At 40.7% G+C, this 282,500-nt stretch overlaps 11 protein-coding genes and 1 long non-coding RNA gene across 27 annotated transcripts in view; 7 read left to right on the top strand and 5 right to left on the bottom strand.

The window, feature by feature from the left end:
- The window catches only part of adamts6 (ADAM metallopeptidase with thrombospondin type 1 motif, 6), a 132,878-nt gene extending 70,199 nt beyond the window's left edge, over nucleotides 1-62,679 (bottom strand). The window contains exons 1-12 of the mRNA XM_061733886.1: nucleotides 62,543-62,679; nucleotides 55,980-56,388; nucleotides 54,003-54,385; nucleotides 48,253-48,427; nucleotides 47,402-47,625; nucleotides 47,209-47,292; nucleotides 43,127-43,272; nucleotides 31,917-31,960; nucleotides 26,925-27,030; nucleotides 21,737-21,883; nucleotides 11,481-11,622; nucleotides 1,057-1,164 (exon numbers count right to left, since the gene is read on the bottom strand). Of these exons, the coding sequence (XP_061589870.1) occupies nucleotides 1,057-1,164; nucleotides 11,481-11,622; nucleotides 21,737-21,883; nucleotides 26,925-27,030; nucleotides 31,917-31,960; nucleotides 43,127-43,272; nucleotides 47,209-47,292; nucleotides 47,402-47,625; nucleotides 48,253-48,427; nucleotides 54,003-54,385; nucleotides 55,980-56,079 (1,659 nt within the window). The 5' untranslated portion in view covers nucleotides 56,080-56,388; nucleotides 62,543-62,679. The remainder of the gene's footprint in view (nucleotides 1-1,056; nucleotides 1,165-11,480; nucleotides 11,623-21,736; nucleotides 21,884-26,924; nucleotides 27,031-31,916; nucleotides 31,961-43,126; nucleotides 43,273-47,208; nucleotides 47,293-47,401; nucleotides 47,626-48,252; nucleotides 48,428-54,002; nucleotides 54,386-55,979; nucleotides 56,389-62,542) is intronic.
- A 9,556-nt stretch (nucleotides 62,680-72,235) lies between these two features.
- LOC133454600 (placenta-specific gene 8 protein-like) lies at nucleotides 72,236-77,432 on the top strand. Of its 2 annotated transcripts, XM_061733323.1 has the most exons (4): nucleotides 72,236-72,316; nucleotides 72,484-72,589; nucleotides 75,538-75,662; nucleotides 76,081-77,432. In XM_061733323.1, the coding sequence occupies exons 2-4, from the start codon at nucleotides 72,505-72,507 to the stop codon at nucleotides 76,183-76,185; spliced, it is 315 nt and encodes a 104-aa protein (XP_061589307.1). In that variant the 5' UTR covers nucleotides 72,236-72,316; nucleotides 72,484-72,504; the 3' UTR covers nucleotides 76,186-77,432. The 2 variants fall into 2 exon arrangements, with proteins under 2 accessions (XP_061589307.1, XP_061589306.1); XM_061733322.1 differs by lacking the exon at nucleotides 72,236-72,316 and having other exon boundaries at nucleotides 72,360-72,589.
- A 6,414-nt stretch (nucleotides 77,433-83,846) lies between these two features.
- On the bottom strand, nucleotides 83,847-90,325 carry cops4 (COP9 constitutive photomorphogenic homolog subunit 4 (Arabidopsis)). 2 transcript variants are annotated; one of them, XM_061733884.1, is made up of 10 exons: nucleotides 90,208-90,325; nucleotides 89,266-89,345; nucleotides 89,012-89,163; nucleotides 88,827-88,930; nucleotides 86,921-87,074; nucleotides 86,613-86,763; nucleotides 86,340-86,510; nucleotides 84,967-85,103; nucleotides 84,759-84,843; nucleotides 83,847-84,118 (listed from the first exon to the last, which is right to left on the bottom strand). In XM_061733884.1, exons 1-10 carry the CDS (start codon nucleotides 90,279-90,281, stop codon nucleotides 83,985-83,987), a joined length of 1,242 nt encoding a protein of 413 aa, XP_061589868.1. In that variant the 5' UTR covers nucleotides 90,282-90,325; the 3' UTR covers nucleotides 83,847-83,984. The 2 variants fall into 2 exon arrangements, with proteins under 2 accessions (XP_061589868.1, XP_061589869.1); XM_061733885.1 differs by having other exon boundaries at nucleotides 84,967-85,082.
- Nucleotides 90,326-94,487: 4,162 nt separating this feature from the next.
- lin54 (lin-54 DREAM MuvB core complex component) lies at nucleotides 94,488-118,987 on the top strand. The gene is made up of 14 exons (XM_061733321.1): nucleotides 94,488-94,599; nucleotides 98,106-98,884; nucleotides 102,451-102,571; nucleotides 102,706-102,836; nucleotides 104,492-104,647; nucleotides 104,788-104,989; nucleotides 109,331-109,404; nucleotides 109,680-109,862; nucleotides 109,956-110,047; nucleotides 112,113-112,184; nucleotides 113,490-113,592; nucleotides 113,684-113,821; nucleotides 114,783-114,985; nucleotides 118,576-118,987. Exons 2-14 carry the CDS (start codon nucleotides 98,162-98,164, stop codon nucleotides 118,760-118,762), a joined length of 2,385 nt encoding a protein of 794 aa, XP_061589305.1. The 5' UTR covers nucleotides 94,488-94,599; nucleotides 98,106-98,161; the 3' UTR covers nucleotides 118,763-118,987.
- Nucleotides 118,988-120,711: 1,724 nt separating this feature from the next.
- On the bottom strand, nucleotides 120,712-123,601 carry LOC133454598 (uncharacterized). Its single transcript, XR_009783395.1, has 3 exons — nucleotides 123,492-123,601; nucleotides 121,085-121,133; nucleotides 120,712-120,878 (listed from the first exon to the last, which is right to left on the bottom strand). It is a non-coding gene; the product is annotated as an uncharacterized LOC133454598 (long non-coding RNA).
- An 8,097-nt stretch (nucleotides 123,602-131,698) lies between these two features.
- On the top strand, nucleotides 131,699-164,775 carry sec31a (SEC31 homolog A, COPII coat complex component). 4 transcript variants are annotated; one of them, XM_061733880.1, is made up of 28 exons: nucleotides 131,699-131,877; nucleotides 134,199-134,278; nucleotides 135,835-135,958; nucleotides 136,064-136,262; nucleotides 136,354-136,449; nucleotides 138,948-139,088; nucleotides 139,194-139,336; nucleotides 140,415-140,514; nucleotides 140,590-140,751; nucleotides 141,368-141,520; nucleotides 141,609-141,824; nucleotides 141,915-141,989; nucleotides 142,067-142,108; nucleotides 144,493-144,885; nucleotides 147,225-147,336; nucleotides 148,598-148,776; nucleotides 148,860-148,986; nucleotides 149,079-149,224; nucleotides 149,342-149,515; nucleotides 150,887-151,126; nucleotides 153,457-153,558; nucleotides 153,975-154,074; nucleotides 156,347-156,739; nucleotides 159,560-159,615; nucleotides 160,966-161,214; nucleotides 161,299-161,418; nucleotides 161,501-161,572; nucleotides 163,450-164,775. In XM_061733880.1, the coding sequence occupies exons 2-28, from the start codon at nucleotides 134,200-134,202 to the stop codon at nucleotides 163,627-163,629; spliced, it is 4,173 nt and encodes a 1,390-aa protein (XP_061589864.1). In that variant the 5' UTR covers nucleotides 131,699-131,877; nucleotide 134,199; the 3' UTR covers nucleotides 163,630-164,775. The 4 variants fall into 4 exon arrangements, with proteins under 4 accessions (XP_061589864.1, XP_061589865.1, XP_061589866.1 ...); XM_061733881.1 differs by lacking the exon at nucleotides 153,457-153,558; XM_061733882.1 differs by lacking the exon at nucleotides 156,347-156,739.
- Nucleotides 164,776-168,324: 3,549 nt separating this feature from the next.
- On the top strand, nucleotides 168,325-180,513 carry LOC133454597 (transmembrane protein 150C-like). Its single transcript, XM_061733320.1, has 9 exons — nucleotides 168,325-168,467; nucleotides 171,131-171,215; nucleotides 171,630-171,683; nucleotides 171,760-171,795; nucleotides 171,889-171,956; nucleotides 176,167-176,294; nucleotides 176,366-176,549; nucleotides 179,097-179,255; nucleotides 179,975-180,513. Exons 2-9 carry the CDS (start codon nucleotides 171,142-171,144, stop codon nucleotides 180,265-180,267), a joined length of 996 nt encoding a protein of 331 aa, XP_061589304.1. The 5' UTR covers nucleotides 168,325-168,467; nucleotides 171,131-171,141; the 3' UTR covers nucleotides 180,268-180,513.
- A 3,416-nt stretch (nucleotides 180,514-183,929) lies between these two features.
- Nucleotides 183,930-192,707, bottom strand: LOC133454596 (enolase-phosphatase E1-like). The gene is made up of 6 exons (XM_061733319.1): nucleotides 192,390-192,707; nucleotides 191,321-191,422; nucleotides 190,103-190,305; nucleotides 188,334-188,466; nucleotides 188,051-188,174; nucleotides 183,930-184,665 (listed from the first exon to the last, which is right to left on the bottom strand). Exons 1-6 carry the CDS (start codon nucleotides 192,471-192,473, stop codon nucleotides 184,526-184,528), a joined length of 786 nt encoding a protein of 261 aa, XP_061589303.1. The 5' UTR covers nucleotides 192,474-192,707; the 3' UTR covers nucleotides 183,930-184,525.
- A 3,587-nt stretch (nucleotides 192,708-196,294) lies between these two features.
- On the top strand, nucleotides 196,295-212,161 carry LOC133455052 (heterogeneous nuclear ribonucleoprotein D0-like). 10 transcript variants are annotated; one of them, XM_061733873.1, is made up of 9 exons: nucleotides 196,295-196,396; nucleotides 196,600-196,774; nucleotides 202,916-203,084; nucleotides 203,998-204,159; nucleotides 204,991-205,122; nucleotides 205,221-205,320; nucleotides 209,997-210,155; nucleotides 210,244-210,337; nucleotides 211,599-212,161. In XM_061733873.1, exons 2-8 carry the CDS (start codon nucleotides 196,620-196,622, stop codon nucleotides 210,309-210,311), a joined length of 945 nt encoding a protein of 314 aa, XP_061589857.1. In that variant the 5' UTR covers nucleotides 196,295-196,396; nucleotides 196,600-196,619; the 3' UTR covers nucleotides 210,312-210,337; nucleotides 211,599-212,161. The 10 variants fall into 10 exon arrangements, 6 of the variants coding, with proteins under 6 accessions (XP_061589857.1, XP_061589860.1, XP_061589859.1 ...); XR_009783487.1 differs by adding an exon at nucleotides 210,681-210,782 and having other exon boundaries at nucleotides 196,318-196,774; nucleotides 209,997-210,143; nucleotides 210,244-210,333; XR_009783486.1 differs by adding an exon at nucleotides 210,681-210,782 and having other exon boundaries at nucleotides 196,318-196,774; nucleotides 209,997-210,143.
- LOC133455053 (vesicle-associated membrane protein 8-like) lies at nucleotides 211,596-217,316 on the bottom strand. 2 transcript variants are annotated; one of them, XM_061733879.1, is made up of 3 exons: nucleotides 217,224-217,316; nucleotides 216,310-216,480; nucleotides 211,596-212,569 (listed from the first exon to the last, which is right to left on the bottom strand). In XM_061733879.1, the coding sequence occupies exons 1-3, from the start codon at nucleotides 217,224-217,226 to the stop codon at nucleotides 212,432-212,434; spliced, it is 312 nt and encodes a 103-aa protein (XP_061589863.1). In that variant the 5' UTR covers nucleotides 217,227-217,316; the 3' UTR covers nucleotides 211,596-212,431. The 2 variants fall into 2 exon arrangements, with proteins under 2 accessions (XP_061589863.1, XP_061589862.1); XM_061733878.1 differs by lacking the exon at nucleotides 217,224-217,316 and adding an exon at nucleotides 216,796-216,939.
- A 7,930-nt stretch (nucleotides 217,317-225,246) lies between these two features.
- On the top strand, nucleotides 225,247-233,963 carry LOC133454595 (S-adenosylmethionine synthase-like). The gene is made up of 9 exons (XM_061733318.1): nucleotides 225,247-225,367; nucleotides 228,321-228,398; nucleotides 228,609-228,731; nucleotides 228,872-228,984; nucleotides 231,339-231,482; nucleotides 231,586-231,804; nucleotides 231,882-232,064; nucleotides 233,588-233,721; nucleotides 233,830-233,963. Exons 1-9 carry the CDS (start codon nucleotides 225,304-225,306, stop codon nucleotides 233,930-233,932), a joined length of 1,161 nt encoding a protein of 386 aa, XP_061589302.1. The 5' UTR covers nucleotides 225,247-225,303; the 3' UTR covers nucleotides 233,933-233,963.
- Nucleotides 233,964-258,302: 24,339 nt separating this feature from the next.
- The window catches only part of LOC133454431 (protein transport protein Sec31A-like), a 48,848-nt gene continuing 24,650 nt past the window's right edge, over nucleotides 258,303-282,500 (top strand). The window contains exons 1-2 of the mRNA XM_061733163.1: nucleotides 258,303-258,720; nucleotides 260,242-260,302. Coding sequence (XP_061589147.1) covers nucleotides 258,303-258,720; nucleotides 260,242-260,302 — 479 coding nt within the window. The remainder of the gene's footprint in view (nucleotides 258,721-260,241; nucleotides 260,303-282,500) is intronic.

Below are 282,500 nucleotides of genomic sequence, written 5' to 3'. Positions count from 1 at the left end.
ACAGCTGTTGGGAAAAATCTGTTCCTGAATCTGTCTTAGTCTGGAGGCTTCCCAAGTGCCTTCCCAGAGGGCAAGAGGACAAACAATCCGCGGGCTGGGTGAGAGGAGTCCTTGACGATGCTTTGAGTCCAGCGGAGAGACACTGTTTATGTTGTATGTTTTCAACCAGTCCCTTATCAAGACTTCCCATATATTCACTTCAATCTGCACATTTCCCTTCTAATTCCCACGGAAAGCTTACAAAGTTAATCATTGACCACCTTTAAAACCACCTTAAATTCAATAATAAAACTTCAAAAACGAGCCATACGTACCATCAATAAGACTGATTACTACGCTCACACAGATCCACTTTTTCTAAATTCTCATGTTATTAAATTTTATGATTTGTTTTATTTTAAAATCATGCAAATTATGTTTAAAGCAAAATCAAAAATGCTCCCTGACCCAATACAGAGGTTCTTTTCAATTCAGGAGACTCGTTACAATCTTAGAGGTGTCTGTAATTTCACAGTACAAATGGCTAAAAAAGGTATGAAAAGGAGATGTGTCTCCATTACTGGAGTTAAATTCTGGAATGATGCCAACATAAATTTAAAAACATGTCATTCTTTTGTTGTATTTAAGAAAATGGTTTGTAAAGCTATTTTTGAAGCTTATAAGTGCAATTGACCATCTGTTAATGTTTCTTTGCTTTTCTATTGTTTCTTTGCCTTTTGTTGTTTCTTTGCTTTTCTATTCTCTTTTTGGTTTTCTGGAGGTTGGTAGCCAAAAATAGAAAGTTGGTACTATAGGATAGGCTTTTATAAGCATTTTGCTTCTGCCTATGCCTTTTCAGTTATTGTTCAACAAATTTTTTTGGTCTTGTATGAAAAGTTAATGCTGTGTACAATGTTTTTTTGGTGTTGTTTTGTGTTGCAATGACTGAATAAACTTCATCCATTCATTCCCTGAATTTCTGCATCCTTAGATCACATTTGCAAAGGAGGATGACGGGTCTGTATGTGCTTATTTTTTGGTTACAGCACAAACCTTGGAGACATCGGGCTGACTTACCCCTTTCTCGATGCTTCCCGTCTGGCACAGAGTCCCCTCTGCGGCTGGGATACTGTTCGTTACACAGCGGTTGCTTTTGCTAAGGCACCAGAGCTCTCTACACACTTCCTAGGAAAGAAGGCAAAAGCAAGTTGGTCAGAATAAATCAAATCACCAGTCTGAAGGGTTGATTGTTTGTTTTGTTTTTTAAAAGAGTGAGAACGATTTAGCGTCGCCTTTTGGTGGTTTTTAATTTTGCCGTCTGACAGCTATGAGACAACCAAAAAGAAAAGAAAGAACACAAACAGCATGGACGTTCATCTATAAATCTGCATGACTCCATATCAGATCAGAGGATGAAAGTAGTTGATGAGACCACATCAAGGCTGCTGAGAGGCATCTGACTTCCAGAGCCCATATGCTTTGGATCACAGTGCATCTTGAGCAACACGCCGAGGGTCATCGAGGGTCGTCTGGTGGTCTTAAATGAAGAGTCAGCTGGATCAACAGCATGACTAACGTTCACCTCAAGACCACACGGGACTGTGACATCAGTTCAAGAAATCCCATCCCAGCTTCTTATGGGAAATCACGGGTGAGCAACAGGCCTCCCAAGTCTTAGATAAAGACGACTTGTAGGCCTAACAAATATCTTTAGTGTTACTAAGTGGTCTACATAAACATCATTGCTCCTCAGGGAAGAATCCATTTGGGTTGCTGAAAGACGAAAGCACAAAGGTTGCCCTCAGATAAATAATAGCATGGTCACGATGACGGCGCTGCACGACCTTGCATAGGAGTGGCCATTAAACCAAACTGGATGGCTTTGTGCCCCCACTTCAAAGGCTTTTAGGGGACGACCACGTACTGCAGAGGAGCAGGCCCATGAAAAAGAGTTATGCTCCCACGCATAGATTCTGACCCCCGGGGGTCAGTAAATATGCCACAACCCTACAGCTCCCTGAGCATGTCCAGATTAAATAGAGGCAGCAAACCGCCACTCTCAGGTTGCGGGGACTCCCTTCTGCCAGCTGGTTTGAAATGAGGCGCCCTGTTGCTCCGTTCGCTACCTTGGTACCTTACTTAAAAGGAACAGATATTTTTATAAAACCAAGATGCAGGACAAAATTGATGGAACGTTGTGTTTCTGTGAAGGGAATCAATATATGGAACAATCTGAACAAAGAAAACAAAGAATCCAAATCAAACATTACATTCAAAAGAACAATTAAAGCCTGTATGTTAAGGAAATATAACGAAAAATATTGAGTTTGATTGACATACCCGTAGGCGGTAGTAATTTTATTTAATGTTATTTTAATTTTATTTTAGTTGTTTTTATTCACTTAGTTGTTTTTTTTTAATTATTATTATTTTTAATTTATGTTATTTGTGAAAGAGGCAGATCAGATAAGATTCTTCTTCTTTCTGCTCCCTTTTCATTCATAAGTTAGGAACATTTGTATTTTTTTTTTTGTATTAAATGGTTTTGTTTCTTGAATGAAATAAAGAATAAAAAATGAAAAAAAAAAAATGAAAATGGTGAGTGGCCCGGACCTTAACGAACATGGATCGGAGCCTGATGGATTAGCATTTACTGAGAACGAGCTGGCAATAAAAAGCACAGGGGCCTCGCTAACGTAGCTATCAAAGCTTGTTTGTTTTTGTTTTCCTCCACCGGCACTCTGCGTCGGGAAGCTCCTTCATTCCTGTCTGAGGAATGAGATGTATCGTTGTAAGTAAATTACTGCCGTAAACTTCCTCTCTTGCATCTGTAGTACTTTCCCCGCCTCTGACATGGTCCCATGCTTTGATTTAAAGACTAGGACCCCCCCCCCCCCCACCCCAGGGAGTCAGGCATCAAAATCTTTGTATTTATCTGAAGGCTTTGCAGGCCACAGACAGTGAAATATTACTTTTATTTTGGTCCGCATCAGCAATTCCGAACCTCCTTTGGCAAAGACCACAAACTACAAAGTAATATATTGTGTGTGAGATGTTAAACTTTGCCTTCTGACTTTGTTCTTGACTAAATAATAAAACACTGTAAAATGTAATCTGCAATTGTTTCATCTTCGTTTGCAATTACCTAATTTCAAGATCTGGAGAGCACAAAATTACTATGTTGATTATTATTATTATTATCATTATGCGGTGCACACAGACGGTTGCTGGCTTGATCCCATGTCCCTTTGCATATTGAAGTGTCTTTGGGCAAAATACTTAACCCTCAAATTAGAAAAAAACAGACTCTAACAATTCACAAGCCACTGTTCTCACAGTACCGTTCCCAAAAGAGGGAGGGTTGTGTCAGGAAAAGCACATATGGTCGCTGCAGTCATCCCATAAAGCAAATTGCTGAAAGTAGTTTTATTATTATGTATTGAAATGTAAAACCTTGAAATGGAAGAGGTGTGCTTTCTAATATCCATGACATCGCTGTTAAAGTAGACCGGGGGCTCCAGATTTAGACCTTAGTTAGACCTCACACGAAAAAGATTAAACCGTAACCTGGGAAGACTGATAGCAGAAATCAAACCACTGATCTTATAGCTGAGATTTTGATTGCATCATTGACAAAGCAACAGAAAAAAAAGAATCATTAGATGATGCAGAAAGATAAATGCGTATCCATCCATTACATTAAGCAGACGGTTTTATCCGAAGCGACTTACAGACGCAGCTAGCCAGTGAAGATCAAGAAACAGAGGTGTGATGTACAGGTTGATTAAAAGACCAGATCGGTACGCACATTCAGGACCTTTTATAGCGGTTTCATCGCACATGCAGGAAGGACGGCTAGGAGAGCATTGCTGTAATCGAGGTGGGATATAACCATGACCTGTACCAGGAGTTGAGTTACATATTGAGTTTGGAAAGGTCTTATTTTCGAAGCAACACGACCGGGACGGTGAGCCAATGTGGTCAGAGAAAGGCAAGCTAGGATTCATGCAGAGATTATGGGGTTGTCTGATGTGAATGACAGATAGACCTATGTATCATCCGCATAACAGTTATATAAGAAGCCGCGTGAATTAATAATCTGGCTAAAAGAGGTGGTGTATATGGAAAGAGAAGAAGCCCAAGAACTGAGCCTTGGGGCACCCCAGTGGAGAGGTGTTCAAATCAAATCAAATCAAACTTTATTTATCAAGCACCTTTCATACATAGAATGCAGCACAAAGTGCTTTACATAAAACAAATACAAACATAAAACGTATTAATGCCCTGCCCCCCTCCCCCTCCCCACACACACACAGACAGACACAAGCACACCACAATTCACCCAAGTTACACACAGACACGCACGCAGACACACGGTGTAGACATGGTTGAGCACTGAGGATCCAGGTGAGGAAACGGTAACAGGGAGCCGTCCACACCAGGAGGTCTCATAGCCCGCAGCTACAAGGGTTTCCTCCACAGAGACCATCCCGGCCCGGACGGATAGAAGAGTCCACACCACAGCGGTGAAGCCGTGGTGCAGAGCTCCACAACCATCTAGGCCAGAACCACCCCCAGGACGACCCCCTGCAGGCCAGAGTCACTCCCAGCATGGAGGCTCCCCATGAGGAAACACTGGAGCTAAAAGCTACAAGAAAGCAGGATAAAAAACACTAAAAGAGTTTAAAAATGATAACATAACATAAAATCCTAAAGTATGTCTAGAAAGCAAGACATTGGAAACTAAGAGAATAATGCCGCCTGCCCGTTTGTCCTGGTTTTAACTTTTGGTATTGTTAAAAGGCACCGGAGGACCTCAGGGTCCGTGAGGGTCGATAGGGTAAAAGTAGTGCAGACAAATAAGAAGGCCCAAGACCATTAAGACACTTAAAGGTATTGTGACATCATTTTTAACATGCTTTTAACTCTATTAAAAGTCTTGGCCAACATCCCTCAAATGTGTCTAAAAGAGTGTAACAAGAAAAACTTCACTCTAGTACTCCATTCGTGGCTTTTTATTACAGTGTTTTTTTGCCCCGTGAAAAACGCTTCCTTTCCCCCCTTTCCTGTCAATCATTGCCCCGCTCCTCCTCCAAACCTCCTCCTCCTCCACCCATACGCTCACAGCGGTGTCGGAGAGTTAAGCCGGGAGCAACAGGCGAAGCATGCACGGAAAAGCAGCAGGGCGAACCAGAGCAAACAATCATAAAAATAAAGGCATGCAAGCAGCACTGTCCCCTTATCTTAAGTCCAGTCAGTGGCCGCGGGTCTTCTTAGCAGTTTTCCTCCGGTGATTAGAACAAAAGAGGCTCTAAACAGCTCCGTGTTAAGCCTGATTTATGGTTCCGCGTTAAATCGACGCAGAGCCTACGCCGTAGGGTTCAGCGTACGGTGTAACGCGGAACCATAAATCAGCCTTTATGGTGCACTGGAGAGGAGAGGAGGCAGGGAGCTGGGTGGAGGGGGCGGTGATTTAGCGGATCGTTACGTAACGATCCGCCAGCAAACCCGATGAGCCGTTTTTGCATAGTTATGCGGAAAATCCCAGAAAGCACACAATACACTAAATGTTAAAAGTTCGTTGTTTTTTGGGTGTAATTGATGTCAAGACACCCAACAAAACACAAAAAATCAAGAAAAATGTGTTTTTCATGTCACAATACCTTTAAAAACTAGTAAAAGAACCTTAAAATCGATCCTGAAGCGCACAGGGAGCCAATGCAGCGATTTTAAAACAGGTGTAATGTGCTCCTGCCCTCTGGTCCTCGTCAGCACGCGTGCGGCTGAATTCTGTATTAGTTGTAGGTTATACATGTTCTTTTTGGGAAGACCAGAGAGCAGGGCATTACAATAATCTAAACGACATGAGATAAAAGCATGCATTAGCACCTCCGTACTAGCCTGAGAGTACGGAGGTGTTGTAATGAAGATGCTTTCCTCTGGGGAATGCCTGGTAAGGGTCGTTCATTATCTATACCCACTTGTTCCTAATAAGGTTTACAGGGATCTACTAATCCATATCCATGTGTTTGTCTCCAGCAGTAACAGCGTGCTCACTGGGCTCTCTACACGAACTGTAAGACTGCTGCAGTACATTCAGAATGCTGCTGCTCGAGTCCAGACTAGAACCAGAAAATACAAGCATATTAGTCCTCAGGTCTCTGCACTGGCTTCCTGATGCTCAGAGGACAGGCTTTAAAACAGCATTGTATACAAGTGTCTTCTCTCTGACATGTTGGTGGCATATGAACCAACTATGACCCTGAGAACTTCAGGGAGTGGTCTCCGGCTGGCGCCCAGAGTCAGGACTAAACAAAGTGAAGGTGTGTTTCAGTTTTATGCTCCAGAAATCTCAGTCCTCCAGAAGATGTGAGACAGGCCTCAACGCAAATCCAATGTTCAAATCCAGGCTGAAAATAGTTCAAGTTAGCTGTGCATATGACAACATATGCACAATTCATTTTTAATTTTGTTTGATTAATTCATGATTATTCTTATGTTTTATAGAATTACTGTATTTGCCTTCTTGTGATTTTATGTAGCTCTAAAACACTTTGAATTGTCTTACCTACTAAAGCCTTCCACAACAATCTTTGTCCAAAACAAATGGTGTGATAATTATTTTAAAAATATACCGAAGGGTTGTGATGTGGCCTTAATGTCCAGAGTAGGGCTGTTCGATTTTGCCCAAAAATAAAATCTCGATTTTTTTCTCTCAAAATCCGATTTTCGATTACGATTACGATTATTTTGTGAATTGAGAAAAGGCAAAGAAATGATTTCAAATATGCTGTTTTTTTATTGAACATTTGTCCCATTGGGCTTTAAGTGCAAACTTTGCTCTTATTAAACCAAAAATGAATGAATAAAGTGCAAAACTCTGTAAAATAAGCTGAAAAAAAGTTTTAAAAAATATAATAAAATATAAAGTTTTATCTCTGAAAAAAAATCAGCAAATCAGCACTTGCAAACATACAGTAAGTTATATTTCCAATTAAATAAAACAAGACATTTTCTAATTAAACTAAACTGGGTCTTTGCATGCTAAATAATAATCCAACCCATGAAGGAGGTAGAGGTGTGTAATGTCAGTCATTACATTTGCTATTCACATTTGCAAGTTTTTTGCAAGGAACACGAGCCGGTCTACGGCATCTGGCTTGAGGGATGCCCGGTGGCATGTTACAACGCCCCCTCCTACACTAAAGAGCCTCTCCCATGGGGCACTTGTCGCAGGTATTGAGAGGTATTTCCACCAATCATTAATATGTGTGCAGACAAGGTAAAAAAAAAAAAAAAAAGTGAAAAATCGATTTTACGATTTTCACGTTTTAACATCGTTCTAATTACATAATCGCGATTACGATTTAAAATCGATTAATCGAACAGCCCTAGTCCAGAGTTATGTTTGGCAAAAACCAAACACAGCATTTCAGCAAAAACACCTCATATCCACTGCCAAGCACGGTGGTGGAGGGGTGATGATTTGGGGTTGTTTTGCAGCCACAGGATCTGGACACCTTGCAGACATTGAGTAGACCTTTAGCTCTTCTGTGTACCGTAGTATATGAAAGACGGATGTGAGACCATCTATCTGGCGCCAAAATTTGCCTGGAACTGAGTCATGCAACAGGACGATAATCCGATGCATACCAGCACAAAAAACAACGATCTGAAGCAATGTAGTAAAAAAGAATGGACCAAAATTCCTTCAAAACCACGTTAGAGATGGATAAAATCATACAGGAAGTGACTACTTCTAGTTTTTGCTGCTAACTTGACTGCTTTGAAATGCAAACAAAAGGTGGGTCAGTCTGAAGTGTTAAGCAAAGTTTGGCCCACGACGTTAACACCTGCCTCCTCAAAGATCGCAGCATTGAGATGGTACAGCCTCCCTACTGTTAAGAAGTTCACAAGAGGAAGAAACTATTAACCAAACGCAGTTTTTCCCATCAGTATCTGGCCCAAATCTCAGACTCAGTTTCGGTCCGGGTGTTCGCCTCATCCCAGCCCGCGCCGGGTCACACGTGGTGCCAAAAGTCCTTCACGTGCCAAAGATGCAGAAATATGGTGCCGATTTTTGGCCAGAGCTAAATATTTTCTGCACTGATAAAACTCTTTGTTATCGCAGTCTTCACTAAATAATGGGGTCTTAAGCAACATCTTGAACTGATGAAAGATTACAACTACAAAATTAATGTGTTCTATTATTTCTAAATACAAATACAAGACATACAATAAAATATGATTGGGCTAAAACATCCTTTCTTATCAGGGTTCCTCTCCGTGCGCTCTTGTAATCGTAAACAATAAGGAAATACTTCTCCGAATGTGGAAAAGCTCAGTAGTTTACGGCTGAGCGTTTGCTCCAGAAAGCAGACATTTATTAGACTTTTTATCCTCTTCTGAGGTTACATGTGCGCCGTCACTGAAGGGCATCTCTTTCGCAGATGGCTGCATGAAACAGATCAGATTGCCAGATGAAAAAAAAGTCCAATCTACCTGCGCTGAATCAAAGCTGGAAATCCCATCCACTCATAAATGCGCATCTTTCATGCTGTGAAACCGCAATTATGAGCTTAGGAGCCAAAATATCAGGGCTTGATTTGGAGCCTGTTATAATCTGCTGTCAGATATTTCTTTCAATGAAATGAAATAACTCTATAATCTCAGCTAATCTCTGTCTCTCTTTCCACCGTGTGTGCAAATATTTATGTAATCCAAGGCAATATCGCATCACTGCTCATCAAATCTTTGAAAAATCTTTCAGCTGCTCATTTTGATTCATCTTTTGCTGCCTGTGTACTGAGGTTTTCTCAGTAGTCGGGCAGGGAGGTTGAATTATTATGATTAGAGCCTTAAAAAAAAAAAATAGATCAGGGGAGTGTTGATTTAAATCCTTCATCTTTCTGTCGGGAAATGTGTGCGAAGGCACCTCCTGTCCAGCTCCTGATATCAGACTTTTACTTTAAGTTGTCACATTTCTAGATGTACAAGCTGAGTAACATGAGCTGGAGCAAATTACCACCGGAATTAAATAATCACCACGGTTCCTACGGAGAAGGCATTCAACCCCCGGAGGATCCTGGTTCAAGAGTATTGGGCACCGAGTTGGTTGCTACGAGATATTTAGTCTCTATCCAAACACAGCACATGAAGTTTGCATCGCCCGTCGGGGTTCACCTTTTGTCGCTGATTCTAACCAGCACTGAATTTATAAAGGGCATAGTGGATCCAGTTTGGTTGTCAAAAGATCCCATCTCTAATGTTTTACAGATGATGCGGTTCTGTTTGAGATTTTCAGGTTATCTTTGGTTTGCAGCTGGGAGAGGTAGCTGGGATGAGGATCAATACCCGATGAGGTGCTGCCTCAGGTGGACGAGCTTAAACCTGTTGCGCATGAGCGAGGAAAGAAAGGAACGGGAGATCAACAGATGCACAGGTGCACGCCACAGATAAGACGGACGCTGTACCAGATGGTCTTTGTCAAGAGAATGCTGAAGAGAAAGCCAATGTGGGAACCAAAATATAGACGTATTATTGTATAAAATGTTCAATCTGGATTTGGTAAATTAGGAAAACTTTAAGGCAGGACATTCTGAAGAGAGGAAATCTTTCAGGGCATGCCTCATTTTGACGAGGTGATGGGGTCTAGGCTTCTTTGCTTAGACTGCTGCCCATTAGGGCTGTTCGATTTTTCCCAAAAATAAAATCGCGATTTTTTTCTCTCAAAATCCGATTTTCGATTACGATTATTTTGTGAATTGACAAAAAGCAAAGAAATGATTTCAAATATGCTGTTTTTTTATTGAACATTTGCCCCATTGGGCTTTAAGTGCAAACTTTGCTCTTATTAAACCAAAAATGAATGAATAAAGTACAAAACTCTGTAAAATAAGTTGAAAAAAAGTTTTAAAAAATATAATAAAATATAAAGTTTTATCTCTGAAAAAAAAAATCAGCAAATCAGCACTTGCAAACATACAGTAAGTTATATTTCCAATTAAATAAAACAAGACATTTTCTAATTAAACTAAACTGGGTCTTTGCATGCTAAATAATAATGCAACCCATGAAGGAGGTAGAGGTGTGTAATGTCAGTCATTACATTTGCTATTCACATTTGCAAGTCTTTTGCAAGGAACACGAGCCGGTCTACCGCATCTGGCTTGAGGGATGCCCAGTGGCATGTTACAACGCCCCCTCCTACACTAAAGAGCCCCGATGGGGCACTTGTCGCAGGTATTGAGAGGTATTTCCATCAATCATTAATATGGTATCAATCATTAATATGTGTGCAGACAAGGTAAAAAAAAAATAAAATAAATTAAAAAAAATAAAAAAAAGTGAAAAATCGATTTTACGATTTTCACGTTTTAACATCGTTCTAATTACATAATCGCGATTACGATTTAAAATCGATTAATCGAACAGCCCTACTGCCCATATGGCCTTAACTCACAGACGGCCTCCAATACGGACCGCTGTTGACAGCCAAGACCCACGTCAGTGTCCTAAAGGTCAGCTTTAACTTGACAACGAAACATGAGGCACTCGAGGCATGCAGCCCGCATCAGTAAAGTGCGCCTTTGGTTAAGCATCTCGTAAACATTTTAAATGAAGGATAGATAAAATATCCTGGCACTGCGCTAAAAACAAAAAAGGCTACCAATATTTTTCCCATCAGTTGTCAAGAGCTGCGTTTCTGCTAGCGGGCGTCCACTGTAAAGCCTTGGACGCCAGAAGTGTAACAGGGCCATGCTCCTACCACGCCATCACCCAATGAAGGAAAGATGAAGGAAAAATAAAGGAAGATAAGTGCGGAAGGAGGTGAAGTGGTTGTTGCGTTTCTCTTTTGCGCTCCCATACGATGCAAAGATGGCAACGAATGAGACAAGACAACTCCTACTCAGAGAACACTGAGGCGGCTGAACGACTGCTCTGAAACTTAAGCCAATGCTAACGGAGACACGCGGGAACAGATTAGGAACCGTCAAACTACTCAGGTCGTCTGAAAGCGTAATCAGGACGAAATCGCTGATACACGCCTCCGTTAAAAGGACTGAAACACACCCCTGCCTAGGTTTCCAGAGCAGTTGCTCTGCCGTCTCGATGTTCTCTTGGATTACGAAACCACCATTTAGGAACCGTAAAACAACTCTGCACTAAGGTTTGTCACCCACGACCCAAAAAGATCTGGTGAAATCTGACAAAAACCAATTGAAAAAAAAAAAATCTGACTTAAAGACATTTAATTCCAATGGACACTGGATACTAACTTTGTATTGATGCATTAATGATGATTTTATGTTTGTTTAATCTATTTGTTTGCAATTACCACTTTAATACACCACTGCTTACCCTCCGAGGGTTCAGTCCAGTACAGGACCAGCCCTCATATAAACAAACATGACCGTGACCTTTAAAACTTTACTATTAGCATGTCATGCTGAGGAGAAGATGTGAGCATCAGAGCAGCATGAAGGATGCTGGCTTCTTACCCCATACTTGCACTGGCGCGAGGAGGTGCCGTACTGGAAGCGACACTGCTCGTCGGCGTCGTACACCTGCCCCGGAGCCATCGTCGGGTACAGGAAGTCTCGTTTCAGAGGTTCGTTGTCCAGACAGGTTCCCCGACCTGAGCTGTCAAAAAAGCAAACCTACATTAGGACTGGTTTTAACACAGAGATGCCAAGATAAGATGGAGCCGCTCCATTGGTTGTTTGATTTGACCATGAAAGCACGTCACTGCCTTCACTCGAAAAAAGAAAAAAAAAAAAAAAAAAAAGAGACAATGCTGTCAAAGCTGCAGAAACGTCCAGGGGAAGCCAATGCTTCGGATTAGATTTAGCTTGTCTGTCAGGTAGAAATATGCGCACCCTGTTAAAGCAGAATTAAAGCCAGTAGAATAAAAACACATGTACACGCACATAAAAGTGGGGTTTGAACTCTAGCAGGTAAAACAATAAAAATACGGCAGGTGGTTCAGCCGAGCTGTTTGTTTTGGCTGGAGGTGATGAGCTTTTTTCCCCTTTTTTTTTTCTCTTTAATCCCATCTGTGATGACAGACACTCACCAAAACAGGACGAGGGTTTTGATCTCCACCTCCTCCGATTCTGCCTGAGTCAGACGTTTCTCTCAAGGCAAACTATTACTGGAGCGTTCCACTATAACAACATGTTCCTTCCAGCTGTGGCAGCTGCGCCGTGCCGTGGAACGCTTCCATCCCTCGAAAGGAAAAGTGGGCCCGGTGACAACATTAACGTGGAGCTACACTGTAATTGGGCGCACTGAGAGCGCACGGGAAAGAGAATGCACCTACCCATGCAAACAGTTTTATGCTTCATGAAGTCAGCTATTGTGACAATTTAAAAAAAATGCGAGAGATTAAAGGGCGCTTTAAGAAATAATAGAAAAGGTCTGCAGGTTGTCCAACAAACTACTCCCAAGATGCCACTAAAAATGCAGAAAATGCTGAATTCAGTGAAATAACGATCCAACATGCAAGCAAGAAACTCTTTTAAAAGTTGTTTATCTCGAGGGATTAACCCTTTAATGCCCGACGTATGAGATAAAGTGTTTATCAAAGAACTTTCGTCTTTAACAGTTTATAAACAATTTTATGAATCACTGTAAATGCAGAAGGTAACTTTATGTATTCTTTATTGTATAAAACGTTATTACTATCATTATTATTATCATCACCAATACTAATATTATGGAGATGGTGCAGAAATGTCGGAAATTCATGAAATAAATGTGATAGATCCAGAACTGAAGGGTTAAACTAGTTTGAGGAGGCACCTGTTTTAGCAGAAACATTCCCGTCGGCTCGGCTGTGAAAGCCTCTTCCCGTCTCTTCCCAAGTCACATTAAAAGTATTATGATCAAGTATTTTTTTTCTCTGGTCAAGAACATATATTTTGGTCTGAAGTGACTACATGAGCAAGGTGTAAAGACATAAATAACTTAAGGGTGAAGGTTCAGTGGCAGACTCCACCCCCTGAAGTGAGAGGTTGTAAGACATGGTGAAAAAAAACAACATGTATGTGTATCGTGTCTCTGTGGTACATTTTTACGAAACCTGTCAGGGACTTCTAATGATGACCCTTTTTCCTCCTTTTTGAGAAAAAAAAATCATTCAGCACTCATGAACTCAGCTTTTATCTCTCAAACTTGTTAAACCGACACCACCGTGGAAGAAAAAAAACCTGCAATTCCTCAAACGACCCCTAGAAGTGGGCGCCATTGACCCATGTGCTAAAATGTCCCACTTAACAGTAGAAAAAGAAGTTAATCATTCACAGCCTGGTACATAGGGATGGGCGATATTTTACCGTTCACGATAAACCGTCAAAAAAATTCCCCACGGTAAGAATTTGTCATCTCGCGGTAAAAACGATAAATTCCCGTTGATGACGTTTTTGTGTATTTTTGTGATTTATGGTTCTGTGTTAAATCCACGCACAACGTACGTGAAGGAAGGAAGGAAGGAAGGAAGGAAGGAAGGAAGGAAGGAAGGAAGGAAGGAAGGAAGGAAGGAAGGAAGGAAGGAAGGAAGGAAGGAAGGAAGGAAGGAAGGAAGGAAGGAAGGAAGGAAGGAAGGAAGAATGAGCCTGAAAGAAAGAAAGAAAGAAAGAAAGAAAGAAAGAAAGAAAGAAAGAAAGAAAGAAAGAAAGAAAGAAAGAAAGAAAGAAAGGAGCCTAAAAGAAAGAAAGAAAGAAAGAAAGAAAGAAAGAAAGAAAGAAAGAAAGAAAGAAAGAAAGAAAGAAAGAAATTAGCCTGAAAAGGAAGAAAGAAAGAAAGAAAGAAAGAAAGAAAGAAAGAAAGAAAGAAAGAAAGAAAGAAAGAAAGAAAGAAAGAAAGAAAGAAAGGAAAGAAAGAAGAAAGAAAGAAAGAAAGAAAGAAAGAAAGAAAGAAAGAAAGAAAGAAAGAAAGAAAGAAAGAAAGAAAGAAAGAAAGAAAGGAAAGAAAGAAAGAAAGAAAGAAAGAAAGAAAGACATTTTTATATTGGTATTTTTTTCATCGTTATCGGATAAATGCCAGAAATTATCGTGATACGTTTTTGTGTATTTTTGTGATTTATGGTTCTGTGTTAAATCCACGCACAACGTACGTGAAGGGAAGGAAGGAAGGAAGGAAGGAAGGAAGGAAGGAAGGAAGGAAGGAAGGAAGGAAGGAAGGAAGGAAGGAAGGAAGGAAGGAAGGAAGGAAGGAAGGAAGAATGAGCCTGAAAGAAAGAAAGAAAGAAAGAAAGAAAGAAAGAAAGAAAGAAGAAAGAAAGAAAGAAAGAAAGAAAGAAAGAAAGAAAGAAAGAAAGAAAGGAGCCTAAAAGAAAGAAAGAAAGAAAGAAAGAAAGAAAGAAAGAAAGAAAGAAAGAAAGAAAGAAAGAAAGAAAGAAAGAAAGAAAGAAAGAAAGAAAGAAAGAAAGAAAGAAAGAAAGAAAGAAAGAAATGAGCCAGAAAGAAAGAAAGAAAGAAAGAAAGAAAGAAAGAAAGAAAGAAAGAAAGAAAGAAAGAAAGAAAGAAAGAAAGAAAGAAAGAAAGAAAGAAAGAAAGAAAGAAAGACATTTTTATATTGGTATTTTTTTCATCGTTATCGGGATAAATGCCAGAAATTATCGTGATACATTTTTTAGTCCATACCGCCCATCCCTACTGGTACATAAAGTGGTTTTGGTCATTTGCTGGTCAATTGCTGGACGAGAGGTAAAATGTTACGTACCTCATCGGGTATAATTATATTAAACCACCAATGAATGCATGAGTTGGGGTCTGTTGAGTGACAGCTGAACTGCAGTCAAAGGTGCCCATCGGCTCGACTTTGCTGTAAATAAGAGGCCCAAGATAAAGATAATATAGCTTGTTGGGCTGTTATTTGCACTAACAGACCACCACAACTGGATCTATATTGCCCTGGATCAGGCCATTTCTTTGATTAACCGGGGCTGGGCGGAGTCATCTCCAGCCAGTACGGCGTACACCACGGCTCAGAAAAGCAGGGCTTTAACCACGTTTAGGAAAATGTTTGGGTGACGTCACCAAGGGTTTGTTGAGATCTTTTTATTCAGACAAAAGTTGACATTTTGGGGAGAGTCAACAACGTCATTACCAACAGCAACCATAGTCAGAGAAGTTTGGGTATATTTTTAATTTCATGATGTGTCAGGAAATTACATTTAAAAAATTAAATTTCCATACTGACATTCAGTATGGAAAATCTGAATTCAGAATGAAAAAAAAACAATAAAAAGCAGCAATCAGAGAGACCTGTGACGATATTTGCACCGATTATTTCTTTTCTTTTTTTCCAAACTCAGCTCCAGCTGAACAATGCTTGGCTGCAGCCTCGACGAATGCTAATGAAATTTGCTGCTGGGATGGAATAGAGTCAGAGACGGGCTGAGCAGCCTTGATTAATTTAAAATATCCAAATGAAAAAAAGCAGTCCTGTCCTTTCAGACTGTATTAAGTAGCCGATCAAGATTCATCTTTGTCTGTTTTTTTTAAGAACAAAACTGTTAAAGAGGGTTCGACTCTACTTTAACGGTGTGATTGTCTCACTTTTGTGACCTTTTTCTCCTTTCTAAAAAAAAATTTACAGCAGGATTTCTGCGTCAATGAAAACCAAACCACAAGTTCCAGTGCCACAACTACAAATAAAAGGACCTTTTAAATACAGGACCGCTGGCCAGAAACTATTTCTTCTGCATCATATTAGACTTCTACTAGACTCAACGCAACGATTTCAACAGTCGCATCAGTTCAAAGACCTTTTCTTTTAACCTATGACTGACGAATAGTCGTATACCTTTCCTACTTGCGACATAAACCAGATGTTAATGTGTTTTCTTGCTATCCTTAAAGCTAAGTGCATCCAGTGGCGGAGCCAGGATATTTTCACGGGGTGGGTGATTTTATTTATGTCTGTATTTATGTAAACAAGAGCAGTTTCTAGTTTTCAGTTTTATGAACTGGCAAATACCTTTCTGAGAATTTTATACCTGAAGTACACAATATTAATGATACTGATGAAAACCTGCAAGACTGAAATTCTTTGACTGACCACTAGGGCCCGAGTCCAAAAGAGAGTCAACCTCCACTTCACAGCAGATAAACACATTCTGGTACATTTAAACAGGTTTGGTCTGCATGTCTCGATGTCACATCCATTGATTTACGTCATCAGGAATAACACCACAGATGTGTGCATATTTAAGAGGCGTGGTCTTTTGACCAATAGTGTAAAGGTTGGAACAGAGAAATTTGTTGCCCCTCCGCCGGTTGTATGAATGCTGAAAACAACTTGTCTGGAGATATCACGTAGTTGTATGTAATCAAAAAGAGTCAAGCTAGAGTAGTTTCTCCTGACATCATGTCAAATTAGTTACTCAGAGACTGTCTAACCTGATGTTAGGATGCACGTAGTGTGTGCACAGTAGACACTAGGAATGGGTGATATTTTACCGTTCACGATAAACCGTCAAAAAAATTCCCCACGATAAGAATTTCTCATCTCGCGGTAAAAACGATACATTCCCATTGATGACGTTTTTGTGTAAAGATGATTTACGGTTCTGCGTTAAATCGACGCGGAAGGAAGGAAGGAAGGAAGGAAGGAAGGAAGGAAGGAAGGAAGAAGGAAGGAAGGAAGGAAGGAAGGAAGGAAGGAAGGAAGGAAGGAAGGAAGGAAGGAAGGAAGGAAGGAAGGAAGGAAGGAAGGAAGGAAATGAGCCAGAAAGAAAAGAAAGAAAGGAGCCAAAAAGAAAGAAAGAAATGAGCCAGAAAGAAATAAGGAAATGAGCCAAAAAGAAAGAAAGAAATGAGCCAGAAAGAAAGAAAGAAAGAAAGAAAGAAAGAAAGAAAGAAAGAAAGAAAGAAAGAAAGAAAGAAAGAAAGAAAGAAAGAAAGAAATGATCCAGAAAGAAAGAAAGAAATGAACCAGAAATAAGGAAATGAGCCAGAAAGAAAGAAAGAAAGAAAGAAAGAAAGAAAGAAAGAAAGAAAGAAAGAAAGAAAGAAAGAAAGAAAGAAAGAAAGAAAGAAATGAGCCAGAAAGAAAGAAAGAAAGAAAGAAATGAGCCAGAAAGAAAGAAAGAAATGAACCAGAAATAAGGAAATGAGCCAGAAAGAAAGAAAGAAAGAAAGAAAGAAAGAAAGAAAGAAAGAAAGAAAGAAAGAAAGAAAGAAAGAAAGAAAGAAAGAAAGAAAGAAAAAGAAATGAGCCAAAAAGAAAGAAAGAAAGAAGGATAAATTCCCGTTGATGACGTTTTTGTGTAACAAACAATGGCGGATCTGAGGGCGAGATAGATTTATAGTTACAAAGGTGGAGTTGAATTGGTATTTTTTTTATCGTCATTTTTATGGTTATCTGGATAAATGCCAGAAATTATCGTGATACATTTTTTAGTCCATACCGCCCATCCCTAGTAGACACAGTACTGCATAATGATCTGCCTGCAAAGCGACTGCACAGCGACCACACGGCGACGATAACAGAGATGACAAATCCGGAGTTGATGGAGGAGGATGATGAGGACGTTTTGGTTTTTTTGTCACTATTCCTGATTGCTGAAGAATTGCGGTGCAAACATCCGCAGCAGTGGAAAAATGGGGATGATGTTTCTGCTTCTCTACATTAACCATGCCCACTTTACATTTCTGACCAATTGCACAACAGCTCTCTGACGCTGAACAAGAAAAAAGTTCTGTCGAGAACAAGCTGCGAGAACATTCATTTTGCTCTTTCCACCTGGAGAACAAGAGGACACTTCCCTGTTCCAGCATCTGCATCAAATCTACAGTTAGCTCAGCCGCGTGTTTACTTTGTTGAGGCGAGTAGTAGCCGCGTCGGTTTCTGGAGCCGGTGTGGGTGAAGTCCTGAGTTAAGCTGGGCATACACTGTGCAATATTTTAAATCGTTTGATTCAGCCCCATCTCAAACTGCACGACTAGATCACTGAGTTCAAAAGTTCGTAGCCCACGAGTAATGGTCTCACACTGTACATCCCAATGCTCTGATGCGACCCGGCTGCTCACACTATACTGTACGTTCATAATACTCACGTCAGACTTCTGTGTACTGGAACTGCAATGTCAAAAAGAAGTAGAAGAGGAGGAGGAACCCTGAAGTGGGAGACACCAAAGATGCTCAGCAAAAACAAACGCTCTGCCTTGGCAATTTGTGCCATTCTGTGTGGCGATAAATCAAAAAAGATAAGACGAAGTCGTGTTTGGAAAAAGAATTGGCTGGGCAGACGTGGGAAATACGTCCCTCTTTTTCTCCTTTTAAAACATGATTTGTAATATGAATTTGCAACACTTTAAACTACAAAAAATAGTGACATCAGAGATTGCGCATGCTCTCTGCGAAAGGATGAGGCCAATCGGCTTGTAGCACTGCTTCAGCTGTGCGATACCTTCACGAGGAGCGGCCAGGATTTCAAACACATTTGATTTTCTTGTGAGCACACGATTTGTGATCGAGAGCTCATCGTGAGGTGTTAATCTCTCGTCGTTAACCCCACGTACACTGCACGAGGCACGACCAACGATTGGGTCGAAATCTGGCCCGATCCAAAAAATAGTCGCACGAGTGGAAAATAAGTTCAAAACGAGCCGACAACCGCACAGTGTATGCCCGGCTTTAGAAATCCATCCCAGGGATCATTCTGGTCAAAACTTCCGAATAGGAACTCGGAAATTGCTACTTGTGACTCCCCGCCCCCTGGGCAGACCCGGAAGGCTGTTAGTTCTTTCCGGAGAGGAGAAACAGGGAAACTGAGTTATCAGATGCTGTCATTAAGCTGCTCAAACTTTATAGCTACAACCATGGGGAGGTTTTCTCGAACTTCCTACCGTACAGCTTCCTATTTGCGCTCATTTCCAGTCTTCATGCTAAGTAGGAAGCTGGCTGTGGTTGCTTTTTTTTACTTCTTTAAAGCAAATGTAACATCTCAAGTGGATGGTAAAGAAAAGTTCTGTCTCCCACTTGGCGTCAGTCATCATTAGCTAACGCTAACAAGCTGTTACGTAACATGAAAATCATGTGTTAGAGTCCAACAATCTGTGATTCAAAGGGCTTGCACGTTTTTCAAGAAAAATGCAAGTAAAACAGGCCTTTAGCCAGAAGTTAAACATTACTCAAAAGAGGAAAGTCTTTTGTTTTTTCTTCCGTTGCCCCTCTCTTCCTTCTATTTTTCTTCCGTTTCCTTCTCAGTTCCTCGTTTGATCCCATTTCTTAGCTCCTGTCTCTCAGAGAAACCGCTCATCAAAGGGAGAGAGAGGCGAGTCAGTCCGGAGTCTGCGTGCACTCGGGTAAGCTTCACTATTTATTGGTTTGGGGGGGAAGACAAAACACTCAAACACAGGGGCTTTTAACTGACATTGTCGCGAAGGCTTCCTGTCTGCTGGGATCAGTCAAACCCATTACGCTGGGCGGAAATATCTTCCTATAAGCGGGATGATCAACTATCGCCGAACTCTGACGCTGGTCGTTCTCGTAGTTACGGAAAGGGTTCAAGTAGTGGTGAGACAGCAGCGTGATTAAATCAGGCAAACAATTATTAAGAGGCACTGGTCTTATATTAAGGTCAAAAGCCTAATAAACTCAAACTGCAGGCCTTTTAAAGTTTATAACAAACTGGCATGCAGACAGGGAGAATAAACTATGACTGAACTGTGAGTGCATTCATAAACCACTCTTAAAAAACAAAAAAAAGCGCAGCACAATGCTCAAACAAGACAGTGAATCTAGGCCAATACCGCAGCCAAAGTTGTTTACTTGGCAGTCAGAACCATGTGCAGCATCCAGATTTCTGACTGAGGGACAGAGAGGGAGGATAATTGGACTTTACACACAGAACCCTTTTGTAAGGTACTTCAAAGCTAACTAAAGCCAAAAGTTTAACACATAAACCGACATACGTGAAAGTTATAACTGTGGTGGGTGTCTTTTCTGACCAAAGACAATATTTAGCCAGTTTTTCTGGGTCGAGCAAAACTTCTATCATCTTTGCATGGTGGCTCCAGAGAGGGAAGGGACAGGACAGGACAAACCCCCCCAAATCCTGCGTCTCTGACGGTGTGAAGGCGTTAGGGCTGGGCGATATATCGAGATTTTAATATATATCGATATATTTTCAAACACGATATGGTACGAGACAATTTTTATAGACGTTTATATCGATTAAAATTTTTTTTTTTTTTTTTTTAATGATTTTGATATAGCTTATTTTGTGACAAATTGACTTGAATGTTTTATTTGAGATTTGCACAAATGTTTTGTTATTTGCACAACTGTCAACCTCAGTGGAAAAGTCTGCCTGTTACTGTCTACATTGTATTAATTGCACAGTGTATTTTAATTTAATTGTTATGCAGGAAAGGGATATTTGTTTTATTTTATTCAAGAAGCATTTTTATTCTATATATGCAGGCAGTTTATTTTTATTTCATTTCTTTTATACATTTTGATATTGTGCAGATCTCTGTTATTAAAGGTACCTTTGTGACATTTGGCACGAGGCTTTGTATTAAAACTGACTGTTTTTTTAAGGGTTTGCCTCAGAAAAAAATGAAGCTAACAGAGATGCTATGCTATAATGCTTTAGGGGAAACCCCAATTAAGGCACAGAAAAAATATCGAGATATATATCGAGTATCGCCATTTAGCTAGAAAATATCGAGATATGACTTTTGGTCCATATCGCCCAGCCCTAGAAGGCGTATTAGAATCCATGGAAAGAAAAAAAACATGGACAATATTCCTCTCCTAAAACTTCAGCTCCTGGTCTCCTCACTTCCCAGATGTTACAGACTGTCATTAGAAGAAGAGGAGATGCCACACAGAGGTAAACATCTGCCTACTCCAAAATTTTTGAGATGTATTGCTTTTTTTTTTCTTTCTGAAGCTTCCACATTTCCTCAGTTTTAACATTTGAATCAATTTGTGAATAAATCTGTGTTTATGAGACTTGCAGATTATTTATTTATATTTTATTCAGGTTTAAATAAAATATGTAATGTAAAACAATTCATAATAATGTTTTCTGTGGGTTTCTGTGCTTTTGCAACATCCTCAAATCCAACTGAGCTCAAATGAACATAAATATGAATTAATACGCTCAGATATGAAACGTAATCTGTCAGCAGAAGGGTGTATGGAAAGACCCGGGTTTAAACTCAAATTATCCTCTGGTAAGCTAGAAGTCTGAGCACTACAGTCGAATGCCAGGAAAACCTCCACAAGATCAATGTACGCATGTTCTGCAAAGATCAAGGTGATAGCTTTTGCTTCCAGATGGGTTTGGTTCTGAATTCCGGTTCAGAAACCCTAGGGAGTGTTTTACTGCGCCGGCCGGTGCTTCTGTCAATGCTTTTCACCGTCACTTGTGTGTGTGTTGCCAACTTTTTGCCTTCTTTGACGTGTCCACCAAACAGCTGCTTGCAGTAGCTGAGGCCACACATCACCACCCTGGAACCGCATTGTGGTGCAAGGATGCACGAGTGGAAAGTAGTCAGTTATCATACGCAGCCACAAGAAGGTTTGGCGGGAGTCTCGGTGATGAGAAGGATGTGAGTAAGTGGGAAAGGCCTTTCATACAACGGGAGGGGCAGCCAGAGGCAGCGAGTTGTAAAGCGAGACAGCTGTGTGCGAGCAGGAAAACAGGCGTGCACCCTTCACTCTGCTGCACACACATGCAGGCAAAGCCAAACACAATCAGACAGTCCACAGGGAGCAACCATCATCCACTTACTCCAGAAAGCTGGTGATGTAGTCTTTGCTGCAGGCGGACCAGGAGAAAGGGTTGGTGTTGGCTGTTATATGAGCGGCCATCAGTTTGGCTGTCTCGTGGCCTTTGGTGCCGCAGGAATTCCCGATCCCGTCGTGGTTCATCCCAAAACTGAAAACACACACACGGCAATTTGAAATTAATGCAACTGGGAATGATAAAAAGTGGCCCTTATTTCACTTCCCTGTCTAGAGAGGAGAGTCCTGGCTGCTGACAGGGATGTATATCGCGGCGGATCAGGCAGTAAAAGACAGACCTCTTCAACTCCAAAACAGCTGTGTGGATGGGGTCAAGGGGCAAACCCTGTCTGGAACTCGGCAGCAACAAAAAAAAAAAAGAAGACCTAATCACCACTCAGATGCCTACCTGTCAATCACCGCCTGCAGGTCTGAGCAGGCCACGGGGGACGAACCGCCAATCCTTTGGATCTGAGACACCAAACACTCCCAACCTTGTGGTTTCATGCTAAAGAGTTTATTTTATCCTGAATTTACACGAGAAAATAACTAGAAATTTACATTTTAAAAAAAAAATAAGAGAGAAAGTCTCCCATTAAAGCGGGATGTCAGAGCTCACTACTTCTTCTGGTCCAGCAGAACTAATCCAGTCTAATGTATAAAACAAACCCGACCGCACTGCAGAGTCTGAACCTGCTTTTCTAAGGCTGGCGTTTATGACATTTTAGAATACTCTGGAAATAAATCAGACTGGTTGAAACCCCACAGCAGAGAGGGGTTTTTTTTTTCTACATCCTCTAGAAGCAGAGACTATTTTTACAACTGCCCCACAACAGAAGCAGACACGAGACATAATAAAGGAAATCACCAGCATGCCGAACTCTCTCAGGAGGGATACGTAGACTAATACATCATCATTATTTTGCTTTATATTCAGGAAGAAAGAGCCAGAGGTATGCGGACGCCGACATTTGCATCAGGGAAACTACGGCGATGTGGTTCAGGATGCCTGCCGTGAAGGACAAACAGCTACACGCGAGTCGTGATGTTTGTTTAAGGTTTTAAAGATGAAGCAATCCAGGGAGCTGAACCTGATCAAGAAAAAAAATTAAAGTTTACCCGAGCGCCAAACGCATTAATAAAACCAGTCAGGATACGTTGCATGCTAATGATGTGTCACCTATGAGCAGGTGTTCATTAACTAAACTTTGATGGCGCGAGTGATGGAACGTACCGTATTTCACAGCAATTCATCAAACTGTTGTTTTACTAAATTCCTTAAGTTATGTTTGTTATAACCTGAAGTGTACCACCTGTTTGAAGGGAGTAAATTTGGTTGATGACAAAAAAAGGGGACATGTAAAAACAAACAAAAAAAAAACTAAAAATCCCTTTCCTTGAGTTTGACAGCATTGATTTGGGTGACTGAAGTCATGATTAACTCAAAAGCTCCAACGTAACATGATCCTATTCCTTCGCATGGAGGGATCTGAATCTGAAAATCGGAGGAGTTCGGGGTTTTCACAGGGGTCTCTGAGACGTTGCAGATCGAGTCGGACGGATTTAAAGACTGCGTTTTGGCATTTAGGCTCCGGTCAAACATTGTTTAATCAGTTTAATCAGAGTGACCCTTAAGGCCTCATCGTTCCATATTTTCCAAGCATAGCACTCTCGGATGGCAGGTTTACATGTGGTTCCTAGAGTTTCTAAACAAATGAGAGGTAGAACCTTCAGGAATCAGGTTCCTCTTCTCTGGAACCAGCTGCTAGTTTGTGTTCAGGAAGCGGACACCCTCTCTACCTTTTACGATTAAGCTTAAATCCTTCCTTTTTGATGAATCTTATTGTCAGCCCTGAAATATCCCTTATTTATGCAGCTATAGGCATACACTGCTGAGAGACCTCCCATGATGCACTTCTCCTCACTCTGTTCTCTTCTACTCCAAACCTATTAATGACGCCATTGTTATTGTTAATAACCTGTGTTCCTTGTTCTGAGCAGATGTTCCTGATATGTTGTTGTTCTCTTCTCTTTCCCGTCCTCTAAACCTCCAACGGATTGAGGCAGATGGATGTCCTTCCTGGGTTGGTTCTGCTAGGTCTGGTTCCCGTTAATGGGGAGTTTGTCCTTCCCACAGTCGCCCGGTGCCCCTTAAGCAAGGCACTTATCATTACTGTCGTATCATTGGCTGGAGTAATTTGAATTGAGTTGAACGGTATTGTTGAAGTGCATTGAGATGACATTTGTTGTGATTTGACGTTACATAAATAAAGCTGAGTTGAAATAAAGATGAACCTCTGCCTTCACAGAACTGGAGCCTAACACGGGAAGCTGTGCAAGTAAGACGGGTGAATGTACACATGCATGCACACTTCAGAGATTACCTACCTTAATATAGCCCCGGGGTCGTTTTACTACAACAGAAATGTCCCACCTCCCCATCTTTTAGTCCTTTTTCCATTTACCTCAGAAGTAAGAAGCTGGAACTGGGAATGATGTCACACCGAATTGACTCCGGTTGAAATGCCAGACCCACTTAGTCCAAAAAAGACCAGGCGCTTGGACGCTGTGAACCTTCCCAAATGCTGGACTACTAATGCTGCTGCTCGCCATTTTACCAATATTCATACGTGACATCACAGTATTTAGCACATAAAAACAACATAGCAACATGTTCTTTTTACGTCTTACTTATTGCAACGTGCAATTATGTAAATATCCATCTGTAAATATCCGTCTGTTATCTTTTTATATACTAGTATTTCTTATTATTTATCTTTCTTATTATTATTATTATTATTGTATACCAGTTTACTGTTTATAGTGTTTATAGTGTGTTATTATTATTACTGCGTTATTACTTTTCTATTGATGCCTCTTGTTTTTGCACTATCCCCTTTGCTGCTGTAAACTGCAAATTTCCCCTCTGTGGGACTATTAAAGGTTTATCTTATCTTATCTTATCTTATTTATATGAATAAACTAAGACGGAACTGCTAAACAGAAACAGAGTGACAATCATGACAAATATAATCTCAAGGCACTTCAAGAATACGTATTCCAAATTTGTCCAATTAATACAAAGCCGATAAAAATGACAATAATAAGAAGTATCTAGTTTAGGGATTAAAATAAACTTTTCTAGGATACGATCCCGCGTCCTGACCAAGCACCAGGCGACTGTGGGGAGGAAAAACTCCCCTTGAACAGGAAGAAACCTCTGGCAGAACCACACTCAGGAAGGACGACCATCCCCCTCGACGGGCAAGGGGTCAAGGCACGAATTAGGTTTTTGCTAACTTTCCTAGTTGGACTTTCAACGTCGAGGTGCTTTTGAATTTTAACTCCCAACTAGGAGCTCTAAAATTCCAACTTACGAGTATAAAACAGAACACACTACTCATCTTCACCCAACCAGGCATCACGCTGCATTTGTTTTTACTTCAGATGTGACAAGCACAAAGCTTTGACACCAATTTGAAAAGAAGCACGCACCACGGAGGAGGCGGGGTGTATTGGAGTTGAGAGGTTTGTTTGTTTGTTTGTTTAACTGAATTTCTGTGGTATTTTGAGCAAAATATAAAAAACATCATTTCATTTTGACATCAGAAAATTGTGTCAAAATCTGTGTAAGCTGTAAGGGCAGTTCAGGTGGTCGAGCCGTCATCCTTCAATCAGAAGGTCACAGGTTAACTCTCTATCTGCATCTGTATGTCGAAGTGTCCCAGGGCAAAATACTGAATCCCACACTGCCCCAGATGGGCTTAGTGTGTCAGTACTTGTTCTGTCGAAGACTTTGCGAGCAAAACAAGATTATAAAAGCTCTGTGTAATACAATCTGTGCATCTGAAAAGGCTTGCAGCAACTAATCGAATATCAATACATCTGGAGGCGAAGAAGGATTCAGAGCGTTGCTCTAGTCTGGCAGAATGGTTTACCATGAACCTCATAACATCTGTGGCATCAGCGCCTCATCGCTTCCTGCTTTATCTTGAATTGTTCTTGCGCTTATGCTTCTGCAAGTGTAACACGATGTGTCCACGTTTTATTCTGGACAAAATACCAGATGTTTCTGTGGTGAATTTCAAAAGCGTCACTCCATTCTGGTCCACTAAAACTAAAAACACCAGGATATTTTTGAAGGATCAAGTTTCTGAACTGATCCCAGTGTGATAAGACAGAACAAAGTCCCAGTGGACACCAAGGGTTAGTGTTCAATTGCATTGTATTGATTACTCCCCCAACTGTGTTGTAATAGATTATTAAGTTTTGAAAGTGTACCAGTAAAGTACAAGAATGTATGTGGCACAAAAAGCCAACTTCACACAAATGTTGCGATGAAAAATCATTAGACCGGATCTACGATGGAAGAAAGGATCGAATACAGCGTATGCACTGTTATACTGTCATTCATTATAACTTTGCAGGTTTCTCCGGAGATACAGCCCAGACTTCCATACTAATCTAGAATGGCACTGACAGACTGGGTTATTGGATGCACAGAGAAAAGAAAGGTGTATATAACCTGTTATCAAACTCTAGGATTGACTGCAAATAAGCTAATTCCTAACATGTTGGCATAAAGATTTATGAGATCAGTGACCTGTTTTTGCTCGAAAAACCACAGGGAAACAGTACAAAGGGTCTTTTTCCACCATGTCTTTACAATTCTATTCCTAAAAAGGAGGGCGTTTAAGGGGCGGAATCAGCTACTCCACTCGACTCCACCCGCATCATTTGCAGGGCATGCATCTTTTAAAATCGGGGTTTGCGACTTTAACATTCCCACTCCTGACTTACAGAAAAAGCAGGAAGATGTGAAGTCCAGCGTAGATGAAAATGATGGGGGCTGGATAATTCTACCCTGAACCGGGTCTGTGATGTCACAGTGCCCAGAAAAATCTGAACCGTTCAGTGAATGAGACATTTTAGGACGAAGAATGCTCCAAGCGCAGTAACAGGGTTGTGATGGGTCAAGGTTTTACAGATGGTTGTGACTTCAAACACCCAAGTAAATGCTGTCAAGCACAGAAAAGAGTTTCTTTTTTTTCCATAAAATGCATCCTCTAAATCACTCAGTGTGGCTTTAAAAGAAATCATAGCGAGGCCCTCTCGCCACCCCCTGCATTTTGCATCAGGGAGCAATGTCAAACTCAATATTTTATATTAGGATCTTCAAAAGTCTTAAAACTCACTTGTGGCCTATCTCGTGTGCAATGGTGAAAGCAGAGCCGAGGCCAATGTCTTCATTGATGCTGCAGCTTCTTTCCGGCTCACACATTCCAGCCACGGAGGCCAAGCCTAGACACACACACACACACACACACACACATACAGACACACATACACACATACAGACACACATACACACACACACACATACACAAACACACGCGCACACACACACAGACACGCACACAAACACACGCGCACACACACACACACAGACACACACACACGCACACACAGACACACACACACACACATCAGACAAACATACAAACACACGGTCAAGGCGTAGCAGTCATAGGCATGGAGTAAAAATTGGGATTCCACACATGAGAGAGGTGAGTTTAACATCACTGGCTGGATGGGCTTCTTTTGAACTTTCTTGTTTAAAAAAGAAAAAAAAAAAACTCTTTTCTGCTGGAAAATGTCTAGCTGGGGGTTAGATTTATACATTAAGACTCATGTAACTTGGAATCACCTAATACATGAGCCGAGAGAGGGAATATAAGAACCCCTCACCAACGCTGTGCCCCAGAAGAAACCTGTCAGAAAATATCTATGTTTTCCTCATTTCAGAGGTGAAGTTGGAGAAAAGGGAGAGGGGAGAGGGAACAAAAGGAGAGAGGAGGGTGTTTAAAGTAAAAACTGCTCCACAATCCAGGTGTTGCAGGGCCTTTTTTTTTCCTAAAGCCTGACAGGTCAGATAAGGAGACTTGCAGGCAATTCTTCACAGATTACATCTACAGGTGACCTGAAAGAGGATCATATGACAAAGCAGGTGTGTGTCTGTTGGTAAGTAGGTGTGCATGACTGCTGAAAGGGTCTATTAGGTTGGCCCTCGTGCACAGATATAGCTACATTTTTCCAAATTTCTCAGGTTTTCTAGGACGACTGTATGCTTAACAGTGCAAGAGAGGAGAAAGTGATTTAATTTGTTATACACTATTCTGTGCAATCCTTATGCCATTCTTGAAGATCTTTACCCAATTTTTGATAACTTTTACAAGGTTCATCTTGTAAGTGTTACTGCATCAAGATCACGTGATTACAAAAGCACCAGTTAAATCTTAGAGACAACCACTGCTTTTTTTGATTGAAGCTAATGCGGAAATGCAATTACTTCAATGCCCACGTGGGGCTGACTCCAAGAGTGAGTTAATCTCCATTGACCTTATGTTATAATGTCAAAATTTATAGTAGAAAAAAAATGTATTCATGACCTGGTATAAAAAAACGCAGTCTGCGGTATCAAAGAGTCACGACTTTAGCCGCTTAGTACTTTTGGCGATTTTTATTTTTCAGCTATGGAAAAAGACCAAAGAAACCATAATCATTTTTATTCTAAAGATAATAATGTTTGTACTAGGAGACTGGCAAATGTGGCTCTTGAGTCTGAAAGAGACACCTAACTAATATCCAGGTAGCAGTAGCTACCGTGGCCCCCCTGGCAGAAGGTCACCAGCGAGAACTAGCCAGAGATAGGTGGTCGGACATTTGCCAGATTGTTAGATGCTAGCTCTGTCAGCAACCAGAATAGCTCCTGCTTAGCTACATTAGTCCCCATCACCAATATCCCCCTTCAAATACCTTTTCAGTAATCAGAACTGACCTAGCTCATTTCTTTCTTTCTTTCTTTCTTTCTTTCTTTCTTTCTTTCTTTCTTCCTTTCTTTCCTTCTTTCTTTCAGGCTCATTTCTTTCTTTCTAGCTCATTTCTTTCTTTCTTTCTTTCTTTCTTTCTGGCTCATTTCTTTCTTTCTTTCTTTCTTTCTTTCTTTCTTTCTTTCTTTCTGGCTCATTTCTTTCTTTCTTTCTGGCCCATTTCTTTCTTTCTTTCTTTCAGGCTCATTTCTTTCTTTCTTTCTTTCTTTCTTTCTGGCTCATTTCTTTCTTTCTTTCTAGCTCATTTCTTTCTTTCTTTCTTTCTGGCTCCTTTCTTTCTTTCTTTCTGGCTCATTCCTTCCTTCCTCCCTTCCTCCCTTCCTCCCTTAATTCCTTCCTTCCTTCCTCCCTCCCTCCCTTCCTTCCTTCCTTCCTTCCTTCCTTCCTTCCTTCCTTCCTTCCTTCCTTCCTTCCTTCACGTACGTAACGCAGAACCATAAATTCGACTTTACACAAAAACATCATCAACGGGAATTTATCGTTTTTACCACGAGATGACAAATTCTTACCGTGGGGAATTTTTTTGACGGTTTATCGTGAACGGTAAAATATCGCCCATTCCTACTAAACAGGCCATCTAGCTATGGAGCCCAAACCTCCAGAGATCAAGAAATTTTGATTTTGATTTTGATCAAGCAGAGACCCAATTCTATGGTCACCAAACCTGACCCCTCCGCTCCTCAGCTGCACCTAGAAATTCTGTCCATACAAATCAATGAACAGAATCTGTGACAAAAGGCAGCCTTGGCAGAGTCCAACTCTCACTTGAAACAAATCGTATTTGCTGCCAGCAATGCGAATCAAAGTCTGACCCCAGATGTAGAGACCGGACAGCCCGTGTAAGGGATTCCAGCAACCCACACCCCAGTACCCACCCATCTGACCATTCTTGACCACGGGGATGGACAGAGTTAACTTCTACCAAGATGCCATCAACCCAAGATTCAAAACCACTTTTCAGAAGGCTGTGGGTGACATCACAGAAGAATCTGGCTCTCTTGGTACAGTCTTTGTTTCCTATCACTGTGGGGAAAACTGTGACACTGCATTTCTGCCACACATTTGTTTTAGCAAAATACATTTTCAGAAATATGTTTTTACTCTGAAGGCTCAACATGCACTGATATAAAAACAGGGAGATGCAAACACACTGAAAGTGACACTTGAGGAGAGAAGGAAGTTGAAAACGACATGGGGTGACTGGGAAAATGTGCTTCTCTGACAAGAGGATGGACTGCAGATTAATGCCAAACTCATTTTGATTTACAGGCTCGGTCCCCGTTTGAAAGAAAAAAGATCTTGACAAGCTTAATCCACCTGCTTTTATACATCTGCGTGAATTACGGTTTGAAGGTCAGATCTGCTTCAGAACTTCCTGCACAGTTTGCACAAACTCCTAGCCTCCTCGCTGCAAGTGGCGTGACTCTTGTATCCTCTTTTTCTAAGAGGCTAAACAAGAATAGACTCGCAAATCAGGAGGCCACTGAAACCATTACTGCAGGGAAAGAGGGAGCCTAAAGGTGAAGAAAGAAGGAGTAGAGGGAGGGAAAGGAAGGAGGGTGGCTACTCTACGATTAGTTTAAGAATGTGTGTGTGTCTGTTGGGGGTTGGGGGGGGGTTGGGGGGGTTGTGGTGAGTGTTTGGGTCGAGTGCAAACACACACTGCCCTGAAAGCTGTTTTTTTAACACCGGGGTGGACTGTGCATTATCTCAAGCCCCGTGATTACTCAGCGACCCTAAAGGCCAGCGATCTGACCCGAGAGCATGATCCCCGAGAGGGGACGAAGGAGAGGAGGGGAGGTGGGGAAGAGGAGGAGAAGAAGGAGGGGGGGGGGGCAACAAGGAAGCCCAAGCAGATGCCAGGGCAATTAAAGCGACCGGGGAATGTGACGAATGCGGTCAATCTGTCAAACCACCCCTGAGGTCACAATATTACCTCCAAGATATACTGTGGTGCCTGCAGGCCCTGCACAGAGATAAGATGAGGAGAGAAATCTTAGGTGAAGGTGTGTAGTGAAGCTGAAAGGGCTGGGAGAAAGATAGGAGGAAAGGGGGGTGGGTTTCTGCCACTCCTTGTGGTCCCTTCCACCCCCCCAGTGTCATCACAACCTGTGCATCCCCCCACCCCGCTATCTCCCTCTTTCAAACTCTTAACACTCCCTGTAATTGTCCTTTTCCCATTCCATTTTCCTTTCAACTCCTCCTCTTCTTCTTCTTCATCTCCTCCTTGTACTTTACTTCACCCCCCTCCCTCCACACCTTTCTATCACATGCCTTTTGCTTTCTCTCTCTCTCAACCCCCAGTGGAAAAGTAAACACCTTAGACCAGGGGTCGGCAACCCAAAATGTTGAAAGAGCCATATTGGACCAAAAACACAAAAAACAAATATGTCTGGAGCCGCAAAAAATGAAAAGTCTTGTATAAGCCTTAGAATGAAGGCAACACATGCTGCATGTATCTATATTAGTTATAACTGGGGGAAGATTTTTTTTTCATTATGCACTTCGAAAAAAAAAGGCGAAATGTCGAGAAAAAAGTCAAAATTTTGAGAAAAAGTCGAAATGTCAAGATTAATATTGAAGTACCTTCTTGAGAAAAAAGTCGAAATGTTGAGAAAAAAGTTGAAATGTTGAGAAAAAAGTTGAAATGTAAGATTAAAAGGGAAAGGAAAAAGGAAGAAAAAAAGAGAAAAAAAGGAAAAAAAGAAGAAAAAAGGAAAAAGAAGATAAAAAAGAAAAAAAGAGAAAAAAGGAAAAAAGGAGAAAAAAAAGGAAAAGAGAAAAAGAGAAGAAAAAAAGAAAAAAGAAGAAAAAAAAAAGGTGAAACATTTTTGAAAAATCTCCAGGGAGCCACTAGGGCGGCGCTAAAGAGCCGCATGCAGCTCTAGAGCCGCGGGTTGCCGACCCTTGCCTTAGACAAACTGAGGTTAGAGGCGGAGAACACAGACGGAGGAGTTTTGTGAACCGGAGGCCGTGAGAGGAGGAGACCACAGCTCGTCCAGGTTCAGGGCCCCCAAGTCTCAGCCAGCACAGGGGAGGCACTGGGGAGCTGTAATAACACAAATGAAAACATCCTTCCCATTATATCTCACGGGAGCTGTCTGGTGCTCCTCTAAAGGACACGGTAACGGCTACTAAACAAGGTTTGTCTGAGGACACGCCGAATTTGAAGATGAGAACCTTTTCCAGAGAAAGAAAAGTAAGGATGAGCTCCTAAACCAGTGATTCAGATGATCAACGTCAGCTGAGATTAACAGTCCGGCGAGAAAACACCTGTTAAAAACTCATTTTACTCACCTAATGTACCACAGGGCTTGTTCTTGTAGGTGCAGATGTCGTAACTAAGAACGGGTAAAGAAAAAAAGAGGAAGGGTACACATTAAACATCATTTATGTCTAGGGACTAGCAAGAAAAATACATGAACCCCTAAGAATGGACTGTTGTTATGCTTTAATTTGCCATAAAGTGCAAGTGTGCAATGTCTCATGTCTCTCGTGAGCAAAGCCATTAAAGGTTCATGAGGAGTTTGCACAGCTGGAGCCTGGTGAGTGAAATGAGTTGGGAAAGAAGATTCAGCTGATAGGAGTCATGCCTCGCAAAAAGGACATACCATCAAGATTGGTTGATGGTAGGCAGTACTCGAGTTGTAAAAAAAAATCAGGGGGGATGGTGGATTTTATCATATGGGGACAGATAATTTGTGCTGATTACAAATAATATAATATATTACAAATAATAGCAGTGACCAAAACACCTGCAGAAATACTGCAGGAATGACATAGCAGCAGTTAAATGCAGCCTTCTGTAAACTTTAAATATCCACTAGGCTTACATCAAATACATCAAAACACAACAATAAAAAACAGTTTTCTGAACTTATCAATATGACTCTGTCCTTCACAGGATAAGTAAAATGGATCACTGCAAAAACTCAAAATCTTAACAAGAATATTTGTCTTATTTCTAGTTAAAATGTCTCATTTTAGTAAAAACATTTCATTACAGTTAAAACAAGACTCATCACTGGAAAAAACAACAATTTTCACCTGTTTCGAGTAGATTTTCACTTGAAATAAGTAGAAAAATCTGCCAGTGGAAAAAGATTTTTTTGCTTGTAAGAAGATAAATCTTGCCCCACTGGCAGATTTTCCTACTTATTTCAAGTAAAAATTTACTTGAAACAGGTGAAAATAGTCAAATAAGTTATTTTTCTGGTGTTATTTTTCTTGTGATGACTCTAAATATAGCAGTAAAACGTAAGTTACGGATGTAACTATGGTTCTGTGAATTCCTGGATGACTGCCAGTGGCAGTAAACAGAGTGGATATGTCTCCTCGCGCTCCGCGCAGGTCGAGATTTAATAACAACAGTGTCACGTGAGTGACGTGTAGGCTACCTGTGCGTCTATAAATACCGCCCGGTAGACTACATCCGGCCTCCCAGAATCTTCTCGCAGGAAGTTCGGAGTGACCGGTGTGACTGGCAGTCATCCAGGAATTCACAGAACCATAGTTACATCCGTAACTTACGTTCTGTTTCATTCCTTCCAGACTGCCAGTGGCAGTAAACAGAGTGGATGACTCATACCAGCACTGTCACGAGGAACAACACCCACCTAGTGGTCAGCCGCAGAAGCCAAAGGCAGAACGGCCGAAGCCAGCGTGGACCCAGAGGCCACGTTAAGGCGATAGAATCTGGAGAAGGTGCACGGCACCGTCCAGGACGCCGCTGCACAGATCTCAGACAACGGTACCCCTCTCATTGCCGCCCAGGAAGTGGCCACACCCCTGGTGGAATGACAGACAACGCCTGAAGGGGCAGGTCTACCTGCCACGTCATAAGCCTGTTTGATTGCTTCAACAATCCAGTGGGAGAGCCGTTGCTTCGACAGGGCACGGCCCTTGTGCGCCCCCCTGTAGCACACAAACAACTGCTCAGAGCGTCGAAAGCTCTGTGTTGCCTGAAGGTACAGCCGCAACGCCCGGACCGGGCACAGCAAATTAGCCCGCTCCTCCAGCCGGGACTCAAACGGGGGAGGATGGTATGCTGCCAACTCTATGGCCTGATTGGCATGGTCAGGGGGTAACACCTTAGGCAGGAAAGCGACATTTGGCCACAGGGTCACTCCTGAGCTGTCTGCCTTCCACCGAAGGCACGTAGGACTGACTGAAAGGGCGTGGAGCTCGCTCACACGCTTGGCAGACGTAACAGCCAACAGAAAGGCAGTTTTCCATGACGTCGTCCCCAAGGACCCCCCTGCCATAGGCTCAAAGGGTGCCTCGCCCAAGGCCTGCAGGACCAGCGGCAGGTCCCATGCCGCTGTACGCTGCACTCTGGGGGGGCGCAGCCTCCTGGCACCCCGCAGAAACTGTGCCACCCAGTAATGCGCACCAACTGGTCTACCATCGATGTGGCCATGGTGGACAGAAATAGCCGCTACGTGCACCTTCAAGGTCGAGGCCGCCCGGCCCGCCTCAAACAGATACTGCAGGTACCGCAGTACAATTTGTAACGGACAGGAGATCGGGTCAAAACCCCCGTCCCTGCACCAGGAGGAGAAAGCGGCCCAGCAATGCGAATACACCCTTCTTGTGGAAGGAGCTCTAGCATTCTGCAAGGTCTCACATACCGAGGGCTCAAGGTGCGTCAAGAATGACCATCCCCTCTCAACGGCCAGGCCCAGAGTTGAAGGAGGCTCGGAGAGGGATGCCATACCTCCCCGCCCAGCTGGGACAGGAGGTCCGACCGTACTGGGAGCTGCCAAGGCTCCCCATCCAACAGGCTGAGGAGCGTGGAGAACCAAATCCTCGAGGGCCACTTGGGTGCCACCAGGAGGACCCTGTGACCCGATAATCTCACCCTGTGAAGCGTGGGCATCACCAGGGGAATCGGAGGGAACGCATAAAGGAGGCCTCTCGGCCAAGTGTTGGCGAGAGCGTCCATCCCGAGCGGGGCACTGGTCTCTGCCAAAGAGAACCACAGTGGACAATGAGTCGTACGCTCCGAGGCGAACAGATCCACACGGGCTTCCCCGTATCGATCCCAAATCATTCGCACCACCTGGGGGTGCAACCGCCAGTCCCCTGGGGGCAGCCGCCGGCGTGAGAGGGAATCCGCCACCACGTTGGCTCTGCCAGGGAGGTGCATTGCCCTCAAGGAGGCCAATTGAGGATGAGCCCACATCCACAATCTCCGGGCCTCGTTCAAGGAGTCCAGCGACCTGGTTCCCCCCTGGTGGTTGACATGAAACACTGTCGAAGTGTTGTCTGTCCGGACGAGGACATGCTTGCCCCTGAGAAAGGGCAAGAAGTGCCTCAACGCCAAGTAGACAGTCCGGAGTTCTAGGACATTGATGTGCCGTCCCCGCCACAGAGGGCCCCAAACCCCCTGGACTGACCTCTTCTGCCATACCGCACCCCAACCCTGAGGTGAGGCATCTGTTGTCACCACCTCTCGCCTCGAAGGGACTGAGCCGAGAGGAACACCGTGCAATAGAAAGGTGCTGTCCCGCCACCGGTGGAGATGAATAAGGCACTGGTGTGTAACCTTGACCTTGACCCACCTGTGAAGGCGAGGGTCCATCTGGAGGCTGTTGAACCACATCTGCAGGGGGCGCAGGTGCAGCAGCCCCAGAGGTGTCACAGCCGAGGCCGCCGACAGCATCCCCAGCAGTCGGAGCCATGTGTGGACGGGCAACCTCATCCCGAGGCGGAAGGACCGTAGCAGGTCCTGAATCCGCTCCGCCCGCTCTGCAGTAAGGCGTGCCTGCATCGATACGGAATCGAGGGACAGGCCGATGAAGGTGGTCTGCTGCGTAGGACGCAACAAGCTCTTCTCCCAATTTACCGACATGCCCAGAGCCTCGATATGTGTGAGGACCCTGGATGTCATCAGCTCCGCCTCCTGGAGCGAGGGGGCGCATATAAGCCAGTCGTCCAGATATGGGAGAATCTTTACTCCCGACAGGCATAGCGATGTCAAGGCCGCCCTCATGCATCTGGTGAAGATGCGAGGAGCCAGGGACAGGCCGAAAGGCAGGACGGTGAACTGGTAGGCGTGGCCTTGAAAGGCAAAACTGAGAAACCGTCTGTGGTCTGGGTGTATTGGGACGTGAAAGTAGGCGTCCTTGAGGTCTATGGAGGTGAACCACTCCCCTGGAGTGACAGATTGAAGGACGTCGCGTGTACGCAGCATCCGAAATGGGAGGACCTTCAGGTACTGGTTCAGACCCCGAAGGTCCAGCACAGGCCGAAGAGAAGTGTCTTTCTTCGGAATGAGGAAGTATGTTGAGTAAAACCCACTGCTCTGTGTATGTGGGTGAACTCTTGTGATGGCCTTTTTGTCCAAGAGTTTGGCTATCTCCTGTGACAAACACAGGGCCCTCCCGCGGTCTCTGACCGAGGTTTCCCTGACCCCGGAGGGTGGTGGGGGCCGGCGGCGGAACTGCAACCTGTAGCCCTGGGACAGTGTTTTCAAAACCCATACATCTGGAGAATGGGCTGCCCAATAGGCCAGGTGCTGATGTGAAAACCTGCCCACCGCCGGCCCGAGGCCCTCATAGAGTGCCTCGAGGATTATTTGGGGGTTTGGGGGGACGCTGGTGTTGCCCCTGCACCCGCTGAGACCGGCGAGGTGGAGGGTGTGCGCCCCTGGGCTGACGCCCACCACCCCCAGCAACCCGGCTGTGCTGCCAGGGCTGCGTAGGGGGGCTCGGGGGATGTGAGCGGCGCAGGTCTTGTGCGCCCCGTCTCCTGGAGTGCTGAGCTGGGGGTCCCATGCTCGCACTCCGACGACCCCAGGCCTCTGATGCCTGACCCGACTGCTTCCTGCGCTCCAACGCCTGTTCTGCCTCTGGCCCAAACAACCGGCCCGGCACTACAGGAAGCTTCCGTAGCGTCTGCCGGCAATCGTCAGACATGGGTGCCTGCGCCAGCCACACCTGACGCCGCGTCACCACCAGGGTGGACATCAGGCGGCCAAGCTCTCTGGTCATCAGCCCGAAGGCTTGGAGGGCAGCGTCGTTCGTGTCACCCAACTCCCCGCCCTCATGCTCCGACTGCAACATCTGGGACTGGGCGAGGAGGAGCACGGAGAGGGAGTTCCCAATGCGAGCCATGCGGCCTGCCGCATCATAAGCTGTCGAGAGAAGGCTATCCGTTACCCGGCACTGAGGCCTAGGACAGCGGGCCTTATCTTTGAGCGCCTCATCTGGTGAAAGGACCAGTGAGGCGATACACGGGTCCACCGGAGGCATGTGAACCAGGCCATGTTGCTCCGCCTGGCGCATGGAGGCCAAAGTCCTCGCATCCTTGCCATGGTAGGCAAACGCCTTTGGATCTGCCCAGCAGCGCTGCAGCTCCTGCAAAAAGGCAGGCGAGGGCGGGACATCAAAGGGTGGGGCTACAGGAGTCCGGCGAAAGAATGGGTTGCTCGCCGGTTGGGCAGCGGGCGCATCATCCAGCCCGACCTTAGCCAGGGCCGCACGCAGTGTTGCCTGCAAAGGGCAGGGGCCCTCTCCCAGCTCAGTGCTCCCAGAGCTCCTGAGGGATGTCTCCGAGCCAGCCTCTGCCTGTATGCTTGCTGGGTCAACCACCAGACACGGCAGCTCAGGGGAGGGATACTCGCCAGAGCTAAACACCCTGTCACGGCCTTGAAACATGGAGTTTGAAGCCCTGGTAGACATAGCATCGTCTCCGCAATCTGACTCCCAGGGGACCGCCAGAGGTGGGGAGGGCAGAGCCCGCTCCCTCACTAAGGCCTTAAGCTGCTCCAGTTCAGCCCGTAAATCCTCCATCTCACTGCGTGAGGGAGCATCCTTCGCCTTCTTCTGCGTAGGGCCACTGCGCTCGTCATGGGGCCCCGCCCTGCGCTTGTCCCGGTGCTTTTTGCGGGAACCTGCACTGACATGAGCGGGCCCAGAGGGTGGGAGGTCGCTCCTAAAGAGGAGGCCTTCCACCTGACGCAGCCGTTCCTCTCTCACCGAGAGCGGCAAAATGCTGCAGTTGATGCACGGGTCTGACAGGGCCTCCCTCAGGTGCCCCACCCCCAGACACTGGGGGCACAATTCATGGCCATCCTCTACCAACAGTAGAGTGCCACATGATGTACAAGCCATCATCGCTTCCTCCAAAAAAATAAAATGGTCAAGTTAGGAAATCTGGGCGAGAACTGAGACTCGATCAGAACATCTAACAGACTCCTCACACCACTGTTTTTAATCCAAACACTTCAGTGTGGAGCCAGGCAATCCAGGCGAGAACTGTGGCCGCCACAGAACGCGTCCGGAACCTCTGGACTAGCTTTTTTTTTTTTTAATATATATATATATATTTTTTTTTTTTTAAATTTATATATATATATATATATATATATTTTTTTTTTAAAGCTTAAGTAAAAAATACTTACCAATAATACCAAGCCAGGCTAGGAACCAACAGACGAGAGCAGTGGGCGGACCACTGAACGCGGCTGGGACATCTAGCATGTGGAGGAATCAGCCCAACAACAAACAATTCAAGACCGTTTGTGTGGCTGGGGAGCGAGCCAGCCCGACACACGGGCGCTCGATCCAGATGGAAGAAAGGGAGAGGTAAGATGGCTTGACAGCCACAGCCTTAGAGGGCACAACGTGCGCTCCGACCAAGAGTCACAGGCAGGCTGTCAAACACCACCAACCAGAGTTGAGCTTACCTCCCCGAACCTGCAGAAAATATAGATCCGAAACACGGATCTACGGAGCAATTAACCAGCGATGTACGTCAGGTTAACAGCGAGAAGATTCAAGAGGCCGGATGTAGTCTACCGGGCGGTATTTATAGACGCACAGGTAGCCTACACGTCACTCACGTGACACTGTTGTTATTAAATCTCGACCTGCGCGGAGCGCGAGGAGACATATCCACTCTGTTTACTGCCACTGGCAGTCTGGAAGGAATGAAACAGAACCACATTCATTGATGAAATGACATAAGGGATGGAAAGGGGGAATGGAAGTTTTACAGGGGGGATGATTTGGACCGTTTTTATTTCAGGGGGGGATGCCATCCCCCCTCATCCCCCCTCAACTCGAGTACTGATGGTAGGGCTGGAAACAGCTACAGTTAGACAAACCGCCTACGACTGGTGACAGTTCAGTGCTGCGACTACTCTGCCTGGAAATGGACGTCCAAAGTGACACCGTCGGATCCCGTAAGAGCTACGGAAGAACCCGCATCTAACAGCTCAAAGTATAAAGACATCACTGGAACCAGCAAACATCTCCCTTCATGAGTGATACCCAAGTCATGGAACGGGCAGGTTGTCTGTGGCAGAAGACCACCGAGGAATCCGCTTTGCGCATGAAGCACTTTGGCAACCGTCAAAACAAGTAAGGAAACGTTTTGTAAACTGATGAAACAAAAGTTGAAGAACGCTGACCACTTCAAGGTGCAAAAAAGGGTGACGGGCCAAAGCTGAGGTAAGGTAGAGGGAGTGTCTTGGGTTGAACCTACTTCAGTGCTTCAGGGCTGAGACAGAGTTCACCAAAAAAATCTACAAAATAATGCCAGATTAGGGCTGGGCGATATATCGAGATTTTAATATATATCGATATATTTTCAAACACGATATGGTACGAGACAATATCGTTTATATCGATTTTTTTTTTCTTTTAATTTTTTTTTTTTTACATTTTTTTTTTAATGATTTTGATATAGCTTATTTTGTGACAAATTGACTTGAATGTTTTATTTGAGATTTGCACAAATGTTTTGTTATTTGCACAATTGGCAACCTCAGTGGAAAAGTCTGCCTGTTACTATTGTTTTATTTTATTCAAGAAGCATTTTTATTCTATATATGCAGGCAGTTTATTTTTATTTCATTTGTTTTATACATTTTGATATTGTGCAGACCTCTGTTAACAAAGGTACCTGTGTGACATTTGGCACGAGGCTTTGTATTAAAACTGACTGTTTTTTTAAGGATTTGCCTCAGAAAATAATGAAGCTAACAGAGATGCTATGCTATAATGCTTTGGGGGAAACCCCAATTAAGGCACAGAAAAAATATCGAGATATATATCGAGTATCGCCATTTAGCTAGAAAATATCGAGATATGACTTTTGGTCCATATCGCCCAGCCCTATGCCAGATCCACCAAAAAAAGCTTTTCAGACAGTGGTCCAATCGGAGCACAGACCTGAACCCCGTGAAGATGCTGTGGAATGACCTCAGAAGAGCACCACACCAGACATCCTTCAAACATGTCTGCGCTGGAGCAGTTCTGGAAAGACGTCAAACAGCTCTGATCCAGACCTATTCAGAGCCCTCGCAGTCATTACTGCTGAATGAAGTTCACCACATCAGACACCACATCAGTGTTCAATAAAGACATGAACACTGATGTTGCAGTTACTTCATGTATCCGCCAGTATAAGAACATTGTGTTTGTTCATTATTGGGGCTAAGAGGAAGACGCTAAAGAGTTCATATACTTTTCTTTCGCCACTGTTGAATATTACATTTACAAAGATCTCCTCCACTGGCGTTTTGCCACCCCATTCTTTCCCTGTTTAATCACACACTCTGGCCATGTAAATATATAATCCCAACCTTTAGCGTAAAAATAGTGAAGTCATGACAGGTTTGCTCGCAGAAAACACCTGGGCCCATCCTCTATTTATAGCACAAATTCTCTGCAAAATGTGAGGAGCAATAAATAGATGGGCTTCGGACGTACTGTGTCCCTGCTGTCAACCCCCCATGAAGGTAATCCAATAGAGTAGAAGAACACTTAAAGCCTCTGTGCTGTAAGAACACATCATACATTTCAAATGAATGATCTAATCACTACTAAAGCTTTTAATCTATTAAAACCAAGGGCGCTGCTAATTTAATTTTACCTTCCTTCCCCTTCCACCGTCTCCCCGTAAATTCCTTTTCCCCTCTTTCCTTCCTCCGAACCAACAAGACACGATTGTGACCTCCTTTCAGGATATCTATTTGTTTTGATTCATTTACCCAATTTCCCTCTGCGTCTTTTTCTGAGTGTGACAGGTCATATTCCAAATGAGGAAAAGACCAACTTCCTGCACCGGGACCATCGACAAAAGCCGCAGAGGCAAAGAGGTCGCGTTCATGGTGATAAGTGGCGGGAACAGAAATCTGCAGTGGTCGGTGTTAATGAGGAACCGCAGGGTCAAAGCTGCTTCCTGTGAGCATGTAGGTAACAACACAAAAAAACACCCACGGCGCGGTGGCCCACAGGTGCAACGGAACCTCGCAAGCATGAAAACACTATAAATTAAAACACTTTCCAGGAAGCATTATAGACACACATTAAGACAATGGCCACGTCAAACTACATTCAATATATCCAGACTTTATATATATGGCAGCTATTCAGGAAAATAAGATATATGTAGAAATATATGTATATATATATATATATATATATATATATATATATATATATATATATACACACCAGTGGTGTAAAGTAGTAACGAAGTACAAGTACTTCGTTACTGTACTTAAGTAAGATTTTTGAGAATTTGTACTTTTATTGATACTTTTATTTTTCTGTACTTTTACTTTTACTTCGTTACATTTTCAAGGAAAAAATCATACTTTTAATCAGCTATATTTAAAATTGGACACGTCATTACTCGCTACAAATTAAAGTCTTACATTAAATGAAAATGTAGGATATTGCCGTGAGAACGTGAGAACAGCACAGCGGGGCTGCGCTCACACAGAGTCAGAATAATATCACCGTTATTTAGAGTTGTACGCAAATTCTTGGAATAAAGCCACTTTCGACATCATGACAATGTTGGGACTTAATTTCTTTGCAATCCTTTTGAAAAGAATTTTGTACTTTGTACTTTTTACTTTTGTACTTAAGTACATTTTCAAGCAGAAAATCTGTACTTTTACTTAAGTACAATATTTTTGTACTTTTTCCACCTCTGATACACACACACACACACAGACATATGGGCGAGTAGGGAGTGAACGGTTCGTATGTGGGGTGCCTGGAGTCGCCTGGAAGATGAAGGTGGCTCCAACCTGCACCCAATGATCCTCCGTGCAGACTTCACCACCCGCTGCAGCCCTTTCTTAGCTGCACTTAACCACAATTTCACTCCTATTTAACCAACTAAAACTGGTGCTGGTCCTAGAACCAGGTCAGAACTGGTCCTACTTTTTCCGCACACACACACACGATAGATCTCATCCAACATCAAACCTCCGCTCACTGACCTCTGCACTTCTGTCCAGGAGGATTTTCTTTCTTTTTAAAACCACTGGTCAACTATGTTTTGCTAAAGACAACACACCCTAAAACACAGTAATGTGAAACTGAGGAATGAGAATCAGCTTCAAGCACAGCTGCAGGTTAAAATCAAGCTGTAGGAAGTGTCGTGTTTAGCCACCACTAAGTTAGCCACATGCTGACTGACGCTGTTACTAGCCAACAGTTTTTCACCAAAAGACCACAAATCCTGAAATACAATGATGTGAACTTCCTGGAACCACGTTCGTCCTCAAACACGGATGCATTTTAGCTCAAAAATGTTTGTTTGTTTGAAAATGATATAGCTTGAATACATCAGATACATCAGAGTGCTAATGGGTATACAAATCAAACATGATTCTGCTGAAAACATATTTTCTCTGACAAAATAAGAACTTTTAAACATGTTGTTAAATAAAACCATAGACTTCATGCATGTCCCTTTTCTTAAAGAAAAAAAAAGCAACAAAGTCACTTTGCAGTTTCAGAAAACGTAATTTTTGGTCTTAAGCGAACGCACTGTTCCATTTGTGCAATAGGGCTTATTGTCTGCAAGCACAGTGGGCTTTTAGCAGCTTAATAAGGCTGCGATACGTCAGAGGGTCTTTTGGCTCGCCTGCAAGAAAGCCGAATCCTGCATCTTGAAATACTCAAACAGACATGTTTAAATCTTAGGTTGCAGGTCGCAGCACACTCTAGACGTGCATTTGTAATAGGCAAGAGCTCACTAATGATGGAAAAGCTGTTTATGTACAGAACCCAAAGAGTCACACATTTTGGCCTAAAATCATGGCAATCACAGACCACCATCCTCTCTCTTGACAAAATCGGTTCGGTTGCTAGCTTACATGTCCAAACCAGCTGGCAACAATGAAGCCTGTTCCAGGTAATGACAGAGCTTCACTGTTTTGTGGCAACAGCCTTGACATACGTCGCAGTGTGACAGCCGCAGAAGTTTTATTTTCACGGGTGACGTCTTTATTCCCTCGGATGCAGGTACAGCGTACGCTCAGGATCTGAATATAACGAGGTCTCAGTGCTGCAGCTGCTGGCGGCCGCTGAAGGCACCGCGCAGAAAATAACCTGCAACCTATTTTCTCAAAATGAGAAAATTACATTGAATGAAATGCTGGATCATTACACTGCTGTGTGTGTGTGTGTGTGTGTGTGTGTGTGTGTGTGTGTGTGTAGCACGGTCCACGGCTGCAGCTGCGGGCCAAGTCTCACCGGGTGATTAGGACGGCGTTGTCATGATGAGCCATCCCATTCTCCGGAATGCTGTTTCCACCGCTGTGATGAGACAGGATGGACTTCTGCCATTTACAGAAACTGTCCAGAGACTTGTCAGCATGATGATTAATTTCAAGGTTGGGCTGCAAGAGACACACAGTTGAAATGCAGAGCAGCTTGATAGAGCTTTACAGAGCAAAACCAGGCAAACCATTTCTTCTAAAAACATTACTGCTTTCATATTGTACTGAGGTGGACTGTCTGTTATATTTTTTAATTGCATTTTATTAAAAAAGTGTAAACAAAGCTGCGATGTATTATTTTACAATATTAAGTTACCTTATACTGTATTTTGCTATTGCTGTATGGTATTGTTCCTTAGATCATGTCAACTATGTCATATTCCATCATATGTTGTTGTAAAAAACCTTCTAGGAATATAACAACATTTCAATCTATACTGAGACGTCCACTCAATGATGAAAACATCCAATACCATTGATTTAAACTGAAAATATCAAAACATGGGATCCTCAAGAGGCCTTTTGTAATCTATTTCTGTTAAAGGAACAGGTTGGTTTTCTTGATGAATCCAGAAATCAAACATGAAATTATATTTTTTTGTTACATGCTTTGACTTAATGTGATTGGAAGTGACTGTATTCACTCGGCAGTTGACATTGTCTATTATCGATCGACCGATCCCGAACCCAACCAGAACCAAATCGCGGTGGATTTTGTGACTTTGAGCCAGATACTGAATCGTCATCCAGTTAATCAGTGCAACCCCGAACCCTCATCAAACTGGTGATTTACACCCCTACTGGACGCTTCCCAAGAGAGGTGTCTCGGCCATGTCCAGCCGGAGGGAACTCTGAGGCCGACACATTCCCAGCTGACCCGGGAACACCCATGGCACATCCTCTGAAGAGTTGGAGGTGGCCGGGGTGGTGGATGGATGGATGGATGGATGGATGGATGGATGGATGGATGGATGGATGGATGGATGGATGGATGGATGGATGGATGGATGGATGGATGGATGGATGGATGGATGGGGTTCATTTTCGGGTTTTTTTCGGGTGTGTTTCGGGTTTTTTCGGGTTTATTTTCGGGTTTATTTTCGGGTTTTTTCGGGTTTATTTTCGGGTTTATTTTAGGTTTTTTTCGGGTTTATTTTCGGGAGTTTTGGGGTTTATTTTCGGATTTTTTCGGTGGATGGATGGCTGGATGGATGGATGGATGGATGGATGGATGGATGGATGGATGGATGGATGGATGGATGGATGGATGGATGGATGGATGGATGGATGGATGGATGGATGGATGATGGATGGATGGATGGATGGATGGATGGATGGATGGATGGATGGATGGATGGATGGATGGATGGATGGATGGATGGATGGATGGATGGGGTTCATTTTCGGGTTTTTTCGGGTGTGTTTCGGGTTTTTTCAGGTTTATTTTCGGGTATGTTTCGGGTTTTTTCGGGTTTATTTTCGGGTTTATTTTCGGGTATGTTTCAGGTTTTTTTTCGGGTTTATTTTCGGGTTTATTTTTGGGTTTTTTCGGGTTTATTTTCGGGTTTATTTTAGGTTTTTTCGGGTTTATTTTCGGGAGTTTTGGGGTTTATTTTCGGATTTTTTCGGTGGATGGATGGATGGATGGATGGATGGATGGATGGAAAACTAGATGGATGAATAAATGGATCCGTTTCATAATGTCCAGTTTCCTTGGGAGTTTTTTTGCCAACAACATAGACCACAAGAGCTATGAAACAATTCAAATATCAAATATTCCTTCAAATGAAATTCAAGCCACGCTGACTGCAGCTTGTTGCAGCAGCTTCGGTCAATTCGGTCAAGTTTTTTAAATTTGTTTTGTCCCTACAGAACAATGTTTTTAAACAACCGGTTCGGACGTTGAATCAGAGGTCAACGATGCTCCCGACCGCCACTCTTCAACTACCGCCAAAGATCACAAGAGCACATCCCGACTTAGACAACGAACTTCAGGAAGTTCATTTCAGACCTTGACGTTGCTTGTGCAGTCAACATAAGGTCAACATAAAGAGCACAAGAAAAAAAAAGTTCAACCTAACCGGCTGGTTCGGTCGTACCGGTACGCGTTGCAAAGAACATCCAAGAGCAGAAAAGAAACCTCTCAGAAGGAAAAGAAGCTGAATTTATTGTCATATAGTGAGCCAGAGTACATCAAGTATCAGGATGAATTATTCAGGAGAGGACTTTACTGGAATTAGAGAGACTGAGGTTCTCCTTTTGATTTAAGATTACGAAACAGCAAAGAGCAGATTCAGTCACAGCGAAGCTGTTTCGGAGCAGAAGGAGAGAGATGAGTCACAGAAGCGGCACATCCAGGGCTTGTATCGTTAAAAAATGTTGGAAACGTTGGAAGAAGATCGGGGAAGTTGTATTAGACTGCAATTTGTATCCACTGTCATGACTTTAAAGAGGAATCATGGAGTTCTTTTTCCAGCTCGCCCGATGAATAATCATAACACAACGCTGAACCACGCAGCAGACGTGGAAGTTATTCCGTTTCACCATAAAATGTGTTTTTCTGTTCCATTTATCAAAAACCAGGATTTACATTTTCTTCTTAATGGATCAACGTTTGACTCCACTTTAAATGAAAACTTAATTTTTGGACCTCGTGCGAGCAGAGGAGCTCCGAGAAAATTTTCAGAAGAAAACAGATGGTGGAAAGACTCTCTGTTTTTCCCATCACGGATACGTACATACGTACAGCGCATGTAAAAATCCTCTATCGAGGCTCCCTGAAGGGAAGATGCCTGAGCAACGTCTTTCATTTGAAGTGGCGGCCATATGGTCGAGAGCGTGTCTACTCTCCGCCCCTTCGGCCGCCGCGGTCACGTGAAACACTGCAGCTCGCTCACTCACAAACGTCATCATTCGTGCAGGTGAGATGCTTGAAATGGCCACAAAGTGAAAGGTTCGTGGGCTGAAAGTAGGAATGGGTGATATTTTACCGTTCACGATAAACCGTCAAAAAAATTCCCCACGGTAAGAATTTGTCATCTCACGGTAAAAATGATAAATTCCTGTTGATGATGTTTTTGTGTGAAACTGATTTAAGGAAGAGGGAGGGAAGGAAGGAAGGAAGGAAGGAAGGAAGGAAGGAAGGAAGGAAGGAAGGAAGGAAGGAAGGAAGGAAGGAAGGAAGGAAGGAAGGAAGGAAGGAAGGAAGGAAGGAAGGAAGGAAGGAAGGAAGGAAGGAAGGAAGGAAGGAAGAAATGAGCCAGAAAGAAAGAAAGAAATGAGTCAGAAAGAAAGAAAGAAAGAAAGAAAGAAAGAAAGAAAGAAAGAAATGAGCCAGAAAGAAAGAAAGAAAGAAATGAGCCTGAAAGAAAGAAAGAAAGAAAGAAAGAAAGAAAGAAAGAAAGAAAGAAAGAAAGAAAGAAAGAAAGAAATGAGCCTCAAAGAAAGAAAGAAAGAAATGAGCCAGAAAGAAAGAAAGAAATGAGCCTCAAAGAAAGAAAGAAAGAAATGAGCCTCAAAGAAAGAAAGAAAGAAAGAAATGAGCCAGAAAGAAAGAAATGAGCCTGAAAGAAAGAAAGAAAGAAAGAAAGAAAGAAAGAAAGAAAGAAAGAAAGAAAGAAAGAAAGAAAGAAAGAAAGAAATGAGCTAGAAAGAAAGAAAGAAATGAGCTAGAAAGAAAGAAAGAAAGAAAGAAAGAAAGAAAGAAAGAAAGAAAGAAAGAAAGAAAGAAAGAAATGAGCTAGAAAAAAAGAAAGAAAGAAAGAAAGAAAGAAAGAAAGAAAGAAAGAAAGAAAGAAAGAAAGAAAGAAAGAAAGAAAGAAAGAAAGAAAGAAAGAAAGAAAGAAAGAAAGAAAGAAAGAAAGAAAAAATTCCGGTTGATGAGTTTTTTGTGTAACAAACATGGCGGATCTAATAGATTTATAGTTAAAAAGATGGAGTTGAATTGGTATTTTTTTATCGTAATTTTTATCGTTATCGGGATAAATGACAGAAATTATCGTGATACATTTTTTAGTCCATACCGCCCATCCCTAGCTGAAAGAGCCTCTTTCTTACCTGATCTTCGGTGAGAACAATCAGCCGGGTCACAATGATGTTCACAACATTTCCAAGACTGGCATCACGGTAAAGTTTGGCAACCTGACCTCCAGAAAAGAAGAAAAGACACAAAGTCAGACATCTGTGCAACAAATCCCAGAGTTCCGTGGCAATGCCAGACGACACGGCCGAAAAGTAGGATCAAACTTACAATATTCATCACGGACAGGATGTAGTGCTCGATGTCTTTGCGACCGTGGTAGCCAACCATCATTTTATCAGCAACCACAAGCGTCTCCACAAAGCGCTCAGAGCTGATGGACCGCCGCTGTCTGTGGGTGCTGTTCAGCTGCTCGCTGTCGTTTTGAGGGATGGGGGACAAGTGGACAGGGGAGGGTGTGCTAAACTGGCAAGGTGCATTGCTTTTAATGAGGTCTGTGAAAGACACAGAGACGAGAGGCACGTTTGTGAGTTATGGCGGAGCGATCTGCATCGGGATAATGGCACTCGGCGTGTTTGAGAAAAGCGCTGGTTTGGGTTTGATAGATGCCGATTTGGGAATGCGCCCCCTTGAACCCTCGCAGCTGAAGCCTTTGCTTTATGGCCCAGATGCTCTGGGACAAAGCTGCAAGGTCGTGCATGTTAGGACACGCCTGCTTCCTGCCAAGGATGGCCTTTTCTGGCCCAAAAACCCAAAATCTCCACCTGGTTCCCGCTCCAATTCATCATATGTCGGCAGAAACAGAAATTGGTTCTGTGAACTCTGAAGACAGGACATTTGGTTGGTTCCAAAAATAGGTTTGTTCTTTTTATAAAAGTACAAGGCAAGTACTCTTTAATGCACTGAGGGGCCTTTTTATGAAAGCCGGACCGAGACTTTCTCTTACAGGCTGAAAAGGTGTCCAGGTCCAGGAGCAGCTACGGAACACAAGAGGCCCGGTCATGTCTACCAGAACCTGGGCCCAGAACCAAACCAGCACTTCCTCTAACCTGCTATGTATAGTTATTCCTTTACGTCAGCTCCAGCCACACAGAGTCCAATCCAGATGGAGGTTCACCAACCTGAAATGCCACAGCTGGACTCCTGGCTATGCTCTTGTGGTGAGGGAATGGCAGACATTTTATAAATAACATGCTGCTGTGCTTCTTCCATGTTCCATTCACCGGAGGCGGTGGAGGATACGTTCTTTAAAGGCTCTATTAAATACTGTTCTCCCTCTGTTGTTATAACGCCATGCTTGTTGGGGGACAACATCCAAAGGGGGAGGAAAAAGGACAGAGAGAGAAAGGTGACAGTTAGCAAAATTGATGCCAAAATGCATGAATCCAGGAAAAAAAAACAATGCTTAGTATTTGGGGTTATCTCTCATACCGATCCTGTAGTTCAGGAGTCGGCAACCCGCGGCTCTTTAGCGCCGCCCTAGTGGCTCCTGGAGCTTTTTCAAAAATGTTTGACCTTCCTTTTTCCTTTCCTTTTTAATCTTGACATTTCAACTTTTTTCTCAACATTTCAATGTTTTTCTCAACATTTAGTATTTTTCATGAAATTGACTATTTCCTCGACATTTCGACTTTTTTCTCAATATTTCGACTTTTTTCTCAATATTTCGACTTTTTTCTCTACATTTCGACTTTTTCTCAAGATTGTACTTCAACATTAATCTTGATATTTCTACTTTTTTCTCAACATTTCGATTTTTTTCTCAACATTTAGACTTTTTTCTCGAAATTTTGACTTTTTCTCAACATTTGTACTTTTTTCTCGACATTTCGACTTTTTTCTCGAAGCGCATAATAAAAAAAAAAATCTTCCCCCACTAATATAGAAAACATGCAGCATGTGTTGCCTTCATTCTAAGGCTTATACAAGTCTTTTCATTTTTTGCGGCTCCAGACATATTTGTTTTTTGTGTTTTTGGTCCAATATGGCTCTTTCAACATTTTGGGTTGCCGACCCCTGCTGTAGTTTCAATATGAAATTCCGTGTGACTACTTGTGTGATCAGTAAGCATAATTTCAGCTAAATGACTTAATAACTGCACATGCTTAGAGTTGTGAGATGACCATATCCGAGACAAGTCGATACAGAAGCGCGTCAGTCCGACGTTCCTCCTCGATAGGACTCCAATGACTGCAAAGTATCTGCCTTGGTATAAAGGTTTACGGTTTTAAGTCACATCATATCGAACAGATCAAGATCTACACTTTGTAAGAACCTTTTAAACTAAAGGCTTTTTCATGCTGGCATTATTTAGGTTGGCCCACAGGGAGTGAGGGCACGAATGTCCAGCCATACCGAGACCTGTCTGAAGACGTAGTCTCCGTACAGCGATATGCAAACTCCGGAGAGCTCTATTTCTGGTGTGACACCTTGGGTCGGACTGTATATCACATGATTGAGCTAAAAAGGCCCAGTGCATTGTGGTTTGTGAGAGATCACATATACTTCCAACACTACAACGAATTGTACAGTTTTCCTCGACTGGTGCAAACAACAACGCTTTTTAAAGTTCTTCTCTTCGGGCCAGTTTTCATGGAAACACAACGCTTAGACATCCTGGCATTGACCACTGTTACATGGCATTTGGTGTGACGTCTGAAAATGACCATCCGAGGCCGCACCGTGAGACCAGCACCTGTGTAAACCACCTAAGATGCGGACCAGTGAGGGGTGTGCATGCGAGGCGTGTGGGTGCCTCCCCCAGTGCTTGAAGCCATGTTGAGGGGAGGGATGGGGAGCCAGGAAGCGGCTTCACCTACATCAGAAGAGCTGGCTGATACAGCGCTGGGTGCAGGAGATAGAGCGGGTGCTGGATCAGTGCTACCCTTAATAGCGATGGGATTTGCCGAATGGCTTCCCCCTCAAACCATGTAAACCCAGTCCTGTCTTCCTTTTCTTCTTCTGCTCCCGCTGTTGTAGTCATTGACCACATTGAACGTCTTTCTAAGACTCTAAGGGCCTGATTTACTAAAGGTTTGCGTGCGTAAAAACGTGTGCAAACTTGACAGCACCCGCAAACCAAAGTGCCAGCTGATCTACTAACAGCGTGCAAAGAGGACTGCGTCTCTCAAATGCGCAAAATAGCACACGCAATCCATTTAGTACTTTTGCCCTGATGAATAATCAATATGGGGCGTACCCGCCAGAAATCGCTAAATACTGGGAGGGGAAGATGCAAATTGGTCCATTTACCACGCGCAATGAGATTTACCAAGCCTGAAAGTTTTTGCGTGGATTGTGATTGCGTCTGTATTTAATACGTTCGAAAGGAAGGTGCTAATCTCCACATGCAAAAGGAGAAATATTTTATTTGAATGTTAAATCGAGTATTATTCAGCAAAAGGTTGCCACAGGAGGCACATTCATTTTTTTATTTGTGATAATAAATAAATCACGTGTTTTCATGGAGAAGAAAGTGTTTCTCATTGTGCGCCTATACTTGTTCTGCAGTTGTCATACCCCGGTGTTGTGCCGTATTCAGCACCCCTGCCGTGAAAAGCACCCCCTCGTCTGACAAAAATGATATTCTCATTCCGTGTTCTGTTCATGTTCTGTTGTCCATGTTCTGTTTAGCGTCCAGTTTTGTGTTAATGATTCATGTTTAAATGCGCTCATGGATTCGGGTAAAAAAAAAAAATCGGGTGAATGGTTATTGATGTCATTAATTAATAGCCTGCTTACTGTGTTGTCTTCCATAATATTTGTCAATATATATAATATAAACTCCTAAGTATGTGTTTGTGTGAGTGTGTATATATAAATATATTGAAGTGTCAGTGTGTTGTTTTTTTTCTTGGTCTACTTATCATTGAATATACGAGGGGGTGCTTTTCACGGCAGGGGTGCTGAATACGGCACAACAATTTGCCTCTTCCACTAATATCTCTAACTCCAACTCGTCAAATTTCATTTTGCGCTTGCAACTATTCATGGGTTTCATGTGACGTCACACAGTACTCGCAGCGCCATCTTAAGGACCGACTTCCAACATGCCGTCTATCTGTTGTGCCGTGGTATGCGACAATAATAAGTCTAAAAAAACGGGATTGACCTTTTATCAGTGCTTTAAGTGGGCCGTGGGATATTGTGATATTTAAATGTTCTATTTTCTTCCTGTCACTCACGTTGAAAGCCGGTTGAAAGCGCTGTAGGAAACAGTCATGATGAGGAACGGCTGATCCAGTTAGTTGAAATGAGAAGTTATATGATTCATCCTCATTTCACCACAAAAACCACAATAAAGTGGCAGAAAGAAATAATATCCTAATCCTTGGTGATGGAGACGTCACGGGACGCACCGCGCAGGAGATCGGGAGCGCAAGATGAACATTTGCATTAATAATATAATAAATCATATTTTATGTTTTAATAAAGTTTTATGGTGACATGATGATATAATTTTACTTTCTAGAGTAGTAACGTTACTGAAAAAGTGAACTGCCTTCTTACTTTTCATTACATAGACGTATCCTGTGCAGGCAATGTATGCCGCGTTCCATTTACCTCGGAAATCGGAACTGGGAACTGCAACCATATTGGAATGGTAACTCGGGGGTGGTGAAGCTTCTCCCACTTTCCCAGTAGGAAATCCCACTTCGAGGGGCGTTCCAGTTGAAAATTCCGACTGGGAACTGGGAAATTCCGACTTCCGAGGACAAATGGAACGCGGCATCAACGCTTATGCTATTCATCACAAGACTGTCACTTACCTTTCCTGTTACCACGAACATTGTTTGGCCTCCACATGATGAAGTTTGGCATCTTTAACCCACCCTGATGTGAAGTAGCGGTAAGCTTCGCTACTTTAAAAGCTTTGAGAGCTTCGCCGGTGTATGGAGAAGGATTGTGGACCAGGTAGATATATATGTCTGCAAACGACAAATCTGGCAGGTTTTTGGCAGACTAGAGTGGAGTCAGTAATTGATTAGCTATTATATACGGATCAAAACCTAAAGTATCAATTTTCTGTAGATACCGTTGCTGTTCTTCGGGAGTTAAGTGAGTTATTAGGTGAGACGTCATATTGGCTGCGCGACGGAAAGGTCCTCGGTCGGTCCTCAAGATGGCGCTGACAACAAAAAATGTCACGTGACTGAAACCCATGAATATCCTGCTTTCCATCCAGACTCTCCATGGCGCAAAGTTTGCGCCGCAAACCGTAAGACGCGCAACACCTCATTTAAATACTGCTGTTTGCACCTGTTATCAATTGCGCACGCAATCTTAGTTGATCACCCACAAAACACACAACAACAGCACGTGCAAACTTTTTCAGTGCACACGCAATTTAGTACTCTTTATTTAGGATCTTAGTAAATCGGGCCCTAAGAGTTTTGTTTCTTGCAAAGCCACAGTCTGTCATTTTAGCAGGCAGCCACAGATTACGGTTTCCGTAACAGGACGATTTGCGGCGTCCTCAGCTCTGAAAATGTGGAGCCTGTGGAGACCTCCATGTCTCCGTATCAATAAATCCCACCCAGGTCCCGACATCCCATGTCAACCTGTCAACATCAAACCTGACCCGTGTTTAAACATCTTGTGGACAAGCTTTACAAATATAAACTCAGATTGTTAGCAACAGTAACTAAGGGGGTCTGATGGGACGGTTTTTAATAAAAGAAAGGAAAAAAACTGAATCAGCAGAAAATCTAGAGGTCCTAAGTCTGAAGGAAGTCTGAGTACCTGGGAAGTCACAAGGATGTCATACGTGACTCATTCCTGGTATTTGTGCCTGGTCAATGAGTAGTGATTAAGATTGTACATTAGGGGACCTTTATATCATGAGTTACCAGAGCATCTCAGCCTGTCTCCGAGAGTTCACTTAAGACAAATTTCGGGCACAAAATCTTTCATCAAGGCGCAAATTCGTGAGACATAAATAAGAAAGGCGTGTCTGACCGTTAGTCAGTCGGTCATCTGGAGTCATCTTTAAGAAACCCCAGACAATCATTTAAATCAAGGCCATGCCCCTTTTTCTCTCCCCTTCAATGCACCAGCGAGAGCCCAAACTGCGTCAAGCCCTTTGGTGTGTGTTTATAGGAAACACTGGCTTGGCTGCGCAAAACCTAAAATAAAAGCAATTAACCACATATCACACAAGCAGGCGCAAACATTTTCAATTTAGTGTTTTTACTAGTGTGATGTCAAAATCTCATACCGCCCAGACAGCTGATTACATTAAAGCACAGACACAGTTTTGTCCATTTTTGGTGCTAGAAGAAAAAAAAAAGAGCAAACACTAATTCAATTTATTATAGTCAGCGCAGGTCTTGCCAACACATTTGGCCACATGTTTGCTCCACATGAGTCCATCTGCCAATAAGAAGCAGGGCCCTTTCTTCCTTCTTTAGAGTTACTCCGAAGCATGGAGGAATAGCAGCTATTAAAACTTCTTCCAATTCCCTGATTAGCGTGGAAACGCTGGACAGTCACAGGCTCTGTGGAGAAAAACAGCCAGAGGACTAAAAAGCTGAGACAGTCTAATTAGACGCTTTATTAGTGCTGCTCAGTTTTGTTTTGAAACAGAAAACCTCTTGCAGGACGGTTTTAGCGGAGGATGCACGTGGTTTGAAAATGACAACTGAAGAAGCGCGAGTAGATGCCGCAGTTCACTGAGACGATTCGGTCGTTTCTACATGGCCGTCACCTCACTCTGCAGACTCAGACGTGGAAGGAAGCCAAGACAACGAGTCGAATCCTCTGAGAGCAGCCAAAGCTACGCATATTTGAGTTACCGGACGGTAATGTGAGGGTTTGTTTGAGGTAAGTGGTGTGAACCAGTCGTGGAGTGAACATGTCACTTCGTACTTACCAGGCCCTTGCAGTTGCTGAGCGCCACTCTGGTCGTGCTATGCTGATTTTGCAGGAATCCGACATAGTGACAGTTATCTACCGTGCTGTGACGCCACTCGGGTCCCTCTTTGCCCCAGTACTCCACGGTGAAATGTTTCGACACCAGGTGGGGGTTGAGTGTCAGGTTTAAATGAAAGTGCTTTCCGTAAGCTGACAGTCTGTAGAACAGCTGGGATTCTGGAGGGTCCAGTGCAGGCCGTGGCCCCATGATGGGGTCTGCCACCCCACGCCTCCGCCGGCCCGGCCGTTGGTGCTTCACAGTGTAGCTCAGGAACTCTCCATTCTCATCCACCCGGACCGGGACAGTCAGCTGGTAGTGCTGCAGGTAGGACAGGAACTCCTCTTTTACAGGAAAGACAAGAAACAAACAAGAAGCATTGTTGGATACAACCATGGGTAGTTTGGGGGAGGTTGTCACGCATATGTTTTTTTTAGAAGAGTATTGATCAGATTATAGATGGATGTATTTTCATCCCAAGTTAGTAGTAGTAGTGTGTGTGTGAACTTGTTTAAAAGGAGGTTTTAAACAAGGACTTATGTCCAGATTTCAAAGTTGAAGCCGTTGCAGACGTGCCCATATAATATGTGCAGTTCCTTAAAAGACCACTAGGGGATTGCCAGAATAAGTTGCAGGTTAACGTGCGTCACAAAAGGTGCTTTCCTTCCACCAGAAGTTGGGAATTTTCAGCTTTTCACATCTCAATATGACCGTCGGGTGAGAAGCAACACCCGTCGTGCGTCAACCCAACATGCTGCTGTGCGAGGCTCCCGCGGTCCGATCGCTAATGCTGCCTGCTACTCTGGCGGGACCGCAGTTAAACCAGCTAATGATGGACAGCAACAGCTGGAGTCCCAACTCTGGGTTCCGGCAGATATCGTCTCAGATGTCAATTCAGGGGCAACATCTGACATGGCGACGGAAGGACTGACGCAATCAGAATGAATGGAAGGTCACTTCAGTTAGCGTCACAAGTTAGCATGCGCTAAGCTTAACAACTAGCCTATAGGGACTCAGGTAGGTGGGCGTTTTCCAAGGCTCATTTGTTGTGCATATTTGACCATTTTTAGATTTACCACGATTAGTCAGAACCATGAACTGTAGAAAACAATTAGCAAAGCATTAAATCACACGAGGTTCAGGTTTCTTGCACTGCGCGTAGCCACGTTGCCTGAGAAGCTGACAGAAATACGGCCACTCTATATCAATCAAAGTTAGTTGCCAGCTCCTTCGGACGATCCCTGCCGAAATACATACAAACATCAACAAATGACACGTGTAACTTCCAGTTAAGGCTGATTTATGGTTCCGCGTTAAATCGACGCAGACCCTACGGCGTAAGTTACGCGGCGACGCACACCGTACGGCGCGCATCGCCGCGTACCCTACGCCGTAGGCTCTGCGTCAATTTAACGCGGGACCATAATTCAGGCTTTACTTCCAAGATGGAACGAGTCTTTCGTTTGGAGTGACAGAGAAGTGGAGTTACTTTTAAGTGTGAAAAGAATATAAAACAGGTAAAATACAAGAAAATATTGACGATGGCCAAACTAATTGTAAACACAGGTCGCACACATGACGCTGGTGAGTTTCTGGTGCATAATGTGACGTTCTGAAGCTTAAATCTCCGTTTTCCTCTGTTTTCCTCCGTTTTCCTCCGTTTTCCTCCGTTTAGACGCAAACGTGAAAACAGAGTTTTTGAAAATCTCCACTTTGGCCGGAGTTTTCAGAAATGATCGTTTTTGGGGGCTTTGAGCTGCGTTTTCGTGTAAACGAACGGCCAAAACGCATGAAAACGCCTCAGTTTTTGCTCCGTGTAAACGGGGCCTAACATTACACAAAAAAACCCATTCATGCAGAAATTTTTAGCAAGTCACGAGTCCTGAGGTTGGTTATCGTCAACATCTGCTTTTTTTTGCCCCCTTGTCCCTACCGTACCTTGAGATTTGTGCGAAAGTCTCTTGACGTTTTGAAATTCAGAAGCAGCCATCACCACCAGGCTCAATGTCCAAGTCAGCGTCTTCCACAAAATTTCCATAATTCAGGGAAGGATGTGACATGGGGTAGGGTCAGATGGGGGCTACAAACAGGTTAAGAGGCCAAATGTGGTCTGATGCCACACCATAACAGGACCATGTTTGTCTCCTTCAGTGAAAAGCTCTTGCCATGCTTGCTGCCTCATCCAGATCTCAGATTTCTCCTGAAGGCGAGCACTTCCACATGTCAGTGGCCTGTGCGTTCATGTCAGCAGCTCGCAGAGAACTCCATCGGACATGTTGGTCTCAGCTGGAACTCCAGACTGGAAGCCCTATAGTGGAAGCTTGTCTTGACCAATCCATCTGCATTCCTGCAAAGAAAATTACAAACAGAGATCTTTGCTGGAACTATTCCAATCATTGACTGATGGTTTATTTAATGTTTTAAAGCCACTTTGCATCCAAAATATTAAGATTAGCCACATTCTACAGTTTAAAGCAGCACAAAAGAATTTGGGAAATTTTTAGCTCTCAGGAGGTCCCCCAGTTGGCATGGAGGTTATACACATATATCAATTATATATTGTTTCAAGACATGTCTGTGGTTATTGCCGACAGCAGTGATGGGAGACTGCAAGGGAAATAGAAAAATAGTCGCATTTTCCCTCAAATTAAGTTGAAACTAATATCATGTTACCCTGATTTTAAGATCTTTGTTGTGCTATTTGGATCAATCTCTGCATTTTGAGAATGGTGAATTGAGTTCGAGTTAACATTTTTGCTATGTTTTTATATATTTTGCACATGAAAAATAGGTTCATTGGAAAGATCCTTTGATTATCAGGTCTTCATTTACAGGTCTGATTTCATTAAGTGGCTAAACTGCAAAGACGTTCAGCTTAATCCAATCAATTCTTTATTCATAAAGCAGATTTATAACAACTGACTTGGCCGAATTGTTGTACATTTTATATTTGAAAAAAAGAAAAAAACTTTCAAATGCAAGTTAAAGAAATTAATACTGGGTGGATTTCAAGAGAGAGAGACTGGGGGCCAGATGGACATTTAAACTTCATCTAGAGTTTTGGTGCTACTGCTGCAAAACTTTGTCCTCCTCATAAAGACAGCTCAAAGTAACTGGCCAGTAGACCTTAGCACTTTTTTTTTTGTTCATTTTAAATATTTTTATCCCATTTTATCACCCAGTGCTCCTACCTAAGTCAGTCCTGGGCATTGCTTCCCCTTACCAACCCCGGGAGGCCCTACACTGAGCTCAAGTCTTCTCCTTAAAGGGAAAGTTCGGTTTTTTACAACCTGGACCTTATTTCTGGCATTTTTTATGGTCGTATACTCACCCAGGCAAGTTTGGTGTCATTTGGAGTCCTTCGGAAGATATTAGGGGGTTTTTTGCGAGCCGGTTCTCCATATAACGGTAGTGAACGGGGCACAGCGGGACACAGACGATGCAGCGACTAAATAACAATATGATTGCCGCGAAACTCGTCATTTCTTTTATGAATCACTAGATCTGCTTCTGTACATCCGGGGCTGTGTGTGTAACAAATAAATCAGTTTGTAAACAAGACCTCTGACCTGCATGACGTCATCTCTGTGCGCGCATCGCAGACACAGCTCTATGTACAGCTGGAGTTCGCTAATGTTAGTTTACTGTTAGTTATTTGAAACATGTCTGAATATTTGTCAAATTCTGAGGTTGTGGACGACGACTTTGAATATGATGGACGTCCTTACCAGTTTGAGCCAGAGTATACGGCTGAAGAGCTCACTGAACGGAGGACAGAGTGCGCGCACAGAGATGACGTCATGAGTTCAGAGGTCTTGTTTACAAACTGATTTATTTGTTACACACAAAGCCCCGGATGTAGACAACAGGTCCTGGAAGCAGATCTAGTGATTCATAAAAGAAATGACGAGTTTCGCGGCAATCATGTGTTATTTAGACGCTGCATCGTCTGTGTCCCGCTGTGCCCTGTTCACTACCGTTATATGGAGAAGCGGTTCGCAAAAAACCCCCCTTATATCTTCCGAAGGACTCCAAATGACACCAAACTTGCCTGGGTGAGTATACGACCATAAAAAATGCCAGAAATAAGGTCCAGGTTGTAAAAAAACGAACTTTCCCTTTAACTTGAGGAGTGAGCAGGCCGCATCTTTTCACCAGACAGGGTGGGGCTTCTCTGGCCGGACGTAGCGCGTGGAAGGATCACGTTATTCCGGCCAGATCCTCCCCACCCCATCTGGCCAAAGGGGGCAGTGTGTAGCCCTGGACTGCTGCATATTTTTGTGAGGGTCACATTAGGGAGCAAGGGAACACAGGGGGAACATGCCAACTCCACACAGAAAGGCCCTTTCTCCAACCCCACCCAGTGTGTGGGTGCTGAAGTCTTGGGGGAACTTAACACGCTCTCAGCATCCACAGCGTCCCCGGCGAAAATTGAACCCTCTAGCTGTGAGACGACTACACTACCAGCTGCGCCACCGTGCCCCTGACCTTAGCACTTTTGAAGGAGTATATGGTTTTATAAAGCGTAAAAACCAGTCTAAAAACAAGGCGGCAGCCATGTAAAGGGAGTTTAAGGGAAAGGGGAAATGTGGGCTTGCTTATGGTTCCAGTAACTACAGTAGATGTGAAGCAGCATTCTGGACCCACTGCAGATGAAAAAGTGTGGGCTGACTAACACCAACATACAGAGCATTCAGTCAAGGTGATTTAAAATAAACATATGCAAGACTGTTTCAAAGTCTGAAAAATATAAGAAAGGCTCAACCTTGGAAAGCCTTAGGGGTCACCGAAACAGATCACTGTAATTGGCTTTGGGGTTTTTTTGTCAGGTGCCCTTCCTCAACCAGCCCCTCCCATTTATCCAGGCTTGGGCCGGTGCTATGAGAATGCTGGCTTGTGATCCTCTGGTGGCGGGGACAAAGAAGCAAATGTGAAATTCAGTGTCTTGTCCAGAGACAATGGCGTGTGATGGAGCTGGGGAACATGAAAGGCAGCTAGCTACCCACTGTGTCACAGTCAAACCTCCCCCAGCTTTGAAAAGAAGTTGCCTTTAAAAAGGTCTTAAATGTTTGATTTTAGTATATTCTGTTATTTGTATGAATCATACAACAGTTTGGTCTATTTGGTTGTTTAAAAAGTACTTTACAAATAAAGACTGGAATGAACTCATTGAACTGAACTGAACTTCTTTGCAGACTGGACTTTTGTTTGAAGAAGTTTTCTGGGTTTTTTTCTGTTTTTTTTTTTGACGAGATGAGAATGAAATACTCATTGCAATTACTCTAATTGCCAGGGTCATAAAATTTGCAAAATATCAAAAAAGCAAAGATGCTTATTGAAACTCAAAACTTTTATTTTTATCTAAAAAGCCTTAAAATCAAAGATTTGGAAATTTACAATGACATTAAAGCGACAACAATGATTATTATTAAGAAACATCTTCAACCTTTTGCAGTTTGCTATTCCTAACCTTTGATGTGAACCGTCCAAAGTGACTTGGGACTCTCGTCCTGGTCATTTCTTGCAATAACTATGTATCACTCTTCAGTCCTTTGTCACACAACAGAAAACATTAGCTACATTGGCCTAAAAACATCTCTGTCATGCACTCATCTCATTTTTACTTTCATTAGAAGTTGAAACACTTCACATCATGCAGGTTTTGAGGTCATTTAAGCGTTCTAGTGCGTTTTTTTAGGGAGCTACCGTTTCCTTGCTGAAAGGAGAGAGAAAGAGAGAAAAGAACTGGTCCAAGAATTAGACCTTGGGGAACTCCACAATAGACCTTTTTAAAACCTCTCTCTCCCAAATAGTAACTAAACCACCCCAGAGTTAGAACTTTAATCCCTACACACTGTTCTAGACTACAAATCAGAATATTGTGATTTACAGCATCAAATGAAGCTGTCTGATCTAAAGCAAAAAGAAAGCAAAAATCCAAAGTCATTGTGTTTTAAAATGTCAATGAAAACTATCAGAATCAGGGGCGTCAATTCAGTATGGCAAGGTACGGCAGCCGCCACACCTTGGCTTCAAGGGAAAATGTAAATGTTTGTTTTTTTAATACATTTATGGAATTACTCTGTGTCTATTTGTATTGATTATTCTATTATTTAATACATATAGAATAACTACAAATGCAAATCAGAACAACATGATCTATTTCACTAGTTATTATACACTGCAAAAACTCTTAACAAGAATATTTGTCTTATTTCTAGTTAAAATGTCAAATTTTTAGTAAAAAAAAAATCTCATTACATTTAAGACAAGACTCAAAAACAACCATTTTCACCTGTTTCAAGTAGATTTTCACTTAAAATAAGTGGAAAAATCTGCCAGTGGAAAAGATTAATCTTGTCCCACTGGCAGATTTTTCTACTTATTTCAAGTGAAAATTTACTTGAAACAGGTGAAAATGGTCAAATAACAAGTTATTTTTCTGGTGATGACTCTTGTTTTAAGTGTAATGAGATTTTTTGACTAAAAATTAGACATTTTAACTAGAAATAAGACAAATATTCCTGGTAAGATTTTGAGTTTTTGCAGTGAGCGAGACTGCATTTGAAAAAGTTCCAATTTTCTTGACCACACAGTACAGATAAGCTACAGTATTTGCTGGACGTGTTGATTGATATTCTAGTGAAGTTCTGTGACTTGTAACCTTGCCATACCTTAGCTTCGACTGAATTGACGCCACTGATCAGAAGTGCAGATTCCGCGATATGCTTTAAAGCCCAGACTGGAACACCTCAAGAACACCATGTCCATGCTTATCTAAACAAGCTTTCTCCAATTTCAAAGCATTGATGCGTCTGGGTTTGGTTTTCAGATGGATGGGTGCACCGCAGATCGTTTAAACCGACTGAAAAGTTTGGCATATTTCGCTTGCTTCAACTCATCTTCATTTAAAACGCTCCTCGGCTGCAGCTGTAGCCCAAAAGCTGTTCCAGCTGAACATTAAAAATCCTAACATCTCTCCAATTCGACACACCATTTAACTCGAACGAGTTCTCTGAGTAGTTTTGCCAGGAACAAACCTGATTTTAGTTTACACTTGTGCCTCATTAATGAAGTATTGATGACAGTTTAATGACTAAATTCAGCATGACAAAAAAAGACGCTGCGCGGTGTAACTGACGTGTAATAGCAGCGTTGAAAGGGATGCATAAATCTCAGCTGTGCAGACCGGTCGGCATGATCTAATTTCTGCAGATTGTGGTTTTACTCCCTGACGCGGCAGCGCGCACGAAACTAGACTATTATAAACAAACGTCAGTCGATAGGAGAGTGATGTTGCAGTGAAAGTGGCTGCAGTTGCGTGTGTTTCCTCAGCTGTGGAGCTCCAGACAGACAGACAGACAGCGCTACCTACTTGGCCACGCTGACCCAGACAGCTGGCAGACAGCCCGCATGCATTACACCGGTACCTCAAATACAACCCCGGAGGAGCCTCTGCGAATCAAAATAAACCGCGGTTTTCTTGCACGCGTGACAGGATTTTCGTCCAGTCAACCCTGCAAACGTTTACATGTTGCAAATTTCCCCTCTGGGGGACTATTAAAGGATTTCTTATCTTATCTTATGTTGCAAATAGGGTTGCCACCCGTCCCGTAAAATACGGAATTGTCCTTTATTTGAGAAAAAAATGTTGCGTCCCGTATTGAACTAATACGGGACGCGATTTGTCCCGTATTTTCATTAACGCCCTCATTAATTATTGAAATAAGTTAACTTTTACACCATATTCTAGTTGAATTATTGAAATAAGTTAACTTTTACACCATATTCTAGTTCAATTATTGAAATAAATGAACTTTTACACCATATTCTGGTTGAATTATTGAAATAAATTAACTTTTACACCATATTCTAGTTGAATTATTAAAATAAATTAACTTTTACACCATATTCTAGTTGAATTATTGAAATAAATTAACCTTTAAACCATATTCTAGTTGAATTATTGAAATAAATTAACTTTTACACCATATCCTAGTTGAATTATTGAAATAAATGAACTTTTACACCATATTCTAGTTGAATTATTGAAATAAATTAACTTTTACACCATATTCTAGTTGAATTATTGAAATAAATTAACTTTTACACCATATTCTTCACCTGTATCTATATTCTACATCTCGGCTGATGTGGACATACATAGAATAGGAGGCTATTTCAGTTGCTAGTATGGTTGGCTGTCATGCAAGTTCAATGCTAAATGCTAAATGTTCAATGCTGCGCTGCTGAAATCGGGGCGTCCCTTATTTCTATTTCTAAAAGGTGGCAACCCTAGTTGCAAACCTGCAAAGTCGTGAGTAAAAAAGCGCCAGCGTGCCACAGAAACACAGTTGCAACAGAAGAAACGTGAAGCTGTAAAGTCTGCCTACCTGAGAGGATCTGCGCGTAAACGTGCACCGATAAAAGTCCCGGAAAGATACCGAGCTGATCTTAACACACAAGGAGGAGGAGGATTGGGGGTGTTGGGAGATATTTACCATGCTCATCTTCATTGTCAGCTCCGATCCAAGTGTGCAGGGGGAAAAAAAGAGTCCTGCTGCTCTCAAGCTCTCAGGTTCCGCGCACAAACCTCCTCCACTCTGCGCTTCTCATCTCCTTTTGAACTCTGCCATCCTCTGGATATGCACTGAGTGTTCTCCCCCCCACCCCCCCACCCTCAGCCCGTACACCCGAGCGGTATTATCTCAGCCCAGACTCTGTCTCAGGGAAGAAGAAAAAAAAAGAAAAGAAAGTAGTACTAATTCAGCTTTTCAGAGTATTGGATTTCCTCCAGCAGAAGGCTCCACTTTCAGCCTATCTGTCCTCCTTATAAACTGGACTTCATGCTTGCCGATCTGGAAGTTTGAAGGAGGAAAAAAAAGCGCACACAGTCAGCAGCAGAAGCTGGCTTGGATCTACTCCTCCTCACTACATTGCACAGGCCGGGTATGTTCAGGACAGTTTCAAATTGGCTGCTTTTTTTTTTTTTTTTTTCGGAGAGGTGACGTCAGTACAGATGTTCTTCTCTTCCATCAGCTGTGCGCATGTCTATCAGCGCTGCCCTGAAATAACACCTCGACTCTTTGAAGACTAGAAAATCCATATCCTCTACCCCAGAAGCAGCTGCAACACCTGATTTATTTTCCAATGGTAGTTAAAAATAACTCGAGAGATACAGTAACTCTTCAGAATAAGAGTTTGCATAAAACACCTTAGATTAGTTCATAAAAGATAGCATATTTTCAGTATTTCAGACAGTGGCTGAAAAAGTGGTGAAAATAATGCATTTAAATAAACATGTAAAACAAAGTCAGAACTGAAAGTTAGTACTTAAATACTACATTAAAAGTAAAACTAAAAATGTAAATGTTCTCTGTGGTTAAGACCATTTATTGAAGCATCTAGTAGTAGTAGTAGTAGTAGTAGTAGTAGTAGTAGTAGTAGTAGTAGAAGAAGTAGTGTTTATTTCGAATATGAGTCATATAAAAAAAGAAAGAAATAAGACAATCGTCTTAACATGAGACATAACAAAGTACATATTCGAAAGGGAGTGAGAAGAAGTAAAACTTATAAACTCTCACTCCCTCTCCTTAAATATGACTAGCTAACACATGTGAACATAACATTATGCAAACATAAAAAAATACATAAAAATAAAAAAAACAAAAACAATCAAAACAAGACAATAAAAACATTGTAGCAACATAAGCTACTGACTAGTGTAAGAAAATAAGGATAAAAATAGATAAATAAAAAATAAACACTGTATCATTGCACCCAAGCATTTTGCTCATCCCTGTACCTCTGAAAAATAATATCTTTGTATTTTATTTTAAACGGTTTAATATTTGGACATTGCTTTAATTCCATTGAAAACTTGTTCCATAGCCTCACCCCGCTGACTGAAACACAAAAACCTTTCCTGTTTGTGCGTATTAATGTGACATTAAAATTACTTTTGCCCCTTAAACCATATCTTCCCTCATTAATACTAAATAATTTCTGTATATTTGTTGGTAACAGATAATTTTTTGCATTTTTTTTTTTTTCTAAAGTCACTATCAACTCCAAAACGTTGATGTAACACAGTACTATCACTTTTTGGCTGGAACTTATTGTCATTTATTTAGCTCTCCAAGATCTACAGGGTACTGTGACATCACAGTTAGTCTAAAATTATTCAACAGCCTCCAACAGTCTTTATCTTTATCCAACTTCATGTCCATAGTAGTTGGTATAGCACAAAGCTTTAACACCAATTTAAAAAAAAGGTGCACGCCCCCAAAAAGGGGTATAGTAACTCAAGTATCTGACTCCGCCCCCTATATCCGGCTGGTATTTGTTGAGACCTCCAGCAAACTGACAAAATGTGATGTCTTGAATTGCTATTTGAGTCTTAATCAGCCACAAATACCATTTTTCATGTTATTTGTATTAATAAAAATGCTAACAATGAACAATAACAATATTATATGTTTTAAATGTTTTAACATGAAATGGTGAAAATAGAAGAATTTGGGTCATGTACTTGAAAAAGTAGCCATTCGACTGTTATGTTGCATTTTAAAACAAAATCTTTTTCCAAACAACTGCATGACATCTTACACTATATGCCAGAAAATTTGTGAAATGTCTGTATTTCAAATTGTGTAATATATTCACTGGATATGTTCTGTCTTACAGCTCTGAGCTATATTCTGATTAAATATCCTTAAATAAACTTACAGTTTGAGAACAAAACACATTTGTTAACTCAGCACTGTCATAAACTACACAGTATCCCCATAAGTCAGTCTAAATTACCTCTAAGTTGGCAGAGTCCTCACAAAATGTTTTGGTGAAAATGCCACAGTGATGCATAACAAAATCAGCCTCTTGAACCATGTCTTTAAAGCTGTCTTCATCCCAGCCAGCATCTTCAATTCAAGTGAGCGCTGCCTTCTGTCAATCCACTGTAATTGATCTGTTTTATTTCTGCCTCAGAGCAGCCATAGCGTAGCAACACCAGCTACAAACTCCTCCAAGTAAAGTCTGACATTTCTACCAAGCTATGTTTTCAGCTTAAAGATGATTTTCAACTTCTTCAATTCCACAAACACATTTTCTAGGCTGATTACATCATTACACAGGGATTTGCTTTCTTACCCATGGTGCAATGCAATTTTCATGTACCGGTATACCAAAACCTGTGTAGCTAATGAATCGTACTTAACAAAGTACGGATTACAGATTACGAAAAATTATTCAGATCACAAATACACCGACTACAGCATGCTGGGAAATTACATCTTGAAATTATAACTTGCTACATGGCTAATGTGTGAAGCTAAGACAAACGGCAGTTGTAATTGTGGGAAAAAAAGTAAACATAAAGTCTACTTTCACCCCTGCTCTATTCCACTACATTTACTTTATTTTTGGTTCTTCGAATGCTTCTGAGGGCAAAACTTTAAAAGTGACACATTTAATTTGTAAGGATGTAAACACCCAGCGTCACACCTTTGTGCTAGCATTTTTCTCACGTTCTCACGCCCGTCTCAGTTGCCTAAAAGACGTTACCGCAAGTAAAAATGAGTTTCATATTTAAAAAAACTAAAATATTTTGCAAAAAACTAGCTATATTAATGTATTTCTGTTTTATTTTACGTTATATGTCCAAAACAGTGATTTTACAACAGATGGGTGTCAGTCTGTTTGAATCACAGTGATGAGGGGAGTTTAAGAGGTGCATTGAAAATGATTAAACAGCTCATTGCTGAGCTTTTTTGTTTTTATACCTTCAGTAAAGCGTCTCAAGCATTTTACTGTTTTAATCAGCAGCAATGAGCTTTAAAATACATTCAAACTGTCCATCCAAACTGTAGTGAATCAGAAGTGAAAAATAAAAGTTATGAGTGGTAACTAAGTAAAAGTAAAAATGTGACCCTTTCTGTTGTACTTCAGGTGTTTGTAACTTGTGTTGATGGTCTCCTCTAGATGTCCTACAACTGCTTCAGCCAAACGAGGAAACCTGAATTCAAATTTTACTGCAGTAAATAGTGAACAAAAAAAAAATCCTCAGAATACTACACAGACTCGTGGACGCGGATACGTTTTTATTATGTCAGTTTACAGTTGGCTGAAGAGGATTTCCTTTTAACTACTTGTGCTATTTAAAATAAGTCACTAAGTGCTTCAACATTTGTTGGTAAAATCTTCATCTGGAGATAAACAGCAGGTATCTGTTGAGGAGAAGTGGAGCAGGACTACAAAGTACCATGAAATAGAAGTACTCAAGAGCTAGTGTCTCACACGATGTGACGCGAACCCTGAAGTTCTACAGCAGAACTCCACTTCCAACATGTTAAAGTGTATTCCTCCACAGAATACTCTCATTCATTGCAGCATGTTTGAGAACCTGATATCTGCCTCTGAGCATCTGCCCAGTCTGATGGAAAGTTTTTGCTTTTTTTTTCTGGGTGTTGCAGCCTAATAACAACCCTGTCCAGAGTCATTTAGGCTGCGTCTATCTTTAGTCTGTCGGAAATTGGAAATCATGCCTATTTCAGAGTTTTGGTTACAGGCGCTCATTATGTGGGAGTCTGTATGATTACAGCCAGCTCCTTATTATCTGCACTTTTGCACTGACCGGACAGGAGGGTAGTGGTCGGCCGGTTTTGTGGGGATGCAGCGCCATCGTGTGTGCAGACGGAGCACGGTTGGCGTTTAAACTACCAACTTTGAACTACCAACATTTGATGTTATAATGACCATGATTTTTTTATTTTATTTTTTTTCATTGTCTTTTTTTCTTCTGTGCATGATGCTTTTCTTTCTTTTTTAGCTTTTTTAGCTACTTTTATTATAGTGATTGTTTTTGTTTTTTTTCATTGACTTTTTTTCTTCTCTACTGTGCTTGATGCGTTTCGTTTTAGCTACTTTTATTATTGACTCACTTGTCTTTTAATTACTTTTATATTGACATACTCTTATATGTCAAGAAGAAGGGTATATACTGTATATATGTATTATTGTTGTTATTATTATTGTTATTGCTATTATTATTCTTTTATATATCGGATATTCTTATATTGCAAGAAGGGGCCGGACTAGATAAGCATTTGCTTCTTCCTGTCCCTTCTTGAACAAAACTGGTTGTGCTTTATTATTGTTGTTGATGTATGGTGTGTTTTTTTTTTATTGTTTTGTTCAAGATGAATAAAGATCAAATCAAATCAAATAAAAAAAAACATGAAGGAGTTCAGTTCATGCGGTCTGCTCTCTCACCTCTAAATTAATCTACATTTGCACTGATATTTCCAGCTGTCGTGAATGACAATAAAGTTCAATTTATTGTGACTTAAAAAAAACAAAACTTTGGTCTCTTTTTTCCACCTCATGCAATACAAACAGAAGCCAGATGAAAGTATTGATGATTTTGTGACCAGAGCAAGAACCCTGGCACAAAAATGCCAATTCACAGATCAAGGGCTAAATGAACGTCTGATTGAGCTGATCATAGCCAGTACACCACATGAAGATCTTAGAAACGATCTGTACAGCAAGCCCCAAGGTTATCGCTGATGTACTAACAGAGGGACAAAAACATGAAGCCTTAACAGCAGGAAATCAGCAACTACACCAACTTGGGTTATCAAAAACTGAAAAAAGTGAGAAAATAGATGCCATAAGCAGAAACAGAGGACGAACATGTCAAAACTGTGCTACAGACCATAAGCTGCGTCAATGTCCAGCATATAATGATGAGTGCCGTTCTTGTGGTATTAAGGGACACTGGGCAAAATGCTGCAGGAAGAATATGCAGCAGCAGAGACAAAAATATCCCAGCCAGCATTGGAGAAGCAAATCTCGACCACCAAAGAGCAATTACCACAAAAACCAATATCAGCAAGAGCCATCCAAGCATGACCACAAAAAGCAAAGTAAATCCAACATTGATGCTGTATATACCAGTGAGTCTGATGCAGATGACTCATACCAAAGACAGTTCTGTTCAATCACAATTAGTGAAAAGTGCATGCATAGCTTCGAGACCAAACCGCCCAGAGAGGAGGCATACCCAATATTGAACGTGAAACCACCTGATCTACCTGGCCATGGACACACACTCCATCTGAAAATTGATACTGGTGCTTCAGGAAATACTCTCCCACTACGCACATTCAGACAGATGTATGGCAGGGGTCGGCATGCCATGAACAGACTACAAAAGAGCCATGCAAAACTTTAGATTACTTGCGTAACCCCAGTTCAAAGAGATCGGATTTCTGATCGTATCAGATAACGACATGCAGAAGACCGGATCACTTGTCTGAGTTTACATGCTGTTCAGAGATCGGATAAATGGCCAGAGCATGGCTGACTCCGTGACGCTAGGTGACGTTGTAACCATTGTAACCATTTCAACAAAGAGCCACCTCCGGTTGACCTCCACTTAAACAACAACACGAAAAGATGTCGTACGACGACCTGGTCTGATTTGTTGTTCCGAGTTTGTTCCCTTTGCTGCCACTAACCTTGCGAGAGGCGCAAACGGCACAATAACCCCTTTTAGAAATTTACGGGAAAATACTAATATGGGAGGACGGCGGGAAAGAGGGGTAAAATACGGTAGCTTCCCAGCCAAAACGGGAGACTTGACAGGTATGGGCACAGCACCAGAGTTTAAAAAAAACGTCTGTCAGAGAAGCTCAAAAAGAGTTTTCATTAAACATTGATGAAGCTACCAGCCAGAGCAGGACAAAATTATGAATGTACTTATTCACTTTTTTGATAATGATATGGCCAAAGTAACAACTCAACATCTGGCAAGCAGAAAAGTTAATCTTACCGCACTTATGTTGGAACTAGAAGATGTCCTGCAGTCTTATGAGCTTGAGTGGAAACAAGTCACAAGTTTTCTACTGGACAATTGTGTCGTTATGAAGGGAAAGAGGACTGGACTTGACACAAGCTAGGAGGGAGAACCAGCAACCACCTCCTCAGGGCCAGCCAGGTTCTTTCCTCTTTTATTGTTCAACTGTTGCACTCTAGGTGTTTTGAAAACAAAAAATAAATAAATAGTGGAAGTGATATATATATTCAATTCAATTTTATTTATATAGCGTATAATACAACAACAGTTGTCTCTAGACGCTTTCCAGAGACCCATACCCAGAACATGACCCCCGAGCAGTTATTACATAAACAATGGCAGGTAAAAACTCCCCTAGTGGGAGAAAAACCTTAAGCCAAACTATATATATATATATATATATATATATATATATAAATTAAATGGTTGCTAATCAATAAATATTGATGTATATATATTGATATATTTTAGATTGTAGGTCATCTTATACCCCGTCAAACACAATGACAACTAGCGAAACTTGATATCAAACGCATCCATAGTGAAAAGGAAAATAATATTCAAATGATGTAATTTTTGTTGTTTGCCAAATTGCCGAGCGCATGTACCCCTGCTCCCGGAAAAAGAAGTTCAGGCTCAGGAATCTTTTTAACTTTAAGCCCTGTGTGCGTTGCATAACTTATGTGAAGATGAGGAGGACAGTGTAAATCCCACCTGGACAGATGAGGCTGCTGTATTAGAATCCGACCCACCACAACCTGGTGCCCGTGCCCACAACGCCTCTGACAATGCAGGTGGTCAGAAGATCAGAGAGGTGCTTACAGATTATTGGAGCGCAAACTTCCCTCTGCACAGACCCTTGTTTTAGCATTTTGTTAGCTTCATCTTTTTTTTTCTGTACAGCACACTGTATCTTTCATGCCATGAATAAAGTCATTTCATTTTTAGTTGTGTTTCACTTTTTTTTTTTTTTACAAACAAAGAGCTAGATATTAGTGTTTTGAGTGTACATTTATTATGAAGAGATACAAAAAAAAATACAAAATGATATACAAATCTTAAACAAAATATCTTTACATGTGCAAATCGTAAAAAAAAGGTTTACAAATTATGGAGCTGAACTAAAATAATATCTAAACATTTACCAATTTTAGGTTTACAAAATGTCTAGAGGTTGCGGTATGTGGATGGCCCTGGGACGGCATGATGCTACCCCGGGTACGCTTCCGGTTGCGGGGTGGAGTTCATGGGATGTGGGATGTGGGATGTGGGTGCCGGAGGCCTCAGGCTCGTGATTGACTCCAGAAGTGCTCCGAACATGTTATTTGTGCCCTCCATAAGTGTGGTCAGCACCCGCTCCTGTCGCTCATCACTCTCTCGAAGCTGATCTCGCCAAAAATCCCTCATCTCACCCATCTGCTCGCATAGCAGAGCGACATCGCCTCTATGCCCCTGCCGCCTCCGACCAGGTCTCTGGGCACTTGTCTCTGAAGACAGAATTGGTGTAAAACGTATTACCTGTCCTTACGTGGGTATATGTCTACACATAAAGAAGCATTGGTTGTTGCAGCCAGCATATTGCAGAACTTAGCTGGTAACTCAGAGTTCCTCTGCAGCGGGGAACTGCTCCTTGAGGTCTCAGCAGATCTTTGAACCGGACAAGCTTCATCGAAGCCACGCTGTGTTGTGCTGCCTGTTGAATCATCATGGCCCCCCCATCTCTGTTGCTACTTCTGCAGAGGGTTACAAAAATGAAAAATGATTTATATCTTATTCATTTTATGTCAGACATATGGATTTCTGTTGTCTAGTTGTCAGAATAATCACATTATTGGTTCCATATTATCTTCTTTGCAAATATAATCGTGCCTACTTTCATTAAACTGTGTTTTAGGTACTTTGTTTTATAAACAGTCACACATGCAGGGTTCATTTTTACCCTGGAAAACAGCTGTGATTGGTTTTAAATCAGTATTCTGATTAAACCTGATCAGTGTGTTATAATTTAAACGCATTTTCATTAAACTCAGACAATAACCCCCCCAAAAAGTACTGTAAATTGTTAGTCATATTCAAAGGCAGGCAGATACTCATTCCTGACTCAATGACAGATGATATACTAGAACAGCTGCATATAGGCGTATGAACGTTGTAAAGAAGAAAAGATGGTGCAAGTGGCCTATAAAGATTCCCTATCATACATGAAGTGATATGTATGATGTCACATGATTTTGGGATGCGTTTCCCATAATCATTGTTGTACGTTAGCATATTTATTGTTGCTAGTTAATATTTAACATATTTTGAACTATTATTAGAAGATAGTTCCTGGTTGTGACGTCTTCCATGATGGAAGTGGAAATCTTTGGCAATAAAGTTAACTTATTAACATATGAACCTTGATATACAAAGCGTGCAGGAGGAGATTGATAACAGATAAGCCGGCGGATCGAGTCTGGGAGTCCTGGTATTGCTGAATCATTCTGACCATATTTGATTCTTCATTATAAATGCTTAAGAGGTGTTGTAATGTTTATTTAGATACAACGTTGGCATATAGGGCCAACGCGGAGTGATACGAGAACTCATGAGATCACAGCGGAAGTGTAATGTGGTTACAACGATGTAACTCAACGTAAGTCAGTAAAGCTTAGGTCTCCTCTTCTCTTGTGTGATTATTCGCTCACCAATAATACTACAAGAGGTGGATCAGGAATTCTGTTCAATTTCTGATTGTGATCCAGCCAGAGGGCATTTAGGCGGTAAAATTCCTCAGTGAATAAAATAAGTGGGTGTGATTCCATGTAGTCGTGTATGTGGGAGACTGAGGTGGAGCTGATTGTGTTTATGCCAACAACATGACATATCTTTAATATTCAAAAGAAGCTGAATAATTACAATGGTTAATTAAAGTGTGACGTTTTGTACTTCTATGTATTTGTTTGTTGCATAGTAATAAATAAAATCATTGAATCTGCTTTCATTGGCGTCCATATGTTCTTTAGACAATAATGGGCTGACTTCACCACGATCATAATGTGGCTGTTAAACTCCAGAACAGCTGACTTGATCAATGTTTGAACTCAAATATCTTTTCAGCTGCAATGCAAATACATATAGCCACTTTCCAGGTAAAGGTTTCACAAATTTGCCACGTAAATGATGACATTTGGTTGTAAATGTTCCCTTATAAGACAAGAGAAAGGGATGTAGCACAAGTGCGGTTTATTTCAATAAAATAGGGAATAGGGAATGTGTGGGTGTGTTTGGTGTCCTCCACTCCAGGTAATCAGTGTGATTTATTGATCAACCTTTGATCGCTTTGCTCTCTTATAAAAGCTTATAAAAGCTTGCACATCCGATCACACCCCCAGGACTCTCCTTCACTGCTTCCACCATCCTTCACTCCGTCCATCTGGTGAGATTTATTTTCCTAATGACTGCTTGACCGGGAACTGCCAAGCGGATAACTCAGACTCAGTTTCCACATTGTTTGATGTTCAAAAGAAGGGAGATTTACGTAGATCTCTGAGTTTCTGAGAGCCTGTGTTTCAGTGATAAGAACAAACTGTTTTCATCCCGCAGAAAGACGTTTTTATCCTGATCATGGCTGTGACCAACCAACCGGGGACATATGCACCCTCTGATTTCCAGACGGGCCTACTTGACTTCTGCGATGACTGTGGAACCTGTAAGTGCTCTTTCTGCTTTGTTTCTTTAGATCAAAACATTAAAAAAAACGACATGTTAGCATGGAAGATAGAGAGGAACAGATCAATCTTTTGCGAAAAAGGTGGTTTGTTAACGTCAGTTGTCACGTGCTCACATGAGCAGTAAACACATTCTATTGGCTGTAGTCGGTTTTGGTCCTGACATATGAAACAAGTCTGAGAAGGTTACTAGCCGAAATGACACCATGGACTGCATTCTAGCTGTCACTTAACAGACTATGCCCCTATTTATGAATAAAGTTTACGTTTTAACACATTGGTCAACAGAGCTTGGCTTGGTCTTTGAAGAAAGCTCCTAGAGGCCAGCAGAGGAACTGTAATTTCTTCATGTCCGGGTAGCCCCTTGGTCCCCGTGTATATCCGTCTGCAGCCTGCAAGACGGAGGCCTTCCGTGTAGTGACGTCACTATAAGAACGCCCACTAAACAACATGATTCATAAAGGGATATGAGCCCATGTAGCTACTAACACAGTTTGAATTTGTTCCAGCTGCACAAAATTCACCATTTTTGCTTGTGGATTCTTTGCCCTATAATAAATGGATTCAAAAGCGTACAAATGCTGGTGGAATTATTATGATGATGATGATGATAATGATGATGATGGTTATTATTATTATTATTATTATTGTTGTTGTTATTGTTATTATTAATACTATTTTTTTATTATTATTATTATTATTAATAATAATAATATTAATGATAATATTATTAACAATATTATTGTTAAAGTTGGTGAATATTTTTTAACCTTTGTATGGTCTTCACTTTTGGGACCATATGATGTACCTCAAGTCAAATTGACCTGGGACATATTTGGGGCTTTAAAAATAATTCTAACATAACATTTTATTTCATAAACCATTAACATATATTGTCTTTATCTTAATTTCAAACAATTGAGATGACATAAAACAATTTAGAAAAACCGAGGCACTCAAGAAGTTAGAAAAATATAAAAGGCCTTTATTAAATCATGGCTTAGAAAAAGTTAAAATGCCTAGAAAAAGTTAAAATGCCAACATGTTTCGGCCATGTAGGCCTTCCTCAAGGCAGATAGCAAAGACAGAGGGGTCTCCTTCAGGCAGCTCTTTAAACACAGGTGAGAAGTCACATGATCAGCTCAGGTAAGCAGTCACATGGTCAACTCAGGTGGTATCTATTAACCTGGTAGGAACAAACAGGCACATCAATCAGATGCAGAGGAGACCAAACAACCAATCAGCATAAGTAGCAAATAAAGTAATAAACAGCAACACAAACAGTAATAATACAAAAGACAATCAAAAAATAAATTATAAAGTAACACTTTTGAGATGACATATATGTGTAATGAATACAATCAGTCTCTAGTACTAGAACACAATTAACAATGGAAACGTGACCACACTAAACTTGAGGTTGTGGTCATGTGAGGTGGGACAGCCGGAGCCTCTGCCATTCTTCCCACTGTGTCTAGATAAACTGGGGTCCTGGGCACATATTGTCCCCTTTGGATGGATGGTGTCACCAGTGCCTTGCCTGAGATCACGAGTGACCACTGTAGCATTCTTCTTTGACAACTGTGGCAAGCGAGCAGCTTGTCTGGGTTGTCTACCCCTCCTTTGGTGGCATTCTAGTCCAGTATGACCTCTGGTTTATGGTACTCCCTGCTACGCATTATTCCACAACCGTGTAGAGTGCTCATGATCACCACATTTTTTTCAGTATGAAAGATAACTGGGGAGTGTTGACCATGAACATGAATGCAATGGACTGGCCTTTTCTTTACAGTTAGAACCGCTGTCTTATTTTTTCAGATTTTTCCAACCAATATCAGCTTTCTTTTGAGAAGCTCCGGTCCCAGGTTGTACGTGGTAAATAAAAAATGTGACAGGTAATATTGTGGCTACTGAGGCCTTGTGACATATCTAGCACCACTCGTGTATGCGGGTCAAACTGAACCAAAAACCATATGAAGGATCTAAATGTGTGGGGTATAGTAAGGTGCATACAATTTTTTTGTTTTTGCTTGTACATGTTTATCACAGAAAAACAAGTTAAGGCCACTGAGTTTCAGAAAAAAAAAATAGTGCAGCATTTTTATTGTGTTTTATTGTGTCCCTCCTTTGTCTTGGCGGTTTTGTGACCATTCATTATTACTGTTTGATCCGTCAAATGTGTTTTTAGTAAAGAGGGAGATCTTATAATATTAATTTGTAATTTGGTACTTTGTGTACATATGTTTTTTTTATTAATTATGAAAAGAAATGGCACTGTGAAACGTAGAAACTGAATATATTCCACACAAACAAAATATATAATAAATAGAAAGAAGAACAAACAAGTCAACGTTTTTCACATTTTATTTTTGCACTTTATCACAACCGGCTGAGAAATGCCTCAGAGGAGAGGCCTTTTTTCATTTTATTTTTTATTTTATTCATTTTATTTTATTTTGGAAAACTTGGAGCTTCACTGCTGCCCCGCCTCGCCAATGTTTCAATTAACATAATCTTACCATGGTTCATACTGTGGCCCACTTCTGAATTTCACTATAGCCTCTTGCATTGGCATGCCAAATCTCTCAGCCAGGGTGTGAACTGTCACCTGGATGATGATTGACATTTGTTAAATTCAAAAGTAAAAAAAATCACTAAACTGAATGTAGCTTTAAACTATGTTGTGTCCAGTTTGATATTATTTTTTACTTATGTCAAATTTAATAGTGTAAGAGGCTCTGTAAGATTGCTTTACATCATCACTAGTAGGACCACGTGGTGTTACAAGACGTGTGTCTTCGCTTATTAGAGAAATATTGTCAGTGGCTCTTTCGCCAAGACAGCAAACGTATATATATATGCCCCCATGTAGTCAGAAGTAGTATTAATGCATAGAGTGGCTTTAAAACCTTTGTTGCCTCTGTATCAGGCTGCTATGGATATTTCTGCTTCCCATGCCTCGGCTGCTCCATCGCCAGTGCCATGGACGAGTGCTGCCTGTGCGGTATAGGCATGCCCATCAGGAGCGTGTACAGGACCAGATACAACATCAGAGTAAGTTTTCAGTAACATACAGGGCAATATCGAAGTCAGGTTAACATACACAAAATGGGGATCACACTCATTAAGCTTCCCTGCTGCTGGTGTCTGGATTTAAACTTGAAAGAATATTTACAGCCAACCCATAGCCCATGTTTTGTATTTAGTGCTCTACCACAAACAGAAAGCTAAACGTTACACTCTGTTTACTGACATGTAAGACTTTACTTTTGATGCAATACAAGTGTGACTGCTCGTGCTTACGTGGGAGGGTTTTTGTGTTCACTTGTCCTGTACAGAGTTTGTATTTGGCAATAAAAGAAATTCTGAAAATGGTCCTCATCTATACCTTCCAGCATGAAATCATATTCTCACCTTTGTGAAATGCTCACACAACATGCATCGCATCTGAGAGCAACTCTTCTGCTTCCAGGGGTCGATGTGTAAGGACTACCTGGCCTCCACGTTCTGCCTCCTCTGCTCCACCTGCCAACTGAAGAGAGATATCGACCTCCGGAAGGAGCAGGGCATCTTTTGAGAGGGTGAAGGCCGGCTCTAGGATTTTGATGTCCCTGAACAAGATTTTGTTTGTGGCCTCAACGCCCTCCAAGCTCAAACGCCAAATCACACACACTTCTGACAAATGACTAAACAGACAGATGGACGAATTCATTACAAATCAATTACTTCATTTGGAACTAAAAAATATTTTTCACAAAATAAAAAAATGAATAATGAATTTCTGTGAATCTTTACTGCTTTGTATGACAAATACTGCCCTTTAAGAACTGTTAAGACAAAAAAATACGTAAATAAGCCATGGATTACCAAAGGTTTAAAAAACTTTTTGTACAAGCAATTTATAAATTCAAGAACTAAAGGGGCAGAGGCAAAATATAAGAAATATAAAATTAAATTGACCAGCATAATGAGACAACAGAAAAAAATTATTAAAATAAACAATTAATTCAGAATAGAAATGATATTGAATAACATAATTCACAGCACAGCCTCTGACCTGGGACTTTCTGAACTTCATTGATTCATTCAGTTTTACACAAGCCGTCTCCGGTTCAACTCATGAAAAAGGCCACACACTTGATCTTGTGTTATCCTATGGTGTTTCTGTATCTGTGAATGAAATCTGTGCCATGTCTTTCTCCGACCACTCCCCTATTCTGTTCTCTGTATCAGTTGCACAAAGATGCGAGATCACATCCCCCCGGTCCTTGCATCACTCCACTCCCCATCCGCTACCGTATTAACTTCAAACTTCTGACCGCTTAAAAATCCCTCCACGGCCTGTCCCCACATACCTGTCTGATATTCTCCACCACCACATCCCATCTAGAGCACTCCGGTCAGCCGACCAACTGTTGTTGGAAGTGCCCAGGACCAGGCTTAAAACCAGGGGGGACAGAGCCTTCGCTGTGGCAGCCCCCAGACTCTGGAACTCCCTCCCCCTACACATCCGGGCAGCCCAGTCTTTACATATTTTTAAATCTCAGTTAAAGACCCACCTTTTTTCCCTTTTCCCCCATTAGTGTCTTTTTATATTGTCTTATTCAGACTTTGTCTTAGCCCTTTTCTTGTCCCTTTTTTATGTCTTCGCTTTTTAAGCACTTTCTGTGAAGCGGCTGAGCCGTTTGTTTATGTGCTATACAAATAAAATGTGACTTTGACTTTGATAATTAAAGGTGAAGCAGTTAAATCTGACTATCCTGATTACTTTAACACTTTAACATGAAATCTGTCAATACAAAAATAAAATCTACTGTCAATAAATTTAATGAATATTTTTTCAATGTTGGGTATAACTTAGCTAATGAAATTTTTGATTCCAAAACTAAAGTGGATGCAAATGAGAACACCATTAAGGTAAATTTAAGTTCTATTTTTCTAAAAAGAGTTGATGAACTTGAAATAATAACTGTTGTTAACACATTAACAAACAAAAAATCCACTGATTACAATGATATTGACATGAACTTAGTAAAATATATTATCCATAGCATAGTAAATCCACTAACTTATATTTTCAATCAATCACTTCAAACAGGCATATTTCCAGATCAAATGAAAATCGCACTGTCAGCAAAGGTCCTTTGGAGATGGACGGTACAGGTGGAGACATGACCAGGGGCCTCATCTATAAAGCTTGCTTGCGCAGAAAAAGCGCCTGAAAGTTGCGGAAGCCGCCTTATACGCAAATCCTCGGATCTAAAAAGAAAAAACTAACCGAAAAATCTGCTTATCTTTACGGCAACTAGGACCCTCCCGTAAGAATTTACTTAAGACACGGGGAACTGGCGACGCAGGGTTTGAGGTGGTGAAATGAAGCCAGATTCATGTAATACTCTTAATAATGTCATCACATATCACAAAATATATCAGACTTAAAATAATAAAATAATAAAATAAAATAATATAGCGCTGATCGTGTTCCTCTGTGTGTGAAGCTCAGTCAGTCAGGACTCGCGGTGCAGGACACGCCGGGAACCTCCTTCACCGCTTTAGGACAGAACAAATGAGGGGCTGCGTTTAGGGAGCCCCACGGAGCCCCTCATTTCTTCCCTAAAGGGACTCAGATTTGTTTTCATATGAGTTTTACGGGCGCGTGAAACCTTTAGGTGCGTGTGTAAATTAGGGTCCCGCGTTAAAACGACGCAGAGCCTACGGCGTAGGGTACGCGGCGACGCGCACCTACGCCGTAGGCTCTGCGTCGGTGACGCAGAACCATAAACCCGCCCTGAGCCGCTCTGAGGGGAGACGGGAGAGGAGGGGGGGCGGGGGGTGAAGCGGGGCTGCGGGACCGTTCTTGTATCGCTTTCATACAGTGTCTTGATAATTTGCAATTTAAGGCTGAGCCTACCGTTAGTTTTTAAACTGTAAAAAGTAAGGGGAAAATAAACATGATTTTGAAAAGACGGGGGGACGTGTGTCCCCCTGTTGCACCGGGGAACTCACGGCATTCCGCGCAGCAACGGCGTGCTGCCACTCACTCGCTTTATTTTATACTATTTATTTTTCTACTTTTACTGTGACCACAAAATAATGTGGTTTTCCTGTCCTCCTCCTCATCAACAACATCTAGATCTCAGATCTCAGTGAAATTCAGTGGCACGGTGGCTCGACACGTTCATTCATTCATTCTGAAGCCAAACAGGTTGCAGGAAGCCACTGCGCATGCTCAGCAGGCTCATTCATATGCAAAATGATTCCATTTTCGGTAGAAAGTGGGCGTGTAGAGGGCGGGATACCAGGCGGATTCACGTGCGCAGCCTTCCAGCTGGACTGTGATTTATAAAGAGAACCTTACGTGGAAGTCTGCGTGCACGCGGTTTTATAGATCCGGATTTTTTTTTGCGCCCGGCATTTTCGGCTTTTGAGCGTACGTGCACTTTTAGTATGACTCCTACGCAGTCCATTTTAAATGAGGCCCCAGGTCCTTAAAACCATCGCTGAAGCCATCAGCACAGGACTGGTGTGGTCAAAACAGTTCCGGTCTACCAAGAAAACCAGGTATTCTGATGTCTGCAAGAGACTGGCAGTTGCTGGTGGACCTTGAACATCAGCTGAAGTTACCCAGCCATATTGCAGTCACCACTCTGCGACCAGACCTAGTCCTTGTGTCTGAGTCCACCAAGCAAGCTGTGCTAATGGAGCTGACAGTCTCGTGGGAAGATCGCCTGGAAGAGGCCTTTGAGAGGAAGCTCTCTAAGTACGCAGGACTGGTCAGTGACTGTCAGCAGGCGGGTTGGAGAGTAAGGTGTTTCCCTGTAGAAGTTGGATGCAGAGGATTTGCAGCCCGGTCCTTGGTCAGAGTAGGGCTGGGCGATATGGACCAAAAGTCATATCTCGATATTTTCTAGCTAAATGGCGATACTCGATATATATCTCGATATTTTTTCTGTGCCTTAATTGGGGTTTCCCCCAAAGCATTATAGCATCTCTGTTAGCTTAATTTTTTTCTGAGGCAAACCCTTAAAAAAACAGTCAGTTTTAATACAAAGCCTTGTGCCAAATGTCACACAGGTACATTTATTAACAGAGGTTTGCACAATATCAAAATGTATAAAACAAATGAAATAAAAATAAACTGCCTGCATATATAGAATAAAAATGCTTCTTGAATAAAATAAAACAAATATCCCATTCCTGAATAACAATTAAATTAAAATACACTGTGCAATTAATACAATGTAGAACGTAACAGGCAGACTTTTCCACTGAGGTTGACAGTTGTGCAAAAAACAAAACATTTGTGCAAATCTCAAATAAAACATTCAAGTCAATTTGTTACAAAATAAGCTATATCAAAATCATAAAAAAAAAAAAAATTTTTTTTTTTTTTTTTTAAATCGATATAAACGATATTGTCTCGTACCATATCGTGTTTGAAAATATATCGATATATATTAAAATCTCGATATATCGCCCAGCCCTAGGTCAGAGCCTTCAGTAGTTTGGGCAACGAGGGAGAGAGAAAGAGGAGAGCCATCCGCAGTACCACCGATGCGGCAGAGAGAGCCTCAATATGGCTGTGGCTTATGAGAGGGGAACCATGAAGTCATGGTAGCTAGCTAGCCATCTGGACACAAACTGGGGCCTGATCCACCCCAGCTGGGTCACCTGATTGAGGGCGTATGATTTCGAAAGACCCGAAACGCCCGATGACGTCAGGAAAATCACTGAGGCTGTGTCCAGACAGGCATCAGTATATGTATTTACACAGCCATCTACAATAGTGGAGACAGGCACTCTTTTTACAATTATCGACCAATATCCTTATTAGCACAGTTCGCAAAGATTTTAGAAAAAACTTTTTGTTGACAGAGTCGATCACTTCCTTGATAAGAATAAGATCCTCAGTGAGCATCAATACGGCTTTAGATCAAACCGGTCCACTACCATTGCAGTCATAGATCTCATAGAACAAATATCCACAGCAATAGACAATAAAGAATATACAGTTGGCATTTTCATTGACCTAAAAAAAGCATTTGATACAATTGACCATGGACTTTTAATTAACAAGTTAGAAAAATATGGAATAAGAGGGATGGCACTTAAATGGATCAATAACTACTTTGAAAATAGACATCAATATGTTCAAATCCACATTAACAAGTCTAACTTGCAGCAGGTTGTATGTGGGGTTCCTCAAGGATCAGTACTGGGTCCAAAATTATTTATACATATATAAATGACATCTGTAATGTGTCCAAATCTTTCAATTTTGTCTTGTTTGCAGATAACACAAACCGTGCTCTGGTAACAATCTTGAACAGTTGCTGGATACAGTGGAAACAGAGTTAGACGTTTTGAAACATTGGTTCAGTGTTAATAAATTGTAAACTTCATGTTTATTAGTTTTTTTCTTTCATTTCTTTTGTATTTTAATTTTTATTTTGGAAAGGAACAAACAAAAAAACAAAAAAACAAACAAACAAACAAAACAAACGACAAACAAGGAAAAGGTTTCATACAATATGTTTATGCGTAAAATAATGAAAGTGAACAGCAGTCAAGACCCGGTGGATCATGCCCCCCCACCTCCCACCCGCACCCCGGGCGAGATGTTTACAGACAAGGAGGGACTAAAGTCTAAAGTCCTAGTAATTAACAGACTAACTGTTTGGATTGTAAACCTACAGGACTGATGAGCTGATAACAGACTAGCCAAGCCAAAACAACTGGTGCGGATACAGTTTGCTGTGTGTTATATACATTTTTGATAAATACGTTACGTGACTCATCTGTAGGAAGCATTGTTGGTCATCTCCCCCAGTCAGCCGACCATCTCTCAGCTGATTCGACTGAATAAACGTCTAGATTATATACAGCTTCTTTTAATACACTGTATTTTTTTAAAGCATGGATGTATACATTATATCAATGAACCTTCCTAAGCCTGGGACACAGATTATAAATGTTTTAAGTAAAATGCCTTTTAATTTGAAACTGAAAAGGTATTTTCTTGTCTTTTCTTCCTCATTTCAAGTGCTGCTACTGAGACAACATCCAAAACATGTGCTGGCAGATGACAGCTGGCCATTGGCTATGTCCTTTATATAATTCTATGTGATATAGCACAAAAACAATCCACCACCATATAGTCGTTCATGGTAAAATCTAGTTGTTTCTGCCGCTAATTCAGACATTGAGTGATTTAGCCACTTTAGGCTAATTTTCTAAATATTACACAAATTTTGCATCGGATTAAAATGGATTAAAATTAGCATTTTTAACTATATTGGATCAAATTGGATCGTATTTAATTAAACATGTTTGCTGTTGCAGTAGTGTCTTCGGACAGGACTTTGTTGTGAACCATTGTAAGAAAGCCCAACAAGTTAAATGCCAACTACTGGTGAAATAGATGGTGTTTGAAAAAGGTGTTTCCATCACAAAAAAAAAAAAAAAAAATCCTAAGTAAAATAATAAAACCATTAAAATAAATAAGAGAATAATAAACAAAAATAAGAACTACTATAAAAATGAAAATGAAAAAAAGTAGTTCCAACCAGCAGCGTGTCATTTAAACAAATCTGAATAGTTAAGTTACTTTCCACCATATTCCTGTTAAGGATATACATTACCAAAATAACTGGAGTATCAAAAGTATCAATAATTTTCATTTGAGAATCGATTTTAGAGCATACAGATCTGGTATTGGAATTATCGATATTTCAGTATTGATCCGCACATCACGAACAAACAACAGACAAGCGACTGAGCAGATTGAAGCTGCTCGGACTTTCTGTGTGTGTTTCCCATATCCTGTGTGTTATTGAGGAATTATAAGTGATTTCTATCTCCTTAGTGATAAATATTCTGATTATTATTGCAGTTAAGTTTGTATGCCTGCCCAAACGCACCATAGTCCATGATCTGCCGCCTCAATCAGCAATCCTTCTTTCTGAGTCTCGCCCCTCATACAACCTCACAAACTGAAGAGTGTTGAACTAACCAACAAGCTAAAGTAACACAAAGTCCTAAATAGAAAAATCTGAGGTTCTGTCTGTAATTAGCTGTAATGTTAATGTTGCACTTGTCCATTTATACTTTGGAAACAGTAAACAAAAACCAGTTCGGTTTTTGAAATTGTCGTAATTACTAAGTCGCAGCTGAAGCTTGCAACATTTCCAGCAACTGGGACCCTTTTTTAAAAAGAAAATGTGTCTCTGGACACCACCGCAGAGGCGTACAATCAATCACAGGGACAAAGCATGTGACGTAGGTGGAGCATCAACCAATATAATGTTCACAGTTCCATGGTGATATGTATTATCAGCGGTTCTGCAGCCATCTTATCGTCCTGAATCGTCACCCTCCTATAAAAGTCATCACAAAAACACCATTTCTATGGTTCGGTACGTTCTGGACCGGTGGAAGTGGGTGTGACAGGGAGGGGCTACTGGGGTGTAGAACATGCTAAAACGCCATTGTTGTCATACATCCATACAAGTTGTACTTCCATGTTTGAGACAGAAGAGCGATTCTCCTAGGAACCTTCCAAGCTTCAGAGGTGGATCCGTCAGCGGTTGTTATGCCGGTACATCTACACGGGTTCTGAGTTTGTCTGAGGGTGTATTAGCCGAAGATCCCCTCTTATCAGATGATGCTCAGTATGCTCTCTACAAGAGAGGGTTAAAAGAGCTGGAACTAACGTATAACTTAACTATACGCTCTGATTAACAACTTTAAACTATTAGGGATAACAGATTATTTTGGTTTTAATTATTTATATTTACATTGTTGCTCTCAAACATCAACCCAACTCTAGAGAACATCCACGGTCAACATCCTGGTAGTTTTACAAGGAAGCCTCTGCAGGAAAACATCGTCAGAATCGATTTTAGGATCTACAAACCACAAAACCACGACCTACAAAGCAGAACAAGACAACCACAAACTTATCTCAACTTCAGTTTTGTTTGTCTTTACTGAAAACCTGCATGTGAACCAGAAGGTTTACAAGAACCACTTGACAGATTATTACAGCCTTGTTATGTTTGTGAACATCAGTGATGGAACACAGAAGCTGAAGCCGACCAGCTGTTTCGTCTTTTCGACCATTTCAGAAGATTCTGTCCAAATCATTAACATGTAACGAATAAGAGGTAACACCTACGGGTGCATCCTCAATCCTCCTCTGATTATATGCCAGACACAGATCAAATATACCAAGACATACTTTGAGCATGAGATTTAATGAAATTTAAAAAAAAAAAGGTGCACTGAAAATTTAGCGAAAAACATGAAACATCAACCAGTGATGGCGATATTGGTGAGTTCTCCTTCCTCGGGTGCTTCTGTCAGCCGTGAAGATGTTTACTGGTTCATCTGGGTTTCCATGGCCTGAGCTGCCCACTCCGGAGCAGCCAGACGGATCTTCTCTAGCAGGTTGTTGACTTGGAAACATAGAGACTGGATCTGTTTGTCCCAGGTCGGAAGGGCTTCACGGGCTGCCAGAGATCAAAGAGATGATTAGAGAAGGAACATTTCAATGATTTCAAGTGCCACCAGGCAGAATTGATTTCTGGAGAAAGCACTCAAGTCTTTCATTTGAGGAGGCCGCCCCCTTCTGGACACAAATATACAAGACGTAATCCCCCTAAGGGAGAGTCCCTCCATCCTTGGGAGGAAACTCAGTTCAGCAGCTCATATTATCAGTCTTATTCTTTTGGTCACGCTACCAAAACAAGACTCTTATACAAACTTCCCTCTGTGCAGTGTACTCTGCAATGCTTTCAGCTTCCAAGACAGAAAACAACTCTAAATAGAAAAGAAACAACCGAGGCACGGTGTGTGGATTTCATTTGAGTTTTTTACAGTTATATTTTTATGTATCCGAGCACCACAATGCAAGTTTCATTATATTTGAGAGAAGACAGTCACCTCTGTCTTGACATCCCCGAACCCCAGTGACTCACGCCAAAAACCACTTAGACAAATAAACAATGCTAACAGGCCAGAGGAAAATGACCTATATCATATTTATGGGAGAAGTCAGCTAAAACAAAAACGAGGCAAAAAAAAGAGCTTAGTTATCAAAATCATGGCATGTAATCTCTAAAAACTATAAGTATAAACTAGAACACTCACTTTCAAAGTGGACAATGCCATCTATCTGGTCTATGAAGCCATTCATGCGCCCTTCAGTAATCATCTGTGAGGCGATCTTCTCAGCCTGAGGACAAAAACAAAGATTACGATTTATTTCCAGCTTGCCTTATTTCATTTAGTCAATTTCCTCGTGGAGTACCAGCCGGGTTTACATTATATCTGTTCAAAAATTCAGTCAACTCCTCACCTTCGCTGGGGGAATTTCCAGCAAAGCTCCTAGTTCTTCAAACGTGATGTTGTTGTAAAGTTTACTAGCGGAGAGGAGGTTGTGTTCAATCACAGCTCTGTCGAGGATGCTGGAGCCTGCGTCGCCGGGAGAGGAAACTATTGGTTTATTAGCGAAAGTATTGGATAAAGAAATCTGCCACAGAATTCCATAAAAAATCTAAAACACTGATTTAAGAGTGTTCTAAAACACATTTTCATTTCATTTCATTTATTTATTTATTCAAACAGGTTAAAACAAAAACAAAATAATCAGAATGCATAAAATGTATATACCGAAAAAAAAACAAAAAAAAACAAAGAACAACAAAGAAAACCATTAGCAAAACAAAGCAAATTAAAGAGACAAATCTATATGTAAATAAATATTTCCTGTTTGAAAGGGTGTAGGATGAAGTTTCAAAAAACTTTTCTAGTCCTACCCCTTCTAATGTTCTGTTTTTACCGTTTCTTCATTTCACACTTCAAAAGAAAAGCATAAAAGAAAAGAAAAAGTGGTTCAGCTGAGCAAGGCACTTTGGTCATTGGCTGTCAGTTCATGTGTCCATTTTTTGTTTTGTATCCATACAGAGTAGTGTTTTTAAAGATTTGTTTAAACTTACTTAGTGATTTGCATGATTTCATTTCATCTTTACAGTTATTCCACAATTGGACTCCCTTCACTGATACACAATGGGTTTTGATGTTTGTTCCTACATGTTGTTTTTTAAAATTACATATTCCCCTGAGATTATGTTTATTTTCTTTTATTTGAAACAACTTCTGGATGTCTTGTGGCAACTGATGATGATTTGCTTTGTGCATGATTTGTAAAGTTTTGAAGTCGACCAGATCCTTGAATTTTAGTGTTCTAGGATCTGGTCGACTTCAAAACTTTACAATTTTTGTAAATTATTTTCAACTACTCTGTCATTGTCTAGAACCTAATACACAACTATACGGCATAAAAGGTAAACATATGACGCTACAGCCATATTTTGAATTGTTTATACTACATAACAAGTATGGGGCCTTTAGAGCGATGATATGTAGAACTGTTGGAACAGCAGAACTGCAACCAAAATCAAATATCTAGGAGTGTGCGACTGGCTCAGAACTTTTCGTTTCTTTTGTGATTTTTTTTCAAACAGCCACTGCTTTTGGTGGATGCTGGGTGATTTCAGCCTCTCATATCTCTTAAAGCCCTATGTGTGTCCTATCATAGCTGGGAAAGACAAAAAAAAAAGACCTGTATTTTCTAAATGTAATTGATACAATATGCTGCAAGGTCAAATTTTGGCTCCAACCCAAAAACACAGCAGCTCCTGCTGTGTAACGTCAATTATCTCTTCTCACCGTCTGCTGTGGTGGCTTTCTGGTGAGGCATCAGCATGGCAGCAAACTCCTGCAGCTGGTTTCCTCTGATGATACGGTCAAGGTACATCTTCTCCAGAATACCGTAAGCAGCCAGCTGCTGACAGCGCTCGTCCTTGAAGAGAGTGGCCAACATACGAGAGCGCTGTTGTCCTAAAATGAATGACAATTTGTTGATTGACACCATGGAAAACTAATACAGAAGTCGTCTTTGTTTTTTTAAATCCTCCATATAGAGACACTTTCCCATCGTACCTGCAGAGGCAAGTATTGTGCAGTTCAGGGCATGTTTTAATGCCTCCAGGCGTTCACTTTCATGGACAATTGACCTATAAGAGAGTTCGTTGTATCTTTGTGCAGCTTCGATGAATTTCCTTCTGAAATCTAGCACCCTGGCATAGCAAACCTGAGAGGAGAAACATCATTAGGCACTAGAGAACACAACTGTATACATTGTTTGTAACAAATAATAATAATAATAATAATAATAATAATAATAATAATGATCCATCTTTACTTGGAACACCAACAACACAGAGACTTTGAGGTTTTGGCAACTGTACCTTATAGTGTATCTGCAGCTGTTCATTGGAGGACTCATTCTGAAGCAGCGAGGCTCGGTTGATGTAAGCCTCTGCCTGCACCGGGTCGTCGTCTTCCAAGTAGAGTCGAGCAACCTTCAGGTATGTGTCCAGTTTATAGTCAACATTATATTGTCTGGGGGGGAGAAACAAAAGGTTCTTTAAAGATGAGCAATTTTTTATCATCAAGAGTCAAGACACCTGCCAATAGGGGTGTAACAATATATCGTGCCACGAAATTTCACGATACAAAAACGTCACGATACGTGTCGTGGAGGTGACAAATTGTATCGCGATATAGGGTTATTAATATTAATCTAATTAATTAATTGTGTTGACTAGTGTTGACTAGTAACGCGCATCCGACCGCGACCGCGCGGACCAAAATCTTACTCCGCTCAGAATAGGGCTGGGCGATATGGACCAAAAGTCATATCTCGATATTTTCTAGCTGAATGGCGATACTCGATATATATCTCGATATTTTTTCTGTGCCTTAATTGGGGTTTCCCCCAAAGCATTATAGCATAGCATCTCTGTTAGCTTCATTTTTTTTCTGAGGCAAACCCTTAAAAAAACAGTCAGTTTTAATACAAAGCCTCATGCCAAATGTCACACAGGTACCTTTATTAACAGAGGTCTGCACAATATCAAAATGTATAAAACAAAGGAAATAAAAATAAACTGCCTGCATATATAGAATAAAAATGCTTCTTGAATAAAATAAAACAAATATCCCTTTCCTGCATAACAATTAAATTCAAATACACTGTGCAATTAATACAATGTAGACAGTAACAGGCAGACTTTTCCACTGAGGTTGACAGTTGAGCAAATAACAAAACATTTGTGCAAATCTCAAATAAAACATTCAAGTCAATTTGTCACAAAATAAGCTCTATCAAAATCATTTAAAAAAAAAAATGTAAAAAAAAAAAAATCGATATAAACGATATTGTCTCGTACCATATCGTGTTTGAAAATATATCGATATATATTAAAATCTCGATATATCGCCCAGCCCTAGCTCAGAAACTAGTCCCGTTTTGCAGTCCCGTTTTGAGCTCTGAACCTTTACTTATGTAAGGCTGGTGTAGAGTTAAGCCTTACCTTATTAAATTAAACCTTTTTCGGGTCGTGAGTAGGATAAACACGCGGGCAACTTCTGCTGAGTTCCAGTGTACTTTAATGTCCGCTCAACAGTGTAGGATTTTAGAACATCAACACAGCACCTAGTGCTGTATCACTCCGCCCAATCTAAAACATACTAACAATTACAGATAAACTGACTAGTGTCAATATAGTCCCTGATTTACAGAATATAAAGAATATATTTATAAAATAATGAACCCTGAATTACCAAAATAACCTTCTTAACAAAAATAAATCTCCTCTTACACTTATAATGTGAGCATGAATCAATCTGTTTTATGATGTAAAATTGTATGTATTTATTTACTTTTATTTATTTATTTAATTTTAGTTGTTACATTTCTGGAAAAGAAAAAAGTCAAATCATACATGAGAGAAACTATTCAGTTTGTGGCAAAATATTTGTACTTGTATGAAACTGAAGATGCATAATGCAAACCTGACATTTACTTTTAGTTCAGTTTTTGGAAAATGGTTGGCCTGGCTTTCTCTTAAAAACTTAAACAGTTATAAAGCATTACAAACTGTAACAATAGGGCAAACGCACAGTATTGTTTTGTATTTTGTGTCTTTCAAATAAAAGACAATTTTTTCCAGCCGTATGTTCCTCATTCAAGGTTGTTAAAAAAATACTGCTATAATATCGTATCGTATCGTTGTCGTGACCTCAATATCGTGTATCGTACCGTATCGTGAGATTAGTGTATCATTACACCCCTACCTGCCAACCACTTACTTCTGTCCCGTCTCCAGGGGAATGCCAACTAAAACCTGGGCAGCATTTCTCCAGTCTCCCTCCTTCTCATAAATGGTTGCCAAGTGCTGTCTGATTGAGGCTACCTGAGGAAGCAGAGGAACGTTATTCCAGTACGCACAGTAGTTGAAATATGCACTCTTGACTTCTCTCCACCGGACATGTACCTGCTCCTCAAAGGAGATGACCCTCGGCTGAATCTTTTCCAAGGTAAAGTGATATACTGCTTTGGCTGTGGCATCAGGCAGGTTGGGAAGGTGTGTGCAGAAATCAGTGAGCAGTTGTCTTGAGACGACAAGGCTGACATTTTCATTGACCACTGTAAAACATAACACCTTAAAGTAAGACAGTCAGCTGACATTTAAGCACATGCATATTTCAGAGAAGCCCAGTCACGTAAAAGTATGAGGATGCTGCATACTTGCTTCAACAAAGGCCTTCAGGGACTCCAGTTGTTCTGCACCTGTAAACTGGATGCTCTTCTCCAAAATTTGTCGATATCTGCAAAACATTTTACTGATTAAAAAAAATATATATATATCACATGCTTTTTGTGAAAACCAAATATAAAGATTAATGCTGAAAAGTTTGAACAAGCACGTTTTCACAAATCTCATGAACCCATGATGTTTACCACCGTGCAGCATGTCCTCCCCTTTCAACAACTGTACGGTACAGAAAGTACTGAATACAATACAGAAAGTATTCCAACCCCTTTAAATTGTTCCCTCTTTTTTTCATTGCCGTGATTTGCTACAATCAAAAAAGTTCATTTTATATCTCATTAATGTACACTCAGCACCCCAGCTTGACAGAAAAAAAGTAAGATATAATATAAGATAATGCTTTATTTTCTCCCTCAGTGGGGAAGCTCACTTTGTTGGCAGCAGTACACACAACACACACATGCAGAGGAGGGGTAAAAAAAGTAAAAGGAAAAATATATATATAATTACAAAATATGAACAGTATATACAGTACATTGATAATAAAAAAAGGAAGTGCAAAAAAAGCAGGTAGAATGTGTGGAAGGTAGACAGGCAGATATTGCACATATGGTTATTGCACATATAGATGCACATGTAGAATTTTTTGCAAATTTGCAAATCTAAAATTCAAACCCAAAGTCTCTAATTTACATTTGTGCATTTCAGGCTAATAGCCGAAAAGGTCCCAGTGGAACTGCTTTGACGGACCGGAGCTCTCAACCTGCAAGTGTGTGTGCGTCACCCCTGCAGCTAACAAGCTACGCTGAGCTGGGTTCACCCATCACAACTGTCTCGCTGCGATGTGTTTACGGTAAAAAAACAGAAACGCCTAAAGTTATTTAAGTCATAACCTCTGTGAAATGGAGGCTACATACTTGGCAGCGAGATCTTTGTGAGATCCGCTAGAATTCATCAGCTGTGCAAGCTCCTGTTTCACTTCGGACGCCATTTTGGAAATGTCAACACAACACCGGTTTCCTGCCGAGCTTGATGATCCCGCGGACCACGTGGGACCTACGTCACTACGCAAAAGCCGAGGCGCGGAGGCACGCACGGTAGAGGATAGATAGATAGATAGATAGATAGATAGATAGATAGATAGATAGATAGATAGATAGATAGATAGATAGATAGATAGATAGATAGATAGATAGATAGATAGATAGATAGATAGATAGATAGATAGATAGATAGATAGATAGATAGATAGATAGATAGATAGATAGATAGATAGATAGATAGATAGATAGATAGATAGATAGATAGATAGATAGATAGATGCCAGTCATTTATTCAATCAGATAGTTTAGTGCTTTTCATAGATTTTTTCAAAGCATTCGACACCGTGGAACATGATTTTATGTTTACAGTGCTCAATAAACTCGGATTTGGAGAAGGGTTCTGCAAGGTTATTAAAATGTTTTATAATGATATCAACAGCTATATCTCCCTCAACCCTGGAATGACACCAAAAATTAAGATCTTACGTGGAATTAGACAAGGCTGTCCTATTTCGCCCAAATTATTTCTTTTGTGTACACAAATGCTAGCATATCTAATTGTAAATCACCCTCAAATTAAAGGAATTACCATTTTCGATTATGAATATAAAATAAGTCAATTTGCAGACGACACAGTAATCTTTCTAAAGGATAAATCTATAATTGAAAAAGCCCTGAATATAATATCAATCTTTTCTAAAGCTTCAGGTCTGTGCCTAAACATGAAAAAATGTGAAATACTACCTCTTCATCCTTGTGCTGAGATAAATAAGCTCCATCCCTGTTAAAACGGAATTAAAATACCTAGGTTTAACAATGTCTAAAGACAGAAACGAGAGAGAAAAACAAAACTTAGAAGAGAAAATAGATAGTATGAAAAAATCTCTCAACCACTGGCTTATGAGAGATCTCTCTATTCTCGGAAGAATCTTACTGACAAAAGCAGAAGGCATATCAAAACTAGTATATCCTTGTCAATCTCTTTATGTTCCTCCTGATTAAAAAGGTCAATTCTGTCATCTTTAATTTCATCTGGAAAAACAAGACCCACTACCTTAAAAAATCTGTGATGGTTAAAGACTATAAAAATGGTGAGTTGAAAGCCGCTGATTTTGAATCCATGATTGGTGTATTTAAAGTGAATTGGATAAAAGCTTACTTGGCACAACCTGAGTCCATATGGTTCCACATACCAAAGTATATTTTCCAAAATGTTGGATGATTAGAATTTTTGTTGAGATGTGACTTTGAAATAACTAAACTGCCAATCAAATTGTCTAATTTCCACAAACAAATACTGCTCTACTGGAAAATGATGTTCACCCACAATTTCACACCGCACAGCTCCACCTTGTGGAATAATAGAACCATCACTATTACTGTAACAGTAATAGTGATGGTTCTAATACTGTTCTTATTTAAACAAGAATGGTATGATAAAAAAGTCCTATATGTTACTGACCTGTTGGATGTAAATGGCAATTTATTGCAATTTAATATATTTGTAGAAAAGTTTAGTTTAAATTGCTCTTTTAGAGAATTCAATCAAATCTGTAGAGCTATTCCACTTCCTTTGAAATTCATGATAAAAAATATTCTTACATACTCAAATGTGATTGTCAAACTGCCTGATTTAAAAGTCGGTGAATTGAAATTTGGTGAAAGAAAGTGTAATAACAAAATACTTGGAAATGTGTTTAAAGAGAAGCTATTCAATGATATCAAAAAATCAACAAAAATAAAGGTAACAGATAATGAAGTAACATTAACAAAGACATACAGCAGCTACATTACTGTAAATGGCCAACTTCACCCAAAGCAAAAGAAATTCAGTTTAAAATAATAAACAATATTTATCCTGCTGCTGAAACCCTAAGGAGAAGGTTCAATTTTGATGTAGATCCTTGTGTATTTTGTAAAACATAACGCGAAACAATTGAACACTTATTCTTTTCTTGTTCGGTCACAAAGCTTTTTTGGCAAGATGTTTATCGGTGGTTAATTATTGGGATCAACAACTGTTTGTTTAGCAAGCTTCAGGTCATAATTGATATGGATGGTCTGCCAAAGAAGGTATCCAAGATGGTGAACATAATTCTCATTTTGGGTAAATATCATATACATAAAAATAAATGGAAAAACAGCAAACCCTCCATAGTATGTTTTAAAAACGAAATAAAAAATTATATAACATCTATTAAGGTACTATCAAAAGAAAATCAGTCTACAGGATTTATATGAAACCATGTTAAAGTATCTTGCTCTTTAATTTACAAATTTTGCTACGCTTAAACACTTTTGTTGAAACCCCTGTGATTATTTTTTTTTGTGATTATTTTATTTTATTTTTTTTTTTTTAAATTTAATCTAGAAGATTATATTGGAAAAAATTTATAGATTTACATATTCGCTTGTGTGTTGTGAACTTATGTTTCAGTTGCAAACTAATGTTTCCTCAAAGGAATTTTGTACTTTTGAAATGTTGAATAAAATTTGTTTAAAAAATAAAAAAAGATAGATAGATAGATAGATAGATAGATAGATAGATAGATAGATAGATAGATAGATAGATAGATAGATAGATAGATAGATAGATAGATAGATAGATAGATAGATAGATAGATAGATAGATAGATAGATAGATAGATAGATAGATAGATAGATAGATAGATAGATAGATAGATAGATAGATAGATAGATAGATAGATAGATAGATAGATAGATAGATAGATAGATAGATAGATAGATCCAAAATAACTACCTGTCAAACACTTACAAACTACAATTATGTGCTCAGAATCTTGATGAAGTAATATTTTGAAAGACTGGCTTGCAAACACATAAAGATGAGAAAAAGAGGGGGCAGACCAGCACAAAAAACTACAAGAACAATGGAGCGCAGTTATGGTTATGATATACTTTTAATTATTAACAGCGGGTTTATCTGAAGGAAGGAAAGAGGAAAGAAGGAGGGGTGAGGGGCAATGCTCAGCAGATCATGTTGGTGTTCCCCTGCAGCGTAGGCCTATTCCTATAGGCCTATTCCATGACAGCAGAGCCTCAATAAAGCTATGTTTAAGACAAGCCTGCACTAGTCTTGTTCTGCAACTGTAGCCATGACTACTGGCCCTACTACTGTCAAGTTTATAATAATTATGGACTTTATGAAACATTACTGTTTCAAAACAGAAATGTTTTAAGTTTGTTTTCAAAGGTGGAGATGGTGTCAGCCTCCTTAATGAAACATGATCTTTACTTTTCATAATTGCTGGCTCTGTTGTAATTTGTATCACAGCCTTATGTGTAATCTAAAATCCTCTCATATTGGATGTTTATACCAAAATATTTTACACAGTAATATTTTAAAAGACTCAGAGAACAGGAAGGCAAGGACAGGTCAAAGCCATAGATTATCTATAAGGGGTGTTTGTCAACACACACAAGGAATTTGTTGTGGTGATTGGTGCAATACAGTAAGAATAAAAATAAAAATATAAAAGCAAACAAATATATATGGAGATAAACTGAGAGATAGAATAAAGTCAAATGTATAACGGGGATAAACAGAAATGTACAATATAAGGATTAAAAAGTGCCAGATATGAATCTTTACAAAAAGTGACGTAGGATGACAGATGATAGATAAAATGTATAAACAGAAATGAACAGTATAGGCAGAAATGTACAATATGGGGTGTACAATATGGGGTTTATATTATTTTATTTTATATTGTCATAAGTATAATATTAAGTATAATAATATTATTATTTAATATTATAATATTCGTATTTAATAATATTATATAATGTCCTCTTGTTTCGGCCAGAATAAACGGGAAAGAGCGGAGCGCTACAACCATAGACATAAACACTTTATTATGTCTATGGCTACAACCGCTGCTGTGACAGGTTACCATGGTAACCCCCCCCCCCCCCCCCCCCCTGCCTACGGCAGGAAGTGCCATGTGCGCTCTTAATAGTACGTCCGAATTAATGCACACTACTGATATTTACTCAAAAGTGTGCCGAATTTAAGTATACTTTTTAGTATATACTTTTTAGTTTCGTACGCACCACACCTCTGATTCTGATTCTGAACCTGTGTGTTCCCCTTTAAGGATGACGTCACAGCGACGCGCTGCGCGGAGGGCGTGGCCGGCCTGGCAGACAGCAGGGCGGAATGGCGCTCGGCGCGGTATTTTGAACAATTGTTTTTTTTCCTTATCCCGTTTCATCTAGGATCGTCACCCAGCGTTAAAACCACTGGTAAGCATTAATCCAGCATTGGATCCTACTTCACCTCACAGCACCGTGCGCACCAGAAAGCTACGGATTTACACATGTTTTCACTGTTGAGGTATAATGTTGTGCTAGCTAGCTCGGGTTAGCCAGCTCAGCAACTTCGCCTGAGCAGCTGACGAGCTCTGGACCGGTGATCTGGACAGGACCGGACGGAGACCCTGAGACCCTGAGACCAGCAGGTTCTGATCCAATACAGTAGTTCTGAGTGCAGAAACACACCTGACATAAACAGAGCTGGGACTTTCATGACATGGCTCAGATAATCCGTGACTTGCTTAGTAAATTAATTTACTGGTGGAAAGTAAAAGCTCACTTTGTTTGGACATAAATGGTTTTGACGGTCAGAAATTGAGGGACACAATCCATCCGCTCATTTGAGTTAGGGCCAAATTAATATAATTTTATATATATATATATATATATATATATATATAATTTTTTTTTTTTTTTACAATCTAAGTGTAATGAGGAATTATTGAAAACCTATTTATTTTTTTGATTTGATTTGATCTTTATTCATCTTGAACAAAACAAAAAAACACACCATACATCAACAACAATAATAAAGCACAACCAGTTTTGTTCAAGAAGGGACAGGAAGAAGCAAATGCTTATCTAGTCCGGCCCCTTCTTGCAATCTAAGAATATCCGATATATAAAAGAATAATAATAGCAATAACAATAATAATAATAATAACAACAACAACAACAACAACAACAACAATACATATATACAGTATATACCCTTCTTCTTGACATATAAAAGTATATGAATATAAAAGTAATTAAAAGACAAGTGAGTCAATAAATAAAAGTAGCTAAAACGAAAGGCATCAAGCACAGTAGAGAAGAAAAAAAAAAGTCAAAGAAAAAAAACAAAAACAATCACCATAATAAAAGTAGCTAAAAAAGAAAGAAAAGCATCATGCACAGAAGAAAAAAGACAATGAAAAATAAATAAAATAAAAAATCATGGTCATTATAACATCAAATGTTGGTAGTTCAGTATGAGAATCTGCTTATAGCAGCGTTTTAAACACACACACACACACACACACACACACACATATATATATATATATATATATATATATATATATATATATATATATATATATATATATATATATATATATATATATATATATATGTATATGTATATGTGTGTGTGTATATAAATATTTTGTGGTGACGTACAGGTTCACCATTACTTGCACCGCCAGCTCTCCTGCATCCGCTTTATTTTGCTGTGACTTGTTTCCGCTCAGTGTTTTGGTGATAATAAAGTGTTTTGGTGATAATAAAGCTTTACATCAGCGTAGCTCCGCGTTAGCAGGAGAGCTAACAGAGTTGATGACGAGGTGAAAATGGCGGATCTTTCGAAATCCAACTCCGGCCTGAAATAGTAACGCAGCCAGCCAACAGCTTCACGCTGCTGCCCCTACTCTTTACCTCAAGCCACATCACTTCAAGGTTTGCTTTTTAAGATAGACGAATTGCTTTGATATTGCCATCTGTTGGCAGCTGTCGTACTGGGACGTGGACGCATTCATATCTGTCACCTGCACGACCGAGAGCCTCGGTTTATACTTGCGCTCATTTTGGTGGATTAATGTCGAGTAGAATGTAACAGGACAAAGACGCGCCTGCTGCCCTGACAGTGGCCCTGACAGCAGTACTCAAGTTGTAAAAAGAAATCAGGGGGGATGGTGGATTTTATCATATGGGGACAGATAATTTGTGCTGATTACAAATAATATCATATATTACAAATAATAGCACTGACCAAAAACACCTGCAGAAATACTGCAGGAATGACATAGCAGCAGTTAAATTCAGCCTTCTGTAAGCTTTAAATATCCACTGGGCTTACATCAAATACATCAAAACACAACAATAAAAAACAGTTTTCTGAACTTATTAATATGACTCTGTCCTTCAGGATAAGTAAAATGGATCACTGCAAAAACTCAAAATCTTAACAAGAATATTTGTCTTATTTCTAGTTAAAATCTCTCATTTTAGTAAGAAAATCTCATTACACTTAAAACAAGACTCATCACTGGAAAAAAACAACAATTTTTCACCTGTTTCAAGTAGATTTTCACTTGAAATAAGTAGAAAAATCTGCCAGTGGAACAAGATTTTTTTGCTTGTAATAAGAAGATGAATCTTGTCCCACTGGCAGATTTTCCTACTTATTTCAAGTGAAAATTTACTTCAAACAAGTGAATATTGTCAAATAAGTTATTTTTCTGGTGATGACTCTAAATGTTGAAATAGCAGTAATAGCATTCGTTGATGAAATGACATAAGGGATGGAAAGGGGGGATGGCAGTTTTACAGGGGGGATGATTTGGACAGTTTTCATTTCAGGGGGGATGCCATCCCCCATCATCCCCCCCCCTCAACTCGAGTACTGCCTGACAGAAGCCCTGACAGAAGCCCAGACAGTAGCCACCTCTCCCTGCAGGTCCCCAGTGTTTGAATGCTCTCAAAGGTGTAAATCTGTAGTGGGGAACCCTGGTCTCCAATGGCTGCAGTCCTGCATGTTTTAGATGTCTCCGTAAGTCACCACAGCTGATTCAAATCTACGGCCGTTATCAAGTTGACATCAAGGTCTCTTAAAGTCTGTTTTATAAAACATCCACTTTTATCAGGATGTTTTGATGCAGGGAAACATCTAAAACATGCCCACCCCTGGTGTAAAACAACGCAAAGTGAATTTGGATACTTTATATCTGAATTTGAATCATTTGATTTGAACCTGAATTCATTGATTTGAATTAGGGCTGTGCGATTAATCGATTTTAAATCTAAATCGGATTTATTAATCACAATCGATGTTAAAACAAGGAAATCGGAAAATAGATTTTTCCTTTTTTTGGAAAGCTGCATTACAGACAGAGCTCGTCTAGTCATCTTTGTTTGGTCAAGAAAATTGTAAATGTTGTCACTTTACTAAACTCAAGGAGGATTTACAGTATCTTTCAATTGCACTTCATTCCCAATAGGGAAATTTGTTTGCTATATCTTTGAAAAAAAATAAAAAAGATAATAAAAAGATAAAATATTTGAAACAATTTATTCCATTGTCTTTTGTAGTTTTACCAAAAAAATCTAAATCAAAAATCGGGTTTTCAGAGAAAAAAAATCGGGATTTTATTTTTGTCCAAGCTCGTCCTGCCCTAATTTGAATAATTGCTTTTATAATCTGAAAGCTGTCCCAATCGTTAGACCCTATCCAACAACCCGAACTCAAACGACCTGTCACTAACATCTTAGTAAGAAGTTAGTGACTGGTCAGAGCTCAATTGGGAGCACTTGGGTGACCTGTTCTGTATTAAGATGTTGGTCACAATGTTATGGCTGTTTTAACTGCATTTTTTTAAATTTCTTTATCATAAAATGTCCAATGATGTAAAAGGATTGCTAAACTTAGCCTGAGTTTTTTTTGTATTTATTTTCAGCACTGAAAAGTAATCGCATTGTTCCTTAAAAGTAAACATTTAAGAATACCACAAGCATGGATGAGGTGTCAACAGAGCTGAACAGCTTTCTTCCAGATGAAATCATGGACACTGAGGATGTCCCTCACTCCCAGTCGGATGCCCCTGCTGTCAAGGCGGAGCCCAGCCCCAACATATCGGCCCCCATGGAAACAGATACACCCATGTTATCAGGAACTTCAAGCATCTTAACAGATGCCACTTCTGCTGAGCAAATCCACAGTCTTACCACCTCCACAGCCACAGACTCCGCTCTGAGCATCATCCCCGCCAGTCATTCTTCTGTTACTGTTTGCAGTGCATCGTCACCCCTTGTTGCCCTCACAGCAGCCATGGCTACTTCCACAGCCACAACCAAAACTACAGACAGTCTAACTGGGACTAGCATTCACACAAGTGGCTTACAGAAGCCGTTTACCATCTCATCTGCTAACCACCAGATCATTCTAAACAAGGTGGCCTCGTCTCAAGCCACAGAATACCCTCCAGCCAAAGTCTTCAAGCAGGAAGGACAAAAACTTTTGGTCACGGCAATAGGAAAATCGGGACAGCCTATTGTCCTTCAGTTGCCTCACACAGGCAGCAAGCCTGGAGTTTCACAGACTGCAGGAAACAAGTCATCTCCAACTCCGCAATTTAAAGTGGTGACTATAGGAGGGAGGTCGGAGCTGAAGCCAGTGGTGGGGAGCGGTGGCAACCAAGTGACCACATTGCAGGCCCAGCAGCTCAAGACCCTACAGGTAATGCTGACTGTGTTAATTCTGCAACACTATAAACAGATAAGACAATCCATCATTTGCCATATTAGCACTCAATCAAACATTATTAATGCTGTAAGCTCTAACTTGTGTGAGTAATGTTCCATATATTGTTTACAAATAATTTATTCACTTTAAGTCTTTGTAGTAAATACAAGGCTGACTGAATCATTTGATTTTGATATATTTTATTTCGAACATAAGCACAAAAAAATAAATAAAACAGCAGAGCAATAAATCAATAACATAAAAAGAACAATAATAATCAATAAATAATAAATGTACAACAGGGTTATAATAGTTTGGAATTTTTCATTTTAGTTTAGTTTTATTTCGTTTTGACTTTTTCCTCCTTCAATTCAGTTAGTTTTAATTAGTTTTTAGTGTGGGTTTGCTAGTTTTTATTAGTTTTTATATTTTCAAAAATGCTTAGTTTTAGTTTAGTTTTTATTAGTTTTAGTTTTGACGTCACGGACCGTGAGGCGTTCAGGTGCCGTAGCTGCCAGTTGGAAATAAACGGCCAGAGTGGAATAAATTGATCATACCAAGAGGTTTATATTGACAGGGACGAAAACGGAGGAAATTATATCTATAATTTCAGTTCGTTTTAGTTAGTTTTCTAAACACGCAATATAGTTTCAGTTATCGTTTTTGTCTTTTAATTTTCGTTTTTATTTAGTTCAGTTAACTAAATTGTCTTTTCAATTTTAGTTTTCGTTATTTCGTTAGTTTTCGTGAAACGATGTACAATCGTAAACAAAGTAGACAAGAATTAATAAATATAATGGCATGTTATGCTCGAAAAAGCAGTAGGAAGAAGTAAAAAACCTTAGACTCAATAGTATTTCTTACAGTTGGACTCTCGTTATTAAATATGAAAGAAAAAATGTATTCTGGTGACAAGTGTTCTGTGACATTTATATGAACATGGCTATGATTTTCAATTTATGCTGCCGGCAATCAACGGTTTTTATAAATCTAAGCAGTAGAAGATTTATATACATCTCCAGTGAGAAAGTGCTAGAAGGAAATATGTTGACTGTTTAAAGGTGATGTGAAAAGGCTGTACAGTATATCATATGTGTCAAACTCTGGTCTGCAGGCTATATTTGGCCCGCAGTGTAATTATATTTGGCCCGCGAGGCAATACCAAATCACTACTAGAGCTGGGCCTGCCGGTATTATACAGGCATTCACCGCTAATACTACAAATCCCACAATGCTCTGTTGTTGCTTTGGTGCATCAATTGGGACAGGACCCAGAGGTGCCCTCTCCTCTGTGACAGTGTAGTCATAGCAACCTCATGCTACAACTGTCCCCGTGCTATCCCTTCCCAAAAATGTCGAAAAAAAGGCAGAAAACAGAAGCTTTCTGGAAAGGTGGAAGGCAGAATGTCTGTTTACATATCTAAAAGACAGACCTGTTTGTCGGGTTTGTGGAGTCAACATGACTATAACTGAGGGGTACAACATCAAACAACGCTATGAAACGAAACACCATGACAGGTACAAGGACCTGGACATAACTCAAACAAAAGAGCGAGAAAGTAGAGGAGATGAAAAGAAGTTTGGTTTAACAACAGAATATGTTCAAAAAAGACACCTCACAAAGTGAAGCTGCTGTAAAGGCTAGTTATATTGTGGGAGCAGAGATGGCGCATCATCACAGATATGTACGCTGCAGTGAGGGCCTTTAAAACTAAACTGTGCCTGTAGGAGATTCAGATGCTGCAAGGAAACCATGGCCATTTTCCCTGCTGCCAAAGCCCTAAAAACGCAAATCTCTACTACCGTGTTTCCATGCGTACAGTTTGCTGAAAAACTCAGTGTACTCGGAGTTTACCCGAGGATTTGCCGACTTTGAGATCCAGAAATGTAGGTTTGAACTGCTCAGTAATCCCTTTGCAGTTGATGTGGAAAACGCACCGACCAACCTCCAAATGGAGGTGATTTGAACTCCAGTGTAATGACACACTGAAGTCAAAGTGTGATGCTGTGGGAAACGCACAGTTTCCACCGTTCATCCCAAACACAATGCCTCAGCTCCGCACCCAATCTGCTCAGATGCTCTCATGTTCGTCAGCACTTATCTATGTGAGCAACTTTTCTCCTCGATGAAGATGACCAAAACATCTCACAGGAGATGTCTTACTGATGAATACTTAGGATTTCCTCAGCCTTAGAGCCTGAGCAAAGACATTGAACTAGCATCCTAGAAGAGATGCCAGGTATCTGGCTTGAGCACATCAGATTAGATGAGTGTGTAGCAAATTGAGCAATCCTGAGGGATTTTCCTCCCGCCCTCTTCTGGTCCTCCGTGTGGCTGCTGGTGGCCTGGGTTCGGGTCCCCCACCCACCCCACAAAAAAAATAAATACATAAATGAATGCCATTGATGCATTTTTTTTAAATTTGAAATTCAATTTTGTATGCCTGCACTCTTAAGTTATATATTGGTAATATGCGTTGCTTGTTCCATATTCAATGTTAAAGCAAATCTTGTTTGGGTCCATATTTAAAGGTTAATTTGTTCAATAGTGGCCCGTGACTTTGTTCAAGTTTTAAATTTGTTAAACTCAAATACACAATTTAAAATGGTTTGCGTTTGACACCCCTGTTGCATATAGTTAGGGCTGGGCGATATGGACCAAAAGTCATATCTCGATATTTTCTAGCTGAATGGCGACACTCAATATATATCAATATTTTTTCTGTGCCATAATTGGGGTTTCCCCCAAAGCATTATAGCATAGCATCTCTGTTAGCTTAATTTTTTTCGAGGCAAACCCTTAAAAAAACAGTCAGTTTTAATACAAAGCCTCGTGCCAAATGTCCCACAGGTACCTTTATTAACAGAGGTCTGCACAAAATCAAAATGTATAAAACAAATGAAATAAAAATCAACTGCCTGCATATATAGAATAAAAATGCTTCTTGAATAAAATAAAACAAATATCCCTTTCCTGCATAACAATTAAATTAAAATACACTGTGCAATTAATACAATGTAGACAGTAACAGGCAGACTTTTCCACTGAGGTTGACAGTTGTGCAAATGACAAAACATTTGTGCAAATCTCAAATAAAACATTCAAGTCAATTTGTCACAAAATAAGCTATATCAAAATCATAAAAAAAAAAAAATGTTTTAATAATCGATATAAACGATATTGCCTCGTACCATATCGCGTTTGAAAATATATCGATTATATATTAAAATCTCGATATATCGCCCAGCCCTACATATAGTACAATCACTTTCACCTCAGTGAAGAAACTAGAATGTTGGTTTGTAATGTTGGTGTGCATAAAATCACAGCAGCAGAATAATGTTACGCTGATTTGTACCATAAAGAATATTGCTCTATATTTGTGTTCACTAAAAAAATTAAAACCCCACTTATTTTCAGTATAATTTGAGGTGCATTTTGGTTAGAACTGACTTCCAGAGCTCAGTGTTTCAGTCTCCTGGAGATCAAGGCAGTTTAGGTAATAGATGTGAACGTTCAGATAGATCACACACACATTTTTGCTTGAATGTGTCCTCAGAATCCCAATAAAAGACCAGCATCCTCAGTGGCTCCAGTGGGTCCAATCAAGTTTATAATCACAAAAACTGTCAACAGCAAAGGTCTAAGTTCTCAGACATCAGTCACACCCGTCATAGCAGGTAAGTTTGAATAATTGACCTTCCTGTGATGATTGAACACTCCTGACCTCTATGTTGCTGTTAACGTTTGAAACCGCCGTTTTTGTGACATTTGTTAACCCAGACCTTTTGTGAAATCTTGTGTTTGTTCTCAGGACGGATGGTGACCCAGACGTCAGCAGGGGTGTCCCCGCGGACTATAACACTCACCGAGCCTCACAACACTACTCTACAAAGCATTCCTGGCAAAAAGATCGCTATTTCACCTTTGAAGACTCCCAGCAAGGTCCACTCTTATGTGTTTTGTACTTTATCACAGGAATTTTTATTTACCATATATAGATATAGATAAATTGATAGATAGATGGATACTTTATTGATCCCGAAGGAAATTTATATATACAGTTTTTTCCGCATCATCGTATTATGAGGCGCACCTCCAATAAATCGCTTTTAAAACTCTTCATATATAAGGCGCACCACATTATAAGGCGCACGGAATATACGGTAAGATACTGTACTATAGTGGCTGGGGTTGAGTTACCTATCTACCTGATGGAGCTGCACTACCGGAAATGCTACAAAATGCACCGCAGTGAAGTTAGTTCTAAGTTGGATATTCAACAGACATTCGTTCTGGGTAAACCTCTAAACCTCTCATTCACTTATGCCGCTTTTGCACTGGTACCACCTCAGCTCGGTTCTACCCGTTTTGCGCTTTCGCACTAGGGCTGAGACAGGTTGAGCCGCTCCAAGCCGATACTTTTTTCTGTAACCATTTCAGTGAGGTTCTATAGCGGGCTGAGCAGGGACTATAAGATGGCTGCATTAAAAAAAGGACTAGCCTATGTTCTAGGTTGTTGTAGTCCTGTCATGGTCAACTATCATGTTGTCATGTTTGTTATATTTTGTTAATGATTGTGGATTACATTTGGAGAAACATCTACCTTTCTCATCACCTGACACATATTGCACATAAATATTGTTAAAATTGTTATTGTTAAAATTATTTAAAGACAAGAGAGATGTTTATTGTTTTTATGTTCAATGTCAGCTGTTACAGCAAAAAGCAGCCAGAGGAATAATTTGTTGCCTCAGAACTACAGGATCTGTTACAAGTCCCCTTTCTGAAAGGGTGTTCAACTCAGGGAGGAACAAATATTGTTAAATTGTTATTATTGTTTAAATTATTTAAAGGTTTGTATAAAGAAGACAAGAGATGTTTATTGTTTTTATATTTTTGTTCAGCTGTTGCAAAGTTAAAGTAATAAGTGCAATACATTTTATATTGGAAAAAAATCGTGAGACAATCGTGATCTCAATTCTAAGCAAAAAAATCGTGATTCTCATTTTGTCCAGAATCGTGCAGCCCTAGTAGACGGGCTGTTTTTTTTCTCAGCCGCTCGCAGCTCCAGCTGATTTCTCATCTGCGCCGACATGAACAAAGGTGTTGCGCAATCGAGTACGTCACAGCAGCTTCACCACAACCCCCCCACTTCTCCCCTGGCAGTGCGAAAACACACGTGTGGAGCCGTGTAAAGCCGCGCCGAGCCGAGCCGGGCTGAGCCGATACTAGTGGAAAAGTGCCATTAGGGTCCAGAGCTCTGAGCAAGCTGTTCCAACATTTCAAATGCACACGTATTGCGGACTTTACAGTAAATACAGTGACACAGAAGAGGGCTGAAGCGTGTCCAGACTTTTAATAAAATGTGTGATATAAACATGGATACTATGTTTAAAGTTGTTAAGGAGCTAACAAGTTATATATATTACGTAGCCTATAAAAATTAATACAAATTATGAAGAGATTTAACGAGAGTTGTTGGGTAGCGACATCTATCAAGCATTATGTTAGCAATAAGCTGTTATTTTTGGCTGGAAAATCCTACCAGGAAGACTGCCACATTGTAACCTTCTTGTGCGTTTGTTGTTTTTGGTCAGGTGACGGTGGTTTCTATGGCTCCTACACCCGGCAATGCCTCTCAGAAGTCGGTAGCGCTTCCCGTCAATGTAGCGCTTGGCCAGCAGATCCTCACGGTCCAGCAGTCCTCAACTGCTTCTCCAAACAAAGCTGCCTCTAGCCAAAGTGCAGCGCAGGTGAGACCAGCACACATCTTCATACGTGTCTAATAAAATGCTTGCTGTTGCTTTCCGAGGCTGTATTCGTTGCTACGTCATTGTGCAGTCTTTTACTATGATGTAAAATCGTAGCTTCTGCTTCGTCTGAATTTGCTCAGAATATGAAATCTGTCCAGTCTGTGGCTGTGGGAGGAGTTGCTGGCTCTCAGTTCAAGACCATCATCCCGCTGGCCACCCAGCCAAATGTGCAGCCTCTCCAGGTACCAGGAAGCAAGTTTACCTATGTCCGCCTCGTGACGGCAACCACAGCTAGTACTCCAGCACAGCCCAGTGGTGCCAGCACCAGCTCCGTGCAAACAGGTGAGCTGAGAAAGCATCAGAAGGTGTAACTGTTGGGGCCCTGAATAGCTCAGTGGGTTGAGACTGCAGCATTTGTGGAGGCTATAATCCTCGTGCGGGTAGCGCAGGTTCAGTCCCGGCCTGTTGCTCCATACTTCAATGCCCCCGCCCTCATCCATTGTCTTTGGATTGTGTTTTGGACATCTAGTCAGTACGTTTACATGCAGCAAAGAGATCGAATTTCTGATCGTATCAGATAACGACATGCAGAAGACCGGATCACTTGTCTGAGTTTACATGCTGTTCAGAGATCGGATAAATGGCCAGAGCATGGCTGACTCCGTGACGCTAGGTGGCGCTGTAACCATGGTAACCATTTCAACAAAGAGCCACCTCCGGTTGACCTCCACTTAACAAGAAAAGATGTCGTACGACGACCTGGTCTGATTTGTTGTTCTGAGTTTGTTCCCTTTGCTGCCACTAACCTTGCGAGAGGCACAATAACCCTTTTTAAAAATTATTATAAAACAGGAAAATACTAATACGGGAGGAAAGCGGGAAAGAGGGGTAAAATACAGTAGTTTCCCAGCCAAAACGAGAGACTTGACAGGTATGGGCACAGCACCAGAGTTTAAAAAAACGGCTGTAAGAGAAGTTCAAAAAGAGTGTTTTCATTAAACATTGATGAAGCCACCAGCCAGAGCAGGACAAAATTATGAAAGTACTTGTTCACATTTGATAATGATACGGACAAAGTAACAACTCAACATATGGCAAGCAGAAAAGTTAATCTTACCACACTTATGCTGGAACTACAAGATGTCCTGCAGTCTTATGAGCTTGAGGGAAACAAGTCACAAGTTTTCTACTGGACAATTGTGTCGTTATGAGGGGAAAGAGGACTGGACTTGACACAAGCTAGGAGGGAGAACCAGCAACCACCTCCTCAGGGCCAGCCAGGTTCTTTCCTCTTTTATTGTTCAACTTTTGCGTGTTTTGCAAATAAAAAATAAATAGTGGAGGCGAGATATATAGTCCTTTACTGAATGAAATGGGTGCTAATCAATAATGTATTAGAATCCGACCTACCACAACCTGGTGCCTGTGCCCACAACGCCTCTGACAATGCAGGTGGTCAGAAGATCAGAGAGGTGCTTACAGATTATTGGAGCGCAAACTTCCCTCTGCGCAGACCCTTGTTTTAGCATTTTGTTAGCTTCATCTTTTTTTCTGTACAGCACACTGTATCTTTCATGCCATGAATAAAGTCATTTCATTTGTAGTTGTTTCACTTTTTTTTTTTTACAAAAGAGCTAGATATTAGTGTTATGAAGAGATACAAAAAAAAAAAAAAAAAAATACAAAATGATATACAAATCTTAAACAAAATATCTTTACATGTGCAAATCTTAAGGTTTACAAATTATGGAGGTACCAAAAAAGCTGAACTAAAACAAAATATCTTTAAATGTGCAAATCGTAAAAAAAAAGGTTTACAAATTATGGAGCTGAACTAAAACAATATCTAAACATTTACCAATTTTAGGTTTACAAAATGTCTAGAGGTTGCGGTATGTGGATAGCCCTGGGAGGGCATGATGCTACCCCGAGTACGCTTCCGGTTGCGGGTCAGGGGTCATTGGCCGTGAGGGGGTGGATGGCGTTTGTGGATGGTCCTGGGAAGGCATGATGATACCCTGGGTGGGCATCTGGTTGCGGGGTGGAGTTCATGGGATGTGGGATGTGGGTGCCGGAGGCCTCAGGCTCCTGATTGACTCCAGAAGTGCTCCGAACATGTTATTTGTGCCCTCCATAAGTGTGGTCAGCACCCGCTCCTGTCGCTCATCTCTCTCTCGAAGCTGATCTCGCCAAAAATCCCTCATCTCACCCATCTGCTCGCATAGCAGAGCGACATCGCCTCTATGCCCCTGCCGCCTCCGACGAGGTCTCTGGGCACTTGTCTCTGAAGACAGAACTGGTGTAAAACGTATTACCTGTCCTTACGTGGGTATATGTCTAAACATAAAGAAGCATTGGTTGTTGCAGCCAGCATATTGCAGAACTTAGCTGGTAACTCAGAGTTCCTCTGCAGCGGGGAACTGCTCCTTGAGGTCTCAGCAGATCTTTGAACCGTACAAGCTTCATCGAAGCCACGCTGTGTTGTGCTGCCTGTTGAATCATCATGGCTCCCCATCTCTGTTGCTGCTTCTGCAGAGGGTTACAAAAATGAAAAATGATTTATATCTTATTCATTTTATGTCAGACATATGGATTTCTGTTGTCAGAATAATCACATTATTGGTTCCATATTATGTTCTTTGCAAATATAATCGTGCCTACTTTCATTAAACTGTGTTTTAGGTACTTTGTTTTATAAACAGTCACACAGGGTTCATTTTGACCCTGGAAAACAGCTGTGATTGGTTTTAAATCAGTATTCTGATTAAACCTGATCAGTGTGTTATAATATAAACACATTTTCATTAAACTCAGACAATAACCCCCCCAAAAAGTACTGTAAATGGTTATTCATATTCGTTCAGAGCATGCAAGCCCATATGGTGTGTGCCCAGGCAACAAGTTTTAGCAACTAAGTTAGCAACTCACCTTGGTCGAATGCCTCGAAACCGACATCCACCCCGTGTTGTCCGGCTTGGGACAAAGGTCGACTCCCTAGCAGGTCATCCAAAATCTCAAAGTATGGATGTAGCAAAGCTAGTGCTACGGGGGTCACCCGACAGGACACAGGGTTTCGTGAGGAAATCTTTATTTGCACCCAAGACACGCGTGCCAGACTCAGCAGCTTCCTCCCAGCAGAGCCCTCTTGCTGGTGTGCAGCCGCTCTTTATGAAGCCAGGCAGGGTGGAAAGGTTGATTGGGCACAGGTGTGCCCAATCAGCTGAGTGGCTGCTCCTCCACCCTGCCACAATGGACAACTGACCGGATCATGTCCACTTCTAGAGTTCTGTTTGGCGCCAAAGTACGCCTTCCGTATATTCTTCCACTTTATTTTGATCTGCTGCGTTTCTCTTTTTGCGCCCATCCATAAATCTTAAAATGTTTAGCTCCTTTATCTGACGTAACATGAGACGCGTCTCCTTTCACTTCCGGGTGAATCCCCCCCAGAGGAAATTCTCGAGCATGCGCACATAGATATGTATAAAGGCTAAATGACTCAAGGCGGAGTCTCCAGCGTCGTTCACTGGCGGCCATCTTGCCACAGGAGAGCTCGCCACTCATAACATTGTGTATAATGGTGCATGTACTGCTTAAACAACCTTAATTTGCTTAATTCTAGACAGATTTTCAAACAGTTTGGTTTGTTATGAACAACAGAGATGTAGTTATGACACTGCATACTTGTGAATAATTATAAACATTGAAAAACGTACTTTTGTATGAAAATAACAAGAAACAGATAGCTATGACATGGTATTTATATTAAATGAATATTTCTATATTCTTAGTAATATTTATATTTACATTATAACATATATACATATATTATTACCTTATAATGTATGTATATATATATACATATACATACATGTTATAAGGTAATACTATATGTATATATGTTATAATGTAAATATAAATATTACTAAGAATACTATAGAAATATTCATTTAATATAAATACTATCTGTTTCTTGTTATTTTCATACAAAAGTACGTTTTTCAATGTTTATAATTATTCACAAGTATGCAGTGTCATAACTACATCTCTGTTGTTCATAACAAACCAAACTGTTTGAAAATCTGTTGAGAATTGAGCAAGTTAAGGTTGTTTAAGCAGTACATGCTCCATTGAACACAATGTTATTCTGAGCGAGCTCTCCTGTGGCAAGATGGCCGCCAGTGAACGACGTCGCTCTGCATTGGCAGCAGCGCGGACGAGTCATCTAGCCTTTATATATGTCTATGCATGCGCAGACTGCAATATCCGATGTCCCCGTTTACGTGGCGAGGTCAACCGGAAGTGGCTCTTTGTTGAAATGGTTACCATGGTTACAGCGCCACCTAGCTTCACGGGGTCAGCCATGCTCTGGCCATTTATCCGATCTCTGAACAGCATGTAAACTCAGACAATTGATCTGGTCTTCTGCATGTCGTTATCTGATATGATCAGAAATCCGATCTCTTTGCTGCATGTAAACGTACCGAGTGTCTCCCAACCCTGGTCCTCCTACATGTTTTAGACGTGTCCCTGCATCGACAAACCTGATTCTATTAATGATCCTCATTAGCTCGTCATATCCGTTTCCTGTTTGCCTACTTTCTCAATAAAGGCCACTAGTAGTAAAGGAAGTGGAATTGTTAGGAAGATGCTCCGTGGCAGCTTACGGTGCTCCATGTCTCTCAGGTAAACCCATGGTGGTGAGTACAGGAGCAGTGAGGATGTCGATCCCAGTCGTCCCAGCACAGTCCATGAAACAGGTAGATATCGTTCTCCAAACATTAATACTTGGCTGAGCCCCTAAAGTCCGTTTGTCAATCCACTCTCATCCTGTAATCATTTGATAACTAAAACAGTGACAAATACCCTCGGTGTTGCATGTGACGCTTTGATGCAGCTCCTCTTTTGAATATTTCTTGAGGTGTAGCATCAGTTTTCCTGGCCCCTGTGAAACGGGGATGTTTTATAGCGTAGGCTCCAGCACAGGGACGGGGGAAGGAGAGACAGAGCCTCGACTGTGCTGTGTTCCCTCTAGGTGGCTCCTAAACCCCAAGTCGTCACCACTCCCCAGACCCAGCAGCGCCTCATTATGCCCGCCACTCCACTGCCGCAGATCCAGCCCAACTTCACCAACCTCCCCCCGGGCACTGTCCTCGCCCCGGCTCCTGGAGCCGGCAACGTGGGTTACGCAGTTGTTCCGGCACAATACATCACGCAGGTCAGCAGCTGTCCGTCCCTTAAAAGATGCCCTGGCTGTCATTTTTGTGCGTGTGCTCGTGTCAAGCTGTCTTTTTTTCTGCCCCCCTCGCAGCTCCAGCCGTCGCCGTTTGGGACGATTGCCAGCAGCTCTGGCTTCCCCGCATCCAGCAGCATCCAGACTCAGGCCAAACTGCCTCTGAATGGGTAACTTAGAAATGCAGGTTTTTTTTTTCTTTCTTTTTTTAATTCTTATTTTGTGCGCATAGAACAGTTATTTTTGTTTTATTAACTCAATAAAACAACTAGTAACTTTGGTTACGATTTATAGGACTGCAGTGTAGTTATAAAACTATTATTGGTCCCTCTTGATGCTATTTACTGATTGCTAACCCTAACTGCGCACTTTGCTGGGTACACCTTGTGAGTGTATGATTGCAAACACCCATGTGGACCATTCTGTAGCATCACACCTGCAGTAAATGCAAACATCAGAACGTTCTGAATGAAACCGGCCATTTCTGTCGCTTCTGAATGGAATGAGTAATGTGGCCGTGCAATGATTGGCAGCACATTAAATCTGACCAATCAGAAGGGTGCAGGCGCGTGCAGGCAGGCTGTTGCAGAGTAGGGCTGGGGATCCATTCAAATGTCAAGAATCGATTCGATTCCGATTCTTAAGATTCAGAATCGATTATCAAGATTGGATTTAATTCGATTCGATTCCGATATTGATTTGGGTTAGTGTTAATAAAACTGTTTTTTGAGCTGTTGCATGAATTATATGACTGTAGTTATGCAAAATATTACTACTAGTATTATATTGAGATTAAACAGCAAGTATTGGCAGCTAATGATGCTGTAAGGATCAATCAGCTCCCAGAATGCTGATAGAACTGCTTTCAGAAACATCATGTGGGTCAGAATTATCAAACAGATCCAGGGAGGAAACAGAGACGGATGAAATCGGTTTTATTTTTTCCCACATTCCGTTTTAATTTGTTCCATTTTCGGTCTATTTTGGTTTTTAATTTTTGAGCATTTGGTTTTTAGCATTTTTTGCAAATGTAACCCCAAGACAGTATATAAAGTAATGAAATATAGACAATTTATGCAATTATAACCTAACACTTTAATGTTTTCATACCTTTAAACATATTTAAAGGCAAAAACATGGCACCAGTTATTCTCGTGTCCAACAAAACATTCATTTTTTGGGGATAAACAAAAAAATAACCAAAAGTTGTAATGTAATGATGAAAAAAAAAATGCATAAATAAATAAAAGAAGAAAAAAATCGATCTTTAGACATATGAATCGATTTTTAGGAATTAATATGAGAATTGATTTAGAATTGGGAAATCGATTTTTTTCAACACAGGCCTATTGCAGAGTTTTCAACTTTTCATCCAAAAGACATCACAAATCAGGAGCGAGCAAGAGAGGAAAAAAGGCAAAATACAAGGAAACTCTTGCTTCACTTGAAGGTGGGGATGTTGTTGAAATAAAACTTTGTAGCACAAACACCTGAGCTGCCAGTCAGATAGGAATCTGTCTCCAGTCTCTGTCTAGACTGGAAATTTTTGTTTTTCCAGCGGCCCTGATGAACATTTATTGAACGCCTTGTTAACACCTTATGCATTCACCTCTGTTGAAAAAGAGTGGTAAAATGAACAGTTGGTCGTATATAAGCTATAAACTTTAGCCAATATATAATAAATTGGCTGTAGTTTTATGTGTTAAGAAGTTTGACTATTTTTAATGAGATAAATGTGCATCTGAGACCTGCTTTCAGTTTTTTTGTGGGGGATTGAGGTAGTGGAGGTAACTTTCTTTTGATGAGTAATTTATTGCTATTTGTGACTTGTTTATTTCAGTTAAGCTTTTTATTTAATATTTATTTATTATTTCAGGGTTTTTTTTTTCTCTCTCCCCATTTGACTCATACAGTCAAACTACTTTATCTACCATACATTTGTTATTATTGACGGGTTGTCAAGTTAAATGGCATGTTGTGATACGGTCATTTTGTACCAATGATACATTTGGGATGGGGAGAGGTTTGAGGGCGGGGGGGCCTCCAAATAACATTTCGCTTAGGGCCCCAATTTGGGAATGTGGAATCTGAAAGAGAGAAAACAGGCAAAAACTGGACCTGGTTTTACAGAGCTGTAAAACCACTGAAGTTAAAAAGCCTCTTACTTTATCAAATGATGGGTAAATGTACTTTAATTTCCCTTTTTTAATTTAAAGTTAACTCATGTCTTCACAGTGCGGCAGCAGCAGAAATGACCTCGAGACCAAGAAAACCATGTAACTGCACAAAGTCTCAGTGTCTCAAACTGTAAGTAAACAGAACCCATCGAGCGACACAACACAAGGTCCAGAACTGTTTTTTTATGAGCTTAGTCTTTTGCGTTGTTAAATAAACATAGCAAGCAAGTATTTCATCCAGCCCTGTAAGAAACTGTTTGACTAAACTGATGATGATTGACAGCAATCAGCCATATTTCTAATGTGCTAATCACAAGTAGCAGAAATACTCCTCCGTCGTCTTTGGACATCTAGAGCAGTGTCTCCCAACCCTGGTCCTCCTACATGTTTAAGATGTGTTCCTGCATCGACAGACCTGATTCTAATTAATGATCCTTATTAGCTCGTCATCAAGGTCTGGACAACTCTGTTGATGACACAGCTACTTGTATCAGGGTGTGCTGAAGGGAGAAAAATCTAAAACATGAAGGACAGTGTCCCCGAGAACCAGGTTTGGGAAAGACTGATCTAGAGGACAGTAGGAATGGGCGATATTTTACCGTTCACGATATACCGTCAAAAAAATTCCTCACGATAAGAATTTATCATCTCGCGGTAAAAACGATAAATTCCTGTTGATGTTTTTGTGTAAACCTGATTTATGGTTCTGCGTTAAATCCACGCAATGTATAGGAAGGAAGGAAGGAAGGAAGGAAGGAAGGAAGGAAGGAAGGAAGGAAGGAAGGAAGGAAGGAAGGAAGGAAGGAAGGAAGGAAGGAAGGAAGGAAGGAAGGAAGGAAGGAAGGAAGGAAGGAAGGAAGGAAGGAAGGAAAGGAGGAAACAAGGGAGAAAACAAGGAAAGGAGGAAGGAAGGGAGGAAACAAGGAAAGGAGGAAACAAGGGAGGAAACAAGGAAAGGAGGAAACAAGGGAGAAAACAAGGAAAGGAGGAAGGAAGGGAGAAAACAAGGAAAGGAGGAAGGAAGGGAGAAAACAAGGAAAGGAGGAAGGAAGGGAGAAAAGAGGAAGGGAAGAAGGAAGGAGAGAGCAGGAGGAAAGAAGGAAGGGAAAAAGGAAGGAAGGAAATGAGCCTGAAAGAAAGAAAGAAAGAAAGAAAGAAAGAAAGAAAGAAAGAAAGAAAGAAAGAAAGAAAGAAAGAAAGAAAGAAAGAGAGACATTTCTGTTGATGACATTTTTGTGTAACAAACATGGCGGATCTGAGAGCGAGATAGATTAATAGTTAAAAAGATGGAGTTGAATTGGTATTTTTTTATCGTCATTTTTATCGTTATCGGGATAAATGCCAGAAATTATCGTGATACATTTTTTAGTCCATACCGCCCATCCCTAGAGGACAGACAGCCGCTAACCAAGTCGAACTCTTTGTCATCCTCCAGCTACTGCGACTGCTTTGCAAATGGAGAGTTCTGCAACAACTGCAACTGCAATAACTGCTTCAACAACCTGGAGCATGAAACAGAACGACTCAAAGCCATCAAGGTGAGGTGGAAGCTCAGTTCGTCATGCGAGCTGCTGCACTCAGCACCGTCTTGTTTGACTGATCAGTTGAAGATGAAATTTGTTTTCACAGACTTGTCTGGACAGAAATCCAGCGGCCTTCAAACCTAAGATTGGTAAAGGTAAAGAAGGAGAGTCGGACCGCCGGCACAGCAAAGGCTGCAACTGCAAGCGATCAGGCTGCCTGAAGAACTACTGCGAGTGCTACGAGGTGGGTTTCTCGCACTCTGCCCGTTAGTGGGTGATCCATTTTACTCTCTTACTAGGGATGCAAATTATCGATTATTTCATTAATTGACAGTTGATAACCTTATCGATCGATCATCGATTAGTTGATAAGCGGCGTTTTTCCCCCATCTGAGATACAAACATAATTTTTTTTGCTTATATAAAATACAAAGGACATTTTAATGTATTCCTTAATCAAATATTTATTTGATACAAAAGTAACAAAAAGACATTTTTGTACCACAAGGAATATAATATAAAGTGCACTCTATTAGTAGTAGCAGCAGCCATAATAGTGTCATTTGTGTCAAGCAAATTTTAAGTTCTAGTTACGTTTTAAGTTAGAGTTTTGGCAGTGTTCAAAATAAAATTACGAGACCTGCTGTATTGGAGCACATTTTCTTTTAGTTAAACTGTAGCGGGAACAGATGTTTAGAGAAACCTATGTATGTACCGGGTGAAGGCTGATTTATGGTTCCGCGTTACAACAACGCAGAGCCTACGCTGTGGGCTACGGCGGCGGCTCTGCGTCGATTTAAGGCGGAACCATAATTCAGGCTTTAGGGGAGCATATCGGAGAACAACCAGAAGAATATAGAGTGGATTAAAAATAAAAGTTAAGCACTGAGCTACATGTGTCTCCCGTCTGGGCCATTGCAGACTCATTGCCTGAGCATGGCATGTTACTAAAACCAAACATATCCGCCGTCTCTTTCTTCTAACTTTATGTGCGCGGCGCAGCGCGTTGTGTCGCATTAAATGTGGTCCGGGCGTAATACCAGCTGGTGAAATTAAACGAAAAAAAATAAATAGATTAATTGTAATCGTTAATTTTAATCGGGTAATTTCATAACGGCAATTAATCGAAAATCGATTTAATTATTAACATCCCTATCTCTTACTTTAATTGTTGACCATTTCTTGCGTTGATTTCCTCCGGAAAGGCGAAGATCACGTGCTCGTCCATGTGCAAATGCATCGGCTGCAAAAACTTTGAGGAGAGTCCGGAGAGGAAGACGCTAATGCATCTGGCCGATGCAGCCGAGGTGAGGGTGCAGCAGCAGACTGCAGCCAAGACCAAGCTGTCCTCGCAGATTTCAGACCTGCTCGTGCCGACGACGCCTGTGACTTCAAGCGGAGGCGGGAGGTAGTGCAATCATTTTTTTCCAACTGTTCTTCAAAAATTAAAGTTTAACAATTCAGTTTAATTGTAAATAAAGTGCTTCATGTTAAAGTCGAAGAATGCTCAAATGGGTTTAAATCCTACACACCTGGTATCATCGGGACACAGTCACACTACTTACACCAGGGGCCTCATGTACAAAGAGTACGGGGATTCCATCGTGAATCCTCGGTGGAAATCTTGCATATGCAAAAAAAATTCAGATGTTCAGAACTGTGCGTACGCCCAAATCCAGGCAGGTTTTTTTGAACATCCAGGAGCACAACACTCTGCTTTGTCTGCTCCCTCAAGTAGATTCATTTGAATATTATAATATAAAAGATATAAAAGAGGCCTCCATCATCGGAGAAACACTTTCTGGAGTCCTGCAGCACCTGCAGCCGACTCGATATAAGACTTTGAAAGTAATCATTCAATTATATCAAACATTCAATTAAAACTTTATTCATATTTGCTGAGTCACATCAGCTCGTACCAACCAACCTTTCAGTGACGTGTTGTTAGTATTTTAAAAAGACAACTTTACAAAACCGGTTCTTTAATGTTTGTCTGTTCAGACACAGTTATGGGATATTTTAGGATCTGACTTTTATCTCCAGTAGTCGTCCCATACGGTCGTCATGGCGATTGAGAGATGTCCGACCCATCAGCAGCTCCCGCTGAAAGCATCATGTTGGTCCCAGATGAGATGATACTTGATGTGTTAAGTTTCTTACTAATACCGTCACTTTCAAAGGTTCTCTGATCTTTTGTTCAGTAACCTTGGACCTTGGTATACTGAAGAACTTTTAGCAATTCATACGTTTATCCGAACTGGAAAACTTTTTGCACACCGGATTTGCAGAAAGATGCGTCGGAGGAGGAAAGCTGCAGCCAAATTTAAAAAGAAAACTCCCGCACACCTTCTTCTCATCATCTTCTTTCCAAATAAAGTTAATTAAAGCACTATTTATTTCTTTGCATGTAGATTGTTGGATAAAAAGAGAAAGAGTAGGGTAAACAAATCTCGAGATACCGTCTGCTTTACTTAAAAGGACTCTGCCTATCAAGGAGAGATATCTTTGAAGCCACATATTAAGTATATTTTTAGTCTTTTGTATATTGGGTTTAAAGTTTTTTTCTTGGCGTTCTTTAAGATTCTTACAAATTTGGATTCCGAGGTATCTAATACATTTTTTAACAGGTATATCGCACATGACGGTGTCTTCTGTGTCATACAGGCTTAAGATTTGGCATTTTGATTTATTGAGTTTTAAGCCAGATGCCTTTGAAAAGTCATCTATCTTATCCAGTGCTTTCTGGATCTGATGCTTGTCTTTTAGATAAAGGACTGTGTCATCTGCCAGCTGAGTTATTTTGATTTCTTTCTCGAAGATCCGTAAGCCTTGGAAAGGATGGCAGTGTAAAATATTTATTGAAAGTAATTCAACCACTATAAAGAAATAGAAATGGCAAGCTCGGACAGCCTTGACGGACCGATCTGTGGACAGAGAATCTTTTAGTAGTATTTGGGAATAACATGACACAATTACTGATGTCTTTATAAAGCATTCTAACAGAGGAGATGAATTTTTCGCCAAATCCAAAAATTTGAAGTGCCCGAAATAAGAATTGGTGTTCTACTGTGTCGAATGCCTTATAAAAGTCCAAAAACAGAATAAGAGCGTCTGATTCAACATATTCAGAGTAATCAATTAAATCAAGAACAAGCTTAATATTGCAGCTTATGTGGCGATTAGTCATAAAGCCGGTTTGGGTTTCATTTATGATTTCACTTAATCCTTTTTTTTAATCGTCTGGCAAAAATTAGTGAGAGTATTTTATAATCTACATTTAGTTCTTCTGGATCTGCGTCTCAAACACAGATACACGTTTAGTCAGCTCGAGGACAGCTTGAAGTATGTCTTCATTGGAGACCGTCTCCCTTTCCCTCGATCAGCACACTTTTTCTTTGGGTTTGGGCTCTTACTAGGAGTTTCAGGAAGGGGAGAACACAAACCATAAGTCTCTTCTGGTTCCATGTCTTTCTTTGCGTCTCTCTTCGTCATTGTGTTGTTCCTCGGGTTCAGTGTTGTTGTTAGCTTAGCACAGCAGCTTATCTCTTCCATGCTACATGTGTCGGAGAAAAGGCCATTAACGGCTTTGAAAGTTCCTAAATTGGCACTTAACCTTCGTTGATAGATGCCGTTATCAAAGTTTAGTGGTCTAGTGACACGTTTTACATGTCTAGCCTTCTAAATAACGTCGGTACTCAACTAATGCTGCAGAGCTTAGCTCACGTCGACCGACACTGTCGCCATCTTGCGCGACCCCCATGCGCATGGGCAAGTGAAAAGGCGCCTTCTCTGTTGCAGACGCGGTGGTGCACATGCGCACGGGCAACGCATTTGTTTCAGGGTGTGAATAGCTCAGCTGATGGGGGCTTGCTATTTGTACCCTGGGTGTAGGGCTGTTCGATTAATCGATTTTAAATCGTAATCGCGATTATGTAATTAGAACGATGTTAAAATGTGAAAATCGTAAAATCGATTTTTCACTTTTTATTTTTTTTTTACCTTGTCTGCACACATATTAATGATTGATACCATATTAATGATTGATGGAAATACCTCTCAATACCTGCGACAAGTGCCCCATCGGAGAGGCTCTTTAGTGTAGGGGGGGGCGTTGTAACATGCCCCCGGGCATCCCTCAAGTCAGATGCGGTAGACCGGCTCGTGTTCTTGCAAAAAACTTGCAAATGTGAATAGCAAATGTAATGACTGACATTACACACCTCTACCTCCTTCATGGGTTGCATTATTATTTAGCATGCAAAGACCCAGTTTAGTTTAATTAGAAAATGTCTTGTTTTATTTAATTGGAAATATAACTTACTGTATGTTTGCAAGTGCTAATTTGCTGATTTTTTTTTCCAGAGATAAAACTTTTTTTAAAACTTTTTATCAACTTATTTTACAGAGTTTTGCACTTTATTCATTCATTTTTGGTTTAATAAGAGCAAAGTTTGCACTTAAAGCCCAATGGGGCAAATGTTCAATAAAAAAACAGCATATTTGAAATCATTTCTTTGCCTTTTGTCAATTTACTAAATAATCGTAATCGTAATCGAAAATCGGATTTTGAGAGAAAAAAATCGAGATTTTATTTTTGGGCAAAATCGAACAGCCCTACCTGGGTGCAAATAGTCACTCCGTTTTTTTTTATAAGCCAAATGCATCAAATTTATTCAAACAGTCGACATTTACAGTGTGGACCCTTCGTCTTTGGAGATCTGTTTTTGTTGCCTTGGTCCCAGAGTTGATCAGTTTCTAGGAATAACATTTTCTGTCAAGATGTTTCATTACCAGTGGATCGTGTAACTGAACGATACATGAGATTGGAGACTACTGATTAAAGGACAATTCCCGAGTTAAAACCGCTCCTCCTGATCCATGAACATTTGCAGCCAGACCTCCCATTTCAAGTGTTTCAGCTCAGTTTAATGTAAAAGTGATCAGTTTTTCTGATGGACGGGTAGGAAAAATTAACCCCTGTGGTCTGTCTCCCTGCAGGTTGCCGCACACGTTTATCACTCAAAAGGTGGTTGAAGCAACATGCGAGTGTTTGCTGGAACAGGCCAAAAAGGTGGAACACAATCATCAGTCTCAGGCAGAGGCGGAGAGGCTGATCCTGGAGGAGTTCGGACACTGCCTCATGAGTATATTCAGCTCTGCGGGGAAAGCTAAAGTGGACTGCTAGGACGAATGTTGGTCCCGAGAGACGTGGAAGACGTGGAACTCTTGTCTCCGACCCCCAGGGTTTCTCTCCGGTGGAGTAAAAGGGGTCGCCTCCTTCATCAAGAGCAGAACAATTGACTTGAAGGGGAGACTTGTTGGGGCCCGGTGTAATAACGGACAAGTTGGTGTGTTTTTAAATATTGTTTTTAAATATAATACTATTGATGTCCTGGGAGGGGGGGGGCAAAAGGTATGCAAAATACAATTAAAATAAAAGTGCTCTTTTTAGATTAACATCAATGTTTTTTTGTGTGTTTTTCTTAGGTTTCTTAAGTTAATAACTTCATTGGTTTGAGGGTTGAATCTGTGTCACTTCAATTGTTTTTGTTGCATTTTTTTTTTCACTTATGTCATCTTTAAGAGGTTCAATAAGATTAGGATTTCTGAGGCAATCACTTTCGTGTGTGTGTGTGTGTTAGAGCCAAGGATAGCTCCTACACTACATTATCATTGTTTTATTATTATCAGTTTATTTAACCCACTTTTGCTCCGACTGCATCTCTGCTGGCCTGAAAGACGGCACTCAGGTATGGTAGCACAAGGACAGTAGAGGCCAGCATCTACCACACCAGATTGTCCTCGAGACCATCCAGATCATAACAGAGGAACGTAAGACGTGGAACACCACAACCAAATAGATTGACAGATGTGCAACAACGTCTGTCCTGAGCATGAGATGGAGCCAAAAGTCAAGATGGGAGATGGCATCTGATGGTGGAGAATGGAAGACCAAGATCCCGAGGGGTCTCCCAAATCCTGACTGACAAAACTGGTCAACCAACCAGACGCTGTGGTGCTCGTCAAACTCTTAAGGAATGCAGTAGAGGTAAACATGCCAGTTAAATGACAAACATTGAGGAAAATGAGAAGCTGCAGCGGTGCCTGTGCTGGGTGGACCCACTCAGAACTGTGCCTCATATCTTGAAGGTAACCCGCCCAATATATTCTGACAAATGACCAGTTTTCTCAGTGATGAGCACAATCCTAAAGTTAACTGCTGTCAGCAATATTAATATCTAATACATTTGGTTAAGAAAAAGGGTAAAGACGTAACTTGAAACTGACAAAACACCACCAGACATTTCATACTTTGGTTTTGTAGTAGATGTGCATTTATAAACCTTTTATAGTTCTATTGAAATCAGTCCCTGTTTTAATCAGAGCATGTCACCAACATCAAGAAAATCTTAGGAAAGTGTTACAGGAACCAAGAAATACATTAAAATTAAGAAAAAGGGTAAAGACGAAACTTGAAGCTGATAAAGCACCACCAGATATTTCATACTTTGGTTTCGTAGTAGATGTGATGCTCTTTTCTTTAATAGGCTGATTTTGTTTTCCCTCTTTCGAGCTGATGTACCACATCAAAAATGCCTGTGGCTGACATTGTGGCTTGTCATGTAGATTTTATGAAATAATTTTTTTCTTTAAATCTTGCAGTAGTGGAGTTTCCTGGGTCTTCTTCCACGGAGCCCATCATTTGTCAAAAGCCGACCGTGATGACGCACATCGACCTTGGAGCACAGCTTGAACTTTCTTCCATCCACACAATCCTTCACATAATTTAATGATTTCTAACTTTAGATCAATCAGGTGAACTAAATAACAGCTTAATCCCAAGAAAACACAGGCGTAGCCCTGACTTGAGTTATGGCATAAAAACTAGTGGATTTTAAAAAGCTTAAAACACTATGGAAGCAGATTTGATTGCTGGATGAAAGCTGATCTGTGAACAAATCAGAGGATGTTTTGATGCCAAAGTCAAATGTAGAGAACAATATCGCTTATAATGGACATACCAAAGTACCTCGTATGTTAAAGTATAATTATAGTGCTAAATGTCATTTGTCCAGTCCTGAAAACCCTTTACAGTTACAACAAAGGAAGTAAATAAAGTTTTAAAAATTGTAATTGACAAATTCCCCATTTCAGATAATGACAGCAAACCAAAAAATAAAACCACACATCATCCCTGTTTGACAAATTTATTTGAAAGTTATTTTAAAAACAAAAGATAAGTCTGTCCAGTAACAAATGCGTTGGAGATGCCTACACGTGCCTGAACTCAACGGGCCGACCTGCAAGGAAGGAAGAAAGAAAGAAAGAAAAAACGTTCATGAAAACTTACCCAGAAGAAAGTGACAACATAAAACGAAAGCCAAAACCCTCATTTAGGTATTAACTATTAATCTTTCCCAAACACTTGAATGGGTCAGATGGGTAGTGATTGATATAATCATTGGGATAACATTGTCTTTAACTAAATAAGCAGAGAAATACGTACTGGTGGAACGGCTCCCCTCGCTTCCAAGAACACCATGGCCTCAATCCATCTGTTGAAGTTAGATAGAAATTTCTTTTAAATTACACATTTTTAAAGAAGGATGGGGGCATTTTTCTAATTATGATCATGCATTTAGGTGTTTCTAGTCACTGCCGATCTAAAAATTCTTAAGTAAAAAGGATATGTGCGTTTAAGGTGTCTCATTCAGTGAATGAATCAAGTCTGCAGGATATTGTGGCATCACAGACCCGGTGTCGTGCCAAAAAGTGATTGCCTGCCAGAATCTGATTTCTCCCCTGAAAATGGGTCTTTTGAACTGCCAAAAATTGATTGAAGGCCAAATACAATTAATGAAAGGTTGTTTCTACCTAAATATGATTTGATCTCGTTCTTGAGCTTCATAATATAAACACTACAGCTCACAGGATTTCTTTTAACTCTTTTAAACGACCATTACAACACAAAATAGGCATTTTCACCTGACAAAAATTGATTGAAGGCCAAATACAGTTAATGAAAAGTTGTTTCTATCTAAATACAGAGGTGGGTAGTAACAAGTTACATTTACTCAGTTACATTTACTTGAGTAAGTTTTGGGAAATTCTGTACTTTTAGGAGTAGTTTTTAATCACTATACTTTTTACTTTTACTTGAGTAGATTTGTGAAGGAGAAACTGTAACTCTTACTCCGCTACATTAGGCTACGTTGAGCTGTTACTTTTCTTTTATCCCTTTTATCCGCGTCAATCTCATGACATCACTGGGTGATTCTTTGGGAAAAATGTTTGTTTTTGCATGTTTTGTCCCATTTACACAGACTCAAACACACACAGAGTTTCTATGAGTTCATGGGCTTGTTCTAGTTCTGCCTGGTTAAAAAACAAAAGTACAAAGGCTTGAAATTTTGTGCTACTTGTGCTTAATTTATTTTTTTATTCTGTATTATTTTACTTATTTTATTATTTATTAAATTACTTGAATTTATTTTAAGCTTATTTTAATTTAAGCTATATTTTATTTTTTATTAATTTATCTTATTGATTTAATTTGCCTGAAGATGATTATTTTGTACTTTTGTCTGTTTGAATGGACGTGTTAAAAAAATAAATCAGACGTTACTCAACAGTTAGTTACTCAGTACTTGAGTAGTTTTTTCACCAAGTACTTTTACTCAAGTAATTATTTGGATGACTACTTTTTACTTCTACTTGAGTCATATTATTCTGAAGTAACAGTACTTTTACTTGAGTACAATTTTTGGCTACTCTACCCACCTCTGCCTAAATATGACTTGATCTCATTCTTGAGCCTCATAACTGAAAATCTGACGTTTTAGCGCTATCGTTCAACGGGCTGCTGTGCGCGCTCCCGAGGCCAGAAATCAGAATAAATTAGATTCTGGCAGGCAATCACTTTTTGGCACAACACCGGATCAGAACCACCAAGTCTCCAGTCCCTGTTCACATGTTGGTTGAATCTGAACCTGCTTCGTGGTCTAGTTCACTGCTCCACCTGTTATGGCACAGACTATTTTAAACGAACTTCTGAGGTAAATGCTGCGTTCCATTTACTTCGGAAGTCGGAACTCGGAATGACGTCACAGCCGAGTTATCAGCGTTCCAGTTACAAAGTAGGTAAACAAGTTTGTAGTTTGCATATACCACATGAAAAATGTAAATTACACTATATCAGCATATATATGCCGAACAATACTTGTATACGACTGATTTAGTGTGACCAAAACTAGAATGAAGTGCTACGAATTTTTACAGAGCTCTCTTCTACTGTTTACAACCGGGGCAGCCATCTTGGAATGTGAACTCGGGGGTGGTGAAGACTCTCCCACTTTCCCAGTGGGAAATCCCACTTCGAGGGGCGTTCCAGTTGAAAAATCCAACTGGGAACTGGGAAATCCCCACTTCCGAGGACAAATGGAACGCGGCATAAGACACCAAGCTAGGTTTGTGTTACACTACTTTTCACATTGCCAGACAGTAATTTCTCCAATTCTGCAAAATCGTTATCAAAAATAAGGTTGTTTAAATGGAAGAAAACCCTTATTTAGAGCGTTTTTTATTCAGACCATCAACATTTAAAGTGAACAGGAGCCTGGCCTGTTGCACAATCAGGCGACCACGTGTAAAGGAAATCCCGTATGCAGTCGCCTACTTATGCCTAATGACTGATAACAAAAACAAAAAAGCATTTATAATTTAAAATATATATGTCCAGCTCTTGAAAAGCGCTTTATATTTAAAAATGCACTTGTCCAGCTCATGAACAAGTCCATCCGCGTTTACAGACAATTATCTTAGACATGTACAACTAATGCTGCTAAACAAAGAAACCTTAAGTTTAAACTCAAACTTCCTACTTTTAAATGCACAAATGAAGCGTTAAAAGTTACCTCTTCTGGGTGAAATCTTGATGTTTTAAGGTGGTCCGGTTGGCGTCCTCCAACCACTTGTCCGTCTCTGAAACTCTTCTCCTTCTCCGTCTTCTTCTTATTCACCTTCTTCTTCTTCTTCTTCTTCTTCTTTGTTATTTCACAACTATACAAACTACTACCGCCATCATCTGACCAAAGAGGGTGTTGGCAAGTTAAAAACATGTATTCATAAATTATGAATACATGTTTTTAACTTTTTTTAAACATGTATGACATTATGACATAATGAAGGAACCACAACCGCATAGTTGTACTTCGTATTCATAATCTTTAAGGTTGTAATTATTTGAATCGTATTCTTACAGAAGGAATACAGGACAAAATACAAAATAAAGGTTTTATACATGAAAAAGACGGTGTTGGCAAAAAAAAAAAAACAACATTTACATTAGTAATGTTTTAACGTTTTAACTCATCTGTTTTTGCTTTACGCAAAATACAATTTTCCAATAAAACACAATCCAATAACGTAGTTTCAGAATAATATATTGGGCACATGTAGTGTAGGATCTTTCCTTGGTACACACACACACACACACACACACACACACACACACACACACACACACACAATTCAGAAAGCATGTGTGTGATTGCCTCTGTAATCCTGATCTAATTGAACCTCTTAAAGATGACAGTGGTAAAAAAATTGCAACAAAAACAATTGAAGTGACAGATTCAACCCTCAAACCAAAGAAGTTATTAACTCCTGCAAACAAAAAATATAGGCAGATAAAACCTAAGAAAAACAAACAAACAAACATTAATTACATTGTTAATCTACAAAGAGCACTTTTATTTTAACTAATTATTACTAATTATTTAACATAAACCAACATGTCCATTTTACACTGGATAATTTTTTTATACTCTTTATGTTTTTAATGTTATGTACTGTTACATGTATACATATACAAAAATAACTAAATAAAGTAAAGTGGTACAAGAGGGGGCATACTAATTCTCATTAAGTTGAGTGAGCTTTGTCTTTGAATAATGTCAATTTCCTCCAGTTTTGTGTGAAGTCACTGTTAGGTTTAGGCACGTAACATTTGTATCATCAAACTCTCTGGAGACAAAGAAAGACACAAACACGATTAGAATTTACTTGCAAGGAGAGCAGTCGAGATTTGTAAGATCTCCAACATACTCTGATTTGTCTCTGCTGCTTCCTTGCTTTTATTCACTCTGGGTGTACCCTAGTTTACAGAGCTGACTGCGCCCCTAAAGGGAGGGGAAAAGGGAGTGGTCGCAGTCAGTGGACAGGTATAGATTGTTCTTGTTTAGCAACAAGAAGTTTCCTCTTCTCTGCAGATTTCTGCTTTATGCTGACAGTCAGGAAACGTCTTGTGCAGGACTTTTTAATCACTTAACACAGCATTGTTTTATCAGTGTGTCACAGGCATAAGCAAATTATCATACGTTCTGTTAATAGCGAGCATGATAACTTACTACAATAATTCCAACAGTCACCTGCTTTGATTCGCAGATGAAAGGTAATTTTTTTTCCATCGTGTAGATCTCCATAATGTCCATCCAATTTCCTGTTTGTGGAGCGTCACTTTTCAACCAGTTTCTTGTAATGGCCTTCTTATAGGCAACAATCATTATTTTGAAGAGGTAGTAGTCCAGTCAATCTGTGGTTCGACCCAGGGAAAATTGCAATAGTAATCATTCAAGGTTTTATGTGATCCTTAGGGACATCCAAATATTATATTAAAAGTATACCATTATATACTTAGTGGATCAAGGTAAATTCAGGGGTTGAAATTTGGGCCCTTCATGCAATAGCGTAATACAAAAAAATGATACATCTCTACTTCTGAATATGCTATTTTCAAATAATTTATGTCTACACATTGGTTTTCTATGGTGTTTTTTCACATACAACTATCAAAAATGACCTGTTCTGAATGTATATGTGCCCTTTGGGGGTACCCTTAAGCTAAAATTACCTTTTTTGAATCCAAATAAGTCAATCAAATTAGGTCATAAACGGTTTATTATCATTGAATCTTCTGCACCATCCAAATTTGTCTCAGTAATATATTTTTCCATAAAAACTACGATACATATCAGCACAGACTGAAACCAAATGAGACCAAGCTTGACTGTAGGCCTACATGTAATATTTACTCCATGTCCTCATCCAAATGTTGTGCTGACATATTCGCGCACACACCTCTGCACTCTGAACAGGCTAGGGAGCAATCAAGTCCTTGACGACGGCATTTGCAATGCATAGTGCCACAACCTGACTTGCAATTACAGCACACAAGCTCCAACAACGATTGAGGAGCAGGGTTCTGGTCTGAATGGACAGGAATGAGGAATGAATCTTGGATCTTCCAGCCCCATTCCTCCGGTGGTAGTGAGTTTCCCATCCATTCCTGGACTTGATGGTACACTCTGAAGCTGTGAAACCTGGCAGAAGAAGATGTTGGTGGCAAGTTGCGAGGGTGGACAGCAGTTTTGCTGTCAGTCACCTTAGCGTAGAAACGTTTCAGCCTGAGGTCATTAAGAGAATCTGTCTCTCCACCTTTGTATATTAGCATCATTGCCCTTTCCCCTGCATCAGCAATTTCGTCTTTGGTAGCAAATTGTTTTTGAAAAATGCTGGCCTGTACTCTGAATGAGTCGTTTTCTTGACTCAGACGCAAAGATACCCCTTTCCCAACTCCAAACACTCTGGATGTTGTATCACAGCCAAGCATGACATGTGCAAATAAGATGTTGTTGCTAACATCCTCACCAAACACATCTCTCGCATGCCCAATGTTCAAAAACCTGCGTCTTGGCAAAGGCAACTTCCTGGGTTCAGACATGAAGTACAGCTCTCCTTGCTGATAGAAGTGTAGCAGAAGAATGAGGAGGTCAGTGTCATCTCCCACAAGGACAGTTCTTTGTTTCAATGCTGCTGTCCCTGTTGTTTGAACTATAAGCACATCTGCATCTCCATGAGCATTGTGAACATCAAACCCTGCAAGTTTTAGTCCTTCCCCCAACAGGTTTATGAAACATTGTTTGTTGTCATTGTTTGACAGAAATTCCTCCTTTTTCAAACTCAGTGACATAGTTGATGTGAATGAAACCTTCCGGCCAGTCTTTGGATTCCTCCTTCTGTGAGCACCATCTTTCGTAGAAGGCTGGCTGCTGTACCCATCAAACACGATCACCACTGATTGTCCATAATGTTTTTGAATGTAAACGATGTAAGTATCTACTATTGCCCCGTATGTCTTTCCTATCTCCCAGGGTATTCGGTGGAGGAGGGCCCCTCCATCTAAGACATACAGGATGTCTCTTTCTGGTACATCATCATGCGGCACAGCGTTCCATATTGCTTTTGCGATTTTGGGGTTTGTTCGCTGGGAGAAGCACTGTTTTTGTCTCAAAGAGGGCAGGTGGATACCCGCAGAGCTCATACTTAAATCTTTAGAATGGCCTGTGGATCCTACATCAGACTGATCAGAAACTGGTTCATCTGGAGTTGTCACATTTTGTGTTTTTTCACTTTCATCCGCAATAGTACCATCTTCAGTCAACTCTGACACATCCTTCAAGCCAACAGCGTAGCTTGCCAGGGCGGGCAGGTTTACTTGAAAGGTTTTGACTGCCAGAAGGGTGTTCAGTGCCCCATCAACCAGGAAATGACCTCTTATGGCCCTGGCAATTGATTTTCCTTCAAGCATTTTGGGCACAGTATTTGGTGCATTCAAGGATTTCTTCCAATCCAGAGCCTGACATCAAATGACCAATTGTGCCAAGGAAACTCATGAGCACATGGAATCTACCAAGTCGGAGAACAATAGATTTCAGTGGTCTGCCAGGTGCTTCACTTTCAATAATTGTCATCGCTTTCCACCACAGTGGTTGATCAAAAGTTAGAATTGGAGTGACCTGGTAACGAGTTGCGTGATCATGAATGAACTGGAGAGCGGAATGAATGCAAGTCAGATCTCCTGGATCCATGTCAATCATGGGTAGGAAGATGACTGATGACTGACCAGGATGATCTCCGGTGTTGAGCATTTTCATCATTCCAGACCATCCAGGCCTCGAGCATTTGCCAAGCAGCAAGGACAGCTTCCAGCGTGTATCAGCAGCTGTCTCTCTATTGTCTTCAGAGTGCTCTTCAATTTCACTGTAGGTAAGGTCTTTAAGACCCCCAGACTTCTGTACATATTGAACAATGTTAATGCGTCCAACATCTGCTAGGTCTTTTGCTGTCACCTTGATACGTGGAATGACTGAAGCTCGTTCAATTTTGGGGGTGATGCATGCAATAATTCCCATGCCATGGAATGTTCCATGGCCATCAATTGTTCGGATATTATGGTCAACATGTCTGCAACATATTGCATGAAGTGTCCTGGTGTGAATCCATGGACCTCAAGTTTCTGTGCTACTGCAGCACTTCTTTCGTACATCTGTACTTCTGAATATGAACAGCTAGCTAACATAAAGAGTAAGCTAAGCTGGAAAAATGAAAACTGGTGATGATTATAAATATGTTTTATAGTACTGAGTGGTAGAAGTAAAGAAATGTCTGACTTACAGGAGGTCAGCCCCCAACGACAGTCTCTGCCAGATTCACACACACGCACCCTGCCCGCGGGTCGTGTGCCACTGATGGGGGTCAGTGGGGGGTCATGGTAAAGACTAAACATATCTCTCAGGAACAATCTTAGATGCAGATACACCTATTTTAGATGCAGATACAACCATTGGAGCAGTCTAGCACAAACTTTGAGTGTAAATTTTGTAAAAAAAAAAAATTAGGTGTTGGGCTAGTAATATCCAAAAGGGTATATGAGGTATATGATATTAGAGCAGGGTCTGAAAATTATTATATTAGTATTAGTATTATTGGAGAGATAGACCCCAAAAACTTAGGAAAATACACTACACATGTCAAATAGGTGTACAAAGACCCTTCTATATTAACAGAATTTTACCCAGACCAGGTCACTTTAACATGTTGAAATGTTGCTTTTGACATTGAAAAAAAAGCATGTTCCACTAAATCTGTGAAGGTATACTTTTAATATATGATGCAGGAGGGTATTTGGACCAATAAAAACTATGAAACATTACTATTGCAATTTCTCCTGGGTTGGGCCCTTTTTTGAGTTAGATTGACTGGACTATAGGAGGTTCCAGTCCTTTCATAACAACTCCTTCTGGGATCAATCCCAGATACAGAACCCGTGGGTCCCTGGGAACCTTATAATTTAAAATGACCTCCAAAAGCCCAATAGTCTACTGTCATCCAAGAAAGATTGTAATTTGGCACATGACCAGAAAATATAATTGTGGTTGGCATTATAGCTTCCACGTTGTTGTAATCCAGTCTGTTTGCTTCTAATCTGAGGCCTGACAAAGAAATGTCAAATTTTTCCATCCAAACTCTCTCCAGCGTTTGGAGTTTGTAGAGATGTTGTGTTTTGTATAATAGGCTCCACTCACACTCTGAAATTTTGGTCTGTTATACACCTTCCCATTTAGATTTTATATACAGTCAGGTGTTACCATTATATTTCTGTAGACATGTGTATAGTTTAGAGACAGCTTTGGAGGGCATTTCCTTGTAGGCATTTGTCATCATTTTAGTCAGCACATTACTTTCTGATGATATAACAATTTTTACCTGTTTATCAAAAAAGTGTCTTAGTTGTAAGAAGCGAAACTGATCTTTGTTTTCTAGTTCAAATTCGTTTTAAGCCTTTCAAATGATTTAAAAATGTTACCTTCTGTCATTGTGCATATGGCTGTAATACCTCTATCTGTCCATGTTGTAAAGGTTTCTGAAAAGAGTTGTCTGTGAAGGCCATAGCAATAATCTACTGTCTCCTTTAAGTTTACATTTCCTGATGTTTTAGTGTTTCTGTGTTTTCTTGGCATTAAGCTGTTATTTAGTTCACCTGATTGATCTAAAGTTAGAAATCATTAAATTATGTGAAGGATTGTGTGGATGGAAGAAAGTTCAAGCTGTGCTCCAAGGTTGATGTGCGGCTTGTTGTCGTTGTCGGCTTTTGACAAATGATGGGCTCCGTGGAAGAAGACCCAGGAAACTCCACTACTGCAAGATTTAAAGAAAAAAATAATTTCATGAAATCTACATGACGAGCCACAATGTCAGCCACAGGCATTTTTGATGAGGTACATCAGCTCGAAAGAGGGAAAACAAAATCAGCCTATTAAAGAAAAGAGCATCACATCTACTATGAAACCAAAGTATGAAATGTCTGGTGGTGCTTTATCAGCTTCAAGTTACGTCTTTACCCTTTTTCTTAATTTTAATGTATTTCTTGGTTCCTGTAACACTTTCCTAAGATTTTCTTGATGTTGGTGACATGCTCTGATTAAAACAACAGGGACTGATTTCAATAGAACTATAAAAGGTTTATAAATGCTCAAATGTTAGACTTGATTCGTGTGAGATGTTTAAGCAGGACGTGACATGGTTTTATAGATTATTTTGAACAATGAAAATATTGAGCGTGAGGATTCTCCCTATATTCACTGGTTCTTATCTGGGTCTGTGACCTAACAAACCTGTAAAACTGAATGGCTCATATTTTAATACTTGGCAAATAAATGATGTCTACTCTGAGTTTTTAAATAATTGGTAATTATTTAATACAATCAATTGTATGTTTTTATTTAATTATCTTATATTCATATATTCTCCAGACAGACAGTTTCTTCCCCCAAGCTGTTGCTCTGATGAACTCTCATCACTGAGTCTCAGCGTAATCAACTGTGCAATAATGATAACCACAATCATATACTGCAACAATGCACCTTTCAATAACCGTGAGTATCTCATACTGCTGCACCTTTCACTTAAAAAAAAAAAAAAAATTGTATATATGTTAATAAGAGTTGCCATTTGTCTATTTACTGTACAGTGAGCGAAACAACCGGAGTCAAATTCCCTGTCTAGTTTGACCTGACTTGGCCAATAAACCTGATTCTGATTCTAAGGGAAACTCATAAATGGGTGATGTCCATTGGACTCAGACTTCAGGCAGTCATTGACTGCAAACAATATTTACCCATGTATTAAATTATGGTTCAATTTACAATTATGTCACTTTCTCTTAATACTTTTGGAGGTCCTGTGTGTAGAATTGCTGTAATTCCTGTAAAATGTCTTTCATCATGCCTTAAAGTCTTCACTGTGATCACATCTCTTTGCTCTGATGAACTCTCATCTCTCATAGAGTCTCAATAATAATAATAAGAAGAAGAACCACAATCATATGCTGTAACAATGCACCTTTCAATAACCATGTCATAATGCTGCACCTTTCACTTAAAAAAAATTGTATATAAGAGCTGTCATTTGTCTATTTACTGTACAGTGAGTGAAACAACCCGAGTCAAATTCCCTTTCTTGTTTGAGCTGACTTGGCCAATGAACCTGATTCTGAAAGTCTCCTTTAAATGCCAACGCTTTTCTTTCCGTCATCTATGGAGGATTTTTTGTGCCAAAATTAAATAAATAAATACATCATTAATTAATTAAATTGGGAATGAAATATATCATTAATTAATTAAATGTGTCATTAATTAATTAAAATTAGAATGAAATATGTCAATATGACGAGTGAAACTGACAGTTTTACATTTACATTTCATGATTCAGCAACACGAAATCATTAATTAAATGTGTCATTAATTAATTAAATGCAGTTTTACATTTCATGATTCACACGCAACACGAAATAATTAATTAAATGTGTAATTAATTAATTAAATGCTGAAATAATAAATATATATTTGTACTTAAAATGAATTGTATTTTAATTCATTAATGACATATTTCATTCTAATTTTAATTAATTAATGACACATTTAATTAATTCATGATATATTTCATTCCCATTTTAATTCATTAATGATGTATTTATTTATTTAATTTTGGCACAAAAAATCCTCCATAGTCATCTTCTACCGTTTAGATGGGATTTATTTATGAAAACTACCTCAATAATATATTCATATTTAATATTTAATTTATATTTATTATTAAGACAGTGTATAAAATCCTAAGGAACTATTGTCAATAAAGTTTCAACTTTATTGACACATTAGCGTCGTTAGCATGGTTAGCACGGCTGACCCGGAAGTCTGCGTTCTTCTTCGGCGGAGGAGGAGACTGTTGCTTAGTGCCACGTTGATGGAGACCAGTGTGGACGTGGAAATCTGTCTCGAACCCAGCAGCCTTCGCCCTTCTGCCTCCACGGCCGTTGATCCTCGTCCAAACTCGGGGAAAAAACGGGGACTTGTCCGAGCTGTTTTATGTGTTGACGTGAGGAGCCAACTAGAGGAGAAGGTAAGCCGCCTCAGACTAGCGATTATCCAACACAAACCGTCCCCTTTCTCCTCTGTTTCCCCGACAAACATGCACCTTCTGCAGCAGCTGGTAGCTGGAGATTAAAAGTGCACAATCTTTAGGCTTGTTCCTGCTGTAAAACCATGCAGGTGAATGTCAGCAGTCCTGGAGCTGCGTGGGGATAAACCACCGTCGTGTCATTTATTTACACCTGCTCGTCTCTTCCTGCACGTAAACGACACAGTCAGACTTTTATATTTCACACTTGTGTGTCCTGGGCAGTCTTAGGTGAAAACTTTCCCCCAGTGGTCGCATTTTGGACAAAAAAGGGGGTTATTTTACCGCGGTTGAATTGGTTTGATATTGGATATTCAAAGACATCCATTTAACTTGTGATACATACCACTGATTTTGGTCATATTGCTTGTGATGCGTTCATGGTCATCCAGACTATATATCACAAGAGAGTAATTATTATAAAATCATATTATGGGCTGATTTAATGTGGTTTAAATCATATTATGGGCTGATTTAATGTGGTTTTATGAATTCAACACCCATAAAACTTGTGATACATACCACCAATTGTTTTCAAACCACTTGTAAACTTCAACACGGAGGAAAACTTCTACTCTCTCTAAAACATCAAAGTGTTTTTTCATGACATGTAAACTTTTCATACTATGAGCACACAAGCGAGGACTGGAAATCACTTTTTCGTCAAACCTAGAGTCAGCTGACAGAGTGTGAGAGAGTGTGATCACAAGTTTTATGGGTGTTGAATTCATTAAACCTCATTAAATCAGCCCATAATATGATTTTATAATAATTACTCTCTTGTGATATATAGTTTAAAACCACATAAAATCAGCCCATAATATGATTTTATAATAATTACTCTCTTGTGATATATAGTCTAGAGATGACCATGAACGCATCACAAGCAATATGACCAAAATCAGTGGTATGTATCACAAGTTAAATGGATGTCTTTGAATGTCGAATATCCAATATCCAATATCAAACCAATTCAACCGCGGTGGTTATTTTAGTTTCTGTTATCAGTCAGTTCTTCTGGAGGGTCCAAGAAAATAAGATAAAAGTCCCTCCAGAAACAGGTCAAAGGGCCTCATACAAAACATAATCTCTACACAACGCATACATAACCTTTCTGATGCTAAATTATGTCACACTAGCTGACTTTGATTTTTTTTTCTTCGAAGATTTATATAAATGTAAGTGGTGGAAAAAGTAACTTAACTACCAGCTGTTTTTTGTGTACTTTTCAAGACTTCAATTTTACTATATTTAAAGTAAGTTTTATTAAAGGTGTTGTACTTGTCATCATGTTAAATGAAATTCATTACGTCTGACTCTAAAAATGCAAAAAAGTTGAAAGAAATCTCTTTAAAAAAATCTGAGAAAAAAACCCAAATCTAATTCTGGCTTTTAAATGTGAAGACGAAACTTTTTCCCAATTTTGACTTTATCAAAAATGTGCACAAAAATTCACTCATTCTGACTTTCCTAACTCAAAAATGTGTGGGAATTGAAATCAGATTTTCAAGAATAAAAATGAGAAATTCTGATTTCAATTTTGTTTTTTATTTGTCAAATCCTGATTCTATAAATTCACTCTGAGCTTCCAAGTTGAAGAACAAAAACAACTGAATTTCTTATTGTATAAAATGTGATAAGATCTTCAAATTTGAACTTTATTAACTCCTCAAAAATTGCTACAAAATGATCAAGAAGGAATATCAGCAACTGCAACTTACAAACTCAAATCTGAGGAACAAAACATCCAATTTTGACTTTGTGAACTTTGTGAAGATTTTACAAATGTAAATATTTGTTGTGTGATATTGTCCACCGTGACAAATTTATTCCTAAATGTTTAGTGTAGAGTTGTTTTTGCTTTTTGTGTTTAATTTGCTTCAGTTAAGAACAAGGTTGAAAAAACACTTTCTGTTTTGCAGAAGAGGAAAAACCTCCTAATGTTAAGAACGTAAATATGCAGCTCTTATACTCTGTACATTTTTACAGAGAAAGACTTCCTCTTAATGGATTTAAAGTGTGTAATTTCATATAATAATTAAATGAAATTGTGTTGGTTTCAGAAACGTATATTCCGAAATAAACGTAGAAGACTTGTTACCGCTGTCAAAAAGCTCTATTTTCTCAGATTAAATTAACATGATACGTGTTATTTGTTATTTCCTTTAAAAAAAATCAAAAAGGAGGAACAAAATCAAATCACTTCAGGTTTAGGACATTTTGCACATACTCTATTGTGACCCCTGCATGCATTTACTTTCCAGGATGAAACTTAAAGAAATTAACCGCACAGCCATCCAGAGCTGGAGTCCTGCACAGCAACACCCCATCTACCTGGCAACAGGTAAGAGCAGCAAGAATCAACCTGCCAATGCTGTCGGCACTTGGAAGGGACATAACATCTGCTTCCTGATGCATCCCAGCCTTTCAAAGAGAGTATATGTGATGTTATGAGGAGGAAACTAAATGATGTGGTTGAATCTTGTCAGAAACAAGACAAGACATTCTGAGTAAATTATATACTGCAATTATTACTTTACTATCATACGATCTGTCTTTTTGGCTTTTGTATTACCTATATATCTAATTGTTATATATTGAACATATCATATATATATATATATTATTACTATCATACATACATATTATATACATGTTATATTATACATGTTTCCGGTACACGCACACGCGTATATGCACATATATTTTTATTCTTTTTTTTTAAATGTATTTTCTATTCATATAATTCTATCTATTGCACCCTAATCGTTTTATCTTTTATATGGATGTTGGGTTTTGGGGTGTTTTATTCCTCCTTTCTTGGTTCTGTGACTGTGCTGAGTGAGTGAGATGGACATGTCAATTTCCCCGAGGGAACCTCCCAGAGGAATTATTAAAGTCGTCTGCATCTGAAACAACATAGTAAAATCCAAAAGGAGCTTTGGTTGTAATTAAAAGCAAAATAACTACTTATGTTTAAATATCTTGGACTCTTACTAATAAAAGTGGCATCAAAATATATATACCCGTGCGTGCGTACGTACGTATGTATGTATGATAACAATTTTTGTTGTTTTGTTTATGGTATGTAAAGGGGCTCCTTAGACGCTTGGCCTTTAATGGCACTTCTCCACTAGCACCTACTCGGCTCTATTCATCTCAGCTCGGCTTGACTCAACTTGGCCTGGTTTCTTTTCCATTACAATTCAGAACGTGGAGTAGAAGTAGGCAGTTTGGATCGAAGCTGCTGTGACGTCTTATTCTGGAGTGATGCATGAACTGTGCTGTGACATGCCGCCCCATCTGGTCAGGAAATGTATTACTGTAGAGAGTGGCTTTAAACGGAACAGCAGCTATATTTGTAGAGGGGCAATTTCTCTGACTGCTTCTCAGTGATTGTACTAGTTGATGAATGATATGTTGGCACAAACTGGTTGTTTTCCTTTTAGTTGAGCATGTTATGTCGTCTTCACTTCTGTTGTCAACATGAATGCACGTGGCAACAGTTTTGTTGGTACCAGCTCTTTTCATGTATTTACCGTCTTCTCGTGTCAATGCCCCACATTTCCTGAGGTTTATACAAACCTAACAGAAGTGTATTAATGTAACAAAAAACTATACCACAAAGACATTTTGTGGTTGTTTTATCATTAAAAAAAAGGAAAAATATGTAAAACACTGCATTAGAAATAGCTTTTTTTTCTTTCTAATAACGTCTACAGGTTTTATGACGTCATGCAGTGTCATTAAAACATCAGATGTCGCTCATATTCACACGAAGTTCAAGGCTTTCAAATTGTCTGACTTAATCTGCGCAAGAATTTCACACTCCACATATCAGCAGGTTATTGATCACCTGGGCTGGTAAGCACTTCAGGTAATCTTCTGCTGTCCCGGCAGGAACATCAGCCCAGCAGCTGGATGCCTCCTTCAGCACCAATGCCTCCCTGGAGATTTTTGAGCTGGACTTGGCTGAACCATCCCTGGACATGAAGTCATGTGGGACGTTTTCCTCCCCTCACAGGTGGAGACGGACAGTTCTTCACCTCGCTGATGAGGCTGACCTTTTCTATTTTTACGCTGCTATTCCTCTCACTCACATATTTTGTTTGCCTCTTTCTCTGCACAGATACCACAAACTGGTGTGGGGTCCCTTCGGCATGGACAACGGGGCTCACGCGTCCGGTGTACTCATCGCAGGAGGCGAGAACGGGAACGTCATTCTGTATGACCCCGCAAAGATCATGGCCGGAGAGAGCGATGTTGTCATTGCTGAGAGCAACAAACACACAGGACCAGTGAGAGCTCTCGACGTTAACCCCTTCCAGGTACGCGCCTCTTCACAAACAGTCTGCACCTAAAACAGAGTTTACGCCAACTGGAGCGACTCATTTAATGTTTTGTCCTTTTGTCTTGCAGACAAACCTGGTGGCGTCAGGTGGGAATGAGTCGGAAATTTATATCTGGGATCTAAATAACTTTGGTTCTCCAATGACACCAGGACCTAAAACACAGGTATTTATCTTTTATCAGTACGTTCAAATCTAAATTATTACCCCTCGAGGAACGGTGGAACATTTCCACAATATACTGACCATTATTCCTGAAACTTTGATCACTAAGTTGGAATGCTGAACGATGCAATCAGCATTTAAACTCCATGAGGACTTCTTTGTGTCTCTTCAACATTAAATTGGCAGAAACTACTCTTGTATTCTTGTTGAGAAGGGATATCCAGAGACTGACCTTAAATGCCAACAGATGAAAGAAGGCTGCTCTTCCAGAAGTTTCACTATGTCTGGAATAACGCCATGTTGCATCTTTGCAACGCACAAGTAGAAAGTACAAATTATGTCATAAATGAAACTGGTCGAGCAGCTCGGTGGTGTAGTGGGTTAAGCAAGCGGCTCATATACTGAGGCTACAGTCCTACTGCATTCTTCGAATCCAGCCCTGGGCACCTTTGCTGCAGGTCATCCCCATTCTCTTTCTCTACCCCCTCCCTGTCTGCAACTTGAATAAAGGGCCACTAAAGCACCAAAAAAATCTTAAAAATTTTGCGTTTGAAAGTGCAAGACTTCCAAAACGCTGGAGAAGAAAAACCTGGGAAATGTCATCAAGGATCCTCAAATGTCTGCAGAGTAGGGATAGGCGGTATGGACAAAAAAATGTATCACGATAATTTACATCGTTCCATCATTCCAATACAAAAAGTGTCATCAACGGGAATATTTCTTTCTTTCAGGCTCATTTCTTTCTTTCTTTCTTTCAGGCTCATTTCTTTCTTCTTTCTTTCTTTCAGACTCATTTCTTTCTTCTTTCTTTCTTTCATGCTCATTTCTTTCTTTCTTTCAGGCTCCTTTCTTTCTTTCTTTCTTTCTTTCTTTCTTTCTTTCTTTCTTTCTGGCTCATTTCTTTCTGGCTCATTTCTTTCTTTCTTTCTTTCTTTCTTTCTTTCTGGCTCATTTCTTTCTTTCTTTCTTTCATGCTCATTTCTTTCTTCTTTCTTTCAGGCTCATTTCTTTCTTCTTTCTTTCAGGCTCATTTCTTTCTTCTTTCTTTCAGGCTCATTTCTTTCTTCTTTCTTTCAGGCTCCTTTCTTTCTTCTTTCTTTCAGGCTCCTTTCTTTCTTCTTTCTTTCAGGCTCCTTTCTTTCTTTCTTTCTTTCAGGCTCCTTTCTTTCTTTCTTTCTTTCAGGCTCCTTTCTTTCTTTCTTTCTTTCTTTCAGGCTCATTTCTTTCTTCTTTCATGCTCATTTCTTTCTTCTTTCTTTCTTTCTTTCAGGCTCATTTCTTTCTTTTTTTCTTTCTTTCTTTCTTTCTTTCTGGCTCATTTCTTTCTGGCTCATTTCTTTCTTTCTTTCTTTCATGCTCATTTCTTTCTTCTTTCTTTCAGGCTCATTTCTTTCTTTCTTTCTTTCTTTCTTTCTTTCAGGCTCATTTCTTTCTTTCTTTCTTTCTTTCTTTCAGGCTCATTTCTTTCTTTCTTTCTTTCAGGCTCATTTCTTTCTTCTTTCTTTCAGGCTCATTTCTTTCTTTCTTTCTTTCTTTCAGGCTAATTTCTTTCTCTCTTTCTTTCTTTCATGCTCATTTCTTTCTTTCTTTCTTTCTTTCTTTCAGGCTCATTTCTTTCTTTCTTTCAGGCTCATTTCCTCAATTTATCGTTTTTACCGTGAGATGACAAATTCTTACCGTGGGGAATTTTTTTGACGGTTTATCGTGAACGGTAAAATATCGCCCATTCCTACTGCAGAGATGATTGTTACTGAACTGGCTTCTTCTGGGCTTGGTGGTCGACGCTAAAGTTCACGCTTAAACATCTGGGATGAGTTTGAAAGTCTGTTCTTCGCTTTGATGAGACCAAACTAGAGCTGGTCTTGTTCTTCGAAGTAGTTGCAAAGCTTTTAACCCTGAAAACACGGTTCCACGCTGAAACATGGTGGTGGGAGCCTAATGAGGTGGGCTGTGAAAAAAGAGAACTATGTTGTTGTTGTGAGGAGTAATGTAGAGAAATCTGCCGCCAGTCTGGCTTTAGGCCGCAGCTGGGTCTTCTGATGAAACGGTGACCTCAAATATGCGTGGCAGCTCATGGCAGGTCCATGCTTGGAAACCACGCAGGTTTAATGATCCGGAATAATTTCCCTGTCGGAGAATGTGCCAAGATCCTTCTAGAGCAGTGTTCTTTGAGGAACCGCTGTCCTGCACATTTACATGTCCCTCTGCTCCAGTACACCCGATTCACTTTAGTAGGCAGAGTTGTGTAGACCTCGGTGGCGAGCTGGTGGTGATGTTATCATTTGAATTAGGAGTGTGATGGAGCTGAGCAACATCTAAAACACGCAGGGCCGTGGTTCCTGAAGACCAGGCTTGAAGAACTCTGCTCTCGAGATATGATTACGCTAGCATTTATGACATCATTTTTAATAATCAGAAGTTGTTTTGATCTCTCTCAACAGTCTTTAAAGCTGCATCTTCATAGCTTTGCCACAAACGCATGTGTCTTTTGTCTTGAAGCCTCTGGAGGACATCAGCTGCATTTCATGGAACAGACAGGTCCAGCACATCTTGGCCTCCGCTAGCCCCGGCGGCCGGGCATCAGTGTTCGACCTCCGAAAGAACGACCTCATCATCAAAGTCAGCGACCACAGCAACAGAGTGAGTCGCTGATTCTGCACGAACGCGGCAGCTAAGACTAAGACGCAACGTCCTCGTTCTCCCAGCGTGCCTCAGTGCGGGTCTAATGTCACGTCTGTGTTTCAGATGCACTGCTCTGGGTTGGCCTGGAACCCCGATGTGGCCACACAGTTGGTCCTGGCCTCGGAGGACGACCGGCTGCCAGTCATCCAGATGTGGGACTTGCGTTTTGCTACCTCTCCTCTGAAGGTTTTGGAGCACCACGCACGGTAAACCCGTCTTGCAAATATGTTGCCAAGTCAGCTTGACGCTCTAAGCTTCTCTTTGCTGACTTAAATGGTGATCTTTTATTTCTAATAAGAAATTATATACAACTCCTTAACATTACATGACTCGGACTATTCCTAAAAGTAGTACCAATTGTGTGGTTGCGGGAGCCCTCAGGATGTTATTGATTCAGGGATTATTAGGTGCAACATTTAAATCAGGCAAAGCTATTGGACAGATTTAAAAAGAAGAGAACAGTGAAGATTTGTTGAATGAAAAACAGTTATGAAGACAAACTTTATAAATCTGGACAGAAACATCTTGGATGCAGAGGTGCGTCGTCACGGTAACGTCCAGGATTTCACCGTCTGTTTCTACCCAGTACTGCAAGCACTCCTGTTGGTCTGGTCGAGGTGCTTTCCCCTTCCAGTGTCGTCTAAAATCTGCACTGGAGTCTGGAAGTGTTCCTGCACAACTAAAAATGTACGCTCAGAGTAGGGCTGGGCGATTTTGGACAAAAATAAAATCCCGATTTTTTTTTTTTTTTTTTTTTTTTTTTTTTTTTTTTTCTGAAAACCTGATTTTCGATTTCGATTTTTTTTTGTTAAAACTACAAAAGACAATGGAATAAATTGTTTCAAATATTTTATCTTTATTTTTAAAGAAAAATAGCAAACAAATTTCCCTATTGGGAATGAAGTGCAATTGAAAGGTACTGTAAATCCTCCTTGAGTTTAGTAAAGTGACAACATTTACCATTTTCTTGACCAAACAAAGATGACTAGACGAGCTCTGTCTGTAATGCAGCCAGCTGCAAAAAAGGAAAATCGATTTTCCGATTTTCCTTTTTTTAAACATGGATTGCGATTATCCGATTTAGATTTAAAATCGATGAATCGCACAGCCCTATCTCAGAGATTTCACACTGTCCATGATGGTCAAAGCCAAGAAAAACTGTTAAAACCTCATCCTTCACACTCTGTTTCCCTCCTGCTCTGCATCCTTGATCTCTGTTCCTCACAGTGTCTTCACCTAGAGCTTATGAACATATGTTTTATTTTCCTGTTCATTCTGGTGCAGCGGGGTCCTGGCCATCGCCTGGAGCGTGGCTGATCCGGAGCTGCTTCTGAGTTGCGGCAAGGACAGTAAGATCCTGTGCTGGAATCCAAACACAGCGGAGGTAAAAACCTTTTACACATCGCTCAGTCGACGAAGTAAGTAAGATGTGTGCAAAAGGATTTTCTTGAATGTCCAGGTGCTGTACGAGCTGCCCACCAGCAGCCAGTGGTGCTTTGACATCCAGTGGTGCCCCAGAAACCCGGCAGTGTTGTCGGCGGCGGGCTTCGACGGACACATCGACATCTACTCCATCATGGGAGGCAGCAGCCAGGCGCAGAGCCAGAGACACGCTGACCAGGTGACATTTAAACACCCAAACAAAGGACGCGGTCTCACTCTGCGTTTGTTGTTTGATGTTATTGATTTAGGGATTATTAGGTGCAACATTTAAATCAGGCAAAGCTATTGGACAGATTTAAAAAGAAGAGAACAGTGAAGATTTGTTGAATGAAACACAGTTATGAAGACAAACTTTATAAATCTGGACAGAAACATCTTGGATGCAGAGGTGCGTCGTCACGGTAACGTCCAGGATTTCACAAAATTATTATTACAAAAATTTGGACAAAAATAAAATCCTGATTTTTTTTTTTTTTTTTTCTCTCTGAAAACCTGATTTTCGATTTCGATTTTTTTTGTTAAAACTACAAAAGACAATGAAATAAATTGTTTCAAATATTTTATCTTTATTTTTAAAGAAAAATAGAAAACAAATTTCCCTACATTTAAACACCCAAACAAAGGACGCGGTCTCACTCTGCGTTTGTGCTCAAAACTATTTGTGCAAATACTCTGGAGATAAACTGCTGCACGACGAGATGCCCACTGTGGGGACCTGCAAAAACACATCTACCTCCTCTGAGATGGTTCACCTCTTTCCTGACATTAGTTTTGTGTTTTATGATTTTGTGCAGATCTGCAACTCTTTTGGAAACATGGATCCGTTTGGGACGGGACAGACGTTGCCTCCGCTGCAGCTGCCTCAGACCGCTGACACTCCTGTCGCAGTCGCCCCCCTGAAGAAACCTCCCAAGTGGATCCGCAGACCCGTGGGAGCCTCGTTCGCCGTGGGTTTGATCCCTCTTTCCCTTTTATCGGTTTACAGGGGTAATAACGGTACCGGACGCTCTAAAAGTTTGGCCTCTTTTCCCGTAGTTCGGTGGGAAGCTGCTGTCCTTGGAGAACACGCAGCCTCAGCAGCCCTCCTCGCATATTGTCCGCATCAGTCAGGTCGTTACGGAAACAGCTTTTTTGGAGCGCTCTGAGAAGCTGCAGGCCACTTTGAGCTCGAGCGGCTTCGTGGACTTCTGCCAGGAAAAGATCGATGCCACTGTGAATGAATTTGAAAAGACCGTTTGGTCTTTCCTGAAGGTACGAGTCAGAACCACAACCTTCTTGTTTTGAGTAAATAAAGTTGTTGTTGGTTTTAAAACCGCTGGTCTGACCATCTTGTGTTTTCAGGTTAATTTTGAAAGTGATGTTCGCAGCAAGTACCTGGAGCTTCTGGGGTACGACAAAGAGGAGTTGGCCTTTAAGGTGACTGGACGCCCGTGTGTGATATCATCCACATATCAGCTCGGTTCATACCCCTGTAACCGTCTGTTCGTTTCCAGATTTCAGCAGCCTTAGAGGAGAAACCCGCTGATCCTCCAGACGTAAGTTCAAACTTTTAATCGTCCAGAAATTTTTAAAGGAATAAGTTTGAGAAATAAACGGGCAAACGAATAAAATGACCTGGTGAAAAGTGCAGGTTTCAGTAGTAAGGAGGCAGGATTCTTCAGGAGGTGATTGAAGGGGAATTGTGGGGAAGGTGGCTCAGTTGGTAGAGTGTTCGACCATGAGCCTGAAGGTCAGTGGTTTGAGTCCTAGTTCATACTGTGTCCACCAAAGTGTCCTTGGGAAAGACACTGAATCTCCATTTGCTCCCGGTTGCCAGGCCAGCGCCGTGTATGGCAACCCCCGCCGACAACCGGTGTGTGAATGTGTGTGAGTGAACGTCTACAGTGTAAAGCGCTTTGGGGCTGTAGGAGTACAGCTGGAAAGCGCTATATAAGTGTAAGCCATTTACCATTTAACATGAAGACCGGAAAGAGTCAGAAAAGGGCTGACATCCGTCCGTTCTTCTACAGTTTTACTCCCAAAGCGCCTGTTGTGTAAATAATGGGTCACCTTCCAACGGGGATATCGCAGGCATCGATGCCCGACCTTGTCACCTGCCAAGATGTCCCTGAGAAGGAATCCCCACATTACTCCAAACGCGCACCGTTCCAGTCTCAAGACCAGACTCCGGGAAGTGTTGGGTCAGAAAGAGTGTCTGGCGTTTTAAAAAAAAAAAAAAAAAAACTTCCAAAACTTCCAAATCACTCCAGAACCGGATGATCTCCCGTGGAAACCCATGCAGAGCCGGTTAAAAGGCGCTTTTTTACATATTTTCAATCTATGAGGTTTAAATTCAGGTTAATTCTGAGGCGCTTTAAGACCTCTCTGATCAGATTGGCTCCGTCCTGGTTGGCTGTGACCAATACAGCGACTTCTACCCTGGAAGATTGAAAGCTCTGAGTCCATTTCTCAAGTTCTGCAATCACGAAATGGTGCAAGTAGATGTGCTTTCAGTTCTGCTCCACGTTCTGAAGCCAGTCGGAGGAAGAGATTTTGACTCGCACAGATGAACACAGCAGAAAACAGGAAGATCAGCTTTCTTCAGCTGAAGCTGCTGGGCGTTGTCAAAGTGGATGTCTTGCCTCCTGGGTTTGACCCTTTCCTGCTCGTTTGGTCCTGTACTTACTCAGAAATCCAAATCCACCTCTGATCCTGATCTTTTTGCAGCCTGTGTTTTTTTTAATTTCCTTTTTTTTTTTTTTTGAGTTGAATCACAGACCTAAAACTGGCTACTGGGTTTGTTTGGACCAAAAACATTGGAGGGATGAAGGCTGTGGAGCTGCTTCAGGGAACTTCTCAGTCTGTTTGAACCAGTGCTGCCGATGTAAAAGCTGAAGCTATGTGCTCATACTTTCAAAAGACGACAATTACGCGTCTGGACCTGTCGTTTGACAGTGAACTTGTTTTTGATCAGTTACTGATCGGTTGCATAACAGATGAATCTCTTACTCTGAGGCAGGAGTAAAAAAAAATAAAGACAAACATAAAGCAGATCTGAAGCACAAATGGCTGCAATGTCTGCAGTGCAGACAGAAAAAAGAAAGGAAATGTCTTCTAACAGCTATGACAAGGTTCCTGTGGTGACAACGCAATCCAAAATAAAGTGATGCATGAACCACGTTACTCAAAAGTGAAGCTGATCTGCATCTTCCTCCAAGTGTCTCCAGAGTGTGATGAACATCACTGTGAGGTCTTCCTCTGGCTTAATTACCCTTAAACCCAACCTGGAAATGTTTAAATGCTCCTTAGAAACCAGATAACTTTCATGTTCAGGTTCAGATGGAATGAATGTGGCAAAAAAAAAAAGATATTCTTTTAGCACGAAGTCCTATCAGCACTGGAAATGTACGGCCATAAATAACATTTACATTGGTTAGCTGTCCAATACAATGTAACTGTTATAAACAAAATCCCAGTTCTTTTTCCTCTAAAACCAGCAGACTTCTCCTTCTTTTGCCTAAACACAGTTGCACAGAATTCCCTCTGAGTGAGACGTCCGTTCATATGTACAATATTTGACAGCAGCGCAGGTTTCTTCTGCATTAAATCAAAGATTCGACTTACCGAGTTTTCGGAGCTACAACTGATGGAAGTTTCCTGAGTCTTTCAGCTTATGTTTGCAAATGGAAACAAGCGAATAATTAGGTCTCAGTTAGTTTTGCACTTTCACACGCTCCAGCTTTCACTCATCCAGGGGAAAGATATACATTTAGAGCCACGAAGGAGGGCCGTGCCGCAGCATTAAAGTTTTTTTTTTTTTTTTTTTTTTTAAGTCAATACTGATCCGTGCAAGTAGTTTTTCTGGATGTCTGCTGTAGCTGCTGATCCCACGCAGTCTCATTTAACCTGGTCTTAGTTGATGTCCTACCTCTTTTTCCAGCTGGATGTGCCCGCTCCCACCTCCCTGCAGCCTTTAGAAGACCTCAGCCTCGCGCCACCTGTTGACACTCCAGAGGCAGCGTTCGACTTGATCGCTGCTGCAAACCTCCAACCGGCAGCCGCGCTGGACCTGAGCTCCAGTCTAGACCCGGAGATGGAGGATGCGGCAGCAACAGAGGACGCTGCCACCAGTGAACCAGATGCAATTATGGACCAGGCTCTCCCAGACGAGGAGGAGACTGAGGGGATTGCAGAAGAAGAAGGAGCAGAGGAAGAGAAGGAGGAGGAGGAACAGGAGGAGGAACAGGAGAAGGAGGAACAGGAGGAGGAACAGGAGGAGGAGGAACAGGAGGAGGAACAGGAGGAGGAGGAGGAGGAGATCCCCCTGATTGAGGTATGATTCACTTTACTTCATCGTCCGAGTGTGAACACGGCCGTCATCCTGGTAATCGGACCAGAACCCCGCTAAACCAAAAACTGTAACAAAACTATGAAAAGATAAACAATGTAAGTTTTGTCCATAATGACAACTTGGGGTGTGAATCTTACAGCGTCTCACAATCTGATTCGATCCAGATTCTCAATTTTAACCATTTTTGGTTCCAAATGACTTTTGGCTCATTAAAGGTGGATGTTGCAGATAATTAATAATAAAAACTGTTCTTAGACAAAATGTAACATTTATTCTAAATATTTATTACAAAAAAATCCTATTTAAATTGACCAACAACTGTCCTGACCTTTTAAAACAACTATTAGGATTTTCTTACCACTTTATTGCTTTATATTATTTTCACCTTGCACTTCTGAATCGGTGAACTGTAACACCAGTTAAATATCCTGATTCTGAACATAAATGGAAGCAGAAAGTCACGATTAACCTGAGAGCCTGCTCGGAGGTCTGGTTCCTTTCTTTACTGATGTTCTGTCCGAGATCCGGACGGATATCGTCACTGATAAAATCCTGTAAAAGAGAGACTGGAAGTAGCGTACTGCTCAGATCCAGCTACGTCTGTGACAATCTGACCACCTCCGTATGTGGAAGAATCAGATCTTTCGTAATTTTAAAGACTGTCGAACAACCTGTCTGAATTTGTAGAAAAATCAGATTTGGGGTGGACGTCGGAGCAATCAAAGACTTTGGCCGTCACATCGTGTTTGGTCTCACCCGTAAAACGCTTCAGTGTGCAGCTTTTCGGACACCTCTGTGACTAGGCCTGTGTTGAAAAAATCGATTTCCCAATTCTAAACCGATTCTCATATTAATTCCTAAAAATCGATTCATATGTCTAAAGATCGATTTTTCTTTTTTTTATTTATTTATTTATTTATTTTTGGAGGGGAATTTTTTTAAATTTGTATTTATTTATGTATTTTTTTTTTTCATCATTACATTACAACTTTTGATTATTTTTTTGTTTATCCCCAAAAAAGTAATGTTTTGTTGGACACGAGAATAACTGGTGCCATGTTTTTGCCTTTAAATATGTTTAAAGGTATGAAAAACATTAAAGTGTTCAGTTATAATTGCATAAATTGTCTATATTTCATTACTTTATATACTGTCTTGGGGTTACATTTGCAAAAAATGCTAAAAACTAAATTCTCAAAAATTAAAAACCAAAATAGACCGAAAAAGGAACAAATAAAAATGGAATGTGGGAAAAAATAAAACCGATTTCATCCGTCTCTGTTTCCTCCCTGGATCTGTTTGGTAATTCTGAACCATGATGTTTCTGAAAGCAGTTCTATCAGCATTCTGGGAGCTGATTGGTCCTTACAGCATCATTAGCTGCCAATACTTGCTGTTGAATCTCAATATAACACTAGTAGTAATATTTTGCATAACTACAGTCATAATTCATGCAACAGCTCAAAAAACTGTTTTAATAAACACTAACCCAAATCAATATCGGAATCGAAACGAATCGAATCAAATCTTGATAATCGATTCTGAATCTTAAGAATCGGAATCGAATCGATTCTTGACATTTGAATCGATCCCCAGCCCTAACTGTGACGCCTCATTATGGGTTTCTTCCCCGGTGGATGAAGCAGCTGAAGAACTGAGAAGGTTCTTCATTAACAACCGCTTCATTGTCCTGGTCGTCCTGACGACTGAAGGTCCGTGAGGTCCGCAGCTGTCTCTGTGGGAGATGATGTGGATGTGACCTACGTGGCTCGTTCTGACTCCTTCATTCTTCCAAATAACTGCAAGGTCAGCCCTTGTTGCCATGCCAACAAAGAGCGATCAGTTCATATTGTGATGTGAAAAAATCACAAAAGAAAAGTCTGACGCTGCAGTCTACAAGCTGCGTGTCCAGACGTGTCAGAAAGCTCTGTGTTTGTCAAAATCCCCGTGAACATGTGGAACCGTTCTGCTTCAGCTTAGCAGCGTATTTTGTTAAATTCCCATTAAGACTCAGTGAGAGAAGTTTAATCAATGAGAAAAGCTGTCAGTCAGATAAAGACCAGTCCATTACAGCTCCGATGGCCCGTTGATGTCGTTACACTTACACAATCAAGACACCCGTGAGAACGTGCAGGTGCATCCTGGGTAGTTTCTAATGACTGAGTTATGGTACAAACATTTAAAGCTGCTCTTTTAGGTTTAGGTGAAACTCTGGGTGAAGATGAGTCGTGAATGTGCTCGTAAGCCCTCTGACACTTTATTGGCCAAGTTTGAACATGCCAGACCGGGAATTTGACTCTGGTGTTTGTCTTGTGTCTCAGGAGACGACAGCACAGGTGGAGGTGGAGGAGGCCAGTCCGGTGGAGACGCCGGCCGAGATCCCGACTCCACTTCCAACCCCGGCAGGAGGAGCCGCCCTGAGCATCAGCCAAGGTCCCAGCGTCGCTCTGACATTACGGTTAAACCAGTGAAAGTCCAAAAATGTTTCACTGTGACGTCCTTCAGTCTGCTGGCCTTCACGTTGTAGTTCAGGGGACAAAGCACCCAGGCCAGTTTAGGCAAAGTTAAACAAATGGTGGCGAAAACCCAAAAGACTCACAAGAGACCAGTACCGGCGCCGACCTGTAACTGATGCTGCCAGAGTTGCTTATCCTCCTCTGTCAATTAGGGCTGTTCGATTAATCGATTTTAAATCGTAATCGCGATTATGTAATTAGAACGATGTTAAAACGTGAAACTCGTAAAATCGATTTTTCACTTAAAAAAAAAAAAAAAAAAAAATTTAATTTTTTTTTTTTAATTCTTTTTTTTTTAACCTTGTCTGCACACATATTAATGATTGATACACCATATTAATGATTGATGGAAATACCTCTCAATACCTGCGACAAGTGCCCCATCGGAGAGACTCTTTAGTGTAGGAGGGGGCGTTGTAACATGCCACCGGGTAGACCGGCTCGTGTTCCTTGCAAAAAACTTGCAAATGTGAATAGCAAATGTAATGACTGACATTACACACCTCTACCTCCTTCATGGGTTGCATTATTATTTAGCATGCAAGGACCCAGTTTAGTTTAATTAGAAAATGTCTTGTTTTATTTATTTGGAAATATAACTTACTGTATGTTTGCAAGTGCTGATTTGCTGATTTTTTTCAGAGATAAAACTTTATTTTTTATTATATTTTTTTTAACTTTTTTTCAACTTATTTTACAGAGTTTTGCACTTTATTCGTTAATTTTTGGTTTAATAAGAGCAAAGTTTGCACTTAAAGCCCAATGGGGCAAATGTTCAATAAAAAAACAGCATATTTGAAATCATTTCTTTGCCTTTTGTCAATTCACAAAATAATCTTAATCGAAAATCGGATTTTGAGAGAAAAAAATCGATTTTTTATTTTTGGGCAAAATCGAACAGCCCTACTGTCAATCTATCAGATTAAAATGGATTTTAAACTTCACAGCGGGCGCGATAAGCGGCCTCGTGATGTTAAACATGCATTTAAACTTTAGGGAGGTGAGCTGGTTTGTTAGGGACGGCAGGTAATCATCACAACGGTGAGGATGAAACACTACAGTAGTAAATGCAGTCCGACACATATTTGCTTTTATTTTAGATGTTGAAATATCACAAAAGGGTTTTCATTCATGTTGAGATTTTACTTAAATATGGCTGGTTTTTGGTTTCCTGCCAGATGTGGATGGGCTGATCACGCAGGCCCTGCTGACCGGAAACTTTGAGGGGGCTGTGGAACTCTGTCTCCATGACAACCGGATGGCAGACAGCATCATCCTGGCCATCGCCGGAGGAGCCGAACTCTTGGAGAAGACCCAGAAGAAGTATTTCACGAGGACGCACAGCAAGATAACAAAGGTAACTGGCGAGGAAATGTCAGAGTTTAAATAAAGAAAAAGTGAGTTTGTGATTATTGACGTGAGCGTGGGCTGGTCCCGCAGCTCATCAGTGCAGTGGTGATGAAAGACTGGCACGACATCCTGAGGACGTGCGAGCTGCAGAACTGGAAGGAGGCTCTGGCTGCCGTCATGACCTACGCCCAGCCCGAGGAGTTCTCCTCCCTCTGTGGTCAGTCCTTGCCGTCTCCCCTGCAGCAGGGTTTCATTTCTCCTCTAAGTTTCTGCTCCTCAAACTGCTCCTTGTATTTCTTTTTATTCCAGATCTTCTTGGCAGCAGACTGGAAGCGGCGGAAGACGCTCGGCTGCAATCTCAAGCCTGCTTGTGTTACATCTCCGCTGGCAACGTGGAGAAGCTCGTGTCCTGCTGGACCCGAGCCCAAGAAGGACATTGTCCTCTTTCTCTGCAGGTACGGGGGAGAAAGTTCAAATAACTGATGGGGCAGCAGAACCGGTGTGGGGTGGGTTTTCGCCACAGTAAAAACCAGTATTTAATCCTGTTCATGTGCCGTGTTTCCACGTCTCAGGACCTGGTGGAGAAGGTCGTGGTGTTGCGTCGCGCGGTGGAGCAGACGCAGCACACGGGTCCCGTCGCCATCGGCATCCTGCTGGCTGAGAAGATGAGTCAGTACGCTGGTCTGCTGGCCTCCCAGGGCAGCCTGTCCACCGCCATCACCTATCTGCCCAATGACACCGACCAGGTAAGAAAACCGCTTGGTTGGTTTATTGATTACCGTATTGGCCCGAATATAAGACGGTGTTTTTTGCATTGAAATAAGACTGAAAAAGTGGGGGTCGTCTTACATTCGGGGTCTAGACGGTATACCCATTCACAACACTAGATGGGGCCAGATATCTTTAAAGCGAATGCTGAACTAAACTCTCCAAGCAAAAGCGAACTCCTGTCACGAAGAAGAAAATAAAAAATATAAAAAATAGCGCTAAGAAAATAAGAGAAGAGACAACAGAAAATGGAGAAACGAGAAAAATGGTTGGAAGATCGGCAGGTTAACCTGCAGCTGAGAAGTAATGATGCAAACTTCAAGATGATGATTTGAATGAGGCAAAATAACTATATATATATATATTGTTATAATCATTTGTTTCAGATGTACTGTAATTATTTTCTGTATGAAAATTGAATTTGATGTTCAAAAAGTCTTCAAAACTTGAGTCTTGAAAAAGAGGGGGTCGTCATATAATCAGGGTCGTCTTATATTCGGGCCAATACGGTAGTTGATTGATTGGTTGATTGACTGACAGATATTCCATTATGTTAGCATTATGTTTGTTTTTCTTTAAAAAGTTGGAACACAGACAAATTAATTCAATGTTTATGAAGATCAAGATCATCTTAGGTTACTATTGGACAAGCTTTTGTTTTGTTCTATAATATTAAGAAACTCCGCTGTGCAGCAGTACCACTTCTGATTTCATGGAGGCAGCACAACACTTGAAAGTTCATGTGTGATGTAAAACGCAGTGAAGTACTTTTCTAATGAGAATAAAGTGATAATCTAATAAAACCAGACGCGCTGGACCGTCCCCACTCATTAATGAAAGAGTAGAACTTTCTGTATTGAAAGAGGCTCTTTTCTCAGCACAGCAGATTTAGAAAAAAACATGAGGTAAGAAGTGGTATTACTACATAGAGTGGCTTTAATATTTTATGAATTTTCTTTCTCATTATTTTTATTTAATAATGATCTCTGTAAAGCGCTCTGGGTGCCTTGAAGGGCGCTATATAAATCCAAGTCATTATTATCATTATTATTATTATTTCCTAATTACGTCAATAATTACGTCAATTTTCTTCTTTTTTTTTTTGCAACCGTGAGAGCTTTATGACGTTTCCATAAAGTATTCAAATGCTCCTCAAGTGAAACTGATATTTCAATTTAAACCATTTATTGTCATTTATTGGACAAAGACTGTGTTTAAAGATACATAGATACTTGTAGACTAAGTCACAAACTCAGAATCAAAATGTAGTTTTTTAAGCTATTTTACAAACTGCTGGTACAGTTTTGTAAATGAATCCAGAAATGAATTTGTCCAACTTCTCCATCCAGGTGTCCGTGCAGCAGCTCCGGGACCGTCTCATTCGAGCTCTGGGGCAGCAGACGGCAGCTCCTGCACAAACCCAGAGAGGTTCCCGTCCATCTGAGAGGCCTCAGCCCGGCTCTGCTCTGCCCCGTCAACCCTACGCTGGGGCCCAGCCCGCCGGGCCGCCTCAGCCCACTCCGGCTCCGGCTCCAGTACCGGGACCTGCTCCTGCCTCTGCCCCGCCACAGCCGCAGTATTACCAGCCAGTATGTCACACCGTCGGCACACAAACTGGTTCTATAAACTTACAGCCATGTGTACAAGTTTTACCCCCGCCCACTTTTATGTGTGTGTAACAAACATAATGAAAATCATCTGATCCTCATTGGTCTCACCTCAGACGAGAAACATCATATTTTGCTACCCATCAGCCCCTGGTGAATTGATCATTATCAATTGTGCAGAACTCTATAAAAGCAGTTGTCATAGGACTTTGCTAGTGTGGAGCATTCATGGTCTGTAACATAGTGCCAAGAGGGAAAAACATCAGTAATGGTCTTGAAGAAACAACTGTTCCTGCACATCACTTGAACAATGTTATAAAGCCAGTGTTCAATAGTTTGGAATCCATTTTTCTTTACAAGGTTGCTTAGGCTAATCTTTTTTAGGCATTAGCTTATGTGCCGTGGCACTGTACATCAAAGCAATTCAGTCCGCTTGCTATTTATGGTTGTTGAACTCTGCATTGCCTGAAAATGGTTTTAAAACTCTTACCAGACTGATGTGCAGTCAGCATATGCTTCTCCTAATCCACTGCTGATGTCTTTCCCACTTGGTGTTGCATTAACACACCCGAATGCTTCAAAGCAGAGAACAGCCAAGACTTTTATAGCTTTTATAGAAGTCTGCACTCCTGCTGATCAGTCCATCCAGGCCCCATGATCAGCAGCACCAGGCTGCAACGTTTACCGTATTGCCCCGAATATAAGACGACCCTGATTATAAGACAACCCCCTCTTTTTCAAGACTCAAGTTTATTAAAATACTTTTTGATCACCAAATTCAATTTTTATACAGAAAATAATTACAGTACATCTGAAACAAATGATTATAAAAATATATTCGAGAGAAAAAGCATGTTATTTTGCCTCATTCAAATCATCATCTTGAACTTCTCAGCTGCCGGTTAACCTGCCGATCTTCCACCCACTTTTCTCCAGATTGTCGCTATGTTTCTCCTTTTTCTGTTATCTCTTCTCTTATTTTCTTCTCTTTTCTTTCTTACCGCTATTTTTATTTTTATTCTTCGTCCTACCACTATTTTTATTTTTATTCTTCGTGACAGGGGTTCGCTTTGGCCTGGGGAATTAAGTTCAGCATTTGCTTTAAAGATATCTGGCGCCATCTAGCGCTGTGAATGGGTATAATGTCTAGACCCCTTCGGGCCAATACGGTAAAACCTCAGGTAGCAGTAAGGGGGTACTTGATATTTCCCACATTATTTATTTTTTCTTTCTTTTTTTGCTTAATTTTTGTTTTAGAAAATAGTCCCATGGTAGGGCTGTTCGATTTTGCCCAAAAATAAAATCTCGATTTTTTTTTTCTCTCAAAATCCGATTTTCGATTACGATTATTTTGTGAATTGACAAAAGGCAAAGAAATGATTTCAAATATGCTGTTTTTTTATTGAACATTTGCCCCATTGGGCTTTAAGTGCAAACTTTGCTCTTATTAAACCAAAAATGAATGAATAAAGTGCAAAACTCTGTAAAATAAGTTACTTTTTTTTTTTAAATATAATAAAATATAAAGTTTTATCTCTGGGGGAAATAAAAATCAGCAAATCAGCACTTGCAAACATACAGTAAGTTATATTTCCAATTAAATAAAACAAGACATTTTCTAATTAAACTAAACTGGGTCTTTGCATGCTAAATAATAATGCAACCCATGAAGGAGGTACAGGTGTGTAATGTCAGTCATTACATTTGCTATTCACATTTGCAAGTTTTTTGCAAGGAACACGAGCCGGTCTACCCGGTGGCATGTTAGTATATCACCATGGTTCAAACGCCCCCTCCTACACTAAAGAGCTTCTCCCATGGGGCACTTGTCGCAGGTATTGAGAGGTATTTCCATCAAAAAAAATAAATAAATTAAAAAAAAAAAAAAAGTTAAAAATCGATTTTACGATTTTCAAGTTTTAACATTTTTCTAATTACATAATCGCGATTACGATTTAATCGAACAGCCCTATGCCATGGTGAAAAAAGTTGAGTGTTGTCTGTCTGAGGTTAGATTAAGACTTCTGCACACGCCTGTACAATGTGTCCTGGACAGCCGTCAGCCAGGTGTTGTGTTCATTACTGTTTGTTTTGTATTCATCACCTGGACCTCATCCTTTCTTGCCAGGGTGTAAACGCTTTGACAGGGGTTAGGGTGGTGTTGAGCTTTAAATCTTGGCTCTGCTGTCCACGGGTGTTATGTCCTGGACATTTGGGGAGTTGTTGTAGTGTGATTTGGTGTGCCCGCCCTCCCCTCCCGTCCCATGCCACGGCCATCATTGCCCTGTGCCGTGTGTCTCTGTGTGATTCAGGTGAGGGCTGCCTCCACTGTCACCTCCTGGAGTAACCAAACTCCCACAGCCCTCCCCAATGTCCCTCCTCCTCTTCAAGTAGGCAGCGCCTCAGAGCCGCAGGTATACCAGCCGCCCACCAAACCTCCATACACATCTCACTAAAGACAAAAAAAAAACTGGTTTCATTGATCGGACACATCCTTGGTATCTCAGCTTGGTGCTGTCTGTGGTAACGCCCTTCCCTGCAACTACACACCCACTTCCTGTTCATACTCTGGTGTCCTGAGGCATCTTTACTCAATCAATCATCTGACTCATCTGATTTATTGAATGACTGCAAAGGTCGTACTTGATACTTTAAATCCACATGCCTGATATTACTCGCTGAAGAGAAGTTTTGACAGATAATTTACCACGTGACTGTTCTGCCACCCGTTTGCCAAGTTACACTGTTAAAATACACAGATGGATATTGATAGACGTTCCTCTGCCTCTTGTCTTCAAATGGCTTCAGATATGCTTTGCTGTTTCCTCAGGTGGAGCCTCCAAACCCCATGTATGGGATGCCCGCTTCCGGCCCAGCAGCGGCTCCTCCACCCTCCTCTTCTGCGGCGTACTTATCCCAGCAGTACCAACGTAAGTGTTCAGATCTGTGAAACATGTAAAACTCCGCTGTAAAGGAAAGCTGTTGACTGTTGGTTCATCAGTCAATCTTTATTTGAAAAGCACTTTCAAAACAACCAGGTCGGACCAAACTGCTTCACATTTAAAATCTAATAAAAACATGGACTTCAAATAATCATAAAACTTAAGAAAGGGGTCAGAAGTTTCCGTCTAAATTTGTTGTAAACTTAAATCATCAAATAAAAAAGCTAATTTCTGTTTATTGAGATTATCAGACTTGAGGGGCGTGGATCCACAGAACTGCAGAAAAAGCAGATGTAAATGTCACAACCATATTTAAATAAGCATCATGGGAAACTGGGTATCTGAAAAAGCAGAAAGGACAATTAACCTATCAGTAAGCCCCGCCCCTCATGCAGATGAGCCAATGGCTGTTGAGTAGGAGATCCACAGGGACTAGAGCCAGGACATCTGTACTTTTCAGATCCATAGAAAAACATAAAGGGTTTATGCCCAAACAGATTTCAAACGACGTCTCAGTGGTACTTGTGATACTGATCCAGGTATCCAGAGACGATGAATGATGGAGTTTATTTAATTTTCCATTTATTAAATCCAAGCAAACCAGAGCTAAGTAATCAGAAGAAACCACCACTTTTGTATCTAGAAGATAGCAAGAATGTTAACTCTAGTGTGAGGTAACTAGCACTATCTTCATAACTCCTCTGCGGTGCATGAACGGTGTTGATATTGGATCTTGTCATCCCTGATCGTGACGACGGTAAGATGAAGCTTCTGTAAACTCTCCCATAAAATGTAACCTTGTCACCAATCCCATCAATTTTTAGATTTTCTAAATGTCCTTCTATGACATGTCTATGTCCCACTTTGAAAGGTGCCCCTTTTGGTGTCTGAAAATTATCCAAAACATCCTAGGAAAAGGTTTTCACACAGCCTGTAAGACTGTAAACAATGCTGATAGATGCCCAAGTTAGCAACAGTAACTAAGGGGGGCGGGCTTAATGAGGGGTCAGTTAAACTGTTGGTGGACCATCATAGAAGAAGAGAAAAGTTCATAAGTTCCTTCAGGAGGAGACTGGGTGTTATTGTTAAACCAACATCAGTTGTTCATCAGCTTTCCTGCCCCTGCAGACGTTTGAGATGTCTTTCTGCTTCTGCTCGTCTGGTTGTTGCTGCATCTACGTCACACGCTTCACTTCTCTGATTATGTCTGTCCAACGGTCTCTAGAGGCAGCGTTTGTATCCATTGGTACTCTCCTCTTGAGATCCAAGTCTCTTCCAGAGTAACCAGATTAGTGTCCGACCGATCAGCCTTTTTTTCGATTATTTCGATCACCGATTAGGGGGAAATCAAAAAGACTGATAGCCGATATCAGCCGATACGATTATTACCCTTTTTTACCTTTTTGGGAGAAAACAAATTTCAATACAAGAATTCATTTAAATGAATGGTGAGCAATGTATTGCTTTGACTAGGAAGGACAGCAATATTCACTTCGCACGGCTCACACATCAAAAGTGCAAATTATGGAACAAACAAAACAAGCAGCATTTCAGTTAATAAAAATAACATTAAGTGAATTTTCTCTTTACATAAAATAAAAAAGCTGCCTATAAAAAATAACAAATTAAGAGGAATAACAGCCTCAATTTTAGAACAGTCAGGCACAATATTCCCAGACTCAAACCACAGCAAGTGCCTACTTGGAAGTAGTAACAGTAAGCTAACTAGTACACATGACAAACAACCAAACCGTACAGGTTGTGAAAATGGCTACACAGGTTGTTTTTTTAAGTGCAAATATTTACTTAAGTTTACTTAAGTTTGAGCATGTTGAACATTCTTAATACAAAAAGAAAATGCAGTATTTCAGTAAATTTCTTAATTTTTCTTTAAAAAAAAATCAAAATGATTTATTTTCGATTTTTTTTACCGATTATTAATAAAATTATGAATATCGAATTCGATAATCGGCCATGGCCGATTATCGGTTGCCCACTAAACCAGATTAATTAGTGATGAGGAATGATGCGACAGGTGCAGCCAACACTTTTCCGCGTGTCTTTTACTGTTATCTTTGAAACAGCAAACATTTCTCCTGAGGAATGTTTGACTCTGACATCTGATCTGCTGTGTTTGACACTAACAGAGTATGCGACTGCTCCAGATGTTTTATCTCTTTGCCTGTTGAGTCTTCTTTTGACTTACAAGTTAAACATTAAGCAGGTTTTGTTGCATGATTCACTTGTTTTTCACTAACAGAACATCCTGTAGGAGCTCCGGCCTTCTCCCAGGTCAGCCAGTACCCTCCTGGAGCCGGGGGGCAGCCTGTCTATCAGCCTCTTCAGTACTCCTCTGCTCCTCCTCATCCTCCTCATAATCCTCCCCCCGAGGCCTCCTCGCACCCCCCTCACCCTCCCGGCTTCCTCTCTCAGTACATTCACCCCGTCCCGTCTCAGCTGGCACCTCCTCTCTATCCGGGACAACCTCCCATCAGTCACTCCTTGTCCTCCTCTCCTCCTTCCTATGTTCCTTTCTTTCCCACCTCATCTTCCTTTCCCGCTCCTCCGTCATCTGGAGCGTCTTTCCAGCATGGTGGTCCAGGATCTCCTGTGTCATACATGCCTCCTCATCCTCCGCTGAGCGGATTCTCAGGTACACAGCTAGACGCCGGTGTCCACCTGTCGGACATCAGGTCCGCATGGCTCTGATCTGTCCTTGCTGTCACTGCGGTGCTAACAAACCCACTCAGCTTGACCGGTTTCCAGTGTCCTCTGTCCACTCCCACTGATGCCACTGGAATAATGTCATTGTCCCACATGTTAAAGCTTGAGAAGCTGATGCGTGTTGACTTCAGGAGGGCCGTGATGTTGATATTGTAAATAATGTTAGACCATCGTAATCAAGTCCCGCTGTTCCAGGAGTGGATCACACACAGATCATTTTGTAAATTTAAAACATTTTTGTAAAGATCATTTCCAGTTAAAAGCACTTAAACACCAAGCAGCTACGTGAGTGAGCACATTTCAAAAATAATTTTGTTTGAGTTTTTTTTTCTCTCAGAAAATGGCAAAATAAAAAAAAATTAAAAATTGTTTCACCATCATAGATTATGTTCCAATGCAAAACTCCTCTCGGTATCTCGTTCCTGTTTAGTCCTTTCTGTTCGAAGTTTTTTTTTTTTTTTTTTTTAATTATCCCTGATTTTTTTTTTTTTACCCATTTATTCACCCAGTGCTCATACCTAAGTAACAGTCCTGGGCATTGCTCCTCTCTACCAACCCCGGGAGGACCTACACTGAGTTCAGGTCTCCTCCTTAACCTGAGGAGTGAGCAGGCCGCTTCTTTTCACCAGACAGGGTGGGGCTTCTCCAGCCGGACATAGCGCGTGGAAGGATCACGTTATTCCGGCCGGATCCTCCCCACCCCATCTGGCGCCCCGGTTGGCCAGAGGGGCATGTATAGCCCAGGACTGCTGCATGTTTTTGTGAGGGTAGCTCACACTAGCTACCCAAGGGAACACGGGGAGAACATGCAAACTAAACACAGAAAGGCCCTTTCACCAACCCCACCCAGGGTGTGGGCGCTGAAGTCATGGGGGGACTTAACACGCACTTCAGCGCCCACAGCGTCCCCGTCGGGAATTGAAACCAGGACCTTCTTGCTGTGAGACGGCTGCACTACCAACTGTGCCACCGTGCCCCAGTGTTCAAAGTTTTAACCGATAAAATGAAGAAAAAAAAAACACTTCTGGAAAAGATCACCTACTCCACCTTTAATTTTGCTAAATGTGAGATTTATGCTTTCAACTATTCAAAAAACAAAGAGAAAATAAATGCTATAATATACACAACAGTACTGTGGTACTGAGTGGGGATGGTCGGCATTTCTTGTAATACAAGGTTTTTCCACTAGAGGGTACCTTTGTTGCGTCCTACACCAACACATTAACTTAATGCTGCCTCCATGTGGTTTGGAGTGGTATTAATGGATTGTGGCTTTAAGGGGAATATGAGTTCCTCCTGTTTTTTTTTTGTTTGTTTTTTTAATTAAATTTTAACTTTATTTATTTACATGTAGAAAAAAGATATTGACTTTAGGGAAATAAGCTTTTTGTTTTATTATTCATGTTTTGCAGAAAAAGTAATATGAGATCATTTAAAACATTTGATGCCACTTTGACAAAAGTTTATATTAGAGGTGGCAGGTTAACTTAAAAAAATGTAAATACTGATTCACTCCAGTTGTACTTAAAATGCAAAACGGCAAAATCAACATTTTAATTGAAAGTCTCTTAAATGATCAAGACTGTTATTCCAGTGGCACATTGCAGGTGACTCATTTCTGCAGAGATGTCTGAGAAGACAAGGAATCTGACTTCAGTTTTAATTAAACACATCTGATGAAACGTAATCATGACGGTCTTATTTTAAGCTATAAAGATGTTTGCAGTGCATCTTATTTCATATCTGGTTTTTATGCGTCAGGGTAATAAATCACCTGGTTCTTGGTAGATCTTAACTGAGGTTAGCAAGCCTGAAAATGACAACAAATGATACTTCCTGTCTTTATTTGCAAAAACTTTGGTTATATATATATATATATATATATATATATATATATATATATATATATATATATACACACACACACACACACACACACACACACACACACAAACACACACACACAAAAAACTTGGGTAAAACATATATATTACCCAACTTTTTGTAATAAAGACAGGAAGTATAATTTGTTGGGCTTGAACCATAGCTTTGTGTCATTTCCAGCAGTTAGGGACCCCATTGAAATTTAGTTGAATACTTCTGGAGCTTTCAGGTTCGCATTAACACAATGCCAAAGAGGAAAGACATCAGTGGGCCTCGAAAAGAAGCTGTTGACATCCACCCTGTTGGGTTTCATTTACAAAGATTCACATCAGTTGGACGTCCCACTAAGTTCAGCTCCATCAGATCATGCGGTGCTTAGTCTGAGATCTCAAATGTGTGTCAAGCTCTCACAGCCTCAGTTAGTATGTGAAACGCTAAACTGCTTAAGAATATACCTAGAAAAAAAACTGAATGTACTTTGGAGATGTTTGGTGAAAATCAAACAAGACATATCAGCACCAACAGGAAGTCAGCTGTGAAGCACGGTAGTGTAGGGCGGGTTATGTGGGATTTCTCTGCAGCAGCAGGACCCGGATCAAAGAGTCGACCACCAAATCTTCTGTGTACCAGAGTTTTCTAAACGTTCTGACATCTCAAACACGTTAGCAAATGTACAAAAATAAGTTATTTTGAGGTTCTGCTAAGAACCGGGACGGACCAGATGTTTTGTTACATCTTGATGCGAAAAACCTTTTAACTGAAGTAGGGTGCACTTTTTTTATATGATTGTAGTGGGACTTTGAGTAATGTGTTTGCAAAGATTCAAAAACGTGAAATACTAACGAGGAGCCTGTTTTCTCCGTAGGACCTCAGAACGGCTGGAACGACCCTCCAGCACTCACCCGAGTACCAAAGAAGAAGGTAGGTTGATGTCAATGCAGAAGCCGGGCAGATCACTGCAATGGTTTTTAAAGACTTCCAATGCAGGGGTAGTTAATAATAATAATAATAATAATAATAATAATAATTAAAGCTGCAAGCAGCGATGAACGGGCCCTCGCACGTGTAATTTTCACCAATAAAGGTCAAAAACTCAGAACTAAGTCCGATGACACGACCCATGACTCTTTATATCAAACCATTCAAAAGTTATGGCAGAAAATAGGAACTATCAAATATCAACCAATCAGAAGAAGGGGCGGGGCTAATTTGCACCAATTAAGGTGACTGAGTCAAAACAGAGTCCGATGACACCACCCACATGATTTTATCACAACCCGTTCAAAAGTTATGGCACAAAATAGGATCTATCCAATATCGTCCAATCAGCTACTAGTATCACTTCCTGTTTAACGTTGAAGTTTGACGCGGCGCCACGCCATTTCACGAAAACTCACTATTTTGATAACTTTTCAAAATCGGACGATCCTGCTAGGAGGAGTTCATTAAAGTACCACACGTGAAAATGGCATAAATTGTGCCAAAATTACACGATTAATTCAAAATGGCCGACTTCCTGTTCGGTATCGGCCATGGCGCCAGGAGACTTTTCTTTAAGTTGTGCCATGATACAGGTGTGTACCGATTTTCGTGCATGTACCGGTACGTCAAACCGTATTGTGGGGCTTGAGGCACAACGTTTTCTAGGGGGCCATTTTATGAGCCATTAGGCCACGCCCATTAATGCAAACCATGAAATATCAAATTTTTCGCCAGGCCTGGCTTGCGTACAAAATTTGGTGACTTTTAGGGCACGTTTAGGGGGGCAAAAAGGCCCTCCTTTTGTCGGAAGGAGGAAACAAAAAACAAAAAAAAATCCTACAGATACAATAGTGCCTTCGCACTCTCAGTGCTCGCTAATAATTCATTTTATTTAGAGGCGTCTTTCAGGTCACCCAAGGTCACCTTACAAAAGATACAACATACATTTTATAAGTTAAAATACAATTAATCCAAAAAAAGCTGCAACAGACAGAATCAAAAAGTACATAAATCAATAAATAAAACAAACTGGTGTAATGTAGTGCACAGTGACTGGTTAAAGTGAGTGAGCGAGTTTAAACAGGTGAGTTTTGAGTTGGGTTTTGAATGTTGTGATGGAGTCTGTCTGTTTTATGTGTGGGGGGAGGGAGTTCCAGAGTCTGGGTGCTGAGCAACTGAAGGCTCGGGCACCCATAGTGCTGAGGCGTGAAGTGGGAATGATGAAGTCCAGCAGAGGTTGGACTGAGGTTCTGAACTCACCCGTTTTCAAATGTTTTTGTCTTTAATCAGCATGCCCCACAGAACTACACTCCTCCGGCGCCCATCACGGCTCCCATCATGGCCCCGCTGGGCGCTGACCCTCAGCCCCAACCAATGACCTCCGGGGCCATGCAGACCATGGTGCTGGGCCCCCACGGTGCCCAGGTCCCCTACTCAGGCATGCAGCAGCAGCCGCTCTCCTCTCCGCCCATGAACCCTGCGATGCCCAACACCAGCGGGGAAGGCGCGCCAGGAGCACCGACGGGAGAAATGATCCAGGTACGCTAACACACTAAAGTCTGGACCTCATCGAAGATCTGCTGTTCGTGACCCGTCTGTGTCTCATCATCATGGTCCTCTCAGACTCTGCAGTCCATCCCTGCTGAGAAGATCATGAAGAAGCCCATCCCTGATGAGCACCTGATCCTGAAGACCTCATTCGAGGGGCTGATCCAGAAGTGCTTGGCTGTAGCTACCGACCCTGTGAGTCCGCGGCGGAGATGGTAGTTTACCTAATTTCTGTTGGACACGTTTGACTGATTTCTCGTGTTCAATCTTCCCGCAGCAAACCAAGAGGAAGCTTGATGAGGCCAACAAGCGCCTGGAAGCTCTCTACGACAAACTCAGAGAGCAGACGGTGAGTGTTTGACTAGATTGAAACGTTTGTTCCTTCCACTTAAGAAACCTCCTACTGCAAACATTTCTCATAATTGAAAAGTTCCAGTTGGACACGGTTTACTTCGCTGCACCGCTATAGCACCCGTTCCTAAAGATCTTCAGGCCTTTCACACAGGAAGCAAAGTTTCCAGTAAATACATTTCAATTTGTTCCAACTGAGTCCCAAATTCAAAGGTCATGTAGCGCCAATAAGCAGAGGTGGACAGAGTACTCGACCCCAGTACTTGAGTAAGAGTACAAATACTACTGGTCAAAATTTACTCCGTTACAAGTAAAAGTAGCTCAGTCAAAATATTACTCGAGTAAGAGTAGAAAAGTACTTGCTTTTAAAGGTACTTAAGTATCCAAAAGTAAATGCTTTTAAATTTACTTTAAGTAAAAGTAAGAGTAAGAGTACATTTCTTATTTTCCACATCAGTAAATTACTATATTTTTTCTAAATTAATTTAAGGATCTTTTAACTCTTGTTTCTGAGAATTAACTCTTTGAAACCAGCTGCACTGATGTGCTGCTTTTAGAACCACAATGTTATATAAAACCTGCAGAAACACCAAAAACAAATCAAATGAATGGGATCATAAGAGGACAGCAGATGATGCAGAGTTTATTAACAATCATGAACTGAAACCAAATGAACCTGCACCATCCAACTAAGTCTGGATCCCCCTCAAAGACCACTGCTTTACAAAAAACTACATCTCTGCTTTCAATAACTCAATGTTGAAGTCACTTAACTTTACAGGAAGGACATGTACCAGTACAATATAGCAATATAGAGCATAACATGTCATGTCTGTCTTGTCTGTCTCTGCGCTCATTATCAGACTCAGACGACTCAGTGGATTGTCTTTCTTCTCCTGACGCAGGCGTAGCCATTGTTGCGTCTATGTCTTGACTTGTTGCAGCTCTGTCTTGACAAACGCAGGCTACTTTGGCGGTATCGTTTTGAGGAGGCTTGACGTATTTCCGCTTTACGTACATCCCAGTGGAGAGCGTGCACTGTGATAGGTCTCCTCCTTTGACAAAAACAGCTTGTATCCAATAGGATTTTAGGGAAGAAGAAAAAAGAGCAGACCTGAAAGTAACGAGTACTTTTCAGCCTTCCTAGAAATTTACTCGAGTAAAAGTAAAAATATTTGTCTTGGAAATGTATTAAAGTAAGAGTAATAAGTACCAAAGAAATCTAATACTCAAGTAAAGTACAAATCCTCTGGATATGTACTTAAGTACAGTACTCAAGTAAATCTACTCCGTTACTGTCCACCACTGCCAATAAGTAAAAAAGTCTGAAGGGCTGAAGAACTTAAAAGATTGCATCAAACCTTCACTCCAGGTCAGTCCCCCCACTAGAGGCCGTACGGGGTGTCAGTGGAGACCAAAACCAGTGAAGGACTGTTGTCCATCCATCCACTTATCCTGGTTTGGCTCTCGGGCAGTAGACTGAGCAGAGAGGCCCAGTCCAGAGGTCCGGTCCATCTCATCCAGCTCCTCCAGGAGAACATCAAGATGTTTCCTTGCCAGCCGAGAAGTAAAATCTCTCTGGTGTGTCCTGCGTCTCTAGAGGTCGTCCCTCGGTTTTATACACCCAAAAAACCTCCCTGCAGAGACGTCCAGGAGATGTCCTAACCACAGGCGAGGGTAGGAAGAATGGACCGCTTCCTCTCAACCAGGAATGTGAACCAGACTCACATTGTCACTACAGGGACTGAATGACCCGTAGCAACAGAACCAGTGTAGTGAAGCACGTGTGATTTTAGAACTGTGGGGTTGCGTTGGGTGGGACTTTTTTCATAAAGCAGCAAGTATCAGGTGACGTGCCTCTGTCCTTCCCCGCAGCTCTCCCCTGCCATCGTAGCCGGACTTCACAACATCGCCAGGAGCATCGAGGCCCGCTGCTACGCTGACGGCCTCAACATCCACACCCACATAGTCAGCAACAGCAACTTCAGCGAGACGTCGGCGTTCATGCCCGTCCTGAAGGTGGTGCTGACGCAGGCCAACAAGCTCGGTGTGTGACCAGAAACGCAGCCTCTCGTCTGGCTGGCGGGTCGAGGCCGAACCGAGCATCCACTCGCTTGGCAGGGAGATCCATTTGACTCGAATTCGGAGGGAAAAACACCACAATGACGTTCTGTTCTTTGTGCCATTCAAGTTTTTAATGATGCAACTTAAACAAGCCATGAGGTCGGTCGCTCTCAGTGGTGAAAGTAACGTGTGAGCCAAACAAATGGATATTAAAAATAGCACCCGAACAAGCAGACGGGCCCACGGGCTGCAGGATGAAACACTCGTCACTCAAATTTCAGGTCTCGAGGACTCATGTAGGAAAGTGCAACAGTCTTATTGAAGCGCAACTAAAATTTAGGAAAACAAAAACCAAGGATTTTATCAAATAGAGGAAAAGCAACAGCACGCTTGTGAATTTTTAAGTCTTTTCTGTCCGCGTAATCAGAATAAATGTCATTTTAAAGCGTTAAATTAATGTCAATCATGTATGCATGCTTTTAACTCGCAGATCATGCAAATTTTAAGCTTGTCCTTCTTTATAATCTACACATTTCACTTACAATACTGTCACAATTTAAAATCCATGACTTTTAAAAAAAAAATACTTTTTTTTTTTTAAATATTTTTAAATAATGAACAGCAACTACGAAAATATGGATGAAATTAAAAACAGGACGTCATGTCATCAGAATTTTTTTTTATTCCTCTTATTTCTGTAAACCCTCTTTCTGCTCTCAGACTTACCTTCACCACTGGCGCCTCCGGGGTCAATATGTTAGATGGTCGTGTGAAGCGGTGCATCCTCACACGCAAGAGCATTAATGTTTTATTTGATTTCTTTTTTTATGTCTAATTTTTTTATTTCTGTAATCACATGGCTCAGCAGAGTGCAATAAACTTTAGAAAAATAGGCTTTTATGGAATTTAAAAGTGTGCATGCTCTAGAAAACCCCATCAGTTGTTTTTCAGCTGTTATTATCAGCGGTTATTATCTGTTGGTCAGTCGGAGCTCTGAGGGAAACTGGACGGAAACTTGATTTCATTCCAACCGCAACGAAGGCTGCAGCCTCACTTTTGTTGTTAATAAAAGAAAACGTGTCTTTGTTTTAGATTGACAACAGGCAATATTTTCAATAAATAGTATTTATTTACAAATGTTGTGCTTTTTCTTCGTTTTTAATTTGTACCCTCTGAGAATACTTTTACTTGTGTTCTGTACTGTTTATTTCCAACTGACTGCAGGCGTATTAGTTACACTATTTACTGCAACACACACTACTATTAACATACAAATGCAAAGTTACAACAATTATCACAAACAGTTTATCTAAATAAAAGGGGCAACAGTCACAAAGAGATCTAAAAACATAAAATTGGCACTGACCCCAATTAATATTAAATCACAAAGAAATAAATGACAACCTCAAAAATGTAAAAAGATGACGCAAAGACAAATATAAATGAAATCCACACAAAACAGTAAGGTAAGGTTTACTGAGCACCAATTGGTTTACTTTATTGATACCTGAAGGTAGATTTGTTTGCAGGTAAAAAGTAGAAACATACAACACGTACAGTGACACAAGACAAACAGGGGAATAACAAAACAAAACATTGACGGACAAACAAAACAAATGCTCAAGATTGAATAAGCAATACAATAGATAAATAAATAAATAGACCTAGATGGAGGATGGGAAATCATGTCCTATTTAGGGCATTAATAGCTGAGGGGACAAAACTACATTTATACCTTTTTAGTTTTGCACAAAGGCATTTTAAACCTATGGCCAGAAGGGAGATACTGGAATTTACCGTATAGTGGATGAGATGTATCATCTAAGATGGACTCAGCTAGTCTCTGTAGCTGCCCATTAAAGAGGCTCTAAGTTGAGTCGTGGCTCTCCCATTAACTTACTGGCCCACCTCACAATCTGATTAAGGGCCGTTCACATCAACCAAAGTGTACTAAAACCTTTTAAAGGGAACCCTGGCTATTAAGACATGTAGGTCTTAAAAGATAAATGTTGGTATCAATTATAACAATGTGATATAAAAAACCTTTTTGACGTCTTCGTTTTTATAAAATTTGAAAATATAATTTAACTCGTAGGTCGCCATTGTTGTTTACGCCGCAATGCACTCTGGGCAGTGACGTCAGTCGGTTGCACCTGCTGGCCCCCGTACACTGTTGTGACTGTTCAACGAGATAATCCAGAGGATAAACATGTCATCTGTTCAGCCATTTCAATTTGAACCCGAGCGCAAGGTCAAGGAGGAGGACAACACTGAAAACATATCTCAAAATGAGCAAAATGAAGACCAAGAAAGACGGGATGAGGCGAGAGTGGGACAAAATCAATGGTGTCTGTGCAGCAACTGCGTCTCGATGCCAACAGAAAAAGAGAGCGTTTGCTGTCAAGAGCTGTGTTTTTGTCAGCAGCTGTTCACGGTAAACTATTGTGTGATAAAACGTATTCCAATATCAATAATTTTGGAGATTATTAGCATCCACCGCTGTCCCTTTATAAATCATTAGGACAGTGGCGCCGCCAGGATTCAATTTCGTAATAGGCACAGAAACAGCCCGTCCACTGCTCTATACGGCTAATTTCAGGGTCCCACTCGGCCTGAATATTCCACTATCCATTAGATAGAGGATAGATTGGTTGGCTATTCAGAGTTCAATAAGTATTTCAAAGATCTTTTTTCCTCAAACGAAACTTTGCAGTGACAAATTGGATAACGTGCGCACGGCGCACTACAGATATGGTGACATTATTATGCGCACCTCCACACAGATGCAAACATAAACATTATGGTGTCGGCGCACCAGAAACACAAATGAAAACACAGCTAAACATTGTTCCTTACTTTTAATTGTCTCCTTTATATCCTGCTTTGTATTTTCATTTGCATTTTTTAGTCTTTATGATCCTGTATTTCCTTCTGTAGAATGAAGATCTGTTCATTAATGTCCTTAACAGCTCACAGAAGAAGCTTGTATGTCTTGCATTTTCAGTGCAACTGTCCTTTATCCTTTTTACCGTTTCAGTTTCCAGACCAACTTATGCCACCTACTGGCCGTTGCGTGAATCCATCTTGAAACATTGAGACGACGTTGTGAAGCACGGTGACGGATGGTCAAGCTCTTAGGGCCAATCCCAATACACCCCCTACTTTCTACCACTAGCCCTCCCTCACTACCACTACTAAGTTTTGCGTGCTACGTCACTGCGTGGTTTACATTCGGGTACGTTAGCGACTGCGTAGTTACGTTTGCACATACGTCACACCATATCAGGAAGCCGAGAGCTAAAAGCTGTTTTAATTTCTGCTGTAGCGCTGTTAATATGCCACTTTATTAAGTTTTAATATTTTTTCAGGCGTAAAAGTAACCGTTAAGATCCCCAACCTGGGCTCAGTTTATCCAAATAACGCCTGTTAAGAAATTTGATCCGATGTTTTCGGAGAAGAGCCGCCGGCCCGGGGGCGCAGCAGCAGCTCACGTACAGACGTGATCGCCGGGTCAACCTGCGCCGTCGTCCCAGGGAGAAACCTGCAGTTCTGTGGAGAATTACCGCTGGCTGAAATAAATCATTTAGGAAAATAAATGTTGGTTTAATAGATGAAATCTAACAGTTGTAGCTACGCCTGTTAAGAAATTTGCTCCGAAAATTTCGAGATCAAAACTGGACCGCCCCCTGAGAAGCTCGGCTCACCTCGACTTTATAATCCCCCTCACACAGCTGCTTCTCACATCCCCAAAGTAACCCGGCAATTTTCACTGTTAACAAGTTATGTTTTCTTTTATTCATTTAAACTCAGACAAACGCCAAACTGTCCTTCTGCTGTCAGTAAACATGTTGCTGTGCTGTTTCTTTGTTCTTAGTACAGCATGCATTAGTGTTACTAGAAATGCCCAGTGGTGTCAAACCTCCTGAGACATCATCCGCTGTTTTTTTAAAGTGTCCTTTTCGATACTCTTTCATCGTAATGAGTGGAAAAATGCCAAAACTTATTCGTTTTAAGTCACGCTACTGAAACAACTCCTGAAACATGCAGCTGGAGCTTAAACTACGACAGGCCAATCAGAATCCGAATCAGGTTTATTGGCCAAGTCAGGTCAAACAAGACAGGGAATTTGACTCCGCTTGTTTCGCTCACTGTACAGTAAATAGACAAATGACAGCTCTTATTAACATATACTTTAAAAAAAAAAGTGAAAGGTGCAGCAGTATGAGGTAGACATGGTTATTGAAAGGTGCATTAATTTGTTATAGCATATGATTGAGGCTATTATTATTATTATTATTATTACTATTATTACTATTATTATTACTACTATTATTATTATTATTATTATTGCACAGTGATTGATTACTCTGAGAATCTATGAGTGATGAGAGTTCATCAGAGCAAAAGTTACTGCAGTCAACAGTTTGGGAGAAGAAAGGTAGCCGTTATGGAGATTTTTCAGGTAAAAGCAAATCGACAGAGAAATGTAAAACTGTGAAATAAAAATGCCGTGTCAAAAAATTATTTTACACTGCAACCACAAAAGAACTCTAAACAAAATGTTAAAACTGAAAAGAGGGTGATGTTTATGTGTAACTACCATGCTTTTATTTTGAAGGACAGTCCAGGCTCCAGACGGTCCTGACTCAGAAACGAAACCATTTTACTTTTAGCGCGATACGAGATATTAGGAGAGCTACAACACTTCTTCCTTAAGAAACGAGAAAAAAGGCTGTTTAGATTTGAGCTGTAGTATTTGATCTCAGTGGGGATATTTGGGTAATCGACAGCACTTCCGGCTTCTCCCCGCAGAGCCTCGCCGGGGACAGGTAGGTTCCAGCTCTGCTTCTTTACTCGGGTTAGGTTGGATCTGCGATACAGACTTACCACTTGCGGTTGTTTTAATGTCTTTTAAGCAGACACAGTAGGGTCTGTTGTTTGGTCTCGTTATCTTACTTTGTTTGTATGCCATGAACACATGGAAAACAAATTATTATCCAGCAATTCACTTGAATACAAAATAACAAAATGAACTGAATAAAACAAGTATCTTTCTTAAACAGAAACATGTCCTGCTTAACTTAGAGGGGACCTATTATGGCATCTTATACCTATTTTAAACAGGCCTTGAATGTCTTAAGAACAAGCTTTTGATTGTTTTTGCTAAATAAATTAGTAGTAATAGCAATAATAGTAGTAGTAGTAATTAGTAGTAATAGTGCACATTTTAAAGGAGCTGTATGTAAGAGCAATAATAAAACTAATCATAAAATGACCCTGATATGTCAACAGACATTTAAAAATCATGTTCATTTCAAATACTTATGTCACTGACAACAGCACTCAAGCCAGGATATTCCAGTTTAAAAAGAGGAGTTGCAGTCATTTTTTGTTTTGGCCTGAAGCTCCACCCTCCACCTATCTCCCAATCACCAAGTCAGTATTGTTTCGGCATCCGGGTTGCCAGCTCGGCTCTAATTATCGCAGCCATGGCAGCCTACGTTCCTGCTGCATTCTGCAGCCTACCCAGCCCCCCAGTCTCGCGCTCAGAAGGTGTGCCGATTTTTTCCAGTGGCCAGCCGCGGTACTGCAACAAAAAATCCCATGGGGCCCAGAAAGCTTTTTTCCCATAGACCGCAATAGTAAAAGAGAAGCCTCTAAAACTGTTCACAGGACACCTCCAACTGTAATCACCGGCAATTACTAATCTTTGTATTCTATATTTTTAAGTCATGGACTTTATATCCGTCAAAAATGTTTAATAACGGCCAGAAAAGTCAAAGAAAAGTCTCTTTCTGGGCATGACGTCACAGCTGACGTCACATCCGTGCATTCCACGGATGTATTATATTAATATATATTATGTAATTATATTATATCAATACATTAATAATATATGTAATACTATACATGTAATAATATACATTAATTGATATATTATATTAATACATATCATATTAATATTCGCGTCATTGCCCCGGGGCATGATGGGAGGCCCCAGAGCATCATGGGAGGTGACTCAACTGCGCATGCTCTATGGGCCCGTGTATGCGGAAGTAAACCCGGAAGTCAGAGATTTTTTCGGCACATGCGCTGGCTGAGCAGAATGCATTGAAATGAATGGGCGGCCATTTTCAATTTCCCATCCAGTTATTATTATAGATTAGGGCTGGGCGATATGGACCAAAAGTCATATCTCGATATTTTCTAGCTAAATGGCGATACTCGATATATGTCTCGATATTTTTTCTGTGCCTTAATTGGGGTTTCCCCCAAAGCATTATAGCATAGCATCTCTGTTAGCTTCATTTTTTTCTGAGGCAAACCCTTAAAAAAACAGTCAGTTTTAATACAAAGCCTCGTGCCAAATGTCACACAGGTTCCTTTATTAACAGAGGTCTGCACAATATCAAAATGTATAAAACAAATTAAATAAAAATAAACTGCCTGCATATATAGAATAAAAATGCTTCTTGAATAAAATAAAACAAATATCCCTTTCTTGCATAACAATTAAATTAAAATACACTGTGCAATTAATACAATGTAGACACAGGCAAACTTTTCCACTGAGGATGACAGTTGTGCAAATAACAAAACATTTGTGCAAATCTCAAATAAAAAATTCAAGTCAATTTGTCACAAAATAAGCTATATCAAAATCATTAAAAAAAAAAATGTAATTTTTTTTTTTTTTTTTTTTTTTTTTTAAATCGATATAAACAATATTGTCTCATACCATATCGTGTTTGAAAATATATCGATATATATTAAAATCTCGATATATCGCCCAGCCCTATTATAGATCCATGAGCCTACCTGGCAACCTCTGGTCAGGGGGAGGAGGGGGAGGGTACACGCCGCTCAACAATATTTTGAAAGTGACTGCAGTACCAGTTTTGGCCATTTCTTACAGACGGCTCCTTTAACATATTTGTGCCCCAAAGGCCATTACTGTAGGCTACAGTTGTAGTAAAACAGAAAAAAAATAACAATAATATTTTCCATTGGCATTTTATGACTATTTTTTGACTTTCACAGTAATACGGGACAAAGTGCGTCCCTTTTCAGCTCCATATGGGACGCGTACTTACTAGTTTATAAATACGGGAAGATTACGTTTTTCAAGGGACGGTTGGCAACCCTATATCTGACCCGGCAGGATCCACTGACTTGGCAAACACACCCTTTACCGCTTGGTGGTGGTAATGTAGCAGGACTGGCGATGTTATCCGTAGGCTGCCTGAAGTACTTTTGAAGCCTCTTTTCCTCATAAATATTATCAGTCATTGTTATTGAATCCGTCCAAACGTCCTGATATTCAGCTTTGCTACTAAAACAACAGCCGAAATGAGCGCTGCAGAGCTACACTGGGACCAGCAGTGGCGCGACTCGGTTTGACGCGTTGCCAATTTATATGTACTTTCAGAGTAAAAACAGCTAAAAGAAAGTTGAATTTGAAATACTACTTTTTCTTCTTCTGTGGTGTCAGGAGCAGACAGGATGCTGGATTTCAGTCTGTGGGCTCTTCTGCCCCCCCTCTTCTCTGTCGGCGCCGCTTCTGGACTGTGGGCGGTGTAAGTTCACTGAAACATTTTTGTTACTTTCACTTAATATGCTGAATATGAACTCTCACGACACATTTACAGAAAGAAACAAAAAACTGTGACAAACACAAAAAAATACAGAAAAACAATGCAACACAAATGAGACACGCTGTCGGTGTCTTCTGCCTCTGGTCAGTGTGAGTTTTCACTGTCGCATTCCTGCTACACACCAAATGCAGGTTTTTATTGATAACTTTTTTCCCTCATCAACCACTTTCAAATAGAGATGGCAGAGTAAAGGTGCCTTTACTATGACGCTCTAGTTCCAGTCATGAGTCCTGTCGTAGGATGATCAGGGACCTTCTACATGTGATTGTCCAGCTTCTCTCACCTCCTTCGTAGCCTATCACTAACTTCTCTGTGTGTTTTTATGCATTTCAACAGGTACTTTGTTGCTCTCTATTATGAGAAAGTACTACCTCTGGATGCAGAGCAATGGTATGAGTTGAACTTCATCACTGCAGATAAAGATTCAACGGATCACTGGATTAAACATATTCTTTATTTGTTCCAGGAAGGGAAATGGATCCCGATATCCTCCCTTCATAAGGTGCATGTAATTTTAATTAAAAAAAAAAAATCATGTTCATAACAATAAAAGTTAAGACATCGTTATTTTAGATGATGAATCTTCTTGTGTCAGTGTTACAGGACAGTTTCCACCAGCCAGCTGCATCTTCAGCGAGGTCATGAACCTGATGGCGTTTGGAGGTAAATGGAAGGGATGATACAATTCCCACAATTCCACTCCACTCTGATGTCAGGAACCGTTCCCCAGAACTGCCGGTCATCATAGTTGCCGGCTAATTTTTGCTTAAACATAAGCTGAGAAGTTTTAGCAGCATATTGCTCCACCTTTGCTCCACCGCTGAGTACCCAGTGTTAATGAAAACATATACATTTGTGTGAAAAAGTGTTTGCCCCCTTCCTGATTTCTTATTTTTTTGCATGATTGTCACATTTAAATGTTTCAGATCATCAAACAAATTTAAATATTAGACAAAGATAACACAAGCAAACACAAAATGCAGTTTTTAAATGAATGTTTTTATTATTAAGGGGAAAGAAAAGTCCAAACCTACATGGCCCTGTGTGAAAAAGTGATTGCCCCCTAAACCTAATAACTGGCTGGGCCACCCTTAGAAGCAACAACTGCAATCAAGTGTTTGCAATAACTGGCAATGAGTCTTTTACAGCGCTGTGGAGGTCCACTCGTCTTTGCAGAATTGCTGTAATTCAGTCAATTAATCTGATTCATGTCGGGACTTTGACTTGTGTTATCTTTGTCTAATGATGATGATGATGATCTGAAACATTTAAGTGTGACAAACATGCAAAAAAATAAGAAAATCAGGAAGGGGGCAAACACTTTTTCACACAACTGTAGCATTATGGAGCTAGACAGTCTCAATAGTCACAAATGCAACAGAGCTGCAGCTGTTAGCTGTTAGCATGAGGCCATACTACCTGCCGAGGGGAACTCTCGCATGTTATCGCGATAGCTGCATACGTCCCTCCTTCTGCTAATGCCGACTCAGCCCGCGATGTCCTACACTCCAGTGTAAGCAGGCTGCAAACACAGCATCCACATGCCCTCCTCCTAATTACTGGTGACTTCAGTCATGCCTCTCCTTCATCCACACTGCCAACCTTCAGCCAGTATGTCACCTGCAACACCAGAGGAAATAAAACACTGGACCTTTTTTATGCCAACCTTAAAGAGGCATATATATCATCACCCCCCCTTATGGTGCTTTTCCACTAGTACCTATTCAGCCCGACTCGCCTCGGGACGGCTCGTCACGCCTCGTCCCGGCTACACCCGCTTTGTCCTCGTTTGTTTTTCCACAGCCAGGTGAGAAGTGGGTGGGTTGGGGTGAAATTGCTGGGACGTACTCGATTGCGCAACCCCTTTGTTTGTGTCGGCGCAGATGAGAAAATCAGCTGGAGCAGCGAGCGGCTAAGAAAAAAACACAGCTCATGGTAGATCTGATCGTTCCTTATCACCCGTCTACATCCCTTTTTTAATTCTCTCGTCAGCGGCCAGGTTTATGAACATCTGCACCTCGAAGTTGGATCACCAAACAGACGTTTGCGCTGTATAATAAAATCCCCGCGAGTCACTCTCGCGCTGACTCCCGGACATAGATTTAGTGGGCTCTTACAAGTACCTGGGTGTTCACCTGAACAAAAAACTTGACTGTACTATAAACACCCATGTGCGGCCGCCGCAAGGGGTGTGCGAACCGTGCGACCGCACGGGGCCTCGCGCTATGGGCTGTTTTTTTTTTTTTTTTTCTCTCAGTTTTTTTCCCTTATAAATATCAACAGTCACGTTCCATTACAGACCTAAATGTGTACTAGTCTGTGCATATCAATAAATATATGTGCAATGATGCGCGTGTCTGTTGTTCAATACAACTGATGAGACCAAGCGCAGACACAAGCTGCTCTGATCCAGACGGGTGGAGTGTGGAACAAACTGTCACACAATGTCGAGAGAACGAGACAGATTCAGGAAATTTACATCAGGGGATGAAAAAAGAAAAAAACTAAAGAAAATGGAAGAGTTTATATGCCTCTCTGAAAGGCTGGTTTTTATACATTTGTTACAAAAATCACCAATCCGACCGGGTCTCAAGCAGCCGTGGGGCCCCGCATCGAGGCAAGCCCAGATGATGATGAGGCAGGGGAAGGTATCCAATATTTTGCTAATTGGAGAGTTAAAATTGCGCATATAGACACCCGATCCGACCCGAAAAACCCCAAAAATTTCGCGCCCCCCGCGGCCATTTCGCACAGGGCCTCGCAAATCTCCCAGACGGCTCTGCACCCAGGCACTCTACAAGAAATGCCAAAGCAGACTCCACCTTTGGTCCTTTGGAGCGAGGGACGGCCTCCTGAGGACCTGTTATCACTCTGTGGTGGCGGCGGCCATCTTTTATGGTGTGGTCTGCTGGAGCAGCAGCATCACAGCAGCAGAGAGGAAGAGACTGGACAAAGTGGTCCTGGGCTGCAGTCTCCATCCTGTGGCGGTGGTGGGGGACAGGAGGATGGTGGCAAAGCTGTCATCCATCATGGACAATGTCTCCCACCCCCTTCATGAGACTGTCAGAGCCCTGGAGAGCTTCATCAGCGACCGGCTTCGTCACCTGCGATGCGTCACTGAGACGCATCGCAGGTCCTTCCCCCCCGCTGCCATCAGGCCTGCTCACAATAGTAAACAGAGTATAATAAAATGTGCAATATCTGTCTACCTCATACACATCCTACCTGCTTTTTTGCACTGTTTTTCTTTCTTTCCCGTACTGCACTACTTCTTATTTTTCATTCCAATGTATATACTGTTTATATTTAGTAATTATATATATTTAACTTTTTTTTTTTACCCTTTCCCTGCATGTGTGTGTTGTGTGTACTGCTGCTGCACAAAGTGAATTTCCCCACTGAGGGAGGATTATAGGACAATCTAATCTAATGATTTGCAAATGCACAGGACAATTCTCACATGTGTAGGACAAGATACACAAATGTATTTCTGATGTACACAAATATAACATGATTTACAAACGGTTGGTGGTCTGTGGACTTCGCTGCATTTTTGTGTGAATTTTGAGACTCCCCTGACTTGCCTCAATCCACAAATGTCTTTTTCTAAACACTGGATGATCTGCAACCAATCAGATATCTTCCTTGTTTCAGCCAATCATAAGAACTCCCCCCAAGTGGGGGATAATGTACTCATAAGCCAATAACATGAAGCAATTCAAACCACTATATGATGTGAATTTCAGTCAGTTCAACATGGCTTCCAGCCAGGACAGCGGAGCGATAAGTCAAACATCTAATTTAATATGTTTGGCTACTTAGTCCCCTTGTTTGCTATGAGAAGTGTTTAGTTATTAATCTCAAGGAGGTTTCCTTCACCAACTGTGGTTTTATATGTGTGGTTTTGTTGGGTTTTTTTTATTGTTGTTTGGTCTCCCAGTTGCGATACTTTTCACAGGTGATGTTCTGGTTGCTGGTGCACCATGAGTGAGATCAGTGTAGCAGCTAATGATATCTCTGTGTTGTTGTTCCTTGAATTGTTAATAAAATCTGACTTGTCAAATTTAAATAGTCTTCTGAGTCTATTTACATTAAGCTCTGCTGGTTTTACATTATCAGTAAAGCTGAATTTCTTGTCAATGAATGACAGAGTCTGTTGCTCTGAGTCCAGGTAGCAGATGATTCTTTGTGCAGTTATTGTCCCAGGAGCTGTCCTCCCCCCAGGTACAGGAAGAGAGAATACAGTAGTGATACTACCTCCACCAATGCTTCGAAGCACGAGTCAAGGTCGATGGGGTTGTTGTGGTGAAGCAGTGGGCCGGAGCTTGTTTCATGTGACGTCACTAATGACGTTTGAAGCACATCACTGCTTCATTCAGACCCAGTCAGCTGACTGCTTTATTTAAACTTTATTTAAATTTTGCAAGTCAAACTTTATTAACAATTGAAGCAACAACAACTGCTGTCCTTGCTGGAAGCGATTTTGAACTGACTGAAATTCACATGCCTAGTGGCTCAATGTTATTGGCTTATGAGTAAATTGTCGCCCACGTGGGGTGAGTTCTTATGATTGTCATACAAATGCAGCGAAGTCCACAGACCACCAACTGTTTGTATATCAAGTTATATTTGTGTGCATCAGAAATACATTTGGGTATCTTGTCCTACGCACGTGTGAATTGTCATGTGAATTTGTAAATCATCCCGTGCATTTGTGAATCTTGTTCTGTGCATTTGTGAATCAGCCTGTGCATTTGTGTCTATTGAGATTGTTCTAGCTCCATATATAGCATCTTCCACTGCATGAAATGTGTAATGCTGTAGTTTTCACACGGCATCCTGCTGAGATGTTCTTGGATCTCCTCTTTTTCAGCCTTCATCATTGGACTCCTCAGATATGTGCAGCTGAAAAACAGAATAGATAAAGCCTGGTTGAACGCCGTCAGTTTGGTGATTTTCTCCATCGCCTGCTTGGGAATGACCATCGTTGGAAACTTCCAGGTAGCGCCACTTCTGGCTTAAGAATCCAAACTCCAGATCCAAATGCTGATTCACTAACTCTGCTTTGGTAGTTGTTCACGCTGTGGACGGCCCACATGGTGGGCACGGAGATGGCGTTTGGGCTGGGAACGTTGTTCTGCTGGATGCAGTCTTACATCACCCTGAGGGTTAACCTGAAGAACGAGGGGAAGCTCGTCGCCATCGCTCGTTTCCTGCTGTCTGCGTCCATCACCCTCTGTATAATTATCAAATACTGTATCCTTTCATGAACATTACTTCAGATGAGAGGTTGATAGGTGCAAAACAATAATAATAAGAAAGTGAAGATGCTGATTACTTTAGCTAATTCCACAAAACAACACATTACTGACATGTTTTTAAAGCAACTCCATGTAATAATAACAGTTCAGACCACATCGTTGAAGCAGATCACCAGAAAGTTTACGACCGCTTCTCAATTCCAAGTACGCTGAGTTTGGACTTGAGTACTTGGTCGCTCGAATGATTCAGGAGAACGTACTCCAGAAGATAGAGGAACGCTTTTCAGTAGTTCTGCTGTTGGAACTTCAGCGTTCTTGTGTACTCTGACATTACAGCTATGGTAGCAGGCTAACACGTATTCAAAAGCATGTAAAATAAATTGAGCACTAAATAAACGCTGAGCATTAATACGACGCAGAGTGCATCGTGAACGGCTCTGGCTAAAGTGTTTACAACAGGGGTATTCAATTAGATTCGGCCGGGGGCCACATCTGCAAAAGGACTGTATGGAGAGGGCCGCACAATTTGAAAATTTGGGGGTTTTCAAAATGTATTTTGCACTCAAAGACGAAGACTTATGTAAATATAATACTTTGGATTATACATTTGAATATATCTAGTTTACATATGAATTATGTATTAATTGTCTCCAGATTTAGTAATTGTGAATGTTAAATATAATATTCAGATAAAGAAATATTATTTTAAATGCAAGTTCATTTTGAAACCATGCATTGTGCAAACTTAATGAAATTGATATTGACCTACTTTTAATAAAACACGCCATAATGACAAAGCACCACTTTCCACCAAGATTTCCTTATTTGAATATTATATTAAGTATTTTAGTCCATAGTAGCCAGTTTGATGTTATAAATAAGCAACCAAAATATTAACCATAAGCTCCTTTATTAATGACACATCTGTGCATTATATCAGCAAAACAAAACAATCACGAATTATAGGAGGCTTAGAAGTTCCATCTGAAATGCAAAGTAATAAAAATCGCACCTTGTGTGAACGCATTCCTGGCATGTCTGTCTGCCTGTGTGTCTGTCTGTATCTGTTAGCTGTTATTAACTGTTCGGTTTTTTCCCCACTTATTCCATCGAACACCGAAAGTGTTTTTTTTTTTTGCTATTTTCGGCTGAACATTCGGTGCATCACTATTATAAAAAAAAAAAAAAAAAAAAAAAAATATTTTTTTTTTTCAACAAACACCCCCTTTTTTGAAATATGACCAGGGGCCACATAAAAGCTCCTGGCGGGCCACATGTGGCCCGCGGGCCGCCAATTGAATAGCCCTGGTTTACAAGCTGTACTTTATATTGAAAGATCCTTAGTGTTCGTTTGTCTGGTGCACCATAAGAAAACCAGTGAAATAGAATCAAAGTTAATACAAGCTTTTATTATATCATGCACAATATTTTCCGGCCGGAGGTACACTTCTCTCAAACCACAAAGGTAGGAGAGAAAATGCACACGGTGGTCATCGATCTAGTCCTATTTATACTAAAAAGGGAGGTTTTCTTTGTACGTGAACCCCATCTGCCAAACATATCAGACCTTTAGTGTCCCTGTTCACTGTTTCTTCCTTAGGATGTCAACCCAGATAACATAAGACCCCTCAATGTTAAAATATCTGTTTCTCCCCATTGTCTTCACTTAACGAAGAGTAAATATCTGAACTATCTGAACTAAACCCTGCAAATAGAGAAAACAGTCGAGCCATAAACAGGGGCTGACTCTGCGACTAGAGAAAACAGCTGAACTATAGCTGAACTCCTGAATAGGAGATAACTTTGCATAGTGAAAAACCACCAGTGTAGAATCTTGTAGAAAAACCCTTCAAAGTTCAAACTCTTAAACAATTTTGTGAAATCCTAACAATATGCTGTGTTTTTGATGAGTTTTATAGTTTTGTTTTTCAGAATGTATATTGTAAATACACTTAAACAGATATGAAAAGAAAAAAAAACTCCTAAACAGTGAGAGAAAATTTTAAAATAGGCTTGATAACTGTAGTTAGAAGAATTTTAATCTCACATGAAATTATTGTAAAATTACTTTATGTGACACAACTAAGTAGTTATACTCATTTTTTTTAACTTCTTCTCTTTCGCCACTACTCCTGCTTTTTTGATGCCAAATGCAGTCTGGGATATTTGGCTGCAGGGAAACTCCTCAGAGGAAGAGGGGGGTGGAGTAGCGTTGAGCTGCTGACTCCGCCTGCAAAACCAGCTGCTAGAAACAAGAAGACTAGTTTATTTTTTTCACCAAAGTGTGTCAGCAACATTAAATTAAGACATCAGGAAATGTTGTCAATTAAAAAAAAAAAGTCTTTATGTCACTAAGTAACGATTACTCTGCTGAAGTAATCCAATAACTTCTGACCTGTTAAATAATAAATTGAGACATTTCTTCATTCAAGCATTAGTGAACTGCAGAGCCTAGACAGTAAAAGAGCTCAGATTTCCATGTTTGTTTTAGTTTAGGTCTGATGCCCCGTCACCTTTCTCGCCCTTAACTCCACCCGTCCAGCCATGTCCTCCGCAATGGATTCAGCTCGCTGGCAGTGGACCGTGGTCATGCTGTTTCTGGTCTTCATCGGCACATTCGGCATCGAGTTTCGTCATGGCCACTTCTCGTTGCTGTGCACCGATGCAGCGGATCGATCTCTGGCTCACATGTCAAACATTGGTGATTCTGAGAACTCTCAACAGATCAGAGAACAGTTGGGACCACTGTAGGACCACGTTGGACAGCCCTGCGTTTGACCCGTTATGACCCGAGCAACATCTGAGGAAGCAAGAATCATACATTTAAAATAATAAAAACGTAAAAACATTTGAGAGGCTAAACCTTCCAATTTGATTGCAAATTATGACTTTGATGTCATATTTAGGGTGTCTGGGTGTCCGCATGTTGCTGCTTGCTTTAAAAATTATAAACAGACAAGTTGCATCAGGTCAAAAAGTGTTAAACATTAACAGATCAATGAATCAGCGTCTGGATCCCAAAATCTGAAGTAACTACGAACGTTTACTACCACTCTGAAATCATACACATCCCATCCATCCCCGCTCTCCTCTGGTGTCCCCCAGGGCTCTGTCCTGGGCTCTATCCTATTCATTATTTATCTCCTCCCACTTGGACTGATGTTCCACAAACATAAAGTCCATTTCCACTGTTAAACAGACAACACCCAGCTCTACGTTTCTTCCGAACCCACTTCCACGTCCCACCCTCCTCCCTCTGTGGCTGCTTACAGGAAATCAGAGCCTGGTTCTCCTCAAACTTTCTCAAACTTAACAGCAACAAAACGGAGTTAGTCGTCATTGGTTCAAAGTCCACCATCTCCAAACATCCCAGCTTCACCCTCAACATAGACAACTACTCAGTTTTCCCCCTCCCCACAGGCCAAGAGTCTGGGTGTCATCCTCGAACATCGTCCCAGGGGGATTTCCTTCCCTGTACCACAGTCCCTTGGTCGGCCCCGGAGCAGCGAGGCGCTCTGCTGGACAGGACCAGGTCGTTTCTGCCGGTCCCAACCTCGTACCATGGTGCTCCTCAGGTGCGGGTCCCTACTGATCTGCGGGCGGCGGAGTATGTGTTTGTCCGTCACGACGCCCATCGGGGCCCTCTGCGACCTCCCTATGATGGGCCCTACCCCCGGCAGGCCGTCCCCATCGTCAAACCAGACTCCTGCTGACGCCCCTTCCTGCCCTCTGGTGCCTGCTGGAGAGCCGCGGAATCATTTTGGACGGGTCATAAGGGGCCCCAAGTCGTTATTTAGGGCCAGTGCTTGTGAACTCTGGAGGGACGTGTGTGGTGGCCACTCATGAGCAGGACACTGTTTAACTGTTTAACTGTTTAGGTTAGAATTCACAAGAATCTAGCCGTTATTAATGATGACGATGTGTTTTCTGTTAGTGTTCTGTTACCGTTGGTAACGGTCAGTTAGGCTGCGTTCAGACTGCAGGCAAATCTGATATATATCTGATTCCTTCTCATATCCGATTTTCAGGGCTGACTGTCCACATTGTGTTTAGCAAGTGTCCAAATCGGATCTGGCTCTGTTCAGACTGGGCCACATCATTGACTGATCTGACGGGTTGCCGTAGCAACGACGTCGGAGCGGAGGCGTCACCCAGCGCGTGTATTGTGTGAAGTCATGTATTTTTTTTTATATATTAAAAAAATCCCAAAATATCTGTACCGTTTCTGATTGGGTGGGCACTGCGCATCATTTTTAGACATAAAAATGAACGCATACCGCAAAAGTTGTGTCTCGGCGGAGGGACCCGGCGTCCCAGCAAAATGAGAAACAGAGAAAGGTGTTCAGAACAAAACCACCAGCAAACTAACAAACCAACCAACAAAGCTCAGAGTTAACAAAACGAACCAGCAATGAACTGGCAGCCCCGCTCCATAACCTCTCCTCCTAGGAGGAGAGGGGCTGACGGGCTGCAGGTTCAGGCTCAGTCACAGCGACTGAAGGCTGATTTATGGTTCCGCGTTACACCAACGCAGAGCCTACGGCGCCGTAGGGTACGCGGCGACCCTACGTGGAAATGCGGTCTTTTTTTGCTATTAAAACATGATTTGTAATGTGAATTTGCAACACTTAAACTACAAATAATAGTTTTTGACGTGACATCAGAGATTGTACATGCTCTCTGTGAAAGGATGAGTAGCTCCACAACTGGAAATGGGTGGGTGGTTTGGAGCGTCTGGGACAGTCATATCCGATCTGAGTGTTTGGAGCTGTTCAGACTGACACGCATCTGCCCAAATGCGATAATGATCGGATATGAAACTACCTCCCGGAGGTGGTTTCCATCTGGTTTGCAAAAATCGGATCTCATGCGGTTTGGGACTGTTCAGACTTCAAAAGAGTCATCCAGTTTCAATCTGGATGGGCTAAAAATCGGATATTTGCCTGCAGTCTGAACACGGCCTTAATGATGACGATGTGTTTTCTGTTAGTGTTCTGTTACCGTTGGTAACGGTCAGTTAGTTACGAGAGACTGGATTAAACCACACAAGTTTTTTTCTTCGTCCACAAAAAGCGTTTCTCTGCTCTTTTGTTCCCAAACTCCTACAATAGAACATTTCTAGTATTTTTCCTGAGAACTGTAAAATTGTGCAGGGCTGATCTGCAATATATAAGGAATGGGCATTCAGTTATTCACAAGTTATAAAGTATTTTTTTATTTTGTCAGTAAGTATGTTGGACTACTAATTTATGACGAAGTCCCTCTAAAAAACGTGTCAGGAAAAAGGTGCAGAGCGTATGAGTTTGTAGGGCGCATTATCTCGCTGAAACAGTGACTTCACTAATAAAACCAAGTTGAACTTAGTGATTTTCAACATCGTCATATTATATTGTTTAGCCAAAAATAGATACATTATCTCTTCACTATCCATCCTGCAAACGACCGCTGAAAACAGAAAAGTAGTTTTGAAAGTCCATCCTGTCTTCTCTCATCAAAACAAATGCACGCGACAAGGACAGTTTTCCGGCAGTACGCGCTAATGCTCATGGGAAATGTAGTGTTCTTTCTGGTAAAGCACTACCGCTTTTGTCCAAAGGAGCCAAACTCAACAAAAGCTGAAAGTTACATTGTGCTGCTTTAAGAAAGCTTATAGCTAAATATATCTTTTATATGCTCTGTTTTTCAATATATTCTTAAAAAATGTTCATGTTTTATTTTTCTGCTCTTTAGCTTGAGATTATTAAATATAAAGTATGTTATAAATAAAATGTATTATTATTATTATTAATGTAGAAATGGCGAAAAAATGTAAATAACAAAATTTGAGGGTCAATTTTTGGAGGAATGTTTCCTGACTTTTTAGATTAGAAAATCTGAACTGCAGATGCGACGGAGCTCTACATCCTTGTGGCATCTGAGCCAGTGGAACCAGGTGGAGCTTCCCCCTATAGAGATAGTGGCAGCCCCCCTGGACCCCACTGCCCACAGCTCCTAACAGGTGATTTAGTTCCTCTCCGGGCGGCATCACCGTCCAGGATGAAAGGCCGCTCAGAGTCAGGATACGACAACACTGGAGCCTGAATGAGTGTCACCTTGACTGTGGAGAAGGCAGCAGCACAGTTGGTGGACCTGTGCTGACGACATGCCAGGGGGGGAGTCTTGGAGTTTCACGCATACACCAGTAGGTCCTCCAGGTAAACAATGCAACGGCTCCATGGAACATGGCCCGGCCCCCTCTCCATCAGGTATTGGAAAGTAGCTGGTGCATTGCAAAGTCCAAAGGGTGTCACTTTAAACTGCCTTCACTTTTGAATACGCATCCGGGGACAGCTCCACCTGCCAGTAGCCACAGCAAAGGTCAAGGAAGATGAACCAGCGGGACCCAGAGAGGTGGGTGAGAGCATTGTCAGTGTGAGGGAGGGGATAGGAGTCCTTGCGAGTAGGGGTGGGCAAAATATCGATATGGCAATATATCGCAATACTTTTCCACCCGATTCAATATCGATATTCAAAATCTGAATATCGATTTTTTTTTTTTTTTATCCCCGATCTTTTTCCCATTATATCCCCCAATGCTCCTACCTAAGTGACAGTCCTGGGCATTGCCACTCTCTACCAACCCTGGGAGGGCCCTGCACTGAGCTCAGGTTTTATTTCATTTTATAATTTATTTTTTATATAACACAATTGCCTGTCCTTAAAAAATGAAAAATAATGGACAGAGGTTTATTTATTTATGGATTTATATCTATACTGACTGATCACTGTGCCTGTCCTTGGTTTTAGTACCATCTTTCTTGTGTTTATTATCATTTGCCACATAATTAAAGCAACCTCATACTAAATTTAATGTTAATTTCATATGATGTAAATAATATGAAAAACATATACAAATATGTTGTAACTTTAGCTTGTATAGTTATAATAAAACATTGTTTTGACTCAGTTTGTCCCATGAATTGTCACTATAATCTGATGAACGTGCAACTCAGATTTTAAGATACATCACTATCATTTGATGTACATATATACAACTTGGATTTTAAGATGTGTAATGCAGTTTTACATTTTTCGGTGAACTATGTAGAATATAATAATCGGGATATCGCATAATCGGGATATCGCAATGTGTATCGTATCGTGGCTCAAGTGTCGTGATGCGTATCGTATCGTGAGGTCCTTCCCAATACCCACCCCTACTTGCGAGTGCTCTCATTCAGCCAACAGTAGTCAATGCAGAACTGCCTCTCCATCAGGACTACCAGCGTGTTACTGCGAAGACCATCTTTGATATGCAATTGACATTTTGATTCAAAGCAACGCAGGTTTGTGGAGATGCATAACTTTAGATAAATGACCACTTGGACTTTAAGAATCGTGTGATACAAGGCATTTATTAGAAGTTTGCTTCATTGTTAATACAAACTCGCCCACTTTGGCAATGTTTGTTGTTTTTTGCCCCCTTTCTAAACGGTCAACATTACAGATGAGCAACACTGATGGCACATTTCTAACAGACACTGTCCACCCGTGAGGGGATTAAGACATCTAAACGACTTCTACAATGGTTCTACTTTCTCAAACTAGATCAAACTAACACATTTGTAAGTGTACAGGCAGGAATTGTTTACAAAATGGCAACGAACACAGCTTAATCACACACGAACATTTGTAAAGTGGCAAATACACAGTTCATCTAAGAGTTAAAAGGTACAGTGACCTCAACAGTTCTTGTGCAGTTTCCTTCAGGCTTGTCATTAATTTTAGGGCTGTGACCGTTTTATCTACAGCATGTCAGTCCTCTTGAATGGTGATGTCCCACTGTGACATCCTGGAAGGCATCCAGGTCTTAGGTACGAGAGTCCCAGCACCTCCCAGCTGTTTATGTGGAACAACGGAAAACATCAGAGTTGTAAAAAGGGTTGGGTGCAAAGACGAGAAGGAAAGAAAGGTCATGGTTAAGTGAAGTCGTTAAGCTCGTCCAGTCAGCTGAAGTTGGCAAAAGGACGTAATGAGCTTGTAGTGGGCGCTTTCCTCCTCCGTCAGCTCCATGTTTCCAGGCCGGACCACCACCAGAACATTCATCCCGGCTTCTTCTGCCGCTTTGGCCTCTGTAACAACAAACCCAATGGTGAGTACAGACTAGGAATGGGCGATATTTTACCGTTCACGATATACCGTCAAAAAAATTCCCCACGGTAAGAATTTGTAAATTCGCGGTAAAAATGATAAATTCCCGTTGATGACGTTTTTGTGTAACAAACATGGCGGAAAGCGGATCTGAGAGCGAGGAGCTCGTTGTTAAACGAGGCTCCAGCTCTGGAACTGGTTTGGATTTAAAAAGAGTGACGAGGAGCAAACATCATTTACTATGTGCAGAGTCTGCAAAAACAGAAGGAAATGGTTGTTACATTTTGATATAACGTTTGACTATTACGAAAAAAAATTGCAATAGTATCTAATTTGTGGCATGTTCCAACCACAGGTTAATTTGTACATTTTATTTATATTAGAAGAGGTCATCACTGATAGGGTTTTATTTTCAGTGAACTTTTATGTATTTGTCCTGTTTCTTTATTTATCAGGTTGTATTTTTTTCTACTTTGTGATTTTATAAGCTAGAAAAACTTGAAGGACAATGGTTTTTATTACCGTAATTTCGCGACCATAAGGCGCCCTTTTTTTTTTTTTTTTTTTTTTTAAATGTGCCGGTCGCCTTATGAAACGGTGCGCCATATCTATGCTTTGGGTGAAGCCCCGGGGGAGTTGCGGACGTGAAGGAGACCATCCACAGACAAGGGGGAAGGGGGGGTGTGTGAAGCACCCGTGGTCTGCGGACGTGAATGACACCAGCCACAGACGTTAAAGGGGGAAGGTGGGGGGTGTGAAGCACCCATGGTTTGCGGACGTGATTGAGGGGGAAGGGGGGGTGTATAAAGGGACAGGTATGTGCTTCACGCAGAACATTGTTGTCTTAACAACGCTGAAGATGGCAAAGAGACACGCTTATGAAGCACAGTTTAAACTGAAGGCGATCAGCTACGCGGCGGAACATGGGAATCGAGCAGCCGCAAGAGAATATAAAGTTAATGAATCAATGGTTCGCAAGTGGAGGAAGCTGGAAAACGAACTGCGGCAGGTGAAGAAAACGCAGCTGAGCTTCCGCGGACACAAGGCGAGATGGCCGGACTTGGAGGAAAGTTTGGAGAGGTGGGTGATCGAGCAAAGAGCGAGTGGAAGGAGCGTTTCCACGGTCACCATCCGACGGAAAGCAGTAGCGCTGGCGGAGGAGATGGAAATTGAACATTTTCACGGAGGTTCGTCCTGGTGTTTTCGGTTCATGAAGCGGTGCCATCTCTCCATCCGGGCCAGGACAACAGTAGCGCAGCAGCGCCTGGCGGATTACTTGGAGAAAAAAACTGCCACCGATGGTCATTTTTAAAAGAAAAACGTTGCCTAAAGAGACTTTTCCAGCCGGCATCATAATAAGGGCAAATGAAAAGGGCTGGATGGATGAAGAGATGATGATAGAGTGGCTGAGGCAGGTCTATGCGGCGACCAGGTGGTTTTTTCCACACATCACCATCGCTGCTGATCTGTGACTCTATGCGCGCCCATCTCACAGACAGTGTAAAAAAAGAAGTGAAAAACATGAATGCTTTGCTGGCTGTTATTCCGGGAGGTCTGACAAAGGAACTCCAACCGCTGGATGTCGGTGTGAACCGGCCGTTCAAGGTGAGGCTGCGGGCGGCGTGGGAGAGATGGATGACTGAGGGGGAGCACAGCTTCACCAAGAGCGGACGGCAGCGGCGGGCCAGTTATGCCACAGTTTCCACGTGGATTGTTGATGCGTGTGCTAATATATCTGCTGGGACTGTTGTTCGGGCGTTTGCAAAAGCCGGCATTTCAGAGGGGCCGCAGGACACAGAAAGTGACTCTGAAAGCGAGGAATATGGGACTGGCGCAGCTGAATTAGCAGCACTGTTTAATGCAGATACAGAAGATGAAGAGTTTGAAGGATTTGCTTGATGTGTACGGTAAAGTGAAATAAAGTACAATCAAAATAAGTTTTGCTCCCGCTTTATTTTTTAAATAAGCACACGTGCGTGTGTGTTCTGTGTTCTGCAGCGCGTGTGACGCGCACTGCTGCAACCCGACTTCCAGGTTCCCAAAGCGGGATCAGATCAAATTCTCCTGGTTCCCACCCGCTTTAGGAGCAGGGATTTCAGGGGTCTGTCCCAGGTCGGACCAACTTCACCCTGCGAGATTTTCAGGCAAATCTGTCGGTTTGATCTCCGGTAACCAAGATGCAGAGGATGCGCTCAGGAGCCGCCAGGCTCCCGCCGCGGGTTTGCCGGGCCAGGGCGCACCATCCCCGGGGCATATCCGGCCGAAATGCCGCTGGTCTTTCCCCGGGAGCCCTTGCTCCCATACAGGTCGGTGGCTTCGGTCCCAGCCGGTCCGAACAGGTCACATTCCCGGTTAAAGCCGCTGTGACGCGCGCTGCTCCACCCCGCTGGGGAGAGACGGGCTCTGCGCAGTGGATGATCCGCACAACGGGGTATGAAAAGTTTATTTACTGTTGTGCAGAAAGTGTCTGACACCGAGGAAATTCGGACTGGCGCAGCTGAATTAGCGGAGCTCTTTAATGCAGAAACAGAGGTTTTGCTCCAGCTCTATTTTTTAAATAAGCGCTTGTGTGCTTGTGTGTGCGTTCTGCATGTGTGTGCGTTCTGCAGCGGGTGTGTGTGTTTTCCGGCCGGCGTGTTTTGCGGCACGCGTGTGTGCAGCTCTGCTCTGTAGACTGCGCCTTTTGGGTCGGTGCGCCATATGTATGTTTTAAATCTAAAAATGACACACAAAAATGAGGGTGCGCCTTTCCACACGGTGCGCCGAATGGTCGCGAAATTACGGTAATTCTATTTAATTGGTGTAGTTTAGTAGCATTTAGTATTCTTTTAGAGCAGTGTTTTGGGGGCTCCAAAGACTGAATATGGTGATAGATTTATAGTTACAAAGGTGGAGTTGAATTTGTATTTTTTTTATCGTCATTTTTATCGTTATCGGGATAAATGCCAGAAATTATTGTGATACATTTTTTAGTCCATACCGCCCAGCCCTAGTACAGACGCGTCAATTAACCCCACTTTAACAAAGAAAGGTGGACTGTTACTTTGTTCCCCTCTTTATCAACATGGACACTTTATTTGGTGTCCTTGAAGTCTAAAAAGTTAAGTGAAAATTTCCATCTTTGTGTAGAAAGTAAATAAAAAGGAACCTCAACACTGCAAGCTACAGCAATCTAAAAAAGCTCCGACATCACCACCTAGTGTTGGGTTGTGTAATTACGGGCACCCAACGGATGTGTAGGTGTTATTTAGAAATACAAATGTCCCTCTAGACGTGGACTTTTTGCTAAATTAAATAAATATAATTTACGGCAGTGTTTTTGCATTACCGGTGGATTATAAAGTGATTAACCGCTGCCATGGTTACCTCTGGTTACGTCTGTCAGGAAGGTTATTTCTTCAGGCTGACAGCCCATCCTCTCTGCGATCCGCTCGTAGCTTTTGGAATCCACTTTAGCTCCTATCGTGGTGTCAAAGTGGCCGTCGAATAACTGAAGGGGTCAAACAAAATGATCCAGTCAGAAACTGTCGTGTCAAAGCAAAGTCAAGTAAATGTACATGGTAACCCTGTTTAGAGACTGGAGAAGATCAATCCTCTCGTAAATAAAGACGGTTCAATGACAATGTCAGATGGTGAGAGAGTTACTAACTTCTAAAACATCGCCTTCGACAGAGTAACCGAACAGGAGCTTTTGAGCCTCCACGCTTCCTGAGGAGTAAATGTAGACTTTCAGGCTGCGTTCCCGCCACGTTTTGATGGATGGAATCACATCTGGATAGATCCTGTTTGAGAAATTGAAAAAAAAGAGGCTTACAGATTCTGAAAACAAGTCAGAGGAGACAAAATCAATATTCAAAACTTCTTGTACATTATAGTTTGATGCTTTTTCTCTTTAGATTTAGACAGCACATTACACAAAAAAGTAAACGTTATTTATAAATATGGCCTTAATACAGTTAATAATTTTATAAATATTTTCTGGGATGGAAATATTTGCAATTTACACTATACAACACATTTTAATTGATATAAGTTAAAGCAGAACTATTTCTTATTCTTATCTGGGAATTCCCTGGTCAGTAACTGGAAGTGGCTGATCAGGCTTGAAGAAGTCAGATATTCCCTCTTGGTCAATAAATGCATCACACGGACAACACTGCTTGTTTTAAGTTATGCAGCGTTTTAAAAATATGATGAAAATACCTAGCGGAGTGTTAAAAACTAAAATTTAAGGGAAAGCAAAAGGAATTCAACCCTTAAAAAAGCCTTAAGCTTCCGCCATCTTTATCTGGTTGAAGTAAAAAAAAAAAAAAAAAAGTTAAGTAATTAGAGGGAAAGTTGTGATGCTTCTGGCTGTTTCTGGTTGAGGAAACAGAAATCTAACAAATCCCATATTACACAACATTAAGTAGGAATTACTTCTTCCAGCTAGAGAGCCAATGAAATGAGGACGTTTGGTCAAATTACCATAATGAATTAAAATAAGCTAAGCCCACCCAGCTAAAACAGCCAACTGTGACTGGTAAAAGCCGGCTGCTCGGGGCAATTTGTCCCGCCCAATTACAAAATGATGCCGCACTAAAGAAGGATAAATAGGCTTCAAAAACATTCTCCAGGATGACATCACAGAGGGCTTGTCCAGTTCTTATACAGTCTGCGATTAAAACCGATGTTTGAACATCTGATGTTGGCGTCATGTTCATGATAATTCTGACTGCTCCGTTTTTATGACACGCCTGCTTTAAAAGTAAGACTACAGAAGTTACTTTAATTTAAGTTTAAAGTTTGTGAAAAGCACATTTTTCAATGCAACGTTAGATTCTGAGAAGACGTATTTAAAAGATAATAATAATAATAATAATAGCTATAATTGGTTTTATAGACCAAACTATGGTGTTATTTCTGGTCAAAGCTGTCACCTGCTGCAGTTTGGGAGATTTTTCTAAGACAAATGTTCAATTAAACAAAAAAAAAAAATTCTATCCAGTTTCAAAAATTAATACATAGCAAGTACAATAACACATAAGATAAAAACATGCAATCTGCCTGGAAAAGTGCAGTTTGTGCTTCCTCATAACTATTTTAGATCCATAATTTAGATTCACAGAAGAATCCCAAACAGCCACGAGCGATGAGAGGAATGACTGTCTAAAAACTCCAGCTTATGGTGGAGAACACCTTCAAATAAATCACAGATCCATCTACATAAGTGCAGACATGTAGAATCCAGTTTGGTCTCTCACACCACACCTTATGCTCGGACTACTGATGCATTCAAGATTTCATGTTTGCGTTTGTATAAAGACAGACCTTGTTACAGTTTCTGAGCTTCTGGCAGCAGATCCGTTAAATTCATGATGCAAGTTTGAGGAGAGCTCGTGTGCAGGAATAAGCAAGGAAGACGACCAGCGTACTTACTCGCCTTTGATTCTCCCAGAAGAATACGCCGCCCGCCACATGTGACCCTGCAGCTGTTTGAGTGCCGTGGACTTCCTGTCCGCCGCCATCTGCCACAGCACGTTTTCTACGACTTCCCTGATGGCCTTCTCCTCGTCCGTGTGGACCGTCTGGTCCACGGCGTGGACAGGACACGCCCGGTTCTGCTTCATGTCCTCTTCCATCTGCAAGGACAGTGAAGCTTACTGAGAACTGCATGTCATGTTTATGTTGCACCCTGGAAATATTTCGTTTAGATTATAGTTTTTCAAGTGATGGATAAAACACTGACAGCATTTTATTCATTTATTTAATGTATTTCATTTATCCACCCAATTGTATTGTGCCTAGTTATTTTTGTTCAAGCACTAAATGTCCAGAGGATTTACATCACTGTTAGAGAAAAGAGAAAAAGCAGCTCTGTAACGTGACGGTGCTTGTGTGTGTGTGGATACCCGGCTGCTCTAGAGAGAACAGTCCAAGAGAAATACGTGCAGCGTGGGGCAAATAAAGTTGCAAAACAGAAGATGGGTCCTGTCTGTTTTAGGAGTCTAACATTTACACCAACGTTTAATCTAACTTCTTACCCAAGTGATACAAAACATTGAAAATTTAAGCCAAACCCAATAATAGATGGCTTCTGCCTGGAAGAAAGCGATACCGAGTGGAAAGTTCATATTTTTTATCTTCATACATGTTCAGGAGAATAAAACAATCTAAGATGCTGAGATGAAAACCCCTGGTTCCTTCTCATTTTATGTTTTAAGTCTCTGTTGGGTGCACTACTGTTTTTTTTGTTTTTTCTTCAAAAACATGTTCTTTATCTTATTGCTTATTACTGATTATTGACATGATTATTGATTTGTAAGAATCCACATTGATATCCACAGTTATCCTGTTTTATCTTTTATTTATTATTTTTTGTCTCTGGCCTCACTGTTAACGAGCCACGATGTTGTTGTTATTGTGTGTTGTCTGTGTTGTCTGTTTTTGATCATCAAAAAAAAGTCTCCGTTGGGTGGGACTGTTTGCTGATTTTATTTTGGCTTTGTGAATTTCCAATTTTATATGTGGTCGAGTTTTTCCACCCCACTTATATCTCAGATGAAACCTCCATGCACAAATCAAAATCCCCCACATTAGTAAACTTTAATATTTCAGTGAGGATTGCCATTTTAAAGATGCATCATCCTTGTCCACCTGTTTCTTCAGGAGATGAACATCTTGTTTGCACTCATCTTCTTCCCAGTGGGAGGACAGGTGATCCTCCAGGTGTTCCCTGATGTAGGGAAACAGGATGTCCTACAGCAAGAAAACAAACAAAACTTAGACTGAAGGTGGGCTACTAAATGATTTTACTTCTGTTACAGTCTGCATTTAAACCAGAGTCACTCAGGTGGGATTGGTTGGTGTGGGGGGTAATGATTCAATCCAGAAACCGATGGTGATCACGGGTGTGCAGGCAGGGGCGAAAATCCCGGGGGGGACAAGTCCCCCCCATTAGTAAAGCTGTCCCCCCCTAGAATAATTTGAGACAGAATTAATAATTTTGGAACAATGCAGTAGTATTTAGTAGTGGTGCACCAAAATGAAAATTTGTGGCCGAAACCGAAATCGAAAATAATAATAAACAGTCAAATCTCATTACACTTAAAACAGGACTCATCACTGGAAAAAAAACAACAATTTTCACCTGTTTCAAGTAAATTTTCACTTGAAATAAGTAGAAAAATCTGCCAGTGGAACAAGATTTATCTTCTCATTACAAGCAAAAAAATCTTGTTCCATTGGCAGATTTTTCTACTTATTGAAAATCTACTTGAAACAGGTGAAAATTGTTGTTTTTTCCAGTGATGAGTCTGGTTTTAAGTGTAATGAGATTTTTTAAACTAAAAATGAGACATTTTAACTAGAAATAAGACAAATATTCTTGTTAAGATTTTGGGTTTTTGCAGTGTATTATGTCAGATGTGCTGTATTATTGCCACCTTCCATTTAATACCATTGTTTTGTATTGCTCTAAGAAAGGTCTTCTGCCCGTTTGCGAGATAGAGATGGAAATGTCAAAATGCTGTATTAAAAGGAAGGCTAAAACTTTTATTCCTTGTCCCCCACTGGATTTATTCTCTAAAATGTTACTGTTTATTGTCCCCCCCAACTATGAAACAGGATTTTCGCCCCTGTGTGCAGGTAATAAAGGCAGATTACATGGTTACATTGATCAGACACGGTTAAAGGGAGGCGGCTGCACGCAGAGCCGTAAATGCACCTTGACAAACGTGATCGGGGTGGTGGTTCCCTCGATATCCAGCAGCAGAGCGCCGGTGCACGCGGGGATCGAGGCGGCGGCCATTCCTGCCCGAGCTGGGAGCGTCTCCGCGGGGTTACAGCAGCAGCCGGGGCCGGGTCCTCCTGCTCCCTCAGGCCGCTCACACACACACAAGCACAAACCGCACAGCGAGTCGAGCAGGTACTTGGATGCTCGCCGTCAGCGGGCGTTTTGTTTCATCGTATCGCTGCTAACTTGCAAACACAAAGCGACGACCAGCTCACGTGGTCGGATGGCAGATGGCCGGTTCAGCCTCCGGGCCGGCAGGGGGCGCTACCGGTGTCTGCCAAAAAGTGATTGCCTGCCAGAATCTGATTTCTCCCCTGAAAATGGGTCTTTTTACCTGCCAAAAATTGATTCAAGGCCAAATACAGTTAATGAAAGGTTGTTTTTACCTAAATATGATTTGATCTTATTCTTGAGCTTCATAATATAAATACTAGAGCTCACAGGATTGCTTTTAACTCTTTTAAAGGACCATTACAACACAAAATAGGCATTTTCACCTGCCAAAAATTGATTGAAGGCCAAATACAGTTAATGAAAGGTTGTTTTTACCTAAATATGATTTGATCTCATTCTTGAGCTTCATAATCTGAAAATCTAACGTTTTAGCGCTATTGTTCAACGGGCTGCTGTGCGCGCTCCCGTGGCCACAAATCAGAAGAAATCAGATTCTGGCAGGCAATCACTTTTTGGCACAACACCGGGCTTTGTACACCAACCAACTAAACCTACATTAAAAATACCCATTTAATCTGAAGAAAAGGGGTTATTTTCATTTTTACATGTATTTTTATATTATCTTTCGACAATTTATGTTATTCAGGTATTTTAACAAAGTTGCACGTTATATTATCGCTTCCCTTTTTAGTTTTTAAAGTCCTTTTTCACTAGGGTTGCCAACTACCTGAAAAATAAATAAGGGATACCTCATCAACCCGATTGCCTTCCCCTTTCCTGGCGTGGTGATTTTTTTTAGCCCCTTTTTTTGTGAGTGAACTCAAGGGCGTAACCATGGTATAGACATTGGGGGGGTCCAAATGAGAGCCCTCCGCCAGAATTTTTTTTTAAAGGTGCATTTTTATGATTTTTATTTATTGACCATCTGAAATCACATTTAAAGGAATAGTCTGCTATTTCTCTGAGATATTGGCGAATAGGATAGCTTTCAGTGGGGAAAAATTACATACTTAAAGCATGTTGATGTAAATATTGTGATTGGAACGCCTGCCTGCATTATGACCAGACAATATTATTGTACCAGAAGAACAATAACTGACCCTGAGGATCATTTTAATTTGATACATTGAATATTTTGCTTGTATTATTAGCGTTACACGCAGTACACGAGTTGTAAAAACAATCAGGGGGGATGGTGGATTTGATCATATGGGGACAGATAATTTGTGCTGATTACAAATAATAAAATATATTACAAATAATAGCAGTGACCAAAACACCTGCAGGAATGACATAGCAGCAGTTAAATGCAGCCTTCTGTAAGCTTGAAATATCCACTGGGCTTACATCAAATACATCAAAACACAACAATAAAAAACACTTTTCTGAATTTATCAATATGACTCTGTCCTTCACAGGATAAGTAAAATGGATCACTGCAAAAACTCAAAATCTTAACAAGAATATTTGTCTTATTTCTAGTTAAAATGTCTCATTTTAGTAAAATAATCTCATTACACTTAAAACAAGACTCATCACTGGAAAAAACAACAATTTTCACCTGTTTCAAGTAGATTTTCACTTGAAATAAGTAGAAAAATCTGCCAGTGGAACAAGATTTATATGCTTGTAATAAGAAGATAAATCTTGTTCCACTGGCAGATTTTCCTACTTATTTCAAGTGAAAATTTACTTGAAACAGGTGAAAATTGTCAAATAAGTTATTTTTCTGGTGTTATTTTTCTGGTGATGTTTCTAAATGTTGAAATAGCAGTAAAACCACATTCATTGATGAAATGACATAAGGGATGGAAAGGAGGGATGGCAGTTTTACAGGGGGGATGATTTGGACCGTTTTTATTTCAGGGGGGGGGGGTGATTTGGACCGTTTTTATTTCAGGGGGGATGCCATCCCCCCTCATCTCCAGTACTGGTTACACACACATACACACCACACAGAGAGAGAGAGAGAGAGAGAGAGAGAGAGAGAGAGAGAGAGAGAGAGAGAGAGAGCGAGAGAGAGCAAACAGCAACACACACGGAAGACACAGAGTTCAGGACCCCTTTGAAAAGTGTTTCCCCCCACCAGAATTTAGCCTAATACCAGTCTCTTCACTTCAAGTTAACTTAGCTATCTCAACTAACAAACTGAGCCCTTTTTAACGAGTTAAATATTTCTAATTAATTCAAAAATTAACACACTCAGTTTGACAACATCACTCCTCTTTAGCTATCTATTTGCTTACTGTCTGAAAAAAACATCGTATGTCCTGCTTTTTCCACTTTTGGGGTAACGAAAGACTCATTGCTCCCTCCATGGTTTCACACAACGCTTTCTATTGTTTCCTCTGTCGTTTGGCGGTCGGAGCCGGTGGTTCAAACCGAGCCGGCGTTACATGGGCGAAACCAAGTGTACAATTGGGAGGGGGGTGGTCACACACTTTAGTTTTCCTTATAAACGGAAATAAATTGATCTGTAAATAATCGGAAATAACAAGAGACGGACTGTTGAGCCAGGTTTCATAAAATGAGGAAATATTTAACATATCTATACATAATATTGGGGGGGACAGATTGGTATTTCCCCAATATTGGGGGGGACACGACCCCCCCAAAGAATGCGTGGTTACGCCCATGAGTGAACTGATTTTTTAACTAGTTGACTCGAACCTGAATTGAATTAGATGCATATTCTTGAATGCCATGAACACATGGAAAACAAATTATCATCTAGCAATTCACTTTAATACACAATAACAAAATGAACTGAATAAAATGAGTATCTTTCTTAAACAGAAACAGAAAGAATTGTATACATTGATATAAATCAATAGAAAGAAAGCACAACAACCATTGTGTAATGGTGCACATTTTTAGTGCAATAACAAAAGTGCCAACAAAGTCTGTAGAGAACTTGTAAACATATTTGTGCCTCAAAGGCCATGACTGTAGGTTACAGTTGTAGTAAAACAGAAAAAAAACAAACAACTTATGAACTCAACAGCTCAATGCCATTTTCCATTGGAATTTTATGACTATTTTTTGAATCTCACAGTAATACGGGACAAAGTGAATCCCTTTTCAGCTCAATACGGGACACGTAGCCTACTTTAGTTTATAAATAGGCTACGGGACGATTCAGTTTTTCAAGGGACGGTTGACAACCCTATTTTTCACATTGTAGAATTGTATTGAGTAGAATCTTTTTTTTTCTCCAAATAAATCTTTTAAGTATATGAATTCACAAACACCTGGAAATAATTAATATCTTAGTTAAGTTAAGATGTTTCCAGCTAAGTATTCAGACTAAAATATAACATTTTCATACGGAGCACCTTAGAAGACATTGTAAGATTTTATTTTATTGCGATACCTTGCAATATACTTACAAATAAGATTTGCATCGCAATAATGATGTGAGATATTTACTTGTTAGTTCATGCGCGCATCATGGACACAATAATGGAGCCCCCACACCCTTAGAGATGGTTGTAATTTTTTAGACAAAAAATGTAATAAGTTCTTGAGCATGGCAGGAGAAAAAAAGGATAGAAGAATCGGGTCATTTTGACCCAAAGACAGCACAAGAGTTAATTGAAGAGTATTTTTTTCTTTCAGCTTTGTGGTTACCTGCCACCGCCAGCAGGGGGCGGTGGTGAGACCCTCAACCCTTACCCGGGAGAAGAAGAAGCGTCGCTAATGATAACAACAGTCACACATTTAATCAACAAAAAATAAAATAACTAGCACTTAAATTAAAGCAGGTAAGATCGGTAAGATCTCGGACTGCGTTTATATAAACCTCAGATAAAACTTTTGTAAGTTTATCTAGTGCAATCCTATCTTTTATTTAACCGCATATGAAAGCAGTCACCAGCTAACGGTTGAATATTTATTACCGTTTTTATTTTTTTATATACATTTTTCTTCTTGGTTGTTTTTCCTGTTTCGTTTTTTGTTTCATTAGTGACGTTAGAGGTCTAAAACATGTCGGAAGACTACGAGTTCAGCGAGGACGCGAGCCTGATGCGGATGGAGGAGGACGGGGAGGCCAACTGCGACGACCCGATGGTGAGTGCGGGGGACGCGGCCGAGGCCGAGGGCTCCCGCATCGACGCCAGCAAGAACGAGGAGGACGAGGGGTAAACCCTGCACAAATTATTTGTCCTTGTATGATAAAAAAATGTACTGTTGTCATTGTGCAAATAAATAAATAAAATAAAATAAATGCTCACACATACTCACCTCATGCAAAGGTGTATAATGCAGGTGCCATAAAGTAAAAATCCTGTCCATCAGAATCAGAATCAGAAAGGGGGTTTATTGCCAAGTTTGTTAACACACACAAGGAATTTGTTGTGGTGATTGGTGCAATACAATAAAAATATAAAAACAAACAAATATATAGAGATAAAATAAGAGATATAATAAAATGTATAAACAGAAATGTACAATATGAGGTTATTTGATTGATTGATTGAAGAATTTATTAGAAGAATTGCATAGGATCAGGTACAGTTTCATGACAGTACAGATTCGCTGATACAAAGTCAACTAAAAGGCATTATTCCAAGAAAACATTACACTTGTTTACATTGGAGACCTTTTTAAACTCATATAACATTGAATGACAAACAGGTAAGAAGCAGTACTTTGTAGGGAAGATTGTAAAAAAAAAAAGAAAAGGGGGGAATTACTGTTATTTTGCACCGAGAGAGACTAAAACGATGATGAGACAAATAGAATAAGCTAGGTAATACAAAACAAAAGCAGAAAACAAAACAAAAAACAAAAACAAGAAACAATAATCAGAAAGAACAGCGGGATGTGCAGTAGATGCTTTGATTATTCCCAGTTACGAGTAGCAGCCTCGTAGTGCCGGATATGAGTCTTTACAAAAAGTGACGTAGGATGACAGATGACAGATAAAATGTATAAAGAGAAATGTACAATATGAACAGAAATGTACAATATGGGGTTTTTAAAGTGCCCATCAGCTGTTCCAACCACTAAACCCGCTCCTCTGCAGGTAGATGGATGGTTGTTAGTGAAAACACCTGTTCTAAATGTACTGGCTGATCCACAGGTATATGTTTTTAATGAGCAAAAATCAGCTTAAAAGGGGCCTATTATGGGATCTAATCCCTATTTTAAACAGGCCTTGAATGTCTTAAAAACAAGCGTTTGATTGTTTTTGATAAATAAATTAGAAATGCAGCCTCTAAACTAGGGCTGCAACTATCGAATATTTTAATAATGGAGTATTCTACTGAAATTTCCATTGATTAATCGAGTAATCTGATAAAACTTATTTTTGTTTAGTTAAAGAGCAATTGTAAATATACATAAGTTGTAAGATGTTAATTGACATGACTAAGACTAAATTGTATAATACAGTAGGTTCATGGCCGTGCATTTAAAAACTGCCTTCACTCAAAAAACTAAGGATCTTACCAATAAATTGTCTGCTTCCAGCTTGAAAATGCTCCCACACTTTTGACATTTTCTGCCTTTTCTTTGTGCTTTTCTCTTCGCTTTCGTCGCCGCCTTCCTCTACGTCCATAGTTAAAACCAAACATATCCTCCTCTTTCTTCTTCCTTTACGTGCGTGGCGTCAGCGCGTTGTGCCGCATTAAACGTAGTCCGGGCAAAATACCTGCTTTGAGCTGCAAAATTAAACAATTCCTCGAGGCAGAGAAAATTCCTCGATCATTTTTTGTAATCGAATTACTCAAATCATTCGAGGAATCGTTTCAGCCCTACTCTAAACCAGTGGTCCTCAACCTTTTTTCAGTGATGTACCCCCTGTGAAATATTTTTTCAGCCAAGTACCCCCTAACCAGCGCAAAGCACTTTTGGTTGTAAAAAAAAATACCTAAAACAGAGCAATATGCCATCAGTAACTGATTTATTAAACATAAAAATATTGCTGCTACGCTTCAACCACGACTCCATCGTTGGTCCAAGTGATTGACAGGTGAAGCCAGGTGATTGACAGGTTAGGTGGAACCATCCTGGTGTGGGGGAGACTCTGCGGTTTTAGGATAATAAGTTGAATAGCCTACTCCTGAAGATAAAATTAATTTTATGAATTTAGACTTATATTTTCCTCAATTATTTATGAAATATTTATTTTTAAAGGATTTTTGCATGGATGCTACTTTTTAAATATATGTATATTTTAAAATCTCACGTACTCCCTGGAGTGCCTTCACGTCTTTATTTTCCCAGTGTCTAACCTCATTATCTATGCGGGATTCTGAGTGGGCGGGGCTATGATAATGAGGCACTGTGCTGATTGGCTGCCTGAATGACGTGATGCACCACTATGAAAAAATGGCGGAAGCTCCGGCCGGCGGAGTTACACCATGTCATAACTGCATGCGATGCGAGCGAGCGTCAGCGACAAAACCAATTCCATTGCGTTATTTTCTATTGGACTGTCCTAACTGGCCGCGAGCGACGCTGCGCAGCACCACGTTTTGAGCTGAACATTTGTCGGACGCCCTGCTTCTATTTTCTTCCTGTTGCTCGCGTTGAAAGTCGGTTGAAAGCGCTGTAGGAAACGGTCACGGATGAGGAACGGCTGATCCAGTTAGTTGAAATGAGAAGTTATCTCTATGATACCTCCTCATTTCACTACAAAAACCTCAATAAATTGGCAGCTGCTGGAGGGAGATGGACAGAGAGCGTCCGCTGTCATGCAGTGCGACGCGATAGTTGGACGCTCGCATGCAGTTAGGACACGGAGTTTAGTTTTGGGCGTGGTTTCCATTTTGGTTACGTAACGAAAATAAGCAGAATCTGAACGGCTCGTAGAAGCCACATCAGACTGATGGATCATCCGGCGGCTGTACAGACACTGCAGAATTTGGTTGCTTTCCTCCTTCTCTGAGTTGGCAGGCTGAGGGGAGACCACTTTAAATATGTTAAAGCAAGAGAAAACATGTTTTTCATAATAGGTCCCCTTTTAATGTAAAGAAAATTATTTGACTAATGGTGCTTTGAGACTGACCCCATTTCAAAATTGGTCTTAATTTCAGATTGATTCAAAACTATTTTTGATTTTGTAAAAAAAAACAACATTAAAGCCCATAATCCAGGTGCCATAAAGTAAAAACGCTGCCATGTTTCTGGATCAGTCTGTACATTTAGAACAGGGGTTTTCACTAACGACCTACCATCTACATGTACCTGCAGAGGAGCTGGTTTAGTGGTTGATTGGAACAACTGCTGGACTGGATTTTTACTTTATGGCACCTGGATTATACACCTCTGACCTCATGAAGGGTTCCTGGTGGACCCACAGTGCATACCTGACTAGTTTTGGTTTTAAAAATAAGGGAAATTTTCCAATGCTGTCCCAACCAGCCCAACCGAGGTCCAGTATCTTACATTTTAAGACAGATTTACGAGAAATCTAAAATAACTACCTGTCAACCACTTACAAACTACAATTATGTGCTCAGAATCTGACAGGCCGACCTTTGTTGACACTGAAATGCTGTGGACATTCATATGTGTGTAATTCCTATAATAGAGCCTCAATTAAAACACAAAAGTGGATTAAAGCACACTTATTTATTTTAATTATTTTCAGTTTATATACACATTGATCATCTTCAAGTGAAACATTTACATTTTCATTCATGTGGCCCTCTGGCGTTCACTGACTGATTACACAGACGCGTGTTTCTGTATCTCCTCTTTAGGAAAGTAAATTTGGTTTCCCATTTTTTAAAGATATTTACACCAAGTCTTCTTTTTTGGCAGAAATGCCTTTTCTCTTGTTACATCCATCCATCCATCTCTGATTTGTTGTTCCGAGTTTGTTCCCGTTGTCACCACTAACCTCACGAGAACTGCCACCCAGGCTACAGCAAGCAGCAGTTCTCACGAGGCTAGTGACAATTCATTTTGCTGTTTAAAAAATATTATATTATACTGACTGACACAGACGCATGTTTCTGAGCCTCCAGCTGGTGCTGCTGACAGACATCGGTCCTTCCCCCGTCAGAGACACTAATGGCGCTTTTGCACTAGTCCCTCCTTAGCTCGGCCGTTTTGTCCCCGTTTGTTTTTCCACTGCCAGGGGAGAAGTGGGGGGGTTGGGGTGAAGCTGCTGTGACGTACTCGATTGCGCAACCGCTTTGTTCATGTCGACGCTGATCAGAAATCAGGTGGAGCCGCGAGTGGCTGAGAGTAAAACAGACCGTCTACATCCCTTTTTTAATTCTCTCCTCAGCCACCAGGTTTATGAACATCTGCACCTCAGAGTTGGATCACCAAACAGACGTTTTGCGCTTTATAATAAAATCGCCGCGAGTCGCTCTCGCACTGACTCCCGCTTCCTGATTCAAACGTCTGCCGGCCCCGCCCCCCGACCAATCAGTGGCGCGGAGGGTGGTGACGTCAGAAATAGTCCCGGCTCAGCCCGGTTAGAACCTCGGCAGAATGGTTACAGAAAAAGTATCGGCTTGGAGCGGCTCTACCCGCCTCAGCCCCTAGTGCAAAAGCGCAAGACGGGGCCGTGGCGGGTAGAAGCGCGCTGAGTAGGTACTAGTGCAAAAGCGCCATAATAGCCCTTTTCCACTAGGACCTACTCGGCTCTATTCATCTCAGTTCAGCTCGACTCAACTTGGCCTGGTTTCTTTTCCACTACAATTCAGCACCTGGAGCAGAAGTAGGAGTGTTGGAGCAATGCTGCTGTGACATATTTGATTGTGTGCCGGTGTTTGCTTCATGTCACTGGTGACGTTTGAAGCACATCACTGCTTCATTCTGACTGAGTCAGTTTACTGCTTTGGCAACTTTTGCCTATTAACTCAAAACTTTATTTAAATTTGACAGGTCAGATTGTATTAACAATTAAAGCAGCAACAACAACAACACAGAGATATCATTAGCTGCTACACTCATCTCCCTCATGGTCCACCAGCAACCAGAACATCACCTGTGAAAACTATCGCAACTGGGAGACCAAACAATAATAAAAAAAAACCAAACAAAACCACACATATAAAACCAGTTAGTGAAGGAAACCTCCAAAGTAATATGGCTTCCCATGAGTCCCTGCGCCATCCCACCTGACAGTGCCCCTGCATGGACAGCTGCCACTGCAATAACATGGGGCTTGTATTGGTAGTTACACAATTAAAGTGATTGAGATTAATAACTAAACACCTCTCATAGCAAACAAGGGGACTAAGTAGCCAAACATATTAAATTAGATGTTTGACTTATTCCGCCACTGTCCTGGCTGGATGCCATGTTGAACTGACTGAAATTCACATCATATAGTGGTTTGAATTGCTTCATGTTAGTGGCTTATGTACATTATCCCCCACGTGGGGGGAGTTCTTATGATTGGCTGAAACAATGAGGATATCTGATTGGTTGCAGATCATTCCATGTTTAAAAAATGACATTTGGATTGGTTCACCAGCAGGAGTCTCAAAATTTACACACAAATACAGCGAAGTCCACAGACCACCAACCGTTTTTAAATCAGGTTATATTTGTGTGCATCAGAAATACATTTGTGTATCTTGTCCTACACACGTGTGAATTGTCCTGTGCATTTGCAAATCATCACGTGCATTTGTGAATCTTGCCCTATGCATTTTGACTATTGAGACTGTTCTAGCTCCATACCTTGTTGAATCTAATGTAATAGCTGTAAAGATATTCCCTTTTAAGCAATGTCATCAGGCAGTGCCTGCCGTTTTTCCTCTGGTCTTACGTTCGGAACACGCTAGTAACAGAGAGGTTATATGTCTGCAAGTTCTTTATTTTCCACTTTTCCTCCAGTAACATCGTTTGGGTTATATAAGACTTTTTATTGTCATGTATGATGCAGAACTTGACAGTTGGAACGATTTAAGAGTCCTCATTTTTATTTTTTTGCAAGTGTAATATTGATATTCCCATGAGTATTTCCCCCTTTTTACTGCAGACGTTTTTTTTTCATCTACTAAGAAAGTAAGTTTGAACTTGTTTATTGTATCTACCGGTAATGATATTTGGTTCATGTTAATGAGGAAACATGTTAAAAAAACTCAATGAGGAGGCACCGAAAGGAAACGTCATGAGGATGTGGCGTTATAGTAATACACAAATTGAGAATAGAACTAGTGATAACATTTCTGTTAACTGTGAATTTTTCACGAGTGTAACACCGATTGTTTGTACTTTGCTCATTTGTTATCCTGGCTCACTCATCTTATGATGCGCTTTCTTCATGTAATCACGGCTCGTATCTTTTGTCAATTCTTTGTCAATAGGAAGATGTTTGTTGGAGGCCTCAGCTGGGACACGACCAAGAAAGACCTGAAGGATTACTTTTCAAAGTTCGGGGAGGTTGTAGACTGCACGTTAAAACTCGATCCCATGACTGGACGTTCAAGGGGCTTCGGCTTTGTGCTCTTCAAAGAGCCCGAAAGTGTTGACAAGGTATTGTCTCGCTGCCCTGCAGAGTAAGACACATGTGGAGGAACATTTGTACTTATTGTGCACATATACAAAATACATTTTGTGGATATAAAATGTTGGAATATAAAACAGGAGATGCACAAGCTGGGTTTCAAACAATCTCCATTTATTTTTTCACAGGAGTTCAAACACTGAATTACAGATTAGAGCCCTGCGCGGGACTGTTTTTTTCATCCCGCTCCCGCTGCATTTTTGACCATTACCGGCCGCTCCCGCAGTGTTTACATCCGCTCCGCGAAACTCTCCTTTCGCGCACGCATCAATTATGTGATTGTGGTTATAGCAACGAGAGTAGGTTGTGAGTGGCTCAAATAACACTAATAAATAACATAAAATAAACAATGTTAATGAATGAAACGAATTACTGTAATTTAACAAATGAATTGCTTGGCCATTACATTGCTGTGGAAGAAGAGAATGCTGCTGACCGACTGCGGTCCCAAACCCGTGCGTCTCTCTTCCAACATGCGTCCACAGACACTAAACGCAGTTTCTCCAAATATCTGTCTTGCGTTGCTTTGTCTTTGTTTTGTAAAGACCTTGTTTGAGATTCTTTTCAATGTCATTGATTTCCATCTGGTCGCTAAACTACATCCCGATCCCGCAGTGTTTTTTTTTTTTTTTGTCCACCTGCTCCGCCCGCAGCAAAATTCAAACCGCCCGATCCCGCGAGATTTGCTTTGGGACCCAGCGGGACCCAATCCCAATGCAGCCTTCTATTACAGATGATAAAGCAGATTAGAAACAAAGAATTGCTGCTTTTCTTTGTCTTGCAAAAATCTCATTTGAGTATATAAACACAGTGAAAGTGAGTTTGTGTTTTGAATTCCTTTCAGAATAAATTATTAATTAATTTATTTTTTTTATTGTAAAGGTTGCCTCCCAGAAGGAACATAAACTCAACGGGAAGGTTATTGACCCCAAAAAAGCCAAGGCAATGAAGAGCAAGGAGCCTGTGAAGAAGATCTTTGTTGGCGGTCTGTCCCCGGATACTCCTGAGGAGAAAGTCAGAGAGTATTTTAGTGCCTTCGGAGAGGTTTGTGTGTTTTTAGATGATCAGATTTGACCATATTTGGCATGTCCATATACCAGGGTTGGAAGTAGCTTCCTACAGCATCCCAATTATTTTCTTCTCAGTAGAGAGAGAAAGAATTAGTCCGGTTGCTCTGGATTCAACGTTGATTTCCTCGATGCAGAACCAACAGATGCAGAAGAAACCGCTGAGTTAAAAAAAAAAAAAAATTATGTAAGACTCATCCTGTTGTGATTGGTTCAGTACGTTTTGTACCAGTGGAATTGGTTGCAAACATGAAGATTACCAGACGCATTTCACAAGAAGAATAGCCACAGTGGCAGACTGTACTAGCCGCACATTTTAATTTATATTTGTTCAAATCACCCACATGTGAAATATCCATCCATCCATCCATTATCTATACCTGCTTTATCCTTTGCAGGGTCACGGGAGTCTATCCCAGCTAATTTTCAGGCGAGAGGCAGGGGTTCACCCTGGACACGCAGCCAGTCCATCGTAGTGCCCCCAGTCCCAGTCCATCGCATGTGAAATATAATGTAATAAATAATACTTAAGCACAATTGTTTAGGTAAATGAGAATTTTTAGGTAATTAAATAAAAGCCAAAGGAACTGATATAGGATGTCATTTCCGTCGTGAAATATTAAAAATGACTCAGTTGTTATTAATTGTTGGTAATCTGATCCACCTCAGATGGCTAATTTCCAACCCTGGTTTATGTGACTCTGCAGGGCTGATGCAACTTTACATCATTTCCCTTTGTTAACTCAGTTAGACGGTCATTTTTATGAAAACACGCGTGATTTCATGCTTTTGTTGATGATGTGAACAGCTGGAGTCAATTGAACTTCCCATGGAGAACAAAACAAACAAAAGGAGAGGTTTCTGCTTCATTACGTTCAAAGAGGAGGAATCAGTGAAAAACATAATGGAGAAGAAGTACCACAATATTGGACTCAGCAAGGTACAGGGGTTTAAAAAAAAAAAGTTTTCTTTGGCATTGACAGGTTAAAATGTTGACTTTACAGTGGTGTAATAAATGGGTGTTCTGGACTCTTTCAGTGTGAAATAAAGGTGGCCGTGTCGAAGGAGCAGTACCAACAGCAGCAGTACTGGGGAGGCCGAGGGGGATACTCGTCCAGGTCTCGGGGAAGAGGTGGCGGTGAGTTAGGAATACAGGTCACTGGTAAAGGGCCATAAAACTTGCTCAATCTGGAGGATAAAACTGTATTAAAGTAACTCTTCATTGCACGTCACCAGGTGGCATAAATGTCCAATCAGAAAAATCAAAGTCCTGAGTAATGATAAAAGTAAATGGAAATAAATAACCTATTTACCCCTTTGTTGATTGAAAACATTAAATATTACCATATAACCCTTGTAACCACAAATATTAGTGACAACTGTAACACTGAACATGAGGACCGGAATAGACTTGCAGTTAACAACGTGTACGCATCATGACTGCCACACCCATCCTGCATTCGTTAGGCACATCATTTGTGCACATCCCCCAAGAAATACACAACTAATACATGATGTGCAATAGGGCTGGGCGATATATCGATAATATATATCGATATATTTTCAAACGCGATATGGTACGAGACAATATCGTTTATATCGATTTAAAAAAAAAATATATATATATATATATTTTTTATTTTATTTTTTTTTTAATTTTGATATAGCCTATTTTGTGACAAATTGACTTGAATGTTTTATTTGAGATTTGCACAAATGTTTTGTTATTTGCACAACTGGCAACCTCAGTGGAAAAGTCTGCCTGTTACTGTCTACACTGTATTAATTGTACAGTGTATTTTAATTTAATTGTTATGCAGGAAAGGGATATTTGTTTTATTTTATTCAAGAAGCATTTTATTCTATATATGCAGGCAGTTTATTTTTATTTCATTTGTTTTATACATTTTGATATTGTGCAGACCTCTGTTAATAAATGTACCTGTGTGACATTTGGCACGAGGCTTTGTATTAAAACTGACTGTTTTTTTAAGGGTTTGCCTCAGAAAAAAATGAAGCTAACAGAGATGCTATGCTATAATGCTTTGGGGGAAACCCCAATTATGGCACAGAAAAAATATCGAGATATATATCGAGTATCGCCATTCAGCTAGAAAATATCGAGATATGACTTTTGGTCCATATCGCCCAGCCCTATGTGCAATATACCTTTGACTGCTAGTGGTGCTAGTTCACGGTAAGTAAGCCGTCAGCAGCTCTACAGGCTGGTGCACTGGTGCAGCGTTGATCGGGTTGAGCGGTCCGATGCATCGAGTCGTCAAATTATAGTCTATTCAGCGACTGTAAAATCAAACCTCGCGGAGCGCATTTAAGTATAGTGTTGGAGTTTCACGTCATCAGTGTTCCACATCTGTATATAAACCAGAGGAACACACAACGACCTGAGCGCCCTTGACTTAATATCCTAACGACCATCTCTGAACCACTGTTGTCTCTGACCCGACCGCATTAAAACCAGTTCAACTAGTTCAACCCAGAGATGTATATCAGTTGGGAGAGTTCCTCTGAAAATAATTTATTCAGAGAGGCTTTTTTGTGCATACGCTTGTTTAGCGGGTTTTTGAACATTTTAATTTACACTGTTCTGTTTGTTGCATCTCTCGGAGTGAAAAAGCTGCAAATTTCTAATCAAATGTTTTCTTGTTAACCAAACTAAATGATCATTACTGCATATCCTCAAACATTTATTCTCACTGGGAGTCAAACCAACAACTCATCAACTCGCCATTTGTTCGTTTTATAATCACATTTGAGATAAGTATATTTCCCACCTCTATTCAATGGGAAATACACTCTGCCCCCAAGTGGAGGCCGCCGGTGCCATGCGTACGGGCTGCGTATACTGAACCACGAAATACTCACAACGCACCCGGTTGTGTACACATACAGGTGCAAACGCGTGGACCAACTGCAAGTATATTCCAGGCCTGACCCTTAAAGCCAAGAGTGAAGGCTGAATTAAGCTTCTGCGTCACACCAACGCAGAGCACACGCCGCAGCCGCGACGCCGTATTGAACCCTTCGGACTTCTCCGTCTCTCCATTTGGTCGCGGTGCAGTACCTCCCGCGGCCGCTAGTTAGCGATCTTTTTCTGAATGGTTTATCCGACTTTTTCCAGTCACAGTGAATCAAAGAGATAAGGACAACTATTGTGCAAAAAAACAAAATAAAAAAAATCACACATACACGAAGGAAAGAGCCCTGAAAGTTCACGACTGCTTCAAACCGGAAACCGGAAATGCGTTGCTCCCAAGCGAACCAATCACAGCCCTCTCCGTCTGCGTGTGGTCTGCGTCGCTCGACGCGTAGTTACAATTTTCGGGAGGTGCACGTCAGTGACGGCGTGTGGTCTGCGTGCAGGGGTGGACTGGCCATCGGGCATACCGGGCATTTGCCCGGTGGGCCGATGGTGATTTTGGGCCGGGCCGGGCAAAAAAAAAAAAATTTTTTTTTTTTTTTTTTTGGCCCGGGCAGGCCCATCGGCCCATTTGATTTAGTTTTTTACCTGACAACAACTGGTACCACTGACCGATTGGTTATGATGAGTTAGATTGGTTATGGGCTGGAGTCAGGGCCGCCGCAAGGGGTGTGCGAACCGTGCGGCCGCAAGGGGCCTCGCGCCCCAAGGGGGCCTCGCGCTGTGGGCCGTTTTTTTTCAAATTTTTTTTTTCAATTTTTTTTTTTTCCATTTTTTTTTGTCTTTTCCCTTATAAATATCAACAGTCACGTTCCATTACAGACCTAAATGTGTACTAGTCTGTGCATATCAATAAATATATGTGCAATGATGCGCGTGTCTGTTGTTCAATACAACTGATCAGACCAAGCGCAGACACAAGGTGCTCTGATCCTGACGGGTGGAGTTGGAACAAACTGTCACACAATGTTGAGAGAACGAGACAGAATCAGGAAATTTCCATCAGGGGATGAAAAAAGAAAAAAAACTAAAGAAAATGGAAGAGTTTAATGCCTCTCTGAAAGGCTGGTTTGATAAATTTGTTACAAAAATCACCGATCCGACCGGGTCTCAAGCAGCTGTGGGGCCCCGCGTCGCGGCAAGAGATGATGATGAGGCAGGGGAAGGTATCCAGTATTTTGCTAATTGGAGAGTTGAAATTGCGCATATAGACACCCGATCCGACCCGAAAAACCCAAAAAATTTCGTGCGCGCTCGCTACGCTCACGTTTAGGTTGTTTAAACAAGAACATACACACCAACAAGACAGTGTACAAGCGGTGTCACAAGAACATTTGTTTTCATTCATAGGCTTCATTTTCTTTCCATCAATACCTGGTGGGCCGGTCTAGGCTCAAAATGCCCGGGCCGATTTATTGTCCCAGTCCAGCCCTGTCTGCGTGGACGAAAACCACACGCCGTAGGCCAGGCGCAGTTTTGACGCAGAACCATATGTCGGCCTTAAAACTGTTTGGACTACCGTATTCAACTACCACAAAGTTGTAAACGTCTGCATCTGTTTTGGGATAAAATAATGGAGAATGTGACACAAAAATGGAAATGAACGTGCCAAGATTAAAAGGTTCCGGACATCTGTCGCCATAATGGGAAGACTTATTTCCAAGAGGAACATCACGAGTCATTTCACTTTTTGTTTTTTATCAGCAGTTTTAATATTTTGTAAGTTTTGCACCAAAACCTGAACCATAATTAGAAAGCCCAGCCACTAAGGGGTCCCAAGCCCAGATCACTGGAGAATGTTGACTCAAAAAGGGCATCCGGCATAAAAGCGGTTAGTGAAAATAACATGAGGCCCAAAACGGACGCTTGAGACTACACTAGAAGAGACACTGAAGAACAGCATTCCCTGACTTGTACAGAAAGAAATCCTCCCTGTCAACCACGACTAAAACTACTCTAGGATTTGATCTTTAATACCAATGAACTATTCCAGTTTTTACAACAAAATATTCCTGCTATGTTGTATCAAAGGCTGCAGATGTCACTAAAACAGTGGTTTGGTGTCAGCAGTTTAAAGGCAGTGGATAAATAGACACATGATGCATGAAACTTTTCATCGTGATCATTGTCATGACCATCTCTGAACCTAAATGAGTATTTACTTGCAGAGGTGTCAAGTAACGAAGTACAAATACTTTGTTACCTTACTTAAGTAGAAATTACTGGAGTAATTATTTTTCAGACCACTTTTAACTTTTACTCCTTACATTTCACGCGATTATCTGTACTTTTTACTCCTTACATTTTAAAAACAGCCTCGTTACTCTATTTCATTTCGGCCTTTAAAAAAAAAAAAAACTATCCAGTTAAATTGCTCCATCCGGATAGAGTGAATTTGGTTGTGGTTGTTTCAGATGTTCTTGTCCAGTTTTGTTCTTACATCCGTTCCCTCAGATTCCTGCAACTAAACTTGGATGTACATTCCAATAAAGGTTAGGATAAATGATAACATGCCTCTGAAGTTTGACTTTTTGCACCATTACAATACTTATAGGCAACTAGTCATCATATCTTCTGTTCTCTGAAACACATGTTAATGCTCAATAGTACACATATATGGTTCTTTAATATGTTTGCATTATACTAAGATGCATCCATTTTCAATGGCTTTTGTCCTTAATGGCTTTTTTCCCCCTTACATTACTTTTACTTTTATACTTTAAGTAGTTTTGAAACCAGTACTGTTATACTTTTACTTGAGTAAAAAAGAGTTGATACTTTAACTTCTACAGGAGTATCTATACTTCTACCTGAGTAATGAATATGAATACTTTTGACACCTCTGTTTACTTGTGATTATTTGCATGTGTTCACAGGCCCCAGTCAGAACTGGAACCAGGGTTACGGCAACTACTGGAATCAGGGCTATGGGAATTATGGAAATTACGGTTATGGCAATCAAGGATATGGAGGATATGGCGGCTATGATTACACTGGTTACAACAACTACTATGGAGGATATGGTGACTACGACAGTGTGTATCTGATTATTTTGAAACCCCGTTGCTTTAGTTCACTTCACGATGACTTAGTTTGAAATCTTGTTTTGTGCGACATTTGCAGATCAATCTGGTGGATATGGCAAGTCACCACGGCGTGGTGGTCACACCAACAGTTACAAGCCGTATTAAAGGGAGAAACCCTTTTCTTCAAGTAGGTATGTAGGAACAAAAATATACCTCTTGCTTTGAACTTAAAGTAGTTACATTAACTTTGGTGTTTTTAATATTTTGTATAATTTCTTGATGTAAATTTCTTTTTCTCAGCACCCTCAAGTGCTTTACAGTAGTGGTAACATAGAGGCTACACTCTTGTGGTGATTATTTTTAGCAGCCGGCCTTCTGCTGCCTCTTTTGCACCTTCTCTTTTTTTAAGTGTAAAGTTAACAGGTAATGTACTGCTACTACAGTAAATGGATGCCAAAGTTAAGGATGTGCAAGGAAACAGAAAAGGAAGTATGTTGTCTCCTAACACTGACATACCTTGTTTGTACCTGCCAGCGGAGCTTCCTTGCAGGCCATGAGCTGACTCCCAGATACTCTCAGGGCCCGCTCAATGCGGACCGGGTACGAGAAGCATACGCTCTCGAATGCTGCCATTTGGTATGGTCTTCCAACATCCTGTATCAGCATTTCTAAATTAAACAATATGGGACACGTCCAGCTTTGTCATCTTTCTTTCCATTATAATTTCTTTGCAACTGTTATGTAATGTAAAACTTAAAATATAAACATGTAATTGTCATTTTTTACAGGCCCTTACTCCCCCACAAGTAATGATTTTATAAATATGAAAAATTAACTATTTGCTTTTCAAAGGATATGTACAGCTTTCTCTGGACTTTCCAGTTCCTAATGTTATTTAAATGCATTCCTAATCTTAATTAAAATGTTTTTCTTTATTTAGCCAGTAGTCCATGAGCTTAAACCTGCTTCGTATTTGGACTCTACTGTGTTGGGGGATAAAGTGCTTTACGTTTGTGTAATTGTATTGTTCTGTTTTGTGTAATTGACAGCGATGGAAAAGACTTTTCTCTTTTGTTAATTTTCCTGTAACACATTTTTCTCTTATAACCTTTTGATAAAACAAGAAGAATACAAGTGTCATATATTACTATACTATATTTGCAGAAATTTGCATGTAATGCTTTCTTTAATGTGTATTTTTGATCAATTTGAAGCTTTCTTCCGTTTAGTATTTTTGGCTTTGACTTCTTCAGTTCATTGCACTTCAAGTTTTCGAGTTCAGTTTTCTTACCTTTTAAAAATGAAAGCTGTTAAAGTAATTGTTTCCAGTTTAATTTCTTTTTTGTTTTTATTACATTCAGAATTAAAAACACAGAGGATTCCTAGTTTTCTTAAATGAATAATCAGTTTTTTGATTCGTCTATAGCTGATCTGTTTGTTTGTTTTGCACAGGCATCAGAGTGATGAAAGTCTGCGGTGCGCTGGAGGAACGTTGGCCAGAGATGATCCAGCAAAGATGACTTAGATAGTTGTAAATCAGTACACGAAGAGTGCTTTGACCTACACTACATTTTCTTCATATTTACAAGAGTATTTCAGTGTTTTCCATTCACTTCAAAGTTTCAAAGTTGTAGCTTTTTTCTGTTCCTTTTTCTTTCTTTATTTGTTCTCAAATGCTTGTGATTTTTTTTCAGTTATTCCAGATTTGATGTTGGTTGGAACAAATCACACATGTACTGTACTGTGGAGACAAATATACAATTTTAACCTCTTAATCATTGTCATCTCTTATATAATACATCTTATTACAGAGGTTTACAGACATGCACACACACTATCTATCTAATCTCTCTCTCTATACATATACGTGTGTGTGTGTGTGTGTGTTGGAGAGAGAGAGAGAGAGAGATCCGTTGTCTGAAATAAACACAAGGAGTTGTGCTTCATCCTGCCACAATATATATACATAATACACAGTGTATTGGATATTACAAAATGCAACAAATAAAACAAAACAAAACTCACTTGGGTTTGACTTTCATTAATAAAGTGTTTTACATCACTTGAATAAAAGTTGGAGTGTTAAGGATGTATGCCAGGAATCTTCAGAACAATTTAATCTTGCCATTATCAGATGTCTTCATGAAGTGACCTCATCAATAATTATTTACCTTTGAAATTTCTGTACACATTTTTGCTATTGAAATGCAAAACAGCTCTTGGTGAGTTTGATTAGGTGACTGGAGGTGAGCGCTTTCTTCGTAGCTGGTTAAAAAAAAAAAAGGCTATATGACGCCAGTGGCGGCGAGGATGATGAGGATCAGGATGATCAGCACAACCACGCCGATTATAATCATCATTTTAATGTTCTTCCACCAGTATTTCCGGGCAACCCGTGTAGATGTTCTCTGGAAGGAGTCGGCCTGAGAGAAGATGGAAAGGTCTCATAAAACACCGGTGAAGACGGCTTTTACCTAAATGCAAACTTCAAGTGTTACAGGTTGAAACGTTGAATACCTTGCAGCTAATTTATCAAGTTAAACTTTTAAACTCTGACCCCAACGTTAGAATAAACTGAAAATTGGTCCTAAATGTTCAGTTAATTGTAAAAATTGATATAAAAGTGAATAAGTAGTTGAAATAAACAGTTATGAGTTCAGTTTATAATAATAGAAATAAATGACAGGAAATGTCAATTTAATTTATTATGAAATAATTAAACTACCCGTATTTTCGCGACCATAAGGTGCACATAAAATTCTTTTTTTTTTTTAAATGTGCCGCGCGCCCAATGAAACGGTGCGCCGTATCTATTACCTGTATTACGGTAATACAGAGCGGGTGGAAGGAGCGTTTCAGCGTTTCATTCGACTGAAAGCAGTAGCGCTGGCGGAAGAAATGAAAATTGAACATTTTCATGGAGGTCCGCCTTGGTGCTTTCGCTTCATGAAACGGTGCCAGCGCAGCAGCAGCGCCCGGCGGATTATATGGAAAATATGGCGAGCTTCCGCTCATTCTGCAGCCGACACATCACCGACAAACACATCCAGCCCAGCCACATAACCAACATGGACGAGGTGCCGCTCACGTTCCACATCCGGACGCGGACCAGCGCCGGGGAGCGGACCGGTGTTGTGCCAAAAAGTGATTGCCTGCCAGAATCTGATTTCTCCCCTGAAAATGGGTCTTACCTGCCAAAAATTGATTGAAGGCCAAATACAGTTAATGAAAAGTTGTTTCTGCCTAAATATGACTTGATCTCATTCTTGAGCTTCATAATCTGAAAATCTGACGTTTTAGCGCTATCGTTCAACGGGCTGCTGTGCGCGCTCCCGCGGCCAGAAATCAGAAGAAATCAGATTCTGGCAGTCAATCGCTTTTTGGCACAACACCGGGACCACCGCCGGGGAGCGGACCGGGACCACTTCGGTCGGGATCCGCACAACGGGATATGAAAAGTCCTCATTTACTGTTGTGCTTGCCTGCCACGCTGATGGACAGAAACTGCCGGCTATGGTGATTTTTAAAAGAAAAACGTTGCCTAAAGAGACTTTTCCAGCCGGAGTCATTATGAAGGCAAATGAAAAGGGCTGGATGGATGAAGAGATGATCGAGTGGCTGATGCAGGTCTATGTGCGGCGACCCGGTGGTTTTTTTAATTCTTTAATGCGGAAACAGAAGATGAGGACTTTGAAGGGTTTGATTGATGTGAAAAGTGAAATAAAATATCAAACTAAGTTTTGCTCCCGATCTATTTTTAAATAAGCACACTTGTGTGTGTGTGCTCTGCAGCCCGTGTGTGTGTGTTTTGCGGCGCGCGTGTGTGCAGCTCCGTGTCTGTAGACTGCGCCTTTTGGGACGGTGCGCCGTATGTGTGTTTAAAATCCAAAAATGACACACAAAACTGAGGGTGCGCCTTTTCACACGGTGCGCCGAATGGTCGTGAAAATACGGTATTTTAATAGCTAAAGATTTTAAAGCTAGTTGTTGGTTTGGCTCATGAACCCCTGAATTATAAACAACTGCTGCACAAATTACAATCGCAATAAAAAGGTAGAAAAAGAGCCAAAAGGTTTAATAATTAAACATCTAGTAAGTACAAGCTAGTCTGGTGTCATAATCCTAAACAAGTCGTTTTATTGGCAGTAAACAAAATAAGGTGCAAACTATTGAAAGTGAAGTATTCAATAAAATGTTAACATTTATATTAAAATGTAGTTGTTAGACTAATGCGACCTTCCTTTATCTTATGAATGATGCTGAATGAAGCTGTGGTCCACACCAAACCTACTTCCTGAGTGTACAATTGTAATTCTACACCCATTTTCTGAGTCTAATAAACCCTGCTGGGTGCAGGCTAGTTGTAGTTTACAGCTAGTGTGCTACCCTTGCAAGAAATACATTTAGGTTCAGCCTCTTTCTTCAGATCACTGAGTGCTTTCTCTCCAATAGTAGTAGTGGTTGAAATAAAGTAAATACAACAGGTAAATGGTTGAAGTGGCTTGTTAACTAAAACAAAAACTAAATTATGAGCTAAAGACGACAGCAGGTGAATGTGGGGAAAAATAAAAAGGAAAAATCTAACTTATTATCGTTTACGTTATCTGGGAGAACGGGAAACAGTAATAGTTTGCTGAAATGTTAAAAGATCAAGCAAACGGTTATTAAATTAAATTGTTGACTTGTTCTTTAATGTCTTAGATGGAACAAAAAAGTGGTCAGAAAAAGGCAACCAGATAGTCAAAAGTTTAGCTCCAGTTAACTATAAGAAGTCCATTAAAGTGTGGAGAGAGAGTAATGGGTCAATAATAGAACATATTGTTACAATTTAAGCATAAACTGAATTTAATGGTAAAAAATACATTACATATAATGTTTTTTCAAACCCTTTTTGATGTAATTATAGTTTTTCTCAGTCATAAAGGCGCATATTTCTTATAATTAATTACGTTTTGAGACTAGTGCTGGTCAGTTAAAACTAAACTTTTAAAGATTTGTGTCAGTAACATCATTTTATAGTTGAATTGAAATCTTAATGCCAGTAATTTAAACTCACTTAAGTCTGCAATTCTGTTTTTGGTAAAAAATGAATGCCAGCTGTGGAATTGTACAGATTTAAATATGTTGGTGGTGACTGAACAAGATGCACTTTTACAGTTTCATGTTATGTTGAATTGATAAAGAGCAGGACCGTTCTCTCGCCATATTCACCTGGACAGCTCAAATACATGAGACAAAGTAAACGTGGCTGTTTAGGGGATTTGATTCAAAATGTGGCCACAGATTCAGCCCTTTAGGAAACTCCCATCACTCTTTACTACTTCTCTCTCTGTTTCATCACCTCCACCACAAAACCTTCTGCCCTTCCATCGAATCTTTTTGCTTGCTAACTGGAGTCTCCTGAGATGCCGCGCTCAGCTGTTTTAGAAAATATGGTGATGACTGAGTGACCCTCACATGTTATTTTTCACCAGAAAAAGAGGCTTCTAGGAATTTACAAACAGATTCTGAGATCAGATATGTTGCTTGTGTTGGCTAATATGAAATGTAAGCCAGGAAGGAGCAGTTGTGATGCACGCTTTGGCACAATATAAAAAGAGAAACTACCTATGTCATGTGCTAAAATTATGCAAGTTTGTGTTATCAGATAGAAATCAAAAATCAGATGAATGTAGCTGCAAAAACCAAACCAAAAGTAATGAAGTTTAATCCCGGAGTTATTCCTGTAAAGGAGCGTCTCTGCACCCTGCATCCTTGCATGCTGCCTACTGAGCGAATTCCCTTGATTTTCCTGCTTATGCTGCATGTGACATCAGCTCGGCTTTTGCTGGGCAATAAACAAACCACCCTAATGCCTTTAAAAGCAATCGCTGGAGATAGTTTTTGACACAAACTAGACAGAAATGGACCATAAGCCTATTTTAAAGGGGTTGTGGAACTTTAAAAAAGGAGCTTCAAATGGACACTCATTTTATTTTGAGGAGCCACGAGCTGACTAAAAACTTGGGGACCTCTGATTTATTTTCTAGTTTTTGAGAGGAGTTTTTCAGAGATTAAAGAATAAAAGCAAACTCTAATTTAACATTCAATAAGATATCTTGGATTCAAGTAGAAGTACCCTCTGGTGCTGCTAGATGCCATTAATGTCTATCCAAATACTTACAGTAGCCTGCAGGTCGTCCGTCTTGCCGATCAGGTCATCTAATCTGTCACCCCTCTCCATCACTTTGTCGATGTTGTCTTTCAGGATAACTTTAACCTCGTTCACCTGACTTTGCACCTTGTCGAGCTGAGAGGAAGGGCCCGGGGCGGGCGGCTGAGGGTTTGTGTCGGCCTGTGGGAAACAGAACTGAGGTCAGTTTTGATGACGTTGAACTGTCGCTGCTCAGGAAACCAAGAGCCTGTCAGCCCCAGTGTTGACACTTCAGTCCCACAAGTTCTGGTGGTTTAAAAACCACTTCCTATTACCGTGCTAACAGGAAAGAGTTAAGCGAAGGGCGACTCAGGTTCACAGGGTCCTGGTGGGCTGTTCCACAAAAGCACAAAGTAAATCTAACATTTTAAATGTTATTAAGGAGAAAATCAGATCCAATTTGTTCAAATCACATGGAAAAACAATGGTAAAGTGTAAATAAAGAGCACCACTTACCATAGCAGCACTGTATCGTAACCTCAACAAAATTTACATTCATACAACTAAAACAAAACAAAACTCCTTCCCGGAGGCTACGGTCCAGGTATTGTGACAAAAGCTCAGTGCTTCTTGTTAATATGAGTCACGCAGTGCGAGCTGAAGGTTGCACCTCTGCTCAGTAACTCATTAACTACCAGTTGCCTCAATCAAAGTCTCTCTGGCTTACTAAAGCATCGCCACAATAGAGCTGCGCCAGGTCTCGAACAAGCCCTACTTTCACTTCCTGCTTTTTTGAAACAAGGCTGCTAAATAAACCTGACAACACCACCCAATGCAAATCTCCTGAATCAGTTGTTGAACCCTACAATAAAAACAGGAAGAAATGTTGAAGTTTATCTTTTGGAAACCTGTCTGTAACAGGCAGTTCTATGAGTCGTACGTACCATCAGCTGTCAGAGTGGATCCAGGCCAGCGCTCAACTGATATGTCCGGGCAAAGGGCTCTGCGTTTTCAACACAGGGATATTTGCAAGGCAATAAACGGGTGAAGTCACTCGCTTGCTCTACTTCATTTCCTCATCCTGTGCAGAGCAGCTTGTTGTTTCTGCAGTAAGGCGACCAGAGAATGACACATCACGGACATAAACGTCCCTCATTCGTGCTGCAAAGAGGCAGGAGTTCACGCAGCTCCTCTCACAGTTCATCTTTCTTCAACTTTACTAGACTTCACAAAAATGTATGTTTAACTTTCATTTACAAGAAAGAAGACATTTGCATTTCAAAGTTCTCTGTGTCCTGGGTCAGCTGAGGCCCTGATAAGGAGTTGACTCAGCGCCGTTTTAGTCAATTTCATCAATTTTTACTCATTTACTTTTCTGTGCATCTCTTTTTGTTTATTTTGAATCTCCTATTGGTCATTTTATATTGATTTGTTGTGGTGATTTTGCATGTTTGTGCTTGTTTTATGTTTCTTTAGCCTTCCCTTCTCTATATGACCTTTTTTGCGCATGGGTTTCAGTCACGTGACATTTTTTGTTGTCAGCGCCATCTTGAGGACCGGCCGAGGACCTTCACGTCGCGCAGCTAATATGACGTCTCACCTAATAACTCACTTAACTCCCGAAGAACAGCAACGGTATCTACAGAAAATTGATACTTTAGGTTTCGATCCGTATATAATAGCTAATCAATTACTGACTCAACTCCAGTCTGCCAAAAACCTGCCAGATTTGTCGTTTGCGGACATATATATCTACCTGGTCCACAATCCTTCTCCATACACCGGCGAAGCTCCAAGCCGTTTCCCAAATACAACTCAGCCTGGATCATTTCTCGTGTCCTCTGCTTTTTCCCCACATCTCAGTAATGATCTGACATGCTGACATGTTTGCTGCATTTAACACCACGAACACGCCGCTCATTCCACGCTGTTCGCTGTTTGATTGCGTCACCACACGCAGTTATTAAATGTTTTTTTCTCCACTTACAGGACCTTTTCTCTCCCTCCCGTCCGATGTTCCGGGACCTATATAATAATAGGATATTATTTCTTTCTGCCACTTTATTGTGGTTTTTGTGGTGAAATGAGGAGGAATCATAGATAACTTCTCATTTCAACTAACTGGATCCCCATCATGACTGTTTCCTACAGCGCTTTCAACCGGCTTTCAACACGAGTGACAGGAAGAAAATAGAAGAACATTTAAATATCACAATATCCCACGGCCCACTTAAAGCACTGGTAAAAGGTCAATCCCGTTTTTTTAAACTTATTATTGTCGCATCCCACGGCACAACAGATAGACGGCATGTTGCAAGCTTTTTTATAATAGATCCATGGTTGCAAGTCGGTCCTCAAGATGGCGCTGCGAGTACTGTGTGACGTCACATGATATCTGTGAATACTTTTTTGGGTCCTTGTTTTGTTTCCTCATATAAATGACTGGACTGGGGGAAAGGTCCTTTCTGTGTGGAGTTTGCATTTTCTCCCCGTGTTCCCTTGGGTAGCTAATGGGAGCTACCCTCACAAAAAACATGCACGCAGTCCTGGGCTACACATGCCCCCTCTGGCCAGCCGGGGTGCTAGATGGGGTGGGGAGGATCTGGCCGGAATAACGTGATCCTTCCACGCGCTACGTCCGGCCAGAGAAGCCTCACCCTGTCTGGTGAAAAGATGCGGCCTGCTCACTCCTCAGGTTAAGGAGGAGACCTGAGCTCAGTGTAGGTCCTCCCGGGGTTGGTAGAGGATGGCAATGCCCAGAACTGTAGCTTAGGTAGAGCACTGGGTGATTAAAAATGGGTGAAAAAAAAATCGGGGATAAAAATATAAAAAAAATAAAAATAAATGACTGGACAACACATTCATAGCAAAAGTATGACCAAAATCCAGCAGAGTGGGGGAAGATGGCACTTCAACCTGCTGCAAAAGTTTTATGATTTCCCCCTTTGGCATAAAATCAGATATGTTTTAATTTATTCTGTTACTCAAAATGCTGCTTCAGTCACCGGAATAGAACCCTGACCTCAGGGGAGTGTGTCTTTCTTGCTCTTTCAGCCTCTCTTCCTCATTTGAATTACAACACAACAAAGTGTGAGTTTTTGCGTCTGTTTCATCATATCATTAGAGCTGTACGGGGAAGTGATTAACAAAAGAACGAGGGGAGGAAAGGGAGTAACTGTCAACTGCACATCAGGGGGGAGTAGAAATAGCCCATTGCTTCATATCAATTACCAGTACACAGAGGTGGACAGAGTACTCGACCCCAGTACTTGAGTAAGAGTACAAATACTACTGGTCAAAATTTACTCTGTTACAAGTAAAAGTAGCTTAGTCAAAATATTACTCGAGTAAGAGTAGAAAAGTACTTGCTTTTAAAGGTACTTAAGTATCCAAAAGTAAATGCTTTTAAATTTGCTTTAAGTAAAAGTAAGAGTAAGAGTAAGAGTAAATTTCTTATTTTCCACATCAGTAAATTACTATATATTTTCTAAATTAATTTAAGGATCTTTTAACTCTTGTTTCGGAGAATTCGATGTTGAGTTGTTGAAAGCAGAGAGGTAGTTCTGCTTCGGCAGACACAAACATTTGAAAATTAATGTCTGTGGTTTGTCTGTGCCCTCGTTTTTTACTCGGTCGAACTCAAACATTGAGTTACGATACGGCCAAGGATTTTGTGAAAGTCCCTGCTCCGAGTCCGGCTCATTATCAGACTCAGACGACTCAGCGGATTGTCTTTCTTCTCCTGACGCAGGCGTAGCCATTGTTGCGGCTCTGTCTTGACAAACGCAGGCTACTTTGGCGGTATCGTTTTGAGGAGGCTTGACGTATTTCCGCTTTACGTACATCCCAGTGGAGAGCGTGCACTGTGATAGGTCTCCTCCTTTGACAAAAACAGCTTGTGTCCAATAGGATTTTAGGGAAGAAGAAAAAAGAGCAGACCTGAAAGTAACGAATACTTTTCAGCCTTCCTAGAAATTTACTTGAGTAAAAGTAAAAATATTTGTCTTGGAAATGTATTCAAGTAAGAGGAATAAGTACCAAAGAAATCTAATACTCAAGTAAAGTACAAATCCTCTGGATATGTACTTAAGTACAGTACTCAAGTAAATTTACTCCGTTACTGTCCACCACTGGCTGTACATGGAGATCCCAAAAGCAGCTACAGAAACATGGCATTACTGAGCTTGGTGGTTAAGAAGATCCCGACATGAGTCACATGTGGGAGGCTGCTTTCCCTCAGCAGAAGGTTGCTAAATACTGTAAAATAGGATTAATAAAAATACATAAAAACTCAACAGTTACCCCATTTTAACTGCTTTGAAACATGTGATGGTACCAGGATGGTCCTGGGACGGTGCTGGAAGCAGTTCAGAGCTGGATCATCTTGGATATGTTTTAAAACTGCTTTATTTTTCTGTGTTCACACAGAACCACTACAGGTCATTACGAATCACTGCAGATTGTATTAGGATGTGTTGGGAATAAATATATAGTCTTTGCAGAAGTTACAGAGAACTGAAACATAGATTAAAAAGGCCCAAACATAATTTGCTCACACTCTTACGCAGGCAAAATCTGAATGATATGAAGCCGCATATAGTTTAGCTCTTTATCACTTGAAATAGTTCCCTTATCTCAGGAAAACAGCGACGAAGGGAGACAGCCAAGATGGGTTACTTGAGTACAAAGCCAAATCCATGATGTTTGGGGAGCGAAAGAAGACAAAGAGAGCTGAGTGATTGGGACCAATCAGGGCTCTAATGCAGTGAGGGTTAAGTCTAAACCACAGTTCCTCGCCATCAGTTTAACCAATTATCATATCAATAATCATTTATCTAATATTTGCATTTTGTAGAAAATGATGCCCCTGTACTGAATGTCTGGGGAATTTCCAGCCAAACTGTTACAGAAGTTTCATGAAAGCTCAGGAAATTGTTTAACTTCTGAAATCTGTTCATGTTGTCTCCAAACTCCCGCTGTTTAAATTCCTCTCTTTTAAAAGAAGTAACCGGAACCAGACTATAGGTCTGGTTTCTAGGGGTGTAACGATACACTAATCTCACGATACGGTACGATACACGATATTGAAGTCACGATAACGATACGATATTATAGCAGTATTTTTTAACAACCTTGAATGAGGAACATATAACTGGAAAAAAATGTCTTTTATTTGAAAGACACAAAATACAAAACAATGCTGTGCGTTTGCCCTATTGTTACAGTTTGTAATTCTTTATAACTGTTTAAGTTTTAAAGAGAAAGCCAGGCCAACAATTTTCCACAAACTGAACTAAAAGTAAATGTCAGGTTTGCATTATGCATCTTCAGTTTCATACAAGTACAAATATTTTGCCACAAACTGAATAGTTTCTCTCATGTATGATTTTACTTTTTTCTTCTTTTTTCTAAAATTAAATAAATAAAAGTAAATAAATACATACAATTTTACATCATACAAAAGATAGATTCATGCTCACCTTATATGTGTAAGAGGAGATTTATTTTTGTTAAGGTTATTTTGGTAATACAGTACTAGTCAACACAAGATTAATTTTAATAATCCAATATCGCGATACACTTTGTCACCTCCATGACACGTATTGTGACGTTTTTGTATCGCGAAATTTCGTGGCACGATATATTGTTACACCCCTACTGGTTTCTGACCTTTTCTTTTCAAATGTGCAAGTTTATAATGCTATTTTTCTTCTTTAAAATATGAGTTTATAAAGCCACACTTTCTGAGTTTACGCTCACAAATAAAAACATTTCTTAAGTCACAACTTCAGATTTGAAATAAAGTCACAATTTCTGAAATTTTCTTGCCAATTTCTAAGGTCGAATCACAGAAGCTCTGAAATTTTCTTGCAAATTTGTAAGTGAACTTGTACATTTTTGTAAGCTTAGCACAAAATGTAAGTAAATTTGTGTTTTTCTTTGTAACAGTACTTCTTGGCAATAACCATTATTAAACCCTGTTTATTTCCTTTTTAAATGGTGCCACATTTGTAAGGAACATGCGTTTTTGGGATGAGCGGATGAGCAGCAGAGCTGAGGATGTGGGTTGTGCCCATGAGCTATTTGCCAAATCTTCTCAGCCAACGCCTAACGCCTTATTTTGCTTGTTTTGAGCTTCTGGTACCCCCAGTTGCTGCCAATCAGGTACCACATATATATCTGGCCTGTTTTCTTCTTAAAGCAAGAGATTATAATGCATTACCGTACATCATCTAAATGTTTGAACACAAGATAGGAAGCCCCACGTGAAATCTTGCTCAAGGGGCCCCAAAAAGCTAGATATGACCAAGTCTCAGGTTCTGAATATGTAAGAATATGTGCTTTGCAATTAAGTCATAAATATTTAACATATAAGGGCAAAGTTTTAACAGTTTTATACTACTATGTTCCTTTTACGTTTATTAGTTTAGTTGTCCCCCTTTCATGATTCTGTATCAATTTTGAATTGAAATATAAACATGCCAAGTTTAAGTTGCAACTAATTACTTATGCATTAATAATTGTTTTCAGCCATATAAAAAGGATTGCTTAGCAGGTAAAGTTAATGGAAATTACTGCATGCGTGTAATGTTCAGCTAATATACAGCTAATGTTAAAGAAAGGCAACAGGACAGAAGGTTCAGCAGGTGTTTAACGTAGATAACAACTAACTGATGTTGTGGACTCCATGAAAAGTACTCCCTGTATAACTGAGATGAAACAACTCCTCTCAAGGTTTTCAACAGGAATGGAAGGTTTCATGGGAGGGGGAAAGGGGATTGGTTACTGTATTTATGGCACTGATTGTTAGAGTTTTTATCACGTTTCTGAGTCTGGGTTATAAGCAGAGGTGGGTAGTAATGAGTTACATTTACTCCGTTACATGTACTTGAGTAAGTTTTGGGACATTTTGTACTTTGTGGAGTAGTTTTGAATCACTATACTTTTTACTTTTACTTGAATAGATTTGTGAAGAAAAAACTGTTACTCTTACTCCGCTACATTAGGCTACGTTGAGCTGTTACTTTTCTTTTATCCCTTTTATCCGCGTACGGGCCAATCTCATGACATCACTGAGTGATTCTTTGGGAAAAATGTTTGTTTTTGCATGTTTTGTCTCATTTACACAGACTCAAACACACACAGAGTTTCTATTAGTTCATGGGCTTGTTCTAGTTCTGCCTGGTTAAAAAAGAAAAGTACAAAGGCTTGACCTTTTTGTGCTACTTGTGCTTAATTTATTTTTTTATTCTGTTATTATTTTTTTTATTTTATTATTTATTAAAGTACTTGAATTCACTTTAAGATTATTTTAATTTAAGCAATTTTTTATTCATTTTAATTTATTTTATTGATTTCATTTGCCTGAAGATGATTATTTTGTACTTTTGTCTGTTTGAATGGTTGTGTTAAAAAATAAATCAGCCGTTACTCAAAAGTTACTCAGTACTTGAGTAGTTTTTTCACAAAGTACCTTTTTACTTTTACTCAAGTAATTATTTGGATGACTACTTTTTACTTCTACTTGAGTCATATTATTCTGAATTAACAGTACTTTTACTTGAGTACAATTTTTGGCTACTCTACCCAGCTCTGGTTATAAGTTTATGTGCATCCCTGTCCGCGCTCAGACACGACTCAGGCGGATGAAGAAGCTGTTGTTTCCGGTATTGGTGAGTTGTGTCACCATTCAGCTGAACGTCTCGATAAATGATTGTTGATTGATTTTGAAATATCTGGTCTGTGACTCATCATTGTGTTCTTCCTGTCGTCATATCAACAGCTGATGAGAGAGATGGAGTGGTAATGCAGAGTAAAATAGGAAAATCTCTTCTCTCAACAAAACATGCCAAATGTTTTACATATTTTGGTTAATAAAAGTTCTTATTTGTAAAGCTGAAAAACATGGAGGGACGTAAAAGTGTTCAAACTGGTTTAAAAAAATAAAAATCTCAAGTGAAAAGTGTGATGATAGCGACCTCTAGAGGCGACCTTTACCCGTAAACATCCCCTGGTCCGCCCTGATAGCGGCTGGAGAAAAGGACTCGGAGAAGAAGATTTACAAGTTTTTTACGGCGACCCCTGATAGCAGGGGCGAAAATCCTTTACTAATGGGGGGGACAGGGGGGACAAGTCCCCCCCATTAGTAAAGCTGTCCCCCCCTAGAATAATTTGAGACAGAATTAATAATTTTGGAACAATGCAGTAGTATTTAGTAATGATGCACCAACATGAAAATTGTGGCCGAAACCGAAATCGAAAATAATAATAAACAGTAAAATCTCATTACACTTAAAACAAGAGTCATCACCAGAAAAATAACTTGTTATTTGACAATTTTCACCTGTTTCAAGTAAATTTTCACTTGAAATAAGTAGAAAAATCTGCCAGTGGAACAAGATTTAGCTTATAAGCAAAACAATCTTGTTCCACTAGCAGATTTTTAAGTGAAAATCTACTTGAAACAGGTGAAAATGGTTGTTTTTTCCAGTGATGAGTCTTGTTTTAAGTGTAATGAGATTTTTTTTAACTAAAAATGAGACATTTTAACTTGAAATAAGACAAATTGTTAAGATTTTGGGTTTTTGCAGTGTATTATGTCAGATGTGCTGTATTATTGCCACCTTCCACCTAATAGCCTACCATTGTTTTGTATTACTCTAAGAAAGGTCTTCTGCCTGTTTGCGAGATAGAGATGAAAATGTCAAAATGCTGTATTAAAGGAAGGCTAAAACTTTTATTCCTTGTCCCCCCCTGGATTTATTCTCTGAAATTTTACTGTTTATTGTCCCCCCCAACTATGAAACGGGATTTTCGCCCCTGCCTGATAGAAATGTTGATTCAACAGTTACATCAGCGCCACTGCTGCAGCAGCTGCCGACCCTCAACCTCGAGGGTTAATCATTGTTTAGTAAAACCACTTTTCTCCAAATCAGAGCGAACCTGTCTTTTTCTCCGTCCGTTTTGACTGAATTAACTTCCGTCACATTCAGCGTTTCTGCAGGAGAAACCGAGGAGCTGAAGATGAACACCAGCAGCGGCAAGACTTTCCTGTTCACGTCCGAGTCAGTCGGAGAAGGACACTCCGGTACGGTACCGACCGAGCCGAACCTGGTGCACTCCACATGTTTGAGTTACACGTGTGCGAGTGTCTGCAGATATATGATGCACACGTATGCATGGTTGACCCATGTAAGTGTCCTACAGTGTCCTGTATGATGTACACGTGTATGAATGTGTGAAACTATGGAGCCAAATCAGGGCCAAAAAGTTTTGCTAATTTGAAAATAAAATTTGAACCTGAAAATTCTTTTTTACAGTTTCAATTTTTTTTTCAGTATCAGATCTTTTTTTCAGTTTCCGAACTTTTTATTTCAGTTTCAGATCTTTTTTTTTCAGTTTCATATCTTTTTTTTTCAGTTTCAGATCTTTTTTTTCAGTTTCACATCTTTTTTTTTCAGTTTCACTTCTTTTTTTTTTCAGTTTCATATGGAGCCAGCTCCATAAGAAACACAGTTGCTGCACTGTGTTGACGCGTGTGCGCACACAGACACGCGTGGTGTGGCATGGTGTGGATCATAGACATAGACACACGTGTGTGTATGTGTGTATATATATATATATATATATATATATATATATATATATATATATATATATATATATATATATATATATATATATATACGTAGTCAACACAGGAATCATATCATTAAATTAGAATTTACTAATTGTAAATCAATGTAAATTGCAGAAACACTGACACAGAAAAAAAAAAACATTATTCAATATTTTTCTTACATACTGCACATTAGTCTACTCATGGAAGGAAATTATTACTGTTATTATGGTTAACAGAAAGAGTCCCAAGTTTATTGACACGTTTAATGTGTATGGCATGAGCCAGTTACTGCAGGAGCCAAAGGTTGCACCTGACAACCAGTCAGCATACCTTAGCCAGTTAGCCTCTGTTAACTTGTATCTTATTTCTTTTAGCAGCTAATCTGTCCAAGACAATCACTATTTAGCTTCTTTAACCAGTTAGCCTCTTTAGCTAATTGGCTTCTTTTCCTTTAAAATCAACTTTATTGTGAAATGAACAGGTGTATAGAGAACATACTGTATTATTGCCAAGGGGTGCATAACAGGAAATGAGCAGAAAATAGAGGAAAACCAGAAGAATAAATAATTTTAGCCATAAGTAATTGAAAATAATAATAAGTAATTGAAAATAATAAAGGTAGCATCTCTGCAGACCCCTCACACACAGGACACAGTCTGTTTGAACTGCTCCCCTCTGGACGGAGCTACAGAGTGTGTAGCCAAAACCTCCACTCAGAGACAGTTTCTTCCCCCAAGCTGTTGCTCTGATGAACTCTCATCACTTATAGTATTATTATACTCTGAGTCTCAGAGTAATCAACCACTTTTAAAATTGTATATGTTAAAAAGAGCTGTCATTTGTTTATTACTGTTTGTAACTATTTAAATCTGGGCTCAGTGAGCGAAAAAAATTCGAAGTCAAATTCCCTGTCTGGCATGTTCATACTTGACCAATAAAGCTTATTCTATTCTATTCTATTCTATTCTATAAATATAGTCCGAAGTCACTGATTCACATTTTCACCCTTTCACCTTTTTTTAAATGAGCTTTTTTGCCTCTTTGTTATAAATATGCTAAACGTTGCAAGTTCATATTAAACTTTTTAAATCCACAGCATTATCTGAGAAGCTAATTAGCTTCAGTTTATGGTTGTGAACAACTAGTTCGCTTAACTAGCTTGCAGGTTGTGTTTATCTTTATTTGTTCCCAAGTGATATCATTCAGTTAATTGATATCAGCCTACAACCATTTAACCAATTAGCTGCTGGGTATCTTAACTTGCTGAAGCATTCTGAATTGAATGAAGCTGAATAAAATTTCATTAATCTGAAGGATAAGGATCTGCAGGATAAACTTAATAGTGGAAACAAGTAGGTAAAAATGGAAACTAAACATCTGTTGAGAAACTATTGGAAATTTGGACGCGTATACCCCATAAAATAGGCATTATGTTATGTGTCAGTCTCAGTTTGGTCCAAAAAAATTACTGGTAAATCATCCACCAGTTCACACAAAAATGGAGAAAAAAAAACCTAAAACAAAATAAAGAGGGAAAAAACCCATAACAACTGAGAGACCCACTGATTGTCATGTACCATGTTCAGAATTTAACTAGAAGTGACTAAACATTAATTTAATTGAATAATACTTAATTCATCTCCAAAGTCAAAGTATAATGTGTAAAAGTGTAAAAGTAATAATAAATGTACAAAATACAAACATTTATTGGGCACTGGATATTCAATTCAATTCAATTAATTCCATTTTATTTATATAGCGTCTATTACAAGAGAAGTTGTCTCTAGGTGCTTTTCAGGGACCTGGAACATGACCTCCAAGCAATTATTACATAAACACTGGCAGGTAAAAACTCCCCTAGTGGGAGAAAAAATTTTAAGCCAAACAGTGGCAATAAAAACTCCCCTTTAGGAGGAAAGAAACCTTGATCAGGACCTGGATCATAAGGGGGGGACCCTCCTGCCGGAGGCCAGCTGGGCAGAGCAGGAAAATAGAACACAGACAAACAAATGAAGAACAGAGAAAGGAGAGACACAGACACAATGGCTAACTGGTGCAGTACAGGGATGACTATACAAGCAAATGTAGACAGCAGACACTGAGGTGGTCGGAGGGGGGGTGCAGGTCAGGATGTCAGCAGGCATCTACCAGACAGGTGGAAGCAGCAGTGGGATGGTCTGATGGTGAGACTGTAGGTCAGCATGCAGCTCCTGAAGCTCTGGCCTGCAAACATGCACAGAAGAGAAAATGAGGGGGCAAACCAGAACAACAACTACAATATATTGTGTATTATTTATTGTGTATAAATCCACCATAATTCCTAGAAAAACAAACATTTACAGTAGGTAACATAACATACCGTAAATGACCGTTTCAACACTGCACTCAGTCCTCTGCACTCCTGATTTTGTGTTCTCAGATAAAATGTGTGATCAGATCAGCGATGCTGTACTTGATGCATACCTCAGTCAAGATCCAGACGCTAAAGTGGCCTGTGGTAAGTTTTCATATTGATAACTATATTGATCTTGTAAGACGTATCTTATTGACATGATCAGTAATAGCAATAAAATGCCTCTGGCATTGTTAGGTCCTCAAACAAGTCCAGAAAAACTGAAACTGTAAAATATACCAGGGTGTGAATGTGTGAGGTTTTGGGTAAAAGGATTTGTTCTTCCTGATGTTTTGGACTCTTGTCTTGCTCCAGAGTGTGTGGCAAAGACTGGTATGATCTTACTGGTTGGAGAGGTGACTTCTAGAGCCATTGTGGATCTCCAGTCCGTGGTTCGAAACACCATAAAGAAGATCGGCTACGATGACTCTTCTAAAGGTACCGTATGGAGGGATTTAGTGTTCCTCTTCAGTCAAACTCTTACATCTACTTAATGATTCACATTCCTGCTAAATGTACTCTTGAAATGGAGTGAGTAGGTCAGAAACTGTCCCTTACTTTGGCCCCGTCTGGTGCAGGTTTTGACTACAAGACGTGTAATGTGCTGGTGGCTCTGGAGCCTCAGTGTGTGGAGATCTCGGACTGTGTGTTTGAAGGCAGGGACCAGGAGGACATCGGTGCTGGAGACCAGGTTCAGTGTTTGACCTTTGACAACCTTTATTCTTGATTCACACCAACTCTCTTTTGATATGTTGCCCCCATTTGGTCATTTTACTTTAACAGGGAACCTTTACAATGAAAAAATTAAACATCAGTTGACAAGCTGTTGGAAAGAAGAGATCCAGATATCTCCTTGAATTCGTTACATAGTTGTGTTTGTAGCCTTGCAACAAGTGAGGTGATGACAATGTCGGCAGGTAACACAAGTGAACTCTCGATAAACAACGAAGAAGGAAACTCACAGCCAGCAGTTTAATGTCAGAGGTTCACAGATGCTCCTCCACATGTACAGAAATATGCCACTTTCTGTTAAGAAACTCTGCAATTCCTCCTCCTTTATTCTTTCTACAAGCATAGTCTGAAATCTGTCTGGAAAGGTTTCAGAGTCTGGAATAGATAGATCAACCAATCCGAATGAAGGGTCTGAAGACCAACGTGCCAGACGCTTCCTCTCTTTGGACCTCCTGTGAGCTATTGCGCACTAAGCTGGGTGGCTACTTTACAAAACATTGTTTTGACTCATCAGTTGTGTGTTTTAGGAGTAAATTAACACATCCCAACAACACTAAAGAATTACATTAAGCTCAAGTGTCTCTGGATTGTATGGAAGTCGACGGCTGGCTGGCCATCATAGATACATAAGAAATCAGAGGAAACTTCACACTTTAAATTTTGTTTTTAAATCTGTCTACATATATATCAGTGGTTAGGACCAGGATTTGGTAAAAAAGGTTTATCCATGACATATACAGTTGGGCAAAAAAGTATTTAGTCAGTCACCAATTGTGCAAGTTCTCCCTCTTAAAAAGATAAGAGAGGCCTGTGATTTTCATCACAGGTATATCTCAGCTATGAGAGACAAAATGAAAAAAAAATCCAGAAAATCACATTGTCTTATTTTTAAAGAATTAATTTGCAAATTATACTGGAAATAAGTATTTGGTCAATAACGAAAGTTCATCTCAATACTTTGTTATATACCCTTTTTTGGCAATGACAAAGGTCAAACGTTTTCTGTAAGTCTTCACAAGGTTTTCACACACTGTTGCTGGTATTTTGGCCCGTTCCTAAACTCCCTCCAAAGATTTTCTAAGGGGTTGAGATCTGGAGTCTGGCTAGGCCGCTCCTGCACCTTGAAATGTTTCTTATGAAGCCACTCTTTCGTTGCCCAGGCGATGTGTTTGGGATCATTGTCATGCTGAAAGACCCAGTCACGTTTCATCTTCAATGCCCTGCATATTGAAGGAGGTTTCCACTCAAAATCTCACGATACATCGCCCCATTCATTCTTTCCCTTACACGGATCAGTCGTCCTGGACCCTTTGCAGAAAACCATCCCCAAATCACAATGTTTCCACCCCCATGCTTCACAGTAGGTATGGTGTTCTTTGGATGCAACTCAGCTTTTTTTTCCCTCCAAACACTACAAGTTGTGTTTCTACCAAAAAGTTATATTTTGGTTTCATGGACATGTGTCTTTTATACTGATGACGAGTTAAAACAGGTGCGATTAATACAGGTAACGAGTGGAGGACAGAGGAGCCTCTTAAAGAAGAAGTTACAGGTCTGTGAAAGCTAGAAATCTTGCTTGTTTGTACTGTAGGTGACCAATAACTTATTATACAGAGGAATTTACCAATTCATTCAGTAAAAATCCTACAATGTGATTTCCTGGATTCTTTCCCCCCATTCTCTCTCATAGTTGAAGTGTACCTATGATGAAAATTACAGGCCTCTCATCTTTTTAAGTGGGAGAACTTGCACAATTGGTGGCTGACTAAATACTTTTTTGCCCCACTGTATATGCATTTTAATCTCGCTGCAGATACCTGCAGAAGTTTTCTTAAGGTGTGTGAGTGTGTGTGTCTCTCACCGGTCCTCTTCAACAGTCTAATATAACATATTTTTATTAATATTTGGATTCCATATTCTGACAGAGACTAAAATCACCAAAGTTAAACACAAAACTGTAAAGACAGTGATGGGTGCAGTGTGTGTAGTGTGGTGAATGCTATAATGTCTGTGTGATGTGTCTTAGTGTTGAAATGGGTTGCAGTAAAAAACAACAGACAGTCATAAAAATAAAAGGACAAATAGAAAAGTGTGTGTGTGTGTGTGTGTGTGTGTGTGTGCGTGCGCGTGTGTTTGTGTGTGTGCATGCATGTGTGTGTGTGTGAGAGAGTGTAAGAGAGGGAAAGAGAGATGGATGCAGGTCTATAAGCATTTTCAATGTCTGTGTTACATACATACATACACTGAGAGGGAGAGGTACACATACATGTAAACACCCTCTTAATAATATAATAATAATCATAACACGTTTAGGGCTTGATGTTCGGCTACGCGACGGATGAAACTGAGGAGTGTATGCCCTTAACCATCCTACTGGCTCACAAACTCAACTACAGAATGAGGGAGCTGTCACGCAACGGAGAGTGCCCTTGGATATTACCAGACTCCAAATCCCAGGTGAGCCCCCTAAGAGGTAAACTGATGCCTCTGAGTGCCAGAGTTTGTATCTCCCATGGGTTTTAAATATTAATATTTCAGCCTCGTGGTGCCTCTTCTACAGGTCACGGTGGAGTACCTAGACAACATGGGAGCGATGGAGCCGCTACGCGTCCACACTGTGGTCATATCAGTTCAGCACAGTCCTGACATCAGCCTGGAGGATATCAGAGGCAACCTCATGGACAAAGTGGTGAAGGCTGTCATTCCTGCCAAGTACCTGGATGACAAAACCATCTACCATCTACTGCCCAGTGGCAAATTCCTCATCGGAGGCCCACAGGTGAGTAACGACTCAACCGCGGGAGATTCTTTTTAAAACGACTTTGCAAGGCAACTTTGAGGATTTTGTTTCTAAAGGGTGATGCAGGGCTCACCGGACGCAAGATCATAGTGGACACCTATGGCGGATGGGGTGGCCACGGAGGTGGGGCTTTCTCTGGAAAGGATTACTCCAAAGTGGATCGGTCAGGCGCTTACGCAGCGCGTTGGGTCGCCAAGTCTTTGGTTAAAGCCGGGCTGTGCAGGAGGGCCCTTGTTCAGGTGAAAATCTTCACAGTACAGAATTCGTTTGTCTTTCACTTTTCCTTCACTTCAAAATTTCTAGTCATCTATTTTTAATCTTTGGTGCCTCTTGAGTGGCTCTACCGTCGTCTTTGAGGTTTAAGACGGCACCTGTTGCAGCGGCTCCAGCCGTGTCTCTTCTTGATATGTTCACCTGGTCTTTCCTCTGTTTTTCTCTTTGTTTTTAAAACGGCTTTTATGATTGTGCTTCAGTGATTTTGACTTGTACTTTGGGCACTTTCTTTTATGATCGGTTACTGTGAGAAACCATGACAACAGGAAAGCCCATTTTTAAGAGAAGCATTTGATTGAACCCTCTAATTATCAGCCAACAACCCAAAAAGAAGGAAGAGTTTTAAAGAGTTTTTTTCCATTGATCGCCATGGTGAGTGAGAGGTTATTAGGATGTAAAATGGACGAGCCTGCGCTGATGTGGAGACAGCAGTCTGAGACGTGGCGGCAAGATTCCATCCTCTCGATATGGATTCAGGACAGTATGAGCAGACAATGGTGAGGACGTCTCCCAGCGTTGGTGCTTTTTTTTCCCACCTGCTTTTTTTTACCGGCTCCCCGTACGTGATGACGTTCCGTCTTGTGATTGGCTTTTGACCGTACGTGATGACGTTCCGTCTTTAATAAATATTTTAACTCTAATATTTTTTTTAGCCTATGTCAGTAAGATCACTGATAATTCTGATAATTCCTTGTATATGTTTCTTCTCCCTTTTACCTCCACTATGATCTGCTGCTTCTGACTTTACAGAAGTGTATGTCTCTATATGTTCTCATTGTTGAATCTGTAAATGTCTAAGCAAAATAGTCATACATTATATAAATATAATTAAAAAAATGTAACGTCAACTAAGCGCTCACTGATTAATCCGCAATTGCCAAAAAAGACGTTTTGAATGTGAAGACACGGGGAAAAAATGCACACTTCCGGGGAAAATATTGCAGCCCGATACAATCTGGTACCCACACCGGCCCTGGTTGGTTGACAGCAGATAGGGACGTTCTGGAGATTCTGCTGTGGCACCTCAGCAACCGTGAGGTTGAACTGCAAGCGGTGACTTTCTGTCCCTGCTGTCACCTGTTTTACCTGCCGGGGCTGTGACATCATCAGCTCAGTTGTTGCCAGGTTACAGCCAATATCTTTACTGACTGGAGAATGGTACATAGAAATTATACACACACAGCAGATCGAGCTGGCAGGATGCACAATAGTATAAACTTTCCAGAGTAACCAAAAATAAATACTCCAGCACATCTGGAGAACGCACGTTCAAAATTTCAGCTGGAGGCTGACGGACCGGACATTTCTGTCATGAACACACTTCTAAGAACTAAGAGCTATAGCACACATACACCTCATTCTGTAAATGTCTGGTCATGTGTAAGATAAAACTGCAGATAAGTCAGAAAACAGACAAAAGCATCACATGGCCCCGATTTATTTTAAAACTATGTGATTGTTGAGTGCAGAGGTCTGCTGCTGCCCTCAGATCTCCTACGCCATCAGTGTAAGCCATCCGCTCTCCATCACCGTGTTTCACTATGGCACATCGAACCGTGATGAAGAAGAGCTTCTGCAGATTGTAAAGAAGAACTTTGACCTCCGGCCTGGAGTCATTGTGAAGTATGTGCAGTTTTTAAAAAAGATATATATATATATATATACACAGCTGAAAATCACAAAAATAAACCCTTCTAATATAACAATGTGCATTGTTTGTTGTATTTACAGAGAGTTGGGGCTGAAGCGGCCGATTTACCAGGCCACCGCCTGCTACGGTCACTTTGGAAGAAAAGAGTTGCCGTGGGAACAACCGAAGCCTCTGGCGCTTTGATTTAGGTTCCACCGTCCGGTTACGACCGTGATGAATGAGTTGCGAGTCCAATTTAATAAACGCATTCATGAATAAAATCACAAATCTTGTGTTAACTTTTAATGGTGATGTTTTTCTTCCTTTTCACAAAACTGTAAACAAAATAATTAAATTATATAGTTTGCAAAATGTAGAGTTTGATTAGGATTGAATAAGCTGCATTAAAACCGGAGGTGGCAGGAGTACCAAAAACGTGATTTATTTTTACAAAAAAAATAAATAAATGGGGAATTACAAAAAAACACTAGCTTGAACTGAATCAGAATAAGAAAAAGAAGAATTTTTCTAGATATGGAGATATGAAACAGTAATATTTTTAGCAATGTAAACAATATAAAAACAAGTAATGGGATTAGCAGTATAGTTATTATAAATATATAAACATGGTAAGTGATTCAGTAAGTAAAATGAAAGAGGTCCAACAATGTGCAGGTGATTACAGTGCAAGTTTTCAAAGTGCGAGCTGAGCGTTAATGTAACGCATATAGTGGAGGTGAAGTGTTATGTCAGAGGTGGGTGTGGGGAAGAGGAAGGGTGTCAGGGTGGGTTCCGGGCCTGGTTAACAAGGCTAGTGGCAGATGGGGAAAAAACTGTTCTTGTGGTGTGAGGTTTTGGTCCTGGTGGACAGCAGACCCCTGCCAGAGGAGAGAGTCTCAAAGAGTTTGTGACTGGGGTGGGAGGGGTCAGACAGAATCTTTCCTGCACGCTTCAGGTCCTGGAGGCGTGCAGGTCCTGGACCGACGGCAGATTGCAGCCGATCACCTTCTCAGCAGACCGAGTGACACGCTGCATCCTGCCGTCCTTGGCCATGGCAGCAGCAACCAGATGGTGATGGAGGTGAGGATGGACTCTAGGAATGGGTGATATTTTACCGTTCACGATAAACCGTCAAAAAGATTCCTCACGGTAAGAATTTGTCATCTCGCGGTAAAAACGATAAATTGCCGTTGATGACGTTTTTGTGTAAAGCTGATTTATGGTTCTGTGTTAAATCCACACACAACGTACGTGAAGGAAGGAAGGAAGGAAGGAAGGAAGGAAGGAAGGAAGGAAGGAAGGAAGGAAGGAAGGAAGGAAGGAAGGAAGGAAGGAAGGGGGAGAAGGAAGGGAAAAAAGAAGGAAGGAAGGATTGAAAGAAGGAAGGAAGGAAATGAGCCTGAAAGAAAGAAAGAAAGAGAAAGAAAGAAAGAAAGAAAGAGAAAGAAAGAGATGGAAGGAAAGAAAGAAAGAAAGAAAGAAAGAAAGAAAGAAAGAAAGAAAGAAGGATAAATTCCCATTGATGACGTTTTTGTGTAACAAACATGGTGGATCTGAGAGCGAGATAGATTTATAGTTAAAAAGATGGAGTTGAATTGGTATATTTTTATCGTCATTTTTATCGTTATCGGGATAAATGCCAGAAATTATCGTGATACATTTTTTAGTCCATACCGCCCATCCCTAATGGACTCAATGATGGCCGTGTAAAACTGCACCGTCATTGTCTTTGGCAGGTTGAACTTCTTCAGCTGCCACAGGAAGTACTGTACATCTTCTGCTGGGCTTTCTTGGTGAGGGAGCAGATGTTCAGCTCCCACGTGAGATCCCGGGAGATGATGGATCCCAGGAAGTGGTCAGACTCCATACTGTCAGTTGTGGAGCCAAGGAGGGTGGTGGAGGCGGGTGAGGCTGGGTTCTTCCTGACGTTCACAACCATCTCCACTGTCTTTAGAGCATTGTGCTCTTGGTTAGTTTGGCTGCACCAGTTCACCAGATGGTCCACCTCCATCCTGTAGGTGGACTCAGCACCATCAGAAACATGTTTCCCCAGCTTTACTCGGTACCGTGTCCATTCTGGCTGATTAAAAGTATAGAAAACACCTGCCCGTGTAAGAACTGAAAAAAAAAAAATAATAAAAAAATAATAATATATATATATATATATATATATATATATATATATACATATATATATATATACATATATATATATATATATATATATATTTTTTTTTTTATTCTCATCAAATTATGGAATCATTTTTCAAAATTATTCAAAATATGTAGTAAAAAAAAAAAATGTAGTATTTGAGTTACATAAAAGCTTGTTATTTGTTTTCTTCCTAATTGTCCTTGTGGTCAAGGACCCCCAACACAAAAATGCTTTGGCCGCTGGTCAAAATTTGACGTTATCATTTAATTCAACCATTAGAATGGTCAAAATGTCCGGTCAGCAAAAGTCCGGTGCTCAGAAAAGAAGAGAAAAGAGAAGAAGAGAAGAAGAAAATAGAGGCCTCAGAGATTTTCTACACAAATATTTAAAAAACGGTGGTGACGGTGAAGCTGGAATTAATAAAGTCAGCGTGGAGCAAGGTAAGAAACAGCACAGCCAACGTTTACCAACCTTATAACTTAACCTAACTGGCTACCTCTAATGTTAACGTCCATTAGCTTGTATAAAAACCTGAAGAGCAGAGGGAGAGGAGAGGAAGAGGAGAAGGAGAGATCCGGGCGCAGGGGGGCCCATCTTAGATTATTTTGTCCGGGGCCCAGGCAAGACTGTCAGCTGGCCTGAATCAAACACAATTTGTCATTTAAACCATTTCCCCCCCCTCAGATAACATTTCTGATGCCATTCTTGCCTTCAGCTGCGTGGGATGCAGCTCTTCTCTGTTGGTTTCACAGGTATCACTCTTCCAGGTGAGTTAAGTGTCATCTACTATCTACTATTCTACTAGTTCTACTCTACTATTCTACTATCTACTATTTTGAACACAGACAACAGGTTTTTCCCATCGTCCTCGCTTGTAGCTGAAGTCTTGAATGCAGATACTTTTCATTTAACAAATGATTTTGAACTTTTATCATTCATTTGTTATATTATTGTTCTCCTTCAACTGAATCCAAAACATAGGAATTAGAGTAACTAAACATGACTGATACTGAGTGATTTAAAAAAAGTGTGCGTGTGTTAAAGAGAAAAAGTAAGTAAAAGCTGCAATACTCCAGTATGACCACGAGATGTCTCTGTTTCGCTGAATTTAAGTTCTGCCTGTATGCGATGCTTTGGTCTCACTCCCATCAGCCTGTCTGCTGGTGCAGATGTTTACTGCTGTCAAGAATGTGTTGGCCTCTGGTACTCAACTCTGACTGACCCACCATGGGTGCAGGGGAGGGACGAGGCAGTCCTGCACAGTAAGCATTGACTGTGTTAAGCAGCTGTAATCAGGGTTGCTGGTAATATATTTCATCATAATTCGCTAGAACCTTTGATGTGCTTCCCCAGAAATTAAAACTGTGTTTTAACTGACTGCCAACACAATTTCACAGAACTACAATCAACAAAAAACTAGGCAAAGCAAGGCAAAGGCAAGTTTATTTGTCTATCACAATTCAAACAACAAGGTGATTTTTGTGTTTACTATTTTTTCTCTTGTACATTACTCATTTTTCTACATTTTATATTGCTCTTTTTTTATTATTTGGCTATTTATTGGTTATTTCTATTTTAATTTTTTGTATAAACCGTTAAGCGTGTGTGTGTTTGGCTGCTGCACGATTTAATTTCTCCTCTGGGAGATCAATAAAGTCTTCTATTCTATTCTATTCTATTTAAAGTCCTTTACAGACATTCAAACATCATCACAGAGCTGAAAATAAAATACAGGATTTAAAATGTTAACAAAAAGAAAAAAAGAAGAGCAATAGATAAAAACAGTAGTTTAAATAGGATCAAGTTGTGAAACTCAAGCTTAAAGGTACCAGTAGAGTTTTGGAGCTTTATTCAAATGTAGCTGAGAACAGGTGAGTCTTCAACCTGGATTTAAATAAACTGAGTGTTTCAGCTGATCTGAGGCTTTCAGAGCATAGAAGCTGAATGCAGCTTCTCCATGTCTGGTTCTGACTCTGGGAACTGATAAAAGACCAGATCCAGATGACCTGAGGAGTCTGGAAGGTTCATACTGGGTCAGGAGGTCACTGGTGTATTCTGGTCCTAGACCATTCAGATCTGTATAGACCAGCATCAGAACTTTAAAGTCTTTCCTCTGATGGACAGGCAGCCAGTGTAAAGACCTCAGAGCTGGACTGATGTGGTCCACTTTTTTGGTCTTAGTGAAGACTTGAACAGAAGAGTTCTGAATGAGCTACACTTTTCTAACTGACCTTTTAGGTACACCTGTAAAGATGCTGTTACAATAATCAAGCCCACTAAAGATGAATGCATGGACTAGTTTTTCCAGGTCCTACTGAGACAGATATTCTATCCTTGATATATTCTTGAGTTGATAGTTACGGAAGAGTATTAGGGCCACTTAAAAAAAATAAAAAGAATTCTGAGAAAAAAGTCAGAATTCTAGGCCACTAAAAAAAAAAAATAATAATTCTGAGAAAAAAGTCAGAATTCTGAGAAAAAAGTCAGAATTCTGACTTTAATCTCAGAATTCTGAGAAAAAAGTCAGAATTCTGACTTTAATCTCAGAATTCTGAGAAAAAAGTCAGATTCAGACTTTAATCAGAAAAAAGTTCTGATTAAAGTCAGAATTCTGACTTTAATCTCAGAATTCTGAGAAAAAAGTCAGAATTCTGAGAAAAAAGTCAGAATTCTGACTTTAATCTCAGAATTCTGAGAAAAAAGTCAGAATTCTGACTTTAATCTCAGAATTCTGAGAAAAAAGTCAGAATTCTGAGAAAAAAGTTAGAATTCTGACTTTAATCTCAGAATTCTGAGAAAAAAGTCAGAATTCTGAGATTAAAGTCAGAATTCTGACTTTAATCTCAGAATTCTGAGAAAAAAGTCAGAATTCTGACTTTAATCTCAGAATTCTGAGAAAAAAGTCAGAATTCTGAGAAAAAAGTCAGAATTCTGAGATTAAAGTCAGAATTCTGACTTTTTTCTCAGAATTCTGACTTTTTTCTCAGAATTCTTTTTATTTTTTTTTAAGTGGCCCAGAATTCTGACTTTTTTCTCAGAATTCTGACTTTTTTCTCAGAATTCTTTTTATTTTTTTTTAAGTGGCCCAGAATTCTGACTTTTTTCTCAGAATTCTGAGATTAAAGTCAGAATTCTGACTTTTTTCTCAGAATTCTTTTAATTTTTTTTTAAGTGGCCCTAATACTCTTCCGTAGATAGTAGACTGCCTTTGTTACTTTTCCAAATGTAGGTGTGAGTCCATCACTACACCCAGAGTTCTGGCCTGGTTGGTGGTTTTTAGGTGTATAGATTGAAGCTCTGTGATCATTTCTCTTTGGCTGCAAAGACAATTACCAATGACTGGAGATAGTCGTAGCACATCCCGTCCTTAATTCTCCTCAATGCATTTACCAAGAGCCTGTACACGGCCTTGGTCTCCCGGTGACACTAATATATATCTGCGTGTCATCTGCATAGCTATGGTAGTTTATTTTATTGTTCTTTATAATCTGTGCCCGTGGGAACATGTAGATGTTAAACAGAACAGGTCCCAGGATGGAACCTTGAGGGACTCCACATGGGATTTTTACCTATTGACACAAAGTACTTCCTTTTCTCCATGTGCGTTTCGAACGATTCGTTTTGTACGGTTCTGTAAAGACCCGTCCTGTTCTCCAGTCAGCACTGAGATCCCAGAAGTTCTTAAAAAGTAATTTTGCTGTTGAAAAAAAAATACTCTTCCAATAATCGTACTTAAAAATGGAAGATTTGAGATCAGCCTGTAGTTGTTCATTTGTGTCTTGACAAAATTGTCCTTTTTCAGCAGAGGTTTAGAGTATAATCTCTTTACTGGCATTGTACAACAAAACTAAGATGCATCCTTTCACCACAAACTGTGGAAGAGTTCAAATATCTTGTGCTTCTTGAATAAACTGAAATGAAAACATATCCTATCAGATTCCTCCATTAGACTTACCTGTTCACCTAACAGCTAACCTGTCTGGACAAGGCATCTGCAGGATGCTGATATCCCAACAGAGACAGCTGCCGATGTAAAGCAGCCCATGGCGGTGGCGGCGGCGGTGGCGGCTTCCATCTCGCGTGGTTTCTTGTAAACTTCAGCAAAAATGCTGTGGCTCCACAGAACTGTTTGCAGTAGCAGCAAAGCCTTGTCACCACACTTTGTTTACTGCAATCCTATATGTGTAGGTTACCATAGCAACTAGGGCTGTATGACGTTGGGAAAATAACAATATCATGGGTAAAAATTGCAATTGCAATATCGCTTGTGTACTATGAACAAATACCTCAAATACCTGGAGTCGTGTGTTTAAACTTTGGAGATAAAATTGACTTCTAACTTCTTTGTTCAAGTTTTCCTCGGTCATCTCTTATCCGATCACAACATCCTCCACGTCAATGAGCATTGTGGGCAGCGAAGCATAGTCTGATGGGGAAAATATATTATTGACATTTAGGGCCAAATCCACAAAGAATAGATTGCGCCCGCAAATAGCGCTGTGAATTGCGCTGCATTTGCGCCCGCAATTTGCCCCGCTTTAAGGTCCTATTCACAAAAGATTTTGCACTAATGATATACCGGCGCAGACACGCCCATAAAGTTTTGGAGCTGAGTGCAATTTGCACTTGTCTGAGTCGAGCGGAGCTGTTTCCAGTGTTCTCCATATTTCAGCACACAGATTGGTCCATAATGAAAACTGCAGAAATAAAAAATAAAGCGAGTGAAAATAAAACGCCGTGAGGCGCAAGGGTGCAATTTCCACTGGGAACAGGGGGGACATGCCCCCCCACTTATCAAACTCATGCTTTAGTCTCTCTCCCCCCGTTTTTTTTTTTTTTTACAGTTTAAGAACTAACGGTAGGCTCAGCCTGTAAATCCTCAAGACACTGTGCGACGAGCCCCGTTCCCTCTTCTCCCTCCTCCCTCAGTGCTGTTCAAGGCTGATTTATGGTTCCGCGTTAAATCGACGCAGAGCATACGGCGTAGGTTACGCGGCTGGCGCACCGTACAGTGCGCGTCGCCGCGTACCCTACGGCGTAGGCTCTGCGTCGATTTAACGCGGACCATTATTTAGGCATAATTAGGCTTAAGGCTGAATTATACTTCTGCGTCAAAACGACGCCGTGTCTACGGCGTGTGGTTTTCGGACACGCAGAGGACACGCGGTCACATGCGCCGTCAGTGACGTGCACCTCCCGAAAATTGTAACTACGCGTCGAGGAGACGCCGTCCACACGCAGACCGAGAGGGCTGTGATTGGTTCGTTTGAAAGCGAAGCATTTCCGGTTTCCGGTTTGAATCAGTAGTGAACTTCCAGGGCTTTTTTCTTCGTTTATATGTGATTTTTTTTGTTTTTGTTTTTTGCACAATAGTTGTCCTTATTTCTTTGATTTACTGTGACCGGAAAAAGTCGGATAAACCATTCAGAAAAAGATCGCTAACTAGTGGCCGCGGGGGGTACTGCACCGCGACCAAACGGAGAGACGGAGAAGTCTGAACGATTCGTGACGGCCTCACGGGTGCGCCGTGTGCTCTGCGTGTGTGTGACGCAGAAGTATACCCGCACCTTTAACTAGTGTGTGCGTATGTGACAGACGTGCATGGGACGATTGTGAAATACGGAATAAACTGTTTTATATGAATTGTAATTCCCAATTACGTAACAATTCCGTATTTCAAGGGACGGGTGGCAAGCCCACTCACCGCGGCTGCATCTCCAGCAGCAGCTGAGAGTCCTGACTGACGCTGAGCTTCACAGGGACACGATCAGCGCTATTTTATTATAAGTCTGATATATGTTGTGATATGTGAGGACATTATTAAGCTGTTAAACACACACATTCTAGATTTATATGTTTATATGGTGGAATTGTTTGTAATAAAGCAGCCCCTACTGTATGAATACAGATGAATCCTGAGCTCCTGTTATTTTTATTTTTAAATCCGAGATAAGTCCACAACCCCACTTGATCTGACTGTGTACAGTCATGTCTGAATGTAGATTTCACCCTTAATATCATTCAGTATCACACAGGCTTGAATGACATTGAAGAGAGAGAGAAACAGAGAGATGGGGAGTGAGGAGTGAGTTTGCGCGCAGTTAATACACGCTTCTGAAAGACGGTATTTGCTCCACTATTTTTGCGTGTGGCAAATAGCGCTGGCCTTTGTGAATTAGACGGTTTTTGCAATGAGGCTTATTTGCATAGAAAGGGGGCAATTTTGCGCCGAATGTATGAATATTACCTAATTTACATGCATGCAAATGGCACAGGCGCACAATGCCACTATTTGCTTGGCAGCGCAGTTTGTGATGCAATTCGCCCTTTGTGGGTGCTTAGTGAATTAGACGCTCTCTTTTTGTGTCATTTGCACCGGTTTAGCGGCTGCAAAATCCGCGCAATCCTTTTGTGGATTTACCCCTTAGAGTGTAAATGCGTGGCATTTGGAAAACAATAATGTGATATTTTCTTTTTGCATTGTTGGTATTGTGCATGTTAACGATGTGCAACCATGTGAATTAGTGTAAACAGTCAGGAGGATCAGGTTTTGAAGAAAAGCTACTCAGAAACTAATGGACAACTTCACAGAAAGGTTTGCGTGTGTCTTTGTTACAGTGTCTGATGAACCTTCAGTTTTTCATTTTCCTCCTTTACTGGCAGTGCTGCTCTGTTTGGGTTCCTCAAACATTGTTAGCACCATCGTCCACTGATGCTAACATTAGCATTCAGTTGAGGAGAGCGCCTTGGACTTCTCAGAAGTGCCATTTCTTACATTTTCAATTCCCACCGAGTACCAGCCAATAAAAGGGGATCCTGTGGTGCTACATTTTCCTCTCATATTTCAAACATAATAAGGTTTTGGGGCAGGGCCCTGCTTGGTTATTGTAAGGAGACGGCATCTGAGAGTGATGTGAGATGAGAAAAGAACCGTCCATTAATAACGGAGAGGAGATGGTTTCAGTCTGGAGGAGCTGATTTTCTGATTCAGCGCTCAAACCCCTTTGATTACTTTGACAACGTGTTAAGAAATTCAGGAGGAATCCCAGGTGGTTTCTTATGATTTGAGGAAGTAAGAGCAGATTTTTCATTCTCTCCCACGCTATTATATTATTAAAATAATTTAGTCTCAGGCAACAGTTTGACCTGTAATACTTGACTTTACAGTTTGTACATCTTGACCAACCTCAGGTTTCTCACAACTTTCAGCTTAATCCCTCTGAGCAGTGGGGTCGCTTCAGTGGATCATAGTCTGCACATACATTTGGCCCGATTTTTACGCTGGATGCAGTTCCTGACGCATCCCCGCAAGACAACCATTCATACTCACACACCTACGGGCAATTTAGAGGTATTAACTATCTAAACATACCTGTTTTTTGGACTTTGGGAGGAAGCTGGAGTACCTGGAGAGAACCCACGCAAACACGGGGAGAACAAGCAAACTCAGACACGGGATTTAAACCAGGACATATGTCATGTGTAAAAATACAAGTAGATCTTGATCTTGATGAATATCAACAACAGACACATAGAATAATAATAGTGATCATAAAATTGTGTAATTCGCAATGAGGAAGCTTTATAAAATAATAATACAATTGAATAGAATTACAGCACTACAGGAAAGAATGCAATGCAAAGAAAATGTATAGAACTTTTCTAGTATTTTTCCTGAGAACTGTAAAATTGTGCAGGGCTGATCTGCAAAATATATAAGGAATTATATAAGGGCATTCAGTTATTCACATGTTATGAAGAATTTTTTCTGAAACAGGACAGGGGGGCTGGGGTGACTTCACTAATAAAACCATAAAAAAACAGAAAAGTAGTTTTGAAAGTCAGTCCCGTCTTCTTTCATTCACTTTCAAAACAAATGCACGCGACGGGAGACCAGGATCTTTCCGGCAGTACGCGGTGGTGCTCATGGGAAATGTAGTGTTCCTTCTGGTAAAGCACTACCGCTTTTGTCCAACGGAGCTGCCAAACTCAACAAAAGCTGAAAGTTACATTGTGTTACTTTAATATAATTTCAGAAGTTTTAATGACAGTGCAGATATTTTGGAGATGGTAGCCTAAACTAACTTTGACTGACAAGTTGCCGTGTTCCCGCTAGCTTCCCAGGAAACATGGCTGTGCGCAGTTTGAAGAAAAAGAGGTTTCAAAACAGCTGTTCAGAAACCAGTGGGTCACATGACCTAAAGCTTCGTCCATTGTTTCGTAGTCTATGGATGCCACTTAGTAGGCTTAGACTAGTAATTAGCTACTAAGTTGGTGATTAGTAAAATTAACTTATACCATTTTGTGCCAATGATCACGCTTGGCCCATATTTTCGTCTTATCTTTCAGTCGTTAGCATATTCGACTGATGGCCTAAAAATGTGGAACAGTTTAATTTTCAGGCAATTTGTGAAAAAATTCCACTGTCAACCGGATTTATATGCTAATCATTCACATATAAAACAGTTTTTCATTTGGATTTTGCCACATGTCTAAGATTGAAAAGAACGGTTTCTGTGAAAACTTCTGGTAAAGCAGCGTCCCTGTGAATAAACGTTCCACATTGACTTTTTAAGAAACACTGTTACCATCTATTAGCAGCAGGACTTTTTAAATTCTGGACTAAAAGAACCAATGTTATCCACTTCTATAAATTTGCCTTCCACTCAACCCACCTGAAGAAACCCAGCTGACTTCCCTTGCGGAAAGATGTCTACTAACGTGCAGATCAGGGTCCTGAGCGGATACTTTCCCCTTCTTAAACTTCTTTGTTTTAACGTATCACCTTGAAATCCCCAGGCCGTCCTCCCAGTAGTCCCTTTGTCTATGAATGCTAATAGGATCTCTCTTTTAATAATAAATAGCTGCTGATAAAATAATACATTTCTAATGTCCCTTTCAGACCTTTTTTCCTGTTCCTCCATCTCAGATTAGTTTATCACGGCTTTGCTGCCCTCCAAACACTTTTGGCTTAATTATTTAAAATGGCTAAAAAATTAATGTCCTCCTATTTTTTTAAATTTTATTTGGAGGGGGGGGGCCTCTAAAGCCATCGTTCAGGCTGTGAAAATTTGGTAAAATGGAGACTGATGAAATATTCAGCGGCACACAGGCCCTTCAATTATTTTTCAGATGCATGAATGTTCAAAAACACATGCAGGGTGAAATGAGCATTATAAGGCAGAATAATTCCTACAGCAATTTAATACAGCATTGTCAATTATTTAGAGCTGAATCTCCTCGCTGAGACTTCACACATTTATGTTTAATCACGTTTAGGGAATTTGGATACAAATGCTTGGCAGCCTCCCCCCAAGCAATCTGTATCTGGTCTAAAAGAGGAGAAAACTACATTTTATGTTGGCAAATATAAACCGTGCCCATCTGGGAGATCGTCTTTTCAGATCTTTTTGGTCAGACAGAGATCCTGTTTCCATACCCTCCCATCAATGTTTAACGGCCAACAAAACCAAAAAGATTCTTCCGCTCTCATGTGCATTTTAAGCATTCCTCTGTGGGTCCAGTCCGTGGTATTGCTCCGTCACCACACAAATGCTTTTGTTTGCTGGCTGTCACCGAGCTGTATTATTTAGAGGCAGAACAAACAAAGTCTTCTTCTCCTCTTCCTAATTCATTTGAACGCGGGCTCCTCAGGCCTGTCAGCGCATCTACCACGGGGATCAATTTCACCACCACAAACCCGCTGGATCAGATCAGATGGGACAAGAGCTCTTAAAACACCCTTGCTATCTTTGGTACTGACCCTCTGAGAAGGAGGGGGAGGAGGAGGAGGAGGACGGGGGTTTTTAAGGGTTGGCTCCTCACCCTGAGAAAAACTTCTGCTACAAGAGGTTCCGCATTAGTAACTATTTAAAACTCTTTCGTATAATTGAAATGAGCATAAACGACGACGAGGGTTAAATGATGGGCTTGGAGACATTTTTGAGTCTCAAATTAATTTAAATAGCTGCGTGACATGCCCAGAGGTTCTGGGTCATTTTTTTTCGTTCTTTTTTTCTAATCCCTGTGTCTCATCTCCTTTGTCCCTGTTTAACCTACAATTTAAATACAGAATGAGGAGATGAAACCGAGGGGATCTAAAGCCACATAGGTGCTCTTTAAAATCACTTTATTTGATGGTAAACTAAAAACTAGTCAGCAGCTGTCCTCCATTTAAGTCAGCTTGGTTTTACCAAAAATCACAGATTTTTTCCACAGGAGGATTTTACTTTTTTTTTACTGTATATGAAAAGATTAAATATTTTACATGCAGCATCATATTTCAATCATTGTTGGTTTAAATGTCCAGTTGGATTGAAAATGTGCCACGTAAATGCCTCGTTTAGAATAAAAACGCCCTGTCTCATTTGTATTATAAATTGAAAGGTTTGGGATGAACCATTTTATTAAAAACAAACATTTTTTTCAATTTAATTTGGCTTTGACTTCTGCACATGCCTGGACTTGACCACCAGGCAACATCCCATTACCTAGACTGATGTAATCCTGAAATTACGAAAAATTCCTGTTCTCCGGCTGATTATTAGAAGTCTTTTACCTTTCCATTACACTTTTACACGAAAGAAAAAAAAAAAAGAAAAAAAAAATTGCAATAAAGGTACTCCTGTGTTGTCGGTGTTTTCATTGAAGGGTGTTTTTTGAATAAGCGTTATTCTCTTTACTCTCTGTATCCCAACCTGTGAAACTGTAAAACTAGACAAAACATCTTAGGCTTTGACAAATTATTGCGATTGCTGCTACCGCTGACGAAGGCAGCGGATGGTCATTCAGATGATTATTCAGAGGCAAAGCTCGTATATGCATTGATAATGATTAAGTAGTGTTACAGGACAACTACATCGTATTAATGAGGCCAAAAACAGCTGGAAGCTAGATTTTGATGACTTGACTGAATTGCTATGTTATATCAGCACTGCCAGAGACCTGCCATGACACTTTTGGGATAACAACTGTACAGTAAACCATTTAAAGGGGACCTATTATGAAAAACACGTTTTTTCTTGCTTTAACATGTATATAAAGTGGTCTCCCCTCACCCTGCCAACTCAGCAGGAGTAAAGCAACCAAATTCTGCAGGGTCTGTACAGCCTGCCCAGATGAGCCATCCAGTGTCATGTGACTTCTACGAGCCGTTCAGATTTGAGCATTTTCGTTACATAACCAAAATGCAAACCACGCCTCGGTATGCCTCCGCTGCGTGAAACCACGCCCACAATAAATTATAATAACTGTAAATTCAATGCCTGCTCAAGGGCTGCTAGCAAAGACTAAAGCTTAAAACTATTCAAAGACCTTTTCATGCTGATTACGGTAACTGAGCCAACAGGTAGCTGATTGACCTCCACTGCGGCAACCGCGAGGCAATCCAGCAATTAGGGGGCCCCAGTAGAACTTCGCTAGTCCCCGTTTCAGCTCCTGCAGTCTTTGTTATGTTATTTTATGTTATTTTGGTAGCGACACCAGAAGTGATGGAAGTCTAGACTGCTTGCTGCCATTATTGGTTTGTCGTGAGTTATTTTTAATCAAAGACCAATTTGTTGTGACAAAGTAAAATTAATCACTCAGTCACTTGAAGCATTGGCTCAACGAGATTTCAATTATAATGTCCTCCTATCACTACACATGTAAGAGGTAAATCGATGAGTTTAAAACTACTTAAAACCGGACACTTCTTCCTGCTCCTTCCAGAAAATGGAATGTTTTCAGTATAGATGTTGATTCAGAAGCCCAAAAAGTGATGGAGACGAGATCTGGTTTAATGTACATCTTCAAAATATTAATGTCAAAGTTTTAGTCCACCAACTTGGGACAGAGGATGAGGATATGGAAGTGATCTGCCCCCGCCATTCAGTGCATCACTGAGGATATTTGGAAGCGTTTTGTGGGGTTTGGATTAACAACTGAGTCTGGTTCATAGAAACGCGAATAAAGCCTGAATTATGGTTCTGCGTCAAACCAATGCAGAGCACACGGCGTCACCGTGACGCTGTCGTGAACCCTTCGGACTTCTCCGTCACTCCATTTCGCCGCGGTGCAGTACCCCCCCGCGACCGCTAATTCGCGGTCTTTTCCTGAATGGTTTATCCGACTTTTTCCGGTCACAGTGAATCAAAGAGATAAAGACAACTATTGTGCAAAAAAATAAAGCAAAAAAAATCCCACATACACGAAGAAAAGAGCGCTGAAAGTTCACGACTGCTTCAAACCGTAAACCGGAAATGCGTTGCCCTCTCGGTCTGCGTGTGGTCTGCGTCGCCTCGACGCGTAGTTACAATTTTCGGGAGGTGCACGTCAGTGACGGCGTCAGTGACGGTGTGTGGTACGCGTCGACGCGTAGCACACGCCGTAGGCACGTCGTCGTTTTGACGCAGAACCATAACTCAAGCTTAAGACGACGCTTTTGGCCGAGGAAGGACACACTGACCTCTCGAAGGCTCTCCTCCGAGGTCTCATCAGGGAGTCTCCATCCGGTTTTAGTTTCTTTCATAGAGCTAAAGTTGAAAGACTTTCCTGAATAATAAGGGGGCAACATCTGTCTCTGAATTCACAAAGTCAGAAGTCAAATACTGGAAGTAAAACGCTTGAAAAAGAGGGTTAATGCAAGATGTTGCTGGATGTAAATAAGCTTTACGTTGGGAGGGAACCGTGCCCGTGGTTTCCTGCTTTCAAACACTCTAATCCAGAAAGCTGTTTTAACATATTATGTCAGAGCAGGGCCCCCTGCTTACAGTGAAATGGATATTTATTGGGTATAAAGGGTGATAGCAAACAGCATAAAGCAGGACAGAAAATGAAAAGGATGTACAAAAAGAACAGAAGAAAACATGTTTTATACATTAAGTACGCTGCTGAGATGTTGGTGATGAGTGGTGGGGAGTGTTGCAGAGAAAGTGTCATACCATGAAGGTACACACACACACACACACACACACACACACACACACACACACACACACACGTATGTCTTCTAGTTCCGGCAGACCCCGGGGCTTTACTCTCAGGCCCCTCTGCTGGGTGACAACAAACCTGCCTGTCTGATTTATGGAAATACAGATGGAGATTTTATTACACCTGCTCACGGTAAACACAGAGATGAGCACGCAGACGAGCTGAAAGGACAAAGGAGGGTCAAATGTACGCATGGGTGGGTGTGTGTATGTTACTCATGTTGTGAAGGCATTAATCTGTCTAGACAGTCACATTGAATAAGTCCCCTAAACTGATGGGGAGCACAGTTGTCTGTGTGTGCATGTTTGTGTATTTATAAGGTATGTGACAGCTTAGATAAAGTCAAAATAATGGCGCCTATAAATTTAAAAGGTGGAATCGGGACATAAACTTATTTTTAGAATTTGAAATACATCGGATGTAGGTGGTCATATTACGCCTGTTTTCTGACATCTCCATGATGAATCACCCTCTTTAGACATGACTCGAAATTCGAAACATATGTTGTAATATTCTGTTGCATAAAATGCTCAGTCTTAAAGGTGACCTATTATGGCATTTAATGTATATTTTAAAGAGGCCTTGAATGTCTTAAAAACAATCAAAAGCTTGTTTTTTCTACATAAATTAGAAATTCAGCCTCTGGGCCATGTCTTTATTTTTACTGCTTCTAACGTCCTTCTCTATGAGGGATTCTGAGTGGGCGGGGAGGCTATGATAATGAGGCTCTGTGCTGATTGGCTGCCTGAATGACGTGTAGCAGGGGAGGGCACAAACCCTCGCTCCGGGCAGAAGAGCAGCATGGGACACTATTAAAGTGTGTCCCATGCGAGCGAGCGTCAGCGACAAAATCAATTACATTGCTTTATTTTTTTTGTATTGGACTGTCCTAACTGGCTGCGAGTTTAACGGTTTCAGTGTGGACAGAGAGCGTCCGATGTCACGCAGCTCGACGCGATAGTCGGACGTTCGCATGCAGGAGAACACGGTGAAAAGGACTCCCGGGGATCTTAAAGCCTGAATTACGGTTCTGCGTTAAATTGACGCGTACCCTACGCCGTAGGCTCTGCGTTGGTGTAACGCGGAACCAAAAATCAGCCTTTAGTTTCCTGAGGGGGGACCGGGTCACCTCGTCTTCACACTAATTCACACAGGAAGATTTAATTGAACTAAACAGGTACACCACAGTTATTTACTCCGATTCCTCATCATTTCATTTCTTATGTTACAAGACAAATGAATCATGTTAAATATAAAGAAATCACAACACTGAATGTTCACAAATGGTAACTTTATTGTTAAAAAAAATTTAAACATTTGTACACATTATATACACCACTTATATACACCATACACTGTTTATATACACCAAGTTGTATATAAATAACATTTATGCACTATTGCTGGCTCAAGGAAGGACCGTGCATTTCTTTTGAAGGTGTCGTTGAACAGCTTCAGGTGCATTGCTTGGAAGATCTGAAACCATCGACAGAAAAAAATGTATTTATGAGGGTAAGTGTCGATGCAAAACCTAATTTTTACTGTCCCTTGTTGTTGAAACAGCCACACGATACACCGCTTCGAAACAATGGCGGAAGCTCCGGCCGGCGGTTTCATGCAGCGGAGGCCGACCTATGGAAATCGCTCCCGTCGTTGCGTAACGACGGGGGCAGAATCTGAGCGGCTCGTAAAAGTCACATGCCACTGGAAGGATCATCCTTCTCTGAGTTGGCAGGGTGAGGGGAGACCACTTTATATATGTTAAAGCAAGAAAAAACGTGTTTTTCATAATAGGTCCCCTTTAAAGGTGCTGAACACTTCCTCAGAAGAGTTTTTTTTTCTAACATCAGCTCTCGATGACATCATAAAGGGTGGAATTTCCTTATATGGTCACATTATCCAGGCAGTACGGGTCCACAACAATAAGATCTTTGTTTGTTCTGCAAGTTTTCAACTCCGCAGCAAGTTATTGATCATGTTTTCCATACTGGTTGATCTGCTAGTACTTCAAAGAGATGTTTATTTTTGTTGTGAGGGAAAATTGGTCAACCATAAGGTAGCAGCATTTTTCAGGCCGACAATGGAGCTGCAAATGTTTTCTGACTCGTTTAGCATCTTGCTGTATTTCTTTCATATTTTATAAAATTTATATTGCATTGAAAGTATGCATGGAGATCGACCTGCCATTGGAGTCATATGGTTGAATTTGATGAGGGGAGGAGAGGTGTTTCCTTTGGAATGCAAGAATAAAAACAAATCAGTTTTGTATAATAATCAAAAGCTCAAATTAATGTAAGACGCTAACATAAATAGCAGTCACTAAGAAAAGGATTCACTTGTATAGAACCAGCGAGAACTATCAAACCAGTCCCAAGCTGCTGAAAGGGATGAAGAATAAATTTACACCTGAGCTCTGAGGGGAGATCGGAGGTGTAAAAGAAATCTAGATGAGAGCATATTTTCTTCTTCGAGCTGAATATTCATCACTTCCAGATAATCTGCATTAATGAAGAGGGGGGAGGGGGGATTTCATTATCAGTTAATTGTCTTTGTTAGCAATTTACTTTTGTGAGCCCTTTTAAAGAGGAAGATGAGCGAATGGAGAGAGGAAGGCGATGGGGAAATTGTGGAGACTGGCAACTCCACGGTTAAATGTTGCATCATTCATCTCTCTTCCTTTATTTCTTTCATTAATACCCTCCTCTTTTTCCTACGTCTGTTATATCTATACTTGTCATAATCGTTCGGTTCAGTTTCTTTTATCCTTCCCTGGTCCTGTCTGGGGTCCTCCATGCCCTCCTTCATCACATCTTGTCCCCGCCCCTCAGCGTTTAGTGATTAATGCGAGTTTTAATTGTCATGCTCACTTTTATGCTCATTAAAGTGCATTATGCAGCAGTTAGGGTATTAAAGTTCAGCGAGAAATTTCATGCATACTGATGAAAATGCAAATGAGCCCAGCATGAACAGATACGTGTGTGATTATCCCCGGGAGTGAGCTGGAGTGTCATTATCACCCGTACTAGCCGTTTTAGCTGAGCAGAGAGACACTGCAAATAGAAATCATGTTAATGGGACGCTAGAAGCATTCCTCGTGCCTGGGTTCCTGGGTAGTATTTAACATGTGACGCTCCATGCTGCAAGAAATCCTGTGTGGGTATTGTTCACTGAGGTGCAAAAGAATCCAGGGAAGCGTGTGTGACATGCATGTACAAGTGAAACAGTTGAGAGCACTGTTAACATGTTTTTATAGAAAAAAACAAGCAGATTCTAGCATTAACTAAACTAGTCCATCCAGTTAAAATACAACAGACCGTCTGTGGGGAACTTTGCAAACACAGACCATACAGGAAAAACGGGACAAATCCTCCTGTGAAGTCCCCCACTGGAGAGGTCAGTTGGGCTTCAAAACCTGAAACCCAGATGAGCAAATAGCTGTCAAGAATCAGTTCCACAAGGACTGGAACTCGGACATCTGTAGCTTTCAATTCCATAGAAAAACACTGGAAGACGTTTAATCGGTATCATTACATAGAAACACAGCTTTTGCTTCAGATAAGTTAATTAACTCGCTTTAAAATTAATGTGAACATGTAATTCCACTGGCATCATGAGTTTACCTCCAATTATGCCGCCACCGAACAGCAGACACAAAGTTACAACTTTAAATCTAGCGTTAAGTAGCTGATATAAAGTTATACAGTACTATTACTACAGATAAACTACTTGGTGTGTAACACTAGATGTGAAGTTCTGTCTTTCCATATCAAACTAATTAAAAGTAAATTAAATAATCTTACCATGTGTTACATGTTGATTCTGGATGTTGTCGTCTGTGATCAGGTCAAAACAATAGCAAAGGCTCTGGTTATCACCACATTGGCGGAGGTTGGCTCTGCCGAACTCCGACTAATCCTCATTTCAGATGTCACTACTGAAACATCTGATAGAGGGCTGTCGACATCTTCAACAAAGACTGCCGCCTTCAGACGAAACTCCAGCTGAATCTGGATCGAAATCAAGATCTGGAGCGATCTGTGTTTTGGTGCTGGGAATCAAAAGATGACAGGGATTATCTGACTCAAAAACCCTTTTCAAGGCACAACCCTCTTGGTTTTTTAGCTACAGAATCTGTACACCTTGTAGTCATTGTTGACCAAGAACTCTTGTTGTTTAGTATTCTAGAGGCACGTGTGAAGACATCTGTCAGGTCAATCTTGACTGAAACCGGGTCATGTGACAGGACACTGATCTGAAACACACCAGCAAATCCGATCAACAAATTGATTGTAAAAGATGGCATTATAGCGGGTTTTTAATAGAGATATGTGCTTGCAGCCATTAATGAGAATCTTATTATTATAATTAGTGGCTAAAATTGAATACAGTCAACAACAGATCCACCCAAATATCTGAAAACTGAGCACTAAGTCAGTTTTGTCTTATTGAACTCAGTTCAGATGTGTTTCTGTGCTGTTGTCTTCCTTTCCCAGCCCACCCACTGCTCCCACCATGCTGCGTGAATAAGCTCAGTCATTACTGAGCTGCTCCTGTGCTGTCTGCAGGGTAAAATGAGACAATAGTCAAGATTTTCAACCAGGGGCCCGAATCATTTACACAGCATGGAGCGAGTGTGCCGCACCGAGGCTGATGATGATACTGTCCTGGAGAAGCAGCATGTGGTACTGTCACTGAAGGAGAAAACATCAGATAAAGTCATTACGCTGACAAATTGGTGTGTGTTTATGCTCAGTAAAACAGTTTTAAGTTGTGCCTGAAATGTTCCCTTGGTGATCATAAAATGGAGATATTCAGTTTTTCTTCCAGGTCATGTTGCACCATCCGCTGAATAAAGGGAACAGAAAGACAGAAGCAGTGAACTGTGGGGAGAGAGGCATGTAGGTTACAAAGAAAAAGAAATGCTAAAAGATCATTTGAATAGTGCAACCCCACTTGCAGACAAGCCAAGTCTTTGGCCACTGCAGCTATTCCACTTCTCTAAAGTTATGATGCATGACATGAATGTCAGACTTGTATTTTCACAAAATGATAAATCATACTGGTGGTCAGTGTGACATTGGCACTGCATATTTGAAATGCTAGGCTTGAAATTCACAGTGATGGATGCAGACACTGTAGAAAAGTACCTGGAAAACATTTATTGTGTTCAAGCTTTTCCTTTTGGTCTAGCCATATTTTACTTTTCTCTGTTTTCTGCCTTATGCTATAAATTATTATGTTAGACATTACTGGGGAATACAAAAACAAACACAAAGTAAATATATGTAATTGTATTCCTGTGTGTTGCAGAGAACGCTTCTTTATGGTGATTCTTTTTCTAACACTGGCTCTCTGTGATGTCATAGAGGGTGGAATTTCCTTGTACGGTCACATTGCCCAGGCTTCAATTTTTTTTTTAAAGGGTCAAGTTTGTTTTCCATTTCAGTTGATCTAGGTGTAAGTGCTTCATACAAAGATTCAGCGTTGTCTTTTTCTTTTCAGATTTTCTCAATTGGTTGGTATTTTGCCAAACTTCCCCAATATACACCTATTAACAGAGGTTTGTAGACAAATGTGCATACATATGTAAACGGTGAGAAACTAAAAGATGACATCATCCATAAAGTCTCCTCTAGTAGGGTTTTACATTTTGAGGTGAAAGGTCAAATGTTGACAAACTGACAACAGATATAAAAAGCCATTCGCTCCACCTATTTGCTAGCCTCCAGAAATTAAACCTATCAGAAAACATTTGAGGCAAATCCGTATTTAAAGAAACAGCCTAACCTTGGGATCCTGTCTTTTGATGTTCTGAAAAAACAAACGAAACAGGAAATGGAATTTATACCACAACTCTAGAGGTATCAGAGATTAAAATTAGCTAACTGAAAACTAACTACTGTAGTTGTTGGTTTTCTTTTGTCCAAGTTGAGTTATGTTTAACCTAAACTTCACATTTATAATTACAAAAATGTATGAGATTACTCTGCCATCAGATCGTTATGAAATCAACATTAGCTACAGAAGACACTTCATAATTGGACATGCTCACTGGATCACTGGATATATATATATATATATATATATATATATATATATATATATATATATATATATATATATATATATATATATGATATATATCATTGCGCTGGATCAACTGCCAGGTGGTAACCACGGCAACGGAGATTCAGATTCAGAGAAGAAGAGCCGGCAACCGCAGGACAGCGACATGAGTGATTTTGTCATTTCTTTTAAAATAGCCGAGTGGAGCTGAGCGGACTAAAATATCTCAGGAAACTGAGTTATGGCTTGTTAAAAAACGTTGTAATTTAACAGGTTACAACGGCTGCAGACGAGAGATTAAATAGTCCGCTCAGCCGCTCAGCTGTGGCTTGTTATAAAATTAATGATTTCAACTGAAAACACATCAAAGCATGAATAACTTATTTAATATTTATGTTTTTTTTAAGTGACCGTGATATAAGCGGGATAATGCCCTTGGAGGTGTACATTATCATAAATATATGGACTCGTCCATATATTTATGATAATGTACACCTCCAAGGGCTTTATCCCTTACATATAAATGTAAAAAAATATATGTATATGTTATAAATAAATTGATTATATATTAAAATGCATATATCAAATCAAACTTTATTTATATAGCGCTTTTCATGCATGTATAAAAATGCAACACAAAGTACTTTACATAAAACTTTAAACAAACAAAATGTTCTTTTGTGTGTGAGAACACACACACACACACACACACACACACACACACACACACACACACACACACACACACACACACACACACACACACACACACACACACACACACACACACACACACACACACACGTACACTACAATTCACACAAGTTACACACAGACACACACACAGACACATGCATCTATATAAATATGGGTGTGGATATGGCTGAGCACTGAGGATCCAGGTGAGGAAACGGTATTATAAAATAAAAAAGGTATTATAACGGTATTATAAAAAATATGCTTTAGGTTTTTACCTACTTGGTATTAACCATTAATATGTATGCAGACAAAAAAAGATAAATTTAAGCCTACTTTATATTTTTTATCTTTTTGTACATTTTCATATTGAGTAGTTTTCTTCTTTCACCGTTTCACATTCCAGTAGAGGTGAGCGTCACCCGGGGGGGCGGTGCTGTCCCTCCCCCTCAGACCACGAGGCTCGAGTGTTGACAGGAATACACCCAGCGAGCTCTCCCCCAGACAAAGCCTCTTTTCTCTGCTCACCGGTCAAACAACTGCTCGCTTTTCAACGCTTTTTCTATTGGCTCACAAATGATTAGTCGAGCAGCAGTGCGGGAATTTAGCCCCCCCAGAGTCCGGGTTTAAGGCTGATTTATGGTTCCGCGTTACACCAACGCAGAGCCTACGGCGTAGGATACCTCTGCCGGCTGCGTACGCTACGGCGTAGGCTCTGCGTCGATTTTTTTTTTTTTTTTTTTAACAATATTTTTATTAAATTTCAATATAAATGTACAAAAAAGCAAAACAATCAGCAAATATCATATTAATTATCCAACAAAATGTAAGCAGGTCCTGCTGTGTCCATACAGACAAAAACAAAACAAGACAGAAAAAGACTAACAAAAAAATAAATAAAAAAAAAAAAAACTAAATGGAAAAAAAAAACTAAAAGAAAAAATGTCACACTCAATAGCCTCACAAACAAACTAAGATTGTCACACTTGTTCTACAGACATATATATTCTATTGTTGCTTGAGAAAGTCCATTAAAGGTGTCCATATTTCTTCGAATTCTTGTGCTTTACCTCTAATCACATAGGTCAGCTTTTCCAACATTGCCATCTCCCAGGGGCGTCAATTGGATATGGCAAGGTATGGCAGCCGCCACACCTTGGCTTCAAGGGTTAAATGTAAATGTTTGTTTTTTAAATACATTTATGGAATTACTCTGTCTTTTTGTATTGATTATTCTATTACTTAATACACATAGAATAACTACAAATGCAAATCAGAACAACATGATCGATTTCACTAGTTATTATACACTGCAAAAACTCAAAATCTTAACAAGAATATTTGTCTTATTTCTAGTTAAAATGTCTAATTTTTAGTAAAAAAAAATCTCATTACATTTAAGACAAGACTCAAACAAGAAACAAACATTTTCACCTGTTTCAAGTAGACTTTCACTTCAAATAAGTAGAAAAATCTGCCAATGGAACAAGATTGTTTTGCTTGTAATGAGAAGATAAATCTTCTCATTACTCTCATTATTAATCTTTCAAATTTACTTGAAACAGGTGAAAATGGTCAAATAACAAGTTATTTTTCTGGTAATGATTCTTGTTTTAAGTGTAATGAGATTTTTTGACTAAAAATGAGACATTTTAACTAGAAATAAGACAAATATTCCTGGTAAGATTTTGAGTTTTTTACAGGTATAAATAAGTGCATATATATGTATGTATGTATGCACAGCTATGTATATATAAGTGGGTTTGGTACATGTGGATGAATGTAAGCACATCTTGATGCTGTTAAGCCGAGATAGGCCAGTTTGAGCAACATTATTTCTTTTTCCTATTTATTTACTTTTTTTCTTTCTTTATCTCATGTGTATGTGGGTATGCATGTGTATGTGCATGTGTATGTATATGTATATATGTATATATGTATATATATATATGTATGTATATATGTATGTATGTATATATGTATGTGTGTGTATGTATGTGTATGTATATATATATGTATGAATATATATATTTATTTATTTATTTTCTCTCTCACGTAGCTATTTAGTTTTGTTTTTTTAAATCTTGCACTGTAGTGGTTATATTATGTTAAAAGGGTAGACAAAATAAGCTTTGGCTTCTGTCTACACCTTTTGGTCCTTGATCTACATGAAAAAAAAACTTTGTATCGACAAATAACTTTACAACGTGACCAAATAAAATATATCAATCAAATCAATCAAATCAGTTTTTGCAGTGAGTGAGACTGCATTTGAAAAAGTTCCAATTTTCTTGACCACACAGATAAGCTCCATAGCCGACTTCTGTGATGAGTATTTGCTGGATGTGTTGATTGATATTCTAGTTAAGTTCTGTGACTCGTAACCTTGCCATACCTTAGTTTCCACTGAATTGACGCCATCTCCCTAATCCAAGACTGTGTAGATGAAACCTCAGTATCTCTCCAGGGCTCTGCGTCGATTTAACGCGGAACCATAAATCAGGCTTTAGGTTTTTACTGCGGGGCCAGCAGGCCACGCCCCCCGTCATTTGTCAACAAAGGGGCGGGGCCTGAGATGCCCCGCCCCCGCTCCGCTAAGCCCCGCCCCCTCCGCTCCAGCCGCGGCTGCCAGTCTGACCGAGGCGCAGCTTCCTCTCCTCCATGAGCTGCGTTCACAGCGGGGTTATCATGGCACAGCTCGTACAGCAGCCCCCGGCCAAGCGGCTCTGCTGCAGACCGGGCTCCGGCGCGCCGTGCCGGCAGGGCCCGCGGCCCGCCGCCGGGCAGGGCGAGGCGAGCCGCCGCAGGAGCCCCGAGTCTCTCCTGGACATCGCTGCGAGGAGAGTCGCGGAGAAGTGGCCGTTTCAGAGGGTGGAGGAGCGCTTCGAGCGGATCCCGGAGCCCGTGCAGAGACGGATCGTGTACTGGTCGTTTCCGAGGAGTGAACGGGAGATCTGCATGTACTCCTCGTTCAGCGTGGGCGCCGAGGAGGAGGCGGGCAGCAGCGGGGACAGCAGCCGGGACAGCGCAGACCCGCCGCGGCTGCCCTTCCGCCGCGGAGTCGCTCTGCTGGAGAGCGACTGCGTGGACAACGTGCTGCAAGTTGGTAAGTGGAGATTTAAAACATTCAGACACCCTAGTCTTGAAAGCAAAAAAACGAGTAATGTCATGATGAACACAGGCGGATAAAGTGTCGTGGTTTGATAACAAAGGACATTAGACTCACACAGTGACTCCATAGGGGCTTTAAATCTGCTGTTGGGGAATGTGTCACTGGGGCATTTAAATCCTGTTTAGTTTGGGTAAGGAGGAGGAAAAAAAACAAAAGAAGCCATGAAATGCTTTACCTTAGTGGAAAATCAAGCTGTTTCTTAAACAAGAGAGGAATCCCCACATTTTCCACCAAGCAGCAGCTGATAACTCATTGTGAAACTTTATCAGAATTAGGAGACATAACCTTGTTTTACAGTTTACAGCTGGTTTGAGACACAAAACATCATAGTAGAGCACATTAACAGCACGTAGCGGCTTTAAAGTTTCAGTTTTGCTTTTAAATGTGACATTGTGACAGCTTTCAGGGACCCAAAACAATTCAATTCAATTCAATGTATTTATTTTGGTAGAGACAGTGTACATCAGGCAACATTTTCTTTTAATAAAAAAATAAAATGTAGATGCACCCAGATTGCAGCCATAGGCTGATTTACATCGGTAGTCCCCCTGCCATATGTAATCAGCAAAAGTCATAATAACAACAACAATGATAATAATAATCACAAAAAGTCAACAATATAAAACACATAACATGGCATATGCATTCACAATAAAAATGACGATAAAACCCGTGCTGGGGAAATGGATGGTTTGTGAACTAAAGTGCTGTAGTGCTATGTTGTATCTGCTGTAAAACATGATAAATAGTAATAAATAGTTAAATAGTTGAATGTTACAGTGCTGTCAGTACATGAGTATGGTACATGCAAAATAAAATAAGTGGGAAAAAACAAACAAACAACAAACAAAAAAACGCACAGTATGACCTTTTTTTAAATCCGTTTTAGATTATTACATAAAAACATTGAGTAATAAGGGAAGTACACAGGGTTTGGTCTCTGACTCATTTGAATGACTTGTTCTGTGCTGCTGTTGATATGTGGTTTAACATGACTGAAGATTCATCAGCAGAGAGAAGCTGATAAACGCCAACAAATATGCACTGTTATGCTTGGGATCTAGGGAAGTGTGTGGTGTTTTAATAGTGCTGAAGTTACGTTTTTGTTTCCTAAAAAGCTAAAACGAGAACAAACCCTCGGGGTTATCATATCACATCTAAAGTGTGCTAAACAGGACCAGGCACCTGTGTGCTTCTGCTCAGCAGCATTTGTCCATCAGCGTTTATGCTTTAGAAGATCATGACCCTCTTTGACATTTTAATTTCCCCACCGTCCTATTGTGAGTTTGGCACTTTGCTCCCATTTTCATGTTCATTTGTGTCCTTCAAGCCTCTTTTCACCTCCTTTTCACTCCCTTGTGAAGTAGAAGAGGTTAGGTTCTTTTTTCTTCCTCTTGTTTTTGGCTCGGTGGGTCGTTTTTAAGTGGGTTATGATTCATGGCGGTTCATTTCCAGTCAGGGAGGTAGACGCGGAGCTGGATGCAGGAGGCTCACACCATGATGAAGAGGGAGCTCGGTCTGCAGCCAGACTCGGGACACCCTCCCACTGAGGACCGTAATCCCATTACTCCGCATGCTTAATTTGAATTGTAATGCAATCTGAATGCTTGGATCCCCCCTCCATCTCCTCCTCCTCCTCCTCCTCTTTCAAAAGGAGAAGGTTCACATGGGTTTTGTGTATTTGTGAATACACAACACGCTTTCCTGCCAAAATAAGAGGCCTAATATTCCCAGATACTAGTAAATGTCTCTCTGAGGGAGAAACTTCATCTGAGTTTTTACAGCAAGGAATAACAGTAGCACCCCTCCCCACACACACACACACCCACAGGGAGGGTTTCTTGGCTGATTGCGTTCCAGCTTGGAATTTGCTGGGAAAATGGAGCCAAGAAGTGATAAATAAAAGATGTAATCTCCCCACGTGTGGGCTGCACCGGAGGAGGAAGGTTTTCTCACAGCAGACCTTGAGGAAATGAGCTGGCACACATGTGCCTCAGACCCTCGCGCCCCACAACAAACCCTCACTGTTAATCAGTGCAGAGATACAGTCAGCAGTGTTTCGTTTTCCTTTTTTTCCCCCTTGCACTAGCAGGACAGGCTGGAGGGCAGCCGGTGCAGGGAGCTTGTGGTCATGTTAGTGGGCAGCGAGCTGGAAGAGGTTTTCCACTTCTTTAATCGTACTGTCAACTATAAACGGAATAATCAATAAAACAAGTTGGGTTATTTCAGTGATACTCAACATTTTTTGTCCTAGGAGATCCAGGATTTTATTTTATACTATTTTTCACATCCAAACTGAAGCCAAACTGTACAACAGGAGACATTTTGCAGTTTTTATTTAAAAAAACCATTAAAAAAAATTCTATGAAAATATTAGTATACAAAATTAATTCATGATGGAGCATATTTCTCGCTGCACTGGCGGGAAGAGCTAGCATTGTGTTTTTGTTTCAAACAGATGTAACTTACCCTGCCTTTATTGCAAATTATTGTTTTTAAAAATATTTTTTTTTTTACTTCTGAAATACTGAAATTGGAATTGCAAATAAAAACCTACACTTGCACGCAGATTTTGTAGAACTAATTGAAACGCCTCCGGGTCACTCGTCTCATCCATGATTGCGGAATCAGCTCCGCTTATTATTTTATAAACGTTAGATTTAACCGAGGGGAGCTGTCGTCTAGCATCAGTCATCAAAAATAGCTTGAGACATCCTTAAGTTTTGGCTGATATTGGTCAACAACTTCCCAGACGTGACGTGGACTTATGGACAGTTAGTTGCAGCAGTTCGGTGTAAACATCCGTCTTTTCCCGAGTTAAATAATACCGACTATAAAGGTTGTAAAAAATGGAAATTCTTAATTTTCTTTCAGTAGCTCTGGACATCCTTGGCTATTGTCTTTTACAAAGAGATTATTCAGTAATTAATTTGCCGTTTAGTTTCTTTGCCATTTCAAAGTATTGTTTTGCCAACATTTGGGAATCTTTCTCCAAAATGTAATGTTTTCAGTAAAGGTAATTGTAATAACTTTAGCTGCTGATTCACAACGTTAGATGCAAGATGTTAATATATCAAAATATTTACTCTGCAAATGCAAAAAATAATTGTCATAAGTTGAGGGGGCGTCGGTTGTGCATTCTGTTCGTTTCGCGTCTGCTGCTGTTTGGTCATACAAAGTTTAACGTAAAGCGGCTCAGTCGCTCTCAAAGGCTCGCTGTAACCTCAAAATAGACTATTTCACAACATTTACTCATTGCTGTGTGGGTGTTGAGTCCGTCATTTGTGTGGATCAGCCTGAGTGGTCCACCTGCTCTTTTATAAAAATGTCTGAAAGTCCTCCAGCAGCCTCCCGGACCCTGATGGTTTCACTGCCAACGCAACGTGCCGAATTTCACACACATCAGTGTATAGACTGCAGCTTTGATCTAAATTACAGGTTTGAGCAGAAGTATAGGCTGCAGCAACTACACGTGCACGAAAGTGCTTATTTCAGAGGGGAAAAAGTTCGAGATGTAAACAGAATTATATTTATCAGCGCTGGGAAGCATGCAGGGTCCAAACGTGCAGAGAAAACATGTGCTGTAATGTGTTTTCTACCCGTGTCACTCGGCTATTAGGTCACATCTAAGCTGCTTGCACTCCACAGCAGGTCAAGGTTGTCCCCGAGCGCTCCTGTCCTCCACTGATCCCCGCTGATTCGCCTCCATCTGCTTCAGCTGCACTGGGTTAGAGGTTGGTGAAGCGTTAGTGCTGCTGGTAATCAATACTCGTCGACTGGAAAATAGGAATTCCTCCTGCCCCATTCCCCGTTTGTATTCACCTGCTCCAAGACAACTAAAAGGCAATGAAAATGATGGAATTACTGCTATTATTAAAGATTTGTTCATAATAATGATTAATTTGCAGGTAAGAGTGAGGCCGTGATGGAAAAAAAATCTTAAAACTGTGTCTTTTGTTAATTTTTATGTCCAACAAAGACCAATAATATTTTATATTAGTGTACTTAAGCAGCACTCAAATCACAATTGTGAGAAACTGGCAGTAAATCTTGGTAAATTTACTTTTTAAAAATGACTTAAAGGGGACCTATTATGAAAAACGCGTTTTTTCTTGATTTAACATATATAAAGTGGTCTCCCCTCAGCCTGCCAACTCAGAGAAGGAGGAAAGCAACCAAATTCTGCAGTGTCTGTACAGCCGCCCGGATGAGCCATCCAGTGTGATGTGGCTTCTACGAGCCGTTCAGATTCTGCTCCTGTCGTGACGTCACAACGGGAGCGATGCGTGAAACCACGCCAACAACTAACTCCACCGGCCGGAGCTTCCGCCATTTTTTCGTAGCGGTGTATCGCGTCATTCAGGCAGCCAATCAGCACAGAGCCTCATTATCATAGCCCCGCCCACTCAGAATCCCGCATAGAGAAGGAGGTTAGAAACGGTAAAGATAAAGACATGGCTCAGAGGCTGAATTTCTAATTTATTTAGCAAAAACAATCACAAGCTTGTTTTTAAGACATTCAAGGCCTGTTTAAAATAGGTATTAGATGCCATAATAGGTCCCCTTTAAAGGTGCTATTTGTAAGATTTACAGTTTAAAGCAGGGGTCACCAATCCTGGTCCTCGAGGGCCGGTGTCCTGCATGTTTTACATGTTTCGCTGCTTCATTGCACCATGATAAAAGTGACTGTGTCGTTAAGAGAATTGTGCAGACCTCAATGACAAGCTGATGACGATGATTAATTAGAATCAGGTGTGTTAAAGCAGAGAAAACTCTAAAACATGCAGAACACCGGCCCCCACCAGGATTGGTGACCCCTGGTTTAAAGACACGCTATGTAAAAGTTACACCTTGGGTAAGATTCAGCAAGTGCACAGTAAGTCTGTTGTGATTATTAACTTTAGAAAAAGGATGTGTGGTATCACAAAATGGGCTTTTTGACTTTGAAATGAGGCCTGTTCAGTTATTTGTGGCCTCAACAATGTCGGCGTACGAGTTTGACTCTCCTCCTGGAGTTGTTTTCTGAGTATGGACCGGATGCTGGTCCAGGAGCAAATCGGCGAGTCGTCGTCGCTACGAATGGGCGAAATGAGCTGGGGCCTCATTTATCAAAGAGTGCGCAGGATTCATCCTAAAAGTGTACGTGCGCTCAAAAGTCGTAAATGGCGTGCGCTCAAAAAAATCCTGATTTATAAAACCGTGTGCACGCACATCTGCACGCAATGTTCTCTTTATAAATCACAGTCCACCTGGAAGGTTGCGCACATGAATTCGCCTCATATCCCGCCCTCTAAACGCCCACTTTATACCATGAATGGTCAATGCAAAGTACTTGATTACTCTATTTGCATATGAATGAGCCTGCTGAGCATGCGCAGCGCTTGCCTGCAGCCTGTTTCTACTGTGCGTCAGGATGAATGAGACGCGTCGAGCCAGGCCACCGTGCCACTAAACTTCACGGAGACCGAGATCGAGATGTTGTGGATGAGGTGGAGGCCAGGAAAACGACATTATTTGGTGGTGACAGTAGTGGCATCACTAACAAAAAGAAAGTGAGTGAGTAGCAGCACGTCGTTGCTGCGCTGTACACGCTGTGAGTACCACGGACAGATCTGTGGCAGAAATAAAAAAGAAGTGGTGTGATTTGAAGGGGGAGGCCGAGAGGAGACTGGCCCGGCACTTATTTGTTCTGTCCTCAGTCACTCCAGTTGGAAGCGGTGGGTGACGAGGAGGTTCCCGGCACCGCGTGTCCTGACACCGCAGCTGCAGCACCAGCAGCACCAGAGCGTCCCAAGCGCATGGCACACCTGGAAGTGGTCGTGTCCTGACTGACGCTGTGCTTCAAACACAGAGGGACACGATCAGCGCTATTATATTATAAGTCTGATATGTGATGATATTAAAAGTATGACATGAATCTGGTTTCATTTCACCACCTCACCGTCTGCGTTACCAGTTCCCAATATATTCAAAATGTTCGTGCGCCAGGATCAAAGTTTGCGTAGAGATACGCACATTTTCCCGTTACGTTTTTTTTTTAAATCCCAACCCTTGCGTAGAAGTTGGCGTGCGCATCTTTCAAGCCCTGTTTTGTGCACACGCAAGCTTTATTAATGAGGCCCCTGGCCTGGAAGGCTGTGTGGGACTTTATTTCAGTCTCATCTATTTTAGCCCTTTTAGCTGTGCCAGGCATCTGTTTATGGAGACCAACTTTTTTTTTTTTGGGGGGGGGTCCTGTAATGTTGAACATTTTAACATGTGGGTTAATGGAGATTAACTCGTTTATTTTGTGTTGACCTCTAGTGGCCAATCGAGGAACTGCACCACATGTTTGGTTTCAGCCTGGAAGTTGAAACGTTGGCTCTCGATTTGTTTTTGTGTGAACAACTTGCTTTCCAATGACCCATGTCAACACAAATATATTTTTAAACATAATTAGACTCTAGCACGGGGATCCAAATGAATAAATCCAAACAATTATAATTTTTAATATAAGAAAAATGTTTGCACAAAAAGGTAAAAAAGAAAAAGACAAATTTAAAAATAACTCAACTATACCTAATATTGTAAGAATAAAAACAGTTTTCCCATGTCCCAAGAGCCAGTTAGGAGACGACAAACTCATGTGGCTCGTCTGGGGGTGAGCCCGGCTGTACTTCATGGGTCGAGACCCCCAGGACTTGCCAGCATGTCCGCCATCCAGGCCTGGCTCCAGGGTGGAGACCGGTAACCTTTGTCTGGACATGGGATAGCGAGCGCTTTACTTTGTCTTGTCTGTTCTGACGTCTGTCATGTCCATCAAGACAGTAATGTGAACTCCTCACTGGTCTGTTGTGGTGAAGAGCGAGCAAAAGGCAAGACTCCATCAATCTGCGTTTCTTCATCACTGGTCATGAACTCTGTGTAGTGACCGAAAGAGCGAGTTCATGAATGCTAGTGGCCAAAATGGGTTTCCTCTGCAGGGCGGCAGGACTCTCCCTTGCAGAGAGACTGAGAAGTTTAATCATCTTGGAGGGACTCAGAGTTGAGTCATTGCTCTTCCACACTGAGAGGAGCCTGGAGAGATGTGTCGGGAATCCGATCAGGATTCCTCCTGGACGCTTTCTTTGGGAGGTGCGTCAGGCATGTCCAGCTGGGGGGGGATGTAGGACAAGGACGCCTCTCTGCTGGTCGTGGAACATCTTGGTGTCTTCCAGGAGGAACTGGAGGAGGTGACTGGATTTAAGATTATCATTGTTCATTTATCCCTTCGAAGGTCACGTCCTTGACGTTCTACTATGAAGAGCTAACCTCAGGATGCTGTTGTGAATTGAAGCACCAACGAGCGGCTCCTGCATCTGCACTGATGTTTACGCGACACCTCGGGCCATCGGCCTGCACCCATTACTGCCTCATCTGCAATTTTATGAAGAATCGATGAATCAGCGGACACCTGCTAAATGATGCAAGGCTCTGAAAGTGTGCCGAGGGATGACCTGGCTCGGCCCTTTAGCTCGCTGGCGAGCGTTAATGGTGCATGCGTAGTGCCTAGATTTGCTTCTGCACGGGAAGATCAATTATTATCGGAGCGCCGTCGGGCGCATGCTTCAAGCTGGGCTATTGGCAAAACCTGCCATTATGAAGAATGGTTTTACACCACGTTGAGCATACTTGCATATAATTAGTTGGTCTGCTGTAGCACAGTCACTGTAGGTTCCTGCTGCTGGTTCCTGCTGCTGGTTCAGGTCTTGGAAAACTGCCGGATTTTCCAGGTCATTTCTGCTTCCACATGGATGGAAGAGGCCCAGTCAACACACACTATCCATCTTATGCTCCTATTAGTCAAGCTTCAACTTTATAAAAAACAGACTAAAACAGGACTATTTCCAGCGGATGAAGACACACACGTGCAGTTTTGAGGTGTGTTTTGAAAAGTTTCTGACAGTTACGAACAAATAAACATTGGAACCTTTTTTTGTTGTTCTTTTACCGACAATAACGAGGAAAAAAAAATTATTGTTAAAGGTTAAGTAATTTAAATGAGCTCCAAATCTCTGCAAGACGGTTCATCCGTGTTTCCACATCCATGCACGTCTCTGATCTGTATTCTTCTGCTGCATCCCGTCATCATTAACCTTCAACTCGCTGGAGAGGAGAGGTGGTGGAGCAGAGCGGCTGATGGAGGAGGGGAGGAGCCAGTTTACCGCCGTCTGCCCTCGATCAGCTCGATAAATCCTGTTTTGTTCTCATTGTCATTCTCTCTGCCCAACATGCCCACCTGTCCACGTGAAGCTGCTGCCAGGGCTTTGTCAGGAATCCATATGGTCTCTGTTGTTGTGATTAATCACTTGGAGGATTGATTGTCAGCGTATGGAAGAAAAATTCAAATTGTTATTTTAGAGGCCGTGATGACGTCTTTATATCCCTTGATTTCTGGGAGTGCGTCGTTTATATTCTGGTTTGGAGCTGTAGTCCACCTGGGGGCCGGCATTTTCTTTGGGGTTCCTCTGGTTCTCCAGTGCCCTTACTGCTCATGAGGGTCTCTTCAAAACAAAAACTGTTCACAACGACGGCTGGTATAACATAAGACACGTTTAAAGTACCAATGTGAACAACCACAGCAAAAAGAAAAATAGGATCGTGGCAAAAAAAAATCAGGGTTGAGCATTGAAAGCTGCGGTGTGACTGTACCCATGTTTGTAGTCCGATCAATAATAGGACATGTACGGTCAATAGTTATAGTGTGCAATCAATGAATGGAAGTGTACGATCAATAATAGGAAGTGTGCGGTCAATAGTTGGAAGTGTACGATCAATGGTTGGAAGTGTACGATCAATGGATGGCAGTGTACGATCAATGGTTGGAAGTGTACGATCAATGATTGGAAGTGTACGATCAATGGTTGGAAGTGTGCGATCAATGGTTGGAAGTGTACGATCAATGGTTGGAAGTGTGCGATCAATGGTTGGAAGTGTGCGATCAATGGTTGGAAGTGTACGATCAATGGTTGGAAGTGTACAATCAATCGTTCGAAGTGTACAATCAATGGATGGAAGTGTACGATCAATGGTTGGAAGTGTACGATCAATGGTTGGAAGTGTACAATCAATAGTTGGAAGTTTGCGATCAATGGATGGAAGTGTACGATCAATGATTGGAAGTGTACGATCAATGGTTGGAAGTGTGCGATCAATGGTTGGAAGTGTACGATCAATAATAGGAAGTGTGCGGTCAATAGTTTGAAGTGTACGATCAATGGTTGGAAGTGTACAATCAATCGTTCGAAGTGTACAATCAATGGATGGAAGTGTACGATCAATGGATGGAAGTGTACGATCAATGGTTGGAAGTTTGCGATCAATGGATGGAAGTGTACGATCAATAGTTGGAAGTGTACAATCAATAGTTGGAAGTGTACAATCAATAGTTGGAAGTTTGCGATCAATGGATGGAAGTGTACAATCAATAGTTGGAAGTGTATGATCAATGGATGGAAGTGTATGATCAATAGTTGGAAGTGTACGATCAATGGTTGGAAGTGTGCGATCAATGGTTGGAAGTGTACGATCAATGATTGGAAGTGTGCGATCAATGGTTGGAAGTGTGATCAATGGTTGGAAGTGTGATCAATGGTTGGAAATGTACGATCAATAGTTGGAAGTGTGCGATCAATGGTTGGAAGTGTACGATCAATGGTTGGAAGTGTACAATCAATCGTTCGAAGTGTACAATCAATGGATGGAAGTGTACGATCAATGGTTGGAAATGTACGATCAATAGTTGGAAGTGTGCGATCAATGGTTGGAAGTGTACGATCAATGGTTGGAAGTGTACAATCAATCGTTCGAAGTGTACAATCAATGGATGGAAGTGTACGATCAATGGATGGAAGTGTACGATCAATGGTTGGAAGTTTGCGATCAATGGATGGAAGTGTACGATCAATAGTTGGAAGTGTACAATCAATAGTTGGAAGTGTACAATCAATAGTTGGAAGTTTGCGATCAATGGATGGAAGTGTACAATCAATAGTTGGAAGTGTATGATCAATGGATGGAAGTGTATGATCAATAGTTGGAAGTGTACGATCAATGGTTGGAAGTGTACGATCAATGGTTGGAAGTGTGCGATCAATGGTTGGAAGTGTACGATCAATGATTGGAAGTGTACGATCAATGGTTGGAAGTGTGATCAATGGTTGGAAGTGTGATCAATGGTTGGAAATGTACGATCAATAGTTGGAAGTGTGCGATCAATGGTTGGAAGTGTACGATCAATGGTTGGAAGTGTACAATCAATAGTTGGAAGTTTGCGATCAATGGATGGAAGTGTACGATCAATAGATGGAAGTTTGCGATCAATGGATTGAAGTGTACAATCAATAGTTGGAAGTGTATGATCAATGGATGGAAGTGTACAATAATTTCACGATGCCTCTCAAAAAGTGAGTATTTTCTTCACGACTGTTATTCACTATTGGTCTAATTTAGAATCAGATTCAGCAGATTGATTTGCTCGTAACTGATCCAGTGTTTTGTCACATTTTATTTATTTTATCCTCACCTTCTCTCTCACAGAGACAAGCCTCCTCAGCCCCACGCCATCAGCAAACTCGTTTATCATTTGCCGTTGTAGCGCACAGTAGTTTTAGTGGAAATACGGTAGTTTCCGGCTCACTGTACAATAAGGTTTGAAAACCTGGAGGACTGCGATGGAGGTGAATCTGAACATGTGTACGGTAACCATGCTTCCTGAACGGTGTCAGCTGTCCGTCACCAAATACATCTGGAATGTCATTCAGATATTTTTTTTTTCTGATAAAAAATTTCCGTCCAATATCATTTCATGAAAATCTGTGGTCTTCCTGCGGACTTGGCTCATGACGGTGCCCGTCTCGTGGTCAGATTCAGCTTCATCGCAGTCTTCATACTTTGTCATCTGATGGTTTGCGGTTCCCAGGTTGACCGCATTCAGGGTTCTGTCCTCCACATGATCAAAAATCCCCTGGTATATCGAGTTCGGCTCCGCCAGGACCAGTTGAACAAGTCTGCTGCTTCTTTGCAGCGAAGCACCTGATTATTTTAGAAAACTGCAGTATTACTGCTAATAAATACTTCTGATTATATCCCTTCTGACATAAACTGCTTTCCATTAACTTCAGAAAAAAACGGGGGGTGGGGGGTGGAGGTGTGGACCTCCGGCTCTGCAAACAGAGCAGTTCTCTTAACGACAGGTGAAGTGTTTGAGCGTTCATTTTCCATTTCTTGATCCCTCCTCATGAAGCGCCCATGGTCAGCGATGCGGACCGAAGGAGGCTGAGCTTTTGTCTCCACAGAGCCGACGGCTCGCCTCTCCAAACCTCGTCCGAGCTGCTTATGAGTTATGAGTAATGCTCGCCTCATAATGGGAACTTAAAGGTGTCATCCATCAGAGGCTGTTACCTCGGCGCACAGCCGTCGCATACTTAACGAAGACTGATGCTCCTCTCTTCTGCTCTACATATACTGTACATCTGTGCTGGCTTTTGTTTCTTTGTACACTGTGTTTAGCCGTTTTGCGTTGTTTTCAGGTGTTAAACTGAGTGCTGATGTTTTAATTACACAACTTTGGTCTGATAAGATCTATTGCTTTTGATTTTTCACTTTTGGAATGGTATTTTACTGTAGAAAAAAACTGCTGATACCACTTTAAATCTCCTTTTTTATGTAATATGTTGGTTGAAATAACATCTTGTGGGAGTGATTTCAGTCAGCGTGGGGGACAAACCTCCAATTCCCTTTCTTCCCAATCTTGGTGATGTTATTTATGTCTTTTTCTGAGGGAAATATAAATTTAAGAGCACAGAGAGTTGGAAATTGACAGCACATCTGCCCACACGGGGCTTGTAACTCGTACCATACATTGTTTTTGCAAATATATCTGAAATGCACCCCCTTTAACTCGACGTATAGACGTGCTTCCTCTCTGTTTGTGAACCTGTCCGGCCAGATAACGATCCTGCCATCTGTTGTGTGTTCATACGTCGGTTCTCGTTAGGCCCAGAGACAGAAATCATGACTGTTTGCTTAACCAAATCCACAAAGTGCCCCAGACTGTTTGTCACGTTCACGTAAACCCGCTGACTCCTGTCACGGGAGCTGGAACCATCGGAGACACCCCCCCACCTCTTTGCATGCTCCTCCTTTTTCACTTTTGTCTGTAATAAAAACCAAATGAGCTCGTTCTCCTGGTCCAACCGAAGCCGCAGGCCTCTACCTGTCTCTCAGAGTGGGTCTGGAGTTTGAACTTATACACGCGTGCCACCGGCTTCAACTGTGCAGCGTGTTGAAATTGAGACGAGTAAAACGAGGTCTGACGACTCGCCCTGAAACTATTTGTGCATCGTTTGTCTCGAGGTCTGCAGGCGACTGATGTTGGCACACGTGAAGAGTTTCTTCATAACTGCCTGATCTAATGGACCAGTTGAACGGGTCACTTGTGTTTACAGGGAAAATACTCATCTGGTAGTCAGAGCAGTTTGTACTGTAAATGTGTGGTTTTTTTTTTAGATTAGTCAACAAATTTACAGTTTTTCACAATTGTTTAAACACATTTATTGGAACATCAGACACAATGTGCACAACCTGAAACTCATGTTTCAGGTGGCTGAACCAATCCTGCTGAACTCCAAGCACATTTACTGCTCTAGACTCAAATTCCCATTCCATACCACTTCTCACAACACTACACACAATTCCCAATACCCTGCACACTCTTCCTGAATTCCCTCTCTTGCTGTTCACACAGAACACACAGTCCATCACATTTCTAAACTCCAAAGGCTGTTGTGCAATATGAAATCAGCAATTTGCCATTGAATTCATATTCATTGATGAAGTGGGATTCAACCTTGTAAAAAGAAGGCACCGAGGGAGGAATATCATCGGCCAGCGTGCCATCACAGAGGTCCCTGGCCAGCGTGGAGGGAACATAACAATGTGTGCTGCCATCAATTTGATTGATTTGATTTGATATGTTTATTTGGTCACGTTATAGAAGTCAGTAGTCAATACAAAGTTGTTTTTTTTGCATGTATATCAAACAAGGACCAAAAGGTGTAGACTGAAGCCAAAGCTTATTTTGTCTACCCTTTTACAGTAACACAATGTAACCACTATAGTGCAAGATTTGAAAAAACAAAACAACTACATGAGAAAAAATATATATATATATATATACATACACATATTGGACTCATATACAAACTGGACTCAATCACCACTGCGTCCTCCATCATCATGCCACCCTTGGCCCCTACAACCCTGCACTTCTTCTAGCATTCCTACTCATACTGTAAAATATTACGTATTTGTTGTTACAGTAAAGAATTGTGTGTTGTTTTCTATTTGAGTAGCCTATACATAAGAATACTTTATGGTGATATATTCCATCCACCAGCTGAAGGTGAAACACTGAACATACAAATGCAGGATTCTACTGAGACATTCATATAGTGTTTTCCATTCATACTATAGTGTCTTCCATTCTGCAGATCAGTGTTCAGTTGGTGCTTAGAAATGTCTACTCAAATGATGTATGTGTTTGGCATTTGAGAAGGAAATACCATTTAGTGAAGAGTTAACACTGTTTTGAGGGTAGGAAGTGTAGGATTTTGCATTTTGTGTGTGAGTTTTGTAATTTGTATTTACAGTTTAGAGAAAGTGAGGTAGTCTATCAGGAAATGTATTTAAACAATTGTGAAAAACTGTAACAGCCACTCGAGTGGTTTTTCATTTTTTTTTCTTTTTTCGTAGCCTGGCTGAATTCTATATCATGAAATAGTTGTAAAACCTCCCATTTACAACCATTTCAACCGGTACAGAATGTACCTAATCAATTGCAGGGAGTGGGGGGCTTTATGCAAAAAACCTGCACGGGAATGTCACAGAACCACAACTCTAAACAGCCAAAATGGTGAAAACACATTGAATCAGCAAATTTTTACTGCAAAAGCATTTTGGGTGCTTTTTATTGTTACTAGTCTGGCTGTAGCGCTGCCCACGTCATGTTTCATTTCTCTTATCGGTTGTACGTCTATCTGATGGCGTCCAGATGAAATTTAATGGAGAAAATTGGCATTGGATGAGCTTGATTGGCAAGTTCCCAGGAATTGGATGGAAAAAGAAGATATGTTCTGGCCATCACGATTCTGAATAAATGCAAATCTTACTATTATATCACTCCTTACCGCCCACTTGGTGTCAGTGACTGACAACTGACACTGACAACATTTTCTTTCCAGAAACTTTTTAAAGGTTTCATTCAGAGTTGTCAATATTGGCCCCTGAAGTTTGATTGATCATAAATGGCAGCACGCGAGTCGCTTGTTCCTTCTTGTCTGAGACGAGTCAAACCAGCCACTAGTTATTATGTCGGTCTGTGTCATCGTGATGTCATCACGTACAGAAGAAAAAGCCTGCAGGACAAATGAGCTGTTTGCTTCCTCTATAAAAACGCAAAGGAAAACACTTTTGTACTGATGTGTCTGCTCAGTCTCTGGAAGATAAACTATTTCCTGCAGTTTACGACACGTGTTCTCAAATATAAGTACCCACAATACATCACTAGGGATTATTTCTCAGACTTTCCTCCTACAGTAAGCACTTAAAGTAAACTGACCTGTTTTTATGTGTAAAATCAATGGCATCCCCCTTTTGAGTTGATGATAAAAATGAAGCTCTAATGAAGCTCTGTGAATTAGCCTGACTATTGATAGCGTTAGAAGCTCCACAGAACTTACTTCGGGGATGACATAAGCTCTCACAAGGCACATGAGTTAATCCGGTATGTTTCTGGACGAACAGGGTATGCTTGGCATGCGCCTGCACGCTGACTCACTGTTTTGATCTGTTAAAAGATGAGTAATCTCTGATGGAAATGGATGGAGTTGAAAACCACATCAATGGCGCTTTAATGCAGTTTAAAACTGGGAGCGGCACCGGGGGGGGGGGGGATCAGATGAATGCGTGAAGCTGCACGCCAAGATAAAAGTGGAGGAAGTTTCTCACCCCCACTCGGGTAAAAGTAATAAAGTATCATCGGCAAAATGCCAAACACCCATTTAAGTACATAAGAAGATTTAAAGAGTTCAGAATGATGAAATCAGACTACGTTATGCCAGTGTTGTCAGGTTATCTCGTCCACATGGCTGCCTCTTACTGTGGAAAATATTCAAACCTCAAACCTTTTTTGTTTTTCTTCCTCTAATTAACCTTTTGTGGCTCTAGTGGTCTTTTATTTTGAAAGTGGCTAGACAAGAAACTCCGGTAAAGAGAGGGCAACAGGCCAGGAATCGAACCTGCGCCACCTGCACGAGGGAGACGGCCTTTGAATATGGGCCCCAAACATCTGTGTTTATAGACAAAAATTGAGACTTTTCTAAAGCCAAAATTATTATTATTTTTTTTAATGGGGAAAAAATTATTTTAGCTGGGTTTCTTTTGACCGCTGAATTTAAGTTTGATTTTGAGCTTCAAAGATGAGGCTCATTTTCTTTTAATAGTATAACAGATTAATTCATCCCTGTTGATCATCTGAAATGGTTTTAACACCCCCCCTTCCATAATCCATTAAAACTTGGCAGAGTACTTTCATCACAACACGAGCCGATGGGCAGGTTAGAAATCTGCAACTTGTCAGTCTGGTCTTTATCGAGGTGATACTGCTGTCACCGTGCAGACAAGTCTGTCTTGTCTGCAGTGTACAATACTACAGTACTACTGTAGTAGGCCTGTGTTGAAAAAATCGATTTTCTGATTCTAAATCGATTCTCATATTAATTCCTAAAAATCGATTTGTATGTCTAAAGATCGATTATTTTTATTTATTTATTTAAAAAAAAATGTTTTTCATCATTACATTTTTGCCTGGTGAACTTTAGTCCCAGTAGTTTTGAAAACTCCTGAACTAAATGAACTTTTCTTTAGAGAAAATGCTGGACATTTCAGCTTAAATTTCTAAATGTTATATTAATATTTTTTAATATATTTAATATATTATATAATATATATTAATATAATACCTGAAAAATGCCAGGTGCTCCATGGCAGAATAAATCAGACAAGCTAAAATAATTTGTTTACTGCTCGAGCTGTTGCGATTTCTTTCTTTTTTTGCACTTTAAATGGATATTGAAATGCCTATTTGAGTTATTTATTTCTTAGTTATTTCACAATAATTATTGTGAAATTATTATTTCAATAGTTATTTTACAGTCATATAATCCAGGCAACACTAACCCAAATCAATATCGAATCGAATCGGATCGGATCAAATGGTGATAATCGATTCTGAATCTTAAGAATCGGAATCGAATCGATTCTTGACATTTGAATCGATACCCAGCTCTATACTGTAGTACTGTAGTACTGCAGTATAATAGATAGATATACTTTATTTATCCCACCTGGGAAATTATAGAAAAAAAAAATACTAGCAGTTTGTATTTAATGCACAAATATTCCAAAATAACTTTTTGTCTCTGTCCGGTTGTAAGCAGCGTATGTGGTACGATATATGCACTTGGTGTTTTTTTTGTTTTTTTTTTGAGGCCAGAAACAAAATCTTTTTTTAGGGCCCCCAAAATCCAAGGGCCCTGGTTCCTGGTGAATCATCCGGTTTGTCGCCTGGTAGTTGGTGGTTTCTTACGCACCTTTTTTTCTTGAATCCGTTTTTTGTCTTGTAGGCTGGAAACATCAAACAGAAATGGGGAATTCTGGACACAGTTGCACCTTGCCGACTGCAAATGTGACTACTTCACGTGCTCTGGTCTCCACGACCCTTGATGTGGATTTGTTCGTTGACTCTAGGAAAACGCCGCTCTAGCAGCAGCCAGCTGACGTTCATTTGTCAAAGTTTCCATCTTCATGTCTTAATAATGCCTTTCTTCTTTAACTGAGCTCTTTTCCATTGAAAATATGATTTTTCTTTGACAAGCAGTTGCCCTTCGTAAGACTAAACAACACCGGTTTTCCGAGTTGGCAACTGTAACTAAGGGAGGGGCTTAATGTCCATCGTGTACCAGAGTGAATGGATGGCATTAAACATCCAATAATATAAGAGAAAGGTAACAAGATAATGGCTCACTCAGAGCCTGGCCCTCAAAATGAAACCTCACAGCAGCAGCAGCTTGAGTAAATCTGCTGCCACCGCTGACAGATGTAGTTTTTCTTCAGCACCTGAGCGATGATGAATGTGTGAAGGTTTCAGCAGCCGGTGAGGTTGAACACCGTTCTGCTGTCTGTCTGTCTGTCTGTCTGTCTGTTCAGCCCAAACAGGAAGGAGGCTGACATTGTGAATTGTTGCCGTGGTTACATTTCTGACAGCGAAGTGCTCCCCCCCCACCCCCCCTCTGCCGTGACATTGCTATCATAACTCTTTAAATAAAGACAAGTCCCGCATGTCGGGTTAGCCGTTGAACATGCCGATACACATCTAAAACATTTACATACATATTTAAATGGTTTCTCATCTATTTATTTGTGGAAGGACAAGTCACAACAGATTCTGTAGCCTGAACTGGTTCGTGGTGTTCTCGATTTAGTGGAAAACTGCAACACGACAAAAGAAACCGCCAGCGTACGCGTATTGTAAAAGTTAAAAAGGATCTTTTCTGGGCGTCATGTCATAAATCTGATATATTATGGATCTTATGTGGAGGTTGGACAAAACAACATTTAAGGACGCCATGTGGGCATTATTACGGTGTAAACTCCTACTGTTCCTCCGAGAGTGGATGTACTCCAGGGAATGAGCCGGTTGCTTTTAAAAGATGGGAATTATTCATCTTAAACAGATAAGTAAATAAATAAATACAAGTTGATAAGTTTGAATCTAAAAATTCTCCCGGAGCAGTGCACGGGCACTTGAAAAAGTGGTTTGAGTATTTCCCAATCCGGGCAGTCGGAGGAAACACGGCCACCTTAACCTGGGTACCAGTAGCCACCTACCTGAGTTTAGCTCATGTCAACCAGTGATGCTCTGGGATTGAATCTGTGCTAGTTTCAGATGTAGCTACAGCCTCGGCCCGGCTTGGTGGCTCGGACAGAAAAGCCAGCAGCAATGGTTGGACTGCAAACATGACTCATATCCTTCCAGGTTGGCCTTGAATGGTGCTGGGGTGAAGGCGACAGTTTGGTTGGGGCCGGCCTCGGTCCCAGGCCCGCTGGTCATCAGCAATCAAACCCAGCAGAAAACCTATTCAGCTTCGTTCGACGGTCTTCTTCCTTGGGAGCCTTGAAGTCCAAACACACTTGGTCTCTTGGTACATCTAACAGCACAACTAGCTATATGATCTTTTGAAATCAGAGCACCTTTGGTCTTTATTCACAACTGAGATGTCAAATTAATTAAAAATGCTAAGCACTAAGTAGATAAAGTGATGACAGCTAGGCCTTGCAGTCAGACTGAAATCCAGCTGTCAATCAAAAAAACAACACCCCTTAATTATGCATAAATATGTAGCTTTATTTGAATTTTCCTGTTGAAGTACATAAACAATAGATGCAAAATATAGTTTTGGGGCCCCAAACATGTTTTTTGTGGCAGGATGTAAATTTGTTAAATTTTCCTGTAAATTAGATATTTTAGCAATAGTTAAATGGAGATTGACTCATTTTGGCCCCTAGTCCAGGGCCGGTTCTAGAAAATGATGACTAGGGGTGCATCTCAGATCTGAGGGGGTGCACATGCCTGGCACGTTATTTAACACTAAATTATGCATTTTCCCATAATTTCAAGCGGAATAATAATAGCAAAACAACAATATTTGAAGTGTATTTCAAGTGCACTTTTGCAGCAATATTGCTGCAGAACAAAGAAAATGCTACATTTAGTCTGGACTACCTCACCCATCAGACAATCTAGCAACAGAAAATAAAACATAGCAACAAAAATAAATTTAACCATAAATATACAGGACTGTCTCAGAAAATTAGAATATTGTGATAAAGTCCTTTATTTTCTGTAATGCAAAAATATCATACATTCTGGATTCATTACAAATCAACTGAAATATTGCAAGCCTTTTATTATTTTAATATTGCTGATCATGGCTTACAGCTTAAGAAAACTCAAATATCCTATCTCAAAAATTTAGAATATTCTGGGAAATCTTAATCTTAAACTGTAAACCATAATCAGCAATATTAAAATAATAAAAGGCTTGCAATATTTCAGTTGATTTGTAATGAATCCAGAATGTATGACTTTTTTTTTAATTGCATTACAGAAAAATAAAGGACTTTATCACAATATTCTAATTTTCTGAGACAGTCCTGTAAACTTGCTGGCGTGGTTGTGCTTGAACCACTTCTGAATATCCATCGTTACTTTGTGTTAACGGAGCAGCAGAGAGCAGCGTCTTGCTGGTGCAGGAAACTGCACGGAGTGACGGACACTGGCTGATTTATGGTTCCGCGTGGCACCAACGCAGGGCTCGTATGGTGCGCGTCGCCGCGTAACCTACGCCGTAGGCTACGCCGTCGATTTAAAGCGGAACCATAAATCAGGCTGACGCGCGGGCATTTGTCAGTTTTCTTTTCGTCTTTTCAACTGAGCATGCAAACACATAAACTGAGGGTGCAATGCATGCTTTTGCACCCTCGTAGACCCGGGCCTGCCCTAGTCATTCAAGCGTTTTTATCTTTTGTGTAGTGTATGTACTTAGCCAGATGTAGCTCCTTCGTTTTACGTCTGGGTGTCAGCAAATCTCACAAGTTTTCCCTTTTCAAAGGAAAATAAAACAGGAACATGTGATTTAAGATGCTAACTGGTCTTAAAATAATCCTCGGGTTGAACCCAAAGATGTCATTTATGAGAACTGAACTGAACTAGCCCCCTACCCCTCATTTGACACATAAGGCATTTATATTTTCAGTTCATAGTTTGTGCAGCAGGTTTATCAAAAATGTTTTATGTTGGTGGTCCTGATATCAAAGAAACTTGTATATGAAATATGTTTGAAGTTGTGATTGTAGCATTTTTAACATGACTTTTAAGATTACAATCAGGATAGCAATATCGACTCCCTCTCCCACTCAGGTTGTTACCATCATCACCGACACATTTGACGCCATGTACAGCTGATACATTTCCTGTCAGATAAATCAGTGTAAGACATTTGGCACATTTCAGACTGTATAAGATTTTTAATTTAAGTTAGTCCTCTTTACAAGCATCAGCGATTGTAGCGCAGGGAAATGATTATTAGACACCTGTGAATGCAGATGAGTTGTGCATCTTCCCACTGAGACTGCAGGAGAGCAGAAACCACGATCTCGGGAGAGGAGGAGTGCTGATCCAGGGGAGGGAGTTGGGGACGTTGTGGAGAAAGCAAATTTCAGCTGGAGTTGCACCACCAACGTCACACCGGAGCAGTGGAAACATCACGTTGTCCCGAGATTAAACTTCCCAACCCATTTATTCTCACTGTGTTTGTACGCCAGAGCTCCGCCTCTGTCATTCTTGTTAGCATTTTAGCTGATTTGATTGGAGTAGAGGTGTAAATAACTTCTTTCTTGTTTGTTAGTTTCTGTGAATGCTGTAGAAAATAAAAACTACCGGTACAGATAAAGAAGAGAAGGAACAAAAACAGACGATAGTCTGAGTGAGACTGAGACCAGCTGGAGAGACCATTTAACAAACGTTATTTGACTTTGGGCACCAGCTACTCTGCAAACCCTGTTGTGTTGCTTAGGAACCTGGAAAGCCACCACCTTCTCTGGCTGGTGTTGCGTCTCTGTCCTCCGGCTGCGGAAACGCATTGAACACCAGCAGCATCATCTCAGGCTAGCGCTTCCCACCGGAATAACCTGGCTTAGACTAGCGTTATCATTTTGTCCAGTGTGGTTTTTCATTCAGCTCAGACTCACTCAAACGGTGGTGGTTGTAACTCGTTGCTGGCCGGGGCATTGAAAGTTATATGAAAAAATACAAATAAATGTCCATGTAAATTACATGGACATTCTGATTGATTGCACATTACATGATGTAATGTGCAATCAATCAGAATCAGAATACTTTAAAATATCAAAACTTGCTATGTGAGTCAGGAAATGTTCAATCTGCATGTCTGGAAAACAGTTTTTCTAAAAATTTACAATCGGATCACAATGTCAGCAAATGCTAAAAGCCTTTATTTGATTTCGTGTGTTTCTGATCCCTGAGCTCATTAGCGGCGGCGGCTGCCTGGCCCTGTGAGGACGTCTGCTGAGACGTGGCATATCTCAGGAGTGGGAACAAATGCATTTGGAGAGGAGAAGCACTGGCTGGCTTACCGGTGGTCCTCGGAGGCTAAACAAATGACTCTCACCAAGCTCGCTGGGAGCAGACAGCACTCAAACAAATGGTTTTAAATGAGGAAATACAGGCGGACCTAAATCCAAATCTCCGATGGCGGTTATTTCTCACCCAAGCTGAGGTGCGCTGACGTAAAACACTGGTGGGATTGCAGGTTTGTTCGCGCCTGATCCTCCGTGGAGGAACCGGTTTTATCACAGAGCCAAATGTAAACTCTGGAGGTTGTTTTCTGAGTTATTTAAATGTCCAAACAAAACTCCATCCAGCATTGAAGTGCGGCGTCCGTGTGTCCGTGTTCGAGCTGTCGAACTGGAGATACTTCATTCGCAAGAAGGCCAAGAAAATATTCTGGTTGTCAATATTAATGCTCATCATAAATGTCTATCTACTTAAAAGTTAAGTAGGAAAATAACAAATAGCTCAGTTCTTTGGCGTTATGCAGTTTTTGGGATCATAAGTTTAAATGGAGGTCTTGTGTTGCTTTGATCCTCATTTATATTGGTTATATTGGTCATTGATTGCCTTTGATCACCAGATCCCTGGTCTTCATAGCTTAGTAGCAGTCATCGATCCTTTGGCTGGCTGTTCCAGCTGAGCTGCGTTCGCCTGGGAACCCTTCCAGGTTCACCTTGAAGGTTCCAGGATGCGACTGGAGGCCACGCACTTCTGCTGCTGGCTGCTGTTGCAGAGCCTGCTAGTTGGATCACATATGGATGGATGGATGGATGGATGGATGGATGGATGGATGGATGGATGGATGGATGGATGGATGGATGGATGGATGGATGGATGGATGGATGGATGGATGGATGGATGGATGGATGGATGGATGGTAGGGGTGGGCAAAAATATCGATATGGCAATATATCGTGATACTTTTCCAGCCGATTCAATATCGATATTCAAAATTTGAATATCGATTTTTTTTAAATTTTTTTTATTTATTTATTTTTTTTATATTTTTTATCCCCGATTTTTTTCCCATCATATCACCCAGTGCTCCTACCTAAGTGACAGTCCTGGGCATTGCCACTCTCTACCAACCCTGGGAGGGCCCTGCACTGAGCTCAGGTTTTATTTCACGTTTTATTTCATTTTATAATTCATTTTTTATATAACACAATTGCCTGTCCTTAAAAAATGAAAAATAATGGACAGAGGTTTATTTATTTATGGATTTATATCTATACTGACTGATCACTGTGCCTGTCCTTGGTTTTAGTACCCATCTTTCTTGTGTTTATTATCATTTGCCACATAATTAAAGCAACCTCATACTAAATTTAATGTTAATTTCATATGATGTAAATAATATGAAAAACATATACAAATATGTTGTAACTTTAGCTTGTATAGTTATAATAAAACATTGTTTTGACTCAGTTTGTCCCATGAATTGTCACTATAATCTGATGAACGTGCAACTCGGATTTTAAGATCCATCACTATCATCTGATGTACATATATACAACTTGGATTTTAAGATGTGTAATGCATTTTTAAATTTTTCGGTGAACTATGTAGAATATAATAATCGGGATATCGCATAATCGGGATATCGCAATGCGTATCGTATCGTGGCTCAAGTATCGTGATGCGTATCGTATCGTGAGGTCCTTCCCAATACCCACCCCTAATGGATGGATGGATGTGAGCCAAGCTAAAACGGGTAGCTTGAGATAAGGTGTCCGTGGTCCAGCTGACTGGCAGTTTTGTTTGTTGCGCTCATTTGTTCCTTTGTTGTATTAACAAGGGTTCAGATATTTTCCAAACCATGAAATGTTTCATCAGCATCGTTATACGATCACAGGACCGTGATGATGATTTATTAAAGTTTGTGTTAGTTTAACATAAAGTGGCTCAAATTAAGAGTTGCGTGTTTAGAAATGCTTTATATTGGCAAAGGTTAGTTGACCCTGTCGTATATACACTTTTTAAACTAAACAGTCGAACCCGCGTGTGTTACAAGGTCCACAGCGGCGTGTCTTTTGTCAAACTCTTATGACATGACGTGTTATGCAGCCGCTGAGTGTTTGTCATTGATTCGTCTGCTGGTGTCCTAGAGCTTCTTTGTGGCCATCAAAAGGCCAGTTTGTCTCGGCCGTTCTCCTCCAGGTCCAAACCTTATTCGACAGCAGGTCAGATGGGTCTCATTCACACCTGAACCGTGGCAGTTTCACGCACATTTCAGCCGAGGTTCCCCATTCAATGTGTTAAAGGTGGCGTTTTGTTGTTCTGACGAGTTTGAGGACTATTTTAGCTGTGTAGTACTTCAGTGCGGTTGAGTTGGAGGATGACGTGGAATTTAGGAGCTTCAGCACCAGTCCTCACAGCGACCAAGTCCTTAAACTGTAACCTAACTGGATGGAAGGGAACAATAAAACCCCATGTTGAAGGT

This window comes from Cololabis saira, chromosome 11 (assembly GCF_033807715.1).
Source record: "Cololabis saira isolate AMF1-May2022 chromosome 11, fColSai1.1, whole genome shotgun sequence".
In the NCBI taxonomy this organism is placed as follows: domain Eukaryota; kingdom Metazoa; phylum Chordata; class Actinopteri; order Beloniformes; family Belonidae; genus Cololabis; species Cololabis saira.
The sequence above is the reverse complement of the archived record's forward strand: the minus strand, read 5'-3'. Positions and strand labels throughout refer to the sequence as shown.

What these genes read in the sequence shown, in the direction of transcription:
- LOC133454595 (XM_061733318.1), top strand. Translation starts at nt 225,304, where the DNA reads ATGAACACCAGCAGCGGCAAGACTTTCCTGTTCACGTCCGAGTCAGTC. An exon ending in AGACGCTAAAGTGGCCTGTG is followed by an intron (nt 228,399 to 228,608) that starts GTAAGTTTTCAT and finishes GTCTTGCTCCAG; the next exon opens with AGTGTGTGGCAAAGACTGGT. An exon ending in CTACGATGACTCTTCTAAAG is followed by an intron (nt 228,732 to 228,871) that starts GTACCGTATGGA and finishes CGTCTGGTGCAG; the next exon opens with GTTTTGACTACAAGACGTGT.
- LOC133455052 (XM_061733873.1), top strand. Translation starts at nt 196,620, where the DNA reads ATGTCGGAAGACTACGAGTTCAGCGAGGACGCGAGCCTGATGCGGATG. An exon ending in AGCCCGAAAGTGTTGACAAG is followed by an intron (nt 203,085 to 203,997) that starts GTATTGTCTCGC and finishes TTTATTGTAAAG; the next exon opens with GTTGCCTCCCAGAAGGAACA. An exon ending in GTCTCGGGGAAGAGGTGGCG is followed by an intron (nt 205,321 to 209,996) that starts GTGAGTTAGGAA and finishes ATGTGTTCACAG; the next exon opens with GCCCCAGTCAGAACTGGAAC.
- sec31a (XM_061733880.1), top strand. Translation starts at nt 134,200, where the DNA reads ATGAAACTTAAAGAAATTAACCGCACAGCCATCCAGAGCTGGAGTCCT. An exon ending in CGCACAGCAAGATAACAAAG is followed by an intron (nt 148,777 to 148,859) that starts GTAACTGGCGAG and finishes CTGGTCCCGCAG; the next exon opens with CTCATCAGTGCAGTGGTGAT. An exon ending in ACAAACTCAGAGAGCAGACG is followed by an intron (nt 161,573 to 163,449) that starts GTGAGTGTTTGA and finishes CCTTCCCCGCAG; the next exon opens with CTCTCCCCTGCCATCGTAGC.
- LOC133455053 (XM_061733879.1), bottom strand. An exon ending in CGGACGACCTGCAGGCTACT is followed by an intron (nt 212,570 to 216,309) that starts GTAAGTATTTGG and finishes ATCTTCTCTCAG; the next exon opens with GCCGACTCCTTCCAGAGAAC.
- LOC133454597 (XM_061733320.1), top strand. Translation starts at nt 171,142, where the DNA reads ATGCTGGATTTCAGTCTGTGGGCTCTTCTGCCCCCCCTCTTCTCTGTC. An exon ending in CCTCTGGATGCAGAGCAATG is followed by an intron (nt 171,684 to 171,759) that starts GTATGAGTTGAA and finishes TATTTGTTCCAG; the next exon opens with GAAGGGAAATGGATCCCGAT. An exon ending in CGATATCCTCCCTTCATAAG is followed by an intron (nt 171,796 to 171,888) that starts GTGCATGTAATT and finishes TTCTTGTGTCAG; the next exon opens with TGTTACAGGACAGTTTCCAC.
- LOC133454596 (XM_061733319.1), bottom strand. Translation starts at nt 192,473, where the DNA reads ATGGCCGCCGCCTCGATCCCCGCGTGCACCGGCGCTCTGCTGCTGGAT. An exon ending in CCCCGATCACGTTTGTCAAG is followed by an intron (nt 191,423 to 192,389) that starts GTGCATTTACGG and finishes TTCTTGCTGTAG; the next exon opens with GACATCCTGTTTCCCTACAT. An exon ending in TCTGGGAGAATCAAAGGCGA is followed by an intron (nt 188,467 to 190,102) that starts GTAAGTACGCTG and finishes TTTCTCAAACAG; the next exon opens with GATCTATCCAGATGTGATTC.
- cops4 (XM_061733884.1), bottom strand. Translation starts at nt 90,281, where the DNA reads ATGGCGTCCGAAGTGAAACAGGAGCTTGCACAGCTGATGAATTCTAGC. An exon ending in CACAAAGATCTCGCTGCCAA is followed by an intron (nt 89,346 to 90,207) that starts GTATGTAGCCTC and finishes AATGTTTTGCAG; the next exon opens with ATATCGACAAATTTTGGAGA. An exon ending in AGCTGCAGATACACTATAAG is followed by an intron (nt 86,764 to 86,920) that starts GTACAGTTGCCA and finishes TTCTCCTCTCAG; the next exon opens with GTTTGCTATGCCAGGGTGCT.
- lin54 (XM_061733321.1), top strand. Translation starts at nt 98,162, where the DNA reads ATGGATGAGGTGTCAACAGAGCTGAACAGCTTTCTTCCAGATGAAATC. An exon ending in AGTCACACCCGTCATAGCAG is followed by an intron (nt 102,572 to 102,705) that starts GTAAGTTTGAAT and finishes GTTTGTTCTCAG; the next exon opens with GACGGATGGTGACCCAGACG. An exon ending in CAGCACAGTCCATGAAACAG is followed by an intron (nt 109,405 to 109,679) that starts GTAGATATCGTT and finishes TGTTCCCTCTAG; the next exon opens with GTGGCTCCTAAACCCCAAGT.
- LOC133454600 (XM_061733323.1), top strand. Translation starts at nt 72,505, where the DNA reads ATGGCTGTGACCAACCAACCGGGGACATATGCACCCTCTGATTTCCAG. An exon ending in CTGCGATGACTGTGGAACCT is followed by an intron (nt 72,590 to 75,537) that starts GTAAGTGCTCTT and finishes CCTCTGTATCAG; the next exon opens with GCTGCTATGGATATTTCTGC. An exon ending in GGACCAGATACAACATCAGA is followed by an intron (nt 75,663 to 76,080) that starts GTAAGTTTTCAG and finishes TTCTGCTTCCAG; the next exon opens with GGGTCGATGTGTAAGGACTA.